Source organism: Lynx rufus, unplaced genomic scaffold, assembly GCF_022079265.1.
Source record: "Lynx rufus isolate CCGP_SWC_20201006 ecotype Redwood Valley unplaced genomic scaffold, mLynRuf1.p SCAF_17, whole genome shotgun sequence".
NCBI classification, from domain to species: domain Eukaryota; kingdom Metazoa; phylum Chordata; class Mammalia; order Carnivora; family Felidae; genus Lynx; species Lynx rufus.
Window position 1 is genome coordinate 33002504 of NW_025814831.1, and position 288358 is coordinate 33290861.

Below are 288358 nucleotides of genomic sequence, written 5' to 3' on the forward strand. Positions count from 1 at the left end.
CTATAAAATGAAGCTAGGGGCACCTGGGTGGCTCAGTCGGTAAAGTGCCTGACTTCGGCTCACGTCATGATCTCACGGTTTCTGAGTTTGAGCCCCGTGCCGGGCTGCCGGGTTCTGTGCTGACAGCTCAGAGCCTGGAGCCTGTTTCAGATTCTGTGTCTCCCTCTCTCTCTGCTCCTCCCCCACTTGTGCTCTGTCTCTCAAAAATAAATAAATGTAAAAAAAAAAAAATTAAAAAAAAATGAAGCTAACTGTGGAACGTTGCATCCCGAAACCCTTCACTGGAAACTCTGCGCTTGGCTGGAGGTCAAAGCTGCCCTGTGTTCTGGTGACCTGCATTGCTCAGAACCTTCAGGACCTTTTCTGGAAAGGATCCCAAGTAGCAACGTTTCTCATAGTCTATGATTTTATTAAATTTTTTTTAACATTTATTTATTTTTGAGACAGAGAGAGACAGAGCATGAACAGGGAGGGTCAGAGAGAGAGGGAGACACAGAATCCGAAGCAGGCTCCAGGCCCTGAGCTGTCAGCACAGAGCCCGACGCGGGGCTCGAACTCACGGACCGCGAGATCATGACCTGAGCCGAAGTTGGACGCTCCACCGACTGAGCCACCCAGGCTCCCCAATAGTCTATGATTTTAGAGAATAAGATTTCTCAGCCCTGTGTCTTGACATTAAATAATATCGCCATCAATTTTTATGGCTCATAGTCATAACAAGAGTTAAGTGAGATCATACATGCAAAGTGCCTGGTGCATAATAAGGGCCCAACAAATGTAGCTGCTGTTATCAGTATTAGGATCGGTGTTCGTATTAGCATTAGTGTTTGCATTAGCATTATTCTTCCACGTTTCCTGTGGGACCGTTCCTTTCCTTCTGCCACACAGGCTGCTGCCAATTTAAAGGGGGACAGTTTTTAACTGAAATCTTAGCCCACGCTGGATTGCTCCTTAAAGAAGCATCACCAAGGCTCCTGGGGCAGGACTTGCCGTGTTCTAACACTGTCCACAGCAGAGGTTGTCTTTTTATGAGTGATTGCTGCTTTCTTTTTTTTTCCATTCATTTATTTGAGAGAGAGAGAGAGAGAGAGAGAGACAGTGCAAGTGGGGGAGGGGCAGAGAGACAGAGGGAGAGAGAGAACCCCAAGCAGGCTCCAGCAAAGCTGGAGGCAGGGCTCCGTCCTCGCACTGCACCGTGAGATCACGACCGGAACCGGAATCCAGAGTTGGAAGCTTAATCGACTGAACCGCCCGGGTGCCCCGACTGCTTTCCTTTTCCGAGAATTCTGTCTTTGCCATCAAGGTGTCACTTCTGGACCGTGTTTTGTTTTTCATGTACAATTTGCCTAAAGGCTCCTTGGGGGAAGAGAACCTTATTTTATCAGGAGCCAAGCACACGTGTCAACCCTGCCGCACTAGATCAGAGTCACTTGCCCAGACCACTTATGTGTGCACGCACACGTGCACGTGCACACACACGCACACAGACTATCAAAGGCTCCCCAGGTTCTGTTGTCTCTTTTGTTTCCTCTACAACACCCCCACCTGGACCCCCCACCTCCACTCTCCTTCGCACCTGAGGAAACAAAGTTGTTTTCAGTGTCTTCGTCAGACGGGTTCTTCCAGCTCCATGACCTTCTTTCTCTGACGGGAGCACCTGGTTGCCCTTCTTGCTCTCAAGTGCAGTGATACTGGGGTTAATAACATAACATTTTATTTATTTTGAGTGTCTTAATTCGTTTTAAACAAACTGCTTATTTTTCCACACGCATCTCATCAGAAAAAAAAAAAAAAAACAACTCTACAAAGAAGAATCCAAATATCTCCACAAGCAGACCCCGCATATGTTACCAACGTGTTGGCATTCTTTCTGGCTTTCTCCCTACATGTGTGTTCTTTTGTCAAGTCAAAACTGGGGGCGGCCGGGTGGCTCAGTCGGCTGAGTGTCCGACTTCAGCTCAGGTCATGATCTCACGGTCCGTGAGTCCGAGCCCCGCGTCGGGCTCTGTGCCGACAGCTCGGAGCCTGGAGCCTGTTTCGGATTCTGTGTCTCCCTCTCTCTCTGACCCTCCCCATTCATGCTCTGTCTCTCTCTGTCTCAAAAAATAAATATACGTTAAAAAAAAAACCTAAAAAACTAGGATCGCTCTTTTTTTTTTTTAATATTTTTTAAAAAGTTTATTTATTTATTTTGGGAGAGAGAGCACGCACAAGTGGGGTAGGGGCAGAGAGAGAGAGAGGGAGAGAGAGGGAATCCCAAGCAGGATCCACACCGTCAGCACAGAGCCCGACTCAGGGCTCACCCGTGAACCTCAAGATTGTGACCTGAGCAGAAATCAAGAGTTGGAACTTAACTGACTAAGCCACCCAGGCACCCCAAAATTAGGATCACTCTGTTGGCAGGGTTATAACTTTTTTTTTCACTTAGCAAGAATATACCACAAACATCATACTCAAATAGATTTTGGGGTTCTTAAACATTTTTTTAATGTTTATTTTTGTGTGTGTGAGAGAGAGAGAGTGTGTGTAAGGGTGGGGAGGGGCAGAGAAAGAGGGAGACAGAATTCGAAGCAGGCTCCAGGCTCTGAGCTGTCAGCACAGAGCCGGGTTCACGGCCTGAACTCACGAACCGTGAGATCACGACCTGAGCCGAAGACGGATGCTTAACCGACTGAGCCGCCCAGGCGCCCCTCAAATAGGTTTTGGCACCGTGATTTTAAGCGACTGCTTATCATTTATGAATTGGATTTGCAGTGTTCGAAGACCTGGTAGTTTTTTCTTCCTCCTTGTGATGTTTTCTTCAAAGCCAGAAACACCACCCTGAGCAGGTGAACGGTAGGTTGCAAAAGGTTTCGAAGCATGGGACAGCTGTCTTCAGTTGAGACTGCACCCCAGGGCTGCGGAGATTGACGGATACTCAAGTTCATGTGAGGTGAGCGGCCAGCTTGGACAAGGAGACCGATAAGGAGATCTAGGGCAGGACTCACTCTAGAAAAGCTGCTGTAATGTGACAGACCCGGAGGCAGAGGGCATTGCGGAGGGGAAGCAGAGGGGGAGCCCGCTGCTCTGTGCAAACGCCTGGTCCCTTTCCTGGAGAACCGCGTGGCTGGCTTCCTCCTGCCTCTCGCTCAGGCTTCGGATGCCCTGGCCTCTCTGTCATCAGCACCGGGCCCTCTGGGAGCAGCTGCCTACAGTGCACCTGCTGGAGGCAGGCCCTTGGTGTCCCCAGGGTGTTCCATGCTCCGCGATGGGGATGAGGTGGAGAATGCTTTCGCAGGGAGCGTTTTTGGTTAATTTGTTAATTTATTGTAGGACAGGCCGGCAAAGGCGAAAATGCACCAACAAACAACAACAGCAAAGAAAACAAGGATTGATCATCTACACACAGAACTAAAATTTCTGGCCCTACGGGCTTTTTTGCATGTTTTTTGGTTTTGCTTCCTTCCATTTTATTTTGCTTGTGCAGTATTTAAAAACCAAAGTAATAAATTCCTAATATTTTATCTAAAACCAAAGTTATTGGGGTGCCTGGGTGGCTCAGTCAGTTGACTGTCTGACTCTTGATTTCGGCTCAGGTGGTGATCTTATGGTTTGTGAGATTGAGCCCTGAGTTGGGCTCTGTGTTGATAGTGTGGAGTCTGCTTGGGATTCTCTCTCTCTCTCTCTCTCTCTCTCTCTCTCTCTCCTTCTGCCACCTCCCCCTCAAAATAAGAAAATAAACTTTTTTAAAGTCTTTAAAAAAATAAAATAAAAGCGTCTGGAGATATGCCTTCCAACTGGTTGGCTGTGGGTACTGACGAAGTCACCACCCCCTCCAACCACTGATCATTCCTTCACCCCACTGCCCAGCCTCAGGGATTTGAGCTCAGGACCCTTGGTTATAGATCCACAGAATGTCAGGAGGCCATTTAGTCCAGAGGTTTCCAAACTGTGGGTCTCCACCTACTAGTGGCTCTTGAGATCACTTTATTTTTAATGAACTAGAATGGAAGAGTGAGCACGAGAGAAGATTCTAGGCTCTCAAAGGACACCGTAGGTACAGTGTAAGATGTATGACTACAGTGAAGGGCAGTCAAGAAGGCTCAAGAATGGCTGACCTGGCCTAGTCCTCTCATTGTACAGAGAAAGAAATTCAGGGCCAGAGAAGGTGAGTAACTGACCCAAAGTCACACAGCTGCTAGTCAGGGAGCTAGGAGGAGGAACTGTAGTTCCTGACCCCAGGCCACCAGCCTTGGGACCACTGGACCCAACTGTGGTCAAACCAGGCTCAAGACCATCCTCCTGACTTAACTCGGGGAAAAAACCTCCCAGGTTCCCACCGCACCCTCCCTTAAGACAGTATTTGTCAAAGTGGGGTACCACCTATTCCATAATCAGCCTGGATGCTCGTGAAAGATGCAGTTCTGGCCTCGGCCCCTTACTAACCTTAGGCGAACCGTCTGACCTCTCTAGACCCCAGTTGCCCACTTGTAGAAGGGAATCGTGAGAGCACCGTTTTGCAGGATTGCGCAGAAGTGCTCGCATACAATTTCCGACAAAATGGTGGTGACTGTTCCCTCTTAATTCCCAAGGATGACAAGCCAGTTACTGTTTTGAACCCTGGGGGGCAGAGATGAGCCAGCGGGTCCTCCTCCTTAGGGAGCTCACAGTCTAACCAGTGACATACTGAATCCTTCCTCTTCAAACCAAGGCTCCCGCTCCTAATGATTCAATGAATGTGCTGCTTGTGTTTTCCAGAACAAGAAACTATTTGTACCACAGAAAGGAACCTCTTCTGGTTGAGGGTGTTCCCTACGCGGTAGATAATAAAGCTGCCTCGGTTTCCTCATCTGTAAAACGGGCTTTCTCCATTCTCAGGGTGAGGAGAAGCGCGTATATGGGCCGTGCGCAGAGGGCAGGGAAGCTCTCCGTGAAGGTGGCACTGGTGGGGACCAGAAGTCCTGGGAGCAGAACCCCACGCCGGCTTTCCCTCAGGAGAAGCCCGGTGAACCTGGCTGGATCTGGCAGAGGGAGGACACCATGGCCAATGAAACAACCGGGTGGGAAACCCGAAGGCCCCGCCCAGCCCACCTGGCCAACACCAACAGGCAACCCCCTGCCCAGACCCGTCTCGGTCCAGAAGGGAGACGCTTCCCTGAGCCATCCCTCCTCTGAAACCTGCACCTTTGTCCTTCCTTTCCAGCTTCGACTTCCAAGCTGTAGGACACAGGGAGTTAGTTCTCCTGGTGTTTCCAGGCTCCAGGTGGCAGACAACCCAGCACCTTTGCTGGGACAGCTGCAGGGAGCGCGACGGGGGGGGGGGGGCCAGGAGGTGCCGCCCCCGCCACCCACCCCTGGCACCAGCGACAAAGCCGTCCTTGTTTCCACCCTCCCGCAGGTGGCTTCAGCTACAGGCTGCCATTCGGAGAAAGGTCTCTGACTCATGCTTTCAAACGGGAGATGCGCCCCTCGGCTTTGGCAGGCTTTCTTAATTTAATGCGTTTAAGTTTGAATAAATGTAAAGTGATTATTTCAACTAATGAATGCAAATCGCTAACTTAACCCTCACACAGTCCTGTCCTTCTTAGTCCCAGTTGGCAGAGGAGAAACCCAGGTGGCCCCAGCAGCAGACCCAGGACATCTGAACATCAGAGCAGATCAGTGTTTAACAGCATTCTTCTCGCTACAACAAGTATTTTCCTCAAGAATCGTGGAAGGAAACAAATAATAAGAATGGCCAGAAGAGAAACATAGACAGTGAAGTGTTTCTTGTATTAAACTTTATATATCAATTATATTGATACATAAAGTGTATTGATATATATATATATATTTGATTTCACTTTTTTACTCCTTATCAAATTATTATAGCAACAATGTATGATTTGTTTTTAATTTTTTTAATGTTTATTTATTTTTGAGAGAGAGAGAGGCAGACTGCAAGCAGAGGGAGGGGCAGAGAGAGAGGAAGACACAGAATCCGAAGCAGGCTCCAGGCTCTGAGCTGTCAGCACAGAGCTCAATACGGGGCTCGAACCCACAAACCGTGAGATCATGACCTGAGCTGAAGTCGGTCGCTTAACTGACTGAGCCACCCAGGCACGCCAAGAATGTATGATTTGTAACAGAGAAAAACCATACACAGATCCAGTCCCCTAAGAAAACCACATGTTTATTTCTCCATCATCCACTGCCAGCCTCCAACCATATGTGCACATATCTCTACATGGCTCTAATGACAGGAAATCTTCTATTTTTATGCCTTCTTTTTGTTGCCTGCCATATTATAAGCATTTTCAACATGGCAATAAAATCTTTATAATGATGGTTCAAAGCGGCTGCATGCAACAAATTAGAAGTGTACCAAATGAACAACAGTGTGAGGGTGGTGGGGGTGATACCATAAACATAACGACTCAGTATTTTTCTGTTTCAACAACTAAAGCAATGCATCACATTGCTCAGTAGTAGAGATATAAAATCCTTTTTGTGAAATTTAAAATAAAACGTAAAAAAACCATAAATATGACATTACAGAAGGAAACAATAGATGAAGTACTTTTTAATTTCTTCAACGTTTGGATACGTTTTTGCTTGTTTTGCTTTACGAAAAGGGAAAAAACATGAAGAAATATTTCCGATTGAATGAATAAATGAGCAAGCACATGAACCAATGAACCAGTCCATTTGTTGTATCCTCTGGATTATCTCTGCTAAAAAAAAAAAAAAAAAAAAAGAAAAAGAAAAAAAAAGAAAAGTCTCATATTCTGTTACATATTACATATTACATATTACATATTATTACATATTACATATTACATATTACATATTACATATTACATATTACATATTCTGTTACATATTCTGAACAGCAAAGGCAGCCTAAACCCAGCAGAAGAAGAGAAATAATAAAGATCAGAGCAGAAATAAACAATATAGAATCTAAAAAAACTGTAGAGCAGATCAACGAAACCAAGAGTTGGTTTTTTGAAAAAATAAACAAAATTGACAAACCTCTAGCCAGGCTTCTCAAAAAGAAAAGGGAGATGACCCAAATAGATAAAATCATGAATGAAAATGGAATTATTACAACCAATCCCTCAGAGATACAAACAATTATCAGGGAATACTATGAAAAATTATATGCCAACAAATTGGACAACCTGGAAGAAATGGACAAATTCCTGAACACCCACACTCTTCCAAAACTCAATCAGGAGGAAATAGAAAGCTTGAACAGACCCATAACCAGCGAAGAAATTGAATCGGTTATCAAAAATCTCCCAACAAATAAGAGTCCAGGACCAGATGGCTTCCCAGGGGAGTTCTACCAGACGTTTAAAGCAGAGATAATACCTATCCTTCTCAAGCTATTCCAAGAAATAGAAAGGGAAGGAAAACTTCCAGACTCATTCTATGAAGCCAGTATTACTTTGATTCCTAAACCAGACAGAGACCCAGTAAAAAAAGAGAACTACAGGCCAATATCCCTGATGAATATGGATGCCAAAATTCTCAATAAGATACTAGCAAATCGAATTCAACAGCATATAAAAAGAATTATTCACCATGATCAAGTGGGATTCATTCCTGGGATGCAGGGCTGGTTCAACATTCGCAAATCAATCAACGTGATACATCACATTAACAAAAAAAAAGAGAAGAACCATATGATCCTGTCAATCGATGCAGAAAAGGCCTTTGATAAAATCCAGCACCCTTTCTTAATAAAAACCCTTGAGAAAGTCGGGATAGAAGGAACATACTTAAAGATCATAAAAGCCATTTATGAAAAGCCCACAGCTAACATCATCCTCAACGGGGAAAAACTGAGAGCTTTTTCCCTGAGATCAGGAACACGACAGGGATGCCCACTCTCACCGTTGTTATTTAACATAGTGCTGGAAGTTCTAGCATCAGCAATCAGACAACAAAAGGAAATCAAAGGCATCAAAATTGGCAAAGATGAAGTCAAGCTTTCGCTTTTTGCAGATGACATGATATTATACATGGAAAATCCGATAGACTCCACCAAAAGTCTGCTAGAACTGATACATGAATTCAGCAAAGTTGCAGGATACAAAATCAATGTACAGAAATCAGTTGCATTCTTATACACTAACAATGAAGCAACAGAAAGACAAATAAAGAAACTGATCCCATTCACAATTGCACCAAAAAGCATAAAATACCTAGGAATAAATCTAACCAAAGATGTAAAGGATCTGTATGCTGAAAACTATAGAAAGCTTATGAAGGTAATTGAAGAAGATTTAAAGAAATGGAAAGACATTCCCTGCTCATGGATTGGAAAAATAAATATTGTCAAAATGTCAATACTACCCAAAGCTATCTACACATTCAATGCAATCCCAATCAAAATTGCACCAGCATTCTTCTCGAAACTAGAACAAGCAATCCTAAAATTCATATGGAACCACAAAAGGCCCCGAATAGCCAAAGGAATTTTGAAGAAGAAGACCAAAGCAGGAGGCATCACAATCCCAGACTTCAGCCTCTACTACAAAGCTGTCATCATCAAGACAGCATGGTATTGGCACAAAAACAGACACACAGACCAATGGAATAGAATAGAAACCCCAGAACTAGACCCACAAACATATGGCCAACTCATCTTTGACAAAGCAGGAAAGAACATCCAATGGAAAAAAGACAGCCTCTTTAACAAATGGTGCTGGGAGAACTGGACAGCAACATGCAGAAGGTTGAAACTAGACCACTTTCTCACACCATTTACTAAAATAAACTCAAAATGGATAAAGGACCTAAATGTGAGACAGGAAACCATCAGAACCTTAGAGGAGAAAGCAGGAAAAGACCTCTCTGACCTCAGCCGTAGCAATCTCTTACTCGACACATCCCCAAAGGCAAGGGAATTAAAAGCAAAAGTGAATTACTGGGACCTTATGAAGATAAAAAGCTTCTGCACAGCAAAGGAAACAACCAACAAAACTAAAAGACAACCAACGGAATGGGAAAAGATATTTGCAAATGACATATCGGACAAAGGGCTAGTATCTAAAATCTATAAAGAGCTCACCAAACTCCACACCCGAAAAACAAATAACCCAGTGAAGAAATGGGCAGAAAACATGAATAGACACTTCTCTAAAGAAGACATCCAGATGGCCAACAGGCACATGAAAAGATGTTCAGCGTCGCTCCTTATCAGGGAAATACAAATCAAAACCACACTCAGGTATCACCTCACGCCAGTCAGAGTGGCCAAAATGAACAAATCAGGAGACTATAGATGCTGGAGAGGATGTGGAGAAACGGGAACCCTCTTGCACTGTTGGTGGGAATGCAAATTGGTGCAGCCGCTCTGGAAAACAGTGTGGAGGTTCCTCAGAAAATTAAAAATAGACCTACCCTATGACCCAGCAATAGCACTGCTAGGAATCTACCCAAGGGATACAGGAGTACTGATGCATAGGGGCACTTGTACCCCAATGTTCATAGCAGCACTCTCAACAATAGCCAAATTATGGAAAGAGCCTAAATGTCCATCAACTGATGAATGGATAAAGAAATTGTGGTTTATATACACAATGGAATACTACGTGGCAATGAGAAAAAATGAAATATGGCCTTTTGTAGCAACGTGGATGGAACTGGAGAGTGTGATGCTAAGTGAAATAAGCCATACAGAGAAAGACAGATACCATATGGTTTCACTCTTATGTGGATCCTGAGAAACTCAACAGGAACCCATGGGGGAGGGGAAGGGAGAAAAAAAAAAAGACGTTAGAGTGGGAGAGAGCCAAAGCATAAGAGACTGTTAAAAACTGAGAACAAACTGAGGGTTGATGGGGGGTGGGAGGGAGGGGCGGGTGGGTGATGGGTATTGAGGAGGGCACTTTTTGGGATGAGCACTGGGTGTTGTATGGAAACCAATTTGTCAATAAACTTCATAAAAAAAAAAAAAAAAAAGAAAAAGAAAAAAAAAGAAAAGTCTCATATTCTGTTACTGTAAGTTCCTGGTGCAGGCACACACACACACACACACGCACACGCACACACACTGTCGGATATAGACCTCTCATTTTCACAGACCCCCCCCCCCCACCCCTTCCTTACATTTATCACCGGGATATTTTCTTGCCGGAGGAGGACGAGTAGAAGGGAGCACCGAAGTATATGCTTAGTGCGCCACCCAGTGGTCGAGTTTCATTGCACGCAGTCTCTAGAGCTGTGACAGGTCACAGATGTCAGAAAGCTGTTCAAATGCTCTGAAGCAGGTGTTGTCCCTCATTACCGAATCCATTTCTAAGCTTCTAACAAATGTATGAGACCGGATCCATTTCTAACCTCTACCAACGTTTTTATTGTAATCTGAAAGAGGACTATGTATCTGAGCAACAAACTATCCACATGGAACCAGTGAGAACAGAGCTTGGCATTAACATTAAATAAACACACCAAGAAATCAATATAACATGTGTCTGTGATAGTGCAGGGGGGCATCTTGGCTTAGGGCAAGCCGCAACTGACAAAACTTCAGGGAGAAATAGGTAGGCCGACAATTGTGGTTTGAAATATTATCACCCTTCTCCATGGTCAAGCAGCATAATTGATAAGACTGAGCTATTAGATGTCTATAACTCTCATACCTGGAACAAATAAATACACATTCTTTTTGAGAGATGCAACATTTAAAACAATATGGTAAGCTCATAAATCTACAGATTCCAAAGGATCCTTACCATTTGGACTATATTCTTTGATGACAAAGCAATAAAATTAGAAATGTATGACAAAAGAGACTTTAAAATCTAAAGAGAGGGGCGCCTGGGTGGCGCAGTCGGTTAAGCGTCCGACTTCAGCCAGGTCACGATCTCGCGGTCCGTGAGTTCGAGCCCCGCGTCAGGCTCTGGGCTGTTGGCTCAGAGCCTGGAGCCTGTTTCCGATTCTGTGTCTCCCTCTCTCTCTGCCCCTCCCCTGTTCATGCTCTGTCTCTCTCTGTCCCAAAAATAAATAAAAACGTTGAAAAAAAAATTAAAAAAAAAATCTAAAGAGAGGCAAAAGTCTAGGAAATATTTGGGGGGGGGTAGTGGAGATAATAACTTCAATTTTTTTAAGAAAAAGTTTGGTGATTGGGGCACCTGGGTGGCTCAGTCGGTCAAGCGTTCCACTTGGGCTCAGGTCATGATCTCAAGGTCCATGAGTTCGAGCCCCGTGTCGGGCTCTGTGCTGACAGCTCAGAGCCTGGAGTCTCTTTCAGATTCTGTGTCTCCCTCTCTCTCTGACCCTCCCCCACTCATGCTCTCTCTCTGTCTCAAAAATAAATAAACGTTAAAAAAATTTTTTTTAAAAGAAAAAGTTTGGTGACCTCTAAAAGAATGGAAATACAATCTCATGGTTTCCCAACTAGACAAGAAAAAAAAAATAGAGATTATAGAAAATTAGCAACATTTTCAATCTGAATGAAAGTAGAATGAAATAAAGAGGAAGAACGTTAAAAAGATAATACAAAATGAGACAGTGGAAATAAACCCAAATGCATTAATAATTGTCAGAAAGATAAACATAATAAACTCAGATATTGAAAGAATTTATCGCATCAAAGTCCTAAAAATCCAATAAAATTCTACTTATGAAAGAGACCTACAACAAAACAAAGAAATTGGAAATAACCAAAACAAAGACCAAAAACAAAGAAATTGGAAATAAAGGGATGAAAGGGTGGCTTAGTAGCATAACAAAGACAAATAAAGCATATGGTATTTAAAAAAACCTGAATAATAGATGAAGGGGAAGAGTACATAATAAAAGAATATGCCATTAAGAAAAGAGGACATCATAAACCTTGGCAGATCGAATAACATAGCTGAGTCCCTTAAATATGCACACGGATTCTTTAACCCTCCTCCATTCAAAAGATGGAGCCTCACTCCTCCGCCTTGAAAATGGGCTGAGCTTAGCAACTCACTTCTAATGACGAGTGCGTGGTGAAGTAACGGAATGTGGCCTCCGAAGCCGCATCAGAAACGACCTCGCAGCTTCTGCCCTGCACATAATCGCCCGCTCTGGGGAAAGCCCGCAGCCGTGCCATGTGGACACTCCAGCAGCCCAGGAAGGGTCTGGGCAGGGAGAGAGACCACACCAAGCTGCCAATCACGTGAGTGAGCTTGGAACCAGCCCTCCAGGTCTGGGCCACACCTGCAGAGGACAGCGGCCCCACAGAGAGGCCCCAAACCGGAACCACCAAGCTAAGCCATTTCTGAATCTCAGACTCAGAAGCTGTGAGATTATATTGTTGTTTTAAGCCATTCAGTTTGGGGGGGGGGGGTTACTTGCTATGCAGGAACACACAACTGATAAAATGGCCTCAAGTTGTGGAAAGCAAAAACAGCCATCGTGACAAGGAGAAATAGACAAATCCCTAAGCCTCGCGGCAGATTCTAACAGCCTCTATCATATATGGATAGATCGTGCAGAAAAAAAGTGTAAGCATGTTGGAAGATAGTAGTACTGTTAGCTCATAGTTACTGAGAACTTAGGTGCTGAGCACCAAAGTATTTTTGCTTGGATATAGAAACTTGCACCAAAAAATAGAGAGCATACATTATTTCAAATACCAAAGAGCACCACAAATATCGACCAGTTATAAGATCACAAAGAAAATCTCAATGTATTTCAAATAACCTGTTGGACTAATGACTGTCTCTACTAAATACAATGCAATTAAATTAAAAAACAACAGGGGGCCTGGTGGCTCTGTTGGTCAAGCGTCTGACTTCGGCTCAGGTCATGATATTGAGGTTAGTGAGTTTGAGCCCCGTGTCGGGCTCTGTGCTGACAGCTCGGAGCCTGGAGCCTGCTTCAGATTCTGTGTCTCCCTCTCTCTGCCCCTCCCCGCTCACACTGTCTCTTTCTCTCTCAAAAATAAATAAATATTAAAAAAATTTTTAATTAAAAAAAGTAAGAAATTTTAATTAAAAAAATAAAATGGAGCAAATATGTGCAAAACGCACATCGACAAAAGACCTGTATCTACAATAGAAAATAACTCTGAAAACTTAATTAGAAAACAAAGAAAACAACCACATTTTTTAAAGGGGCAAAAACTTTGAACACTTTATCAGAGAAGATAACTGGATGGCAAAGAAGCACATGAAAAGATACTCAATGTCACTAGTCAACAATGGAAACAACCCAAAGGTCCTTCAACTAGTGAATGAATAAACAAACTGGAACAGCCATCTGAAGGGATGCTATTTGGCAACAAAAAGGAAGGACTTATTGATACACATAACAATGTGGATAAAATCAAATGTATTATGTAAACAGAAACCAGTCTCAAAAAGTAAGTCATCTATGGTTCTATTTATATGACATTCTGAAAGTGCACTTTTTAGTTTTTGCTTTTTTTTTTTTTTGCAGAGCCCAACACAGAGCCCAACACTGAGCTTGAACTCACAAACCTGAGATCAAGAGTCCAATGCCCAACCAACTGAGCCCACCCAGGCACCCCTATATGACATTCTGTAAAAAGCAAAACTATAAAGACAGAAAACAGGTCAGTGGTTACTAGGAGCCGGGGCAGGAGAGGGGTTGGCTACAAAGAAAAACAGAGGAATTTTGGAGGAAGATGGAACATTTCTTGATTGTGGCAGTCCTTACATGATTTTCTTTTTTTGGCAGTTACACGATCGTATGAGTGTCAAAACTAAAAACTAAAAAGGAGTGCATTTTACTGTATATAAATGATATGTTAATAAATCTGAGTAAAATAAACAAAACTAAGGAAATAGATTAACTTCTGGTGATATTGCTCAAGATAAAAGACAAAGTCACACAAGTTTAAACAAATTTTAGGAATTGAGAAATATAATTACAGACCTGATTACAGATAATAAAATTTTAAAAATCAAAACACTTTACACCAACAAATTCGAAAATATATATTAAAATGGTAGCTCACTTTCCAACCCGGGCCTGGCAGGGTGGCTCCCGCAAAGAAGGATGGAGAGAAGAAGGGCCGTTCTGCCATCAACGAGGTAGTAACCAGAGACTACACCATCAACATTCACAAGCGCATCCGTGGAGTGGCTTTGAAGAAGCATGCCCCTCGGGCACTCAAAGAGATCCGGAAATTTGCTATGAAGGAGACGGGAACCCCAGATGTGCGCATCGACACCAGGCTCAACAAAGCTGTCTGGGCCAAAGGAACAAGGAATGTTCCATACCGTATCCACGTGCGGTTGACCAGAAAACATAACAAGGATGAGGATTCACCAAACAAGCTCTCTACGTTGGTTACCTATGTACCTGTCACCACTTTCAAAAATCTACAGACTGTTTTTTTTTTTAATTTTTTTTTTTTTACATTTATTTTTGAGAAACAGAGTGAGACAAAGCGTGAACGGGGGAGGGGCAGAGAGAGTAGGAGACACAGAATCTGAAGCAGGCCCCAGGCTCTGAGCAAGCGGTCAGCACAGAGCCTGATGCGGGGCTCGAACCCACGAACTGTGAGATCATGACCTGAGCCAAAGTCGGACACTCAACCGACTGAGCCACCCAGGCGCCCCAAAAATCTACAGACTGTTAATGTGGATGAGAACTAATTGCTGATTGTCAAATAAAGGTATAAAACTGCAAAAAAATTAAAAAAATAAATTAATTAAAAAAATAAAATGGTAACTTCATAGAAAAAAAAAACACCAAAATTAATAAAACAGAAAACCTAACTAAATCAACAATAATTCAGGAAATTAAACTGGTAATCAAAAGTATCTCCCATCAAAAAGACACCAGGCACATATGATTTTATATGTCAGCTTTATCCAACTGTTAAGAAACCAGTAAACTCCTGGGGCGCCTGGGTGGCTCAGTCGGTTAAGCGTCCGACTTCAGCTCAGGTCATGATCTCGCGGTCCGTGAGTTCAAGCCCTACGTCAGGCTCTGTGCTGACCGCTCAGAGCCTGGAGCCTGTTTCAGATTCTGTGTCTCCCTCTCTCTCTGACCCTCTCCCATTCATGCTCTGTCTCTCTCTGTCTCAAAAATAAATAAACGTTAAAAAAAAGTTTTAAAGAAACCAATAAACTCTATATCCTACAAAGTGTTTCAGAAAATTTTAAAAAGGTGAGCAAGATATTTTGTTTTATGGGGTTAGTATAGTTCTGATAGCAAATAAGTACAAGAAAAATTACAGATCATTTTCACTAAGGAATATAGATGCATAAAATTTTTTAAAAACTGCTGGAGTTTATTTTTCTGTATACATTTTTTTAAGTTATTTATTTATTTATTTAATTTAAGTAATCTTTACATCCAACCCAGGTTCAAACTCATGACCCCGAGAGCAAGAGTTGCATGTTCTCCCAACTAAGCCGGCCAGGCTTCCCCAAAACTGCTGTATTTTAAGGGGTGCCTGGGTGGCTCAGTCGGTCAAGCGTCCAACTTTGGCTCAGGTCAGGATCTCATGGCTCCTGAGTTCAAGCCCTACGTCTGTGCTGACAGCTCCGAGGCTTGGGTCTGCTCTGGATTCTGTGCTTCTCTCTGTCTCTGCCCCTCCCCTGCTCGTGCTCTGTCTCGGTCTCAAAAATAAATAAACGTTAAAAAAAGTTAAAACACACACACACACACACACACACACACACGCTCCCACATGCTCTTATCACAATGAAGTAGGGTTTAGCAAGGATATAAGGATAGTTTAACAGCAAATACTTCTATCAATATTCAGCACAATGCATTATATTACCAAATTAAAGAAAAATGTGTTACCATCTTCATAGATGCAGAAGAGGCGTTTGGTAAAATTAAACATTCATTCATTTTTAACAACACTCGGCACACTAGGGATTAGAGGCGTTGACTACGGTGATGCCCACAGCCAGACTGTGAGGGACACGCCTAAACTAACACAGATCCAGTTTCTTGGTACTTGCTGCCATGGGGTGGCTTGCACACCTCAGTAAAGTACTGCCAGGGGCTTGTGTGAAGTATTTTGGGTAAGTTTCAAAACAACATGGTTTTATTTTGGACTAAGTGCTGCCAGAAAGTGGGGGCAGATTTACATTTCAATTTTTTTAAGTTTATTTATTTTGAGAGAGAGAGAGAGAGAGAAAGCAGCGGATGGGCAGGCAGAGAGAATCCCAAGCAGGCTCTGTACTGTCAGCACAGAGCCCGCTGAGAGGTTCAGTCTCACGAACTGTGAGATCACGGCCTGAGCAGAAATCAGGAGTCAGACACAAGCAACTGAGCCCCACTATATTTCAATTTTTATCGAGGAGGCCCTCTGGACCCCGCCTGTCGTGACTCTCTGCCTGCTGCCCTCTCTACTGGTAATTATGACACCTAGAGCAGGCTTTAAAACCTCCAAGGTGGGGGCCACCTGACTGGCTCAGTTGGTCAAACATGTGACTCTTGACCTCAGGGTCGCGAGTTCGAGCCCACGTTAGGTGTAGAGATTATTTAAGTAAATAAATAAAATAAACTGAAAAAAAAAAAAAACCCTCCAAGGATAATATTTAAAGCCATGAGAATGGTCCTCTAAACTCTTCCCCATTGAGTCACTGTCTTCTGGGCTACGGTCCTTGGGCAGCACACCCCCACCCACACACCCTCGTTTGCAACCATACCAGACTCCCCCGCGCTCCCCGACATCACAGCCACTGTCACCCCTCGAGCCGTGGCTCACACTTTCAGCTCTGCCTAGAAGGCCCCTCACCCTTGCTTATCTCTTTCCTGCCCGGCAAACTTCTATTGCTTCTAGACCCAGCTCAAATGTCATGTGCTCTGCACCCCTTTACCCCTGTGTTGTCCCCCTCCTCCTCATCATTCCTGCAGTCTTTCTTTCCTGTCTCTTGCCCTTCTTTGTCCTACATCAATGAAATACTGACCCTCTGGGTGCTAAGGAGTCCAGGGTGAATCAGGAGGCCACAGATCAGTGACAAGACTTACAGAACCACATGGGAAAACCTCAAGGTTGGAACAGGTCGGCTAGTCAGCTCAGCCAGCCCAGCTTCCGGCACTGGTGGGCACTTTGCAGATGCTCAGGGAACAGCTGTTGGTTGAAAGGAGTCTGTTCTGTGTTGAAATGTGTCCCCCGCCCCCCGCCCCCACAAATGATCCTTTCTAATCCTAACTCCCCAGTACCTGTGAACATAACCTTATTTGGAAATAGGGTCTTTGGAGATGAAATCAAGTTAAGATGAGGTCACGCTGGACTGGGTAGATTTTAATCTGAATACTGGTGTCCTCCTAAGTAGAGGGAAATTTGGACACGGGCATACAGGGAAGGCCTTGAAGGTGGAGGCAGAGACTGGAGCCATCTACAAACCAGCCAGCGACAAAGAAGCAGGAAGAGGCAGGGAAAGTTTCCCCCTCTGGAGCCTTCAGAGGGGGAATGGCCCGCTGATACCTTGACTTTGAACTTGTAGCCTCCAGAACTGTGAGAGAATACATTTCTGTTGCTTTAAGCCACCCAGTTATGGTAACTTGTTTCCGCAGCCCTAGGAGACCAATACGGAGTCATAAACTCCTGAGTCACCTCCCCCCCCATCCCCCGCCCCCCACTGCCCTAGAAGGCCGCAGCTGCCCCAAACTCTGTTGCAGGCTGGATCTCCCCCCACCCCGAGCCTGGCCGAGGCCTCCGCTCTGTGACCACCAGAGGACTACTTCCCTATAGACACTAGATGGCGCCAGCGGACTGAGCCCTCCCGGCTCTCCGGGCCCCCGGGGGCTGGTAAAGGGACTCCGTGCAAATCCAAGATGGGGATCAGACATCCAACTTTAAGTTCTTTCCAGAGAAAGTGGCTTTTGTTCTGTCAGTGAGGAAATTGGATCCTCTCCCTTGCAAACTGTCCTGCCAACTCCATCTCGCCCTTCCTCCTTCTCAGCCTCAGAATTTGAGTGGCCCGTTGAGGGCCGCTTTCCCTCTGGTCCTCTGCCACCAGAGGCTGGGGCACCCAGGGCTGGGACGAAGTGCAGGCCATGCCCATGAGGCCCTGAGCACAGGATTCGCAATCGTGATTTGGGGCAAGCCGGCCTGGGTGTCCCAGGTGTGGAGACTACCACCTCCGCAGATGGCGTGGATGTGGGAGGGAAGACAGGGTGTGAATCCACTCTGGCTCTTGGGACTCTGTATTCACCTCCCAACTTGACATCTCCCACGGTTAACGTCCATTAGACCCAGCTCCTTCTCCAGCCTTCCCATCGCAGAGAACCCACTCCACAATCTGAGAGCCATTTCTGATACTTTCTTCTCTTTCTCCCCGTGTCCTACCCATTGCTGCGCACTGAAGAGCCAGCCTCCAAAGCACGTCTGAGATTTGTCCGTTTCTCCCCACTGCCCCTGCCACCCCCTGGTCCAGGCCACCACATTGCTCACCTGGACTAGCCCCTTGCTACTCGGTGTGGTCTCTGGATCAGCAGCATGGGCACCACCTGGAAACTTGTTAGAGACGCAGGGTCCCAGGACCCACCCCAGACCTCCTGGACCCGAATCTACATTTCGGTGAGCTCCTCTCGGGTGACCAGGGAATTCTTGAGGCACGGTGCTGACTCGTCTTTCCGCACCTGCTCTTACCCTCCTCCACCCATTTGAACACAGTAAGAAGAACCTTTTGGAGACATACCAGATGATTCCACTCCCCTGCTAAAAGGCTTCCGTGGCTTCAGCGCTCTTAGATGATGTTCAAGTCTTTATCATGGCCTATGAGACTTGCCTACTTCTGCAACATGCTTTCACCCCACTCTCCTTCTGGCTCCCAGCCCTTCCTCCTTCTGAGTTCCCGGCAGGCTGGACCTCTAACTGGAACCTTCCTCACCTAGTTAACCCCTGTGCGTTTTTGCATCTCAACCATCACTTCCTCAAGGAAGCTCTGGACCACACCAACGGGGTCCAGCTGACCAGACCAGTTCTCACAGGCAGAGACTGCGTGGATCTGTGCTCCTCTGTATTCCTAGTGCCTGGCACGTAGTAGGTGCTCAACACACTTGCTCATTACTGATGCGTCAGAGCAGGCCCATGAGTGTGTGAGTGCTTGTGTTTCCGGAGCTACTGTGACTCTCCATCCCAGGATTATGAGGACCAGGCCAGCATCAGATCTGGTAGAGCCATGGATGCTGTGCCCCCGAGATACCGGATCCCCTCTCTGCACATTGTCCTGCCAATCCCGACTTGCCCTCTGCAACCTCAGTGTTGCAGTTGCTGTGGGGAGAAGTAGGAGGGGGCGGAGCACTCACTGACTGCCTGGTTCTGCCCTCACTGGCAGGCTGTCCTCTGCTCCTCCCACTTCCTCTACAAGTTCCAGTGGGGGCCAAGACTTCTATTTTCACCCCAAAAGCAATCCCCTGGCTTTGTCCCCCATACCCAAACAAGGGCGAGGACCCTTCCCTGGGTCCTGGCCCCTCACTCCAAGACCTCCTGACCTTCTGCACTGGCCCCTGACTTGCTCTTTCCAATCAAAGCTTGCTTTCATTTCTCTGGTATTCCCCCTTCTTGCCGTAGAGATGTACAGTCTTTTTTGACCCTTTTGTCAGTTTCTCTTACTCTTCTTCACACGGTCAACCACAGAGCTCAGCTCTCTCGACCTGAACGATCTCCCCAAACACCTGAGCAATTCTTTCATCTCTTCCAACCTGCTCAAGCCCCCCTGTGCTCTAATCCCCCAGAGGGCTGCCCTTCCCCCTCTCCCACCAGGACGCCTGCAGGGGTCTCCTGGTTGGCTCTCCACTCCGACCCCTTGTCCACCACCTTCTTTTCTAATATATTATGTTCGGACCATATCATTCAGTCTTCAAATCCTTCAGTAGCTCCCACTTGCCTGGGGAATCCTGTCTGCCTCCCTAGTGTGACAAAGTCCTGCTGGGTGTGGGCATACCCCCTGAGCTGCTTCCCTCACTGGCTCCCTCCACCCTGGACTCCTGTCCGTTGCCTGGATAGGTCAGTGTTGTCGAGGGAGAGCCTTGGCCGGACACCCTATTGTGAGACTGGATGTAGGAGTTTGCTAGGGCTGCTGTAACAAAGTACCACAGACCAGGTGGCTTAAACAACAGAGAGATTATTTTGTCATCGTTCTGGAGGCCAGAAGTCCTAGATCGACGTGTCAGCAGGGACCCTTCATTTGAAGACCCTTCATTTGAAGACCATTTGAAGTCCAGGCCTGTCTCCTGCGCTTGTGGATGGCCATCTTTTTCCTGTGTCTTCACATCCTCTTCCCTCTCAATGGGTCTGTGTCCAAATTCCCTCTTCCTATAAGGACGCCAGTCAGTTTGGATTAGGGTCCACCCAAAGACCTCATTTTAACTTAATTACTTCTTTAAAAAAATTTTTTTTTAATGTTTTTATTTATTTTTGAGAGAGAGAGAGAGAGAGCATGAGCAGGGGAGGGGCAGAGAGAGGGGGAGACACAGAATCCGAAGCAGGCTCCAGGCTCTGAGCTGTCACACAGAGCCCGACATGGGGCTCGAACTCACAAACCGCTAGATCATGACCTGAGTCGAAGTCGGACGCTTAACCGACTGACCCTCCCAGGCGCCCCTAACTTAATTATCTCTTTAAAGACCTGATCTCCAAATAGGATTTCGACATATGCATTTTAGCGGGGAGGCAATCTAATTCATAACACCAAAGATCCCAGGAAATAATTATTTTCTCAGGGAAAGAAGATGGAAATAACGGGCAATGAGCATGGTTTATTGTCCTTAAACAAGGCACTGCAGGGAGCTGCGTGTTCCTTCCCAGAAGGCAGATTACTAATTTGGAACAAGAGAAAAACATCAGATAAATTTGCAAAACTTCTTGTGAATATTCCTTCTGATCCTAGGTAATACACATTTTGCTTTTTAAGAAATAATTTTTTGAACGGGTATTATAGTCACTTGCTTCAAAACCCAGAGTCACACAAGGGGTAAAAGATGATCCTTCCTCCCATGTCACTCTTCTTTCCCAGAGGCACTTCATGCTTCCTGTATCAGGAGTGGTCCTCTGTACATAGAAAAACGTGCACATTGACACATTTCTCATCATCTCTTTTTTGTACACAGATGATAGCATTCATGCACTTGTTCTGCACTTGGCTTTTCCCATATGACAGTGGATTCTGTAGATTGGTCCAGAGCTGGGACACCTGGGTGACTCAGTCAGTTAAGCATCTGACTCTTGGTTTCAGCTCAGGTCACGATCTCATGGTTCATAGGTTCCAGCCCCACACTGGGCTCTGCACTGACAGTGCAGAGCCTTCTTGGAATTCTCTCACTCTCTCCCTCTCTCTCTGCCCCTCTCCTGCTTGCACTCTCTGTCTCAAAAATAAGTACATAAACTTAAAAAAAAAAAAAAAGATTGGTTCAGGACTATTATATTTGCTTTTCCATATCCACTTTGTATTTGGATGTATCGTATGCTGCAACAAAATGTTCCAGGCCCATCTTGTGATCTTCCCTCCCCAGCTCTGAATCAGCCATTTCTCCAAGGACTCCTCGTTCCTTTTAGTGGCAAACGATATTTTAAAAGTCAAGATCTTGGGGAATCTGAGGGGCTCAGTTGGTTAAGCATCTGACTCTTGATTTCGGCTCAGGCCATGGTCTCATGGTTAGTGGGTTCGAGCCCCATATTGGGCTGTGAGCCGACAGCGTGCAGCCTGCTTAGGATTCTCTCTCCCCTCTCCCTGCTCCTCCCCTACTCTCAAAATAAATAAACTTAAAAAAATAAATAAATAAAAGCCACGATCTGAACTCTAGGTATGCTCTCTGTAGTCGAAGTGTCACTGCTCCCAAGCCCTCTGGGGACAGCTAGGGAATATCTGTGTGTATGTGTACATGTGAACATGCACTGTGTGTATTTATTTCTGCATCTATTTGAGTAGACGGTATATCATGGGTCCCCACCAATACCTCCAATCTGACACAGCTGGGTTGGTTATTTTGTTTCCCTTTCTGATTTTGTAACTCTGCTCCCACTTACCGGCTTCAGAAAGGACTTGTTCAGTAATAGGAGGGACGAGGAACTGCATTATAATGTGATGGTTGTTGCCAAATTGCCCTGCAAAAAGAATGTACCCATTTACACCCCCACCAGATATTTTTAAGCTTTTTCTTTTGCCGGTATCATAGGTGGAAAATACTATTTCTGATGTTTTAACATGTATTACTTTTATATGATAGCTTGCTCATTTTTGAATGTTTCTTTTTTTTTAAATTAATTTATTTGAGAGGTTGGGGAGGGGCAGGAGAGAGGCAGAGAGAGAATCCCAAACAGGCTCTGTGCTGTCAGTACAGAGCATGATGCCGGGCTTGATCCCATGAAGCGTGAGATCGTGACCTGAGCCAAAATCAAGAGTCAGATGCTTAACCCTCTGAGCCACCCAGGTGTCCCCACTTTTGAATGTTTCTAATGACAAATCAAGAAACTTGGCAAGAGTGTTGTAGTTGGATGTAACTACTGTCCTTCCACTTCTGCCCTAAAGAAAACAATAGAAGGGGTAAAAAACCAGAAAACCAAAAAACACCTCTCGGCTTTGGAATTGATGCCTGGTCGTTGCTGGCAGAAACTTGGTTGCAAGCAGTGGGTGTCCCTTCTGTCGCCATCCCAAAGAGCAAGTGCATTGGCCCTGCGTTGGAAACTTGAATTGGTCATTTCTGAAGACTCCCCTTGCTGGCAGGGGCCAGGAGCTGGTGGATTGTGACAGAAAATCTGCTATGCTCTGTTTTTGTTCAGGATAGACTCTGGAACAGAAAGTCTCTAGATACTTGTCTCTGGGTGTGCTGAAATTTCTTTCTTGTGATTAAAATAATTAAAGTTTAGTCAATCCAAAGAAGAAAGGCATTTCTTATTTTGGTAGATCTTTTTTTTTTTTTTAACGTTTATTTATTTTTGAGAGAGAGAGAGAGAGACAGACAGAGCATGAGCAGGGGAAGGACAGAGAGAGAGAGAGGGAGACACAGAATCTGAAGCAGGCTCCAGTCTCTGAGCTGTCAGCACAGCCTGATGTGGGGCTCGAACCCACGAACCATGAGCTCATGACCTGAGCTGAAGTCAGACGCTCAACCGACTGAGCCCCCCAGGCACCCCTTATTTTGGCAGATCTTTGGTATTAGGTTGAAATTGCCCATAGCTGACCTTTTTTATTAACCTGCAAAAACAACAGCTTTGGATGATTCTAATTTTATATGCTGATATTTTGATGTATGGCCTAACAAGTCCCCTTCCCACTTGCTTCCTTACCTGTGTTGTCGAAACATAATCCATCCTTCATGATGTAAAGTGAATGGCACCTTCCCTGGGAATCTTCGCTCATCCCGAGAAATGAACTCTTCCTCCCTCCTCACTACTCAGGCACTGTGCTGGTGCTCCATTAGACTTTTTAAATGAAGTTTTAGGTAGCTGTTTAGTCTCTTTCTCCCTATTAGTCTGCAAGCTATTTGAGGACAAAGGCTGAGTCTTGCTCATTTTTGTGCCCCTGGAATCTAGTACCAGGCTTTGTATTAAGTAGATCCTAAAAAAAAAAAAAAAAAAAGTTTAATTTTGTTTTTAACGTTTATTTAATTTTGAGAGAGAGAGAGAGAGAGAAAGCATGAGCGGGGGAGGGGCAGAGAGCGAGGGAGACCCAGAATCCCAAGCAGGCTCCAGGCTCTGAGCTGTCAGTACAGAGCCCCATGTGGGGCTCGAACCCATGAGCAGCGAGATCATGACCTGAGCCAAAGTTGGACGCTCAACCGAATGAGCCACCCAGGCGCCCGCCCCCCCCCCCCCCCGCCCAATTTTATTAAACAAATGAACAAATGATTGGAACATGAGTGAGGACAGTCTTCCATCCCGCAGACAGGTCACACTAAAAGTCCCTACAAGTGTTTGGAACCCGGATGCTCAAGGGCTTTGGGACCACCCCAGAAGCCACAGCAGCCCTCATGCTTGGTAGTTGTGTTGAGCCATAATCCTTCCATCACACACCCCGATCACCCCCAGATGTTCAGCCCTGGCCCCCCAGGATTAACCTGCGAACAAGCCTTTGCTGGAGGACGGGTTACTTGCTCCTCCAGGGAGGCTGTGGGTGGGGAAGTCCATATTTGCCAAGCCCTCTGCAGTGCCCTGCCAAATGGAGAATCATCTACTACCCCGGGCTCAGGAATAGGTCAAGCTGCCCCACATGGGCTGCACAGGACATTCCTTTGTTGTGAAATTTTCTGGGTCCCCTGGGGCATCATGGGAAATCTGAAATGCCAAATAGCTGTTCACCTCTTGGCATGGGATGGGACGGTCCCTAAGCCCTGCCATGTTCCTCTACCACTAGGGAGCTTAGGAGAGTGACCTATGTATGTATATCTATCATCTATGTGTCTATCTATCATCTATCAATCATCTATCTATCATGCATTATTTAGAGGGGAAATCACAGTTTTGACTTCATCTCAAACATGGACATCTTGGACGCCAAACCTGCACAATTTTCAAGGTCTTCTATGTCTTGTTATAAAGAGTAGGCAAACCATACTTTAACTTCAGGAATAATGACACAAGTGTAAATCAAAACAATGCCATTTTCTTTCAATTGGCATATTTTTTTTTCAACGTTTATTTATTTATTTATTTATTGGGACAGAGAGAGACAGAGCATGAACGGGGGAGGGGCAGAGAGAGAGGGAGACACAGAATCGGAAACAGGCTCCAGGCTCCGAGCCATCAGCCCAGAGCCCGACGCGGGGCTCGAACTCACGCACCGCGAGATCGTGACCTGGCTGAAGTCGGACGCTTAACCGACTGCGCCACCCAGGCGCCCCTCAATTGGCACATTTTTTAAAATGATAATCCCCCATGCTAGCAGGGCTGTGGGAAAACACACACTGCCAATGAGAGTATAATTTGGAATAACTTTCTCGGTGGGCAATTTGAGATATAGCAAAAGCCACTAAAATGTGGATTTCTTTTGATCTAGCATTCCATTTCCAGTAGTTTATCTCAAGGAAATAATTTAAAATACTATCAAACCCTTGGTTATTAGAATTTTTTAAAAAGTTTTGGTAATCCAAATGTCTAAATTACCAATAGGATGGAAAACTGCAACCATTAAAAATTATGTAGATGGATGTTTTATGAGATTAAAGTAGACTGTGAAGATTAAGAAATCAAAATACTATTTGAAAATGATCTTCTTAGGGGTGCCTGGGGGGCTCAGTCGGTTAAGGGTCTGCCTTCAGCTCAGGTCATGATCTCACGGTTCGTGGGTTCAAACCCTGCACTGAGCTCTGTGCTCACAGTACGGAACCTGGAGCCTGCTTCCCCTCTCTCTCTGCCCCTCCCCTAATTGTGCTCTCTCAGTCTCTTAAGGATAAACAAACTTAAAAAATAATTTTTTTAATGATCTTTTTAGGGGCGCCTGGGTGGCTCAGTCGGTTGAGCGTCCAACTTCGGGTCAGGTCACCATCTGGCAGTTTGTGAGTTGGAGCCCCGCGTCAGGCTCTGTGCTGACAGCGCAGAGCCTGCTTCGGATCCTCTGTGTCCGTCCCCTCCTCCACTCTCTCTGCCCCTCCTCTGCCCCCACGATCTCAAAAATAAATAAACATTAAACAGAACATAAAAGTGGTCTTTTTAAAAGAGGAAACTATATTTAGGCATAGAAAAAAGAACCACATTACCAGGAGGTGGTAGGTTTTCTCAATTTTCTGAAGTATGTGTTACTTTCGCATATTTTAAAATACTTCTACGCGATCGGAGAAAGACCTACCTGAGAGGTTACTACTTTTGTCGTTGTCCAGGGCTCTCCGCTTTCCAGACGGGGAGGTGGGGGGTTCAGCAGCAGGGCAGGAAATTCCTTTTCTCTCCTCCCACCACCTTTCCCCACCTGCGGCAACCACTTCAAAGCCAGCCCTCCCCCCAAACCCCCCCCTCAGGCTCTGCAGGTTTTGTGGCTTTTTGCCTTTGTCCTCCCTCATCTGTCTTTTAAGAGAAAGGTAACAACTCCAGGTTGACCCCACGTTGGAAAGTCTCCCTTCCCCAGCATTCCTTACCTGATGGGACACGTTTCTGCCAGTTTTCCAGTGACAAAGAAGGCTTATCTATCAAGGAAATAAGCAGTCTTTCCTCTTCATATATGTTTTTTTTTTCTCGTGGAGGAACAAATCCTGCCGCTTTGTGAACGTATTTATCATGGTCTGCGGAGCTGAAATGCCCCCTCTCCCTACACTGCTGGGCACCTGCCGTTCTTTGACCCTTAGGTCATCTGTTATCCTACTGAAGGGTGTGCCATTTCCCTGCCATGCCATGAAATTAGTTTTTCCTCTGCCTGAAGCTCACTGGTTGGAACAGAGACTGAAAGGCAGAAGGAGGGCAGTAAGGGCCTTGGGAGGCAGGCAGTGTCAGATGGGTTGGGAATGGGACAATGGGACAGGGAGGGGAACACTTCAGCAGAACTACCTGGGTTTGAATTCAATCCTGACCCCACCTTGGGCAAGTTAATCCACCTCTTTATGCCTCGGTTTCATTATATGTGGCCTGGAGCTCTGAGCGATAAGGGCACCTGCCTCGTAGAGCCGCTCTGTGGCCCTGGGGGTACACACACCGAGTGCGTAGAACTCTGCCAGGTACGCAGTGAGCAAGTATTAGCTGTTACCACCATTACTTTCAAAAGCTGGCAAAGCGCTCTTCCCTTCACCTCCTTACAACTAATGGCAGTGATGTTTGTGCGGACCCTACTGAGGACTGGGGTGGAGACTTGGCACAGATGCTCCTAAAACGTTTTCCCGACACTTTTAAGTATTAGAGAAACACATCCTGACCGTTACCCCAGGACAACGTTGAGAGCAGCCTGATCTAAAAAAAAAAAAAAAAAAAAGTGGCCTGATTTTCTATCCCACAGTGCCCTGCTCTTCCCTCTTCTCACGCCCTTACCACCTTTTGTGATTGTTCACTGTTGGCCTCTCCTACCAGGCAATGACGTCTCCACCTCTGTGTGCTCTGCCCTCTGGTCTTGAGATCTCCATCATTCCCCACCCCAGACCGTGTCTTCTGCTTCTCCACCTCAGGGAAGGGGATGGCTAGCTGCTCAAGGTGCCTTCCTCCCAAGACCGACTTCTTAAGTGGTCTCCAGGTAAAGTACATTTTATCCCCCTGAACAGTCTTAAGCGACGGGGAGAGCGTCCTCCCAGAAAAGTGGAGCTTACTACATCATTCTGTTACTTAACACTGTCCAAGTGCTTCCGGCTACCCTGAAGATGAAGTCAAACTTCTCCACTCCTTGCTTGGAGGGCCTCCAGGACCCAGCTCCCGCTGCCCTCTCCTGCCCTGTGCTGAGCCACTGTCCCCCCAGCCCTGTGCCCCTTTTTTTTCCTTCCTCCACTGAATGTGCCTTCTGCTGCCTTGGCGTCCACGCATGTGTGGTGTCCCGCCCTTTAGCCTGGCGGTACGGCCCTTCCCATCACAGCTTCTTTGCCCTTCCATCCAAAAGATGCTTCCTGTGCCCCACCCAGCGTGGCTTCCCTGATCAGCACTGCACGCTGTGGGGACGGCCCGCCCTCCCAGGGCAGTAATTGTGCCCGGGTCCCAAAGGCAGGGGCCTGCTCGCTGCTGAGTCCCAGTGCAGCACAGGGACTGGCACACTGAGAACGCCTAAGACCGGTAGTGTGTTTCCACTCCGGTTTGGGGCCTCTCCCCGATACCGTCCGCCTCTCCCTGTCCTGTCTTCTCTTGCTAGGCAGCCCCTCCCCAGAGCTGGTGCTTCACCACTTCAGGAACTCCTGCCACCTAGGCTTTTCCTGCTCGAGGGTTTCTATGAAAACTTCCTGGAAGGATCACATCGCTCACAACTGCCTTCATAAGAACCTTTTTAATTATTATTTAGAAATGCAGTTATATACATAGAACAATTAAAATTAAATTAAACTTTGTACAAATATTAAAATACTATCTTCACACCCACCGCAATGTACAGGATACCAAAAAATATATAAAATAAAATAAAGCAAACCCAAACTGATTGAGGGACATCCTGCACAGAGTCAATGATGCATGTGTCATTTGAAACCATCATCTAGGAGTACCATTCTACAAAGGATTCCACAGTGGTGTGAAAAGAAGCCAGGGCGGGGTGTGGTAGGCCGCCATGCAACCCGCGTCCATCTCTCCTCCGGCCTGGCAATCTGAGTGCTGTGCCCCTCCGTTCCCTCCAGCCAGCTCTGCTGCCAGACAGAGGGCTCAACCTCGGGGTTTCCATTCAAGATTCTTCTAGGTTTTCAACTGGAAATTAAGAGCGGCAGCTTCCCAGCAAAGCTGAGCCTGTTGCCGTTCCCTGTTCAGGGAATCAGCTACTCTACCACTCAGTCTGTGCTTCGGCCAAGCAAAGTCTAGTTCAGCCCCTCCCCGGGCCCCAGCAAAGACTGGCCCTACGTTGAGAGCCGGGAGTCCCAGAAGCCCTCGGCCTCACTGTCCTCACAAGCACACAGGGACTTAAGCCTGTGTAGCACTTCCCTTCCGGGCCCTTTATTCTCTTTCAGGAGGAAAGAAAGGCAAGGATGTAGAAGTGTTTGCAGCATATCCCATTCTCTATGTGAGGATATCCCTGTGAACGGAGGAGACACTGCCATGTGGCCAGAACTGGGAGGGAGGGGAAAGGCCGAATGCCTGTGGATCCCTATGCCAGCACTAAAGAAGCAGGAAAAGTCTACCTTTGTCTGTCTTGCCATCAGGCTTCTCCACAGAACTTTAAAGCTGGCGGGGGGGGGGGGGGGGAGGGAGAGGAGGGGGAGGATGAATGGAGAAGACAACATTAGCTTAAGTTCTGTTTGCAAATGGAGTGTTAGTAGAATGCACACTGAAGTGCCTTATAAAGCCAAAAGAACTCACAAAGTGGCTGGGACTCAGTCCATTTCACAGTTCACACCAGTGAGATGGGAACACGGCACACAACATTCAGAAATGGCAAAAGAGAGAGCCTATCTGCTAAACTAAGGCATTGAAAGGGACGGAAACCTTAAGTGATTTTCACCACATACTGGCCCTTGAAAGTCGCTGGCAAGTCAGCAGGATAGAAAACCACTGAGTCAGCTCATGTGTGCAAAAAGACACTTTTAGTCCTTTGGTGCTGGCTACCCTCCTGGACAAGCCCTCTGCTGGACTCCCCTAGAGGTGAGCCCGGGAAAGCCAGGGCCGTGGTTTTCCCACCTGCTCTGGGATCCTTTGGCAGCCTCCTGCCCAACAGCCTGCCACCTGCCACTGCCCTGGTCTCTCAGCCAGGCCCCACTTCAAGGCAGCTGTGGAGTCCCTAATCCCTTGAAAGGGACAAACCCCAGAAGCTCTAGAAACAGCAGCACCTGGCTGATGGCTAAGAAACTGCTTCAGAGAAGAGAACTGCGAGAGAAGAAGCCAGCAAGGATGTCAGCTGCAACGGGAGGCCTGGATCCTCCCCCGACAGGCCCCGGGAGGTGGGAGGTGGGAGGTGGGAGGTGGGAGCTGGGCCTCAGCAAAGCCAGGGACAGAGGGGACGGGAGAGAGGTGGCAAGGGTGTGTGTATGCTAGGTTCCCATTTATCCAGACTTTCTTTCCTACCAGGTAGTCAAGTCTGGGCTTGTGATCCGCAGGACAGTGTTAATGGTGAGCAAGGTGGAAGAAGGCTTAAGAAAGGCTTTTCATTTTTCATTTTTTCCCCCAAGGGCTAAGTTCGTCACCTACTCGGCTGAATAAACCTCAAATAGCATAATCTCTTAGGGAGGGAAAGATCCAGAGTAATGATATAAAAAAGGGTAAGATCTTCCATTTTTAAAAATATTCTAGACTAGAATTCAGGCTGCAGGCTCAACAGTGAGACTTTGGATTCCGCCCCCAACCCCCGCCCCCCATCGCCATTTGTCCCTGCTGTCTTTTCTGGAGGAAGACAGGGCACCCCTGTGGGTAAAGGAGGCAACTAGGGTCTGTAGGGACCCTACCCTCCAGATGGGCCCCGTGCCAGCAACCGCTGACAGGCACATCTCCGGAAATGGCCTCTTTGGAGGCAAGGGCAGGCCCCCTGGTCTGCAGCATGTCCCTCAGAGGCTTCTGTGTTCCAGCACCTTCACCAACCTGCTCTGTATGGAAACACGCCAGCCAGGGCTCTGCGCACAGCACGTGAGGGCTCCTGGGTGGGGAAGGGGGGAGGTGTGGGGTTGCCCGCAGGCCCAGAAGGCACTGCCCTTACCCTGAGCGAAGGAAGACTACAGTGGCGCCAGGAGGCCGGGAGCGGGCAGGTGGTAAAGTGCGTGTTGAGAGTGGCGCGGGAGGCTGAGAGGAGGCCATTCCTCTTAATCTTCGCGGCCAACCACGCCTGGAGCTACCCTGTTAGGTCAGGTACTGAAAATAGACTGGGTTCTTTACTGTTTTCACCATCCCAAACAGAGCGGCTGGGGAGCAGCAGAGGTACAGGTGGGCTCAGCTACAAGTCTCCCAGCCCCAGCGCTTCAAAAACAAAACAGAAACATTCTTTAATGCCACGTCTTTTGAGGATGACAGTAGCCTGGCTGAGCTCTGCCACCCCAGCCCTGGTCAGCATTCACACGTGGCAGAGCGAGAGCCCCCAGCAGGAGCATCTGGGAGCACCGAGCCCACCCGCTCCGACTCCAGGACCCGGAGCCAGGCTGCTTCGCAAGCATTCACCTGCTGCAGACCAGCAAGGGGGATGTACAGGAGTGTCGGCCCCTCCCCCAGGTGCCAGGGACTCGCTGGTGGGCTGGCGTGTGGAAGGGTGGCAGGGGGGCCAAGGGAGAGAGCAGGGACTCGCTGGTGGGCTGGCGTGTGGAAGGGTGGCAGGGGAAACACAAGCAGGGAAAGCAGCAGTGCAGCAAGCAGCAGCACGCTTCCTGGGCACAGTTACTAAGGCACGTGACTGTGGTGACGAGGACCCTCAGGACCGGGGCTGGAGCTGCCTGCAGCTGCCTGGGGACTCGGTCTGTGCCTCTCAGGCTCCCTTCCGTCACCACGAACCCAGAACGGGGCAACGTGCCCCAAATGCCACTGGCCACACAGACCTTCCGTGGCACCTCAGCAACTCTCCCATCCCAGCGATGATTCACCTCGGGCCCCTGTGGGCAGCAAGGAAGCTGGGGCTGCCAAGGACCAAACCCAGGAGGCAGCAGGCCACTTCCCCTCACACTCCAGTGAAACAGAAAAGACCAAGGCCAGGAAGGCCGGTGCTAGAAGTAGGAAGTGAGAATTTGCATATTAGGAAGACAATCACCCATCAGCCACCTTCCTTCCCTCCCTCAGGATCTTCTCAACGCTTCTCAGAAACTCAACAGGGCCAGGGGCCAGAACCTCTGAGCGGGACACCTGGGTGCTGGGATAGCTTTGGCGTGATTTTCCACATCCTCCAACCTCAGCCAAAGAAATGTGCCACGGGTGTCAACCCAGGGCAGGCCCGGGCACCCACATCCTTGCCCTAATTAGAGCCACTTTTGGATCTGCTCCTGCTAAGGGCAGTGGTGCCAGCCCTTAAAGGTGACAGGCCAGACCCAGACCCAGGCCTGGCCCTCTGTGTGCCGGAGGGCAGCAGTGCAGCCACCAAGGCTTGTAGGACAGCAACAAGCCTGCATGACAGGGAAACCGAATGGGCTGGGTGGGGGAAGGCACGAGTAAACACAGCGGCTCTCAGGCCCACACAGGCTGGTGGGGTCTGCCGCCAAAGAGCTGGCTGGAGGGGACCCGGAGGGCTCAGGGAAAGGAAGAGTTCAGTCCAGCACATTCAAATGTCTCCGACACAGATGGGAAGGCTGGAGTAGGCAAAATGCCAGCTCCTCCAGCTGTCCAGCGGGCAGATGGTGAGAATCATCTTGAGTTTCCAGCAAGGTGGGCCTGGAGGCCCTCAGAGATACAGAGATACACAGATACACAGGTGGCAGCTCAGGTATCCGGGTAGGGTGGCTGGAGTATGGCGTACTCAAACCCACAGGGAGAGGGAAGAGGGGCAGAGAGGACCGTTGCAGAGAGGAGAGGCCCGTGGCAGCACTCATGCTTCTTTCAACAGCGGGATATCTGCAGGAAGACAAGGAAGGAAAGCACAGTGGTTACCCTGCTGGGTCTCTCTGCAGCACGTCTGATCCCACTGCATGCTTCCCATGCAGGCCCTGGTCTGAAGAAACAAAATGCTTCACTCATACCTTCTAGAGGAGTCTACACCCTTCGCCCCTTCTTTAGGCCTTCCTTGCTCATCTCTCCCCCTACCTGTGTGATAAACTCTGAATGTTTAGTATTCAAACCCCCTCTGGTCCCACCACCTTGAATCTCCTGTCTGCCTTGATTCTGCTGGTCTAGTTGCTTCTCTTTCTACCTTTAATCTCACCCTATGAGGCTGCTGAGCCCTGCTTAGGTCCTACCTCCTCCTTAGAGCCAATCACCAGCTGTGTGATACCGAATAACTCACTTCCTTCCCTGGGTCTCGGGTCTCCTTTTATGTCCATCGGGTTACATGGATGCTTCATGGTCCTGATTTCCTACGGTGCTGTCAGCCTCAGACAGCACAGGCAGTCTGCAATGACCGATGTATCTTGTTTTCTGTGCCCCTCACACTGACACAGACCCTACAACTCCTGGTTCCATATTTCTTGAATATAGGCCCGATCTTCCCAAGACAATCCATGCAGGCAGACAGCATGTTTCAAATTACTTTCTATCACCTCAGAAATCTAACTGGCACCAGACACAAGATAGGTTCTCAAAAATGTTTGTTCAATAAATGGAACAAAGCAAGGTACTGAGGAGAAGAAGGGAGAGGAGCAAGCACCATCAGGGCTCCTTAGCAAAGATAAGGGCTGAGAAGTACACTTGGGACCTGTGTCAATACATACAGACACACAGGGGCGCCTGGGTGGTTCAGTCGGTTAAGCGTCCGACTTCAGCTCAGGTCATGATCTTGTGGTTCATTGTTTCAAGTCCCAAGTCGGGCTCTGTTGACAGCTCAGAGCCTGGAGCCTGCTTCAGATTCTGTGTCTCCCCCTCTCTCTGCCCCTTCCCTGCTCACGCTCTGTCTCTCACTATCTCAAAAATAAACATTAAAAAAAACTTTTTTTAAAATGTACAGACACATAACATGCATAGCTGGCTGTCCATTGGGTCACTGGCTTCCACCTTTAAACGCAGGTCAATTAGGTAATGGCCCCTTCCCAGCTCTATATCCCACCAAGAGGAAAGAAGGCATGCTGTTGATTCAGGAAACTCCTAAATATGATCTGCATTCAAGAATTTCCAACTTCTCTGCTTTCAGATACTCTCAAACTCAGACATTAATGGCACCCAGGACCTCCAGGGCACATACGTCTTCCTCACTGGTTTTCGGAGGGGCTTGGTAAGTGCAGAAACCTACTGTCAAAAGGGAAACCTCTAGGTTTAGCCTGCATCCTGAAAAGCACTGGGGTTTCATATAAAGATATTTTTTAAAGTGACAGAGTCAATCCCGATATCCAATTCTCCAGGCCCCAGAAGAGGCAGGTAGGTCAGGAGTTGGCAATTTCCTTCTATGGCTGGCTTGCCACCAAGAACCCAGAGTCACCTGAGAGGTAGCATGGCACTGTGGGGTTATAAACACGGGCTCTAATCCCAGCTCAGCTACTACCAATGGGCAAGTGACACCTTCTCTGGCCTTAGTATCCTGATCCGTAAAATAGGGATGGTAATAGTATCTACTTCTCAGGATCGCTGTGAGGTTTAACTGACACAGTGCAAGAAAACCAACTAGCACAGGACTTGCATAGTCCTGTTGAAAATGAAACTGCTGAATCCCGGGCAAGAAAGACTGGCTCCAGTTTTCTCTGTAACATGACCCCATACCTCTTTGTCACTCCTGTCCTTTCAGGAACATAAAAATTATCACAAGAGAACAGACCCTACTCCCGCCTCCAGCCAGCTGTCCTCTCTTTGATTTAGCACAGGCCTGTGACCACAAATAGTTTTGGAAACTCTAAACTACGAAGATTCACAGACAACAGTCAAAAGTCTCCTACACAGAGCCCAAAGCCCTGCCGGGAACTGAGGGTGAGGCCTTATTCTGCAGGCTAATCCCCCAGGTATTATCTTCCTTTGCCTCCAAATACCCAATTATGAGAGAGGCTCACAGTCCCTCCTCACTCCCAGCAAGGCCCCCGAGCAGCTCATAATTCACAATCAGTGCAGACCACCTACCATCTGTGTAGTCCTCCGATGTGAGGGATAAAAGGCTTTGTATGTCACTGTTCTCTGAATCTGGGGCTTCTTTGTATGCCACTCGGCTGTTCCCTGAGCCGGCCACCCAGGAAGAGGTGGTTGCCTGATGCACCATCACAGTCTCTGAGCCCTGAGAGCCCCAGGCTTCACATAGTCCAGACTGGCCCGGGGCCTCCTCCTCTCCGCCTGCAGAGGAACAGGCCCCCTGGTCCTGCAACTGCTGCTCCCTTGGTCCGTTCCTCCCACTGGGCCCAGACCCTTCTGAGAGCACGATCTGCACTCTGGGGTCAGCAGGAGGCACACAGTGACCGGAACTGCCGTATACAGCTTCCTCGTAGGACGGTAGTGCAACCTGGACTCCATCCACCATGATGGAAACCTGGTCGCCAGATACCCCCTGGTCGCGCCTGCATCCAGAAGAGAAAAAGACAAAGGAAGAATGAAAATACACAAAGAAATAGATACCAACAACGACACCAACAATGCCAACCAGTTATGAGCACTTACAACGTGCCAGGCACAGCACTAAGCGCTTTATCCCACTGAACCCGCAGGTGAGCCCTTTCAGGTACGGATTCACCAAGAATGCAGATGAGGCTTAGAGAAGTCAAGTACCCTGCCCAGTCACACAGCTGGTGCGGGAAGAAGCTGGGATGTGAATCCAGTTCCTGGGCTCTTACCCTCTGGGTACCCAGGCACCCAGCCCTCTCATATGGTGTAAAAACTAGGAACCTAGAGACGTAGAAATAAAGCCAGTATGCAGCACAGGGAGGACAGGAAAGTAAGAGAGTAATGCTTGCACATATCTGTGAGTATAGTGTCTGAACGCTTTAAGTGGGCACACTGTGTGGTGTGTGAATTAAATTTCCATGCAGCAGTGGTTAAAAAAAGGAGAGGGAAAAGAAGCATTGTGGTCTTGGGACGCCGGAGTCAAATGTGAAGAATTCTATTCCTGTGACTCAGCTACTGTACTTGCCCTTTATTTTATTCAATTTTTTTAAAGTGTATTTATTTTGAGAGAGACAGAGACAACGTGTGGGGGGGGGAGGGGCAGAGAGAGGGAGAGAGAGAATCTCAAGCCGGCTCCACACCACCAGAGTGGAGCCCGATGTGGGGCTCGAACCCACGAACCGTGAGATTATGACCTGAGCTGAAACCAAGTGCTGGACGCTTAACCGACTGAGTCACCCAGGTGCCCTGCTTGCCTTTTTACCTTTAACTTAAAAAAATTATATGTGAATTACAACATACACACACACACAAAATAGAAAAATATACAGCTTACTGTTTTATCCCAAAGGTACTGCCCCTACCGAGGTCAAGAAAGAACATGCTGCCAGCACCCACACACCCTTGCTTCCTGTCCCGATGACTCCCTACTTCCTCACACCGGAAGTAACCACTATCCTAACTTACATGACAATCAGGCTTTTGCTTTCTATTTCAATAGTTTTACTGCCTAAAATGAACCCCTCAACACCACAGTTGAGTTTTGCGTATTTTTGATCTTTATATAAATGGGATATACAGTGAATGTGTGTGTACATATGTGTATGTGTATCTGGCTTCTTTTACTGAACTTTGTGTGAGATTTATTTATGCAAACACCTTTTTTTTTTATCACTTTTTGATATAAACACACTTTTTTCCTGAACCATTCTGAAAGTAAGTTATTTATGGCTAAATAGAACATTATTCAGCAGCACACCCCTCCGAAGAACCTCTTCTGCATACCTGCAACATTATTACCTCCTTGAAATTTAACAGTGGTATAATACTGTCATTCAAATTTTCCTAAATACCCCAAAATATATCTGTTTCGGCTGCAGTCTCGTTTGTTTTCAGGGACCCAATTAGGGCTCATGCATTGCGGTTAGTCCTATTCTATCTCCTTTCCTCTAGAACAGTCCACGATAGCTTCTCCTTCATGACAAGGATACTTTTTGTTAGAATCAAGGCCAGTTGTCTCCCATGATGTCCCACAGTCCACAGTCCGGACTTAATTGTTTCCTTGGGATTAAGATTCCAGTCAATTTTTGCCTGGAACACTGTATCATTTGTGATGCTGTGTTCTCCTCAGGGTATTACACCAGAACACACAGAAGCTCCATGACTGGACCACATTACTATTGCTAGACTGTTATTAGCTCTTAATTTCCTCATCTGTACTTGCAGATAAAATCTATGCTACCAATTCAAATGGCATAGACACTGTGAGGATGACAGAAGTGGTACTCAGAAGTGCCTGGAGGTTTCTGGAAGGAAGGGAAACTGATGGCAAGGTGACATAGAAAGCACTGTGCATTCTGGTACGTGCTTAGCTTCTGTTATTCAAAATGCATTTTGTTGTTGTCGTTTAAAAAGTAATATAATACGTGGGGGCGCCTGGGTGGCTCAGTCGATTAAGTATCCAACTCTGGCTCAGGTCATGATCTCACAGTTTGTGAGCTCGAGCCCCATGTCGGGCTCTGTGCTGACAGCTCAAAGCCTGGAGCCTGCTTCAGATTCTGTGTCTCCCTCTCTCTCTACCCCTCCCTGCTCATGCTCTGTCTCTCTTTCTCTCAAAAATAAATAAACATTAAAAAAAAATTAAGGGGTGCCTTAATTTGGTGGCTCAGTTGGGTAAGCATCTGACTTTGGCTCTGGTCATGATCTCATGGTTTGTAAGTTCCAACTAACAGCTTGGAGTCTGGAGCCTGCTTCAGATTCTGTCTCTCTCTCTCTCTCTGCCCCTCCCCTGCTCACTCTCTGTCTCTCTCTCTCAAATAAATAAACATAAAAAAAAAAAACCTTTAATTAAAAAAAAGTAATATGTGTAACACAGTACAAAATTTGAACAGGGCCCATAAACAAACAAACAAACAAATAAATCTTTCTTCCACTCAAGTCAGGCAAAATCAGCCAATTACTTTTAACACACTTACCAGGTAACTACAAAGGGAAAATACTCCCTAATTTGGATGAAGCAACAAACAGATCAGCTTGACTTTACATGGAAATAGCCAATTCTTTCAAGTAGTTCCTCTTCATTCTACGAACTGTGTAACAACCTTGAAAAAACAAATAGCTACTACCTGCCCCCCCCCCCCCGCCCCTGAAAAAAACAAAATAGAAAGAAGAAAGAAAAATCACACAAGTACACAAAGATGAAACAGCCTGAGCCTGGTCTGTAAATTCCAGACCAGGAAGCGTTTGATTTAACACAACTTAGCTTGTTCCTCTGTGCCTGTGGATGACGACAGTGACTGATAAAGGGCTGTGAGTGCACATCAACTATTCTCAGGGGAATGAGGAGCTGCCGGGGCAGCCCAAAAAACTGCAGGGGGCCGTGACAGCCCCGGGGCAGAGTTTCCCCTAAGGGATACCCTCAGGGCCAGTCCCCCACCACTGCCACCCCCTCCCCCATCTACCCAGTCTGGGATGACTTGTGGGCAGCCCACTCAACTGGAAAAAGGAAAGTGACAAAGGTGGGCAAAAACCCCCACTTCCTCTGTTTCTAGCACAGTATGGCACAGTGGTTGCCATCCTGGCCGCGCATTAAAACCACTGGGAGCTTTTTAAAAAACACTAATGCCACAGGGTGCCTGGATGGTTCAGTCGGTTAAACGACCAACTTTGGCTCAGGTCGTGATCTCACGTTTCATGGGTTCAAGCCCCATATCTATGCTGACAGCAGAGAGCCCACTTTGGGGCCTCTGTCTCCCCCTCTCTCTGCCCCTCCCCCGCTCGTTTTCTCTCTCTCTCTCTCTCTCTCTCTCTCTCTCAAAAATAAACAAAAACAAAACAGGGGTGCCTGGGTGGGCATCCGACTTCGACTCGGGTCATGATCTCACGGTCTGTAAGTTTGAGCCCCGTGTCAGGCTCTGTGCTGACAGCTCGGAGCCTGGAGCCTGCTTCGGATTCTGTGTCTCCCTCTCTCTCTGCCCCTCCCCTGCTCACGCTCTGTCTCCCTCAAAAATAAATGAACATTAAAAAAAAAAAAATTAAAAAAAAAAAATAAAAAACAAAACAAAAAACACTAATGCTAGGCTCCCACTCCAAACCAAATTAATCAGAATGTCTGGGGATAGAGGCTTAGGTGTTGGTATTTGTGTTTAATTCCCTACAGATGCCTGTATGTGCAGTCAGGATTGGGAACTAGGGGGCCAGGGCAGTGGCTCGCAAACAGAGCCTGCCTCAGAATCACCTGGAGGGCTTATGAAACTACGTGGATGGGTCTCAGCCCTAGAGTTTCTCATTCAGTTGGTCTGGGGTGGGGCCTGAAAATTCTCATTCCTAACAAGTCCCCAGGTGATGCTGATGCTGCTGGAACCACACTTTGAGAGCCACTGGTATAGGGCAAATGACAAGGCTTGGGGGTTGGACAAGTCTGGGTCCAAATCTCCATGGTGGTCATCATCTAGAGGAGTCATGACCTTGACTTAATCTCTCTGAGCCTCAGCTTCCTTATCTGCAGTGATCCAATGAGGATTAAGCTAGTGATAAGCAAAATGATAAGCACAGTGCCAGACATATCCAGGAGTTAAACACATGGCAGGGCCCTCCCCTTCCCCTGGGCACACACATCAGAAGAGGCTGCCAGGCTCACAAAGCACCCCTCTGCAGTCAAAGGCCAGGCCTCATGGCGATGCCCGCTGCCCCCGACCACGGGCCTCACCTGCTGTGATGGAATGACTTCAGCTTCGGCTGCAGCAGCACAAACAGCACCACGAGGAGGAGAATGAGTGCCACGGAGCTGGCAGTGGAAGCAACTATGGACAGCGTGGGGACCCCAAGTGATGTGTGGGCATCTTTGTCTACAGAAATAAAATCATCATCAGAAGGGTGCTGTGCCCAGACCCATAACATGTGAGCCCCACAGCTGATCTCGTCAAAGGTCCCTTGCACGGTGCCATGGCCATGGCCATTTTGGAAGTCTAAGTGTGGAGCAGCTTTTACACATAAGGTAAGGGGTCATTTCCCCATCCTGTTCTCGAATCTAAAATTCTCTTCACTTCAGACCTTTGAGGACCACCTCACACCTAACCTCACATGCCCCTAGAGATCTGGCTTTTACTAACCACTTCTGATCCTGTCCTCAGTAGCAGGTTGGTAGGCATCAACCATGTGCATGGACACAGTCTTCCACCATCCTAGGTCCCACCCATGTTTCCCCACATGTGGCAGGAAAACTGGTAAGAACTGGGCTGTGATCCCCTGTTCTAAGACCCTGTAACTTCAGTTGCAAATCTCAGGCTGGTCCCCATCCATCTCTAGGGTGTCATGGTCTAGGAGCCCGAGTGTGAGGCACGAAGACAGCTGTAGGACACATACTTTCCTGCAGACAGTTGGATTTTCCTGTCATGGATGACAGGAGGAGGCAGGAGGGGTCTTCTGTCCAGCTGGACTGTAGCTCTATAACAAACAGTCCATTTCCATTCAAAGAAAAATAATATAAAAGAGACACTCCAGAAGGTGTTAGCAGAACATGGCCAAAGGTCACCAGCACTTGGCTGGGCAAACGAGAGATCCTAAGCATCAAAGAGACTTTACAAAGCAGAACAGATGCCTCGATAAAGCTACCAAGCCCCTTGGTGGCTCAGCTGAAATGCAGTGGGACACGCACCAGCAACCCCAAACGTCTTTTACAAAGACATGAAATCCCAAAGGAAGGGAGGCTGAGGGGCATCAAAGGAGCTACACCGCCCACAGCACAGGTGCTCTGGAGGAAGTGGGCGCCACTTCCCATCAGCTTAAAGGAAGCAGAACCCCAGCAGCCCCCCTTTCTCATCTGCCAGACTGACCCTCATTGAGACGGCAGCTAATCTCCATGGCTGGTTTCCATTCTCCATTCTTACACGTCAGGTACTTGTAATCACCCTTCAACATGTAGCCTTCAGCACACAGGTACTCAATGACGCTGCCCGCGTTCAGGGGGTCTCTGCAGGGCCGGGGGTGGCAGATATAGCCACCATTCTCTGGCTCCGGGGGTAGGGAACACACTGCAAAGACAGAGAGAGAGTGCGTGGGGATACAGCAGTGAGGTTTCCCAGTGGGATCCTGTCCGTGCTGCCGAGGAGGACAGGAAATGCAGGAGGATCTGAGAGCCATTCTCTCAGAAAGGCTGTTGGCCAAACTCTGGAAATTCAGGTTGCCAGTGACAAAAGGAAGCACGCTGGCCGCAGGGAAAGTCTGGCTGCTTGCAACATTTCCCCTCTTGCTCGGTATGTGCCTTGGGAGAACCACACCCATGAGGGAGTGACAGACTCTGACAGTCATGAACTCAGAGACCTAGCACATCATATGGTTTTGATAAAACCTACTGAAACACACAATGAATCAGAGTGAAAGGTGGTAAAACACTGTCAACCTGTGCAAGGGAAACGTTAGCCCTGTTTCTGATAACAATACCAGAAAAGACGCCATGGTGTGATAAAAATGTGCCTTCGTGGCCTGACAGGGGATTTCTGATGGATTTCCTGGCCCTCCCAAGCCCCCATGTACTGCCCTCCTCCTGACTGGAGAAGTCCCCGCCAGCACTGGTCTCCATCCCACAGTAAAGCCCACAGCTTTCGCTCAGGCGAGACTATTTAGCTTTAAAAGCATCTTCACCTTCTATCCCTTTATTCTGACAGCTCCAAGACCTAGTTATCATTACTCCCCTTTGTCAATGAGGACACTGACCCACAGAAGTTAAATGACTTTAGCCAAGCGTAAGGCACTGTAAAGGGCAGACCCGAGAGCAGGGTCGAGTCTTCTGACTCTAAAACCTGTGCTCTTTCCACCAGCAGACACTGCTTCTACCCCAGGAGCTGAGTGGGCCTTTAAGAAGTATGCATGTCCTGGTCACCTCCTTTCATACAGGTCAGTTAGGCAAACGGAGTCCAAGTGTGGTGAGAACCCTGGTGTAGATGAGTTGTAGCAGTAAGTCAGAGGAACAGGAAGGTCTAAACGGTCTGATGAGAAGGGTGACCTCTGATTCCATGGCCTGCACCTCCAATCCTAGACTGACGCTGCAGAGTTAAAAGTCAGGCAATGGACTGTGGGGTGTGCTTAGCCCTAACAGGAGATACACAACAGGGGCACTAAAGGAAATTCTGTTTGGAAGGCTAGGCTGGGGAAGAAGACATGCTGGCAGGATGGCCAGGTACCATGAACTTCAACTTTCCAAAAGCCTTACTAATATAAAAGATAGAAAATTCCAAAGGACATTTGATTTTGCTGACAAATATCCTGCCCCCATCCTGATTATCACAAGAACATCGGTATGAAAATAAGAACTGTTTTTTTTTTTTTTCCACTTCCTCTAACGGACCTGGAGCCTGACTGAACCCTCTCCCACTCACAAGACTGCCCACCGCTCCCTTGCACAGAGATGCCCTTACAGCCTCTTATCAAATACCACTTCCCTTCAACCTAAAGACTGCCAGTAAGCAGGCAGACTGCCAGCCAGGCTGGGGGGTAGGTCATGTCGAAAAAGAGATGATGGCTCCTGCCTTCAAGGTGTGTATTGCTGAGATGAGGAGAAAAGACTCATCTATAAAGATTTATCGGACAATAACGCCAGGGTGGGTGCCACAGGGATGCACAAGAAGAGGTCTGGGCAGCTTCTCTGAAACTAGCAGATGAGCCCAAGTAAGTGCCCCAGTGCCCTCTAGAGACACGCCTTCTCCAGATTCTTCCCACGCCACCCACCTCACCCCAAGTCTTAAACAGGAGGAAGACAGACCCACCACACTCCTGGTGCCTCTTGCAACTTTGGCCAACTAGTTCAAAAAGCTGTCCAGCTGGATTTCCAAAGGAACCTCTGTAAACTGCTTTACTCTTTACATTTTCCCTCTTTTGTTCAGGGCAACAAGGCTGCCACAGATCCCCTGGCTCTCCTAGCACTGTGTCTAATTGGGTCATTTCCTCAGCATAATTAATGCTGAGCACCCCAGGGCAGCTTCCGAAAGCAGGCAGGACCCACTCACAGGTCCAATGTGCTGGGAAAGATGGTCTCAGAGGAAAAGCTGCAGATTCTAAAGCCACTCCTGCTGCTGGTATTCCTGCCGGTAAAGCCCAAATCTAGAGAACCTTTGAGATCACCTAGCATAAGGAAAGTTTAGTGCAAAAAAAAAGTGGCAAGCAATGAGACCATCTTGCAGACGGTCTTGACTGCAACAGGAGGTGTTTGTAACATGTTCAAAGGACAAGGGAAGCTTCTGAGGGGTCTTGAGAAGGGCAGAATTATAAGAAGAACTGAATCTGATCAAAGATGGACAAAGCTGGAGGGAGCCTTAAAGTCTGTCAACAGTACAGCAACCCTAGTACGGTCAAATACATGCACATAGGTTCTTTTACATTATCTGTGAAGGCTAAAGGAACCCAGTCAAATGCATAGGGCTCAGCATTGCAAAGAGGCTGCCCCCGGTCCAGGGAAGTAAGGAGGCTATGGAGGTTAAAAAAAAAAAAAGGGGGGAGGGGGCAAGGTCATGTTAAGACACCAAGAACACAAGAAAAAAATATGGCCTTCTTGCCCAGGCAAACAGCAGAGTGGGAGAGTTGTGGCAAAGAGCAGGTGTTCGGGGCGCCAGGGTGGCTCAGTTGGTTAAGCGTCTGACTTCAGTTTGGGTCGTGATCTCGTGGTTTGTGGGTTCGAGCCCCGCATCAGGCTCTGTGCTGACAGCTCAGAACATGGAGCCTGCTTCAGATTCTGTGTCTCCCTCTCTCTCTGCCCCTCCCCTGCTCGTGCTCTCTCTCTCAAAAATAAATAAACATAAAAAACTTTTTAAAAAAATCTTATAAAAGAGGTGTTCAAAAGGACCCTCTCAGTGATGCCTGGGTTAACAAGAAATGGAAGAACATCAGGAAGAGCAAATAATCATCTAGAGGCTTCTGGAAGCCACCATCCTGGGCAAGAGGCTACCTTAATCTTAATCTCAGCCTCTCTCTCTGACAACCCAAGGTTCTCAGAGGGAGTTTTAAGCTCGGTTCTAAACTGCAAGAAGACAATGAACTCATCTGATTTGGTCAAGCCGCGTAATTGTAAAAAGAGAGGGAGAAAGCCAGAAGATAGAAATTTTACAGGAAAAAAATCAATTAGTTCTCCTTAGCTTCCTTCTCTGCTTTCCATTATCTCCTACAACCATTTAGGCCTCCAGTAAGCACAGGAAGCAGCAAAGTAGTTCTTCAGGGGCCTCAGAGAAAGACGATTCAGCCAGCTGGGGAGGATGCAGACGGAGAAGATGCAAAATAAGCTGGCTGATCCTTCCACCTCCAAGTCACTGCAGCCTACAACCCTCAGTAGAAAATAAGAACCCTTGATTAGCCCTTCTAAATGGGCTTTGCTTTTGTGTCCTGAGGACCAGCCTTTTAGAAGGAGGAGGCAATAAACAAAACCAACTTTGTAAGATTCCATAACAAGCAAATCAAAATGAGCTCCAGGAGAGGGCCCCGGATCAAACTGCTCAGTGTAACACACTTGAACAAGCACTTGAGCCCCTTCAAAATGAGGTATGAGGAGTAGGGAGTGTGAAGGTCAGTGTGAGGAAGGCAAATAGACATTTAAATACCTGGTGCATTTAGAAAAAGACTCAACAAAAGAGATTTCTGGCTGACGTCAGTTATCAAGAAAACACCATACTCTAAAACACTGACTGAGGGCTTAAGAAACTGGTCAGTGTTCATGCACAAGTTTGAAATAATGTAGTTTTAGACTAAAATCAGAGCAGTAGCATTTAGAACATAACATTAAGCACAGAGAAGTAGGTGCTTAATCAAAGCATCCAAAGAAAGGATGGCTGGAGAAAAGCTTTCCTGGGAATTAAGGGGAGAAGAAAAAGGCTTCCCCAAACCCAGCACACCCACACAGCAGTCGTAATAATCAGGGACACCACGGAGGCAGAATTGTAAATGTCTCTGGTTGTAACTCAGAGCCCCCATCTCTCCACAGGCTGCTCTAGGAGGCCATAAATGTAAATGTGACAAGACTGTGCCCTCAGAAAGCTTAGAGAGGACAGACTCACACACGGCCAACTCTAATGCAAAGCAAAGAAGGAAGTGTTAAAAGGTGAACTCTTCTATTAGCCTGGGCCGTCCTTGTCAGAGACCATCTAATTCAGGTAAGGAGCACTGCTGGCAACCAGAGGAAGGTAAGAACCAGTGGCAAAGAAGAGAAATAGGATCAGAAAAAATAAGGATGGGAGGAAGGAATGGATGGATATCACACATCCAGGGCAGCACTGTCCAACAGAAATATAATGCAGCCACATAAGTAATTTTATATATTTTTTTAATGTTTGTTTTTGAGAGAGACAGAGTGTGAGCAGGGGAGGGTCAGAGTTTGAGAGAGAGCATGAGCGGGGGAGGGGCAGAGAGAGAGGGAGACACAGAATCTGAAGCAGGTTCCAGGCTCTGAGCTGTCAGCACAGAGCCTGATGCAGGGCTCGAATCCACGAACTGCGAGATCGTGACCTAAGCTGAAGTCAGATACTTAACCGAGCCACCCAGGCACCCCAACATGGGTAATTTAAAATTTTCTAGTAGCCATGGTGAAAAAGTAAAAGGAACACATGAAATTAATCTTAATAATCTGCTTTATTTAACCTAATTTATATAAAATATAAATTTTTCTATTTTAAAGAGATATCTAATTTTTTTTTCCATAGTAAGTCAGCACATCTCAACTCAAACTAACCACACTTCAGGTTCTCAGTAGCCACATGGGGCTTGGATTCACTGTACTGGACAGCACAGATCCAGGAGAAGAGTCCTTGTCTGAGAGTCAGAGGGGGAGTCTGGCGATCTGAAAGCACTGGAAAGGTTCAAAGCACGCCACAGGGGCCTAGCCAGTCGTTCTACTTTTTTTTTAATGTTTGTTTATTTTTGAGAATGAGCAGGGGAGGGGCAGACAGAGAGGGAAACACAGAATCTCAAGCAGGCTCCAAGCTCTGAGCCTGTTAGCACGGAGCCCAACACGTGGCTCGAACTCATAAACTGTGAGATCATGACCTGGGCTGAAGTTGGAAGCTCAACCAACTGAGCCACCCAGGCGCCTCCCTGGAAGGTTGTTTTAAAAGGTACTGTTTATGTGATTGCTCTCAAAATCCCTTCTTGATATGTGAAGGTCCAATTTCTACTTGTAGCCCTCAACGGTTTATTATAAGCGGAGCCAGATAAAAAAGCAAGGTAAAAACAGACAAAAAGGGTATTCAAATGTGCAGTTTGGGGTTTTTGTTTTTTTGGACATAAAACAAGGAAAGTAATAATTACTGCAAATAGATTATTACATGTGCCAGGCACTCTTGTGAGTTCTCTCTTTACATGAAGCAGGGACTGTATTTTCTCCTAAGAACAATGAGGCTCAGCTGAGTTGAGTAATTTGCCCCAAAACACACATTTGTAAATAATGATGCTGGATTCAACAGGCACTCTACTCTAGTTCTTAGGCTGCAGGCTTGACCACTAAGCTGACCTGGGCCTGCAGGGGAGGGCAGGACACCAGGTTCCATTCTGTGGCTCATACCCTGATAAACTAGGCCTGGAGCTTCTGGAACACCTAGCTACTCTATATGTGAAAGGAAAAGTCATACTATAGTGTGAAAAGGCTCAAAGAGAAGGTGATTCTCCTCATGAAAACCTCCCAAGAATGTTGGGACTGGGCATTCCAGACAAATGCAAAGAGGCAGGGGTGCAGGGTAATAATCACATCTGACTATAGTGAAAAGTTTTTTTTTTCTGAAGCCTCCTTTAAAAATCTCAGTACTAACAGCTCATATTTATTAACCATCTACTATAAATGCCAAGTGCCATTCCAAGCACTTTACATGTGTAACTCATTTAAGCTTCACGAAGACCTTGTAAGAAACATATTATTACAGTATTATACAGATGGGCAAATTGAGTGAGTGTGAGAGAAGTTCAGAAACTTGCTCAAGGCCACCTAGCAGGAAAGGGGCAGAGTCACGTGTGAACTCGAAAGGCTGACTTCCCTCTCCATGGCACTGGGCAGAAACAGAGGGTGTGCGGGCACAGGTTCTCCTCCCACATCCACATCCTGAAAATTGAGGCCAGTGACAAAGGGTACTGCCTGTGGGCAGTGGCCTCTCCGAGCCTCAGTTCCGGTACATGATGGTACTGAACCAGATGACCTCTGAGGTCTCTTCTGACATTTGCAAATTTGTTTTGAGTTGGGTGAGTTGCTGGCCTCACCCACTTACTCAAGGTTCCTTCATCAAAGTCCTACATGTAGCCATGGAGGCTTTAAATTGAGCACAAGGCGTGAGAGGCTTGAGGAAAGCATCCTGTCTGCACAGAAGCTCCTGCATCCATCTGGGCAGATTCCTGCCTTGGGTGTGTAGTGGGAACAGGGAAACAGGCAGGAGGAGTTCACTTACTCAAGAGATACCCAAGGGCTGCTTCTGTCCATGGATTTCCCTGGCTTTCCGCCTTCCTGACCCCCCACTCAAATAGTCAGAAGTCTAAAACAGGCGGCAGCGAGAGGGGAGAGACAATTTCTCATGCCATTTGCAACCTTCCTCTCCTCTAAGACAAACCTTCCCAGCAGTCAGACAGGAAGCCATTGTCCAGCCAGGATCCCTTTTCTCATGAGAACTTCCCACGCACTGGGGGAGGGCCAGACTGCCACAGCTCAGGCCTTTCCCAGGGTGTGGCCCTGGGGCTGGGGTGTTGGAGGAAAGGGGGAACCCGCCCATGGCTTAGGCTGCCCCCACTGCTCCTCCCAGGCCCCCCCTTCCTCCCCTACCGTATCCCCCACCCCCACTGCACCCTCCCACCCCAACCCCACAGAGACCTAGGGGAAGCCCTGCTCCGGAAGACTAGTAACTCACAAATGGGTCTGGCTTCAGAGCCTGTCAGTCTTATCTTGGGTCGGGGTCCCTCACTCTCTCCCTCCGCCTCACAGGAAAGGGGAAATGCCAGCCAGCGGCTTCAGAGCCAATGAGGGGGGATGTTTTCTTCACTGCAGCCCACTGCAGGTTACTCCCGTAACCTGGAAGCAGCCAGCAAACCCACAGTCATTTCGAAAGAAGTGCTGTTTCTCTCCTCTAAACCCTGACCTGAAAGCACATGGCTCAGCTGGAATGCCACCCATCACTCAAGATTCAGTTCGAAGGTCACCCACTCTAGAAAACCATTCCAAAGGGCACTGCCAGGGAGAACAAAGCAGCACAGGGTAGCACTATCAACATGGGCCTAGAGCGAGAGCACGGAGTCACGCTGCCGACGGCTACCCACCGTGTAGGGCGTGGGCACATCTGCCCATTCCTTAGTTTCCTTGCTTGTAAAATAGGGATACTAAAGTACAGGTGTCTACCTCACAGGGTGGCTGAGCAGATTAATCACAATTACACAGGTGAAGCGCCTGGTACTGGGTCTGTCACACACTCAGTGTTCAATAAACAGTAGCTTTATTATTCCTCTTCTGTGTTCCCATAATATCTTCATTCTTCTCTATAAACTACCACCACATCGTTGTCTCTGCAACAATTACTTTCTCACAGGTCAGTCCTTCCCCAACCTCTCCACTATCCCCACCTACCCACTCACCCACCCAAGCTGTAGGGCAAGCATTTGTTGCGCTCATTTTTGTATCCCCAGATCTTGGCATAGAATCTGGCAGTTCGTAGATGCTTAGTAGAAAACTGCTTTGACTTGCAAAATTCTGCCCACATTTCAAGGCACTGTCATGTTTTTAATTGCAAAGGGCCATGTGGTTTCTGATTCGACATGAGGCAAGAACAGACAACAGCAAAGAGGAGCCCTCTGCATGGTGCCTCTCATGTTCTCTAAATCTGGTGTATGCCATGAAAATATACTCTCAGCCTGACAGGACCAGGGCCATGACAGGTCAGAGCATGGTCCTGGAGGTCAGCCAGATGAATCTACGTTTGACCCAGGGGCCCCATCTGCAACCCTGTCAAATGCCTAAACTGTTTCGAGCCTTAGTCCCTGAGAGGCATATGCACCTCCAAGTAGTGTTTTAGAGGCATGATAGAACTGCTCACCTACAAGATGCCTGCACGATGACTGGCACATGTGAGGTACACGCCTTCTCACATAGCTAACCAGACCCTTACCTCCGATTTTCAGAATGGGGTAGGGCAAAGCTTTAGCAAAGATAAGAAGGTTGTTTCAGGACCGTCTGGCCATTTGGAGAGAGCACAGGCAGAGAACAGAGCAGGACAAGCACTTTGGGGGGTCTTTGCTCTCCCCTTGCTGCAGCTCAGCAACACCAGCCCCTTTCCCCATGGGCTGCTCTTGACCGACAAATGGCCTCCATATGGCCTGTTACCCTTTTACCTCCTCCTGTTCTCGCAGCTCAAGGACACAGGGGAATAGGCTGCCAACTGTGGCTGCACACCGCGCCCCCCCTCCCCCAATTCCTGTCATGGCTGCTAAAAAAGAGGGCAGCCTGGAGGACCACTGGCCTTCATCCTACTCCCTCCAGGCCTGGGCCACTTGGTGTCTGAACTGCCTCACCCAGTGCGGTGACCTACAGAGCACAGCCCACAGGAGAGTGGGATGACAGCAGAGCTAGGAGCCAATCCACTCCATGTGCAGGAACAAATGTGACTATGCACTCCTTGAGAGTGGCAGTGAAAGAGTTAAGGGAAAGTGGATGATGTTTATTTTTCTTTTTTTTCAGCAACCACTACTTCCTGGTCTCACCTCCTTCATCCTATGACCTAACTAAACTGCACATATGTTTGCCCTCCCCCCCTCAGAATTCCCCACCTCCAAGAAGGATGCATGCTAGTCCTCTGCAGGAAGGCCCCAGTCTGCGGCCTAAGGCACTGTCCAACTCCAGAAGGGAAACCGATAAGCAGGCAGTAATTAGCAGTCTGGCTTGGACTCGGGCACAAAGATCCAAGTTGTGGTTTCATTTCAGACTCTACTGGTAACTCCTAATGCCAAGGCCAGTGCCAGGCACACACAGTAGGCCTCCAAGAAACGCAAATTTAAATTTAAAACAAATTTAATGATTTCTGTTGTTCAACAGGGTAGAAGAGAGGAAGAGAATTAACATGTATCACTAGGCACCACCGTGGGCACTTTAAAGCTGCCATCCTATTTAATTTTCTCACTCTACCAGGAAGGTGGTAAAATACTCGGTTTGCTCAGATGAAGAAACTGAAGCTTTGAAAATTGAGTAACGGGTCTGGGGTTACATGGCTACTAAGCATTAGGAGTCTGGATTCCAAACTCTGGTTTGTCCTTCCCCTCTTACAAAGCTCCTTGATTACCGAGGCCTGCTGAAAAACATTTACCCCAAGCCCTACAAAAGTATAACATGGGGGTGGGATACATCTGACAAAAGTTGCAGCGATTCCTGTCTGGAGAAGAGTGTGGACTGGTGAGTTTACTGGTGCCCAGAGGACTCAGCTCATATCTCAAGTGAGCCCACGTTTTCCCAGAGCAGCGGGGGGGGGGGGGGGGACAGACAGTTTCCTTCACTAATCTCTGAGTGCTAAGAGTAGTCAGAGGCATTTTCAGCTAAGACTGAAAATCTTCCTGGAGGAACATGTGAAAGGAAGGTTGTCACTAAATGCAGAATGGGGATGTGACCTAGAATTAGGCAGTGGGCTGACTTTCTGCCAGCTCCCAGAACACACAGGGTCACTGGGGTATCTTTGCCCAAGCCCCACATAATCAGCCTCTGCCATGTGCCACCCAACAGCTGTCAGGCAGCGTCCTTCTCCCAGGTGCTTGACGGGACGCTGCTACCCACAGAGGCACTATCCAACTGCAATACCGAAAGGAAATAGTTGGTGTCAACTTCTAGCTATGGATGGTGGCAGAGAGCAGCTGAGGTGATGGCCTAAACCCACCAAAACACCACAGTTCCTTGAAAAACACTCACCAGTAATTGAGGGGTAAAGATCTAAATGGTCTTTCTGAAGAAAGATGTGACTGGGTCTCCTTGTGACACACAAGGTGTAACTAACAGATTGTGAGTCTGAGGTGTGAAAATTAATTAAGAAAAGCCTCACTAAAGTACACTCAGGAGGCTAGAAGGGGCAGATGGAAGGGAGAGCCCTACCACTCCACGTCCGTTATAGGAGGAACGGTCAATCACAGACCCCTAACAGAACATCTCAGTGGAAAGAATCCTCAATGGCAGGCCCCAAAAGATGAACACTGCATCTCCTACAAGAAACTGATTACCCCTGTAACTCAGCCAATGAGAAATCATCATCACTCGGAACTTTTGCTTTTCTCCAATGTACTTTCATTCAAAACAACCACTCCCAGAGGTGCTTGGGTGGCTCAGTCAGTTAAGCAGGGACTTCAGCTCAGGTCCTGATCTCTCAGTTTGGTTTGTGAGTTCAAGCCCTGCATCAGGCTCTGTGCTCACAGAGCCTGGAGGCTGCTTTGGATCCTGTGTCTCCCTCTCTTTCTGCCCCTCCCCCACTCATGTTCTGTCTCTCTCTCTCTCTCTCATAAACAAAATAAACATTAAAAAAACTAAAAAAAAAAAAAAGCCCTCCCAACTTCCTCCTTCTTCTCCATAAAAATAAAAGTTCCTCTCCTTTGTTAGGCTTGTCTGCGGTTTTACCATAGTTTGCATGTCCCAAAATGCAATTCTGTTATTACTGAGTAAACCCATTTTTACTGGTAAAATAACTGACTTTTATTTTTAAGGTTAGCAAAGACATGCCATGAGGTGAGCCCTGTACATTCTGTGGGGGCTCAAGTCAGGCCTGACCCTACCATGACACAGGGATAGGAGATATAAAAGGAAAAAGAAAGGAGTTTGGTTTTTTTTAGGGGAATGAGGCTCTTACAACCTCTGAACCAACAGTTATAAGGAACATGGTGACAAGTGGGCATAGGTAGAAGGGAGTCCACAGTTACAAAGTCCACTGATCTGATATTCTTCCTCCTCTGTCTTGTGGGGGATGGGACTCTCTTGAAACAATCTTAGACCACTCTCTCACATGGCCACCACAGGAAAAGCAGTTGTCAAGCCTTCTCGATTTCCTTTGTACCTCCTAGAAAGGGAATTTATCACCCTGTGCTACCATCAGCTGATCAAGGATAATGAGGAGTCAAACTCGCCAAAGAGTTTTTTTGGTTCTTCCCCACTTTTCAACATTTGGGTCTTCTTTTTTTTTTTTTTTTTTTATTTATTTTTGGGACAGAGAGAGACAGAGCATGAACGGGGGAGGGACAGAGAGAGAGGGAGACACAGAATCGGAAACAGGCTCCAGGCTCTGAGCCATCAGCCCAGAGCCTGACGCGGGGCTCGAACTCACGGAGCGCGAGATCGTGACCTGGCTGAAGTCGGACGCTTAACCGACTGCGCCACCCAGGCGCCCCACATTTGGGTCTTTCTAAAGTTCTGGACCAGATGGAGCCACAGAGGTCAATCAAGAGGTTGTCTGTGACAGGGCACTTCCTTCCTCCTCCCAGGCAGAGGAGGTGAATCCCTCCCACTTGCTTTTCTCTGAGAAGGCCAAACTTAAACCTCTTTTAAGAAACTTTAAAAACAACAGGAATTCAGGGCCCTTAGGTGGCTCAGTCAGTTGAGCGTCCGACTTTGGCTCAGGTCATGATCTCGCGGTTTGTGGGTTTGAGCCCCGTGCCGGGCTCTATGCTGACAGCTCAGAGCCTGGAGCCTGCTTCAGATTCTGTGTCTCCTTCTCTCTCTCTCTGTCCTACTCCAGCTTGTGCTCTCTTTCTCAAAAAAAAAAAAAAAAAAAATGAATAAGCGTAAAAAAAAATTAAAAACAAGAATCCACTAAAACCCAACTGTGAGGTCTAAAGCAGGGCACATGGCCCTCAAGGTGATTTTCCACAAGACTGGGACTTGCCTCCCCTCTGATTTAGCCTGTATATTTGCCAGTCTGGCTTTAGCACAGTGCTGAGACTCCTTGATCGTTAAACAGACCAACCTCACAACGGATTAGGGCAGTCTGGGCCCAGACCAGGTCAGAGTCAGGGGTAGAGTCTCAACTGTGCTTTTATTAATGATGTTGAGGCCTGTGCTCCTGTCGCTTCCCCTGCTTCTCCTGGTCTTTGGACCTGTGACCCTGCCAAGCCACTTTCTGACTGACCAGCCCAAGATTCCTGGTCAGAAGATACTGCCTGTTGCAGCCTCACCCATTCTATGTGTAGATAACTATGTCCAGATGTCACACAGGTGAACAGAAAATACCCTTTAACTTTTTGTCTTCCAAAAAACAGGTTTAATAACTTTCACCCAGAAGAGAGTGAAAAACATTTGTGTTATTTTTAAAAAAATTCTTTAATGTTTATTTTTGAGAGAGAGAGAGAGAGAGAGAGAGGCAGACTGCAAGTGGGGGAGGGGAGACAGAGACGGGGAGAGACAGAATCGGAAGCAGACTCCAGGCTCTGAACTGTCAGCACAGAGCCCAATGTGGAGCACGAACCCACGAACTGTGAGATCATTCATGACCTGAGCCGAAGTTGGTTGCTTAACCGACTGAGCCACCCAGGCGCTCCTGTGTTGATTCTTAATCTCCCTGGGTTTCACTTTCCTGGTAGGAATTACTTCATTAATTTAACAAATAACTATTAAACACCTACTTGCCAATTGGTGCTAGAAATTTAAGAATAAATAGTACGTGGTTCTGTCCTGGAAGAGACTTCAGACTCTTTGGAGTTATAGAGGAGCCCCAACCAGGTTATAATAATAGTAATATTTACTGTCTATCTCCTAGAGTTCATTTAAGGATTATGTATATCCATTTACTCTTTCAAGTTTTTACTAAGTTCTAAAAGCACTGTGGCAGGCAATGGGAGAAGCTGAAAAAGACACAGTCCCTACTCTCCTCTCTGGGAGCTTACTGCCTAGTAAGTAACCATAAAGGACACACATTAGAAATCAACATGGCCTACAACAGGAAGTTCTGAAGAAGGACTAATCCAATGAAGAAGAGATCAGAAAAGATGGAAGAAATGGTATTAGAACTCTGACATTTTGGGGAAGCAGGACTGTGACCGTGGGATAAAGGAGAATGGGAAGAATATTCAAGGGGGAGATGAGGGCATCAGTAAAGGCAGAGAAGTGAGACGAGGTGGTGTGTGCATGGAAAGCAGCAAAGGATTTCGTGTTTAACAGGAGATAGATGGAAATTTAAAAAACCAGAGCTGAGGAATGAAAAATATTGGGTTCCTCTTTAATAAAATGAGATTTTAAGAACTCTTCCAGTTCTAAAATGCAGTCATGTTGCTAATAATAAAACAAAAGTCTGCTCTCTAGAACTAATCCAGCGGAAGAAGGCAGTCATATAAATGTGCCTGCCTATTCTGGAAACTATTTTTCAACAGAGCAGGGTATGCTGGTGTGGGACAGGGGAAGGACAGAAAGGAAAACCATGTGAGTTTTCCAGTGCAGATTCATCATGCTTCTTAAACTTGCCTAGGTGAGGGGGGCTGGGAAAGAACTGAAGGGATTGGAGCAGAAAAAAGGAACACAAAGATGTCCTGTGGTCAATTTCTTTCCCAGGGTTCACTCACATGGCAGCAGATGGCCTATCCCTGGAGGACTGGATCTCAGAAAGCAGCTGCTCCCAGGTCCTGGTTCTAACAGCTGGGGTTACGGGACCTCTTTGCACAAGCTGCATGCTAGAAATCAATGGGTTCCATTGTGCCTGCATGCATGAGCTCTCATGTTCAGGCTAATGCCCTACGCCTGCCTGGAACAGAGGACTGGGAAAACTAACACAACACATTTTGGAAGACAGCACTTGCAAATTAACTGAAAGATATATTATTATAAAGTTCAATTTTATTTAAATTACCTTGACTTTGCTAGGAAACTATTGAGATGTTAATTATTTGACAGATAAAGGACTTGCCCATAAAAGGGCCAGTGGGTCAATGAGGGGGCAGAGGGGTAGATCATAATCAGAGGAAAATCACAAACTGCCTCTGATCCCTCTCTTCTTCCTGCCCAATGCATGGAGGAATCTGGCTCCACCATACCAACCAAAAAGCAGGCAGGATGTTTCACGTATGAAAAAAGGGGATAAAAATCCATAAAACCATGTGTGTGTACACAGAGGAGTATAAGTGTACGATTACATAATTAGGCACATTAAAGTATTTATACTGCTGAGACTAAAAGCCCCTACTCAAAGGCATTCCACCAAAGTTGAAAGGGGAAGAAGAAAATAGAAAATAAAGCATCTAATTGCAATCTTCCACAAAGCCAGACATCCCCAGCTGGTGCCACAGCTGAATTCTCTTAATTAACATGTTGTAATGGCAAGTATGAAAGACACTGTATGCTTATCAACTCCATGCCGTGGCCAGCCAGCCACGGGAGAAGCCCGCAACACTGCTATAATTAAAAAGATTTTTCTCTTTCTATTATGGTACTCTGGGGTGGGATGCTGGTTATTTTTTCTTAAAAACTTAGTTGCTTCAAGCACACACATACAATTCTACACGCACAAAGACAGAGGCTGAGACTGGAGAATATGAAAAAGTCCCCAGCCTAGGAGCTAGCTGGTTTACTTTTGGTGGTGGTTTTCCTGTAACCTCCTGGAACTTGGGGCTTTACCAGTTAGAGAAGGCTAGCAGTGTTTCAGCAGCTCAGCCTTTTAAAATAGAAGCCTACCTGACAGCTTAAAATCATAATGTATCTAAGTGGAAAAGGGATGGTAGAAATGAGCATATAAACGAGGTACAACGCAGGGGGTAAAGGCATTCATAGATCAGAGAGTAGGTCAACACAGTTTGGATTCCGAAGGACAGACTCTCACAGTTCTGGAAGGGCCGTGTGCACTTACAAAGAGGGTTTTATTTTTGCACGACTCTTACTTATACCAGAAGCTGGTTACAGGTAGTCCCCCATTTCCCTGAAAAGGCCCTCCAAAATCAAATAACAGGTGTACACGTATTATAAGAAAGTCATGCTCTCAGAGCCAAACAACGTCATAAAATGCCTAGTTATACTCTGTCTTTTAGATACAACCTCAGACAATATAATTTGGCAATTTTATACATTATTCTTTAACTCTGGTTCTTCCTCTTCACAACTGAGCAGGGCTGTTGACTTACAATCAGCAAGTGTTCAACTGACACTAATGATTCGCCACTTCCAGCACGCTCACTGAATTTCAGAATCGTTTCCTCAATTTTATCAACTTTAGAAGAACCACCCTTCTTTGATCTACCATTAGCAATGTTTTTTTTTCCATTTCCAACTCATCCTTACAAAATAAAGTTCCAAAAATCCAAGGTGCTGCTCCACACACACGGCGGCACAGACGGAGCACTGGCAGGCAGCCGCGGCTCACGGCCGCTCGAGAGTTCTTCCCCAACTGCAGTACAAAAGTCCAAATTCATCACAGAGAGGCAACTGAGGCGTCCATTTACGACACACCAGGGTACAGGTTGTTCTGAAGACACATGTTTAAAAGCTGGCTCCTCAACAGAACTTCAGAACCACCTCACAAGGTATCAGATTTGGACTCCTTGCCTCCTCACTCCCCTGGCCCCAGATCATTTTGGTGAACTCCAAGAAAGTAAATTCTTAGGTAGGCCCAGATACAAATGAGGAATGTGTCTAGGATCAAGGATCTTTGGCGCCTGGCAACAAACACACACCTGCATTTTACAAAGAAGCCAGGACTGCAGCCAGGGCTCAGAGGCTTGCGCAGCACCAAGGGAAGTCAAGCTCGTCAGCACCTGCCACGAGCCTGTTACTCAGGATGACAGCTCATTCTGGGTTTCCCCAGCCTCTCTGCCTTGTTGATAGAAATGGCTTGTCGCACGTGCAATCAGGGATGCTCAGTCAGAATCCTGGCAGATGCCTCCCGCCAGACCCTGTAGTGGAATAAGTTAGTAGAACAATGGTTCCTTCCCCAACAGGGAGCAACCTGGCCTACGGGAAATGGAATCAGTGTGCTTCACAATCTCCATGCCGGTGGGTAACATCCTCTGGGGTTGGCCCATTTGTACTTGCAGCCCTTCTGCAAAATCAAATGAAACCATATACCCCAAAACTACACAGAAGTTGCAGGGCAACTGATTTTGAACTCTGGGCCTGCTGCCTTCTCCTCCTCTCCGTCCCCCTCAATCCTCTCATCTAGCCTCATCTCTCAGAGGGACAGAGAAAAACAAATATAAAGACAACTAGGCCCTTTGCAAATGTGGGGCTGGGCCACTCAAAGTCAAGCCCTGTTTTAGGGGAGCACCCTCTTACTCAACTCTAATGAAGAGATTACTCAGAATGGTTTTAGCAGTTTATCTTCCAGCAATCCTGAGCAGAGTATCTGGGGCGTCGCAGTTTTAGAGAACAGGAAGAAATCGCTGGTCTTTAAGGCAGTAATGTGAGGTGACAGCTGAAGACTCAAGGCTCCAGCTAAGTGTTCTCCCAGCACCTCTCCTGTACCAGGGGCCCAAACCCACTGGTGGAGAGAACCAAGGCTGGCAGTGGAGCCTCTCTAGCAACAAGCTGGGGTGATCCCCAAAGAGGAACCACTTGCTTCCCAGGGCTGCAAACACAATGTCTATGCTGGCCACGCTGTGGGTCTGTGCCAGGGAGCTTGGGGTGGGTTGGCTGGGAGTGTCGGGCCCAGCCCAGGCACAGCAGCTGGTATTGGAACTGTCATTCATTTTCTGACTTAAGAGAACTGGGCAGTACCTCCCTTGGCAACCATTTACTTGTCCCTCCTCCTGGAAATTAACAGATCTTATGATAAGCATACCACTGCTACAATCTCGCAACAAAAATTTATTTTCCCCCGCTTTCCATTTTTCTCTAAGAGCAACTACTAGATAGATTAAGGACCACTTTTTGGTCCTCTTTGATTTTAACTTAAAATTCAAAGTTACCCAAATTCCTTATTTAAAATTGTTAAGGGGGTGCATGGCACAGAGGACAGTAATAGTACTCAGCACTGGCCAGGGTTTTGAAAACAGCACTTTTCTACTGCTGATTAGGCATGAGGTGACTGGTGTCGACTGAACCTGAGCAATAATCCCGGGCCCACCAGGGGACATCACTTCTACACTGAGCTTTACTCAGGGTGGCACCCAACAGGTGGTCTTACTTACTCAGTCAGCAACAACCTGATGGCCTGAGTTGCTGTGCCCTGCTGGGGGAGGTGCAGAGGGCCACGGGCACAGGACCTGTGGGACTGTGTTCATGAAAGATAGAAGCTTTCTACCAGGCCATTCCTCCCTCCCAAAACCTAACAGCATGACTTTGTTCCAAGAACTATGGATGGGGTTGGGAATCCCTCCTACTGCCCACCTGGAGGCATACTCCAATTTACCCCATAGCAGGCTAATCTTCCAAAAAACTGCATTTTTCCAATGATGCTCTCTTCTTAGAATCTTCCAAAGTCAAAAGCCTGCCAATTTCTTTCTACAAGTATAAATGTTTCTGCTGGACATGCAAGGCTTTCTGCAATCTGACTTGTCCCATTTCTCCAATACCAAGTCCCATTAGGGCACCGGCAATGGCCTTACTCACCCACAGCTGTAGCCTCAGATCAGCCCTCTGGCTCTTCTCAACTTCTTCCCCTCTCTTCACTCTCCTCCACTTTTCCCTCCATCAGCTCAAACCAACCCGATGTGCAAGACCTGATCTTAGTGCTCTCTTCTACAGGAATTGCCTTCCTCTGGGCTAAAGCGCTCATGGCTATCCAATGTAGGACACAGTTAACACACTATTTTGTTCAGTTGCTACATGTGAGTCGGTACTGCCCCTCCAAGTTATCACGAACATCTCAAAAGGGCAGAGTATCTGCCTTCACCAGCCTGGACACATTTAAGGCACCGTACAAACGCCTGATGGAGCCTGTGGCTGGAACGGCTGAGACCTCTTACAACATGGACTGATTAAATGCTTTAAAAGACCCCAGCTCTTGCTTCCCTGGGAGTCTCTCCTGCCCGCATCCCACTCCTGGACCGAGTCCTGGTAAACTCTGAGACTTCTGCCTGCAACCAGCCAGTATTCTGGCTTGCATCAAAGCTTCGAACAAAGGATTTCACAACACCCCCCTCCCCCTTCAGGCTCCAAAGCTCTTCAAGGGCACCCTGTTTAAACAAGAGGTGCGGTATATTTTTGGGAAACGATGAAGCAACTTCCCATAAGAGAAAAGAAAAAATTCCCCAAGTGCAAAAAGCCTTCTTGGAAAACAAACAGAACAGCATTCCTGCCAGGACAGAGAGAAAGGATCTGACATCCAGGCTCTTCATGCTTGGCAAGGGAGCCTGTCTTGCAGCGAACAGGAGAGACAAAAACTGCAGGGAGAAAAAGAAGGCAATTCCTCATGGCCAAATGTAGAACTCAGCACAGTGTTTAGAGCTGGAGGCCCAACCTAATGCTTCATTTGATCCTGCCCAAGGTGCCACTGGGAGCTCCTCTACCTTCTCTTTCTCTTAGATGCCTGAAACACCAAATGTGACCTTAAAAGTTGGGTGTGAATGCAATCATATTTACATACGCCACAAACACCTTCCTTTTAAACACAATTGCACAATGACATCTTTGGTGGACAGCAAAATCTTCTTGCAAGAACTACACTTTTGCTGGGGGAGGTGACTTTGTATTTCATACATTTGGATTGATTATAAGGATTGTTTTCTTACATATTCCAGAGTGCCTGGGTTTCAAGACAAGGGGGCACAGGCAAACTAGGGTAGAAGGAAAACATTTCTATCATTTTGCTTCATCTGCAAGGCTTATCTGCAATACTCCTTGTATTTCACTTTCAGAACTACTAGTACTCAAACACGACAGCAACATCAGCAGTACTCTTCAAGTAAGAAGAAAAGCATCCATTACCCAAAGGGAATCTCTAAGGTCCACGTCCATATGAAGACCTAATGTTTCCACAGCTAGCAACGCAGGACTTATGAGTGTCCAGACCTCACTTCTGTGGCATAAGCTCCTTCTCCTGAACTCGAGAATTCCTATCCACCTAAATTGTGAATGTCTGCATAAATTAGAAGGCAGTGTACAATGGAGCAAACAAAGCCTAGCTTTGTCCTTATCAGCAACATAACCCAGAGAATAACTCTTCCCCTTTTGTTATCTTACTTTCCTCACCTACCTAGTGACTGCTCTCAAGAACTAATGAAAGGGCACAAACAAGCTGCCAAAGAAAGTCCGCTTCTTTTCAGATGCAGTGATGATACAAAGAAGGTTCCTGAGACTTTATAATCTCTGCCTTGAGTTCCCCCTGCAGGGCCTTCCCCATCTCAGGTCCCCACCCCAGCCCTCTTCTAGCAGACCACTCAGGCTTGCAGTCTTTCAAAGCAGAAGGAGCCCCTTTTCTTGGTACCCTTGTGGACTCCTGCCATAAAACTCTTTCAGAAAATAAAAGTTAATCTTCCTAATTTGCATCTCTAACAGATTTCTAGGGTTCATGAAATTTTATTTTTTAGGCTGTCGAAGGGGAGGTGGGAGGCTGGGTGTGGCTACATGGGAAAAATAGTATCATCCAGCACCATCCCTGAGGAGGCCCCTTCTGCCAGCAGCGTTAACACATACATGCAACCCATGTACCACTTTTTAAATATGCCAGTCAATTTAAAATAAATGTCAATTTATATTTTTCAAGATAAGCAATAGCTGAATTGGTGGGAGGGAAAGTGAGGGACTAGGTGTTTCCATCCGTTTGTTCACTGCGTCCTCTTTATGCAGGCAAGATGTGCTGGAAAACAATTTATTAGGGTGCGTGCATCGGCTCCTTAACCACAAAAAGAAATCCCCTTCTCCTATAGCTATTAAACAACTGGGCTGCAAAACGACAGGGGCCAATCCTGCAAACAGAATTTATGGGGAAGGAACTTCTAGGGAAGGGATGAAGCATAGCAGCTGTGCCTTAACAAAGCCACAAGTGAAACAAAGACTTAACAGAAATTAACTTCCAGTCTTCATTTTAATTGGAAAGGCTGAGTCAGTGCGGAGACTACGATGAAAGCAAAAGCATCCTCTCAGAATTCATACTTGTTGAGTTTTCTGTGGTCTGAGAGTCAAACAGGCTTTCCTCCAACACACAAATGGGGAGTCACATTTGAGCTGGAGGGAGCAGCACAGGGCACCTGGGGCATATTCTACAGTGTATTATGGGAATGATAAAACACAGGACGGAGCACCGGACAGGGAGTGGCTAGAGAGAAAGCTGAAAGCACAGATGAGGGTGATGTTACTAAGGAGTATGAACCTTACTGTACATCTTTCCAGTGAGCCCTGAGTTTGTTTTCTTTTGTTTTAAGGACAGAAGGCTCATTCTAAGTCTGAAATTTCGGGTTACTCTGGCGGCAGGGCAGAAGACAGACTTGAGGAGAGGGAGGTGAAGAAGACACTGGAGACAGAGAAACCAGTAAGAGTCTGCAGAGAGATGGTGAGGCCTTGGATGTTAGCAGTGTTCTCTCTTGTAAGGGGCCATCATTTATACCTCAGACTACAGTTAACGTGCCAGCTGCCTGCCCGTGCACCCAGCACAGATACAACCCGGAAGAAAAGCTTGGTGCTTCATGCTAACCCAAACCCAAAGTGTCCAGTGGAAACCAGGAGGGTTGGAAAAAAGGTGTGCTTCCAGAATCTCTGTCACTGGTAAGTTCTGGTCCTCTGGGAGGCAAGCTGCAATGAAAAAATGAACACAAGGATCCAAACAAGAGTGTATACCATCTCAGTGAAGGACTGCTATATTCTGCAAAATGCTAGGAGACTCTCTTGAATAACAGGGGTCTGCAGAAGGTGACTAAACCCTTGCCTATCATTCTCCCATCCCCTCCTTCTCCCTCCTCCCACACACACAAAAAAATCTCAAAAAAAAAAAAAAATTCCATTGTAAGGATTGATGTGGAAATGTTCTATCCAAGCTGTATAAAATGTTTCTTAAGAGGGTGTGAAATTTAAAAACTATTCCTAGTGGCTGAAGGGCCTGGGAAATGGCAGATGCCACCCACAAAAATACATTCCAAAACCTCTAGAAGAAAATATAAGAGCCCATCCTTAAGAAATTTGGAAAGAATTTCTTAAGTTAAAAAAAAAAAAACAACTCACATTCCAAAAGGGAAAAAATATTAATAAAGCTGACATTGTAAAGCAGCAGTGGTTCTCAAATTCTTTGTTTCCAGGTCCCTTTATACTATTACAAGTTATTGAGGACCCCCAAAGATTTGTCTGTGTTACATCTATCAATATATATCATAGTTGAACATAAAACTAAAAAAATTTATTGTGTATTCATAAATTCATTTAAAAAATAACAAAAGCATCTCAGCAGTCATGTCAACACGTCATGTAGCCTCTAGAAAGTCTACACACCTGTGAAAAAAATGCAAAAACAGCAAATAGCATCTTAGGATTAATATGAAAATAGTTTCAATCTTGTCAGCCTCCTGAAAGGATCTTAAGGACCCCTCAGAACCACTGATACAGAGAAAGTTCAAATAATCTATGGGGCACTTGGCCGGCTCAGTCTGTAGAGCATGCAACTCTTGATCATGGACTCCTGAGTTCAAGCTCCACACTAGGTGTAGAGATTACTTAAAAGTCTTAAAAAAAAAAATCTACAAATTGGGAAAAGATAATCAAGGAAATATAAAATAAAAGCCACATGGGGATTTCATTTTATGTCCATCAACTGGCAAAAACTAGTATCTAACAATACCAGCTGTTGCAAAGCACATGGAGAACTAAGAATTTTCCTACACATCACTAGTGTTGTAAACCCATACAACTACTTTGGAGAGTCATGTGGCAATATGCAGAAAGTTGAAGCTGTGGACCTCTAATAATCCAGTAGCTCTGCTGATGGATGTATATGCCTTGTATATGCATATACATATATAATGTATATGCCTTGTATATGCATATACATATACAATGTATATGCCTTGTATACATGCTTAGGACACATGTACAAGAATGCTCTTTGCAGTACTGTTCCTAATGGTGAAAAACTGAAGTCACCTATATATCCATCAATGAGAGGATGGTTACACATATTTTGGTATATTAACACAACGCAATGGCATACTCCAGGTAAAACCAACGTATCGACATAGCTAAATCTCAAAAACAGTGTGAGTGAAAAGGTGGGCTATGGAAAATTACAAACATTTTAAAACAACGCTCTTTTTAAATGTTTTATTATTTTTGAGAGAGAGACAGAAAGCAGGGGATGGGGGGTGGAGGGTAGAGAGAGGTGGGGACAGAGGATCTGAAGCGGGCGGGCTCCGCACTGACAACACAGAGCTGGATGCAGGCTCTAACTCATGAGCCGTGAGATCATGACCTCAGTCAAAGTCGGATGTTCAACTGAGCCACCCAGGTGCCCCTAAAACAATGTTCCATATTGCTTAGCAATCCAAGTGTAAGTATGTAAAACCTGTGTATGTAACATAAATACACGTGTATGTAGAAACATACAAACATGGTTGGAAGGACACACATCAATTTAGAACACTGGTTACCTCTAGAGAAAAAGATCTAAAGCAAATACGGCAAAATAATAAATCTGGGCAGCAAGTACCCACATATGATATTAGTCTCTACTTTTTTAATGTTTGAAAATTTTCACTGAAAAACTGAAAATGGGATAATAGATTTAAAATGGCTAGTACCTGGAACATACTGCATGTTTCAGTGTTAATACTTTTTGCTATAGGGTACATATTTTTACAAATACCCCAAAACTAAGGTATATATATCATTTTGTAACAGGGTATTTGGTAACCTGGTAACTTTTGTAATCTTCCTAACTACCCTATGCCCCATTTGGTCCCCAAATACAGACAGCAATCCTAAGATTCACCAAGATTGCTAAGTCCTACAAAGACCTGGGGTTTTCTTTTCCTGAGCTCTCAACATACAGGGCCCTGAATCCCAGACCTGTTTCCACCCACTAACTGACTCCTGACCACCGCTCCCAACCCCAATACACTCATCTGAAAGTTAAGCTACCAAACAGCATCTGTAAAAATGTTTACTCAATAGAGGAACATGCAGGAACTCTGAGCATGGTCTTCGTTTTCAAGTTACTCAGCCTCAGCAACCCCACCACCTGCCTTCAAGTCAAGGGAGCAGTCAGACTACCCCAGCTGCTGCCAGAGTCAACTTAACATCATTTAATATCCACTCCCTCCCATTCTTTCTCAGTTTATCCTAAACATTTATTTAGTCCACAGGAGTGGGATACCTCCATGATGCCAAAACCCAGGTCCCTTCTGGGCAACATGGATGGCACGAGCATGCCCTGAGGTACAGTGTTTCTCAAAGTGTGGGCCACCCTCACCACCTGCTACAGAACTATGGGGGCAGCTGGTTAAACAGTTTCTACCTCTGGAAGGGAAATAAAAGAAACAAATGTACCCTTGGTTTCTTTTCTTCTGGGAGAATTGAAGGGCTGCAAGACTGTTTGTCTTGCGGAAAAACCAATTATTCTGACCAAATTATTCTTTGTGGGCATGGGGTGTGCAAATCAGATTTTAAAAGCACAGTACAGTTGGAAAAGCGGGACCAAAATCTCACCATTTTCTCCACATCCCAGAATCTCAGGCAGACAAATACCAACCCAACTTCCTTTCCCAACTCTCCCCACCAGGCCCAGTGGAAGTCTTGGCTCTTCTAGGAATCTTCCTGGATGATATCAGCATTATTTTCTTTCCAATAGTACTCAATACCTGAGCCACTCAAGGGGGATGAAGATGTATTCGGTCTTACCTTTTCCCCCAATTAGATGTGAGGCCCTCAGTTCCTGGCAGAGGGCCCAGGGTATATATAACAGCTGAAGTGGCTGAAGTAATGCTAAAGACAATGGCATAGGGAAGTCATGTTAAAAACATACACTCACATAATCAGTACAAAAAGTATCTGCTTTACAAATGGGAGGACCTGGGTTCAGATCCCAGCTTTATCCTTTACTGGCTGTGGTAAATTTACTGTGAGAACATCAACAGGACATGGTATACAATAAAGTGCTTTTCGTGTTGTCAACTGCCAACAGTGGTAAGCTGTTTTAGCCACTGCTCCCTGCTATTTCTCTAATCTTAAGAGGTGATTTGTATTATTTATTCTTCTTTACAGCTAATCCACAAAAAGAGAGACTGCAACCGTTAAAAAAAAAGAGAGAGAGAGAGAGAGAGAGAGATAAAGCCTCAGAGACTACAGTTCCCAAGGTGTATGGGCAGCCAGCGACCTGCTACAACCTCACCTCCTTAGGCCTCTGCACTCCCACCAGGGCAGGAAGGAGGTGCCAGGGAAACACTCAGTAACTAGAACTGTGTCTGGCACACCACAGGTGGTCTACAAACGCTGAGTGATAAAAAGTTTGCATAGACTGCCTGTGACAAGAGACCTTGGGGACTCCTTCCCATCTGTACACCAAGAACTAAGTAAAATTTTATAGGAGCAGGTGAGCAAGACTGAGGCTCTCGAGTGGGTGAGAACTTAAGTGCAGAAACAGTCTCAGCTTCTGCAAGTACTGTTGAAGCCTGTCATTAAAATCATCTTCAAACCACTCTTCTAGCAAATGAAAAAGCAGAGTGCAGCAGCCAGCTGTCTCAGATTAAAGCAGGGTAGTGGGGGGAAATGAGAAACAGGGGCAGGATTTCCAATTACTACTAACAGGAGGGTTTTCAGAAGGGAGGAAATTAATGGAATCATCAAAAGGCTGGTGATTTCACTTAAAATGAATGAAAGCAATCTCGATCTTTCCTTGTTTCAGTGAAAACCTTGGGCTGTTCAGTGCTTGAGCTTCCTGAAAGCCACCCGGGCAGGATCAGAGGGGCTAAGTGACAATTAGCCAAGGCTGAGAAATCTTCTGTTCGCCCCTTCAGACAGAGGCTGGAGAGACAGGGCCAGACAATGGTTTTGAGGCAGACGAGCTAATTCTTTCCAAGCCAGGAGTCCTTTAGTTTGCCAATACAAACAGCAGGAAATAAAGGCGGAAAACAGGGTCAAATTCGATCTGAAGAACAACAAATTCCCCTTGGGATGGTGAAAACATTCTGTAACTTATAGCTACCCTAGAAAAGTGGGCAAAGAGAAAAGGGAAAAGGCAAAGGCTGGGGCACTCTGGAAGTGCCCCTCATATAGATGGCTTCTGTAGGGCCTTCCGTGATCTCAGGCACACCCCAGTCCCTACCACACTCAACACACAAATATGGAAGGCTCACTCTGCCAGAGTGCAGGGGAGGTAAAATGAGCACAGAGGAAGGAAAGGGGGAAGGGCAAAGGAAGACAATTTTGCCAGGCTGGAAGGAGGGGAGAAATGGAAGGAAAGAAATGAGGTACAGGGATACAACCCTCTATTCTGTCCACCCAGCAAATATTTACCCAGGCTGACCGCGAGCACCGTGCCGGGCAGTGGAGGATATGGAATAGCAATCCTGATCACCCTGGAAATGGGAACTGAACAGAAAGCCTGTGAGACCTTGCAGTCGAGTGTGGCAATGTGGAATATAAGAATCAGGACTGGACAAGGATGCTAAGTCATTCCTCTCTGGACACAGGTCTTATGGAAGCAACACAGTAATGGCAGAGGCCCAGAGACTCTCTAGAAAGAAGTTACTCCAATTCTCAAACTCTTCTCTAGTTTCACTTTTGGCAAGCCAGTCTCTGGATAGGCATCTGATCAATATTGCTTATCAGCATAAGTTCTCACGCACATAAAACATAAAAAAAAAAAAAAAAAAAAAAAACAAGTAACAAGCAGAAGTTCCTGACTGCGAGGGCAGAAGCTGTCAGAAGAGATATTAGAGAATCCCAGAGCTCAAAGGGCCCTGGAAAGCTAGTCCAACCCTCACGTCACTCCTGAGCAAAACATGGGCCTTTAGTTACTGTTCTTTAGAAGCACTGCTGGGCTGATGCCTGGCACCCCCAGCTTAGGGCCCTGCTCTTCATACCACAGAACTCAAGCTGTGGAGACTTCCTAAAAATGCACACTTTGAGAGATGCCTGCTGCCCAGGAGGGCAGAATAAGAAGTGGAGGGAGGATGCCCAAGGTGACCTAGCCAGAGGCTCACTACATCTGGCCCCCACTCTCTGCGGGACAGTCGTAAGGACCAGGGCCAGCTCAGAGAAGGTAAGTGACAGCCCTGTAAGCTTCCTCACTTAACTTTTTCCAGGTTCTAAATTATGTTGGTCTGCCTGCAACATTCTATTTCTGAACCACCACCTCGCCTCACAGTGGGTTCAAGACCTCTCTATCCCTCTGTTCCCACCTTACCAAATTTGCTCTGAAAAGGGTCAGATGGGCTTGTTCACCCCAAGTGTAAACTGGTTCCCAAAGTGTGGTCTCCAAATCACCAGCAGCAGCATTAAGAATTCAGCAGAAATACAAATTCTTGGGCCTGCTGAATCAGAAACTCTGGAGGCAAGCCCAGCAATCTGAGCTCTCCAGGAGATTCTAATGCACGCTCAAATCTGAGACCTAATGGTGCATATAACCCGTAAGGTTCAGCCTGCTGGTTCTCTCACAAGTATGTGACTTTTAACTGACATACCTGAATGACCTCTAGAATCTCAAGCCTAGGAGACCGTGCAGTTGCCACTAGAAGAAGGAGCTTCCCAACTTAGCACATTCTTCTCTTGCTTCCAGGGTTCAAGACCGTGTGCAAGAAAGTATACAAACTGTCTTTAAGCCTTCACCAGAGGCGGGAAAGCATGGGCATGGGAAGAAAGGTGACCCTGCGGGACCATATTTAGCAATGTGAACAAAATGGGACCTGTCTTCACTAGCTCCTGACTAGTGAGCCTTTCAGAAGGGAGAAAGGTGAGCCAGTGGGCCTAGGCTATTCCCTGACTGCAGCACTGACCCGAGGCTGATCTGCCCAGATGCCATGCCACCAAATGTAGGCTGTAGGCATTTGTTCTGCAGTAAAACTGGCCTGGGCCACACACTCAGGGAGGTTTCTGAACCCACCTCCCTGGGGTTTCCCCCTGAGACCTGCAAAATACAACAAGCACGTGCTACGGGTGCCCTGACGCCTCCCAGGACACGATGGAGTAGTGAGTGGGTTTGCACTGGTGTGTGCCAGGAAGCTGGAACCGCTGTGCAGAGCCTGGCACTTCAAGGACTGCAAGCACAACCTGAACAGAACAAAATTAAGAACGCTGCCAGCTCCCTCTCTGTGTCCCTTGTCCCAAACCTACACTGACTAGCCTGCTGCTTCTCTAGCATATACCAAGGCCTAATTCTCAACGGGGACTCCGTGGCTTCTCAGAGAAAAATGGATGTCAGATTTCCACGTCTCTCAAAATCCTGACTGTGGCAACCTTGTCTGACCTGACTAGCTGTCTGTGAAAAGAAACATTAGATGTTTTTAATGATCTCTCCCTTTCTCCTTTCACCTTCTTTTATTCCCAGAAATGAGGCATTATCACATTCAGAGGCCCAAGCTTTAGATTCAGACTCCATAGATTTGGGCTTCAAACTTTGGGGCTCTGTTGGAAACTTCAGTTTGATCCTGTATACAAAGGGGGCTATTAAATACCAGCCTCCCATCCAGGGATAAATGACGGATTAACCAGTTAGTGTCAACCAAGTGCTTTGAGCAATTCAGAGAAGAGATGCTGACTAAAAAAAGGAACATTATAATAATCCCTTCCATTAGAACAGACTTTTATTGTTTACCCAGCACTTGTACACATATTACCTCATCTAATCCTATTATTCACATCTTCATTTTTCCTGCAAGGCCAGGGTCTGCCATTACCGCTAACAGAATTTCTGAACGCCAAGGCTGGGACCTCAAAGCGTCTGAACGCCTAACCAGAAGGTACAGAGAACAACGGCGTGGAGAAGGAGCTCCTCTACTGAGAGCCATGCTGAAGAAACCTGAGACACTTCTCTGCTGGAAGTCACAATAGTTCTCTGCACCCCCAAACACATCAAATCACAGACAGCCTCACCCCGACGTCTCCAATTACCCCAGCTCTGATCCAAGCTGAAGAGGCCTGGAAAACATCCGCACGCCACAGATGCCAGCTGCTTGCTCCTCCCCTCCTCTCCCTTCCAAATCAATTAGGAGCCTCCCACAGTCCTCCCAGACTGGAGCTAGACCCCCAGGGGACCCTGTGCTGTGAGGCAGACTGGCTGAAATAAGGGGTCCTTGTCAGACACGCCTCCCACCCGCTGGCTGGGCTGAGGCAGAGCACGAGGGGCCTGTCCTGAGTGACCCCACCCCTCCAGCAGGCTGGAACAGGCCTTACTTAGCTGGTCACTTCCGGTTCCTATGGGCAAATAGGAACGTAAAGGCCATTCTTCTCATCCCCAATCTTCTCCACAATCTGTACCCAAACCAATACCCTCCTCCAGCCCTATTTCCCTGTTTAGACTCATTCAACCCTGAATCCATTAACTGGTGTTTGTTTTCTCTTTAACCCTTTGATCATGAAGACACTCCAGCACAGAGTTGTTGCCCTTCCTCCTACTCCCTCTCCTCCCGTCCTCAACTGGAACAACTCAGCAGGAAAGGCACCTGCTCCACCAGCAGCATCTCACTTCCCAGATGCTTCCCCCAAACTGCACTGCTGGTGAAGTTCAGCCCAATCTGAAAGCTAGACTAAGACTAAGACTAAGGCCCCTCAGACTAAGGCTAGACTTTATTTTCCTTCTGAAACCTCAGCTTCCAAACTTCCTTCACCAAGGCAGAGACCACTCCTTCATCCACCAGGGCAAGAGGCATGCCAGTCTGGAGGACAGAGTATACTGGACTTCCGAAGTTTCAACAGAAGTGTCACAGCAAGCTGCAAAGCAAAGGTCAGGGAAGCGAGCAGACGCGACACTTGACTCTCTCCCTGTCTTCCCTACACATGTCCCCAACATGCTGGCTGTCCCTGCCACTGGCGAGGTGCCACAGAACAGCAATGATGATGCAACACCACAGCCCTGTACAGTGTGCTCTCATCCCAGTGTCACACAGAGGGAAATTGAGGGACGTTCACTTTGAGAAACTTGCTCAAAGTTATACTACATGTTAGTGGCAGAGCTAGGCTTCAAACCAGGCTTTCTGGCCCCAAAGACTACAATCCTAATTCTACTCTGCCATCTTGTCTTCCTTACCTGCTAGCTTCTACTTGCCTTCAGCTCTCTGTGTAGACTTCTCTCTCTCTCTCTCAGAATAGGCTACCACGGCCCCCCTAATCCGAGCCAGAAACCCCTCTCATGTGCATCCCGTGTGGTACAGTGACTTCCCTGGCCAGGACACGCACCATGCAGAACTGCAGCTGGCATAGTCCTGGCGCTCAGCGGGAGCATCAACAAGTGCCTGTGAGCACAGCAGAGTGCCAAACCATCAGCTCCGGGCTCCTCCCGGTCTACAGCACTGCTCCTGGCTGCAGGTGCCCTCCTCACAGGCTTACCCTGAGAACCCAATTGCACGTGAGAACGTCCACCACGATCCAGTCCAGTACCTGGCCCCAGAAAGCCCTCCATGGCATTCTAGAATTCCCTGCCAACCTTATGTCAACCCATGCCTGCTAAATGAGGTAGTGTGCTTAGGAAAATACCAAAGCCAGCATGTGCCCCGGCAGCCCTGAGTCGGGAGGCCTTGCAGCAAGTGTATGGGGTATGTGCAACATGATCTGCAGAACAAAGGATTTGGGCTTCCCAAAGCTGCAATTCCCAGAAGTCTTAAGAAACTGTCCAATTCCTTCAAATCAAAGATAGTCAAGGTTCTAGGAATTGGAATCCTGTCCATCACCAGAAAACCTCTCTGACATCCTCAAGAGAAAGGACTAGGAGTGCCTGCTAGTTCAAGAAACATACACAAAGCCTACTCTCCTTCCCCCAGACCCTATTAACCCTACTGGTAAGGGGATGAGTGGTGTCTCATAGAGGAGATGACTGAATTGGATTTTGAAGGATGATGAGAGGTTTGGGAGGGAGGGGAAGAGGCAGGATTCCAGCCACAGGAATGCAGCCACTGGAAGAAGAGTGAGAATAGGCCTGAAGGTGCTATTGTGCAGGTAAAGGGGGAAAAGGAGTCCCCTTAGCCTTGACTTGAGGTACAGAGTAGACGGAGTTATGGGTGGGAAAGGGGAGCCAAACCCATTCAAGCTGTTCCTCCCGGTCCCTCCCCAGTGTCAGGGAATGTTTCAGAGTCAGCACGCATTCCTCCTCCTGACCTTTCCTCCCCAGGAGACAGCCAACCTTTCCTCCCTCCCATCACCTAAGGGGACCCACACCCACAGTGGGTTCAAAGTTCCTCACCCAAGTTGAAAGTCCACACACTGCAATGAACTCTTCTAGGCAGCCTTCCCAGTCCCACCCTTTCTCCTCAGAAGAGCCTCACCACCTGCATCCCCTAAGGCACAGAGGCACTTTCACACCGTTCTTAACTCCCCAGAAAGCTAGGGATGGAATCTTATGGGGAACCATAAATCAGTGCAGAGGCCCACAGGGTACTGCAGCTCACAGGGCCGTGCACTTGACTGTTTTCTCCTCATGTGCAGGACAAGCCATGATTCTGCACAGCCCTGCTGGGGCTCACCCCATAGAGTACCTTTCCCAGGTTGGGTCCACCTGGGATGATCACTGGCCTGGTTACAGCAAAGAAGCAAATGTATAAAGGACTTTGTCCTTACCTTCAAGGAGCTTATGTGCAAACACTTACATACCAAGATCTGAGTTGGAGAGTCATGATAGGAGAAGACCTCAAAGATCAGAGGCCGAAGGGGTCTACTGTCCAGGAGTCATGAAGCTGAGAGCCACACAGCCTACTACTGAAGTCACCAGCTAACTTCATAGGCCATTAAGCAGCAATTCTGAGCATCCACGCATGGTCATCAGGAGGTTTAGTGGGGCTACACCAGCTCTAGACACCACAGGATCCTTTGCAAAGGCCTTCCCAAAGTATTAAGATCAACTGGGAAGCAGAAATAACCAAGGCTTCTCTCCCATCTGCTGCCACACCTCACTGTTCCCTGACCGGTGCTCAGTAAACATTATTGGGCTGCTCCTCAGGCCCACTCATTCCTCATCTGGTGGGTGACAATCCCAACAACATTCTCTTGTACCTCCCACCATTGCCAGAGTCAACAAGGCCCAACTGTCAGAACTCGAGCCAGTGACAACAGACACACAGGTCCTGTCCTCTCCCAAGGAGACATGTGTCTCCTACATGTGAAGAACTGATTGTCAGGCCCTTTCATATTTCATAAAGTGTTGCTTGTTACTCAGAATAACAAAGGCTACAGCACAGTTATTTTATAACCCTGTTTATACTTGGCCATAACTTCCTGAAACACATTTCCCCTCTTGGGTTGAAATGCCTAAAATACTTTTGTGAATTAAAAAAAAAAAAAAAAAAAAGGCTTTGGAAAGAAGAAATCTTGAAGAGAACCTGTTTATCTGCCCCGCACTACTTCCCAGAATTCTGAACGATTAAACAATTGTACTTTAGGAGACCTGCTACCGGCAGAGTTAACAAGTCAAAGAAGCTAAACATGGGGAAAATCCCCATCTCTGGGGAAGCAAATGAATCTAGGTAGAAAAGGGCTCTTAAAAGAAGAAATGCTGTCAAAATAGCTAAGAAAAGTAGGAGGGGGCAAAAGGATTACCATATGGGAGAGGAGACAAGAGAGTTCTTACTTAATTCTCATGTTGTATTCTCCCAGATGTGTTTAAGAATCTTTTAAAATACAATCCTCCCATCACATCATGGTGCTGATAAAAGGAAAAATGTCTTTAATTTGCAAAATGACTCCCAAGGTTCCTAACAAACAGCAGCTTTGAGGAACTCTGGCTCTGAAATGCCAACAAGAGACCCTCTCCGAAGCAAATGGCTTACTGTGAGATTACCTAGCTGATCCCCCACCCCTACCCCAGCAACAACATTGCTAAGGGGTACTGCTGCCCTTTTCTCCTTGTCTTCATATGCGAGATGCCAACATGGAAGTATTTGAGAATTACGGACTTATGAATTATGAATAACTCAGGCAGTATGCAGCCAACTCTACTCAGTATGTACTGAATTGAATCAAACAGAATCTAAGACTACAGAAGAAACAAGGCATACCTTCCAACCTTGAGTCTGTCTGAATTAACTAGCTGTGTGGCAGCAGAAGTGCAGACTGTAGCAACTGCTGCTAGAATCTGATCTTTCAACTTGGAAATTACGTCTCTGTATGCCAGGCCATGTCCTAAGTGCTTTATATATATACATTCTTATTTAATTCTTGCAACAGTCTTATGAAGTAGTCACTATTATCATGACCATTTTAGGGAAACACTGGCAGCGAGGTCAGAAAAATTATCCAGGGTAACACAGAGAGCTATGACTAGGGGCCGTATTCAAAATATTCAAACCCAGGCAGCTGGACTCCAAGGTCCATGCTTTTGATCAGACTACACTGCCTCTCTAAAAACAAGGAGTCAATAAAAAAAGAATGAAATGCTGCCCTCTGCAACAACATGGATGGATCTACAGGATATAATGCTAAGTGAAATAAGTTTTCTGAGAAAGACAAATACCATATCATCTCACTCGTAAGTGGAATTTAAGAAACAAAACAAGCAAACAAAGAAAAAAAAGAGAACAACAACAAAACCCCAAAAAACCTCAAAACACAAAAACAAAAACCAGACTCTTAACTACACAGAACAAACATACGGTTAACAGAGGGGAGGCGAGTGGGGGGGGGGCAGATGAAATATGTGAAGGGGGGGCGCCTGGGTGGCTGAGTCCATCAGCTGATCATGACTTCACCTCAGGTCATGATCTTGCAGTTCACAAATTCAAGCCCTGCATCGGGCTCTGTGTTGACAGCTCAGAGCCTGGAGCATGCTTCAGATTCTGTGTCTCCCTCTCTCTCTGCCCCTACCCTGCTCACGCTCTGTCTCTCTCTCTCTCTCTCTCAAAAATAAAAGCATTTAAAAAAATTAAAAAGAGGTGAAGGGAATTACAAGTGCACTTACGGTGATGATCACAACAAATGTACAGAATTGTCAATCACTGTATTGTACACCTGAAACTAATATAACCCTGCATGTTCATTACACTGGAATTAAAAGCAACAAACAAGCAAGGGGCAGACCTGAAGGATAACAGATAGATGTTACCCTGAGCTGCATTAGTGACCTCAGTGCCACCACGAGAACTGCAGGTGGTATTTACTATTTTAAGGTGTTTATGAGTTGAATCCTATGCCACCTGACAAGAGACAGCTATGTGAACAAATGCTAGGGGACAATCCTTTTTTAATAGTTATAATCTAGGGCTCCTGGTTGGCTCAGTTGGAAGACCATGCATGCGACTCTCAATCTTGGGGTTGTGAGTTTGAGTCCTACATTGGGAATAGAGATTACTTAAATAAACTTTTTAAATAAATAGTTATAATCTCACCCTTATCTTCTGGTACATTCAGATTTCATGCTTTACATTGGCTTCAGGTGAGGTGCACGAACAGGGCTAGGAGAGATCAGCAGCCAGCACCCCTCTCTTTCACCCAGCAGCATGAAAGGTTGTCTCTAAATGCTACTGTCCCTCGGGGCCTCAACACTAAACACAAGGCCTGCCAAGGTCACTCCTGATCTGGCCACACTCCAGGGAACCAGTCATACTAGCACCAGCCACCTGGCATGGGAGTGAGGGCTGCTCATGCCCTCTGCAGGCTCACACTCCTGAGTGATGCAGAGGAAAGGAATCTCCCAGCGGGTAAGAGGTGATGAAAGGATTCATCTGCAAACCTACTAGAATAATTAAGAACTCTGGAAGCTGACCCTAGGTTGTTGTGTGTGTGTGTGTGTGTGTGTGTTTTTAAGTGCCCTGTGGCCCCTTTTGCAGGAGTTGGGCAGGTAAGGATAAAATCCTAGCTCACAAATTAGGCCAGGGTAGTAGGGCACCTTTGCTTCAAAGGTGGAATCTGTGCTTACTGAGAGCTTTAGCCCGACTGAGACCCACTTAGGTGTTCAGTTTGGTGGACTCCTGGTTTCTGTTCTTCAAAAGTTACAGTGCAAAGCTGATACCATGTGTTTGCAATGTTCTAAACATGGCACAACAATTAGCCTGAGGAGGGTAATTTCTCAATGTCTTTTTGAGACGCCAGGGTTCAGCAAGCCCTATAATGACCCATCCAGCCTCCTCCCACAATCCCCAAGTCTTTTTATAGTCACAGGTAATTACACCACGGAGAGATTACATCACTTCATCAGCAGTGTTTACAACCGACAGGAAGATGCTCTGCGGATGTTTTGGGAACTACATCCTCATTTAGCAAACAATTTGCTGTGGTCCCTATTGTTCCTTTCCAAGAATAGAACCGCCCTGGTAAACCGTGTGCCTAAACTGGGAACCAAACAATCAAGGGTCCCAGTACATGAGAACAGAAACCCCCACAGAGGCAAACACAGTAACCCAGAGATGACTCCTGCATCCTTTATCCAGGGGAGGAAACACAGATGGAGTCTTTCTTCCTCTGTCAAAAGAATCATCTGAAGGTTGCCCCGAGTGCCCCAACAGGGTGACACAAGAAATGGGTCTCAGAGAAGCCGGCTGCCACTCAGCACACGCAGTGTGGTTCTCAGCAGACCACGGGCAGCAAAGTTAGACAGACTCGGCACAAATCCCAGCCAGCTTCCCCACAGACAACTGCCTGTCTCTGAGCAGGTTATGTAACCTCTCTCTGCCTTAGTTTCTCATCTGTAAAATGGTTACATGACCACGCAGCTCACAGGCTTTCCTAAGGGCTTTAAATGGGATGACACACAGAGAGCCTGACACACAAATGATGCTCTGTACATGTGAACTTCCTGCCTATTCTCACCTCTCAGTTCAGTGTACATTATCTCTGACTCCAGGTCCCTTCAGAGATGCAAGATGAGCCAGGGCCACTTGTCAACATCTCTCCAGCACATCAACATGAAGAGCCAAAGTCGTATCATACCCCTGAGAGCCTTGTTCTCAACGTTTTCCCTCTTCAGTGAACACTAACTGCCACGCTTTCTCACTCTGCTGCACAGAAATACAGATGAGATTTTAAAATGGCTTTAGGTGCTTGTGTGATGTTTAACATGGCCTAAAGTGTCATGGAAACACTCTTGGGCGGGGGGGGGGGGGGTGGAAATCAGAAACAAGTAAAATACTGAGTTTTTTCAGCAAATGCTCAGGAAAGGGAGAGAATGAAAATCAAAAGCTTTTTACATGAGTCAGCAAGCCAGCTGGGTTGAGACCATCAGACTATGGAAACATGAGCTTTCTGGAAGGCAAAGGGGTTTCCAGAAGTAACCAAAACTTCCTCAACTGGTCAAGTTTGACACCTCCTCCCAATTCCTTATCCCCAACACAATGACTTTGCATCTTCATTTTTTTTTTTTTAAAGACAGCAAAGGATGTCATCTGCATAAAGTCTCCTGCCCAGCATGACTCAACAGTGGGTCACATACCAACCCTGTTGTTGTTATTATTTGGGAATTACACCACACATTTTATATGCCAGGTGCCCTCCAATCATTTTTATTGTCTACACAACACCAACCTAACATCCTTAAGGATTCGATTTCTGTTTTAAAGGAGACACAAAGAGGTCAACTGATTTGCCTAAGGTCCTAAAGCAAGTTTCTTAAGATCCTGGGTAAAGGGAAGGAGTTGTGCGAGATCTGGGAAAGGCTGCTGCACAGCTGAGACCCTGATTCCTCTCTGGTTCAAGAAGAGAGGCAAGCTGTGTACTATGCATATAATTTTATTTTCACTTCTGGTCTTTTGCCTGCATGGTGTGACCACGTGTAAAGAGGTAAGATACTCTTCCTTCTGCTACTCCTCGAAAGGAAACTTCCAATGATTTTCCCCATATCTGCTTAAGGAATGACCAAGGGGGAAGCTGGACCCACTGCCTCCCCAACACCTTCTCCATTATAACTCCAAATCCCAAACTGTAGATAAGAGAAACCAAGATGGAAAACTGAACTTGATCATGGCACAACTCTGCCCCAGAACTCTCAAGTGCCTGTTCCTACATGATTCTTTTCTTCAAGACCTGAGCAATTATGACCAAGACGAAGGGTGACTGTGGAATTTGTAACCAGAGACTCTACAGATGAACTGCCCCCCAGAAGACATCCACTTACGTATGTCCGGTGGGAGTCTCACAGTTATGAGTGTGTATGTACACACAAAGACTAGAGTTCACTGGGTAACAAAGGCTGTGTATTTTATAAGCACCTCATTTTACAATGCCTCTGGAGTAAGTGTTCAAGTGCAGCCACAGGAGCAGGTAAGGTAGGCACAAAGAGGAAGAGGGGACTTGTTTTGAACTGGCATGCCTTTCCTCAACTTCAGGGTATCTGAGAGTTTTGGTTTCTTGGCAAGCTGCTTATGGCAGGCACAGCCATGCAGGTGTGCTATGGGTTTCAGGCCAAGGAGTGCGTGCCTTCTTCACCGAGAAGCCACTCCAGAGAGGGAAAAAACCAGCAGCAACTTGGTGCACTGGATCTAAGTAATGGTAAAACCCCTTCCACTGCCTGCATCCTGCTCTGTGCCAGTACACATGTTTTATGGGAAGGAGAAAAGACTTGGGGGGTTGGGGGTTGCAGGGAAGGGAGGATTCTTTGCAGATGGGGGAGGGAAAAAAAAAGCTACAGAGCCAACTTTTCCATCCTGCTCTGAGCCCACACTACAGACATACATTTTTCCACATTGGAGAATAATAATCCCTTTATCCAGCCAGTCTGAAACCATCAGTTCCTGATAATTGAATTCAGACCTTGGGTGGAAAGTTGGGAAGGTGTGGGTAGTTGGAAAATGGGGTGGGAAATGGGAGGAGGCAGGGGTGGAGCCCATAAAAAGGAGGGTGGCAGGAGGCGGAATGGCTTAATGAAGCTAAGGAAGTTAGAGGCCTCAGACACCAAAGGCAGACATTCTGCCCTAAAATTGCCAGGTCACACGACCAGACAGCTCCCCTAGTGGAGCCTTGGAAGAAGGTGGTCTTGGTAGCATACTAGGTACTAGGTCAGGTTCTGGAGCCTGGGCCCTAGGGCCCTGGGCAAGTGCATGACCTCTAAAATCCTAGCTCTGACAGTTATTCCATTCATGCACATACTTATTGAGCACTATTTGTTTGCGTCTAGGGGTAGGGTGGCAAATCTCTTCTAGAAAGGGTCCAATATCTTAAAGTCTAGGCTTTGGGGTGAAACAGTCTATGTCACAACCATCCAACACTGCCACTGCAGCACAAACACAGCCATATTTATATTCATAAATATAAAGAATAAACATTGCTATGTTCCAATAAAACTATAGGCACTGAAATGTGAGCTCACAATTTTTATGTATCATGAAATATTATTCTTTTGATTTTTTTCCCCAATCATTTAAAAATATAAAAACCATTCTTGGCTCACAGGCCATACAAAAGCAGCAGGAAGGATTCAGTCCATGGACTGTCACTTGCCAACATCTGCTCTGGAGATACAGTGGTGAATAAGGCAGGATCTCTATATTCTATGGCTCTGTGACTACAGCTTCTAGAGGCCTCCTCTGGTTTTGGCTTATATGCCCTGCAAATGTAAGCCCTGCTTCATCTGGTTGCACAACTGGTGTAGTCTGGCCTTCTTTTCCTTTGAAATCTCATGTATAGTCATGATGCCTACGTTGTGGGGTCTCAATCATTAGTAGTGGCCTCCTTAGTTGTGCCAGGGGCTCCTCACAGCCAAAGAGGTGTTATGCTTTGTGGGAAAGGTTTAAGTGTCAGAACAGAGTAAAGAAGAGGCAGCAGAAGAGGAAATCTGTACATGCGTGGTGGAAAAGACTATAATGCAACAACAAATAGGTAACTGTTTTTCTCAACAATTCAGAAGAAAAAGCTTAGATGAGACTGCACCATTATCTTCATGTATTGCATAAGCGGGTGGTAGCGGTTGATAGAAAAAGAATGAGAGGGGGCGCCTGGGTGGCTCAGTCAATTAAGCACCTGACTCTTGATTTCTGTTCAGGTCATGATCTCATGGCGCATGGGCTCTGCACGGACAGCACAGAATCTGCTTGGGATTCTCTCTACCTGCCCCTGCCCTGCTCACGTTCTCTCTTTCAAAATAAATAAATAAACTTAGAAAAAATAATCAAGTGTTCAAAAGAAAGAATGAGAAAGAGCACTGCATGGGGACTCTACGTGCCACACTATACCACACTGCTCTCATCCTTCAAGTCCCCTTCCAGAATCTACCTGAGATCCCTCTCCAGGGAATGCTGTCCAAAGAAAACTGCCGTATAAATGTATCTAATGAAGACTGGTAGGGGCCCCACTACTGTTGAGTTCATTCATAATTAGTTGAGACCCCTACTGGTACTTGCAGATATAGAGGCAGGTTCTCTAGCGTCACCCAGAGGCCTATGGTACACATCAAAATATGTGCTTTCTAAAAAGGACACCAGGTCCAGAGGACCACACGAAGAGAACCTAAGAAGGGTCTTCAGAGCACAGCAGAAGCCAACAAGGATCAAGCTCATGGCTACATTTCTAGCCACTGCTACAGCTCTTGCAGCCCATCAGCTTCAACCAGAAAAGTCCGTAGAATTATGAAAGTATAAACTGAGAGAAGTGGGTAGGACCTTAAAGGTATCCGGGTCAACCCCCCTCATTTGATAAATGGAGAAACTAAGCCACAGAATGCCTAAGTGGCTTGTCCAGGATCACGAAGTTTATAGTGTCAGTGACCAGGTCCTGCTTTCATTAAGTTACAACACCTCAACTTTGTACTTATTCTGAGAAAAAAACATAAAAAGAAACACACAATAAGCTAACAATCATTAAGTGCTTGCTGTGTTATCTCAGACAATCTTCACCCCCCTCCCCCACCCAGGGTAGGTACTACTTTTATCCGATTCTGTAGCTGAGAGGTAAGGAGATCTGCTCAGGTCGCAGAGCCAGCAATGGGACTGGACTCAGAACACAGGCAGTCTGATTCCAAAACCTGCACCCTGCTGAATATCGTGTTCTGAATCCCTCCATCCTGCCTGGTGACTCCAGCTGCGGGGGGGGGGGGGGGGGGGGGGGTGCGGGGGGGGGGAGGAGGAGGAGGAAGAAGGGGCGACAATGTCAGCCCAGCAGGTTCCTACACACCTGTCTCCCAGGTGACTCAAGAGGCCCCTTAATGCCACACCCCCAGGCCTGCCCCCCCCCCCCCAGGCCATACCACAGGACAAAAGCCCACCTCCACCCTCTTTTCTCCCTGCAACTTCCCGCTAGATGGACAGTGCCCTATCCCAGCCTTTGGGAGAAACAATGGTACTGAGTCTTTTCCCTCCCACACAGAGGCAGTCGGGGACCCACCTGAGGCAAGTCCGTCTCCAAGGAGGGTGCTAAGGATCACCAGTGGAAGGAACACTCCATGTCCCGCGGAGGCCACGGCCAACGCTGAGGTGCTCTTTGGTGTTATCCTGCCATGGCACATCTTTTATCCGTCCAAGTTATTTTAAAAAGAAAAAATTTAAAAGCCAGAAGAATTCTAAAGTCAGCCACGGGTAGATTTACCTATAAAAAAAAAACAAACAGAAAACAAGGACATAAGTGAAAACTTTGGCCCTAAGTTAGCTGCAAGTAGGCACTGTAGCAAGGAAGCCATAATCACATACAAAATGCTAGTAACTGAATTCCTGCTGCCAGAAGGGACAGGCACATAAGTGGCTTTTCAACTCCTATGTGGGGAAATGCCGAGGCCTGCAGCAAGCTGCCATCAGTGTCAGCATCTAGGAGCCAGATCCTCACTCTAGGACGAGGAGACCAACACAAGCTCACCTGGAAATCTGTCAGGCATGGCAGAACTTTCAGCAACTGCCCAGGCTCTGCCCCCACCGCCTCCAACAGAGAAGAGGAGAGAGAGGCAGCTGTTGACACAGATGCTACACCCCTGAGTCAGGCTTTGCCTTTGCCATTTGGACTCAGAGCGAGTTCAACCGACCGAAAGGAAAAAAAAAATAGAGAACACGTGTCTTAAAGGGAGAAATACACCGCCTAGAGAAGGAATGCAGCTGCGGGAGCCAAGGGCCCACGGCTAGGCTTGCTCAGCTGCCAGAGGCCGGATGAGCCCCTGAGGATCTGACGCTGACTCCACAGCCATGAATCTCAAAAATGGACCAATTACTCCAGGCTCACCTGACACACCTGTGACCCCAAGAGGCCACACTTGCTGGGTGTTCCTGACAAGGACTGGGAGAGGATGGGCTGTGACTGTTAATTAGCACCCCCACCCACTCTAGTTCAGACGATGACTTCAGAAGAGTAGGAACCAGGGTCTTTAAAAAATATATGTATCAGGGGTTAAGACTTTAAGGGATTACTTTCTACAAGCCTTCAGAGAAGCAGCTGAGTTGATGATGATACATTATGATATGGGCCCTATTACATTTTAGTTCAGTCATTTGATTTTATTTACCCTAGTTTATAACAAGTATTCCAAATAATAAGATTATACTCCCTTTTTAAATTCCATACACACCTCCTTCTCCATTAATAAGGCTTTATGTAAATAGATAAGGGAGCCTGCCATCTACAACCCTAATAAAGGATGCCTCTGAGACTCTGCCAGGGATATTAAACAGACCTGCCTTTAATCCATGTCTGAAGCCTTGACTCAGGCCTACATCCCCTTCTAAAGAGAGTTACTGCAAACAGCAACAGGAGCTACCTCAGCATGAAGGAAAAGCAGCTAGCAGGGCCTTCAATGAGCATGAGCTAGCCACTGGGTCCTTACTCACTACCCCTAAATAGCTGTGACTATAGCAGTCTTCTGTCCACAGCTTTTACCCAGACTCCAACTTGAGCCTTTAAAGCTGTAGAAAAGGGATGGTTCTTGAAGAGGTCTAGGGGTGGAGTCTGTAAGTGACCCAAAACAGTACACAAAACCGTGTGTGTGTAAATGTGTGGAATGTATATATTTATGTGGCTAAGGACAGCAGAGTTAGAATGCCAGACTTCCAATCTGTGTCCTCTATTATGACCATGTGGCCAAATCACTCTCTTAGCCTCAGTTTCCTCATCTGTAAAATGGGAGCAGTAACCATACGTCTTCATTGGTTTGATGTAAGGATTAGGATCAGACAAAGCACTTGGCAGTTCCTGGCACTTTGCCAGTACTCAGTAAATACTGCCTGCTGTTGCTGTTGTAATTAGTAATAAGGCTGAGCTGCAGAGACCTTAGAGGTCATCAGGCTTTACCTCCTCATTCAGCAGATGCCAAAACCCAAGGTCAGAAGAGGTTCAACAATATGTCCAGTTAGCAATGGGTGCTGTCATTTTTGATTCATCCACAGCAGGTATTTGTACCAGGCAGTCATCACCCCCTGAAGGCAACATTGAGAATAACACCTGGTTGGGCCACATTACAGCACGTGCACAACAAATATTTCTATAGTGAATGGATGGATGGGGCTGGATCAGAGTGGTGCTTAGGTGTTCTGTGCACAAGTGAAGGTAACAAAGAGAGACTCCCCAGAGGAGGTGATGCTGACTGCTAGTGCATATGTTTAGTGAAAAAGAAGGTACCAAATACAAGTGGAACAGAACAATGGGAGCACAGCACACTTGGCAGAGGCTAGAGTTAAGGGCTAGGCCAAGGAGGTTAAACTTTACCCTGAAAACCATGTACAGCTTAGAGGATCATAAACAGAGGAGTTATAAGACCAAATTCATTTAGGATGAGCACTGTGGCAAGGATTTTAGAGGAGGGGAAGTGGGGGGCATCAAGTGGTAAAGGATCTTAAATTTAGCATCATTAATGTGGAGCTCTTTCGAGGGCAATTTGACAATATCTGTCACATATTCTCTAACCTATCAGTTCTACTTCTAGAATCCGTCCTCAAAAATCGCATGAGCAATGATATAGATGCAAGATAGTCACTGAATTCTTTGTACTGGCAAAAGACTGAAGTGAGGCAAGTTAAACAAGTGGTCATACACACACCTAACAAAATACCATGTACTGGTCTAAAAAGAGTTAGGCAGGAGGTGCCTGAGTGGCTCAGTCGCTTAAGCATCCAACTCTTGATCTCGGCTCAGGTCTTGATCTCAGCATCCTGGGTTCAAGCCCCGTGATGGGCTCCACGCTTGGTGTGGAGCCTACTAAAAAAATTAAAAAGAACTAGGCAGGTCGAGTCTGTCCTCATATATGAAATGACTTCCACAATCAGTACATGAAGAAAGCCACTTGCGAGGCTGCATGTATTTTTATTTTTTTAAATTTTTTTTTTCAACGTTTATTTATTTTTGGGACAGAGAGAGACAGAGCATGAACGGGGGAGGGGCAGAGAGAGAGGGAGACACAGAATCAGAAACAGGCTCCAGGCTCCGAGCCATCAGCCCAGAGCCTGACGCGGGGCTCGAACTCACGGACCGCGAGATCGTGACCTGGCTGAAGTCGGACGCTTAACCGACTGCGCCACCCAGGCGCCCCGGCTGCATGTATTTTTAAAGGGGATACACACACACACACTCTTGCATGCCATGAAAATCTCTGCCTGGAATGATGCACAAGAAATCGGTAGCTAATAATTGCCTTCAGGGTGGAGAAGTGAGCAATTAATAGGGAAATAACTCGTTTTTCGTCATATGTATTCCTTTTTAATGTCCTTGAGTATACTGTACCTTGTGCATGCATTACCTATTCAAACAGATAAAATGTAAAATAAAATTAATGTAGCCACGTGTTCCAGTAGACCACCTGTCTCCTCCCTCAACATACGGACTGATGTTCAAATAAACCTGATTGCTCCTCCTGCCAGGAATATAGTCACTCTTAGGGCTCAGCACAAGAGTCGCCTGGAGGAATTCTTTTCTGACACTTCACACCACACCCACCTCCAGTAGGACTAACCCCCTCTTATTCCCAAAGTGTCTTGAGCACCCTGCTAGGACTGTACCTCTAACAGGTTAATGCGTCTACATGTTTATCTGTCTCACCTCACCAGACTCAAAGCTCCTTGAAGGCAGTGAACAAATGCCTGCCAAACTCACGAATACTGTGGGGAGGAGCCAATATAGAATTAGGAAAAAGATACATAAATAGGAGCTCCTGTTTTGTCTTATTTGAGAGAAACAATGGACTCCTCCCCCTGACTTAAGCAGCTCCCTGGGCCAAAGGACCAATTCCACCACGAAGCCTAACACCTGATCAAGTGCATGACAGATGGGGTAGTGACGATGGGGGCTTTGCAAAGAAGAGAAAAGATGAATAGAGAATAGAGGGTAGTCAGTGGGAGTGTTTACTTGCAAGGCTAGGCCAAGAGTTAGTGCTTCAGAAACAATACAGAGAAAAGCAAAGCCCTGTGACCCCAGGGTATTGCTCAGAATGGGAGAACCTGGCTACTGTGGAGAAAAGGTCACACTATACATATCTAATCATTTTAAGAAGGCATCTGCTTTAAACACAGAATTAAAAAATAAAATAAAACCTGGACTTGAACTGTGGCTTTAGAGCAAGTGAAAAGAAAAACATTTCAGAAAAAATTAACTAGATATTATCCCTAGAGAAATACATGGAGGAGTAGGAGGAGGGGAAGGGGAAAGAGGAGGAAGAAGAGGAGGAAGAAGAGGAAGGAGGAGGAGGAAGAGGAAGTAGATCCTGGTTGTCTGGGCTGGGGGAGGAAGGAATGCGGAGTTAGTGTTTAACAAGTACAAAGTTCCGTTTTTGCCAGATGCCAAGAGTTCTGGAGACGGACGGCGGTGATGGTTGCACAACAGTGGGAATGCGCTTAATGTCACTGACCTGCATACTTACAACTGGTTTAAGATGATTGATTTCATTTTATGTGTATTTTACCACAAAAAATATTGGAAAAAAGTTATGATTAAAAAGGAGCCTGGAACTAAGCCTCGTCTTTAAAGATGGCACTTATCCACCCTCACAAGGCATGTCACATTTAAACTTAGAGGTAAGAAGAGAGAAAAAAGAAAAGAGAAAGCCTGAGGCTGCATGTCAGTCCCATCTCTGCCACTAAACAGCTGGCTGGTCATGAAGGCTCCCTGGCTTCCATTTGCACATCTAAGAAAGGCTCTACGGTCTCTCTCAGCCACAGAATTCTCCAAACATCCAAGCTTCTCTGTGTATCACACAACCCTTCCTCCAGCAGCCAGTTTCCCCTCTAAAATATGGGGTGTAGAGGAGTCATGGAAAGTCTGCATTCATCCTTTTCTGATAATCTTTCCTGGGACCACGGCTGCACCCCAACAGTGTGTGGTAGAAAGAGACCCCATGAGCTAGAATGTCAGCCCCTCAAGGTCAGTGTCTGGTCTTTCCCCCTCAGTGAACTCAGAACATTAAAAGCAGGGTGACTGTGCTCTGCTGAACGTCATGAACACTCATTTCCTGTTCAAAATGATCCTCTATGACGATCCATGGCTCTGATTTGGGGAAGCCACTTACCTCATTTTTGCCTCTGTTACCTCATTTCTGCCTTGTTTCCTCATCTATAAAACGGGGTTGTTGCTTGCTTTAAATATCTCCCTACTCTCTAATGAGGCTCAAAAAGGACAAAATACAAAGGACAGCTCTATAAACTGAAAAGACTCAGGTCCTTCTATCTACAGTTCTGGCCTAGAAGCCAACACAGCAGAGGTCTGAGAAACTGCTCATAAAAAATGACGATGAAAACAGGACAGGCTTCTGGAGTAAAGGACAACCTGTAACATGAACCCAAAGTTCACGTGGTTTGCGTATCGTTGCCATAGATGCTTCCAGGTTAACCAAAGAGCCTGAAAAGATTAAAGGTGTCCTGAGAGTCACCTTCAAAAATGGCTCACAGACTAGGGAAGCAGCAGCACCAGGTGGGGCCAGCCATGAAACCACCACAGCACCCTGTCCCCAAGACAGCTGAGGGCGCAGACCTCCTCAGCCCATGTGCCTGGTTGTCTTGGGGCCTACCCCTGGAGAATGTCACAGTCCTCCTGGAGTGGCAGGGTCATGTCACACTCTACTGATCTCTCCTTTGTGAGACAAGAGTCCTGACTCTGTCAAGCTTGGCTCCCAGGTGCTAAGCAGGTTTCTCTACAGTTCTAGGAGATCAGCCTCAGTCTCCATGTAATTGTCAGGACTGATTATTTCCTAAACTATGACCCATCTCTCCATTAGTTAAGAGAGGAAACTAGATGGGTAAAACCAACAAAATCCTTTTCTTGCCTCAGATCTAGTCGGGAAAGAAGATGGTGGTAGTAGACAGTCTGGAACCAGAAAGTCTGGTTTTTTTCCATGAATCGACTTCACCAACCCCAGTGCTGCTACGTGACGGTGGAAGACAAAGAATAGTTCATGAAATGTGACCAGAATTTAACCAGTTAATTACCTTTCAGAGTGTAAAGATAGGAAGTCCTAACTCTGCAAAGTCCGAAGTCTCCCAGAGGGTTTGATAAGAGAAGTGGCTAACATGCCAGGGAGGCCTCTCTTCCTGCTCCCTTTCTTCTCTTCCATGTCTCCCCCACTTCCCTCCCACTCACCCTGAAATAGCTAGGCCACGGCAGCAAAAGACATCTAAACGTTTATCAGATCCTAATGCTTCCCACTCTTGCTTCCAAAATGAAAAAATGAAGTTACTTCTAGATGTCTTTAGTTTACTTTTCCCCCCCTGTGACTCCTTCCAATCTTGCTAACCCCTGTATCTTCCCCTTCCTTTTGTGCCACTAACATGTGAGGGCCTCAACAGGCACAAACTCTTCTACTGGACTCGAAGATCTGTGACAGCCAGAACGGTACCTTATCCATTTCCTTTTCATCTCCAGCTCCAAAGCCCAAAAGACACAGTCAAACTCATTAAAATTCACCTCCTAGAAATACCAAAATAACCCTCAGCTTTCCTCATAAGCCACCTATACCAGAATAGGGTAGGTGTTAGCAGTTTTTCTGAATCACCTTGATATTCTTTGTATCCTTGTCTGGCTTCTCCAGAAGCTACATCCTCTTGTTGTCACACTTTCCCCCTACCGTATTCATCAGGCTGCAGACAGCAGGACATCAGCAGACACACTGCCCCCACCCCCATCCTAAGCCTTCTCTTTAACAGTCTCCAACCTAACAGCAGGAAGGACTGCAGCAGGCACCTGAATGCATAAGAGAGCTCTAGGTCCCAGCTCCACCAACCAGTCATTCTTCCTGGTCTTCAGGGGGTGGGCCTGGATGATCCCCGAATGCCCTTTCAGTTCTAAGGAATCTGGAATGTCTTCTAGGGAATAGGAGGGGCCCAGGAATATTTCCTCCAAAAACATAAGTAAACAAAAGTACTAACTGGAAGGAACAAATGTTAAATCCTTCCTCTATGTTCTGCATGAGGAGTCCTCTCCCCCTTCATCTTCCAAGACCCATCCTAGCATCTGTCTCCCTCTGCACTGCGGCAAACTCAGGAAACTCCACTTTCCCATTTAGAGCTTAATCAATCCATCAGCACATTTGTATAGGCCATTTGTACACAGTGTTCCTAAAGTGCTTTCCAAAAATAACAAATGTCTGACAACAACAACAAAAAAACCCAGCCTCCACGTGTACACGTGCACGCACACACATGCGCACATACACACACAAGCGTGCGCGCGCATGAGACACAGCCTGCGTCACACACAGGGACCACTGCAGAGCTGTAGGGGCCCAGAGAAAAGAGAGAAGGACTGAAGAGAACAAAATAACACACACAGACTCAAGACAGGACAGAAAAAAAAGGAGAGTGAAGGCAGAGTGGCTGTGAGCAGGGACTTGGCTCAGTCAGTAAATTTCCGACCCTGAAGGCAGGAAACCGCTTCTTCTCTAGTCCCAGCTTCACCAATAACTGATGGGCTGAACTAGGACAAATCACACCACCTCCCTATGCCTCTGTCTCCTCATAAGTAAAATGAAACAGTTCAACTAAATATTTCTCAGGCAGACTGGGATGGTGGAAAGATTCTAGCAGACTGGGCCAGAATCTCTGCTCTGCTTGGATATTATTTGTGGGGTGATCTAGGGCAAATCATTCAGTTCCCATCTATAAACTGGATACACAATACCCACTTCATTGGGTTGTTGTGAGATGGAAATGAGATAAATGTGAAGGATGCAGGATGGTGTATGGAACAGTGGGCACTCAAATCAGTGCTGGCTAAGGCCCCTTCCTGCTCTGACCAGCTCTGATTGAGCAGCCACTGGATTCCTAAAGGGCACTGTTTCAGCTGGGCTGGAAACATATGCCCTGAGACTATGCTCAAAACACAAATTAGTTTAGATGAAAGAACTGCCAACAGGTGAACCTCCAAGGTTCTCCTCCATGAAGTTCTACAAATCTATCTTTGGGGGTGCCTGGGTGGCTCAGTCGGTTGGGCATCTGACTTCGGCTCAGGTCATGATCTTGCAGTTCACTGGCTCGAGCCCCACGTCGGGCTCTGTGCTGACAGCTCAGAGCTTGGAGCCTGCCTCAGATTCTGTGTCTCCCTCTCTCTCTGCTCCTCCCCCACTCACACTCTGTCTCACTCTTTCTCTCAAAAATAAACATTAAAATAAAATTTTTAATAAAAAAATAAAAAATGTATCTTTTAAGGAACTTAGCACTCCTTCCTGCAAAATTAAATAATTATGTATGTGATTATACTAAAGCAATATTTGTGTCCAGGGGGACACAGGAGTTTTCTAGTCTGAGCATGTAGTAGGGAAGGATGAGGCACCGAGCTTACATGTTTATTACACATATACACACACTCATTTCCTCATTAAATAGGTGCCATTACCCCTCTTCTACAGATAAATGAAATCCAAGGGGCCAAAAGTCTATCCTTCTCTGCTTTCCTACTGCAAAGGGCTCCCTGTTTTTTTGTTGTCCAAATACAAGATAAAGTTTAGTTGCATCAATTGAGCCCATAAACATGGAAGGCCCTTCTGAACCCAAAGCATCACTGCCTGAGCGATGAACAGGACAACCAATCATATCCCTCCCCAAGGCCTGCTCAGTTACTTAACTGCTGTATGTTGCATACACTGCAGATAATAAATTCCTGCAGAGACCACCAACTCTGCCTCTTTCTGTGCCTCAAAGCACTCAACATTTACTTGTTCACTGAAGGAGGAAAAAAGATAAACCCAAAAGACATAATTTGTGTAGGAAATAAAAGATGGCAAAGTCTCAACAGACATAAAACAGGAGGGGAAAGGGGCATAAATCCTGAAGTTTGGGCCAGGTAGCAAAACAAATGCTTGGCAGAAGGGGCTGTAATTGGTTCATAGACCCCAGAGATATATCTATGTGTCATCATACCCCTCTGTTTGGTTCCTATCAGAGCTAAGTGGAGCAGGCTTCAATACCCACTGGACAAATAAAGTCTGGGAAGCTGATCTGCTAAATCTGACTTCTTACGGCTCGGTGTTTGCAGTGACTATACTGCAATTCAGCAAATATTTACTGGCTGTCTTCAGTGCAAGGCTTGAGTGATCACAGAAATGAAGTGCAGCACAGACATGAATTCCCCACTCTCAAGGAATTCACAGTCTACGTGAGAGGAATTATAAGCTTATCTATATAACACCATGGAAGTGTTGTAAGAGCCCAATAAAATGGCTATTTAAAAAAACAAAAGTGCTATGAGGGGGCGCCTGGGTGGCTCAGTCAGTTAAGCATCTGACTTCAGCTCAGGTCATGATCTCACAGTTCATGGGTTCAAGCCCTGCATCGGGCCCTGTGCTGACAGCTTAGACCCGAGAGTCTGCTTCGGATTCTGTGTCTTCCTCTCCATCTGCCCCTCCTCAGCTTGTTCGTTCGTTCTCTCTCTCAAAAATAAACATTAAAAAAATGAACAAAATAAATAAAAATCAAAAGTGCTATGAGAATGCAGAGGAGGTAGGAACAGTGACTTCTGAGTGGGAACAGGGGGAGGGGGAAAAGAAAGGTTGAACTGGACTGTGAAGCTCATGCACATACCTAGTGAGCTCTCAGGACAGATTGCATGCGCAGTGCTAATTATAAAGAAAGACAAAGAAATGGAAGAGCAATTCACCAAAAGGATGGCAGAGAGAGGAAGACCAAAAGAAAAAAAAAAGTGGTAATTTTGTCTTCCAGGCCCCACTGACTGCTGTCTGGTAATGAGAAATAAATACCTATGTATATACCTTCAATCAAGATATTTAGGCTCTAGGATTGCAGTTTCCAAAGTACTCATAGCTGTGCAGGAAACACCTCCTCCAGGTCAAAAATAGCAAACCCAAGAGAAATGCCTGATGCAGTTATATTTACTTTTTACCATCTCTGTGGATCACTTCCCAAAGGCCTCCAAATGGGATGGTATAAACAGGTCTGTGTCACTTCCTGGTTCTCAGGCCTTCTGCTACATTCCCAGTCAGTCTGGGAAGGCTGCCTATTTAAAAATAAACTTTAAAAAACTCACCAAAACCCTAACTCTAAACCATCCTTTCCTCTACTTCGTTCAATTTCACTAAAACTAAAAGGGACTGAATAAGAAACGAGACACAAATGACCACAAAGAATGAATTCTCAGCTCAAAACAAAAATATATGCTGAGTTCAGAGTCAGGAGATTTGCATTCTACTCATGTTCTGCCTGTAACTGGAAAATTTGACCTTCAGTAAGCAAGATGCTTCATCTTTCTGTACAATAGCTGCTTCAGCATACTTAACTCCAATGCAGCTATTCATTTGCTCTGGACCTCAGTTTCCTTATCTATAAAATAGCACTAATAACAGCTACCTCATGGATAAGTATTATATGGGGAAATGCATGTAAAGCACTTAACATAATACCTGGAACTTAGTGAACTGTCAAACATGTTAGGTATTCTAATTATTACCAGCTATCATTATTACTATTGCTACTTTTTGAAAACATGTCAGGGTTGGGCTAGATGACTACTACCTGAAGAGCTTCTCTGGCTCCAAAATCCTATGATTTCTTTTTTTTTTTTTTTTTTTTTTTTGAGAGAGAGAGAGAGAGAGAGAAAGAGAGGGTGCCCAAGTGGGGCAGGGGGAGAGAGAGAAAGATCTTATTAAGCAGGCTCCACGCTAACACAGGACCTGATCCCATGACTATGGGTTCCTGACCTGAGCCGAAATCAAGAGGCAGACACTCAACCGACTAAGCCCCATATGATTAAGTCATTGTCTCCATTTCTTTTTTCTTTTTTTTTTTTTAAGAAAGTTTACTTATTTATTTTGAGAAAGACAGAGAGTGCAAGTCGGGGAGAAGTGGAGAAAGGGGGACAGAGAATCTGAAGTGGGCTCTGTGCTGACAGCAGAGAGCCAGATGCAGGGATCAAACTCATGAACTGTGAGATCATGACCTGAGCCAAAGTCAGACACTTCACTGACGGAGCCACTCAGGTGCCCCACCTTTTCTTTTCTTTTCTTTTTTTTTAAGGGGCTAGATGAAAAAGAAAATAAACTTGGTAAAGCATTATAGTTACAAACATATCCTCAGCATTTATGTTACAAACACTAGGATACTATTAGGAAATCCATCAGTGAGTGCAAGGAGGCATACTACCATCCCCAATGGAAAAGTCTTACCTATTCCTGCATTAAACCCATAGCATGTGGCAAGTTCACCCACAACACACTGCCTCTACTCCCATGAACACCAAGGACAATGCCCTCATGAGCCAGTACAGTCTGACTTCACCCACCTCATCTTTAACTGATAGCAGCTCCTTAGAGCAGCCCTAAAAGATAGCACAGTGGCCAATCCACCCATTTCTAATAATGACTAACCCTTCCACAAAGTGTTCCTGTTTTAAATTAAAAACTGCCTTCTCCTTAATAGAATTTGAATGTGGCCAAAAGTCAGATGCCCTTCCCAAAAGTTAGAGTGTAATCAGAGGTATTCAGCTTCATGAAGGCCAAAGTGCTAGCTAAATTATAATTAAATTCAGATGAAATTAATAAACTTTTTCTCTTATTTATTCATTCAATGTTCATGATGTGCCAAATGCTGTAGAAGATGCCAAAAATAGGATGGGGTGAGTGAAAACAACAATAAAGGATGACGCCAAGGTTTTTGGCCTAAGTGATGGGGTGACTGGTGAAAGCCACCAAAGGAGAAAAAGAACAAAGGTGGAGGAGCAGATCTGGGGGACGAATGTAATGAACTGAGTTCAGGTAATTCTTGGATATGCTGAATTAGACACTTCAAGGATATCCACGTAGAAAGGTCTAGCAGGCAAATTGGAAATAAGCATGGTGCTCGCTTTGGCAGCACATATATTAAAACTGGGGGGCGGCTAGGTGGCTCAGTTGGTTAGGTGTCTGACTTCAGCTCAGGTCATGATCTCAGTTCACGGGTTGAAGCCCCGCGTCGGGCTCTGTGCTGACAGCTCAGAGCCTGGAGCCTGCTTGGGATTCTGTGTCTCCCTCTCTTGGTGTCCCTTCCCTGCTCGCTCGTGCTCTCTCTCAAAAACAAACATTTTTAAAAAATAATAAAAAAAAAATTGGAATGATACAGAGAAGATTAGAATGGCAGGAAATGAGCATGAAACTCTGCAGAGCGCTTTGAGCTTGGAGTTAGCAGCCTATAAGTGATGGCTGAATACATGCACAATAGATGGACTCACCTAAGAGAGCTGAGTGGGAAGAGAAGAGAGTCAAGGACAGAATCCTGGGAAGAACACTAACTTTTTAAAGGAACATGTCAAGGAAGGACAGCCCATGAAAGACACTCCAAAAGTACGAGAAAACCAGGGCCTATGCATCAAAATGTCAAGGGAGGGACAGAGAGATTCAAGGAGGATGTAGGGGGAGTTGGGAGTGAAGGTCCACTAAGATGAAGACTGGTCTTGTCACAAGATGCTTGGTGACTTCATCAAGAGTAGTTTCATTAGAGTGGTGAGGGCAGATCATGCTGATCTTAACATGAATTCAAAGTGACAAAGTGGACACAATAAGGGCAAAAATATTTGAGCGAAGAGCTGGAAAAGAAGGGAGAAGAAAGACTGGAGGATGGCTAGAAGGAATTTATATCTTTTAAGCTGTACCTTCTCAGTTAGCCCAAGGATTTTAGTTAAAATTCCTGAACTGCCCAGACAGCTTGGAGAACCCCCACAGAGAGTGTCTCTGAACTAACACTCCCGCATGCCATGATTGGCCAAAGCTAGGGAGACACTGGGGATGAATATTAAAGAGCTGCCTGCTTCCTTAATGTTCAACTGCAACAAAAGAGCCTCTCCACTTCTACCCCAAAACTGCTACATCTGTAAGGTTCGTGAGAGAAACAGTCTACCTAGTAGCTGAGTCAGAAGCAACCTTTCCTAGTGTCTCTCAGGCCTTAAGATTCTGCATAAATATGGTCCCACTTTCTGCCATTTTCCTCTTTTCTACTCACATGCCACCTGAGTATTTTCCCCTGAGGTTCTGGTGCAGGCTCAGGATTCTAGGAACATGTTCTTCACTTCCATCTACTAAAGCTTAACAGCCCCACTCAGGTACACACTTAAGCTGTACAAGACTCCAAATGTTCTCCATCTTGCGTAAATTCCAAGAAGCCTCTGAATCTATAACCAAACCATGACTCTTCCTGTCCTCTCCCTCACAAATCACCCAAACTTCCTGTAAGGTGTCAAGGTTGGACTGTGAGGTTCCAAGCAAAAACAAGAAGCAGGAACCTGCCTACTGTTCCTTCCCCTTTGATTAGTCCCACACCCCTGCCCCCACCTATACCCTCCACCAAGGCCTATAAGCTCCAGTTCTAGCTCCAGTCATACTTCTGGTTCTCTACATGCGGAGCTCTAAATCACAGCCTGAGAAGAAAGGAATCTAATTCACAACAGATATTTCCTTAAATCTCCAAACACAGACTCCAAAAGTAATCTCAAATTAGTCAAAATTCAGGCAGAGGTACCAAACAAAGAACTTCATAAAGTCCAGGTTACATCCTGGAAGATGTTAAGAGGGATTATGATAAACACAGCAGACAGAAAGAAATATCATAAATTAATGAGGGAGGGAATCTGGTATTTCCCTCCAGACAGGCATCTGGACTCATTCCTAACAAATATCTTTCTTAAAGAACTTACTGACTTCATTCAACACCTATATTGGGTACCTACATATTCTAGACTCCATGAAAGGCACAAAGATGGGGAAAAGCATATGCCCTAAAAGAGATAACAGTCTACTGGGGGAGGTAAGACACATACAGAGGTAGAAAGTGAGAACACATAGGTGATATACAGCCCAAATGTCAAAAACAAAACACAGAAGTAAGCTGGAGCCCAGAAGAGGGAAATGAAACTGTTAGTTACAGGATCAATCAATGTGGATTTTAGAGTTACACAAAAGTGAGTTCAAATCCTGATTCTGCCTCTTGCTTCTTACAGGTCCTAGGGGTACCACTTTACTGTTGTGAGTCTCTATTTTGTCATATATAAAATGGGGAAAACAACACAGAATGCTTCACAGAATTTCAAAGAGTCCATGATTCACACATATAGGATCTGGCACAGAGTAAGCCTAAGTAAGATGGAAGAGCCACTGAACACAGAGAGTTAAAACTCCTCCCTTTCCCACACAAGGCTCTCTGGAGATGGCTATCTGGCTAACTCACGCATACACAGCTAGGCACCTACTGTTTGTTCATGGATTGTGCCTATTAGTTCAACTAGCTGCCCAGGTTAAATGGGAGCATGGTCAGGAGGCACAGGAAAGAGGCTCAAAGTGTGTATAGATGTGCATGTTTGTGCCAGGATAACACCTAGAAGTGCACCCCCAGCTTTCTGCTAGAAAGTGCAGCACAGGTAAAATTACAGATTGTGCCATGTATAGCCTAATACTGAACAATGCTATTCTCTGGATGCATGTGTTCAATAAATGTTTGGCAAACTAACATGATCTGAATCTGAGTAAAATTTGTCTTGATGGATCCATTTTTCAACAAGCAAACACAGGAGGGAAAAAAATATCCAAGGTTGGAAATTAGTCTGAAGGACTTCTACCTCTAGTCATGATGGAATAACAGAGACTAGATTTACTCTCTTTCCTTAAACAACTAGAAAGCCAGATATAATATATGAAATAATGGCTTTCAGACATTTAACAATAGGCAGCACAGGGCAGTGATCCTTGAAACGCAGTGAACCCTACTAGTGCCCTAGCTAACTCTCTCAGGAGTTTCCAGAACATAAAGCAGAAAGAAGAAACATGAAAGAGTTCAACAATCTCAGAGTTAGAGACAGAGTTGGGAGTGTAAGGAGACCAAGGTGGCTAGAATTTGCAGGGCAAAGTAACTAAAAATAAGGAGCCATAAAGAGAAAAAGCCCCAGAGATCTGAAGAGAGAACCCCTTGAAACTTTGGCTGAGTACTCATCTGTGCATGTGTATGAGGAAATTAGCAATGCTGGGGAAAGAATGAACGGAAAGAAGTAGGTGGCATAACCCCCAGAGTTCACACAGAGCCAGAAATATTCATGTTCCTACCGGCCAAAGTGGAAAAATGTCCTAACAAACAGGGCATCAGATGGAATCTTCAGAAGGGTTTGGCCTTAGTAATGGGGCCATCCTGGCCCCAGACTAAAGGCTGTTCTGGACCCAATCTAACAAAGCTAAAAAGCAGGCCTTGAAATGAAAGGATCGAACAATTTCCAAGTAACTGAACTGTTCCTGAGAACAAAGCCCAAAAGCATTTAAAGGAATATAAATAGTTCCAGCACCCACAATAATAAAACTCACTATGTCTAGCTTCAAATAAAAAAATTAACAGGAATGCAAAGAGGCAGAAAAATATGACCATAACTAGAAGAATAATGAAACAAAAGAAACAGGCATAAAATTGACCTAATGACAGTGGACAAGGATGTTAAAATCTCTATTATAAATATTCTCCATGTGTTCAAGAGAGAAGAGGAAGGCATGAGCATGATGAAAGAAATGGAAGACATAAAAAAGACCCAAACTGAACTTCTAGAAGGAAAATATACAAATATCTGAAAGAAAAAGATATAGGATGGGATTAACAGATTAGATACTGTAGAAGAAAAATTAATGAACTCAAAAACACAGCAATAGAAACTATCCAAAATAATATATACAGAACACAGCAGTGGGACACTATCAAGCAGCCTAACATAGATGTATATGTATCTGTATGTATACAGATTATATAATCACATAACTCTGTGTGTGTGTGTGTGTGTGTGTGTGTGTGTGTGTGTGTGTATTTATTGGGGATGGGGTAGGTAGACACAAAAAAATTTTCAAGAAATGCCAGAAATTTTTCCAAATTTAATGAAAACTATAAACCCACAGATCCAAGACCTCATCAAACACCAAGAAGAAGGACAAAAAGAAAACACAAGGCACAACATAATCAAAATGCTGAAACAAGTGATAAAGAGAAAGTGTTGGGGCCCCTGGGTGGCTCAGTCAGTTAGGCAACTGACTCTTGATTTTGGCTCAGGTCATTATCTCACAGTTTGTGGGTTCGAGCCCCACATCGGGCTCTGCACTGACAGAGCAGAGCCTGCTTGGGATTCTCCCCAACCCCTGCCTTTCTCCTGCTTGATGGCTGACTGACTGATAGAGATACAGACAGACAGATAAGAAAGTGTTAAAAGCAGCCATGGCAGGTAGGGGAATGAGAGACATACTGCGTTCAGAAGAACAAAGAATTTGGGGTGCCTGGGTGGCTCAATCAGTTAAGCATCCGACTTTGGCTCAGGTCACGATCTCAGGGTCCATCAGTTCAAGCCCCGTGTCGGGCTCTGTGCTGACAGCTCAGAGCCTGGAGCCTGCTTCAGATTCTGCGTCTCCCTCTCTCTCTGCCCCTCCCCTGTTCATGCTCTGTCTCTCTCTGCCTCAAAAATAAATAAACATTAAAAAAAAAATTAAAAAAAGAACAAAGAATTACAGCAGGTTTATTATTAGAAACAATGCAACCCAGGAGGCAATGGAGCATCCAAAAAAGTAATGGGAAAAAAGCAGTCTCGCACTGGTCAAGTTATATTGACTTCATTGAACTATGAGGTACCCATCACCAATGCTTTTTGTGCCCTGGAGTAACATTTTTCAGGGAGGCCTGTGCTAAGCACAAGATGGGGAGGGGAGGTACTCAGTGGCCTTAAAAACATAAGTACAGTATCCTATGAAAAACGAAAAGAGGTAAAGACTCTTTCTTAGGTTCACAAAGGGGCATTTAACCATGTTTTTTACCTATGTATTCAGAACATGACAGTTCTTATGTAGCCTTATGTCAATATTGCTTAACACAATGGTAAAGATGCAAGAAAGGTCTACCAGAGCATTCATCCCAAGCAAAAGAAAATCAAACTAGAAAGAAAAAGTAAATCTCACTAAGGAATGGGTTACCTTAACAGCATCAGGCCTGAGCAGGCCTCCCTCCCTTCAAGTATACCTATGTGCTGGTTAATGTGTCTGATCAGATGAACTGCTTTTTCAGAATGGAAGAATGCTGCTTGAGCAGAAGTAGGTAAGGATAACTAAAGATATGAATGAGAATTACTAAATTCTTAGCTATGTAATCCTTCCCAGAGCAGCAAAATCCCCTCATTAAGTACCCTGGGCTGGCACCACATTCTTCAGAGTCCAGCCTGCAGCTCTACATCTTGGAGGGACCACTACGATGGCAGTTTATGTGACCCATGCATTGGCTGGTCTGGTCTCCCCACTAAACCGTAAACTAAACTGTAAGTGCACAGGAAGGGTAGGTCCCCTTTTATGCTTTCTTTGTAACACAGAGACCAACATATACTAAAAAAACCCCACTGTAGGTGCCCAAGGGGACCCTCCTCCCCAAAATACTTAGTGCCTGAACTAGAGGTTCTAAACTGGGGGCAATCTTACCCCCCTCCGAGGGTATGTGACAATGTCTAGAGGCATTTTTGACTGTTATAACTTGGGGGTGAGGGGATGCTACTGGCATCTAGTGGGTAGAGGCCAGGGATGCCACTTCAACATCCTATGATGTTTAACAAAGAATTAAAGAAAACAAAGAATTACTTGGCCCGAAATGTCAACAGTGCTGCAGCTGAGAAGCCTGGCCTAAGTGAGTGAATGCTGAGCTGCAGCAGATGCCAGCAGACCTGCCTTAGTTGTGCATGTAGTGTAAAATTCCCTCACACCACTACAAAGCCTCTTGTCTTAACACCTGTCCCCAGAACAACATTTTGATCCTCCCACAGTCCCTAACTTGGGCTTACAGTGCCTCAGAAAGAAGAGCTTAGGAGTTCAGACATCTGGCTTTTAACTCCAGCTCTGCCACCAGCTAATTCTGAACATGTCACAAAACTTTTCCTGGGCCCATTTCCTCCTCAGTAAAATAGAGGGACTGGAAAAGATAATTTAAGAGTTCTTTCAGTCCTAAAATTCTATTTGAAATGCTAGGTTCAGCCTTACCTATTTATAATGAGCCAAAGAGAAAGGGGAAAGATCCAGTCTTATTGTGAGTATGCACACCCACCCTCGAAGGACAGAGGTTCTTATACTGTGGAAACCAAACTGGGCCAAGGGAAGCTCCACAGAAGCCAAGAACTCAGGCATGAGGGAGGGAGGGATGTGGAAAAGGGCTCTGTCAACACTGGCTGGAAGGCCAGCTCAGGCCCTCAGGTTTAAAATTGAAAGTCCTTGCTAGCCTCCCTCCTGCCTTCCCCACATCAATCTTTTTAATCAGTGTTAAGAGGAGGAGGAGGAGGAGGCTTACTATTCAAATTATGGGCTTTGAACAGCAGCACTGGTGGAATCTCAGCCTCTATCCCTGATCTCCTGAATCATAATCTGCATTGTAATAAAGTTCCGCAGGCGATTCCTACACTTGTTAAAGTTTGAGAAGTCCTAGTTTAGGGTATATTGCCCTTCTGTTCTCTGCTCTGTCACCTCTTCACTTGGTAAAGACGACTTTAAAACTCTGTCCACATTCCCTCCTAATGCCTCCTCCTGGCACAGCTTGTGCACATGTGTGCATACACACACACACACACACACACACAGACACACACACACACACACAACCAGTTCTGAACGTCCAAACCCAGAGTCGTCAAGAGTGATGAGGACAGGTTACTTTCTCTTTGCCTCTTGCTTATGTCTACACAAGGCCAGAAAGAGGCAAGGCTTACAGCACAAGCAAAATTAGAGCTTTTGCAAGTGACTCAGCCCACCCCTGCTGTTCAAAGATTCCCTGGGAGGAGGGATGGAAAACAGGGTGGTGAATCCAAAGGTACAAACTCCAGGGGCACCTGGGAGGCTCAGTTAAGTTTCCAACTCTTGATTTCAGCTCAGGTCATGATCTCACGTGGAGCCTGCTTGGGATTTTCTGTCTCCCTCTCTTCTCTCTGCCCCTCCCCTGCTCGCTCGCTCGCTCTCTCTCTCTCTCTCAAAAGTAATTTAAAAAACATTTGGAAAAAAGCAAAAACAAAGGTAAGAGTCTCCTCATTTACATCTGAACACAGGCCAACAGGAGTCCAAGGTTTCATTTCTAAAGTTTGTTTTTTGTTTTCTTTTTTTAAAATTTTTTAACATTTATTTATTTTTTTTTTTTGAGAGAGAGAGAGAGAGAGGGAGAGAGAGAGCGAGCGAGCATGTGTCAGGGAGGGGCAGTGAGAGAGAGGGAGTCACAGAATCCGAAGTAGGCTCCAGGCTCTGACCTGTCAGCACAGAGCCCAACACAGGGCTCGAACACACGAACGGTGAGATCATGACCTGAGCCCAAGTCGGATGCTTAACTGACTGAGCCATCCAGGCCCCCCTTTTTTGCTTTTTTCTTTTTGCTGTTGCTGTCTCATATTACATAAAGATTCTTGGGGGCTCGGGCTAAAGGGCAAGGCACACACACAGAATAAACAGAAACACAGCAAGGGTTCTCCGAGCAGAGTGGTGGGGGCAGCAGCTGGAACAAAAGCAAGACCTCGATGAAGAGTAGTATAACAGAGCACTTGAACAGAAGACAGAGTGTAGAGAGAAGGGGGGCTGGACTCGGCCATGTAGTCAGTGCAGCGAAGGAGATTAGGTTGCTGCGTACCCCTCACCCCACCCCCTGTCACCGGCAGCAGATGGCCCAGCCCCAGGCAGCTGGCAGAGAGAGCAATCTGCACGTGCATTCCCCTCCTTCAAGGCTGCAGATGGGGAAGAGCAGGACAAAGTCCAGAACCATCCCAGGTCAAAGCAACACCTAGAAAGAGCACCCCCAGGGTGGGGTGGCAACATCACTTAATGCTTTGCTACAGTGAGATGAAACTTCAACTCTCAGCATTATCCAAGGTTCTCCTGTATCTACATACAACATCAGAAAGAGGGCTTGGTGAGGTGGGGAAAAGCCCACCTGAGTGCACTGGGTGTGTTGGCCTAGGAGAGGTCATTTTATCATTCAACATTTGTTGGGTATATACCACATTCCAGGCACTGCACCGGCCAACTGAGGCATAGTGGCGAGAGCAGACAGTCTCTGCCCTCAGGAAGCACAAGGAAAAAGACATTAAGACATTGGGGTTAAGTGCTGAGCACAGAGAGATATGGCAGCACAGAGGAGGGGCACCCCACCAGTATCGGGGCAAGCAGCGGTCTAACACCGACTGTAGGAAGGCGCATTCCAGGGAGAGGAGCAACTTGTGCAAAAGCCTGGAGGCAAAAAGAGAATGGGGGCAGGGGGGAGCGGGGGCACCTGTGTGGTTCAATCAGTTAAGTGTCCCTTTCTTGCTTTCAGCTCAGATCATGATCTCACGGTTCATGGGATTGAGCCCCGCCAATGGGCTCTGTGCTGGCAGTGTGGAGCCTGCTGGGATTCTCTCTCCCCCTCCCTCTCTCTCTCAAAATAAATAAATAAACATGGGGGGAGAAAGAGAGAGAACTGAGAAGTGCAAGTTTTTCTGTCCCAGCCTTTTTTGGCCTCTTGTCACCCTCACCAGGAGCAGACTCATGGGTCCTGGGGATCCTAACACATTATTGTCTGAAGGAACTTGGGGTCCTCTTGTAAGTCCAATCTACCCATTTTAGGAGGGGAACTGAGGCCTAGAAAGGGGCCACGACTTGCCCGGGGAGATGGCTTGCTGGTGGCTGAACCAGAACTCAGTTCCCCTACCTCTTCACTAAACAGAGTTCTCTCAAATATCCCCCAGTCAGAATCCAACCACTGGGCTCCCACAGACCCAGTGCCATCCCAGCAATGTTCCCCACTGTGTGTGCTCTGTCCATTCAGAGCACTCGGGGCTCGGCTCACATCCTGGCCTCTGCCCAATGAGGAAGTTCAGCAGCATCTGCCTCCAGGAACTCCAATGTGGCAGGAGCACCTCAAGAGAAAACAAGAGTGGCTGCCTGCCTCTGCCGGAAAACAGGCAGAGAAGGCACACATAGTAACAATCAAGGTAAGTTGTAGTTTTTGGTGGGTTTTTTTTAGGGGGGTGGTTGTTAGCAAAAATGGGCCCCCCTTTGGAAATGAAGAAGAGTTGTTTGGAAAATTGGAGGAGACTATTGGCCAACACAGAAACAGGAGGTGAGTCTGAGTGACTGCCAAACCAGGCAAGCTTAACAAAGACTCTCCTACCCAGGGCTCCTGGATGGGTCAGTTGATTAAGCATCCAACTCTTGATTTCTGCTCAAGTCATGATCTCACAGTTTGTGGGTTCAAGCCCCCAAAACTGGGCTCTGAAGTGGCAGTGCAGAGCCTGCTTGGGATTCTTTCTCTCCCTCTCTCTCTGCCCCTTCCCTGCTTGTGCATGTGCTCTTTCTCTCTCAAAGTAAATAAATAAACTTAAAAAAAAAAAAAAAAAAGGACTCTCCTACCCTTTCCCAGAGGAAGCCCATCCCTCTGGCTGGTCACACTAAATGAGCTGTGAGTAGTAGTCATTTCAGGGAAGCTGAAGGCCTCCCCGTTGGCCTAGCTGTGGTGGATAGGTCATCAGCCAGGGGGCCAAGCCACTGGAACTTCAGGGCACAGCTGCCCTCAGTGTCACCTCAGTATCTGCCTTCAATAACACTTGTTCTATGAAGGTCCCCCAGCCTCCAGCCTGCCACCCACCTACGATGGATCAGTGTGTGCAGAGTGGAAGTACTTATTAGCTTTTCGAGTGTAACCCTCCATAGAATTTGAATAGAAGGCACAGTTATTCAACTGCAAAGTAGAATTCCTCCTCTTCTAACAAAACAAAGATTCATGCCAAGGACCAGCTAGCTGGTGAAAAGTGTGGAAAGAGGCTAAGCGGCACTAGAGTTATGCCCATTTACTAACCTCATCTAGACCCTGGCAAACCTCACCTCCAAGGCCTTGAAACATCAGTACAATGAAAACATCCTAATGATCAGATCTCTTTCCTGTCCCAAATGTCCTTGGATGCTGCCTCTCAACCCACACCCAAGTACGATCCTGGCCTTGAGTGGCAGTGCCAGCCCAGGACCCCAGACACAGATATTCAGGGCAAGGATGTGGGCTGCCAGAAAAACTGACTTTCTCAGGAGCTGAAAAGAAATGTTTGGTCTAGTACAACAAAGGGACCGTAATGGGCACCTCATGTCCTAAACTCTTTCATATCTGCTACAAGGAACCTCTGGGTGGAGGGGGGCGGGGGAGCGTGTGTGTTTTGGGGTGTCTGTAGCCAGACTTCCTTTTTGTCCACTCAAACAGCAACTCTTAAGAACTTGCCTTCCTGAAAGACAAATGCAGTTCATTTCCAAACATCACTGAGAGAACTTCTTGTTTTCTCTCTCTGCTTTTTAAAACAGATGAATACTCCCCTAGGGAAAAAGCAGCTGTAAATACAGGAGAGGGTAGAAAAAGAATCCTGCTATGAGTTCCAGAGGAACCATTATACTATTGTAAAAAGCATTCTCAAAAGAAACAATACACCCAATCCAAACAGAAAACATACAACTTCATTCGAAGTACTTCTCTAAAATATAAACTTTGGGCAGATGATTTCTCTATACTCCAAGGCTGTTTCCTCCTCTACTCAACACCAAGACCTTCGCATATAAAGTTAGTGATTTTCTTCCCAGGAGACTTGGAAAGAACCAGTTCACAACACAATCAGTGTACCTGCTACTGAATGCCTACCACCACCACCACCACCACACCACCACCACCACCATCAAAGGGCTAAATTTCATTACCAAACTGCTACAGAAATTTAAGCAAATTTAAGCCATTATGTTTTTACGTAGACTGAGACCACGTATTTACTAGCTGAGAACAGAATGGGAAGAAGGAATAAATCGGAGACAGGCAGCCCGGCTTCTGTACTTTTTACCTTCCAAAAAGAATAGCAGTTTTCAAAGGCTCAGAATTCTGGGAAATTGCCCACTGGCTTATTATACCCCTCCATCACAACAGTAATGAGGCTGCCACCTCGAAGCCCATTTGCCAAAAATAAAAGATCTAAAGAGGTGTTTCAGAGAAAGTTTGTGAGAAGAAAATTCAAGCTGGTTTTATTTTCATATAAGCTACAATTAAATGGCTTTGCCTTTGCAACCGCACTTCCTACCTAGAATTCCAGTAAGTTTAGATGTACCCTGTAGACTTAAACTGGATTACAGGGAATTCAGCTAGCTAAAACTGGTCCCAGTCCACAGATGTTATTTACTAACCTATTTCACAGTCCTGGGTGGGTCTGAGAAATAAACTGGGGATTGAGGAGGGGGTCAGCACTATGCTTACAATTCTGCCCAAATTGGAAAAGGAAGACACTGCTTTCAATTTCACACAAGATTCGAATATTAGCAGAAAAAATGCAACATAACCCGTAAGCCCCATCAGTGACAAAATATTTATATTTGCAGAATGCATTCATATCCCCAAATTTCCCAGAGAAATCAATACAAATCCCATTAACCACAAATAAATCAAACGCTGAGTCCAACAGGTTTGTTCATTGTTGCCCCTAATTATCTGTTTCCTTAAGCCATAAGCTTCCCTATGGCCCGGCATCTTTTACCCTCCTTTTGGGAAGATTCACCACACAGGCATCTGGCCTCAGAATTCCCCAAGAACCCTGGTGGCCTTCTAGTATGAACACATTTTCCAAGTGAACCAGGATTTCAAGAGAATCTCAGAATGAGACAAACTCTTGGGGGACAAGCCTGACCCTTCTGCCTTTGCCATTTTCTCTCAGGTCTTAGAATCCTAGAACTACTCCTCGATGGTCTTTGGGCCTCCAGTCCCTGCTCTGCTCCAGGCCATCCAGAATTCTGCTAGGAACCACACTCTCAAAACATTGTGAGATCACCTCTCACTTCTAATGGGTCACCTCTGTCTACCCGATGTAGCATCATTTCCTGACAGTCCTCTATATTTTGCTTGTAACATGCACAGAAGGCACAGGCCCCAGCCCACTTGGAACCTTCAAGGGAGTTGGGAAGGCTACAAACCCAGACAGCAAACAATTAAGGTACACAATAAGGCAGGAGTATCTATTGCATTACTCTATGTGGGTGCAACAGAATACTAAATCGTGAGGTATGAATATTTAGAAAATAAGAAAGAACAAGCAGCCACTTCTGGTAAATTAAGGACAAAATAATGAAAGCAAACAAAAATCAGAAACGATATGAACCAAGACCATCAAAGAGGACCTTTAAAAGGAAGGAAGGGAGATCTGACCTGAAAACTTAGAAAGCTGAATAAATATAGAGAAAGAAAAAGGAAACTGCTGGGGCTGGAAGGCTGAAGTAACCATGATACACTGGGGGGGTGGAGGAGGTGGGGAAAGGAGGGGGAGAGAGGCCAAGAATCAGGGAAAAACAGAAAAAAAAATTCCATCTGAGGTCCTCCAGGACATGGGACAATTCTTATGGTTTCTCTAGTATCTATCACCTCGCAGACTCTGGTTATTCCACAGTATTAAGCATTCAGTTGAATACTTACAGTGAAACCAGTCTGTACAGCCATGAAAAACAGAAACTTCTGCTTTGGATGAGTAGGTAGTGGGAGCCAATGAACGTTCTTGAGCAAGAAACATGACCTAAGCCAATTAAACGTTTACTAAAGGCCTACTATGTGAAAGGCACCAGAATACTTAGTGCCAAAGGGCACTGCCACCATGGAAAAGGATGGTAATACTACCTCCCACACACATCAGGCTTCTTTCTCTTACCTAATCACACTTGAGATGAGAACAACGTTCATGGGAGATGAACCTGGCAAGAGAGACTAAAGCAGCCTAAGAGGCTAGACAGGGTGATGTCTGGCCAGTGTGGTGGTGACAGAAACCTACTGAAGAAAGAACTGGCAGGGCCTGTCTACTGACCAGAAAGGAGGGGCTCGGAGAGGGGAGTCATGATGACAAAGAAGTCAGAGAGCAGGAAGACTTGGGTTTCAATTCCCAGATGGTGACATTATTTCAGGCCATGCTTTCGCTCCCCTGACTGCCAAATGCTGAGGTCAATCAGCTCAGCCATTCTTCCTGTTTCTGGGAATGGGGGTTACACATTCCATCCTTCCCATCTGCCCACGGTCGTTTAAGCTGGTTGTGATTTCCTGTAATTCCCATTTGCAAGGAGTGAAGGGGATCGATAAGGAGAAGAGTTGACAATTCTTTTGACCATCACAACAGTGATAAATATATCTCAATAGTCCTGCACTAAAATTTTACTGGCAGCTTTTATTCTGGGCAGAGGAAAAAAAGGGGGAGGAAGCATTACATTTAAAAAGCCTTGAGACAGTGTTCTCCTCACCCCATGAGTTCTTCTCTGTGGCAGAACCCCCTAGGTGCATTTAGTGAAAAGGAGGGATGAGACAGAGAAGCATCAACCCTGAGAGCCAGTACCATGAGAAAAGAGAGAAGAGGCCCAAGAACCCTCACCACCTGGCTATGTGGAAAATGAGCACAAAATCAGGAGAGCAGGATCAACATAAGCCAGGCCAAAAATGCTTGAACATGCAGCATCACTGGAAAGAAGTAGCTGGCCTTCAACATAACCTCTCTGAAGAGGAGAGGGCACTTGGGGACAAGGGTGTTGCCAAGTGCTTGTCCCAAAGTGGGACTGCCCACTGTAAGACTGAGCCACAGGAGGGCCACCCTGGCTGCCAGAAATGTGGTCCTTCTCTCCAAGACCCTGCCAACCACTCTGCCATCCCTGACCATCCTAGACAGAAGGAAGGAGCACAGTAAGAGGTGAACAGTGGTGACGGCTGGAAGGGAAATCACAGGTGCTTTTCTCCTTCCGTGACTGCTAGTAACCTGTACATCCTGAACTTTCTTCAAGAAACAAGTATATTGGGGCGCCTGGGTGGTGCAGTCAGTTAAGCGTCCGACTTCAGCCAGGTCACGATCTCGCGGTCCGTGAGTTCGAGCCCCGCGTCAGGCTCTGGGCTGATGGCTCAGAGCCTGGAGCCTGTTTCCAATTCTGTGTCTCCCTCTCTCTCTGCCCCTCCCCTGTTCATGCTCTGTCTCTCTCTGTCCCAAAAATAAATAAACGTTGAAAAAAAAAAAAATTAAAAAAAAAAAAAAAAAGAAACAAGTATGACTTGAGATTTTTCAAATTTTGAGATGTGTACTTTATAAAGGAAAAGTACAACTTAGCCCTCTTTCCTAACTATTAAACAAGAAAAAAGAGTACAGACTGAAGAACATTTATCAGCCAAAGGAACTTGGTGGATTCTCTGACATTTTCTAAACAAGCACTTCCCTCCCACCAGTGATAGATTCTGACTGCTTGAGCATAGTCATGCTTCACACAGCGACCTCAAACAACTAAAATAAAACTGAGTGTGACCTGAGAATATCTGTTATGACAAAGCATTTCCCCAGTGCTCTGTTTAGGGTTCCTATAGGTGGCAAAAGGCCTTTTTATAAGCCTACAACCTGGCTGTGTCAATGGAGAGAGGGATGTTTGTCATATGTCATACTCCCAGGGACACAGACCTTCAGGACAGTAATAATAGCATCATTAACTGGCACTTGACTGCTTAATCATTGTGCATGGATCCAAGCATTTTCTAATATTTTCTAATATAATCCTCATAACAACCTTAAAAGGTAGGTATTATCTCCATTTTTAGACAAGGCACAGAGAAGTTAAATAACTTGCCCAAGGTCATAGAGTTAGCAATTCGTGACACCAAGATTACAAACTAAGCAGTCTCACCTCACAGCACACAATCTTGATAAAGGTTCAAATTTATTCCATGTTAGATGTGTGTGTGTGTGTGTGTGTGTGTGTGTGTGTGTGTGTGTGTTTGAGAGCGAGGACGAGAGCAGTGGAGGCGGGGGATGGGGGAGTGGTGAAGAATCCAATCACCCTGAGAATCATGACCTGAGCCAAAATCAAGAGTCAGATGCTTAACTGATTGAGCCAGCCACACACCCCTAGTGTAACTCATTTTAAATATTAAAATTATCCTGGATATATTGTGGAATAGGAGGCAAAATTCTCATTCATTGTAAGAAGAAAACAGGAAGCCTTGAAGACTGTCCATACTGCTACTTGCAGCTGCATACCCTCTGGAGATGGGCTTGGACTTGGCTTGCAGCTCTGCTTCAGAACCCGAGCAGAGGGAAGTGTTTTCTGTGTGAACGCCAGGACCACACCCACAAGGGAATTGACCCCAAGGTATAAGGTATAAGGTATAAGCATACTTTGAGAAACATTCCTTTGGGGCATTCTAGAAACTTCTGAACCTGCTGGAAATTTGGGAACTAGGTCATTAGATGTTGATGGCTAATTCCCCTGAACTGCTAACGAGACAGGCACAGCATGTTAAAAGAGCTATTCAAAGAGTGGAGTGGACTGAAACAGGAATTTAGAGACATTAACTCCCAAAGCTCTCTTTACAGACATACATCCAACGGAGAGGTTGCCCTCCCCACGATGTGTATATGTTTGCTCCCCATCTTCCACATCTGAGATAACCTGGCTAGAGGGTGCCTCAAAAAATGAGCTGGATTTCTCTGGAAAATAACTGCTAAAGATGGATACACTGCATATTAGTGGTCAGACTCTGATACCCTGAATAGAAACTTCAACAGAGAAAGGCTGAGGGGAAGAATTCTTTTTTTTTTTTTTTAAAGTGTGTTCTTTAGAAGTCCCAACGCAAAGCAGCAAACACGATGCCTGAGTCTTTGCCCTCATTTGTAAATTGAATAAAGATGTATTCACTTTAAGGTTTGCCTCTCTGTGTTTTATTTAGTCTGTCAGTAAGTGCCCATGAGCATATGTAAACTCACTCACCAATTTTGTCCTTCCTCCTTGGCTTAAATTATCTTGAATATTGCATTACTATACAAGAAACATGGCTCCAAGTTCAGAAACAGTTTCGGTAATTTAATTAAGTTGTGTAGAAATCCTAATGCTTTCTTGGGCACCAGGCTGACCTTTCCCTGCTCCTTTCTAGTCTCTGAGGGTAAGTCCTGGCTGCTGCCTCCCTTGGGGTGGGACTCCTCTCTTCCCAGATTTCCACAGGGTCTTAACAGAGGCCACACAGTGCAGTTTATAGTTCAGATTAACTGGCTCTGCCACTTACCAGCCATGCCATCCTAGAAACGTTGTTGTTGTTGTATTTATCCAATTTGGCATTAATTCTTACAACTGTTAAATGGGTATAAGCAACTTACTTCAGAGCTGCTGTGAAGATTAGATAAGCTAATACAAATAAAGCACCTAGAACAGTGCCTGACATGTAGAAAGCACTTGATACGTGTTATCTTTTATTATGAGTCTACCTTATAATATTAAGAAGGTTTTACACAAATCTGGAGCTTTATACTTTTCAAGGCAGTCTCAATTCATTATTACTACAATCAGTCCTCACAATAATGACTTAAGTTAGACAAGACCGAAAATGTATGGGCATTTCCCGCAATAAGGAAGAGGAACTAGCCTGAACACAGGAGCTCGTTACTCACTATCCCCCTTATGACTGGAGACCTATCTCAGTCACCTTTGTATTCCACCCCATACATACTAGCAGGTATCAATAAATCAGTGTTGAATTGGACTGAATGTAGGGTTTGGCCGTGGTATGTATAAACAGAGCAACCCTAGCCTTGGGGCAAGGAGCTGGGCAACAAATCAGAATCATTATTCTAGGGAATTCCTAGCTACCCTGAAGAGAGAGACAAGAGGGCCACCTTTCCCAGTCCTGACTCCAACTCATCTTCGAGAGGAATAGAAGCATCTGCAGAAGAGGGAGCAGCCAGAGGTCACTTAGAGGTAAATGACAGAAGTGTCCCTGCTCAGCCTCTGAGGAAGGAGGGAGCCAGGATAATATAAGGGGCATATCACCACGCCCCTCCTGCTGGGTCAAATGGGGATCCATAAATGCGGCATCTCAAAGGCAGATAATGCTGCCTTCCGTAACTGAAATGGGAGTTCTCTTTCACTAGAGTACAGGCCAGTCTATAAATACCAGGGATTAAAAGACTTCCTGTGCGGCCAAGTGCCACCTGCCTAAATACAGACACTATCTGGTCTTCCATACCCCAAACAGACCCCAGAGCTTCCCTGAGGGAAAAGCCACCATCATCCAACAGTATACCCCCCTCCAAGTGATACCCCAACTTTTATTTGTTCCACTTCGGGTTATTTTTGCTCACCAGCCTCTCCCTCCCAGACCGTCACCCAGGGCCATCCTCTCTCGCTAAGTCCCTGCGCTGCAGCTCCCACCTGGCCCCAACTGACCTCCTCTCTCCAGGTTTTTGTTCTGTCTCCCTCACCACCTTGTCCTCCCCTCCAGCTTCCTAACCCACATCTACTTTATCTGCCCTGAATAACACAGGCTCTGGAATCACCCCGCCTTTGGTTCTTGCTCCAACAGAGTAAGTTACAGTACTTAACTTTTTAGAGCTTGGTTTTTTGATCTAGAAAGTGAAGACAAACCCACAAAAATACAGAACCTAGCACGGTGCCTGGCACAGAGCACGCGCTCTCCACATTTTTCTGCCTTGTCCCACTCTCCACCTTTTTCTTCTTTCTTTTCTGAAAAAAAAAAAAAAAAAAAAAGAAAAGAAAAACTTCTCTGGCTTCCGTGACTGACTGTCACTGTTCCTAGGTATCATGTGTGCTACATCCAAATGTCTTAACCCAAAGAAGTCACTCAAATTATGAATACTTTAGCCACCAATGTTATCTATGTAACAGGTACATTCTGGGCACAAGGTCCCATCAGCAACCTTCAAATTACACTAGAGAGGACTGGTTACCTTATTATCCGTCCCTCACCACCATCATCACAAATGGCCCATTTGGTGAAGAAAGTAACCAGAGGGGATAGGAAGACATAAAGCTGAGGGTCACTTCTGACCAGAAGCAAGGGATGAGTAAAGGCCTCTGTAAGGTAAAGGCAGCACTTCCACATGCGACTAAAACCCCAAAAGAAAGGTTCCCATAATTCCACATTTACATATAAAAATGTTTAATTAATTCTGACAGCAAGAACAGCTGCCAGTTTTACTAGAAACACCATCTGGTTCATTTCTGATAAGGCCCAGGCACGACTTCACATAGTCCAGAGACTGCCTACAATATGGTTCCCAAAAGGTGGCATCTTCGATGACAGCTCCAAGGCAGTGTGCCATTCCTCTCTCCCCAGTGCTCGGAAGCTGCTCCTGCAGGTTCGTGATCAGGCCTGAGATAAACCCGGAGCTTGGCTCTCTTATGTCTTGGAGAATGTCCTCCAAAGTTTCCAGGCACCACCCTGGCTAAGTCCACATACAGCCCTAGGACAAGTCACCAGATCTCTCTGTGCCTCACTGCCTGTAACTCTGAAGGGACATTAGTCCCCCACACCCCCACGCATCAACCAGAATTCATTTAAGCAGGTCTATCTCCAAAAACCAGATAAATATGACAGAAACATGATAAACAGCTGAACAACTTGTATTTTAGAGGAGCTTTCACAAAGCGGGTGGGCGCGTGGCTTCTCCACTGTAGAGTCTCATTTTGCGATTAGCGAAGAGTCAGAGGGTCCTTTCCACGAGGCCTTTAAGCTCCTCCAAGGATCTTCCTTTTGCCAAGCCAACAGGAAGCACTTTGATGTACTTCACTGAAGGCCTTTAGGCAGCCACAAATAAGGAAAAGAAACCAGTCTGGGAATCAGAGCAGACTTGTCTAGAGGTGCAGAGACCGGACTGGTGATAAGTACTGAAAAGTGACTGCCCTTCAGATCCTGCTGTGGAATTATATGATGTGAACGCAATACCTACACAGCAAGTATATATTCCAAAGAAATACAGACTACAAGAGTTAGCCACCACTAAATGCAAATTTGGAAAAAGATGTATTTGAAACACACAAAAACAACATAAAAACTATAAAGTGCAAGAGTCTGTATAAATATGTATACTCCTTCCAGTCCACTAGGCAAATTTAGATTGATAAAACTTTTGACATTGCATTGCTTGTATTTTTCACCAAATGGTAAGTATTTCATGACCTCTATGAAGAAGGGAGCGAGGCAAATGTTGTAAAGTCCGATGAAGAGAAAACCAAAGAAGGGTGAGAAGTGTACTGTACAAACCCAAGGTGAGAAACTGGTGGCATCAGCTCTGACCCCCTAAGTCTGGGGATGAGGATCTCCCACTTTCTGGAAACAATTCTGGGCAGAAATCACTCAGGGTTTTGTTTTCTTTGTTTCGGGGGGAGGGGGGTTTCCTCAAAGTGTGAACACACAGAACAGGAGCCCACAGCAACAAAGCTCAAAAGCTATTTCCCACCAGGTCTAGTAACTTTAGCCCAATCAGTACCACAAACAGGCAAGGCAGATCTTTATGGAGCAGGTGGGAAGTCACAGGCAGTATCAAAGTGGTATGGAGAGAGGCCTTCCCCTAGAGAGGCTGAGCCCATCCTTGTGCAGGCCTTCCGGGATGAAGGAAGGAGGTGAGCAGACTCAGGGCTGTGAGGCCGTCAGTGTGGACTCCGGCAGGAGGGCAGTTAACAGAGAAGGCCACTGCTGCTGCTAACTCAACATATGGCCTTAAGACAAGTCACCAAATGACTCTGCCTCACTTTCTGTAACTTTGAAGTGGGCATAACTCCCACCTCACTTCCAGCGTAGCTGTGAGGATAAAGCTGATAACAGTTAATATTTACTGAGCACTAACTATACGCCTTTACTAGCACGAGGCTAACCTCTTGATAGGTCTCCTCCACCCCCTATATGTGGTAGGTACTACTATAAACCCCCGTTTTCAGTTGAAGAAGCTGAGGCTTAACAAAGAGACTTACCCAAAGCCACACAAGGCAGAAGGAAAATTTAACAGTATAAAAGCAAGGGTCAACCACGAATTATTATCACTTCTTCCCCAAATAAACTGCCATTTGAGTATTTTTTAGTTATCAGGCACTGTACCTGGTATTTTAAATACCCCAATTTATTTGATTTTCTTAATAATCCCATGAGGGGATACTTTTAATTAAGTTCTATGTGCCAATAGTGAAAAATTCAAGTGATACAAAAAGAAACTTTAACAAGTTACAGTTTTCCTGTTATCCCAAGATTCACCACCCCAAAATTCCCACAGCAAGTAATTAATATTTTGGTAGCTACCCTTCTGGAGATAGTGTTAATAATATCATCTCCATTTTATAGATAATGAAAATGAGCACCAGAGAGGTTAAACTTGCTCAAGGTCATACAGCTGGAAAATGGCTGAGCTGACCGTGAAAGCAGGGTCATTCTGAGTCCAAGGCCTGCTATCCTCCACTTGTCTCCCACTCAGTACCCATTTCTTCAAACAATCGTCCATTTTCATTCACCACAGGAAAGGGGGAAACCATGCCTGGCCCACAGCCAGTCTTACTCCTCCACTTTCCTAAACTAAATGGAAAAAACAGGGCTGTCCAAGCACACCCTGCCTCAGGAACATCAGCACTGCTTTATGTCTGTCCGAATCTAAGCTGTCACGGGTGAAGCGGGACCTTCACTTCCAACCTCCTCACCACCCACACAGACTCATCTTTGCCTCTGGAAACAAGGGCAGGACAATGGGGAAAAGGGGTTCAAGCCTCACCTATAGGAGACTGTCGATTCCCTTGTCTGCAGAAAAAGCAAAGATGTTCCTTCAGGAGCCCTCATGAGTTCTCAGGCACAGACAGTCCTCCTCTGGAAACAGTGTTTACAGAGCTGCTCAAAATCCCCATCACAGAGTCCTTAGAATCCAAAGAACTCAGCATTCATTCTCTGGCTTACCCCCAAACGCAACTTCTAACACCAAACTGCATGGATTTCTATATACCAGGGTTTTAACTCTATGGCCTCTCCCCTTCTCCAGAAAATAAAAATAAAGGTCCCTCGGCCAATATGGGAATGCTTTTCCTTAGTTAGGAGATGAAAGTTGCCTTTCAAATTTTATACACTTCCGCATTTTTGTCCCATCGGTACAGAAAAACATACTGACATACTGACCTTGAGGTGTACCTATGCCGAGATTGAGTAGGGGAAAGGGAGAGGGGTTGTTATAACATTTTCCATGAGAAAGTTAAAATTTATGAAGTCTGCAATTCCAGGAGGTTTCCTTCTCCCTGCATGAGGTACCAACGTTTGAGTCCGTTGAGCCCCTAGGTGACTTGGTGTCACTAATTACAAGTATAGCGGATGTTAAATGTCTACTGGTTACTGAAGGCCTTGGCTTTCCCATTTGTAAAATGGGACTAAAATCTTCCTCATAGTATTATATGACACTTTATATGAAAGCATTTTGTAAAATGAAGAAATTTTTATTGTTATTAATACGGATGCCCAGCCTGCAGAGTGAACACAGAGGAGACTTAAACCAGCACTTCCATCCTCAAGGGGCTTAAAATCTGCGTGGAAAAGACAAATCAAAATACTGAAGCAACAATACAAAACATTTGTTGGGCTACGTGCTGCAAAGAATCCCTATGAGGAGGGGGCACCTGGGTGGCTCAGTTGGTTAAGTATCTGACTTCGGCTCTGGCCGTGATCGTACTGATCACTGTTTACTGCTCTCATGTGGGTTCAAGCCCCGGGCTCTGTGCTGACAGCTCAGAGCCTGGAGCCGGCTTTGGATTCTGTGTCTCTCTCTCTCTCTCTCTCTCTCTCTCTCTGCCCCTCCCCAGCTCGTGCTCTGTCTCTTCTCTCAAAATTATTAAACATTAAAAACACTAAACATTGTTAAGCATTTAAAAAAAAAAAAGAATCCCTGTGGGGAGATCATTAAATGGGAAAGAGCATTCAATAAACACTTGTTCACGTAATAAAGTCAGACGCACTGCTTGAAAAATACCTGCCTTGTTGCTATTCAAAGAAAGTTCTAGGAACACCAAAGGCTCTGAAATCTGTTACTCTGTTGTTGCTCACATATATCCAAGAAAAGCAGTTAGCATTTGTAGAGAGCAACCCTTCTTTCAAAGACATGATTTTTCTTTTTATAGTCTCTTACACTTTTTAACAAATGTTTATTTATTGAGAGACAGAGAGAGAATGAGAGATTGGGGGAGGAGCAGAGACAGAGGAGACAGAGGATCTGAAGCAGGCTCTGCACTAAGCAGAGAGCCAGATGTGGGTCTCCAACTCACAAACCACAGATCATGACCTGAGCCGAAGTCAGATGCTTGACTGAGCCACCCAGGTGCCCCAAAGATGTGATTTTTCCAAAGCATGCACAGACCTTCAAAGGAGATGACCCATACAACTACATGTTATAATTCCAGAAGTAACAGAACCACCCCCAAAAGAGCTGGGTTCTGGAGAACAAACAGAAACAAGGTGTCCCACTACTAACTACTTCCTTGACTATAACAGGATTCACAGTGGATGCTAAAAATACATTAAGTAAATAAGGCCAAACTGTAGATAAACACTTGTAGGTTGGATTTAGGGCATGACTAATGCCTCCTGAGGCTTTTAAAAGATGGACAGAGTTCTAGAAATAAAGACCTGTGCCTAAAAATTAGCAGGGTAATTCTGGTCTTGGATCCAAGTTCTTTTTTTTCTTTAAAGCTTTAAATGTTTATTTATTTATTTTGAGGCAGGGAGGGGCAGAGGCAGAAAGCAGGCTCCCTTGTCAGCGCAGAGCCCAACTTGGGGCTTGATTTCAAGAACCGTGAGATCATGACCTGAGCTGAAATCAAGACGCTCAACCAACTGAGCCCCCCGGGTGCCCCTTGGGTCCAAATTCTTAAAGGATCCTGTAATTCGGTTCTCACTGGTCTTGCTAAAACATTTGGGAAAACCTCCAGTACCATCTCTTTCCTTCACCTCCTCCCACCTCCATGGTTTCTGAGCAGTCTTCTTTTCCTACCACCAGAGTAAAGTTGGTGAATGTTAACCGCTTTTTATCGTCTTGTTTATATCTGTTTTTCACTCAAATGAGGTCCCCCTCCAAATGTCTCTTTTTAGAATTTCATCAGTAATACCATTCTTTGACTCCTTGTCATCAGGGCTCTTGGCCTCAAAGTCACCTTGCCCTCTCACCCTTTTTTGACTTTAATCCTTTCTACCTGGTCAATCACTTATCAACCAAGTAATCCAGGAGCTGAGTACAAAGAAGTGGACAAGACCATCAATGACCTCCGGAGACTCCCAGTCTAAGCCTGAAACCTGGGCCAACAGAGATGGCTACCGATAGAGGTAAAAAATATATACAGGATGTGTGCTTATTGGGAGCTTTATTTGTGCCAGTATTGTGTTAGGTCCTTTAATGCCCCAGCAGGTTATAAAGCCACAGACAGATCAAGAAAAGAGGTATCACAAGTCAATATTTACATCTAAAATTGAGGCTTGTGGGAGATGGGAGAAAAAGATTCCCTAAAGAATTCACACTATTGATCTATTTCCCTTCCTCCAATTTCTCACTGTGGAATCCAGACCCGCTTTTCTCCCTTCATTTAAAAAAAGGGGGGGGGGGGTACCTGGACGGTTCAGTCAGTTGAGCACCCAACTTCGGCTAAGGTCATGATCTCCCAGTTTTTGAGTATGAGCCCTGCATCGGGCTCGCTGCTCTCAGTGCAGAGCCCACTTTGGATCCTCTGTCCCCCTTCTCTCTCTGCACCTCCCCCACTCATGCTCTCCCTCAAAAATAAATAAACATTGGGGCACCTGGGTGGCGCAGTCGGTTAAGCGTCCGACTTCAGCCAGGTCACGATCTCGCGGTCCGTGAGTTCGAGCCCCGCGTCGGGCTCTGGGCTGATGGCTCAGAGCCTGGAGCCTGTTTCCGATTCTGTGTCTCCCTCTCTCTCTGCCCCTCCCCCGTTCATGCTCTGTCTCTCTCTGTCCCAAAAAATAAATAAAAACGTTGAAAAAAAAAAATAATAAATAAATAAATAAATAAACATTTAAAAAAAAGTACTTAAAAAGAAGATATTTCAGGGTCAGAAAACATCTGCACAATAAAAAATGATTAGTTAAATAAAACCTGTAAACAGGAATCCTCACAGCAGACCAAACTCCTAGACCTAACTTACTCTGCAGGGAAAGGCAATTTGCTTTCTTGCCTGGAATGCCAGGAGGATTCTCCAAGGATATTTTTCAAGCCTACCTCTCTTCCAGGATGACTGCTGGATGGGAGCACAGAGGTCACTGAAAAAGAGTGACTCTTTCAGAGTATCAAATTGAAAGTCTACTTTACACAATAGATTCCTCCAATGCTATACTTCAAGTTAAATAACCAAGGGGTATTCTCCAGGACGGTTAAGGCCATGAAGGCAAGAACTGTGTCCATTTTGTTCTTTGTTTACAACTGTATACCTAACACTAACCACAGGCATTCACTAAATACTTGTCAAGCAAATAACCAGACTTACTTCCTTTTGGTTTCTGCACCAACCACCTACCTAACTCCCACCAGCCTGACATCACAGCCCAACCAGATTATCAGTTGACAAATTATTATGACTTGAAGGTGCATGTAAAGGGGAAAAAAAGATGGACCAATGAACTCTTATGAAACCCAGAGCCTGTTTTTCTTGCCATCCCACTGTGTAATAAGCAAAATCCCCACAGGACTGAAACGAGGAGGTAGATCGCCTTCCCACAGCACAGTTTCTACCTAGCAGGTGGATGAGAATCAAGGACTGATAAAGGTGTGGACCAGCTAACATACCATTTGTCAATTCTCTAAAAATGTCTTGAGCGGGCCAACTGAAAAAGCTGTACCCACTGAGCATAAAACTGCTCACCGGCTTTCCAGGGTGGAGACAGCTAGCATACATGACCTCAGCCCAAGAAGCCTGGTTCCTTCCAGACTGATTAGGGATACAGTTAGAGATGTGTGTTCACACTGCAATCAGAATCACAGTCATGAAGGGTTCTGGATTGCTAATGGGGTGGGGGCAGGGAGCATCAGCCCTCCCAGACAGCATGTTCCCAACTACCACATCTAGGATGCCACCAGCACCTGCCACTGTCCCACCTGGTCAAGGGGGACCCAAAGGGGAAAATGACTCAGAGAACACATCCCATTGGTCTAAAGCAGGTGGTGTTTTATTAATTACAAGGAAGCACAGTACAGAGATAAATAGTTAAGCAGGGCCAACCTAAGCACGACAATGCCCAGTTTCTTCCTCGCAACTGAACTTAACGACTCATTCCTCTTTGTAATTTCACTATTAGATTCAAAACCACAAGCACAAAAAGGAGATGAATTTGTTCCAAACAGTATGAGCCATGCACTGTTCTGGGCTCCAATGCCCTTTCCTGAGACAAGCCCAGAGGAGAGAGAAGTTGATCGTACAGGGGAAGAAACAGCACTAGACTCGGGATCAGGACGCCTGGGTTCTCCCCTGGCCCCGTCACCACTCAGGGAGGTCGGCGCTGAGCACCGCATTTCCCATTCTTCCTTTCCATAAAGTGAGGAGGTAGGAGGAGACTATCCCCAAAGTCCCATTCTTCCAACTCTAGCATCTAATGAACCTAGAGTCTCTCTCATCACATACTTGGTTTGCTGTTCAAGAAGTTTTGGTAATATCTGGATACTATAGTCAAGAATTTTAATCTTCAGATAAGAATTTTGTAGTACCTTACTCCCCCAGGACTTGGGAACAGAATTTGCATTACCAGGTAGAAAACACTCAAAAAATTCTAAAACTGTGGCAGGGAAGTTACGGCTGCATACATTTACATTTACACTTACACACATATACACACAGGAACTTTCTGGAAGGATTGATCCTTGGGCTTGGCTCCAGGTACAGGAAACTAATACAGGTCCAAGAGAAGATAATTCAAGTTCCTACTTTTTGTCTGGCTTATTGGACAAAAGGCACGTGCCCTGTGCCCCACATTTCTCTGGGGTGGAAGCATCTTGATCTTCTGATAAGAAAAAAAAATTAGGTGGCCTGTATACACATACTTTCAAGAGCTTTTGGTATGAACCAGGAGTCAGGAAAGCAAGAACAGCTATTGATCACGAATGCCAGTAGTTCCAATTAGGACAAGGGCGAAAGGAGGCACTGCATTATTTCAGTCATATGGCTGGTATGGTGTGAAACCACCCAGGGGTAGGTCCTGTAGAGGAAATGACACTCCCAGCAGTACCATCTGTTCCTCTTTGTGTCTGGCATGAGCTATATTTTTAACCTCAGGTGCAACTGAGGTCCACCAGCAAGAGCCCTGTAAGAGCTGCTCTAAAGAGCAGTCTTTCTCAGACCTATATTTAAACCACACTCGCAGCCCCTCTCCCTCCCCTTTACCTTGATGGTTGGCTCTCCATTCCAGCCTACCAGAAGCCTCTAAGCAGGTGCACACAGCCCCGGCATGGAATGTTTCATAAGAAAAGGAAAAGCTTCTGAGAACTATAAATTACATTTGATAAGGAATGCTCTGTGGGGTTCATGGTAAAGTTCACTCCATAAAACACAATGACGCAATTTAGAACGGAGACTTCAGGCTGAAAATCCTTCTTTTTTTTTTTTTTATTTTTTTTTAAGCAGCAGTACATGTGCACTGAATTTAGGCACTACTGCATCTGTGAACTCCCACTACTGTTTAAAGTTCTGCACGGAAGATTTGGAAACAGTGTTATGTTTTTTTTAAACTTATTTATTTGACAGAGACAGAGAGAGTGAGCAGGGGAGGGGCAGAGAAAGAGGGAGAGAGAGAATCCCAAGCAGGCTCCACACTGCCAGCGCAGAGCCCAATGTGGGGCTCAAACCCACGAACCATGAGATCACGACCTGAGCCAAAACCAAGAGCCGAAGCTTAGCGGACTGAGCCACCCAGGCACCCCTAGAAACAATGCTATATTCTTACACATAATTCTTCCTTTCATTTTCTTACTAGCATCTTTTCTGAATTCAGGGCAATATCCTCAACAACACAGGACCAAAAGGTTCTGCTATAACACTGTTCTTCCCCAAACAAACTGTATAACCAAGTAAAATGTTAACTCTAAAGTAGAAATATGGATGCAGCTTTTAAAATATCTCCCTAAGAGGGGCGCCTGGCTGGCTCAGTTGGTAGAGAATACAATTCTTGATCTCAGGGTTGTAAGTTTGAGTCCCACATTGGGTACAGAGATTTTAAAAATCAATCAATCAAATCTTTTAAATTTTTTTTTTTTCAACGTTTATTTATTTTTGGGACAGAGAGAGACAGAGCATGAACGGGCGAGGGGCAGAGAGAGAGGGAGACACAGAATCGGAAACAGGCTCCAGGCTCTGAGCCATCAGCCCAGAGCCCGACGCGGGGCTCGAACTCACCGACCGCGAGATCGTGACCTGGCTGAAGTCGGACGCTTAACCGACTGCGCCACCCAGGCGCCCCAATCAAATCTTTTAAAAAATAAAATAAAATACCTCCCTAAGAAATAAAAACATATGCCTACGCAAAACTTTATACTAATCGGTGTTCACAGCAACATTTATAATAACCAGAAAAACAATTCAGATGTCCATTACATTGTTGATGAATGGACAAACAAAATGTGATATACCTATACAACAGATCATTTATCAATAAAGTACTGATATATGCTAAAATATGGATAAAACTCAACAACATTATGCTAAACGAAAGAAGCCAATTACACATTCTGTTTATGTGAAATGTCCAAACAGGTGAACTGTAGAGAGAAAGAGATCAGTGCTGGCCGTGGGCTACAGGGATTGTGAGGAACTGGGCGTGACCACTAATGGGAGTTTCTTTTTGGGGTGATAAAAGTGTTCTAAAATTAGAATATGGTGACAGTTGTACAACTCTGTAAATATGCTAAAGTCTACTGGATTGTAAACTTTAAATGAGTGAATATTATGATATATAAATTATGTCTCCGTAAAGCTGTTTTTAAAAATTATGACAAATGAAATGACCCCTCTGAAAAAAAATCGCCTTGAGCAAATCTTAGGAATAATCTAGACAGGGGCATCTGGGTGACTCAGGTGGTTAAGCATCTGACTCTGGATTTCGGCTCAGGTCAGGATCTCCTGGTTCTTGGGATCAAGCCTGAGTCAGCTCTAAGCTGACAGCACGGAGCCTGCTTGGGATCTTCTCCTTCTCTCTCTGCGCCTGGTCCCACCCAACACCCCCCCATACGTGTGTGTGCACACATGAGCACGCTCTCTCTCAAAACAAATTATAAAAAAAGAAAGAAAGAAAAAAATAGTCTAGACATATGAGAGGCTATTTATTTTTTTCATGTTTCTTTATTTTTTCAAGTTTATTTTTTTTTAAGTTTATTTATTTTTGAGAGAGAGCTCACATGTGCACGCAGGGGAAGGGCCAAGAGAGAGGGGGACCAAGGATCTGCAGCAGACTCCACGCTGACAGCAGTGAGCCCAATGGGTGGCTCGAACTCGCGAATCGCTAAGATCATGACCTGAGCTGAAGTTGGATGCTTAACCAACTGAGCCACCTAGGTGCCCCTATTTATTTATTTTGAGAGAGAGGGAATGAGAGAATCCCAAGCAGACTGGACTCAAGCTCGATCTCATGAACCTGAGATCATGACCTGAGCTGAAATCAAGAGTAAGCCCCTTAACCAGTTGAGCCACCCCGGTGCCCCCAATGAGAGGCTATTTAAATCACAGCTGATCTGGGGGGCGCCTGGGTGGCGCAGTCGGTTAAGCGTCCGACTTCAGCCAGGTCACGATCTCGCGGTCCGTGAGTTCGAGCCCCGCGTCAGGCTCGGGGCTGATGGCTCGGAGCCTGGAGCCTGTTTCCGATTCTGTGTCTCCCTCTCTCTCTCTGCACCTCCCCCGTTCATGCTCTGTCTCTCTCTGTCCCAAAAATAAATAAAAACATTGAAAAAAAAATTTTTAAAAAATAAATAAATAAATAAATCACAGCTGATCTATTTGATGGAATATTATAAAGCCACTAAAAATAAAAATAATTATAAAGCCTATATGTCATTACAGAAAAATATTTATGGTGTAATGCTAACTGGAAAAAACAGAATACAAAAGTAAATGCACACCAGGATTCCCAACTGAAAGAAAAAGCAGAATAGATGGAAATAATGTTTGTGGTAGGATGGTAGAATCACGGTGATTTTTTCTCCCCCTCTATTTTCCAAGCTTTCGGTAATCTTATCCCAGTGTATTAACAATTAAAAAAAAAGTAGCCCCAGTCTTCTCCCTGACAGTTTGCCTAGGCTACCACTTAAAATGAATAAGCAAAATCACCTTGTTCTCTTTTTCAAGTTCCCTTTTTAAACTTCCACCCACTTAGTTTATTGAGATCTACTGAGAACAGCCCAAAGAAGGAAGAATGGGATAAACAGTCCTATCCCCTTCCCAGAAGCCGCTTTCATTTTACTGGCTTTGTCAAAAGCCCAAGCCTAGTCTAGCCAAAAACCTAGCAAAGACAGTCTACACACAGGCCAACTCCATGCTCTGATCTTAAACTTCTGTGGGTGAAGGCAAGTCAACGCTGGCAGGAGGGTGGATTTGGAAAGATTAAACTTTCCCCCTCCTTCAGAAAGGATGGTAAGAAAGGGAAGGTTGGGAAAGAGCCCCTATTTATATCTCCTCTCTGAGGTTTTACATCCAATCTCCAACTACAGGAGAAAAGAATCCTGAGTCACTGAATTTTTCACCACAAAAGATCCTCCTCTTCTGAGTAACAAAGAATTGTCAGTCACCAACTCTGCTGTCTGCAAACCCCTGAGAACCTATTTCTGTCTTCAGGAACCCAGGCTAACTTTCCTCAAACCAAGCAATGGAGCTCTACCAAAAAACAAAAAACAAAAAACCAGTCTAGCACTTGTACATGTGCGCGTGGGAGGGGGAGTATAAGACGGGAGAGTACATTTAAGGGCACACACAGCTATCAGGTAATTTTCAGGATCTACTAACACTGGCGACAGTAACAGGGAACTACATATGTTTCTGCTTGAGAAAAATGCTTCAATAATATCCTGTTTCTGGAGTATTGCATGAATTCTTGGCATGCAGCCTTCAGATGTTTCAAGGGTGCTATTTTCCTTTTCTGAGATGTAAGGGCCCAGGAAAGAGAATACATCACAGACAACAGCAGAGCCTGCCTGTGAAACCCGTCCAGTTCTCACTACAGTTGCTACATTTTTCTACTGTTGCCATACCAGTACCTTCACAGAGACTCAAGTGTCCCCAAGCCCCGACAGAAGCACAGGTGGCCTTTCACAGCCAAAGTGACCCAGCTCAGCACCACTGGAGGTCTACCAGCAGAGTGGAGACTTCCACACTCAGGTAAGAATCAGAGGATGAGAGAGCAAATGGAGACACCCTGCTGGTTTCTAGGCCAAAGGACTAAAAGGGAAAGAAAAAGGACACCATCAGAGACACACATGAGCACACAAAAAAAGGAAACGTCCACAGGCCTGACAGGTTTTACTGCTAAAATCTAAGCCTTATAAGAGGTACCTCTTTCCCCCGCACCTCTACTTTTTCAAATAAAGGTTTTACACAAAGACACGAACTTATAAGCATCCAAGGGAACAATGGCTGTTGCCTTGAATCTGAGCCAGAGTGGGAGTGAACAGATCTTGATGCTCAAGGACAGTCACCCCAACGCTGTCCTGAAATTGCTTCACTGGTCTCAGATTCACAGCTGTTAGCAGCTTCAAATAAATGCCATCACAAAACCCTCAGCCCCAACCTCAATTTGCATCCTTTACTTCTACCTGTATGAAAACAACCCTCCCACACTACAGGCATTTTTTTCTCACTGATCTAGTTTCCAACTTTCCTGCAACGTGGCACCAAAACTTAAGAATGTTAATTTTTTAGGGGTGCCTGGGTGGCTCAGTCAGTTAAGCGTCTGACTCTTGTTTTCGGCTCAGGTCATGAGCTTGGATTCGTGAGATCGAGCCCCACGTCAGGCTTCGTGCCAACAGCGTGGAGCCTGCTCCGGATTCTCTCTCTCTGCCCCTCCGCTCCCCACGCACTCTCTCCCTCAAAATAAATAAACTTTAAAAATATATATTATTTTTTTAAAAACCATTCCACTCAATGAAATCTCACTGTAGTGGAATATGTGGGTGGCCCCAAGACTGCAGCCTTCTTGAGGAGAAACCAGGAAAAAGAGTCTCTATTATCATATACGTATTTGTCCTAATGCTTACCCTTAACCCAACTGTCCTAATCCTCAACACTCAAGTCTGCTTTCAAATATGTGTTCTTTCTCCTCTATTTGTTCTTCCTCCTACTACTTAAAGGAATGCCTCTAAACAACAAGACTTTCCTACTGTCCAGGAAGACAGAAGGAGGAAAGTGAATCCCACTGATCAGCTTCAACTAGGAGACCACATGTCACGTCAGGAGCTCAGGAAAATGCTTCCTGCGTGGCAATTACACAACCAGTACCGGGGGGTCTGCTGACATTCAGGCTTCCCAGTGGGCTTTACAGTCCCGGGCTGCCTCTCAGGGGAACTAGAGGGGAAAAAACGGCATATGTGCTCTCTGGTCTTCCTTCTCAGCCCACAAGCAGTTCTGCTAAAGACTTCACAGTTTCACTGGTTTTAGTACAGAAATGAGTTAGATTAAGTGACTCGGATTTTTTTTAAAGATATCATTCTCTGAGCCCAGAGACAGGCACCAGCACAGGTGACCCTTCAACAACACTGGTTTGAACTGTGTGGGTCCACTTCCACACAGATTTTTTGCGGTACAGTATTGTAAATGTTATTTTCTCTTTCTTGTGATTTTCTTTGTAACTTTTTCCTCCAGCTTACTTTATTGTACTAATGCAGTATATAATACATGTAACATACAAAACAAGTGTTAATCAACAGCTTATGTTATCAGTAAGGCTTCCTGTCAACAGTAGGCTATGAGCAAAGTTTGAGGGGAGTCAAAGTTATACATAGATTTTCGACTGCATAGGGATCAGTGCCCCTAATCCCGTGTTCTTTAAGAGTCAACTGTAGCAAGCATAGTTATCTGGTTGTCAAAACAGCTAAGGATATGGGAAAAGAGCACGGGAAAAATTTAAAACATAAGGCAAGTTTTTATCAGGAGGACGGAAAAGTACGGAGGGAGTGAAATAATGCTTAGTAGCAATAAACCTGAAATAAGCTCTTACTTTTAAAAAGCCAGATGCCTTATTACCTTCAGAGAGTGCCTATGTGTGTATGGAATGGGAGGGTAGCTGTAGAAATTGCTGCCCTGGCAACAGCAAAGGAGGAAATCCCCTGCCAGGAGATGCACCATTACATAAGAGCACAAGTTCAGCCACCACACAACGGACACCTGCCAGGAAACCAAACAAAGTGCTGAGGACTCTTCATCCGCCAGCCTGCATCTATAACACCTCATTCTACCTTTCTTCTTCTTCTTTCTGTTGCCTAAATTCTGGGCTTTAAGAAGGCAGGCCTCAGCAAATAAGTTGAACACTGCCATGTGACACTGGGTTTGGGGGTGGGGGGAGGGGGTCAGTCCTACTCTGAGCACCCAGGGACCTGATACCCCCCGATCTAGCTATAGGTGAGGATTTGTTTCATATGCCATGTCTACTACAGTATCCAAAAAGCCACTCTGTGGACAGGAAGTCCTATCTATCAGGCTTCATACCAGTAGTCTCCTCTAATTTAACTTACCGGACAGAAGTTCCTGAAGCAGCAAATGGTTGCCAATGAAAGTTAACAACATAAATCAAAATACACTGACTTAAAGACCACAAACTCCATGAGGGCATGGATGGATTCTTACTCACTGCGGTATCTCCAAAACCTAGCACAGTGCCGGGCATACTTTCTGTATCACATAAATACTTGTGAATACTGAATGAAGGAATAAATAAGCAAATGATTATTGCGCACATACCATAAATGTGTACCTGGGAGAGTTATGGGTGCTCATGATATGAGAAAGAGCCTGAAGAAGTAGTGCTTTGAAAAAGTTCTAGAAATACTCCATTTTGAATTTTACCAAATGGCAAGCAAATTAGAAGCTAACAGTAGAATCTAGCAGTTAAAGTGTGGGCTCTACCATGGGCTACTTTTATGACTCTGGGCAAGTTATTTGTTTGGCTTTGGTTTCAACTGAAAAAAAAAGGAGGGGGGAACAGTAACAATACCTAGGGGCGCCTAAGTGGCTCAGTCTGTTAAGCGTCTGACTTGGGCTCAGGTCATGATCTCACAGCTCTCGAGTTCAAGGGCTACGTCGGGCTCTGTGCTGACAGCTCAGGGCCTGGAGCCTGTCTCAGATTCTGTGTCTCCCTCTCTGTCTGCCCCTCCCCTACTTGTGCTCTGCCTCTCTCTCAAAAATAAACATTTATATATATATATATATATATATATATATATATATATAACAATATCTACCACAAAAGTCTGTTATTAAATGAGATCAAGAAAGTAGTTCTTGATACAAAGCTTGGTACACAGTCCTCAAGAACTCTTCCTATCGTTGCTGTTATTGTTTTATTAAACACCTCTTTTACGGAGGGGGAGGTAAACCTACTTCCGCTTCTCCACCCAACCAACTGAAAATTTTCATTTCAGGCTGAATCTGCATCTAGCTAAAAATGCAAAGCCCAGAAAATTCAAAACTCAATGCCACGAACATGTCTCTACTAGCCTCCACTAGATGGTGACAATTTGGGTGTGGAATTCCCCAAAGAGAAAAGGTGTGTGCATCCTTCAGACATATGTTTTAAACCAGAGGGATGAAAAGAGCAAGAAATGAATTCACCACTGCTAAGGATGGAAAGACACTTCGTACTCCTACCGCTGCAGATCGCGAAAGGGAGTAAATGCCTCCTCCAGTTAAGTGAACTGGGTAGTTTCACTGCACCTCTGCACAGAGCTGACACAAGCCCAGTTAGCAAGAGCAACAAAGCCCTGCGAGCCGCCTGCCACGGAGAGTACGTTCTGTGGGAACAGCAGTATCAGGCCTCTGGGCCAAGACATGAACTTCCCCCTAGCCAGCCAAAGACTTGATTGTGACTCCTCTTTCCTCCTGAGTCTCGTGGTCCCACCTCACCCCCACCCCATGCTAACCTCGTTACAGGTAACTTTCCAATTCAACAGCCCCACAGCCGGACGACGCGGGAGAGTCAGACCTCCACCAATATCTGGAGTCCCCAAAAGCCAGGAGTAAGAAAGCAAGTCTACATATATAAACAGGAAGTGGTTTCGGTGAGTCTCAGCCCGGATAATAAGTAAAGTTTTTGAGATTAAAAACCAGACGAGGCGCGGAGGCTCCAGAAAGCTCCGATGCTCCCACACACGGGCTCCAAGATTTCCTCAGGAAATCCACCGTCGCCAAGCCAACCCTGCCCGGCGCAGGACCGGCGGCTTTGGTCGGCCCGAGGGGGAAATAACAGCAATAAGAAAGAGGGCCTCCGCCTACCTTCTCTCCCGCGACCCGCAAAGTGTGGTCTCCGCCCTGACTCCCGGGCAGGGAGCACGACCCCCACGGCGGGCGAGGCCAGGCGGCGCGCCCCGGTCCCGGCCACCAGCTCGCAGCCGAAGACCAGCAGTCCGGTCCTCCTCCCGGCCTCGGCGCAGCCCACGCCGCCGCCGGGTCAGCCTCCCCGGTGGCCCTCCCGGCCCCTCGCGCGGCCGTCCGGGTGACAGCGGGGCCAGCGCACACAGCAGCAGACGCCGGGCGGCCGGCCGGGGCTCCCCGACGTCCCTCCAGAGCAGTGCGCACCAGCCCGGCGCCCCTGACAGCCCGCGGGGCGCGCCAGTGACACAATGCCTGGCCCCGCCGCCCCCGGGCCGCAGTGACAACTCACCCGGGAACGGCACCGCGACCTCCGCGAGGGGGGCGCTCGAAGCTTCCGCAGCGCCGGGATCCGCTCTGCCGCCTGCGCGCGCCCGTAACCCTCTCGGGTCTAGGCGAGGCCCTGCGTGCCTGGTCTGGCTGGCGCTGGCCCGCGCTGCGGGAGAAGGCGGTGGGAGGCTGGGGGCGACGCTGTCGCCGGCTTAGGAGAATGGAACGCGGTGGCGACGGCAGTGGCGGCGGCGGTAGCTCCCGCGTCACTGGCCCAGCTGTACCGCGCGGGCGGGGGAGGACCGCGGAGTGCGGGGGGAGGGGAAGGGGCGGGCAAGGGGCGGGGTCAGGCGCGCACGCAACAAGCGCCGGCGTCGCGCCGCCGAGACCGCCCCGCTGGGAGGCCCTGCAGATCGACCGCTGCCAGCACGCACGCGCCGCCGGCGGGGCCGCACGCCCCGCGGGAGGCGAGCCTGGAGCCGTGACGGGGGGAGGCGGGCGCGGGGGACTGCTTAAAGGGACAGTCACGCCAACTGCGCTGGAGTGGCCGAGGCCGTGGTACCGACCTAGCCTGCGCCGCGTTTGCAGTGCGCTCTCCAGTTCTTTTACTATCATTATTTTGTGGATATTTTGGATGTTATTAGGATTATTGGATTACTATTATTTGCAAATAATTTGCTCTCAGGTTCACAGGGCACTTTCCACGCACGTTGGTTGCCTTGTTAGGTCTTGAATCGCTTGCCAGACCTAGGGCTGATGCAGATCATTATCTCCCTATTCAGAAGTGCTTCCCAGACTGTGTAGCGTAGATGAACAAGCTCCAAGTTGTCCCGGGGTTGGGGGCGGGGGAGCCGGGGGGGGGGGGGGCGGGGGATTGAAAAATGCAGATTCGGGATAGTCTCCAGCCATTCTGATTAAGTAAAGCTAGGATCGGATTCTGGGATCTATTTTAAGAAGCATTCCGAAGTGATTTCTCAGCATACTGAAAGCACTCAATGGATCTCAAGGTTGAGAAAACAGTAGTTAAAAGCAAGAATTGGCAGAGTCAGGGCTAGGACCCTGTCATACTCCTAACTTTGTTTCCCATCCTGAGCCTTGCCCCTTTGGGGTGTTTTCCAGTATATACTATGCCAACAGTTTGTGCACTGTATCACTACATCATTTGTTGGTGATCTCACTGCAACCCTGGGAGATAAGTCCTCTTTGGGTGTTTACAGGGCTTGTGGCCCGTTCATGGCCAAGATGGTGACTTACTGTCTGTGCCCCAGGGCCTCAGGCAGTGCCTGTTCAGAGATGCTCCCTGGCTCAATAAATGTTGCAGCTCTCCTACCTGAGAATTCAGGCTCCAGCTGCAGATTGGGTCAGGCAAGCCCTTTCTCCCAGATGCCCTTTGGACAGGATACTCCCCCCGCAGGACCTCTCAGCAAACCTAGTTCTAGTAGGTGCTCTGAGAAGATGCTGTGAATTACCAGGGCAAGTCCTTGAGGTAGCTCAAACCAGACAAGCAGAGTGTTCCTCACCACCCCATGCACAGGCACCCATCCCCAAGGGAACCCTCCCCTTCTAGGCCCCGCAGAACCTGTGACTGTAGCTACCTTTTCCATTATGTCTGTCCTTGCTCTGCCTTCTTTCTCTCTTGCCTTCCTGCTGGGCATCCCTCCCTTCCTCCTCATTTTCCCTCTCTACTGGGGTTGCACTACCCAGACCACCAGGGGGTTGAAAAGCAAGTATTAGCTTGGCCTGGATCTGCAACAGAGCTCAGCAACCCTGTGTGGGCTGCAAGTACACACCAGGCACACCCAAGGCCCAGGAAGGGGACAAGGGAAAGGGTGGAGGAAGAATTAGAGAAGACAAATGGAGAGGAAAAAAAAGGTGGGCAGATTACCTACAAAGGCAGCTTGGTGTAATGGAATATGGATTAGGCCAGCCATCAGATCCCTTGGCTTTTGGCCACTAACCAGCTCAGTGACTTCATGCAAGACTCACCACCTCTCACACTGTAAAATGGCTTCTAGACCCTCTGCAGATCGGTAACTCACTTCTTAAAAATCGTCCCCTGGGTGCCCCCAGTGTCCACAGAATGAAATCAAACTCCCAAGCAAGGACTGTGTCCAGGGCTCTCCACAATCTGTCCCAAGTCTTCTCCATCCTTCCATACACCCTACATACCCCCTCTGTACCTCAAACATGCTACCTACTTCACATCTCAGAACTTGTGCTCACACTATTCCCTGGGCCTGGAATGTCCTTCCCACTTACCCTTGCCACCTTTGCTCTCCTTTTTCCATTCTATGGCATCTTGGACAAGCCTCAGTTTAGCACATATTTCTTTCTGCTTTCTATTACAGGATGCGGGGTGAATCTCTTTTCTTCCTTTGTAAATGCTGCCTCCCCAGCCTCTCCTCTCCCACATTTCCCCTCCTGCTTGAGGCTCCACAGGCCTCCTACAGAACTGAGCAAAAGCCTCTTTACATTCTGCTGTGGGTCTTACTCATCTTACCTGCAACATTGGGGTGGTATTTCACAGCCTAGGTTAAACATTATTATGCCATTGAAAAGATAATTCTTAAAATGAGGGTTAAGAATAATTTAGATTTACAGGCTCTGTGCTGAGCATAAAGCGTGCTTAAGACTCTCTCTCTCTCTCTCTGTCTCTGTCTCCCCCTCTGCCCCCCTGCCCCACTTGTGCACTCTCTCTCTCCAAAATTTAAAAAAAAAATTTTTTTAAATAATACAGGCTTAGAAAAAAAAGAATAATTTAGACTTAGAGATTCTAATGTGGAAGAACCCTTTTTTTAAGTCAAAAATTGTCTTAGGGGCACCTGGGTGGCTCAGTCCGTTAAGTGTCAAACTCTTGATTTCGGCTCAGGTCATGACTGACCTTACCTTAATGAGAACCAGCCCTGTGTATCGGGTTCATTGCTGAGCATGGAGCCTGCTTGGGATTCTCTCTCTCTCTCTCTCTCTCTCTCTCTCTCTCTCTCTGCCCCACCCCCGCTTGCTCTTTTTCTCTCTCTCAAAATAAATAAGCCCCCAAAAATATTGTTTTCAAATTTTGTGTTTTCTTAATTCAACAGCTTTATTGAGACACAGTTCACATACCATACAATTACAGTTTAAATGTATAATTATGTATTTAAAGTATATAATTCAATGGTTTTTAGTGCATTTACAGAGTTGTGCAACCATTACCACAATCAACATTTTCATGATCCCAAAAAGAAACTCTATACCCATTAGCAGTCACTCCCCACCTCTACCCTGCAACCAATAAGCTACGTTCTTTACCCATAGATTTACCTCTTCCAGACATTTTATATAAATGGTATTATATAATATGTGGTCTTCAGAATTAATTTTTTGTATCTTACACCTACCATAATGACTTCTAGGACCAGAGCTAATTTTTTATTTTCATTTATTTATCTAGACCCTGTCTTGTTCTAAAAGGACTTAAAATGGCTCTTTGAGCTGGTCGTGTTCCTGGGTCCTTCCAGATTTCCAGTACAAATCCTAGTACTCTAAGCCTAGGTACTGGAAGATGGCTCGGAGTTGGACCCGGGTTGGTGGTGAGTGGTCAATTGTCCCAGTTTGGCTGGGGCCCAGAGGGCCCATGGGACTTGGGACCTCTGGGCTAAAATTAGGAGAGTCCTCCTGTCAAATCGAGAGGAGTTGGTCACTCCTGTGGTATGAGTCAGAGGGCATGGTTTTCTTCCTTTTCCAGGAATGTGACTAGGAGCTTGTGCTTTTACCACTTAAAGGGCAAGAAGTAAAGGAGAGGAAAAAGTTGGGAATTAGTACTTGGGATCTGTGTTGCTATCGTCATCTGTTTAACAGCAGGAATGACAGCTACTGTTAATTGAGCACTTACTGTGTGCTAGGTACTTAGTAGGGAAGACTTTATTCATGTAGCCATTAATTTTGACAACAACCCTCCAAATTAACATTTCACACAGGAGGAAACAGCCTCAGAAGACATTTTTGTAACATCAAATACTACATAGGGGCGCCGGGGTGGCTCAGTCCGTTGGGCGTCCGACTTCAGCTCAGGCCATGATCTCACAGTCCGTGGGTTCAAGCTCCACGTTGGGCTCTGGGCTGACAGCTGGGAGCCTGCTTCAGATTCTGTGTGTCCCTCTCTGTCTGCCCCTCCCCTGCTCATGCTCTGTCTCTCTGTCTCAAAAATAAATAAAAACATTTAAAAACATTTAAAAAAAACTACATAGCATGTATGTTGCAAAACAAGAATTCATTTGTGTTTGTTCCTAAAGTTATACTTTTCCAAATACATCATATATGGCCCCTTCTACCCTCAATAAAAATAGCAAATAATGACACAAATCGTCCTTACATATCTCTTGATCTTCTTGAAAATGCTTTCTTGCATACCAGCTCATTTTATCTACACAACATCCCCATAAAATGAGACATTATTAATGCCATACTTTCGCCTATAAGGAAGTTGAGACACAGAGCAGATTACTGGTTTGTCTGACCTCACACAGGAGTTAGCATGGGGTTTCTTTTTTTTTTTTTTTTAAGTTTATTTAATTTTGAGAGAGAGAGACAGAGAGAGGGGCAGAGAGAGAAGGAGACAGAGGATCCAAAGAGGGATCCATAAGGACAGCAAAGAGCCCCATTCGAGGCTCAAACTCGCAAACTGTGAGTTTGAAATCGGACGCTTAACTAAGCCACCCAGGTGCCCTGAGGTTTTCTTGTTTTGATGCAAGATTCCTTGGGCAGATTTCAAAGCCCCGTGACAGTAAATAAGAAAACCCACTTGACCCCAGAGCATGAGGATGTCTTCACAGAAAGTCAGAGTCCAAGATGGGTGGGCCAGGCAGTGCTGAGCCAGCAGAGTTGAGGGGCGGCTCCCAGCCTGAGGAGGAAGATCATCGGCTCAGGTGGTTGGTCTGAATACGCAGGCCTCTGCCAGTACCTTTCCTCTGTTATGTTAGCAGCCTGTGACCCCTGACAAGTCAGGAAGCTTTGAGAGCCAGGCTCAGTGACCCAGGTCCTGTTGGCCTCTAGTCAGGGGGGTTTTGCAGAGGTCAGAGGTCAGAGCAGAGCTGCTCAGAACAGCAACTACGATTCCCTGCCTGCCCCAACCCTGAGCCCAGCCCTGGAAAATGTACACCTGAGGCATCATGCACCTGATGCGGCCCAGTCCATGAGCGTGTGTGAGAGGGTGACCCAGCCCCTCCTGCTTTTCTGAAGCACTGACAAGTCTTTGACATTTTTATCTCTGATGCAAACCGGGTAAACTGGGGGAAAGTGTTAGCCCCGTTTTACATTCAAGGAAAAGCCCAGGTAGCAAAGAGAGTGTTTACCTGCTATGTCTTCAGAGGAGAACTGCCCCAATCCTCCCTCCACAGGTTCCAGTCGCCCTGTTTCCTTGTTTCTACTTTCTGCCCTTTGCCCAAGGGCTGGCAGTGACTCTGGGAGTCAACCTGCTGGGAAGAAGGAAGGCACTAGGGGCAGCCCAAGGTCTGATGCTCTTGCAGACACAGACCCCACCCACATTGCTCCGGGTCACTTGACCCTGCATTCCCTTGATGGCTTTCTTCCTCAAAGCTGCCCTGGGCGTTCAGTTTCAGGTGACTTAATGGTGGATTGGCTCCGCTTAGCTCTGAGCTGCAGGTGGATGGAGGAATGGAGGGGCCCCCTCATTCAGACTGTCTGAAGAGGCAGAGACAGGGCTACAGAAGTTCTGGTAGCCACTGCTAATTTACGTCCCAATGTCTGTCTGGCACTACGCTCACGGCTTTACATACGTGACGTCATTTAATCTTTGCGGTAACCTGGTGAAGTCGGTATTAATACTATTATCTCCATTTTACAGGTGAGGAAACTGAGGTACAGAGAGATTAAAGATAAAACCAAGGCCACAGTTACTAAGTATCGGTTACTAAGTTACTACCTACCTCTTAGAGAATCCAACCGCAATTTGCACTGCAAAAGACAAATGTGATTTTTAAAGGGAAATCACTGTCGGTTACCTGCAGTGCTGAAGCCTGCTTGTACTGTGTTTCAAGAACCAACTGTAAAATTGCCAGGATTTTTGTGACTCAGCTGTTAAATATGGGTTTTAATAAAAATTAAATTATATATGGAAAATTAAATAAATTGTATTTCTTAAGTTTATTTATTTACTTTGAGGGAGAGAAAGCGTGAGTGGAGTAGGGGTGGAGAGAGGGAGACAGAATCCCAAGCAGGCTCCGCAATGTCAGCACAGAGCCCGATACAGGGTTCAAACCCATAAACCGTGAGATCATGACCTGAGCCGAAACCAAGAGTCAGATGCTCAAATGACTGAGCCACCCCGGCACCCCGGTAAATTGTATTTTTAAGTAATAAGTACTCAAATCTTATCACTTCCCAACTATTTTACTATATTGTATCCTTATCAAATAATGTTTTCGAGTTTATTTACATCTATTATACATGATGGGAATGCTGTATATTATAGTACTTAACATCTCTTCCCAGCTCCACGTTCAATAACATTTCACTGATAGCTTGAAATCAGACATGGTGGAATTTTTTACATCACAGAAACTAGCAAATGCTACAAATTAGACCCCACTCACAGAACAAATTGTTAAACATTTATCAACACCTGTGTCTGTAGAAGTCACCATGTGGGAATAGAGAATCCAGCATTGGTGGCCCAGTGCTAGATAAACTCACCAACAAAGCCAGTAGGGTGAGGGTAGGGAGCCTGTGGGTACTTCTAGGAGACAGCCAGACCCCAGAGATTCTCCATTTAACAGGGAAGGTGGGTGAAAAATATTTAATACCCTAAAAGGGAGTCAGTTCCATCTGCCATCTGCCCCCTGTGAGGTGCACTATGAAGGTTTTTGTTTGTTTGTTTGTTTGTTTGTTTGTTTTAATTTCCCCAGGTAGAGCTGGATCTCCAGTTACCAAGGGAGAAGAAGGGGCAGGAGGAACCTGAGAGGAAGCCTGCCTGGAAGAAGGGGTGGACCAGTCCCCAGTCCCTTGTGAATGCCTGACCTCTAGTGGTGGGAATGAGAATGCAAGCTTCTGCTTTGTAACCTTATGAGGAGGTTCTCCAATCTCTCCCTCCGCAAAGCACAGCCCTGGTGCTCCCCAGCACGGGGCACAGGACAGAGGAACAATCCCTGTGGAACAAACAAATTGACCTTGGACAGAAGCACCTGCTTCAAACCAAAGGGTTTCAATTACTCCCTCAGAACCTGTGCCTCCTTTAGATAGCAAGTATTTTATATCACCCCCTTACTACCATGAAATGAAAATCACACATAATTTGCCTACATACGTAATTATAAAAATTAAATGCATACATATCCCCCCAAAAGACATCAACACAAATGTTCACAGCACCATTATTCACAACAGCAAAAAGCTGGAAACAACCCCAAAGTCCACCTATAGTAGAATGGATAAATACATCATGGTATATCCATACAGTGGAATACTACTCAGCCACAGGAAAGAACAAACCTGCAGTTTATACAACACTGACTAATCTCACAAATATTATTTTTATTGAAAGAAACTAGACACAAAAAAAGTATACACCATATGATTCCATTTATATAAAGTTCAAAGATGGGCAAAATTAATGTGCAGGGTATTAGAAGTCAATATGGTGGTTACCTTTAGGGAAAATTACGATAGGAAGGCAGGAGGATGAGACTCTCCGGATGCCGAGAATGTTCTGTTTCTTGATCTGAGTGCCGATTACACAGGTGTGTTCATTTTGCCAAAGTTCATAGAATGTATATTTATGATTGGTTAACTTTTTTTTTTTTTGGTGCGAAAAGATGAGTTTATTAAAGCATGGAGACAGGACCCATGGGCAGGAAGGGCTGCCTAGTTCACTTTTTTAAAGTATGTAGTTATTCGATAAAAAGTTTACCAAGCAAAATCAGTTAATGAATTCAGTGCATGCACCTAGAGTCTCCATGACTTTGGCAACTATAAACGCAGATGGATGTAGGTGCACAGTTTTAGAGACTCAAATACCCTGTGTAATGTATGTGCCCGCTGCGTGATTTTTCTGAAATGGTGAGCTCCTAGTAAAATGCTGAAAAATAAAACCCACTCTTTTTTGCAATTTACATGATAGTTGTATTTTTGATCATTATAAACAGGATTTTTTTTTCCCCTGCATAGACATCCAGCAGGGCATACAAGAGTCTTGTGGAGCTTGTGGATGGTTCCCTGTCCATTGCGGATGGACTAGTAGCGTCCCCACCTCTGTCTGTGGAATGGGGATGATGGCATGCACCTTGTAAGGCTGCTATGAAAATTCAGTGAGTTCACGTCAATAAAGTGCTTGGAACAGAGTCTGGCAAACAGTGAGCACAAAATAAGTTCTTGATACTATTTTTATCACCCTGACTGCCACCCACTGAATGCCAATGGGTCTGTCAACCATTGTAGCAACCAAAAACACCCCCACACGTGTCCAAACAACCCCAAGGGGGTGACGCTGCCCACTGTAAACCATAGTTTAAAGCCTACTGCACCGGGGCACCTGGGTGGCTCAGTGGGTTAAGCGTCCAACTTTGGCTCAGGTCATGATCTCACGGTTCAGGAGTTCAAGCCCCACGTGGGGCTGTGTGCTAACAGCTCAGAGCCTGGAGCCTGCTTTGGATTCTGTGTCTCCCCTTCTCTCTGCTGCTCCCCCGCTCGCACTCTGTACCACTCTCTCTCTCAAAAATAAATAAAAATTAAAAAAATAAAAATAAATAAGAAACCTACTGCACCACAGCATCTAACAAGGGGCAGGGTCATTCACTCACTCACTCCTTCATTTACTCACGCCTTCACCGAGCACGTGCCGAGGACTGCTGTGTTCCAGGCTCAACCTCCAGTCGCTGCCAGGCTGTGTGGGGAGACAAAGATGTCCACAAATAATGACAACACGCTGGGACAAGAGTCTACATAGCCCAGCAGCCGCAAATTGTCCACCTTTGGCCCTCGCCTTCTGCAGAGGGGTTTGGTCTGCCTTGTGGTTTGCTTTCATTTTTTTATTTCGTTGCCAGTATTTGAAGATCAGAAGATTTCAGATAAAACACCCAGACTTTCCCTCCCTTGAAGACCCTGGAGCTTGGGGCCACTGTCACAGATCCATCTGCTGGTAGACGCTGGGGAAAACTTAAAAGCTTCCACAAGGGGCAGATGAGTGAGCCTTGACGGCTCAGTGGGAGGCAGTCAAAGTGGGAAAGGGCATGGGGAGGACACAGCATGTTCAAAGGCCGGGCTCTGAAAACAGCATGTCTGAGGACGCGTCCCTAGTACACAGAGGCACACTGCAGCAGAGGGAGGCCTGGGACCATCCGGGAGCCAGGCCAGGGCTTTGAGCTTCTCAGGTCTGACACCAACCTGCCTTCTCTGCATATTGCTTGACAGAGGTACAAGTTCAACATAAAAATGAACGCCAAGGTTGAGGTGCTGTCAGACATTGTCCACAGTGTCCTTGCACCATGCCTGGGGGGTTGGGGGACCTTGGGAGATGTGCGAGCAGTGGCGGGAACAGTGTGGTCTTTGGGGTCCCTGCAGGGCTGGCCTAACGTGGTATGACTGGAGGGCAGAGAAGGGCTTCTTCTCACTTGTCTGAAATATTCCATTCACATGGCCTAACTCAGTGCTTCTCAATGTTATGTGCACACAGATCATTAACGTGGGGATCTCATTAAAATGAAGATTCTGAATTAGCCGGTCTGGGATGGAGCCGGAGAGTCTGCATTTCAAACAACCCACCAGGGATGCTGCTCTGTGAGTCCAAAATCACACTTGGAGATCCTAGTTTACGGTTTCTCAACTGTGGCACTACTGATATTTTGGACCAGACAATTCCTTGTTGTGGGGGGAATGCCCTATACATTGCAGCATGGTGAACAGCATCCCTGACCTCTACCCACTAGATGACAATAGCAGCCCCTCATCTTGACAACAAAAAATGCCTCCAGTTAGTGCCACATGTCCCCTGGGGCAGTGACAAAATTGGCCTCAGTTAAGATCCACTGCTCTAGAGTCTACGTGGACTCTTAAAATGTAAGAGTTTATATGTTTATGGGTTTTACCTTTAAGGCACAGAGGCAGAGCAGACAACATAATTTGGGGGACACAGCGCAAAGTAAAACATGCAAGCTCTTGATCAAAGAGCAGGGAAATAGTGCCCCTAAAGGTACTCTCTCTGCCCCTTCCCCACTCACATTCTCTCCCTCAAAAATAAACATTTTTTTTTTTACATCTAGTTTCTCTCTCTAGGCTTGTGAATATACGCTTTGCGAATTTTGCGGTTTTCCAAACTGTAGATTCTAAACTCCTTGAAGAATCCTAACAATTCCCTGATAAGCTCTATTGCAATGCCTGTGTATATGCTTTTATTTTGTAATGATTTACTGACAAAGTTCACAGCCTGGATGCCAGCAAAAACCTGAAAGTTAATGTTTGAACAAGATGCTGCAGGGAGGGACTCCAGGGATGCAAATGAGCCACCCACAAGGGGTCCCTGCCCTCCTATAGAGCCCCTCCTCTCTCCCACAGTTGCTGCTGTTGCCACTGTCACTGGCAGCAGTCTGGGCCCGGGTCTGGCCTGGCCCCCTCCGGGCCGGTGGTGCTCCAGACTGTCCCAGGAATGCGTGCGTGTGCAGACACACGAGGCCCATTGCTCCGTGTTTCGGCCGCCCGCACTTATAAAACATTTACCTACTTCAAAGATAAAATTACTAAGAATTTCAAGATCGAGACAGAAAAAAAGCATTGTCTTTCTTAAATGTTTATTTTTGGGGTGCCTGGGTGGCTCAGTAGGTTGAGCATCTGACTTCAGCTCATGATCTTGAGTTCGTGGGTTCAAGCCCCCCCGGCAGACTCTGTGCTGACAGCTCGGAGCCTAGATCCTGCTTCAGGTTCTGTGTCTCCCTCTCTCTTTGCCCCTCCTCTGCTGGCACTCTGTCTTTCTCTCTCTCAAAAACAAATAAAACATTAAAATTAAAAAAAAAAACAAAACGGCCAACGTTTATAAACCGTTTATTTTTGAGAAAAGAGAGAAAGCACAGGGGAGGGGCAGAGAGAGAGGGAGACGGAGGATCCAAAGCGGGCTGTCTGCTGTCAAACTCAGGAACCATGAGATCATGACCTGAGCCCAAACCAAGAGTCAGATGCTTAACCAACGGAGCCACCTGGGTGCTCCCAGAAGAAAAGCATTAAATCGAGGCAGGGTCCTTCTGCACACGGGACCCTGTTCCGCTACACAGATGACACTCCGAGGAAGCCTGCCCTGCACTGGGTAGTGACAGGCAGTGCATGAGGTGGGGCTTGGTGACAGCATTTATCATGAGAACCCGTGGGCTTCTCACAGGCAGCAGGGGGCAAGTGGAAAGGGGAGCCGGGCTAAGAGACTGAGGGCAAAGGCAGGGTGGCACTGATTTTAGAATCAACTAGGCATCACCAGCACGGCTCCGAGGGACAGGCTGCTCTGCACCGTGGAGGGGACTGGAGTGCCTGGAGAGAGCAAACCCCCCGCCCTGGGGCCGGCTGGTTCCCACAGTTTCTTAGGGAGCGCACCTCCAACTTCAAGGCCCCCTCCTATCACTGCTGGCTGCACTTCCCCTACTTTCTCTCTTGGCTGCTCTCACACCAATTCCTTTTCCTGACCTCACTCCAACTTCTCCCCTCCTCTCCGTCCTCTGCCCTGCCCCCTCCCTTTGCAAATTTGTCCGGGGGCAGGCCCAGATCTTCCTCGGTGGTAAGAAACACTTCCAGTGCAAGATTAATTTCAGGGCAGCTAGAAAGACGAAACCTTCTCCCCAAGGCTGAGAACAAATGGAAAAAACATGACAAGGGGAAAACGGGCCTCAAAATGCAGATACCTTTTGAAGGCTTCGGTGAAATCCAAGCCTCCGGCCTCTCAACGGGCTTGCAAGAAATACAGCTGCAGCTTCTGAAGTAACCGCCCAAGAACAAGCCCGGGTCTTGGGCTGAGATGAGCTGTGACAACAGAGAATTCGCTCGGCCGATGGAGCATCCTGGTCCCAGACACCCATTGCCAGGGATGACCCTGGGGCTGTGGTTTCCAATAAATCACATGTGCGCACAAGGTCTCGGCAAAAGAGCACGTTCACACTCACAACAACCTTGTGAGGCAGGAATCATTAGCCAGCTTTAGTGATAGGAAACAGGGACTCAGAGGTGAATAGCTCAGAGCCACCCAGCCGGTAAGCGTCAGAGCCGGGATTCAAACCCCGGGCCACTTGACTCCAAATCCAGTGTTCTTTTCTTCCACAACGTGTCTTTGCCCCAACACCGCCCTGCAGCAAATGGACACAATCAGCAAAGGGTACCTTTCACCACGTCTTTTCAAGCCTCCTGATTTGCTCCCTTCTTTGCCCTGATTCAGCTACCCGGTGCTTCATGCTGGCAGTGTGGCATTTCAGGCACAGGAACCTACCCATGAAGAGACCTGTCCTCCAGTTGGCATACCTCTCTGGTGCCTCAAATCACCAAATTCCAAAAGGGGGTAACATCAGCTCTGTCGCAGCAGCTGGACTTTGTGTGCAAAAACGTGGCTTACGGACTTAATGCCTACGTTATTTCTACCGTTTTGCAAAGCCTGACTCCTTTGCAAATTTCAGGCATTGAGTTGTTCCCATTTTTAAAACAGGGAGGTTGAGCGTAGAGCTGAGGGAGGGAGGAATATCCATCGAGCACCCTGTGGGCGAGGCGTCGGGGAAGTGTTCCCGGGAACACTTGTTCTGTGCCCTTTCTTTCCGCCTGAAATGACTCACTGCGATTTCAGTCTCTTGGGCAATGAGCAGGCTCCCCAGGGACCCCTGACAGCTGACCCTCGCCCGGCCTCTCCATCAGGGCAGTGTGTACATGTCTTTGTTCGACAGCTCTGTGAGCTATCCAAATCCCAGTTCAAGCCTGCTGCCTGCCCAGCTCTCTGAATGCTGGCAAGCCACAGGCAACATCTGCTCCAGAGGCTTAATCCAGCATTTGGAAGGGCTCCCTTCCGAAATCTCTGGCCTGGCACCATGCCCAGCCCCAGTCAGCAAAGAGCTGCAGCATTTATGTGGCTTTTCCAGCAATGGCTTTGTACGGTCTAGGGAGCGGCTTTGATGTCCATGGAGTGGGGAAGGGCTGAGGGTGGAGGGAGGAGGCGCAAAGCTGAGAAGACACGAAGGCCCGCACCCACTTGCTCAGGATCCAGACTTTCCACCCAGCACGTAAAGACTCAGCACAAACCCCGAGGAGCCCACAGAGGTGGCTTACATGATTCGAATTCAACTTTGATACCAACCGTCAGGCAGAAATAGTTGTCGGTCCTCGCAGTATATTGTGGAATTTGGATTTCAGAGCAGTGTCTATGAATGCACCTTTTCATCTAGTTGCAGGGCATTTAAATATTTGGTGATCATATTCACAAAGACACTCTTTCTGCAGCACTGCTGTCTGGGTTCCCCAGCTTCTCAGATTATTCTAACGTGTTGTTCTATAATATGCCTTGGAAGAGGACAAGGCTCTTGCAACAAGTGATGACACAGAAGCTCAAAAACAATTAGTATTTTGATGGAGGTCACAGTAATTTTGCAGAGAAAAACACATAACAAATGATCTAATGAATTCCAGAACCCAACAAACAACTGAACCCAGGGCCCGAAGATCTCCATGGCCTCTCTGGCCCCTGAGCCTCTGGCCCCTGAGCTGCAGATCCTCCAGATACCCCCTCCCCCATCCCAGCTCCCTGCCCTTTCCCAGTGGGCCCCTCTGTGGTCTTTCTAGAAGCACTGAGCATTCACTTTGTGAAACCATCCTAGGATCTCTCAAGTTTCTCTCCCCGCCCACCCCAAACACACTGCCCTCTTGCCCTGCCTCAGGCTCAGCCCTCTGACTCTAGCTCTCCTCCAGATGTCCAGTCCACCCCAGGGCCCCTCAGAGCAAGGTTCTCAGCAACCCCCCACCCCCTCCCATCCGAACCCTCGTAGGACTGGCTGTCTCAGGACATGTTGGGTTCAGGGACAGGAGTAAATGAAAGCCCATCACCACTGACTGATCATTTTCTACTCACCTTCCGGGAGGCCAAAGGCCTTCCTGGGCTCTTACACCCACACCCTAGAGGCCTTTTCCCTTTCTCCCTGAAACTGACATCACTGGTTGGAGAACTGAACACCATTAAATCTCCTGAATACTTCTCTCTGACGTCAGGGACTCAGGCTCTAAAGGAAGCTGAGGGATTGCCAGCTCACTCCTTCCTGTTGTGAGTGTCCTTAACATCATCAGAACATCTCCATGAGCATCACATCTCTTTTTGTAAACTTTTATCGACTTTTACAACACTTACTGGTTTTCAGGCATTTTACCGGGGCTTTGTTTCAGTTAGTATTACCTTTTTTTTTTTTTTTAAGTTTATGTCTTTATTTTGAGAAAGAGAGAGAGAGAGGGCACCCATGAGCATGAGTGGGGGAGGGGCACAGGAGAGGGAGAGAGAGAATCCCAAGCAGGCTCTGCACTGTCAGCGCTCATTCCACGAACTGTGAGATCATGACCTGAACTGAAATCAAAAGTCGGCTGCTTACCAACTGAGCCACTCAAGTGTCCCAGTTAGTATTACCTTTAACAGAGATCTAACTACTGTGGCTTAAACACACTCAAGATAGCTGCTGTAGCTCCAGCCATCACATCTGCATTCCAGTAGTAAGAAGAGGAGCAGGGAGAAAAGGGGGTGCTTTCTTGGAAGCCCCACCCAACCACTTACATGTTACTGGCCACTCTTATTTGCAAGGAAGGCTGGGAAGTGGAATATTTTAGCTGGGCATGCTTCTAATCTCAATAAAGTCACTCAGAGTTCTATATTAAGCGAGATGGTAAGAATGGATATTGGATAAGCAGTTAGTAATCTCTGTCCTTCGGCTTTCTAATACCTTATCTTTCTTGTCACTCTTGGGCTAGAGGTGTTTTGGAAGTCTGAATTCCTTGGATTTTATAAGAGTGATATGGAGCCTATTACTGCAAATTATATAACATCCCTCCTGGTGTCTGGTTACAGCACTAGGCAGCCCACACATTCACTTTTATGCAGTGAGATGTTGACACAGTCACATGAAACACGATAAATAAAACTATATATGACCTCACATTAGTTCAGGTCAGATTGTGTCGCCTAACCAGTTTTTATGACAAACTAAGGGGAGAAAAAACTCAGTTTTTAGAACTTCTGGGATTTCAGTTATGAATAAGAAATAGTAATCCCGTATCCTTATTTTATTGAGGAAGAAAGCAAGGCTCTTCTTCCTTGGAGAAGTTAAGTAGCTCACTCAAGGTCACACAGCTCCTAGTGGTGGAGCTAAAACTAGAATATGGGTTTTGTTTTGTTTACTTTATTTTTTGAGAGAGACAGAGACAGAGTGTAAGCAGGGGAGGGGCAGAGAGAGAGGGAGACACAGAATCTGAAGCGGGCTCCAGGCTCTGAGCTGTCATCACGGAGCCTGACATGGGGCTCGAACCCATGAGCTGTGAGATCATCACCTGAACCAAAGTCGGACGCTTAACCAACTGAGCCATCCAGGTGCCCCTACTTTATTTTAGAGGGAGAGAGAGGCTCCACGCTCAGTGCAGAACCTGACACCGGGCTCCCTCCCACAACCCTGGCATCATGACCTAGGCCGAAATCAAGAGTGGGAGACTCAACCAACTGAGCCACCCAGGTGCCCTAACTCCAAAGCAAATACATGGGGAAAAGAGGCGTGTGGGAACACGGCTTCCTACGCTGATGCCCAGAGCCATGTTGAGAGAACACAAGAGTGCCTGCTTCAGGGTCTGTCTCAGGGAAATTCTATTTGTTTTTAAAACAGTTTTTTTAAGTTTATTTATTTTTAGAGAGCGAGTGCAAACAGGGGAGGGACAAAGAGAAAGGGAGAGAAAGAGCATCCCAAGCAGGCCCGGGAACAGGGCTTGAACTCACGAACCATGAGATCATGAAATCAAGAGTTGGAGGCCCAACCGACTGAGCCACCCAGGTGCCCCGGGAAGTTCTATCTAAAGCAAAGTTTTATAAATACATTTTAAATGCACTACGGATAAGCTTAACTGTAAAGAAACCATAAGTTACATTCTCCAAGCAGTCCAGATAACTAGAGTATTAGCTTCTCGTATAGTCCAAAGAGCCTACTCCTTACCATTATTTACAGAAAATGATACATCTTTATATTTTTGTAATGTTTATTTTATTTTTGACAGAGAGAGACAGAGCATGAGCGGGGGAGGGGCAGAGAGAGGGAGACACAGAATCGGAAGCAGGCTCCAGGCTCCGAGCTGTCAGCAAAGAGCCAGATGGCGGGGCTCTAACTCACAGACCACGAGATCGTGACCTGAGCCTAAGTCGGCCGCTTAACCGACTGAGCCACCCAGGCGCCCCAATGCATCTTTATATTACATGCACATGGCACAAAATTCAAAATGTACCAAAGTGAGAAGTAAAATTTGTCTCCCACCAATTCTTCCCAGAGACAACTGCAGTGACTTTTTGTGTATCGTTCCAGAGCTAGCTCCTCATTTAGAAATTACCAAATGTTTTCTGTGGTTGCCTCTGGAAAACAGGATTAAAAATGATTCCAGTGCGTCTGGGTGGCTCAGCCGGTTAGGCCTCCGACTCTTGATTTTAGCTCAGGTCATGATCTCACTGCTTTGTGAGTTTGAGCCCTGCGTGGGGCTCTGCGCTGACAGCGGGGAGCCTGCTTGGGGTTCTCTCTCTCTCCCTTTCTCTCTGCCCCTCTGCCCCACGAAAGAAAGAAAGAAAGAAAGAAAGAAAGAAAGAAAGAAAGAAAGAAAAAGAAAGGAAGGAAGGAAGAAAGAAAGAAATAGGGAAAAGCTTAAAAAAAAGCCATCTGTTTAAAAAAATAAAAGATTCCTTTTCCTTCTGTGTTATATTTGGGGGGGGGGTGGTGTTGTACCAATTATTTAACACTCAGTTTCATCTTTGGTAAAATATATAATATTTTACATAGTGTCATGACATATATATTGGGATATAATATTGTCGTTGTAGCATGTGTAGATAATGTGCTTATGCCAAAGTCCAGCCCTGAGCAGACACCCAATCTCTTCCCCTCTGGATCATAGGTCAGGCTGAAACATAGCCGGGCCCAGGCTCTAAGCGCACCAGTATGAACTGGCTGCTGACTGGATGTTTTCCCCCGGGGACCCACCCTTGTGCAATGAGGAAGTATAGGTGACATGTCAGGACAGGCAGGCCTCAAAAACCTTTCCAGAGTTCTCATCCCCTCCCCCTGCCCTCTTCTTCCTTCTCCTCTAGGCAAAGGACTCCGCTTCAGGACTAGAGGCCCAGGAGGTTTCCAGGCAAATCCAGGGTCTTGCTTTTGTAGCATTAAGGCAGCAAAAAAACAGTGTCACTGCTCTCCTGTAATCAACAGAGACAGGACTAGCTACATAATTTGCAGGACCCAGTGCAAAATGAAAATATGGGGCCCCTTGCTTAAAAATTAAGAATTCCAAGATGAGGGACGCCTGGCTGGTTCAGTCGGTAGAGCATGCAACTCTTGATCTCAGGGTTGTAAGTTTGAGCCCCACACTGAGTGTAGAGGTTACTTAAAAATAAAATCTTAAAAAAAAAAAAAAAAGAATTCCAAGATGAAAGCAGAGGAGCATTAAACTAAGGGCAGGGTTCTACTGAATTCGGGGCCCTGGGAGACTGTGCAGGTCTCTGCCCATGCAGCTGGCCCTGGATAGGGGGCCAAGATATGCCCTGTCCCCACAGGAAGGCCCTCTGTGGGTCACCTCCTCCCTGCCACTTAGGTAAGGCATTCAGGGTTGCCTCCTCTCCTTACCATACCTGAGGGCACTGGCCAGAAGAATCAGGCCTTGGAAGAGACTCAGGGCTCAGATGGAGGCCACGTCCACCTACCCAGCCAGCCAGCCACATGAGCACAGGCTTAGCCCTTCCAGCAACCTCTGGGCGGCCTCAGTGGACTCCAACTGCTGTGTGCCCAGCACCATGTATAAAGGCGTTCAAACTGAGCGTCTTTAGGTGGAGTGTGTGGGTTCTCACACAGCCACGGTCCCTCTACTCAGAATTGCCAGAACCAGCTGCACAGGATACAACTATCTGGCTGACGTCCGAGCAGTTCAAAAGCTAGGGTCTTCTATCTCATGAGTCAGCCCAGCTCATTTTCGATCAGGTCTTCTCTGAGAGGCACGGGGAGGGGATTCTTCAGCAACTAGCTGCCCTCCCCAGAGACAACCATGTTAATTAGTCTTTGAACATCTTTACAGAGATCTCATGGCTTGAGCTAATCTGGACTTTTTTTTAAGTGAGCTCTACACCCAATGTGGGATTTGAACTCAGGACCACAGGATCAAGAGTCACATGTTCTACCAACTGAGCCAGCCAGGCACCCCCATGCCAATCTGGATTTTAACCCTGGTTCCACTAATTAGCTAGGTGTTAACCAGAGCATACTTCTAAGCAATTCATTGATACACATCAAGTAACCTTAAAATGCCTGGATTTGGGGCGCCTGGGCCTCTCAGTCCGTTAAGCGTCCGCCTCTTTTTTTTTTTTTTTTAACGTTTCTTTATTTTCGAGAGGCAGAGAGAGACAGAGCATGAGTGGGGGAGGGGCAGAGAGAGAGGGAGACCCAGAAGCAGGCTCCAGGCTCTGAATGGTCAGCCCAGAGCCCGAGGCAGGGCTCAAACCCACGAACAGCGAGATCGTGACCTGAGCCGAAGTCAGACACTCAACCGACTGAGCCACCCAGGTGCCCCAAGCGTCCGCCTCTTGATTTCAGCTCAGGTCATGATCTTGTGGTTCGTGAGTTCAAGCCCTGCATCAGACTGTCCACTGACAGCGTGGAGCCTGCTTAGGATTCTCTCTCTCCTCTCCCTGTTCTTCCCTGACTTGTGCCCTCTCTCTCTCTCAAAATAAATAAATAAACTTAAAAGAAAGTGCAAGTCAGTGCCCAGAGTATGCTCAAGTCTCCAGGTGGAGGCTACAGGGAGAGGGTCAATGCCCTACTCCACCCTGGACCCTACTTTTATCAGAGTAACTCTGGACTACGTTAACCGTGTCAGATCACAGAAGCTGAAGCGCCCGTCAGCCAGGCTGGTGCAGGCCAATCCACCATGTCCTGTGTTTAGGCAGTTGCCCTGAGCCCAAGTACAGGACATTTATCCCAATCAAGATCTTGAAAATCAGTCTAGGGGCACCTGGGTGGCTCCGTCGGTTGAGCTCTGACTCTTGATTTCAGCTCAGGTCAGTATCTCACGGGTTCGTGGGGGTCGAGCCCTGAGTCAGGATTCTATCTCTCTCTCTCTCTCTGCCCCTCCCCCTCTCAAAATAAACAAATAAACATGTAAAAAGAAAGTCAGTCTAGAGTCACAGTTCCCTTAGAAACCATTAAAGTCCAGTACTCTGTTTCTCAAAGGTGCCAAAGCCATTCCCCTGCCTTCCCTCAGAACATTCCCACCGCCGCTCCTTTTGACCCAGATGTCGCTTCTTCAGGGACATCTTCCCTGACCGTTCAGTCTACACGGCTCTGTTACCCCACTTTATTTCGCATGGTACTTCTGTGAAATTATCTTTTTAATTTTCCTTCCTTATTCCCATTCTCCTCACTAGGATTTACCTCCACGAGAGCAGGATTTGGTCCGCCTTACCTCAAACACTGCCTGGCACGTGGAAGGAGCTCAGGAAATTTCTACTGAATGGGTGAATGAATGAACGAATGAATGACTAGAGTCTCTCAGTACTGGAGAAGGGCTTTCGATGGCTTTCCAAGCCCGTCCCACCACACGCCAGCTGTGTGACCTTGGGCATTTTAATTCCTCTAAATCTGTTCATGTTGTCTACTGTCAACTGGCTAATCCCCACATCTTAGGGTCACCAGGAGCATTCACTAAAAAGCAAAAAGTATGTGGCAAAGTGAAAAGTGCCTGGCATATGAATCTTAGCAACAACCATTTGTATTGTCTTTCTGCCCAGATTAGTGTCATCTTTGATGGCATTGTCTATATCCAAGCTGTGCATAAAACCCCTAAACAGCACAGCATTTGGGACAGCATATGGCTATAGTCTGACTAGGAACAGGCTTCTCCACTCCCTCCACAAAGGGCATCCGGGATCTCACCTTTGTTTGCCAGTGTTGCCCTCATCTGCCAGCTCAGTCAAGAAAAGGAAATGAAAACAGACTGGCTCCATTCTTGGTGAACTTTCATTTCCTTTTGAGGTTCACAGACTATCTGTGGGCTGACCTCACCCTGGGCTGCGTCAAGTTCACTTTCTGCCCTGGGGGCTGGGTTCTGTTGCCAGGCAACAGAACACCTGCGTGCCCTCCCAGATCCCCTGAGCTGCCCCTGGCCCTGGCTTTGAGCTGTGCCCAGTCAGGAAGCGTGGGCTCTGGATATTGCCAGGTTGCTCTGATGGGGAGAGGCTAAGGGGAGGAGTGACACAGAGAAAGAAGAAAGGTCGCTCCGTGAGGCAGAAGCTTGTACTCAGGAGAGAGCCTACAGCCACTTGGATTCCCCAAAACACTGGCCAGAAAGTGCCCGAGAGTCTCAGTATTTGCAATTTGTTCTTTAAAGATAGTTCCTCTGTAAGCATCCTTGAGCAGAAGGCAAGTGCTCCTTGAAGAAAACACATTTCTCAGCTACCATCTTACAGTGACTTCCTCGGTGAGAAGGAGACTCTAGCCCAGGAGGCTCGGGAGGGGGGCCCAGGTAGAGCTCTGGGTTGCATGTACACGCAGGGCACTGCATGAGGGGAAAGAGGACGACCCAAGGTGGGAGGAGGGAGGGGTTCTCTTCTCCCCACATGCTTGGCCTGGCTAACTCCCGTTTTTTTTAAGTTTATTTATTTATTGAGAGAGAGAGAGAGAGAAATAGAGAGTGAGAGAGAATGAGTGGCAGAGGGGTGGAGAGAGAGGGGGACAGAGGATCCGAAGTGGGCTCCTCTCTGACAGCAGGATGCGGGGCTCGAACTCAGAAACCTTGAGATCAAGACCTGAGCTGAAGTCCAACGCTTAACCCACTGAGCCACCCAGGCGCCCCTCCCGTTTGTTAATATTTTGGCTTCACTGTCACTTCCCCAAGGGGGCCCTCCTATTCCCCAGACTAGGTTAGATCCCCTTGTCACTCCCTATCATAGCCCACACTGCTTATTCCTTGCCCTTTTTCCTTGTTGCAAGGTGCACCTGTCTCTACCTCCACCCCACCCACAGACAGCTCAGGTTCTGTGAGGGCACAGCCAAGTCCGTCTGTTCACCACAGCCCTAGCACCTAGCCCCGGGTCTGCACACAGAAGGCACTCAAGACCATGGAGCGTCTGCTGAATGAATAAAGGAGGAAGAAAAGACAAGTCGAACGGGGAGGGTGCAGTGCAGAGACCCTGCGGCCCCTTCTCGTTTTGCCTTGGCCAGTCTGGCTTCCCTTGTCAGATACAGTGGGCGTGGACACATAGGGGGCTGACATTTCACTTCCTATGCCAGGCAGGGGAAGCCGGTGTTTCCCGAAGATACATGTTGTCATTGTTCCAGCTGCATGATGAATAACAGCCATTCTCCCCCAAGGATGAAGTCATTTCCTTGGAACCAGCATAAAACCCACAGGAAAGGAAAGTAGCATTTACTGCATACCTACTATGTGCCAAGCAAGTGGGTATCTTATCTGATTCTCATAAGAGTGCTGCAAAGCAGGCATAATTCCTTCCTTCCTTCCTTCCTCCTTCCTTTTTCTTTCTTTTCTTTTCTTTTCTTTTCTTTTTTTTTTTTTTTTTTACAAATAATGTAACGGAGGCTCAGAAACATTAACCACTTTGTCATGTTCACAAAAAAAGACAGAGTTGAAATGTGGTCACATGTGTATGCGGCAGCCCACAGCTGCCTCTCTGCTTGCCTCAAAGACCAAAGGCAGGATGGGAAGAGACTCCCAAAAAAGATAAAAAAGGGGAACAGTGGAGTAGGGAAACAGGACCACGTGTACGTGCTTCCACTTATTCCTCAAATCTTTATTAAGTATTTATGTCAGGCACAGGGGCTGGGGACACATGCCATAAAATACGGTTCCTCTCCCCCCAGAGGCCACTGTCTAATGCACAAACCATGTAAGAAATTCAGAAATTACAGTTCGGCAAGACTGATGCTATTAGGTCACTTAATTCCATTTTGTTTAAATGTTTATTTATTTTTGAGAGAGAGAGAGAGAGAGAGAGCATGAGCAGGGGAGGGGCAGAGAGAGAGAGAGACAGAATCCGAAGCAGGTTCCAGGCTCCGAGCTGCCAGCACAGAGCCCGACACGGGGCCAGAACCCACGAACGGTGAGACCATGACCTGAGATGAAGTCAGACGCTTAGCCGACTGAGCCACCCAGGCTCCCCTATTTTTTGGTATTTGAAGTTCTCTATAACAAAATGTCTAAAAATATGCATTGGGGCGCCATCCAAATGCAACGCTCAGGCTGTGGTAAAAGCACAACCCAGAATGGAGATCTAATCAGGGAAGGCTCCACTGAGGAGGTGACATTTGAGTTCTGTGAGGCAAGAGGGAGTTGGTGACACAGAGTAGCATGGATCAAGTACTGCAAAGAGTACATGCAGAGACACAGAAGCATCAAACAGCAGGGCCTCCTTAGGGAATGGTGGGTACAAGTCAAGTCCAAGGCCAAAACTGAAGAAGATATTGTCTTCAAGTTGCCTTGTGAAATTGTCTCTCAGGTGCGCTCAGCACCTCTCTGGGTTTTAGGGATTACCTTTGGTGTTTTCAGGCCCGGTTTCTCACTTTAGAAGATAGATTGGCGCCAGAGCCAAGAGATAAGCGGCGGCGTGGCGCCACCTGGAGGTCAAAAGGTGAAGTGAGCCTCGAGGTCCCCTCTGGAAATTTGCCTTGGGCAACACAAAACAATCCCGCCTGCTACTCAGCTCTCTCAGAGCACCAGGCAAATCCTCTGATCCCCAGAAACAAAAGGCAAAGTAAGTAGAGGGCAAGGTTTCCAAACGGAGCAGAGGAACTGAAGGCCAAGTTAGAGACACATTCTACACGTGCAAGGGAAATCAACCAAAAGAAAGCTTGGATTTGCTCATTTCATCCAAACTACTACTAACTATTGATGGCCTGTTTGTTGAGGCTTACTCTGCACCAGGTATGTGGGCATATTGTGTTATGTGCTGAACATATTCATCTCCTTTAAGTCTCAGCAAAAACCTTATTAAAAAAAAATTTTTTTTTACCTTTAAGTAAGCCCCACACCCAATGTGGGGCTTGAACGAGGACATGGAGAAAAGGGAACTGTCATATGCTATTGGCAGGAATGCAAACTGGTGTGGCCACTGTGGAAAACAGCATGGAGGGTCCTCAAAATCGAACTACCCTACAATCCAATAATCGCACTACTGCGTATTTATCCAAAGAATACAAAAATACTAATTCAAAAGGATACACACGGGGTGGGGTGCCTGGGTGGCTCAGTTGGTTAAGCCTCTGACAATTGGTCTCAGCTCAGATTACGATCTCATGGTTTCGGGAGCTGGAGCCTGGCATCAGGCTCTGTGCTGACGGTGTGGAGCCTGCTTGGTATTCTCTCTCTCCCTCTGCCCCTCCCTTGCTGGTGCTGTCTCTGTCTCTCTCAAAAATAAATAAATAAAAACTTAAAAAAATTTTTTTTCAAAAAGATACATTATCAGATGTTCAGAGCAGCATTATTTATAGTAGCCAAATTATGGAAACAGCCCAAGTGTCCAGTGACTGACGAAGGGATAAAGACGTGGTATATACACACAATGGAATATTACTCAGCCATAAAAAAGAAGGAAATGTTGCCATTTCCAATGACTCGGATGGAGCTAGAGAGTATTATGCTAAGTGAAATAAGTCAGGCAGAGAAAGACAAATACTATATGACTGCACTCATAGGTGGAATTTAAGAAACAAAATAAATGCGCAAAGGGAAAGAAAAAAAGAAAGAGGGAGGCAAACCAAGAAACAGACTCTTAACTATAGAGAACTAATGGTTACCAGAGGGGAGGTGGGTGGGGGATGGGGGAAATAGGGGATGGGGATTAAAGAGCGTACTTACCATGATGATAAATAAATAAATAAATAAATAAATAAATAAATAACAGGTCTAAAGTGTAACTCATCATCTTTGCCAAAATTTCTTCCTCTTACTCGATTTTCCAACTCAGCAAATGCCACAACCCTTCCCCCACATCCAGTTGTCCAAGCCAGAAACCTAAGAATTTTGAGTCACACCTAATCGTGCAACAGTAAATATCTTTTAACATTTTTCTATTCCCTCTGTCCTCTGTCCTCACCGTGGCTGCCCTGGTTCAGGCCGTGGCAGTCTTGTGCCTGACTCAATGAACTCCCAACAGTCCTCCTTCCCAGCACTGCTGGGACTGATCTATAACCATCTCCCCTTTTCTCTTAATAATAGGGCCCCACGAGAGTGATCTCAGGGCTTAGCAAACAATAGGCACTCGATCAAAATCTGAATGACTGCAGATAGCCAGGAACCATTACTTCCATTTTATCAGTATTATGGGCTGCATTGTGTCCCCTCAAAACTCAACGTTGCTGTCCTAAACCCCCGTGTACCTCAAATGCGACTGGGGATGGGGGCCTATAAAGAGGTTAAGTGGGGTCATCCTGGCGGGCTCGTGTCCTTATAAGAAGAGATTAGGCCAAAGAAAGATGTCCCAAAGAGAGAGATGTCAGAATGAAGCAACCCTTCTCACAACTTGATCTTGCACTTCCAGACTGTGAGACAACAAATTTCCATTGTTGAAGCCACCCAGTGTGTGAGATTGTTACAGCAGCCTTAGCAAACTAACACAATCCAGAAAGGAAATCAGACTCAGAGAGGTTGAAGAACTTACCTAACACTGTATGGTAATTAGTGATGCGCTAGTTAGCAATGCATTAATGACATTCTGCCTTGTGGTTACTCTTCCACGTTGTTTGCCAACTCTTGTAACTGATTGAACCCTATTATCATTGAACTTCTTGAATATTTGGGTATTGTTACTTCAACTGGCACTCAAGGGGGAGGGTCAGTCTCAACCTTCTCAGTACCCCCCAGGCTTCCTGGCCAAGCTTGGGGTGCTTTTTAATAGCAAGTTTTCATTGCTTTTGTTGTTGTTCTTGTGTGATTGATGGACACATCTGGATGGGTAAAATAGAGCCTGATGGCAGATTCCTGATTCCCAAGACGAACAGGCAAACAGGGGCCACAATCTCCAGTAATGGAATATGATTCATCTTTGAATCTCCAAGTATAAACATCAGGATGACTGGTTTAAGACATTAGGAGAGTAACGGTGCACAACATTTGAAGTTAGGACTGTCCATTACATAAAAAAGGAATTAGTAAGAGTGTGTGTGCGTGTGTGTCGCAGATAGTGGGGGAAGTGGCCTGTGGGGAACAGAAGCTGTAACTTCAGAGTAGCCACTTTCAAAATGGAAGGGCCCCGGGGCTCCTGGGCTGCTCAGTCAGTTAAGGGTCTGACTTCGGCTCAGGTCATGACCTCTAGGTTTGTGAGTTCAAGCCCCGTCAAGGCTCTGTGCTGTCAGTTCAGAGCCTGGAGCCTGCTTTGGATTCTGTGTCTCCCTCTCTCTCTCTGCCCCTCCCCAACTCACGCTCTGACTCTCTCTCTCTCAAAAATAAATCTTAAAAAAAAAAAAAAAAAAAGGAAGGCCCCTAAAGTGCTGATCACGCAGGCGGCTTCATGCCAGAGACAGACAACCCAGTGAGAGAGGCAGAGGGGCTGGAAACAAGGCCAGCTCCTGAAGAACAGCCCGCTCTTTTGAGCAGATCCATTTTGTTCACAGACAAAACAGCCATGGGGCAGCACCTCCCTCCCCCCCCCCCCACCAGTGCATGGTCATACTCAGGAACAAGGACACTTCTCCAATGTCATGGCAGGGGAGGGCGGTGGATGGAATGAGGTGTGGCCCTTCTTAAAGTGAGAGAAAACCCCATCAGATGAACTGTAAGACTCCTAGATTCCCTTGCTGAGGCACCTCCGTGGTCTAGGGCAGGTTGGTCTCTCCTGTCCCTATGAGCATCACCTGCTTATCATACCGAACTCCCAAAGAGTCATCAAAGTGGCTTAACAGCTCAAAAATACTTTGACAAAGGCCACTTGCCTTGTATATATGGTGAGCAAAGTAACACCAATTAGACGCGTTCACTCACTCTTGTTGACCCATTCAGCAGGAGGACCTACTATGGCCCAGGCCCTAAGCAGTTGTGAGCGAAAACAGACAGGAACGTGTCCTCCTGCAGCTTTACAAGTCCCCACTGCCTACACACCAAGTTGTAACCAAGGTGGTAGTCTTTGAGTGATTCTTTTCCTACAGTTTTTTTCCTTCCTGTATTTTCTCTTTTCCTACTGTCACAAACACATATTACTCCAACAAAATACGAAATAAACAATTTCTTCTCAGTTATTTATTTTGAGAGAGAGAGAGAGAGCAAGCCAGGGAGGGGCAGAGAGAGAAAGAGAGTGAATCCCAAGCAGGCTCTGTGCTGTCGGCACAGAGCCTGATGCAGGGCTCAAACTCATGAACTGTGAGATTATGACTTACGCTGAAACGAGTTGAATGCTTAACCGACTGAGCTGCCCAAGTGCCCCTAAACATTTTATTTTTAACTAATATTACCTTTTACCTGCTAGTTTGTGTCCTGAATTTCTTCTGAAGGCCTTAGTCCCAAGAACTGGGAATGGGTTACATTTTGCACTGTGCATTACACTAATCTAGTCAGGAGGCAGAAACCACACAGTAATCTACAGAGGAAGCTCATATAAGGAGGCATTAAGCTATAAAAGGAGAATAAATATAGATATACAGAGAACTCTCAAGGGTTCCCTAAGGCTGAGGGAGAGTACTCAGAAGGGACAAGTTGGAAGGGGACTCCCCCCCCCCCCCCCCGCTGGAGGTTGGGATTCAGAGCTCATTGGGAAAGGTGTGATTGCAGCCCCCTGGATGTCAGAGAAGTTTGTCTGGGGCAGGGCTGCTCCACAGGCAAACAGGAAATCATCTTTAGAGGTGGACTAGACTGGAGAAAGGGAGTCAGAGAACCACTATGGGGCATGCGGTTTAGCATCTGTGGTGTCTGCCTCAGGAAGGCCCAGGAAGGTGCTCACCAGACCTGGGCCGGGGCTGTGAGTCACTGACGGCTCTGGGGGCACAGTTGGAGCAAAGCATCACAGGATGTTCCCCCACACCCACACCGCTCATCAGGCAGCAGGAACAAGAAAAAGCAGAAATCACAGCACAAAGGAACCAGGAAGAGAAGCCCCTTTCTCCTGCAACGTCCCTCTGGCTCCCTCTACTGGCTAACCTTAGCATTGTGCTTACTGTCAAGTAGAAAATGCACACAGTCCACTCTCCCAGAGCAGGAAGAGTGAATTTGGAGGTGCAAGTCAATAAACTGATAGCTGAGCAAAAGCTATTATCAGTCATTAGAACAGGGACTGGCAAACTTGTTCTCTGAAGAGCCCGACAGCAAACATTTTAAACTTTGTGAGTCATACATACAGTCTCTTTCAAAACTACTCAATTCTGATACTGTTGCCAAAAGGTAGTACAGACAACATGCAAACGAATAAACATAGCTGTGTTTCAATAAAACTTTATTTACAAAAACAGTCAGTGAGTAGATTTGGCCCACAGATCATAGTTTACCAACTCTTGATTTAGAGCTTTAGATGGAATAATCTCCATTCTATGAATAGGATTATATTGAGAAGAGGGAATAAACACAAGTGCACGGAGCTGAGGTAGGTGGTGAGGACTGAGAAAAATGAATTTAAATGGAGATAATAATGTCTACATTGTAGGAGGGTTTTTTGGTCCAAATTAAGTGAGTGTTATGGACTGAATGGTTGTGTCTCCCCCAAATTCAAATGTTGAAATCCTAACCCCCAGTGTGATGGTGTTTGGAGGTGGAGGTAACTAGGTCATGGGGTTGGAGCCTTCCTGATGGGCTTTGTGTCCTTATAAGAAAAGACAGGACAGAACTTGCTCTCTCTCTGCTCTCCGCCAGGTGAGGCTACAAGAGGCTGGCTATCTGCAAACCAGGAAGTGGGGCCCTCACCAAACACCACACCTTGATCTTGGACGTCCCAGCCCCCAGAACTGTGAGAATGTTTGTTGTTTATGTTCAGGGTAATTTGTTATAGCTCCCAGGCTGCCAGTGAGCTGTTCTATTAAGGGATCTAACAAGGTACTTAGTAAATTATCATCTCTAAAGGCCTGTGCAACGCAAAATAACAGTCCATATTGTGGCTCCTCTTTTGAGGAAGCTGAGGCTCAGAGGAGCTAAGAAGCTTGCCTGAAATCATACAGCCTGGTTAGCGGGCGTTTGAACTAGTCTGTATGACTCTTTAAGAGTCACCTTCCTCATCACCATGTCCGCAACCTCACTCACGAGGGGCAGATGCATGTTCCCAAACTGGGCTGCTTTCTTTACTGGCTGCCATAATAAAGCTGGATTTAATACCTTTGATGTTTGGCAGGCTAGGACTCCCAACCTGAAGGAAGCCAGTACTTAACCTGTTTGAAACCCAGCTCCTGAAATGTCCAAGGCACCTAAAGATGAGAGGTGAGAGATCCAGGATAATTCAGTAGTACCCCCACTGTTTGCCAAGTCACTTCTGCTCAAGTGGCTGGCTAGAGATCAGTGTCCTATTTCAGGGACCCCTCTGCATACCCTCTCCTTCCCTGACCTTTCCCGTAGGTGAATCATTTCTTAATTAAAGGTGGGACATTTGTTGGGCTTCCTCTTTAAAACTTACAGATACTACAGATGTTTCCTGATTGATTCTGACCATACCTGTAAGATGAGATTTATCCAAATGAATAGTAACTATTTACTAGCCCACTATAGTCCACTAGGCCACTAACTATAACTAGTCCACTCATCTGAATCCATAGATCCTTTACTTTACTTCTAGATGCATTACAAGGCATGGGATCCACTTCAGAATCAGACAGAGCCAGGTCCGAATCCCAGCCCCAACTCTTCCTAGCTAATCTGATCAATTGCTCCTTTTCTCTGTTGAGAGCAATTCTCCATGGCATTTCTGCATATCTTGTACAGGCTTTTATTCTGGACTATTTTCCAAGGATGTGTGTACAGCCAACATCCCTGGAAGACAGAGAGAGAAGGAGTCTCCCTCCAGGTCAGAGAGAAGACTTGATCTCGGTCCCAGATAACAAAGATATTGCCTCCCTCTGGGGCAAAGGTTGAGCAGGTCTGCTAGTCCCGCCCCTGAAAAGATGAAGAGTTACTAAATTTAGTAGGGTCATTCACCTGTGACACAAACCCATTGTATGTAAAATAGCTATCTGGGCCCATCTCCCCATGGCTCGGAGGGAGTTGGGCACAGGGAGGCAACAAAAACACCGACCTCCTGCTGTCTGCTGTGCCAGAAGTAACAAAGTCCTTTGTTTCTGACCAAGGACATGCTTGTCCAGCATCTATGAAACTGGCAGGTTAATGTGTCCGCCATGTCAGTGGGATGAGGTCTCAAGCCCTTTACAGCTCCAAACACTCTCATCCAAATGTCAAAGAGTCAGTGATACTTTCTCACCTCCCCCGAACCTCAACCTCCTGCAGTTTGGCATTGACCCCCAGGACGATACTGAAGCTGTTTTTGTTGATGTCACCAAAAACCCCGTCACTGCCAATTTCAGTGGGTATTTGATGCCAGGGGAAATCCTTCTAGACCTCTGTGGCCTCGACACTAGGGTACCCCCTCCTGTAGTGCTCTGTTGTTAGCCTCACAAGACCTTGACTTTCGTGCTAGTGCTGACTGGTCCCCTTCATGGACTCCGTTCCTTTAGCAGCCTCATCATGCCCTGCCTGCCTCCCTTGTCACTCCTCCTGCCCTTGCTGGGTGATCTCACTCCCACTGCTGGTTTTAGGAACACCGTATATGGTGATGATGTCCTAAACTCTAGCTCCAGTCAAGACGTCTGACACAACTTCCCAGCCACCTGCTGGGCAGCTCCACCTTACATGCAAATGGTCCAAGAAGAAACTCCTCTCTCCCAGGCTCTCCTCATCACCTACTCCTCCCTCCTGGCTCCGTACTCTCACTGGGTGCACCCAGCTACCTCACTGCTCCAGGAAGTCATCCCTGACCCTTCACTGCTTCTCACACCCCCAGGGCCAAGCTATCTTTGAACATTCTTTGTCTATTTCAGGAATCTGTACACCCCCCAGCTCAACCAGACCTACTTGTCCTGCTGCTGTTCTCCCTCAAGTCCCAACCTTTCCTGCCTTGGGCGATGGTACAGCTAACAGGGCTTCCGGCCTCCCGTTGACCTCCCCTAGAGCCCTTACTCCATTGCCCATTGCTGCTAGAGTTACGTTCTGAAAATATAAATCAACCCACATCATTTTTCTGCTTTCAATCCTTCACTTGCTCCTCATTACCATCTGACAACATCAAGATTATTAACAACATAGTTTACCATGCTCTCTAATGTTATGTCGCACGCACCCAGCAAGCTCCCTCCAGGCCTCCCTTCTGCTTCCTGTGGCCAAAACCACTCCAAATGGAAAAAAGGTGGGGAGGAGGTGTCTCAAAATAACACCCATTAAACAGCGCTAACTGGTTCTAATGTGTATTATCTGGAACCAGGAAGTCCCCCAAATTTGCATTAAACACTGGTCACACATCTTCTGCTTGCCTCGAAACAATCTGAGTGCGCTTAGTTTTTCTTAAAAAGTAACATTAATAATTTGGATTAGGAACCATATTTCTACTCAATTAGTTACTATCAAGTTTGTATGTTCTCAGGGTTCCCTTGAGAAGCAAGCCAAGCTATTCCTTCATTCTACCCAGTGAAGGTGCTTAAAGATTAGTTTCTCAGTGGATATATGCTCCAAGTAAGTGTGTGTGTATTCACCTTCATATATATATACACACATATATATATGTATATATATGTATATATGTACACACACATGTATATATGTGTATATGTATACGTATACATATATGTGTGTACATATATATGTATATATACATGTATATATATGTGTGTATATATGTATATATATTTGCAATGATGAATATATATTTGGGATATGAATATATATTTGGGAATATATTTATTTGGGGGACTATGTATTTGGGGGAATATATATTCCCCCATATGTGTATATATATATATATATATATATATATATATACATCCATCTCTACCAAATATACATATATATTTATATTTCATATAGAAAATATATTTCATATATTTTTACATATGTATATATTTATATTTCATATATAAAAACATATTTCATATGTATATATAATTTCTCTTCCCCCTCTAAGCAAACAAACCAACATTGAATGTCCACTAGGAGGCGCTGAGGGCGTCGCCAGACCTGCGGTACCTTCCCGGTTGGAGAGGCAGCGAGGGATGCAGCAGCGATGGAACCCGGCTTCCTTTTTTAAAAGAATCAGCGTGAGGGAAGGGAGCAGCGCTGCGTTATTTTAGGGAGGCCTTGTCGCACTCCCCCTCCCGCGTGTAGGTAGCGTCTGGGATGTGTGCGGGCCCCATGGAGAGACGCTGGCGGTGGCTGCGGTGGCAGCTGGGGCTCCTACCGCGGCTGCAGCCGTTAGTAACCCGACCCCGCCGGCGCCGGGATTGAAGACGCGCAGGGGAGAGCGGCAAGCTGCGAACAAAAGCCCTCCGCGCGGGGCCGGAGCCCGGAACGTGTGGTGAGTGAACCGGCCGGGAGACCCGGGAGCAGCGGGCACTGGCGTGGCTGGGCAGACAGAGTCCCCGGAGCCCACCTCACTGAGATACCGTAGGGGGACCCGGAGGATATCCAGGGGCAGGTGTCCGAGCCTAGACTGGGGTGGATTGGTGCCTTTAGCACATTCAGACTTGGAGGGTATCGGGTGCATTTGAAAGGACCCAGGCGCCTTCCCCATCCCCAGCAAACACCCGCGGGGTGTGGGGGGTGGGGGCGGGCACAGCTCCTAGCAAGCCCTGCCCAAAAGGCAGAGCCAGGATCGAACACCCCTCCCGGGGAGGCCTTTTGTAATTGAGGCATTTCGCTTTGCCCTTCCATCAGCTCCGGACCCGGGTCTCCTTTGGCAGGGGGAAATCGTATGGTATATCTCATGTAAATTTATCATACAAATCACAGGGCTTCTGGGCCTAATCCCAAATAAACTTCTTCCCTAGGCAAATGGGGTCCTCGCAGCAATGAGCTCTGAGGATGAACAGGCCTCTTCTTTTTTTTTTTTTTTTTTTGTTCCTGCAAAGCTGCGTCCCCGGTCCCCGCCTAAACTGCAAACAAATACACTAATCCTCCCGGGAATCCTCCACTGCCTCCCTGGCCGGCCACTGCCTGCACCGCGATCTTTTCATTTTAACTTGCAGCAGGAAGGAGATGCATCCAGCGGGCCAGATGTCCTGGGGAGCCGGGCCCCAGGACCCTGCCCTGCACACCGGGGCTGACGGAGGTTGAGGCTTTTCTCCTTGCACCAGTACCCGCCCCCTCCCACCCCCCGCCTGGGTTTTCAGGACAGCGGTATTATGATTTACGTTCCCCGGGGCCTCTGAGCCTAATCCCAAAGCGGATTAAGTCGGGAGGGGGTGTATATGAATGGGGCAGACGGAACCGCTCTCATGTATTCCTCAGTGTCCCTACCTTGTCATCCGCAGAGACTCCACAAAAGGACAGGGCTCAGCCATGGTGGACCCTGTGCCGGAAGAGGAGAAGGAGGGAGCCGAGCCTGAGGGTTCGGGAGGGGGACGGCGCCGCCGCGTCCGTGCCCCCTGACGCCCAGGGCGCCCAGCAGCCCGCCGCCTCCTCGGCCTCGGCCTCGGCGGCGGCGCCCCGCAAGGCTGAAGTCCCGAGCGTAGCGGAAGAAGGCGGGCGGCGGGAGCAGTCTCCACTGCTGCATCTCGACCTCTTCAACTTCGACTGTCCCGAGGCCGAGGGCAGCCGCTACGTGCTGACCAGCCCTCGCTCGCTGGAGGCCTGCGCTCGCTGCGCCGTCAAGCCAGTGGAGCTGCTGCCAAGGGCCCTGGCCGACCTGGTGCGCGAGGCCCCGGGCCGCTCCATGAGAGTGGCCACCGGCCTGTACGAGGCCTACGAAGCGGAGCGACGTGCCAAGCTGCAGCAGTGCCGGGCCGAGCGCGAGCGCATCGTGCGCGAGGAGAAACGGCGCCTCTTCACGCCACTGGGCCAGGCGGCCGCCGCCGCCTCGGGCGCCAGCGCGGGCGGCAGCAGCAGCAGCTGCAGCAGCGCCAGCCTCCCGGCCTCGCCCGCGCCTCGTGCCGCCCGCAAGGCCTCCTCCAGCCCGTCCCCTGCTCGGACGCAACCTCCGCCCGCGGGTTCGCGGGCAGGTAGGAAGAGCCACTCGCTAGACTCGCTGTCCCGCCGGCGCGAGGGCGCCCTCAGCTCCGAGTCCGGCGCGTCGTCGTCGTCCTACAGCGGGGAGAGCCTGCGGGAGCTGCGCTGGCCTCCGCGGGCCTCGGCCAGGAACAGCTGCCCAGCGGGCTCCGCGTCCTCCGCCCCCAACCCTCTGGGCCGCCCATCTGCCCTGGCCCTGGTGCCGCTCACCGGCCGCAGCTTCAGCCTGGGCGACCTGAGCCACTCGCCGCAGACGGCTCAGCACGTGGAGCGCATAGTGCGCCAAGTGCGCGCCGAGCGGGGCCTGCGGGGAGTGCCGGAGCGCGACCGCAAGATCGCGGCGCTGATGCTGGCGCGCCACCAGGAGGAGCGCCTGCTGCTGGAGCAGCGCGCCGCGGCCCACGGCCAATGGGAGCAACAGCGCGTGCGCGCCGAGCAGCGGCGGGAACGCGAGGAGCGGGAGAAGCAGCGCGCGCTGGAGCAGGGCCGCCGGGCCTGGGCGGCGCAGGTGGAGGAGCGGCGCGGCCGCCGGGGGCGCGAGGAGCTCGAGGCGGCGCGACGACGGCAGCGGCAGTGCGAGCGCAGCGAGGAGCGGCGGCGGGAGCTGGCGGAGCGCCAGGGCCTGCTGCGGCGGGAGCGGGCGGAGCGCGCGGCCCGGGAGGATAGGCTGCGCAAGCTGCAGCAGGAACAGAACCTGAAGCAGCGGGAGGAGGGCCTGCAGGAAGGGCGCGAGCGGGCCGAACAGGCCCGCCGGGAGCGCGCCCAGCGCGCGGCCCGCACCAAGCAGCGGCAGGAGGGCCAGCTGCAGCGGGAGAAGCGGGAGCTGAGCCGGGCCGAGCGGGCGCGCCACGAGGCGCTGCTGCAAGGCCGGGCCCGGCAGGAGCGCGCGGAGCGAGAGGGGCCTGCGGAGCTCCCTGGAGGCCAGCTTGGGCCGCGCGCAGGAGAACTACGAGCAGCTGGTGGAGCAGCGCGCCCGCGAGCTGCGGGAGCGGGCCCGGCGGGAGGAGCTGCAGGGCCGGCGGGCTAAGGAGGCGGCCGAGCGCAAAGAGCGCGAGCACCAGGCGCACCTGGAGGCGCTGGCCCGGGCCGGAGAGCGGCGGTTGCAACACGCGGCGCAGGCAGCCGAGGAAGCGGTGCAGCAGAAGGCGCGGCGTGTGGGCCAGAGTCGGTTGGAAAAGGAGCGGGCCCAGCGCGCCAATAAGGAGAAGGTGGAGAGGGACGAAGACTGCCGCCGGCGGGAGCTACTGCAGGCCATCGGGCGCAAGCTAGAGCGCAGCGAGCAGCTGTCTCGCGAGCGGAGGAGCGCGCTGGAGAGCGCCCGCTCCACAGCCCGGGCCTCCTTCCACGTGCGGGAGAAGGTGCGCGAGGAAACCAACACGCGCTCCTTTGACCGCATGGTGCGGGAAGCCCAGCTGCACGCCAACCTGGACCGCAAATGACCGCCACCCCTGGCTGGCCAGCCTGCCACGCTCAGCCCTGGGCGGTCTCCCTTGGCCTTTATGACCAGACCGTGGAAGTCCCCCGTCGGGGCTCAGCACAGTGGCCTCGCCAGGCTTCCGATCAGAGAGGCATTGAGAGGACAGATAGGAGACCTGACAACCCCACCGCCTTTTTAAAAACGGACTTTGTTTGGAAATGACAGAGCACAATCTTTGACCACATCCACCCTTGGTGGCTCCCGCAGCTACCCTTGCCAAGCTTCCCCATGTGTCTCTGGGATTGGAATAGAAAAAGAGTTGGGGAGAAAGAGGCTGGGTCGGGCCTGCAGGGAGCGCCCCCCTGGGAGTGACCGCCCCTTCTGCAGCAGTGAGCCCAGGCACCTGTCGCACATTGGTGTCTGAGGTGACAGCGGAGGAGGCATCCCCTCGGCTCGCCTCCATCTTTTAAAATCTGGCAAGTTGCACAAAGCGTGGAGGCCACGCAGAAAAGCACAGCTCTTCCAGCGAGTTAGGCCACACCAAGTGACCCCAAAAGCGATGGGTTCTTTGTATGCTTGACTTTTAATCTGCCACTTGAGCAAATTCTGATCTTAGTTCTGGTAGTTTTTTGGTTGATTCCCCTTGGCTTTCTAGTTAGACAATCATCTGCAAATTTATGATTCATTTGTGTCTTCTTTTCTCTCTCTCTCTCTCTCTCTCTTCTTATTCTTCCAAGGGACACAAGAAATGTGTTGTTGGTTGGCTTGGTGACGCTGTTTTGGCTTTAGTGGAAACCCCCAGCCCCGGGGCAGATGAGTTCCCTAGGCAGCAGTGTTCCACCAAATGATGCTTTCTTGCAGGGTAGTTTCAGGGGAGGCAGCGGTCTGACGCCCACCTCCCAACGTGGATGTGAGCCCATTCCTCGAAAGGCAGCAGCCATGCCTTAAGAAGCAGAGCTACCTTATGTGCCTGCCCAGGCCAATCCTGCCTCAATCTCCAGCCCTGGATGCAGCCCCGAGGGTGGGCGCAGCGAGTCTGGAGCTAGGATTTCCTCTGCGGAGGAATCCTCACAGCTGCTCAGAGGGTGAGCTCCTGGGGTGGCTGGGATCCTGCCGCTTTGCTGTTGAGAGTTGTGTTTGCTATTGGTGGTATGTTTCCCCCTCGTCCTCCCCCACAGAAGAAAAAGAGAATGTCCCCCTCACCCCCCCCCCCTTAAGTTCCTGGTTCTCTCTCACTTGTGACTTAAAGTGTTTAATCAGTCTCTCCGTGCCTCACCTTTCCCATTGGCCAGATGGGGCCATCAGTACTCTTTTCCAGGTACCTCAAGGTCTTCCAGACCCAAAGCACCGCCTCAGTATTATTTGTTGGTCTTCTTTGTGCCTTTCTTGACCTGGAGTAGGGAGGCAGGAGGGCTGCTGTTGGCCTAGCTGGTTTCTGGGAATATGGATTCCTGGTGTTGGAGGGGGCCGGGGGCGTCAGGACAGATGATCATTTAGCTGCTGGGGGAAAATACTTGCAAGTCTAACAAATTCCCATTCAGTTGTCTTCAGGCTACTTTAACCCTTAGACTGCTTCCTTTCCGTGAAGCCGAAATCAGCCGCCGGCCATATCTACCCATTGACTCTTGCCTTCATCACAGAAAACATTACTTTTTTCATTAAATCGGGACCAGGAAATAAGTTACCAAAAAACCAAAAACAAACAAAAGCAAGAAACAGGGTAGAGAATTACTATATTGGACATATTTCATGTATATTCTGCTGGGCAGAATTGTCCCTAAAATGTCTGATATTACACACACACATATACACACACTCCATCTGTACCCCACCCCACCCCCAACTGCATGCCAGCAGATACAAAAGCATTGTGTAGAAGGGAGCAGTACTTGTGTGTTACACTTCAGGTGTAACACCGGGAAGAGAGCTGTGCCAAGGTTTATTTCTGGTAGGGGTGGATTTTTCCCTCAAATTTTCTTGTCAGTAACCAGGTTATCAGTAGCTAGCTATAACAATTGGCATTGTCTGTGAGTCAGGGGCATTTAACTAAAGGGTTAACTGGATACTTACTGGTTCTTACCTTGTGGCCCCTGATTTCCTAGAGAGCCTTTGCAACCTTAATAGAAAGTTCCACCTAAAACTCCTTTCTTCTCAAGTACGTACGTTCACTCGAGAAGGACACAGTCTGGTTTTGTGGATGAGACACTGAAAGGTACACAGGCGATCTTACCTCGCCCTTTGTTCCGTTTATTTTCCGACTTACTGAGTGACTTTGGGTAGATCATCTCTCTGTGCCTTGGTTTCCCCACCTGTGGAGAGGGGGTCGTGTCTTTGGCCCTCCTCAGCACTGTGAAGATGAATCAGAGTCAAAGCGGTCTCTCAGTTCTATGACTTTAGAAGTGCAGGTGCAATTGCCATAAACAGAAAGGATCCTCTGACTGTACCGTGCCCAGAGAGTACAATGTACTGTTGCGATCTGGGGCAGAAAGGAATGGTCTCAAAAGCCCCATTACAGCTAACTGGAATTTAAATAAAAACTTTAAGAAAATAAAGAGTCCTTCAAGAAAAAAAAAAAAAGCACATTGCAGCTCATAGTGTCACATGTGATGCAAAGGCCCAGGTCTGAATGTCACCAAATTAGAGGTTTGCACTTAGAGAAAAAACACTGTGTAAAGGAGAAAAAAACCCTTTGGATTAAAAAAAAAAAAATCCATAAAGCTAAATAAAATTAAATCAAAAACAGAAGCCAAACCTAGTAATGGTAAAGAATGGTTCTTCCAAATTTCAGACCACTCTGTCTGTAGAATATAGATCCATCTCTGTATTCTAGAATAAGTGGTCCTGTTGCCCTTTGAGGAGGAGTGTTTCCAGAATCCTTTGTTGGGCCCTTTATTTATATTCTTCTCTTTGAAGTGACACCAGAGAGAAGTGTCTTTTTTTCTGAAATACAGCAAGGGAAAATTGGAGGAGTGTGGGGCAGTGGGGCTGGTGGGTGAAGAAAGGCTTACTTCTCTTGATGTAAACATCCTAACAAGTGCCCGGAATTCACCTCAGAGTGCCATGCTGGACGTTTTCCTACCATCTGGAAGATTGCAGCCCTGAAGTGGCCTCAGACCTTCACATTTGCCCTCTCGGAGCGTCCTCCGGCTCTGAAAAGAGAGAACGTGAAGTGGAGTAAGGAGGGATGAGAAGGGTTGGAAGAAACTTTGGTTTGGTCCATTACCAAGGAAGCAAGCAAGACGAAACTGTTTTGGATGGAATCATCAGTGAAGCTAGCCCAGTGTCCTGCTCAGGCAGTGACCAATGCCTTCACATCTGGACAGGAAGATGGAAGTTTCCCTTCAGAAGCTCACAGACTGAACCTTCAAGGGAGCAGTAACCAGGATTCGCCAAAGGTGAAGAGTGTATGGAGTAGGGCTGGCATATGAGAATGCGGTTTATGTTCAGGCCACTCTATGAAGTCCACCAGTTATCGTTCCCTCTCCTTTAAAAAGTCCATTGAAACAAAGGGGTGCCTGACTTTGTATCAGGGGCTGTATATTGTTTACTGTCAAATCCCCTATAGCTTATGGTTTAGCACTTCACGTATAGTAAGCACATAAAGACTAGATGGAGAGAGGGATAGACAGTGGGTGGATGGTAGATCAATCAACACTTCACAGTTCTAAGGAAATCTATGAAGAATAGATCGGGTGGGCAGGCCTCCATACTTTTGATGAATTTGTATCAAACATCTGCTGTGTGCCAGGCACTTCTTTTGATACTGGGAAGACAAAGTCTGGTCATTGACCTTGGGGACCATTTTTGCTTCATTGTCCTGAGCAGACATCTATATTTACCCATTGGGCTTACCTTCCTTCCCATCCTGATATCCATCCACAGGCAGGTCTTGCCTTGAAGCACTAACTTCAAGCCTTCCAGTTTCCTAGGGAGACACCATCTGCCAACCAATCATCATTCAGTCAGTGTTGTTCTCTTTCCCTTGATTAATCAGGAGCCTTGATTAATCAGGTCAAATGCATAAGGTCATGTACTTAATCAGCTTTAAATTCCAGTAAAAAGAGAGACTATACCTTCAAGGGTGTTGTTTGTCGTGATGTTAACAGAGGCAGAATAAATAGTGACCGTTGAAAAAATGGTCATTATCATCAACCTAGAGAATGAGCCTCAGGCTATGCAGAGTCCCAGATCACTAAAACAGGGTACCAGCTTCATCGTTCAACTGCGCGAAGACAAGAAACTCAACCTTTCAGAAGCGCTTCCAGTTTCAATGTTCCAACAAGATTTCTGATCAATACTAAATTGATGAGAAAGCTTAGTGAAGCGAATATCCTATTTCTTAAGGCTTCCGGGTGATTGAGGTTCCCCACAGGTTGCTACGTGGACCTGAACGGCAGCTCCGCTCTGCACGTCCCAGGGAAACATTTGGCAGGTGAGCATAAAGAAACCTGGCATTTCTTGACAGAACCTGGAACGCGGCTTTCAGGGACCCAGCGGATAACTCTCAGTTCTAGAAATGTTGCTGAGGTCTTATATGTGGTGCATTTGGCTTCTGGTGTCTGGTGTGGCACCTGCAGGATTACGATCCATCACGTGCTTTAATTACATGACTCTGTAGAAGAGCACCTGGCCTGCTCACCTATGTACTCTGTTCCATGGAGCTCTGGTGCTCTATGTATACGCACCTCCTCCCAGCCCCGTACATCCCTTCACATGCCCCTTCATACTGGGCCCTGGTGCTTTGGTTTCCCCTAAGTTAGGGCTGGGACAGAGGGTGGAGTGGAGTTAGTATCACATGTTAGGGTATAGAAGGGAAGGGTGGTTTCCTTTTGAGGAACAGTAGTGATCCTTGTTACTTCCTGACTCATCAACTACTGTCACGTCCCACATGAGCACAAACAATAGTGTGAAGTGATTTGTAAATTACCTGCCATTTTGAAGTGTTCATGCCTTTCTTCCTCTCCACTAGCACAGTATTGATGGCATGTTTTTGTGTCAGACATTTGCACACTTCACAGGACTGTCAGAAAGACAGTAGGTCCATATCTGCTCCTGGGTTTGAGTGTGTGTATGCACACACACACACACACACACACACTCCTACAGATGTGGCTACCATACCTTCAAGGCAAAGAGTTTGGCAAAGAAGCAAGTATCTTGACTTTTTCCAGCTGTTACCTACTACTCCATGGGCCCCTCTTGTCATCTATAAAAGGAGGACAATAGATCCCACATGGTAGGCAGTTGTTAAATGAGTTGATGCTTGGAAAGCAGCACAGTCCCTGGGAAATAGCACTCAATTCGTGGATATTGTTATTCTGAACTTGGGAGGGTAGAGAAGGAAGGAATGAGGTAGACTGCACACCAGCCAGGTCGTTCTGGTGGACGCCAGGCTTTGATGGTAGCCCTTTGCAGTTGTCTGTATCCCTTGCTGTTCGGCAATCCCCCAAACGATCCAAAGGAAGGGGCTCTGGGATAATTGTTCCCCCGTAATGTGCTGTAGCCTGGGGTCGGGGTGGGAGGGATTACCTTGTTTACCAAACGTTTGGCAATAAAATTGACATCTGATGGTAATTCTCAAAATTTTATTTTAAGGCTTCCTAAATGATGGCTAAGATGACAGAATGTTTTAAAATGGGGGAAAAGGATGTTCCTGTCGTGGTGCCAAATTCTACAGTCGTATCTTTAGCAGAACCACATGGAAGAGGTTGTGGGAGGCACACTGGTACTGGCAGAAATTCTGGGATACGCCACTGTCTCTGCTATGGTCACATGAGAATGAGAGACAGGGTCTGGGACAAGCCCAGCCTGGGGAAGTGCTGATGGGCTCATTGTAGGAACAGATGTGGGAGCAGAAGGAAAGAGCTGGGTGCGTTAGCATTGCATCATCCTCAACAAATGACTTTTCCTAAGAAGGCCCAGAAAACGCTATCCTTCCCTGCCCCACTGGCCCTGCAGACAGCCACCTGGAGGACAGCTGCAGGACTGGGCTTGTACAAGTTGAGTCCCTGTCCTGGACGTATATCAGGGCACTGACTGAGTGGCCCTTGCTGGCTCTCACTTGTGCATCAGGAACTGGGGTGCCCTCCTGCTTTGTCACCTTTCTTCTGCCCTTGGACACCCTAGAGGGAGACCCCTGTGGGCCTTAGAGTCCTCCCGAGCCCTCAGAAAAATAGTAGAGCAGGCACAGCGTGCCTCCCAGGAACATCTGCTTGTTTGACAAGTACTTGCAGGGTGAGCAAAATGCATAGCCGACGTGAACAATTTGCAAATGCCGGGATTACAGGTAGTGATAACTAAAGCATACCGAGCACTTACACTGTGCAACTGTTTTAAGCACCTAGTCCTCGCCAGGTCTCTATGAGGTAGGTACTATTATTTTCCCCATTTTACAGATGAGAAAACTGAGGTACCGAGTTTCAGTGACTTGCCCAAGGTCACACAGCTAGTATTGGGCATAATCAGACCTGGACTGAGTCTGACTTTATAGCAAATGCTCCTAACCAGTATGTTCTGTCACTTCTTGGGAATCAGTGGGAAAGATTTTTTTAAAAATATTTTTATTTCATTTATTTTTTTAATAAAGTTTATTTATTTTGAGAGAGAGAGAACCAGTGGGGGAGGGACAGAGAGATAGGGAGACAGAGGATCCAAAGCAGGTTCTGTGCTGACAGCAGACAGCCCGATATGGAGCTCGAACTCACGAACCAAGAGATCATGACCTGAGCCGAAGTTGGACACTTAAACCGACTGAGCCACCCAGGTGCCCGGGAAAGATTTTTTTTTTTAATTTTTAAAATTTATTTATTTTCCCAACAGAGCTTGACATGGTACTCAAACTCACAAATCGTGAGATCATGACCTGAGCCAAAATCAAGAGTCGGATGCTTAACTGACTGAGCCACCCAGGTGCCCCGGAAAAGATATATTTAAAAAAACTTTTTAAATGCTTATTTATTTTTGAGAGAGAGAGCATGAGCAGGGGAGGAGCAATGAGAGAGGGAGACACAGCATCTGAAACAGGTTCCAGGCTCTGAGCTGTCAGCACAGAGTCCGACGCGGGGCTTGAACTCACAAACACCTGAACTGAAATGAAGAGTCAGATGCTTAACTGAGCCACCCAGATGCCCCCGGAAAAGATATTTTTTAAAGGGGACCCTCCTGGGGGAGGAGGCTGCTTGGGATTCTCTCTCTTCCTCTCTCTCTCCCTAGCCCTTCTCCCTGCCTCTCAAAAATAAAATAAATACACATTAAAAAAGGCGGTGCCCTCCTGGAGCCTTCCAATGCCAGCCATTTGAATCACCACCCACTTTGCCCAGATGTAAGGCCTGCAGGGAGAAAACTCAGACGTCATCCGGACTTGGTGGGTCGTGCTGGGACTGAGGGTGAGCCTGAGGCTCACTGCCTGGAGAAAAGACGAGGTTCTTATACAGATCCTAAAGCTACCACAGCTGGGTTGGTGCCTGTTCTAGAACAGAAGTTCTCCAAGGGCGGTCACAGGCCAGCGGGATCAGCATCAGCTATGCTAGGGGTGGGACCTGGCAATCTGTGATTTAACGAGCCCTGCAGGTGATTCCAATGTGCCCCTAAGCATGAGGGCGCTGCTCAAGACCTGTGCTTTCAGGAATCACTAACCACATAAGCCTGTTTCAATTTAAATTAGTCAAATTTAAAGGAAACTAAACATTCAAGCTCTTCCGTCACACCAGCCAACTTTCAAATGTTCAGTGGCCACCCAGTTGGACAGCATAAATCTAGAACATGGCCATCATCACAGAAAGTTCTATTGGGTTGCGATACTCTAGAACCTTGCTACTTCCTGTGGTCCACAGACATCAGCATTGGCATCACCTAGGAGTTGCTTAGAAATGCAGAACTCAGGCTCCATCCCAGAACTTCTGATTCAGAGTCTGCTTTTTTTTGCCAGAAACCCAGGTAATTTGTGCTGCTCTTTAAAGTTAGAAAACCACTGCTCAGGAAGGCAAGCCTAAATGAAGTTCATTTTATGTGTGTGATTAACTCCCATTGGTAAATTCTCCCTACCACCTTATCTTCTTGTTTCTTGGCAACTCTTTCCTTCCTGACAAATGTGTATCATTTGGGGCTAGGCTGCCTCTTCCTAGGCCACCAGATCGTATTTCAGAACTCAAAGGGAAATTAGACACCTCCCATCCCTCTCTCCATTTGAATGATATGAATAAGTGCCCTCCCCTGGCCAGACATTATCCTGGGGGTTCCCACACTCCACTCATTCTGATCCGATTGGGAGGTTGCAGGTGTCAAGGACTTGGCTTCCCAACTAACCCTAAGTATGTGGTTTTATGAAAGCAGGGGGAAAAAAAAAAGCTACCCGCTAGAGCAGTTTAACAAAAATCTCTCCTTTGCTCTTCCCATCTCTGGTCTGCCAGGTGCAAGTTTTATCTTCCAGGTATTGCCTATGCTTAGAATTCCCAGTTATAACTGGCTACTCCTTCATGCACAGACAAGTGCTTGTTTTCACTATCTTGTGAAGCCAGGAGATTGAGTCAGAAAGTCTGGTGGTTCACCTGCTTCTTTCCTGCAAAGGGGAATCCAGTAGGGTGGGCTTAACCTCACCTGATACACCCATATCATCCGCCAGGCCAGCCCTTCCTGCGTCTTGAGATTCACAACAGAAGTATATTAGGAGTAAAGCAGTTTAATTATTTGGTACGGCCGCAGCCAAAAGCTCTGGCCTTCGTTTCCATAGCCTGCCTCTGTTGCCATAGGTGAGTCGAGAATTCTGTGTGGGCCCCCGTTCCCGGCAGCCCCTAGAAGAAATGGAAACAAATGACAGGGAGGGAGAGAAGTGAGCTGCTTTGGAAAGAGAAAAGGCTGATTTACGAAGGATTATTAAGTAAAAGCATCGCTACGTTCAAGAAAGGAGAAAAGGCAGTGAGAGCCTAGATATAAAAGACAAGAATAAAAAGAAGGGAGCAGAGGCCAGAGAACCCTAAAATGAAGCTGTAGGCAGAACAATTCAGGCAGGATATATATCTTGTGAGTCTGGGCATGGCTAAATAAGTCAATGTTTCAGTGAAGGGAATAGAGGCCCCTCACTGGGACCATCTTAAAACAGCCGAAATGAGACCCAGGAGGAGAAAGGAGAGAGCAGGTGCTTTAGAAACTGATCGTTTACAATTGGGGTCCCAACTCAAAATGTGTTCATAGTCCACAGACGTCAGGTCTACATAGATGAGGGTAGGCAAGCTGACTCTACGGGATTTTCCACAAGTTGCCAAAACTTCAAAAAAAGAATGTACAAGGAATGAAAACATTGTGTAGTTTCTTCTGCCAGTGAGTACACCAGTTAACAAATCTTGGGAATCTGTTAGAAAGTACTTTTGAGATGTGTCTTCTCCGTGTGGGCACCACAACTGATCTAGTTCCTACCTCAAGTAGCAGAAGAAAAAGTATACCAAGCTCAAGAGCAAGACTTGAAGAGAAAGTGTACTTGGGAACTTTGTGCACATGTCGGGTAGCAGGTACATCGTTTGGCAGGTGAAGTCCTGAGATGTACCCGAAGTGCTAGGGTTTAGAATGATTTAGAAAGTAACCGATTATATTTGTTGGGCAAGAGAAAGCTGCTACTGACTTTCCTTACTGTTCTTTTTGTCTAATCCTGATGACAGGTGCCAGATTGCCCTGCAGCTTTCAGTTTGGCTCAACGATACAAAATTGTTGATAATTCAACTGTTTTTTGACCTATAAAGCCACAAACAGCAAGGTGACTGGTGCTCTAAATGGGCTGTCCGAAGCCCCTCAGGAACTGGGCGTGGGGCGGGAGGAAGATGCCCAGATGGTTGGGGTGTCCGGGTCTCATGCAAGAATAGATGTCCCTTAAGGAGCTGTCCCAGACGGTCAAGGGCAGCCTGCTGGTGTGCACAGGCAAAGGGCACTGTGCCTGCAGGAAGCATACATTTATATCGGCGTATCTAAATGGGAGCTCAGGTGGCCCCCCTCACCACAGACTGGGTAGCACAGGCAGTTCATTTCCTTAGAATCTGCAAAGTTTTCTGCAGTCGGTGGCCTTCTGTCTGATGCGCGCTCCCAGGAGTCCTGTCGAAGCAAGCTGATCAGCATGCCGCGGCCTGTCCAGAATACCAAACAGCAATGCGGGCTCCCGTCTCTCCGCCACAGCCCGCTATGCTGGCACCGGCTCTGCCCTCCAAGAGCCCTTTCCCTCCCTCCACCGTGGCTTTTCTACAAACCCACTTGTTTCCAGGTGGCAGAAATGCACCCCGCAATCCAACAATATGTTTCTAAAACCTTCTCCATGACAACGCAGGGCCATAAGCAGGCTGCCGGCTCAGAGTTAGCCAGAGAAGGGCCGTGGGGGGAGATCGCTGTGGGGGAGACGGCACAGAGACAGCACAGGGCAGCCGGGGATGCCCAAAGTCAGCCTGAGCAGTCTGGGGCTTAATGTCCCAAGCTCTGGGAAAGGGGTCTGGGGAAGCCGTGAGCAAATGTCTCCAGATGCCTAGCAGTGATCATTCACAAACCTTGACTTTAGTCCAGGACAGCGTGGACTTCCTCTCTTCCTGTTACAGGTGAACAAGAGGAGAGAAATCGTGAGAATCCAGCAGAGAAGGACCTGGTTTTTTAAATGGGCTGCCACTGCTTTGTGATGGGACAAATTCTTTTTTTTTTTTTGATATAATTTATTGTTAAATTGGTTTCCATATGACACTCAGTGCTCATCCCAACAAGTGCCCTCCTCCCTGCCCATCACCCACTTTCCCCTCTCCCCGACACCCCCATCTACCCTTAGTTTGTTCTCAGTCCTCAAGAGTCTCTTATGGCTTGCCTCCCTCCCTCCATCCTTCTCTGTAACTTTTTTTTTTTTTTTGGACAAATTCTTTATAAATCTCCAATGTTCTCCAAATGATGTGTCTCACAGAGGTCGCCTCCCCAGCCGGCCCATTTCATCCCCATTTCCAGCTGATGGCATGGTGGCCAGAGCCTAAGGACCAGGATCTCAGCTTCCTCTCTCGAATATTTAATGACAACATTGACCTGAGGGCAGGATGCTGGTCATTGCAGGGATGATGCCACCTTGAGGCCCAGCATCCACAGAGCAGCTTTCTAGAAGACATCTTACTGTTGGCAGTTGGGGGGATCGGGGCATCAGGAAAAATTATAAACAAATGAGAAAGCCAAACGAGCAAGGCAGGGGTGTATCTGTGAGTTGGAACTGGGGGTGAAGACAGAAACGAAACCAGATGGCATCAGTTCTCCTTTGCAACTCTGCCCGTCAATTTTGGCCTCTCTATGGCTAAACCAGGGGCAGGACCTCCAGACCTCTTGGCAGCCTTTGGCGAGGAGCCAGGTGCTTCCCCTGCCGGTGTGTACTGTGCCCCGCCCCGGCCTCCCCCACCTGTTTAAGCAGAGCCTTTACAAAGGTTTAGCTTCAAAACACGGGGTACCAAAGGCTTCCAACTGCGACTTGAGATCAGAAGGACATACTCGTGTCAGAGGTATTGAAATCGGACCATTTGCCATCAATGAGGGCATTAGTCAAACCCAAACTCGGGGAACCCCGAGCCCTCTCTCCCCATTCTCCTGGGATTTTCAGATAGGATCAGGGCTCCCCCCCTTCTCAATTCCCCTCTACTCTTGTGAAGGCCCACCTGCTCTGCTGCTAACACCAGTTCTTGCTGCAGGGCAGGGGAGTGACCCTTTCCTTTGTGTGGCTTCCGGTGGTCACTTACTCTCCACACAAAGAGGGAGTTGACAAGGGAGTGCCCAAGGCTTGTCAGCTCTGGCTCCCGGGTAGTTCATGGCTGCAGCTGCTCAATGTCAAAATGCATTACTTGCACCTCCTAAATTACCGGATGAGCTAGTAACTTGTGAAAAGTGAAAATGCATGGCCTCTCATTTACAAATTATTAACAATTTAGGGGCACCCGGGTGGCTCAGTCGGTTGAGTGTCAGACTTCAGTTCAGGTCATGATCTCACAGTTTGCAGGTTCAAGCCCCACGTTGGGCTCTGTGCTGACAGCTCAGAGCCTGGAGCCTGTTTCAGATTTTGTGTTTCCTCTCTCTGTGCCCCTCTCCTGCTTGGGCTCTGTCTCTCAGAAGCAAAAAGTAAACATTAAAAAAAATTAAAAATTATTAACAATTTCAAGACGGCCAAAGCAGAACATGGAACCATACGTGGGCCTTTCTAAGCTCAGGGCCCTGTGTGACCCCATGAGTTGTTCCCCCATGAAGCCAGCTCTGCTGAATTCTTATACCTTATAGAAGACACTGTAGCCAAACACTGGGAGATAAAGTTTCTGAAGTTTTTAAAAAATTTTTATTTACTTATTTTGAGAAAGAGAAAGAGCGTGAGTGGGGGAGGGACAGAGAGAGGAAGAGAGAGAATCCTAAGCAGGCTCCATGCTGTCAGTGCAGAGCCTGATGTAGGCTCGAACTCAAGAACCATGAGATCATGACCTGAGCCAAAATCAAGAGTCAGACACTTAACTGACTGAGCCACCCAGGTGCCTCAAAATTTCTGAAGTTTTTAACATAGAGGATGATTAGGACTTTCAGAGCTGCAAAACCAGACTTGTATTAGACCAAAGAAAGAAATTCAGACATCCTATTTTGTTGTCTTTCTTTAATTCCCATTCAGATCCTTCCCAAAACAGGAGTAGAAGAAGTGGGAGTGTTTTTCTAGGACCATCAGATATGGGTGATAAGACTCAGCCTGATAAGGTGATAAGACGCCTGAACACCTTTCAGTAAGGTGAACATGAACTTTGGAAAGGTGACCTTACGCCAGGTACTGTGAAACCTTGAGGGTGTGCCCAGGGGATTAATGATGCCAGAGGACTCCCCTGATTGATGGCTTATTTGAAGGTGGCCTCCCCTCCCACCCACCTCACTCCAAGCTCCGCTAGGGAGGAAATGAAAGCATAGCCCCTCAGGGAGCTCAGCCCTTTATAGCCCTCCGCAAATGTGTGGGATTCTGGCTCAAACACTAGGGACAGTAAACCACTATAATCTCCTTGTCACAGTAGGGGACATGCCTGAGACAAATGTGGGGTCTGTTGCCCCACTCTGAGCTTCTCTCTTTCTTCTCAAAAGTACCATTCTTACTCCTCTTTGGCTCAAGGATACATTCCTCTGCTCTGGGAAGGAAGGAAGGAAGGAAGGAAGGAAGGAAGGAGGAAGGAAGGAAGGGGAGGGGGACAGATATTCAGACATCCTATTTTGTCTGAATGAGACAAAAAGAGGGAGAAAGAAAGAAAGAAAGAAAGAAAGAGGAAGGGAGGGAGGGAGGGAGGAAGGAAGAGAGGGATAGAGGGAGGGAGGAAGGAAGGAAGGAAGGAAGGAAGGAAGGAAGGAAGAGAGGGGGGAGGGGGAGAGAGGGGGGGAAAGAAAGAGAGAGGAAGGAAGAGAGAGAGAGGAAGGAAGAGAGAGAGAGGAAGGGAGGGAGAGAGAGGAAGGGAGGGGGGAGGAAGAAGGAGAAAGGAAAGAAGGAAGAGAGAGAAAGGAAGGGATGGAGGAAGAAAGAAAGAGAGAGGGGATAGAGGGAGGGAGGGAGAAAGGAAGGAAGGAAGGAGGGAAGGAATGAAAGAAAAAGAAAGAAAGAAAGAAAGAAAGAAAGAAAGAAAGAAAGAGGAGGGGGAGAGAGAGGGAGAAAGAAAGAGAGAGGAAGGAAAGGAGAGAGAGAAAGAAAGAAAGAAAGAAAGAAAGAAAGAAAGAAAGAAAGAAAAAGAGAGAGAAAAAGAGAAAAGAAGGGAGGGAGGGAGGGAGGAAGGAAGGAAGGAAGGAAGGAAGAAAGAAAGAAAAAGAGAGAGAAAAGAAGGGAGGGAGGAAGGAAGGAAGGAAGAAAGAAAGGAAGAAAGAAAGAAAGAAAGAAAGGGGGGAGGGGGAGAGAGAGGGGGGAAGAAAGAGGAAGGAAGAGAGAGGAAGAAAGAAAAAGAAAGAAAGAAAGAAAGAGAGAGAGAAAGAGAAAGAAAGAGAAAGGAAGGGAGGGAGGAAGGAAGAAAGAGAGAGAGAGATGGGTAGAGGGAGGGAGGAAAGAAGGAAGGAAGAAAAGAAAGCACTAATAAAAGCAGCAGCTTCTAAGTGCTGCCAAGGCCAATTCTCTTGGGAAGTGTCTTCAAGGAAAGGCTGGCTGGAGGCCACAACCCCAGCTTTCAGAGCAGCTGCCGAAGCCTTGGTCTGTTGGACAGTGCATGCTTCCGTCTACGCAGTGACCAGAGAAATCCACCAGGGCTGCCCCGCCCCCACCAGACTTGTAAACAGACCACCATAACTGTATGGAAATTGAAAATAAATTATAAAAGAATTTGCACACTTTTCCAATTAAATTCGATGTGTAGATTGCTACAACCCCCTACCCCTTTTGCCCAGGTTGTCAAAGTAAAGGTAATCTAGGAAGGGTAACTCCTGCTATACCTCGCAGACCTACCCAAAACACCACCACATCTCATGTTTGGGTGAAGGTCACCTGACGACAGGGGCCACGGACTGGGATCTAGCACTGGGCTGCACTTTGGGAAGTACTTCTTCCTGGGGCCTGGCTTGGCTCACTGGACAAGGAAGAAAGTGCTACTTGTGTTTGAAGATGGAGAGAATGGGGATTGTTCTTCAGTTTTGGTTGGGATGAAGCATGAAGACGAGCTTAAAATTCCCATAGGTGAGAACCAGGGCAGAATGAAAGTGTATGACACCACCGTTGATCTAGTCAACATTTACCAAGCGCCTACTGTATTTTAGATCCTGCAAAAAAGGAGCAGGTAAGATTGTGGTCCCTGCTTCAAAGCGCTCCTAGGCTGGACCGGGTGGGGGGGGTGTGTTGCAGGCAAGTCAACAAGTTTTTGTAGGATTCTTGGATGTGGGCTCCAGTGAGAGCATGGGTGAAAGCTCACAGGAAGTGCTGGTCCAGGGAGAATCACAGAGAGTGTCCTAGGGAAGTGACATCTAAGCCAAGGTCTTAGAGAGGAGCACAAGGCTGAGAAGAGGCTTATTTTCTTTCTCTTATATCATAATGCCTAGGCAGCCAGGTGGTCCAAGCTGGGTAGATGGTCCCGTGGCACAGGTTTTCCAGGGCCTAGCTGCCTTCTATCTTACCTTGCCATCTTCTAGGATGTTTTCATCACTTGCATGATCAAAGTTAACTCACCAGCACTACCTCCACATCCCAGGGAATAAGAAGACACAGAAGGCTGGGAATGCAAGCTGGTGCAGCCATGCTGGAAAACAGTGTGGAGGTTCCTCAAAAAACTAAAAATAGAACTACCCGACGACCCAGCAAATGCACTACTAGGCATTTATCCACGGGATACAGGGGTGCTGTTTCGAAGGGACACATGCACCCCCATGTTTATAGCAGCACTATCGGCAATAGCCAAAGTACAGAAAGAGCCCAAATGTCCATCGATGGATGACTGGATAAAGAAGATATGGTATATCTATACCATGGAGTACTACTCAGCAATCAAAAAGAATGAAACCTTGCCATCTGCAACCACGTGGATGGAACTGGAGGGGATTATGCTAAGTGAAATTAGTCAGAGAAAGACAAAAATCCTACGACTTCACTCATATGAGGACGTTAAGAGACAAAACAGATGAACCTAAGGGAAGGGAAGCAAAAATAATATAAAAACAAGGAGGGGGACAAAACAGGAGACTCGTAAGTATGGAGAACAAACTGAGGGTTGCTGGAGGGGTTGTGGGAGGGGGGATGGGCTAAAGGAATGTACTCCTGAAATCATCGTTGCACTATATGCTAACTAATTTGGATGTAAATTTTAAAAAATTAAAAATTAAAAAAATGAAGGTTATTCACTTCCAAATTAAAAAAAAAAAAAAAAGAAGACACAGAAGGCAATCAAATCCCTCTCGTAGACGTTGCGCACATCACTTTGGCTTCCACCTTACTAGAACCTAGCACTAGCACTTAGTCATATGACCACTCCTAACTGTAAGGGAGCCTGGAGAACATAGTGTCTAAGTTGCCATCTGTCAAGCTAAAACTAAGAGGAAAAAGAAGAGAATGGACACTAGCGGATAATTAGAAGCTTCTGTCACAGCATAGAGAGAATGGTCTATGCATATACCACAGTCAAGGGCAAGAGGCAAAAGAGGGCACAATGGACTTGGGGAGGGATGTGCCATGCACTACAGTAAGTACCTTATCAACATTATCTCATTTAAACTTCACAGTCTTATTGAAAAGAGTGTTGCCATTTTTATTTTACGGAAGAGGAAAGCGAAGGTCGGAGTGGGTAGGGGATTTTCCTAGAGTCATGCAGCTGTAAGGGTGAAGCCAAGATGTTAATCTAAGTCCACCTAGCTCCAGACCTTCTGGTTTCTCCCTGAGGCTATATTTCCTCTCTGTAAAGCTACCTAGTAGGTAGCAGAGGCTATGGAAGACTCCAGGAGTCACTGGCAGAATGTTGCCAACGGTGGGGCACTGTAGGGAGTGAATGAAGACCAGGGGGCAGGGAGGGGATTGACAACAGTTGGCAGGTGAATCCAAGAAGCAACATCTGATGAAGCCAACCATTTTTGAGTCTAAGGGAATCAGTGTTCAGATTGTGCTTTGAGATCAAATTATCCTGAGTAATTGAACCCTAGAATCAAGAAGCTCAGATACGAGGATGATCTCAATCCCAACATTGGATGATAATCCACAGACATCTAGTCCAATTCCCCCAAAGCAGGATCCCTCCTACGGCATGCTTAATGGCTGTGCATCATTACCAACTCAAATATTTTGAGTTTGGTAGGGAGCTCACAACCTCCAGTCAGCGCATCTGTCAGGAAAACCTGGTCCCCTTCTGAACGGTCCAGCCAATAGGAAGATGGATTCCACACAGGTGCAGAGGTTGGGTGAGGCCCATCTAGCTGTTGGTATGTTTAATCCATCAATCCACAGAAGAATTCAGGGAGAACAGGGTTCCATCCACCCAAGGTCAAGGTTGTGTGAATTCCTACACAGAGCATTTCTGTTCACTGTCCTTGTCCTAGGGCCTCATGAGATAGAGACTGTGAACTGATGTCTGGTAGTGTTTCTAACCCCCAGGAAAGTTAGGCATGTTCATTAATCCTTTCACCCGTAGCCTCACAACCTCAACCTTGAATAAAAATCACTCTGAAATTTGCAATAGATTTAGTCTATGAATAATTCAGCATGGCTCTCAACTCGGGAAGTATTCGGTTTCTGATGCTTTTTAACCTACAGGAGACAGTAGATAGCACGCCTTGGGGAAGCATCTGCTTAAATTTGAGTGAGTAGATGGGAGGAAGGAGGGAAGGAAGGAAGGAAGGAAGGATAAAAGGAAGGTGGACAGGGAGGGAAGGAGAGGAGGGGGAAAGAAAGTTAGATATAGAACAGATTTCCTCCTTTGAGTAATCTTAGACCAAGGACTTTAGCTCATGCCAGGTATCAGGCTCTGGGGGAAAAGCTGTAGTCAGGTTGCGGGAGCTCTTGGGTGACAGGCACCCTGCCTCCCAGGGCAGCTGCAGGAGTATAATGCCTGAGTATGGGGCTTACCCATCATGGAGTGGTGACCCCAAGCAGGAACCCAGAACCAATGTGCAAAACTCCTCCTGGAATGCCCAAGGCTACAGGACCATCCCCTCTTTTGGCTTGGCATTGTCCCAAGACTAGAAGGGATGGAAGGAAAGAGATGGGGACTTGGGTCCAAAGGCTGAGCTCCAGTCCCAGTTCTACCTTTCATGGCAGTAGGACCTTGGGTGATTCACTGGTGTGTGATATGAAAGGATAATGGGATCTGGCTAGAGATCTCATATCCTCCAACCCCAAACCGTCAGAAGACAGACAAAATGCAAACTATTACTGAAGTGTACCTGCTCTGGTGGACCAGGCTGCCCCGTGAAAGGGGGCCCTTAATGTAGGCTGAGGGCTCACTTAAGGAGCCGTTTTTCTTTTCTCCTAAATCCCAGAATGACTTAGCATTCCCATAGTAAAGAAAGGTGAGTTCCACAAAAAGCATACCAAGGAAAAGTGAGCTAGAATTTCTGTCCAAGATTCATGCAAAGGAGGTTCCTTCTCCATCCTTCATGCTTACCCAAGGAGGAAGGTCTCTGGGCATGAAGAGGAGTCCAAGGAGGCACCCTTCCCTGTCATGTAGGCCTAGAGCATTACCTCCTTCCCTGGATACCCAACCAGGCCTACCATCACCCTATTCCTTAGGGAAGGGAGAGGAGAGTAGACAGGGCTAGGCAGAGTGGGGTTTCAAGTTTCTCTTGAAATCAGCATTCTCTGACCACTGTTTCTTCATCTTTATTTATTTTTTTAATTTTTTTTTTAATTTTTTTTTTCAACGTTTATTTATTTTTGGGACAGAGAGAGACAGAGCATGAACGGGGGAGGGGCAGAGAGAGAGGGAGACACAGAGTCGGAAACAGGCTCCAGGCTCTGAGCCATCAGCCCAGAGCCCGACGCGGGGCTCGAACTCACGGACCGCGAGATCGTGACCTGGCTGAAGTCGGACGCTTAACCGACTGCGCCACCCAGGCGCCCCCTGTTTCTTCATCTTTAAAATGAAAATTGTAGGGTGCCTGGGTGGCTCAGTTGGTTAAGCCTCTGACTTTGGCTCAGGTCATGATCTCACGGTTGGTGAATTTGAGTCCCGCTTCGGGTGAGCCCTGCTTCTCTCTCTTTCTCTCTCTCTCTCGCCCTCTCTCTCTGCCCCTCGCTCACTTGCACCCTTTCTCTCTCAAAAATAATAAATGAAATAAAATGAAATGAAATGAAATGAAAATTGTAAAGGCACCAGCCCTATTTCCTCATGGGGTGACGGGAGGGTAAGCTGAGCCAATGGAGGTAGACATCAATGGCAAGGCGTCTCATTAATAGGGATTATCTTCGTTGAGGCAGCCAGTCTCCACTTCGGCAAGCCCTTGCTGGACTGGAGATGGACAGTGAGCTGATCCAGGGAGCAGCGGGCTCCCTGGAGGGGCACACTGTGTTTGAAATCAGTCCCTGTCTGCAAGCTGCCTAAATGCCTGTTGGGAACGAAACACCCTCTTGGGACCCCTTGAGGAGCAACACTCCATGATAGACAATCTGGTACAGGTTCCGGTAGGTGGTTGCAGGGAGGTGGTTGTATGTGTGTTTCAGAAGAGTCCCACAGCCTCCTCCTCCTCCTCCTGGCCTCCTCCTCCATCTCCGCCCCGGAAACTCAAACTTGACCCCACCTGTACCTTTGCCAACCACTCCGCTGGGGCTGAAATGACCCAAAAAGCTGCGCTTTGTCTTTCTGTGGCTCTTGGCAAGAGAGGGCTCATTTATAGGCGAATATTCAAAACATTCCAGCCTCAGTGTTTTCCTTAAGAGCCTCCCGGCAGCCCGTTGCCATGACAACCGTTGCTGACCCGCCTTCAGGAAGCCAAGGGAGCCGGGAGCTGAGGAAGGATGTAGTCCTCCTGCCCCTGCTGCTCCTCGACATTGCTCACCCCATGATGCCACAGTCCTGGCAGGTAGCACTTCACACACACACACACACACACACACACACACACACACACACACAAGCAAAGACAAGCAGAGAGAGGACCAACATCCCGGTGGCAGGGTCTCCAGTTCTAAGCCCCGAGACCCGGTCCCTGTGGCTAATAACTCTGACTCAGAGTCTTTTCCAGCCTCACGAGAGCCGATACGTTCTGTCATGGCAACAAGAAGTGTCCTGATGGGCCCTCCCTCTTTGCCACTGAATTCTTCTCAGCTGCCTTCCGTCCTCTTTTCCAGCCCCATCTGAAGAAACACCTTTCCCTCTCTATCTGGATCTGCAGAGCTCTAAAATGGAGAGAATGTACCTTGCTCCCAAATTCTGTTTATCTAGGAAACGTTAGAGAAGCAAGAGGAGACAGTGGGGGTTCAAGGCATACCAGGAAGTCAGGAATACCTCACAGAACTCCGACAGACATGGTTCACATGGAAGAGAGGTAGCGAGACAGAAAGGAGCCGGCCCACAAGGCTGGCCAGAGAGGGGAGACAAAGTGGGGTGCTGTGCCAAACTGGGCATCTGGGCTCCTCCCGGCACTCACAGCCACCCCCGGGGGCTGCTGCCAACAAAAAATGCATTCAGTTTCCCCTCAGGTGAGAGGCAGGCATGGACCTAGAATCCCTCCCTTTCCTAAGGATTTCCCCCCAATATTAGGCCTCGGTTCCTTAGCCCTGACTTACAGGCTTTACCCTGAATACCAAATAGAACAAGCTGTGTGTGTGTGTGTGTGTGTGTGTGTGTGTGTGCGCGTGTGTGCACGTGTTTGGAAGGAGAGGGAGAGGCTTTCAAACAAGTGGCTTAGAAATGTCCCATCAGACGCAGTCAGCGTGAGCAAGACCACTGTCACTCACTCAGGGAGCATTCACGCAGCGCAGACCCTGTGCTCTGTTCATCAACACGATGTAGTGTTTGTACGAAGCTTTAGAGTTCACAGAGCTCTTCCTTACTTCTGCTCTCTGGATCCTCCCCACAACCTGTGAGGTCGCAAGGACAAGCATGACGGCTACGTTTACATTTGAGGCGTGTGCATTTACAAGGGAGAGATCCAATGCCCAGAAATGTTAAGTAATCTGCCCAAGTCACACAGCCTGTAATTTGGTAAAACCCAAACTCCTGCACAGGACATCAACTGCCCCCGCACCATTGCTCCGTTCTGTACCCTGGAGGCTGGACCTGTGCATTCCTGGTCACTAGCATAGTCTACTGAGCCAACAAGCCCGTCCCCATCCCCCACCCCACCCCTGCCCCAGCAGGCAGAGAGGCAGAATCAGCAGTGCTGAGTGATCGGGCTTTACAGGCACTCCTGAAAAATCTCTTCTTCCCAAAAAGATCTCAAGTCGAAAGTCACGGTTTAGGATAAGCACCACAACTCCTTTAACCTTATTAGCACCCATGGGTCACTTGGTCTACCAAACACTGATTCCCAGCGGGCTAATATTCTGAGTCATGAAGCATCTTCCTATCGGGTGATGGGCCTTATGTTCAGGTCAGCATCCCCAGAGACATGACGGCAGGACAGGCAGGTTGGTGTTTTTGTTTTCTTTGGGGAGGCTGTGGGCTGCTGGGACTCTCCCCCATTTCTACAGGGTTGCTCATCGTGTATAGCAGGACTACTGGTTGCTCCTTAGTGTTCATATTCACCTCTCACCCTGGGCGCTCAGCCAGACGACATGTTCCTCCCCTGCAGGGGATGAGGCCATGTGACTGAGTTTCCACCAATTAAATGAGAACAGAGGTGCTCTGGGCTACTTCCAGGCACAATGGAAATTCGTATGGATTGCTGGAGACTGTAACCCCAGGGCAACCTTGGAAGCCTCCAGCTGGTAGCGAAAGGTGACTGTCATAGAGATCCCTGAATGACATCTAAAGGACTCTCCACAACGAAGCTGAACCACCAGGCTCTGGACTCTTATTCCCTGTCATCTCCCTGGCACAGGACAAAGCTGGGCACATAGTACATATTATCCAATTTACGACATCATGGAGTATAAGGCATGCCATTATTTTATACACCACTAAGAAATCAAAAGGGCTGCCAATCAAACGATGACGCTATGCTTTCACTCAGACTTTTTTTTTTTTAATGTTTTCAACGTTTATTTATTTTTGGGACAGAGAGAGACAGAGCATGAACGGGGGACGGGCAGAGAGAGAGGGAGACACAGAATTGGAAACAGGCTCCAGGCTCTGAGCCATCAGCCCAGAGCCTGACGCGGGGCTCGAACTCACGGACCGCGAGATCGTGACCTGGCTGAAGTCGGACGCTTAACCGACTGCGCCACCCAGGCGCCCCTCACTCAGACTTTTTATCTTACATTTATTGAAACAGTCCTTTTAGATTGGATGAGTCATAGATTTTCATCGTAAATCACTCTTGTGCATAAAAAATGAGAAATAGCAGTGAAAAAATGGGCTGAGGTATTTCTAGAGTTTCTTCTCATTCCAAATCTGACACCTCCTCGTTGACTGAAAATCACAATGACCATCTTTTCTCACATGCTGCTATCCTCTGAGGCTTCAAGAGTCTTGATGATGCAGCATTTCTCAAAAGAATCCATAAAAGAACTAAGTGTCATGTGGACTGGGCCCTGCGGCCAGCTTTAAAAATTCTGTGGATCCCGCTGTATCACAAGTGCCCCCAAACATGTCAGATTCACCACTTCCCCGACAACCATGTGACTCTTACTTACTAAAAACACACTCTGCGGGGCGCCTGGGTGGCTCAGTCGGTTGAGCATCTGACTTCATTCAGCTCAGGTCGTGATCTCGTGGTTCCTGAGTTTGAGCCCCGCATCGGGCTCTGTGCTCACTGCAGCTCAGAGCCCGGAGCCCGCTTCGGATTCTGTGTCTCCCTCTCTCTCTGCCCCTCCCCAGCTCACGGTCTGTCTCTCTCTGTCTCTCAAAAATGAATAAACGCTAACAAAAAAAAAAGTTTTTAAAAAAAAAGCATGCTCTGGGGCACCTGGGTGGCTCAGTCAGTTAAGCTGCCAAATGTTGATTTATGCTCTGGTCACGATCTCACGGTTTGTGAGATCTCTCTCTCTCTCAAAATAGATAAAATAAACATTTTTCTTTTAAAAGAGCATGCTCCATGAGTATTTTGGGATTTTTTTTTCACCAAACTATTGGCATACAGTATACACATTTTGATGATGGGATGTCTGATGTCTGCAAAGGCAATGACAACCTCACTGAGATTGTCTTGTGGTCAGCAGCAATCACGAGATGCTATCAATTTAAAATATATCCCAGGGCGCCTGGGTGGCAAAGTCAGTTAAGTGTCTGACTTTGGCTCAGGCCATGATCTCATGGTTGGTGGGTTCGAGCCCTGTATCAGGCTCTGTGCTCACAGCTCAGAGCCTGGAGCCTGGAGTCTGTGTCTCTCTCTCTCTCTCTCTTTGCCCCTCCCCAGCTCACACTCTGTCTCTGTCTCTCAAAAATGAATAAACGTCAAAAAAATTTAAAAAATAAAATAAAATATATCCCAATTTCAGGGGCACCTGAGTGGCTCAGTCAGTTGAGCATCTGACTCTTGATTTTGGCTCAGGTCATGATCCTGGGGTCGTGGGATCAAGCCCCACCTCAGGTTCCATGCTAAGCGTGGAGCCTGCTTAAGATTCTCTCCCTCTCTCCTTGTGTCCCCCTCCCCTACTCGTGATCTTTCTCTCTCAAATTAAAAAAAAAAAGTCTTAAATAATAATGTAACATAAGATAAATTAGAACACATAATAAGAAGTCCTGAAATAGGACAGATCTAGTATTGGTTAACTCAGTGACGACTCAGTAAGGACCAAGTCTCCCTGCCATCTTTCTAGAGGCACAGATGCCATCATGGTCACAAATTGGCTGCCTTATTTCTCAATTTCATATCTAGACATCAAATGTCCAGTGGACAAAAAAGGATTACATCTTCTCTATGATTCTAAAGGTGGAAAAGCCTGTATCAAAGTCCTCCAGCAAGTTTCTCATCTCATCAGCCACCCTGGGTCACATGTCCACGCCTAACGCAATCCCCCGCAGAGAAGTGTGATCCCCAGAATTACAGAAGGGTTTTGAGAGCATCTAATTCCACGCCTCATTGTACAAAGCTTGCCCCTCTATTAGGATGAATCACTGTTTCTATAGCATCATCCTGGCCTCTAAAATCCCAGCCCAGGGGCTTCCCATTGGCTGCCTCTGCATCCCAGGGAGGATGCTTCTGTTCCAAAGGACACTGTACTGGGGAGCATGGGGGAGGGCAAAGGAGAATGAAGGGCAAGAGACTGCCGGCCTAGAAGCGGTTGGAGGCGGCAAGCAAAGGCCTGGTTACTTTTCAAAGTTCTTAGGATGAGAAGCTCCAACCCTCAGGCCCTGCTATCTTTGACTAGCCAGCCATTCAGAATGGAAAAATTCTCGGGAAACTGTCCATTACCAAGCAGCTGAGTCAATCCCTTAAGAACCTATAAAAGAAAATATCTGAGTGCAGACTCTGGGGTCTAGAACAGAGAGGAGCTCAATATATTTGCTGAAGAAAAGAAGGAAGAGGGGCACCTGGGTGGCTCAGTCAGTTAAACATTCCACTCTTGGTTTTGGTTCAGGTCATGATCTCATGATTCATGGGTTCAAGCCCCACATCGGGGTCCTCACTGACAGTGGAGAGCCTGCTTGGGTCTCTCTCTCTCCCTCTATCTTCCCCTGCCCTGCTCACTCTCTCTCTCAAAATAAATAAATAGACTAAAAAAATAAAAATAAAAAAAAAAGAAGAGAGAAAGAAATGGAAGGAAGGAGGGAGGGGGAAAAGAAGGAAGAAAGAAAGAAACCCACTAAAAATAAGTTACATGTGATTATTTACATATTTACCTTTAATATTTTACATCTCCATATATGCTAGAAAGAACACTGGCCATGAACTCAAGTGTCTAAACTTCCACTTAGAAGCTGTGTGACCTTGGGCAAAACTCCCTTAACCTCTGTGGGTTGCAAGGAGAGGGATGTTGTGAGGACAAAAAGGAGAAATTGGTGTGAAAGCACGTGATGTATTACAGGTTTAATAAATGACGGCTCAAGCGGAGACTTTTGTTTCCTATCTTAAAGGGGAAACAACCAGGAGATTCATCACCAGTAATGCCCTCCCCCTTCTCAGGGAGGCTTAGCTCACTTTCCCACCAGATTTTGCAGGCCCAGCACAGAGCATGCTGCCACCTGCTGGGAAGACAGAGGAAGTGAATTCCAAAGCGTCTTTTCCTACCAGGCCATTCTGAGGAACAACCTGGAAAAAAAAAAGGGAAGCACAGGGACTCAACCTCCCCTCAGCTGCGAGTCTCTTATCCTCTACGACAGTCAGAGCCTTCATCGTTGGCCAACAGTTTCTCAGAAAAGTAAGATTTCAATCCATTTTTTTCTTTTTAAAAGTTGAGTGATAGGACATAATGCAGCCTTAAAAAGGAATGACATCTGCTATATGTTACACTGTGAATGAATCTGGAGGACAGTTATGCTAAGTGAGATACGATGGTCACAAACGATAAATACTGTATGATTCCACTTTTATGAGGTATCTAAAGTAGTCAAATTCATAGAGACAAAGTAGAATGGTGGTCGCAGGGGCTGGGGGGAGGAGGAAACAGGGAGTTGTCTAAGGCACAGAGTTTCAGCTTTGCAAGATGAAAAGTTCTGCAGATTGGTTGCACAGCTATGCGAATACACTTAACACTTATGAACTCTACACTTAAAGATGGTCAAAATGGGGGGGTGGGGCGCCTGGGTGGCTCAGTTGGTTGAGTGACCGACTCTTGATTTCAGCTCAGGTCATGATCTCCTGGTTCGTGAGTTCAAGCCCCGCATCAGGCTCCTTGCCATCAGTACAGAGCCTGCTGACAGTGCAGAGCCTGCCTGGGATTCTCTCTCTCTCCCTCTCTCTCTGCCCCTTCAGCATGCTCTCTTTCTCTGTCTCTCTCTCAAAATAAATAAACTTTTTTTTTAATGTGAAAATAGTAACTTTTATGTTATGTATATTTTACCACAATGAAAAAAATAACAGTAAGTAACAGAGATAATAAGCGCACAGGTAAGTGCTTGACTTCACGCAACGGAACCACAACAAATATTTGTTGGATGAAGATGGAAAGAAGTGATGCTGACAGATGGTCTCAGACACCAGGATAAGCATGAGAATAGACATCTTTCCTTTCCCAGGGTGGCCTTCCCAGCGACTAATTAGTCACAATTGCCTTTTCTTTGGGATGATAAATTAGCTGTCTTTCCTGTTCTCATCTCAACACTAAAAGCTTCTGACAATGGCACCGCATCAAGCGCAACATGAGCCAGAACATCCTTCCTTCCTGCGAACTGTGTTTTTGTGATCAGTGCTGGTGGCGGCCGCAGCCATATTTCTGTTGATTCTGAGGCTGCAAGTTCCCAGTTCGTGGAGCTTGAGAACTGCAAGGGCTCTGAGCAGCCTCGTGAGATTTCTCTCCTACCTAATAAAAATATATACATATTAAAAACGTTTTAAATAGTGACTTATTCAAAGCTACAGAGCTGAGACCTGACCTTTCACCGTTGGAGACCCCCACCCCCACCCCCCGCAGCAAGCAGCCTGCGGGACAAGTCCCTAGAGGAAAGTTTCTCCTGTGGTCAGTGACATTCCAAGGCCCATCAGCCACAGTTCTTGCCAGGATAACAGGACAGGTTGAGTCTGTTCACAGCAGGACCCTCAGCCTAGAGGCAAGGATTAGATCCTCCTTTCGGGGAAGCAAGACAGAGCGCAGAGAATGAGCCCCCAAATGCGCTATCAGCTGGCTCTGTGTGACTCTGCATTCTCCTGGAACCTGAGGTGGAGCCTCCTGCCTTTTAATTTTTTAATGTTTATTTAACATAAAATAAGTTTTTGATGTTTATTTAACATTAAGACAGAGTGCGAGCAGGGGAGGGGCAGAGAGAGAGAAGGAGACCCAGAATCCGAAGCAGGCTCTGAGCTGTCAGCACAGAGCCCAACGCCCTCCTCATGTACCCTGCGATCATGACCCTAGCCGAAGTCAGATACTTAACTGATTGAGCCACCCAGGTGCCTCGGGCCTCTTGCCTTTGAGCAACCTGTCTCGACTCACCTTCTCTGCCTGATCAGAGTCCCATCCAGAAGCAAAGCCAGAACACCCCCTGCTCCTTGCTCTCCAGGGGTGAGGGAAATAAAAGAAGTCAGTAGCTTCCCCCCCCAAGAGTCAAAGCCATAAGGTTTCTGAATTTGGGGAGCCCTTTGCAGCAGCCTGGGGGACTGAGCAGCCCCATCCTGGCTCACCACAGAAGCAGAAGATCCCCCAGGGCTGCTGGCCTTCATCTGAGGGCTCCAGAGCAGCCCCTTTGTCTGGTGGGTTTAATGACTATCTTCCAGTTAGACCAAATCTGACACAGGCTGGCTCCCTGAGACTTGAGCAAGTCAGTTCCACCATCATCATTTACTGTGTGCTCCAAATTTTACTCAGATGGTACCTGGATCACCCACAAGCTGCCCAGGTCATGGTGAGGTGGGTGGAATAGGATGGGGGGGGGGGGGAGGCAACAGTTACATCTCTCCAGAGACAAATATAGGCAGTAGATCCTTCTCAGGAACTGGGAGCTGGGAGCTGGGAGCTGGGAGCTGGAAGCTGAGAGCTGGGAGCTGGGAGCTGGGAGCTGAGAGCTGGGAGCTGGGAGCTGGGAGCTGGGCAGTGGGTCAGGACCTGAGTATTTCACAGATCTCTTACCCCGCCCATTAACATACTGTTGGGGAACAGCATTACAACCAGGATGACCACAGAACTAGAACACAAACTGGGACATCAGGGACAACACAAAGGGGAGTCATTAATAATTATGCTGGGAAACAATACAAACGAGGACACTCCTGGGCCTGATGACAGATCAACCATCCCCAGTGAGGAAATATACCAAATAGGAGGAGAATCTTGTCATTACCATTTCTTGCTCTCTCTTACATGATTACAAAACAAAAACATTAACCTCTCCTCTTTAGAGGAGGCATGCTGTCAATTTCCAGTGGGGATACTGATACCAGCAAGTCATAAAACTAGGTGTGCTTTGTCTTCCTGAGGTCATTCCCATCCATGTGGTCTACTCCCTTTGGTCAGTGCTCAAATCAGAACCAAATCCAGCTGATAGTCCTTGTTACATGGGAACAGCCAGGACCTCGGGGTGGGAAGACAGATTTTTCAGTTAATTATTAAGAAGCCACTTCTAGGAGGTGCAGCAGTGGGGAGTATTTCCTTCTATGTAGGGGAAACGTGCTTGCTTATTAAGACTACACGCAGGGAATTGCACAATTCCACGTTTGGCCTGCAGGGGGCAACATCTCTCTAGCAATGACCAGACTACAAGCCCTACTGCAGGAAACACATTTAATTGGCCAAGGAGTAAGAGTTTTATTAAAAAAAAAATTTTTTTTTAATCATTACATTTCCAATAAGTAATTCCCACTGTGATATATTTTCATATAGAGATGTTTCTCTTTTTCTATTTACAGTGTTAGGTACAAATAAATACTTATGGACTGATCAGTTTGTTGACAATAACCCAGACTTGCCAGAGGCATGGAAAGTACAGGGTGAAATGGTAGGAAAGAAACTAGGGATTGGTAAATGTGCATGGAACAGCACTTGCCTTCCTGGTTAATAGCCTGCCTGGGAGCAAAAATGCATTTGAAAATTTCCAAAAGGTCTTTCTCCAAGAGCAAACCATTATTAAACTAATTCCTTTACAAACAAAAAATAAAATGGTAATCTGGATTTTATACATCTTCCTCATTTCAAAGTCCACCCTATATACATGTCAGATAAATGAGTTCCAAGTTTATGCAGGTTCCTACATGTTTAAAGTTTGTTTTGTTTTTTTTTTTAAACTCATCTTTTTCAGATGCATTGTTTCTAAGTCTCTGTCCCTGTCTCCACCCAGATTCCACAGACTGGCTGAAGCAATCACCGTCCACCCAGGACTTGAGTTGGGTCTCCCTTAGCTTCACCAGGCAGCCTTGAGCACCGAGCAGGGCACCCCGGGCCGGCCTGGGCTAGATGGCCAGTAGACACGCATGTAATTTGAGGGGGAGGCCAGCACCTCTGCTGGGGTTTGCCCTGCAGCCATCTGTGCACCGCTCCAGACTGGGCACCTCGCTCTGTTTGCCAAACAGCAGAGAATCAATGCCTTTAATACCACCAGCATCTATGAGCACCCTGATCCCAGGCAGACCTCCTTTTCTGGAGGGACGAATGGATTTAGGCAGCTTTGGAGGATGTGGCTAGGAGGAGAAAAGCAGAGCAGACTATGGGTGAGGGACACACCCCACAGACAACCTACAGTGTGTTTCAGCTTCACCCTAGATGACACAGGGCCAACCACTGGCTACTGGCATTATTGCAGGGCCAGGCCCCCATCTTCCAGGGTCACATTGCTTCACTGGATGAAGCCTCTGCAGGGAGAGGAGGCAGCAAGGTGGCTAAAGTGGGGGCGGCTCAGAGGGAGACATGTGTGATCCCACAGACCAAGGGCCACCACAGCCTGAGGCAGCTGTCTTCCCACCCAACCAGGAGCGGACAATGCAGGAGCCAGGGCCATCCTGTCCCATGCCCTGAGCTTACTCCTTGTCCTCCGAGAGAGCCCTCAAAATGGCTGCTGGCTGCAGATCTCAGCCAGGGCCCAGGGCCCTAGGCACACATGCAGGAGGGATATGGGAGTGAGTGGGTAGCCCGTCAGCCAGGGCCCAACCTCAGGAGAGGAGACACCGTGGCAAGTGTGGTATGCCACAAACCCAAACGTCACTGTGTTAGGTCCCTCTCTTCCCTGCCCCACGATGTGGTAAATGCCCTCAGCCTTGGCTGAGGGATGTCTATGGGTCTCAGAAGCAAAGAAAGGGTTAGGAACCTCAGGGGGAAGCAGGTATCAAGGTGGGAAGGGGAGTCCTTTATACACAAAGACAGGGAGGCAGCATCACAGGGAGTTGGAGTGGGCACAAGTGACAGCTATGGGCCCTGCCCACCCCAGTCCCCAACCAAAATGTCTCCACGTGCAGCCAGGCCAGGCCCCGCCTCGCCTCACCAGATAAGCACCAGGTGACAAGCAGGCAGCACCCAACTTGGGCCTGATTGGGCCTGATGTAAACCCAAGAGTAGGTTTCCGGGTGGGGGTGAGGGAGGTGCCATCCCTGTCCTATGAAGGTGAGGCCGGCCCCCAGGTGGGGGCGCAGAGGGGAGCAGAGAGGTGCCAGGTAGAGTCCGACCTCCCCCTGCCACCTCCTCCTGCCCCTATCCACTGAGAAAAGACCTGGGAGGCAGGGGTGGAGCGCCCATCACTTTCCACCCCGGGGAACCACCGAGGGCGCTCCTGGCTGGTTTGCCATGATGTGATAGATGGATTCTCGGAAGCGCTGGTCCCGGCTGAGCCTCTTGGCCACCTCCTTTAGTTCCTCCATGTTGTTGGCATCCAGCTGGGAGGTCATGAAAGACTGGGACGGCTTCACTGGGGAGACGGTGGCCGTGAGGCTGGGCCCAGGCCCCAACCCCAGCCCGCCTCCCTCGCGCCCCAGGCCCCCGTCCGGCGGGCTGCTGCAGCCAGTTCCAGGCCGCACTGCCGGCCTCTGAGCTGGACCAGCCCTTCCCAGTGCCCACCTTCCTGCCTTGTCACCCTCGGCCTCTGACCACCCCCACCCCGGGAGGGCACGCGGACGGCCACACTCACTGTCATTCCAGGACGTGCTGGACCGGCGCCGGTGGAAGCGGCAGCTCTTGATGCGGCGAGTGGCCGCCTTGTGGATGTAGACGGAGTTCTTCATGATGACCGGCATCTTGGCCTCCAGCTCCGCGTTCCGGATGCACTCCTCGAAGAACCCTGTGCGCGCAGTCGGGCTGCGTCCTTCCCGCCCGCCGCGCGGCCCCGCCCCGCCCCCGCCCCCGCCCCCGTGGGAAATACGCCCACCCGGCACAGCCCCTGCCAAAGGGGCGGGACCTCGAGCCACGCCCCCACCGGAGGCTACAGCCCAGAGGGAGCCGCGCCGGGGACGCGCCGGCGGCGGGAGTCTGGGCAAGTAACTCCAACCCTATCTATGGGTCACCTAATGCACACCAGACCCCGTTCCGGGCTCCCCGGGGCCTGCACTCCCGCAGGGGACGAGCCCTAGGGCTGGGGGCTGGCACCCGGGGCCGGGGCTTACTTTTCAGATGGCTCACGTCAGCCCGCATCCTCTCCTCCTTCTCCTTGTTCCGCACCTTGGAGTTAAGCCCTTGTTCCAGACTCCGCAAGGCCCCCTCTGCCTCCCGCAGACGCCTCTCCAGGTCCATGCGGACCTTCACCTCAGCCTGAGGGGGGAGAGAAGAGAGAGAGAAGTGGGGTCCTGGGGGTCAGCTGCCGTCTCCCTGGAAGCCTTCCCTGATCACCCCTGGCTCAAGCGGGCTTTCTGGCCTGTGGACTCGGATGGAAGTTAAGCACATCCTGCCCCGTGTCTTGCGCCCTTGACCAGGTGGCCTGGACTCAGTCCTTGCACCTGGCAGGTGTGTACCAATGATGCCCCCCACCCAAGCAGCAGGATCACTGCTTCCCCAAATGGTGGCTCCATCGCCTGCCCCTGGCGGGTCAGGCTGGCACAGATCATTCAGGTAGCTGCCCGGTAAGGGATGTGAGGGAAGGTCCACCCGCACGGGCTGCTCCCAGCAGGCCCAGGCCAACCTTGAGCTCCCGCTCTGCCTGCTGCTTCTCTGCCGTCAGCTCCTGCAGCGAGTTCTGCAGCGCCTGGGACTGGCTCGAATAGAACTCGCGCTCCTCCTCCAGGGCCCGAGAGCGCTCTTCGTTCTCCTTCATCCTGCCCGGGGCAGAAGTGGTGCTCAGTGCTCACTCGCCAACGGGCCTTTCCAGTGGGAGGGCAGTCCCTCCTAGACACCCGGCTGGAGAAACCCCGAGACCCAGAACTTTCTGGGGATGTGAGGGGTGGTGTGGTTAAGCGAGGAGAGCCGCCTCCTGAAGACTGGAGTCTTGGGTCCAGGTCTTGCTAGTTCTGTGACCTCAAGAAAGTCCTACAAATCCTCGGAGGCTCAGTTTCCTCATTTGTGCAAAGGGGCTTGGAGGACCTGCCCTGCCTGCCACAAAGCATTGTTAGACCGACCTAATAATGTCTGTCTGTATGGTTCATACCAGTCCAAGAGACCATGATCAGGTCGGCTCTAGGTAGTGAAAGTTTTCTTCCCATTTGCCTGGTGGGGAAACTGAGTCCTAGGCAAAAGGAAGTAAGTGACCTATCTGGTCAAAGCCAGCTAGAACCCAAGAGTCTGGATGTGCAGTTCAAGGGATGTTATCAAAACGGGACTCAGGGGTTGAAGGCCCCCTTACCGCTTCTCAGCCAGGAGCTTCTCCTCCAAAAGCTGCTGCATCTTTTCTTCTATCTGCCTCAGGTTGCTATGGAGACCCCCATTGGGAGGGGGCTGCTCACTCTGATTGGCCAGTGTCTGCAGCTGGTTCTCATTCTCCTCCAGCATAGCCAGGGTTTTCTTCTTCTCTATGGAGAGTTCCTGGCATGGATGGGGGGAGGGAAGAAGGGAAATAACCTAGTTTAGGTTTTCCAACATGGCTGCCCTCACCTGCCTTTCAGTTTCAGGGAGGGATGTCCTCATCACTCAATCTTCTATAAGAGACACCGTTGGGGGTTGGGGGGGGGCACCTGGGTGGCTTAGTCAGTTGAGCATCCAGCTTCAGCTCAGGTCATGATTTCGAGGTCTGTGAGTTTGAGCCCTGCGTCGGGCTCTGTGCTGACAGCTCAGAGCCTGGAGCCTGCTTTGGATTCTGTGTCTCCCTCTCTCTGCCCCTCCCCCACTCATGCTCTGTCTTTCTCTGTCTCAGAAATAAACATTAAAAAAAAAAAAAAGAGAGACACCCGTGGAATGCAAGCAGGTGCAACAACTCTGGAAAACAGTATGGAGGGTCCTCAAAAAACTAAAAATAGAACTACCCTATGACCCAGCAATTGCACTATTAGGCATTTATCCAAGGGATACAGGGGTGCTGTTTCGAAGGGACACATGCACCCCCATGTTTATAGCAGCACCATCAACAATAGCCAAAGTATGGAAAGAGCCCAAATGTCCATGGATGGATGAATGGATAAAGAAGATGTGGTATCTCTATACAATGGAGTATTATCGGCAATCAAAAAGAATGAAATCTTGCCATTTGCAACTACGTGGATGGAACTGCAGGGTATTATGCTAAGTGGAATTTGTCAGAGAAAGATAAAAATCATACAACTTCACTCATATGAAGAATTTAAGAGACAAAACAGATGAACATAAGGGAAGGGAAACAAAAATAATATAAAAACAGGGAGGGGGACAACACAGAAGAGACTCATAAACATGGAGAACAAACTGAGGGTTACGGGAGGGATTGTGAGAGGGAGGATGGGCTAAATGGGTAAGGGACACTAAGGAATCTACTCCTGAAATCATTGTTGCACCATATGCTAACTAATTTGGATGTAAATTTAAAAAAAATAAAAAATAAAACAAGTTAAAATAAAAAAAAATAAAAATAAAATATCCACCAAAAAAAAAAAAAGACACCCCAAATATCTTCCTTCTTCCATGGAGGTAAAAGGCCAAAACCAAGATCTCCTTCCTCACAAAGAGGCAAGGTTACTCCTCCACAGAGGGACTCAGGGAGGAGCTCAATGCAGCTTCCAGTGGAAGTGGCACCTACTAAAACCGGTGTCCAAGGGCACCATGACCTCTGGGGTCTTTATTCCCCGAGGGCTGAGTGAGGGCATGTGTTGGGCTCATATGAAAAACGCTCAAAAGGAGCTAGCCCTAGAACAGATTTAGATGTCCTCGTCATTTATCAGGCTGGGGTCTTGCACTACCCAGAAATTCTAGAGTTGAAACTCTCCATGAGAACCATCTCTCATGATGTGAACTGAAAAGAGAAACAAATAAAGGCACCACAGACTAAGCCTCTAGTCAGTGGAGAGAGAATAGAAACCCTTGCAGCCCTCAAGGCAATTCATGAATTCAGAGTAAACATTAGCGCTGTGCCAGGCTGCCGCTAGGTGCTGGGCTGGGAGACACCTTTAGACGGTCTAGCGAAGTTCACCGTTTAGAAGGCACAACCTAGTGTCCCATAACAAGACGTGCAAAGTGCTGCCGGAGCCTGGAGCTCACAGCAAAACCTTGCCTAGAAGAGTCAGGGAAGCTTGGCTACAGTTCTGTTGGAGTTGAGTCTTAGTAGGATGGATGAGTTCTCCAAGCAGAAAAGAGGTGAAAGAACATTCTGTGTAGAAGGAATAGCATGGCGGGGCGCCTGGGTGGCTCAGTCGGTTAAGTGTCCAACTTCGGCTCAGGTCATGAACTTGCGGTTTGTGGGTTCGAGCCCTGCATCGGGCTCTGTGCTGACAGCTCAGAGCCTGCTTCGGATTCTGTGTCTCCCTCTCTCTCTGCCCCTCCCCTGCTCATGCTCTGTCTCTCAAAAATAAATAAATGTTAAAAAAAATTAAAAAAAAAGAAGGAATAGCATGGGCAAAAATGTTGAGTCTGAAAGGGGTTGGCCTCATCGGGACAGATGAGCTCAGTGGTTTGGAGTAGGGGTCAGGGTGTCTTTGTGCAAGGTGCAGAGGGGCAACTCAGGAGGAGCCGGGGAAGAGGGGCTGGGAACAGTCTGTACTTTGTCCTTGACACATGCCACTGCCTCTCTCCCCCTCACAGTTTCTGTGGTATCAGAGGCAGGTGACATACAGTTAATTTCCCTTCATGCTCAATTTCACCCAGTAGCAGCTAAGTGAATGAGCCACAAGAAGGAAGAGGTGGGTGGTCCCGCCGCCCACCCTAATCAACCCTCCATGTGGTATAAAGATATAAACTCTGAAGGAGATGGATTTCCCAAGGGCAGAGTCACAGCAAGGCAAACTTGAATTTGCTTCCATGGGTCCTGCTTTAGGCCTCCCGTGCTCTCTGGTCCACAGAGAAGAGACCTTTTAGATCATCACTCCCTCGGGCCCCATTCCCCTTGTGGAGAACCCTCTGGGGGAAAAACAGTATCACGTGGCTCAACCAAGCAGCCTGCCTCCAGGCCCACCAGCCCACCAGTGGCCCCTCACCTCCAGCGTCTGCTGCAAGGACTCTGTAAGGTGCCTCAGCTCCTTCTTCTCTTGCTCCACACCCTTGAGGCATCTTGCGGTCAGTTCTAGCTCCCTGCAGGGACAGAAGGCTGGGTATGGCAGGGCCCACCCCTCCCAATCCCCTCTGCACACAGAAATGCTTCTGCTTTACCTCCCGACATGGCTCAGAGGGGGCCTTGGAAGGCCAGCCCCTCTCTGCATGGCGGGGTCCTGACAGCAGCTGTAGGCACCTGGGGCTGAAAGGAGGAGATCCCGGCCAAGTGGGGTTGACGTCACTTGCTCCAGGGACACATGCATCTGTCAGGTGGGATAAACCCAGGACCACCCCACAGGCAGAGGGAAGCAGTGGAGAAACAAAGGGAGGGGGACTGGCCCCACCTCCTTTCTTCCCTGGACAGACCCTGCCAGTATCCCTACTCACTCTCACATGGGTCATGGCTGAGGCCCTTCTCTGGGGTGACAACCCCTTTGCTGCTTTCTTAACCAGCCTGGGCCACCTCAGGCCTTTACCCCTGGTTTCCCTTCCTCCTGCTTGAAATGCCTTTCCCTTTTCTCCTGCCCAATTTCCTAATCCTACCCATCCTTCAAGGCCCCGCTCAATTGAACCCCTCTTCATGCCCATAAGGATCACATGTATACCTTAATTCCTAGGACACAGGGAGTCTGCACTGTGGTCCCTAGTACCTGATTATATATTATCGTGTGGATGTTTCCTGGGTGTTAGTCTGATTTTCCCAACAAGAGTGTAAGATCCTGCATGGTAAGATAAGGGGACTTATCCTCTATTCTAGTATCTGGCACAATTCTGGAGATAAGCAGGTGCTCGGCTATTTACTTGGTAAGATCCTCGGTATTTCTCCCTCCCCAAAGTGCTTGTCTAATTGACTTCCTTTTATAAGGCTGCTGCAAGAAAAACCTTTGTGGGCTAACACTGATTATCAGTAGTGATGAGGAGGAGGATGCCGACGACGAGGACAACCACCCGCCATCAACAGCACCCAGAGCACTGGTCTCCAAATTCCTGGATCGGCTGAATCAGAATGACCTGAAGAGCTTTTGTAAAATATAGATCTCTGGGCCCTACTTTCCAGAGATTCTAATCCTGGTGTATGATTATAATGTGCAACTGGTTTGCAAAGCATACACAGAACTAAAGATCCCGAGGGACATCATTAGCCAGAACGTGACGGGACTGTGCAGGCGACGCTGGGGGGTCTTGGCTAACAGCACCTCCAGGCCGGCTTGTTCCCCTCTGCCTCTGGGTAAGGAAGGCTTGACAGAGGCAAGAGGGGCTTGTTGCTTGGGGGGGACGCCTGTCGGCACCTGCCGGTGCCTCACCTCCAGTTCGTGTGGGGTCTACAGCTCCTTCCTTCTGGGCTGCCCCGAGGCCTGGAGCACTGGGAAGATAGACCCAAACCAAGTCATCAAGTAACGAGACTCTCCCGGGCGAGACCTCTCCAGGCCCGATGGGAAATGCGGGTCCTAATGCCCTGCCCCAGGCGCACCTTCCTCCCGCCCCCACCACCTTTTGATCTGCTCCTGCTCCATTTTCAGCTCCTGCACCACCTCCTCGAACTGCTGCTTCTCGGCCTCCAGCACCTGGTTCAGGCGCTCAAGCTCCTGAAGAGAACCAGAGGGGAAGAGAAGAGTCATGGGCAGCAAAGGGCCCCTGAGGTCAGGAAGCGTCCCTCTAGTCCAGGGGCCCCTATGTGATGCGGTACAGTCTGGGCCATATGCTGGCACAGACTTGGAGTTAAGTCCTAAGGAGCCCTGGTCCCACTAGTCGACACACAGTCTCAACAAATCCCCAGTCTGCGATGGGCGTGGCCTTCTCAAACACACTGAGCATGCTCAACACCGTGGCCTGTGCCTGGAGGTGATGGTAATTCTAGGTGTCTACTCTGCTGGGCAACTCCAGTCACGAACCCCCTCAGGTAGGCTGGCTGGCTCTCAAGCCCTGGAGGAAAACGTGGTGGGTGTGTATTTCCATTAAAGATTCCTATGGGGCGCCTGGGTGGCTCAGTCAGTTAAGCAAGCATCTGACTTCGGCCCGGGTCATGATCTCACAGTCCGTGAGTTCGAGCCCCGCATCAGGCTCTGTGCTGACAGCTCGGAGCCTGGAGCCTGTTTCAGATTCTGTGTCTTCCTCTCTCTCTCTGACCCTCCCCCGTTCATGCTCTGTCTCTCTCTGTCTCAAAAATAAACGTTAAAAAAAAATTAAAAAACAAAAAGATCCCTAGAGTGACATCTGTCAAAGGTGGCAAAGAAAAGCCAGTCCCGACCCAAATCAGAAAACTTTATTCTCAAGGCTCTAGGAAGCAGCCAGCCTAGGTGCCTGCAGCTTCCCTTATACTCAGCCCTGAGGGAACAGGAGAGCCAGAAAGCCCAGGGCGGGGCCCCAGGGCCAGACTAGTCTTGTCAGGAGGGCTGGTAAGCACAGGTATGTGCCCTCCGAGGGTCCCGTTTTCCTGGGCTGCAATGGCAGCTGGGGTTGCAGGGCACCCTTCAGGCGAAGCTTAGCTGGCAGCATTTTTGTGACACCTGCTTTGCTCCTCCACATTACACACTGTGGGAGGGTATTATTCCCAGCACCTCAGGTGCCAGCAGGCCCTTGCTATGCCTCCAAGAACCAGATAACGAAACTGACGCTCCTAAAAACAACATGACAAAACAATCAATTGGCTTTTCCTCTCCTTCCTCCCCATGTGGGGCCCAGGTATGTGTGATGAAATGCTTTTCCCACCTAAGTCAATAACTGCATGTGTCTGGGCAACACATATGCTGTGTGGCAATAAGAGAACAGACATCCATGAATCAGAGCCGTCTATGGTCAAAGGGGCCTGAAAGCACTTCAGTCTTCATCAGACACTTGAATCCTGGGATCAGTTTTCTGCCAAGAGATGGCCTGGGCTCTGCCTGAATGGCTGTCATGACGGGGAATTCACCCCCTCTTAAGACAGCCCATTTCATTCCAGAACAACCTGATCAAAACTCTTCCTTCCGGGTCCGACCTCAGATGAGCCCTCTCTGAAAGCTACAAAGACCAAAACATGGATGAAGGACCGCAGATTTTGCCAAAAGTTTTGTGGGGCTCAGATGAGAGGGCTGAATCTCATTTATGGAGCAAAACTTCCCTTCAAAACCCCTGTAGCCACCTCCGTCCTTTGCACAGACTCTCCCTTCGGCAGCTGCCTTCCTGCCTGGAACTTGCTGTCCTTGGTCATAGTGTCCCCTTAAGCTCTTCTCCTCAGCCACGAAGACTGAATACCCCTAGCCAGCAAAGTAAGAGCCAGTGAACAGCTCTTAGCAAAACAGACGACTGGCAAAGCCAAGGACACAGCCAACTTCTGGACACCCTGAGTGTTGCAGGTCCACCTAGGGGAGGGGGCGGCCCGTTTCATCCACCTGTTCCATCTGGGCCCAAATCTGCCTCCTTATAACTTCCGTCAGTGGGCTGACCTTCTGCCCTTGGAGCCACAGAACAAGACTCATCCTTTTTCCCTTCACGTGTTTGGGACAGTTTTCTGTCCCCAAGTCTCCTCTCCTCCAAGCCAAATAATCCCTGTTCATCATGCTTCACTGCATTATTTCTAAGTTCCCAATAAAAGCAATTATGCTTTTGAAAAGAATGCAAGCTCCTGAATGATTGGGAAGACTAAATACAGTGGAGGTTCTTCCCAATTAATTTACAGGCTCATGTGATCCCAATAAAGACCCCAATGGGATTTTTAAAAAATAGTTTCATTCATTCACGCATGCCACACATAGTTATTGAGTGTTTAATAGGCACCAAGGACCTGCCAGGCTCTGCATTGAGGATGTGAGAATGAGCAAACCCAGACACGTCTCAGTTCTCATGGAGCTTACAGCTCAGTGCAAGAATCAAAAACTAATAAAATAATCACACACGAGAGTATCATTACAAACCAAGGTATGTGAAGTGCAGGATGGGAACACGGTTCTTTGTAAAGCTGTCTTGGACAAGAAGTAGGGAATGATTGGTGGTTGGGGAGGTGGTGGGGAGCAGATTTTTGAGCCAACATGTGAAGGTGCATAAATAGCAGGAAGAGGAAACAGCATTCCAGGAACAAGGATCAGTATGTGCAAAGGCCCTTCAGAAACCTGCAGAACCTGAAAGAACCAAGACATTCCCACACCGCTGGGCCCACAGTGAGGGTGAACAGCAGGAGGGAAGCTTGACCACACAGCGCCTTGGGCTATGCTGAGGATTTTGTGGTTTTCCTGAGTCAGAACAAACAATGAAGGTTTTGAGCAGAAAGTAGGGGAAGAAGATGGGCAACGCAATCCGATTTCCATTTTAAACGATGACTCCAGCTGCAGCGAGGAGAAAAAGGATGAAAAGGGGCCAGGAGGGATACAGGGAATCTGGCAGGAGGTGGGGGGAAGCCACTGCATTAGTTCAGCAAGACCTAATAGTAGTGTGAACTTGAGCAAGGTGGTGAGATGGAGAGAAGTGGCCAGACAGCTTCTAGAGATTTGGGGGTAGCTAGCAGAACTTGGGGGTGGAGTGGGAAAGGGTGAGATGGGGAGGACAGGATGAGGCACAACTCTCAGGTTTCCAATCTGCACAAACAATGGGAGGAGGTGAATTCCCTGAGATAGGGAGCGTTAGACCATCAGCTCTGCTGGGGAAGATCATAAGTGGCCTTGGACGTGTTAAGTTTGCAGTACCTTTGAGACATTGGCTGGAGATGTGAAGCCAATGGTTGGATAGAAGGGGCTGGAGCTCAGCAGAGAGAAGGGACTGTACCTGTCAAGGGGGAGACATTTGCACATACATAGTAAATGAAACTGGGGGTGTGGTCTAGATGGCCTCTGGATCCAATGCAGGAAGAAGAAGGGGTATGGGGGGGTACTCTCTGGGATGGGCAATACCACCTTGTAGGGTTCATGGGAGGGTAACCTGGGCTAATCCACGCAAACTGTCTGCTGCATAGTAAGTGCTTAATAAACGATGGATAGTATTATAAATTGAAGCTGTGTAGTATCTATTCAAGAATAGACAGCAATTCAAAGGAATGGAAAAGAGAATTCTGAAACAGATTTGGTATATGATGATAATGACAATGATAGCACTCGCTGTGAGTTTCCTGTTCTAAGTACTTTACATGTATTAATTCATGTGATCCTTACAACAGCTCTGAAAGTGGATAATATTTTTGTCCTCATTTTATAGATGAGAAAAGCAGAGGTACATAAGGGTCAAGGAACTTGCTCAAAGTTACACGTCTTCATCCCTCTTCCCCACGCTGTAGCTAGTCGGTGATGGAGGGACTCAAACACGGGCAGTGGGGTAGAGCGAGATGGAAATGTCCATGCACTGTGGCTGAGAGTGAAAACTGGTACAAAATTTCTGGAAAGAAATTTGTCAATATGCATCAGGAGTCTTAAAAGTTCTTGCCCAGACTCCGTGATTTTGCCCATAGGAAGGAACCTCTCCTAAACAATTAGATAGTAGGCCACAATTCATGTGTGCAGAGGTGCTCACTGTGGCATAATTTATAATAGTGAAGACAGCCTAGGGGCACCTGCTGGCTCAGTCAGTAAAGTATCTGACTTCAGCTGAGGTCATGATATCACGGTTTGTGGGTTTGAGCCCCACATCGGGCTCTATGCTGACAATGCAGAGTCTGCTTGGGATTCTCTCTCTCTCCCTCTCTCTCTGTACCTCCCCCACTTGTGCTTTCTCTCTCTCAAAAGAAAGAAATAAACTTATACAACTAAAATAATAATAATAAGATGAAAATAAAACAGCCTAGATGTCCAAAAACAGAAGGTGAGTTAAATGAAACATCACGTAGGATGAATCAGTACATGGTCATCAAAACTGACGTTTTCAAAGAATGTTGAATGACATGAAAAATTGCTGAAGGTACAAATGTTAATGAAGGTATAATGAAAAAACAGGCCATAAAATGGAATATCTGCTGTGATCCTATTTTGTTTAAAATATAGGGGCACCTGGGTGGCTCAGTCGGTTAAGCGGCCGACTTCGGCTCAGGTCATGATCTTGCGGTTTGTGAGTTCAAGCCCCGCATCGGGCTCTGTGCTGACAGCTCAGAGCCTGGAGCCTGCTTCGGATTCTGTCTGTCTGTCTGTCTGTCTCTCTCTCTCCCTCTGCCCCTCCCCTGCTTGTGCTCTGTCTCTCTCTCTCAAAAATAAACACAAAAATAAAAAATATATATATAAGAATATATAGAGAGAAATATATATATATTTCTCTAAAGACTGAAGAAAAACACCAAAATGTTGGCAGCAGTTGTGTCAATTGTGGGATTAAGAATAAAGTTTGTTTTCCAGGTGTTCTGCAAAGAGCATGATTTCTACCATTAACAATAATAAAAAAGCTACACATGGATGAGGACAAAGAAAGAGAACCTTCTTTCCAGTCGCTCACTTCTTTTCTACCTTTCGATTTCCCTGTGTGACTCTTAGCTAACACTGATGTCCAGGTGGAGCCTTAGAAGACTGATGATAGCCGGACCTGAAAACCTGAAGCGGCCAGAACCTTCTGTTCCTGCGGCCAAGACGGGACGAGAACTTGCGGCAACCTTGTCATAGGTTGAGGTCAGCCAGGACCCGCTGCAGCTAAAGCCTCTTCCACCACCTAGTGCTTGTTCTTCTGACTCCTGGGCCTGACTTAAGTTGCAGGAGTACGGGGTTGGGAAGAAGTCACTAGAAGGCAGATTCCTGCTCAATGAAAGGAAGAGTCTTCGAGCCACAGAGCAACAAGGCGAAGAATCCCGCCAGAGGTCGTGAGTTGCCCATCACAGAAGCAAGAAAACATCCATCAGGGAGGTGAGCAAAGAGCCTCCCCTTGAAGTGACAGGTTCTTCCCAACACCAAGGGTCTATGTTCTGACCGGGAGCAGCCTGGGGGGCAAGATGCCTGCCTAATGGGCCCTGGGCATTTCAATTTCCTAGGTGCCTACCCACATACAAGGCTGAGCTCTCTGAGTTCAGCGAGAGAAGGAAAGGTAGTCGGGCTGCCCTCCTCCAGGGATGAGAGATGAGGTCACAAGGAGCCAGGGACACTTGAGGAAGGGCTCAAGGAAGGGCATGGCCTTCTGGCCCCGGGGCAGATGAGCCCAGGCTGGCTCACCCCGTGCTCTCTGCTCAAGCCTCCAGAGTCCCAGGTCCTCCCTTCCACATGGAGGAGGTCGGGGCCGCATCACCGCACAGCGCACATCTGCATGGGCCCTGCCCGTCCACAAAGCACTCTGCTGCCTTTGATTTCATTGAGCCTCACAGCGACCCAGGAACTAGGCAGCCACAGCCATCAACTCTTATCAGAGCATCACAGATAGAGCAACTGAGGCTCAGAGAGGTTAACTTACCCAAGGCCACACAGTCAGTGATGGAGCTGAGACTCCAATATGAGTCTCCGGGGTCCAGACCCTGAGTCTTTCTTTAGGCCAGACTGCCTCTTAAAGATCAGAGAATCTTCATGTTATCACTGGGCTGTTGTACCCGAGGCCTTTCTAAGCGGCCCAACGCGCACCCAGACAACCTCTGAGCCTCGCAGTGGAGATGGGAAAGATGCAGGGGACAAGAAGACCCATCATATGGATGAGCAAGTCAGGGAAGCAGTGATTTCTGTTCCTGATCTGCAGCGCGCAGCTGACGCGGGAATACGGACCTGGGCACGGCCCTCTCCCTTTCCGCCCGCTCACAGCAGCCTTCACGGGGGATCAGCTGGGCCCGAGCGAGTCTCGCTCAGATCTTGTAGCACCAGACCAGGGAGCTCACAGCTGACAGGCCTCGCTCCTTCAACGTGCTACGGCTTTAAGTGAGGCCTGCGTGCGGTGGGTCTCCACTGGCCTCATTTCCCAGCTAAAGACCTAGATAGAGTGTCTAAATTTTCCTCCAGCTGACTGCTGCCCCAGATTTAGCCTCTCTGATGGATAAGTCTGTCTCTCTCCCTGCCGGTGGCAGTGTCTGTCACTCCATCCCACCCCCTGGCTTCCTCAATTACCTGTCTTCAGGTTGCTGACAAGCCACCAGAAGGCTCCCTTGTCAAAATGGCAGAACCGTGTGAAGAAAATGCCAAGACTCTAATGCAGGACCCAGATGAGAGCGTGGAGGCACGGACGCCCAGACGGCACGGCTGGGAGAAGGCTCAGTGCTGTCACCACGCCAAGCCTCAAATCCATGGAATCCTAACGCAAAGCCTCCGTGGCTTTGGGGGTGTGTTTCTTGTTTGTTTGGGTTTGGTTTTTCCTGTTGTCGTCAAATGACGAAATGAGTCTGAAGTCCAGCTGGGAGAATACACGGGCAAGAAGATCTGGTAAAAGTCTGAAGAAGGAAAATGAGGCCGGATCGTCCTACTAGATTCAAATCAAGATGTAATGTGAAATGACAAGAATCAAAAATGTTCGCTCCGTGAATCACTCCACAAACATTTATCAAGCACTCATCCTGGGCCAGGTGCAGTCCTGGGCCCTGGGGATATTTGGGGTGCTGCAGGGACAGGATGCTTCTTGACAGTAGGGCCTGTCTCAGAGCCCAGTGAAGGGTGGTTGGGAAAGGTGGTTCGCAAGAGAAAAGTCACAGAGGGAGGCACTGAGCCCAGGCAGATGGGTCCAGCCCTACGGGCACAAGATAAAACCGACTGGGTGAAGAGAAGTGGGCTGAATCAGGCTCTCCTATGGGAAAGGCACTTTGCAGCTTCAGGCCTCAGGTAGTTGACACGCAGAATGGGCCCATAACGAGTAATAACATGATTATGACGCTAACAAACACAGATACTCACTGAGCACATACTATGTGCCAAGCGCTTTATATATAACATCTCACTTAATCTTCACATCTTAATAAGACGGGTTCCATTGTCTCCACTTTTCATGTAAGAATATTGATGTTCAGGGGTGCTTGGGTGGCTCAGTCGATTAAGCAGCCGACTCTTGGTTTTGGCTCAGGTCACGATCTCACAGTTCATGAGTTCGAGCCCTGCGTCGGGTTCTGTGCCGACAGCGTGGAGCCTGCTTGGGATTCTCTTTCTCCCTCTTTCTCTGCCCTGCCCCTGCTCTTGTTCTGTCTCTCTCAAAATAAATAAATAAATAAACTTAAAAGAAAAAGAAAGACTATTGATGTCCAGAGAGGTTAGGTAACTTGTCCAAGGTCACACAGCTAGAAGTGTTGAAGGTCAAATACAAACATAGGCGGCCTGGCTCCAAGTCTGCCGTGCCATCCCCTACCTTACTGTGCCCTTTCAGGGGTGCTGATGACACTTCAGAAACAGGCAAGGCCCAATGCCGCTCGGAGATTCCAGATGAAGTGGACTTCAGCGGCTCCCCAGTGCAGGCTGCCTCCGGCTAATGCTTGGCTTTTTTGGAACTTATGTTGTGTCATTTAGAGGAAGAAGGAACCCCTGAGTTCATCCAACCCAATCACCCTCGTGGTGCAGAAGTCCCTCTACGGAGGCCATCCCAGCCTCCTGTGAACATCACCGGTGATCGGCAGCTCACTACCTACCGATACAGCTTATACAATTTTGGGATGGCTTTCTCGAGAACGTGGTCACCTACCCTTTTTACTTTTGTCTCTGGCGACTGGCAAGAACAAATGCTCTCTGACAAGAAGCCACAGCAAGTCCCAAGCACGGTCACCTCACGGTGCCCCTGCTCTGCCCGTCTGACTTCCTGGAGAGTTCTCTGGGTGCCTTGCTCCCCTACATGCGTCCCTAATGCCAGGAACACAAGCCAGTACACCTTGGCTGTTAAGGGGCCCCCAGAGCAGGGGCCGCGGGGGAGGGGCAGCAATTCGGAGCGGCCTCGGCCTCCGTGTGCCTACCTCTCTCTGCTCCCTCTGAAGGCAGAGCTCTTCGGTCTCCTCCATCAGTTTGTCTGCAAAGCAAGTGCGCACGCTCTCACGGAAAGCTCAGTCCGGCTCCGGCCTGGAGGCGGCCAGGGCCTTCCAGTAACCTCCTTCACTTCCAGGATCTCCCAGGGAAACGGTTTGTCATGTCCAGGCCAGCCAGCCGGCAGAGCCAGCTCCTGGGGATAGAAGCTGACATGCTGGCCGCAGCCACTACCTTCCTCTCTGGTCCCCGTCCCCGCACAGGGGCGGCTTCATCTTCAGAAGCTCGGGGGGGTGTCTGCACCCCTAGAAGTGCTGTTAATTGTGCTGCTCCCCTGCACTAGTGTCTGGCAGGTGGGGGGGGGCGCAGGTTCTGGGGCTATAGGGGGGTTCTGAAGCAGGCAGAGGGGACCCAGCGCCGAGGCCCTGGGTGTCTAAGGAGGTATCAGGGGAGAAGATCCCAGGCAAAGGATCAAAGCCCCAGTCTCACCTTCTTCTTTCCCAAACAGAGCATACTTGTCAGCCAGTCAGGGGCACAGGATCAGGTTGAAAGTGGGCCAAAGGGGTGGAAGTTTGGGGCAAATCCAGGACCCGGGAACCCAGGGCAGAATAACATCAACTCCATTCATGGGGCCCTTACTGTGTGCCTGAAACAAATGCTTACCGGCACGTTCTCATTTCCCCTGATCCCCAGGTCCCACCTCCCAAACCTAGGGACTATTCTCGTGACCCTTTTCAGGATGAGGAAATTAAGGCTTACAGAGGCTACCCTGTCTGGAGACACGCAGCTGATAGACAAGTGACAAAGCTGGCCCAGAGGTCCTCCTGCCACGCTGGCCAAGAGGACACAGGTTACACCATACAAGCCTCTACCTATGGCTCCTGGTAGCCTGCTACGCCCTGCCCCAGCTCCCCTCCTCCGTCCTCCACCGAGCCCCGGCTATAACCCCGGCCCTGAAGTGCTACCTAGGGAGCCTCAGCTTCCAGTCCATCCCTCCAGCCAACCTAAATACTCCTGCTTCTCCTTGGCCAACTGCAGCCCCTGGGCCTCCAGGCTTTTGATCATGGCTTCTCCCAGCTGGGCATTCTTCCAAGTCCTGGGGAGGGAGGGCAGATGGGACAGAGGAGAGAAGAAACACAAAATCGTTACAACAGAAGGGGAGAGGAGAGGGAGACCGTGCATGGCGTGTACTCTCGCCCATCCTGTCTCCTCCAGAATCGCAGCCCCGTTCACTCTGGCTCCCGTGGCTCTGGCCATGCCACCAGCATCGATCAGTTACGGTCCCCGGAGGCCAGCCCAGGCCGTAAAGTGGGCCACCGAGGACTGGGCCAGCAGCTTCGGAGCAGGGAAGAGATTGCCTCCCAGGCTGCTTTCTCTACCACCACAGGCCACTACCTGGCACCAGGCCTGGTATGGGGCATGCGCAGTGTTATTTGTTGAGCTAAAAGCATGACCCAGCAGGTGCCGGGACAGGGGTTCACATGTAAATGGACCGTGTTGGGCTGGAGGTTTCTATGATCTGGACTCTGATTTACAAAGCACCCGCTCCAATCTATGCTAGGATTCACTGTGGACCTGGGGAGGTGAGATGGGTATCAGGAGGCAGCCAAACCCTCCTAGCGGTGCTGGATTTGCTCCCAAGAGTCGGAGACAAGTGGTCTACGTCTGCCACCTGTGACTCCAGACAAGCAAAGGTCACTGGGCTCCAAGCCCACCTGGCAGACCTCTCAACCTGGCCTGTTCTTTCTTGCCCATTCTAACCAACTCCCACAGCCCTGTTTCCAAGACGGCCCGGACAGTTTTCTCCCTCACCCTGCCCTTTTCTGGGGTCCTCAGTTCCCACTAAGTGATCAGGGTGGGCCCAGCCCATAACCATTCACTTCCTGGACGTGCCCCCGCCTATGAGTACTTACACCTTCCCGGACTCCTGTAGCATCTCCAGCCACTGGGTCTGCTCAAACTCGGACTCAGCAGCCAGCAAGATGTTCCCCTGCCAAGAAGAGGAACCACGGGCGTACCTGAGAGGAGCCCACTCTTGGGATGCCAGAGGCTGCCTGCAGCCTGCTCCTCCATCTCCTCCTCCATCCACCGTCCCACATCTCTATGACCCTGACACCCTCCCAGGCCAGGCCACCGGAGCGGTTGCTCCCAGGGAGCCTGGAGGTTCCCAGGGAAGCCGGTCTGCCCGGCTCAGTCCAGGCTGAGAGGAGAGCTTTACTCACATGGAAGTCCTGGTGGGAGATTTTCATGGCATAGGGCATGCTGGGCTCTTCCTTGGCCTCCACCAGGCAGCCTCCCAGGGGGATGACTCCCTGAGAAAGAACGAGAACAGGCAGCCCCCCGCCCCCCCCCCCCACATCACTTAAGGCCTCTGGGAGCCCTCAGCCAAAGCCAGGTCCTGCCAAGGGCCCCAGGCTGGGAGCCAGACCAGAACTGACTCCTAGAAGGAAGAGGAAGGACTGGGGCAGGCTCGGGGCCCAGCAAGAGTCGTAGGCGGCAGGAGTCCTGTGCCCCAAGAAGGATTCATTCTCCAGACTCTCTGCTAGACCACAGCAAGAAAAGAGACTGACTGTCTTCCACCCTTGCAGGACACCCTCCCTCATTGTCCCCATGGGGTCCTACCCACTGTGGCCCTGGGGAGAGGCTGCCTCACCTTAGGGTGTATATTGAAGTATTTATTGGTTTCGAAGTTCTTTTTCTCGCTCTCAGAGTAGTAAAGAAGAAAGCTCTCTTTGATGATGAAAAACCTACAGGGGGTGGTGGGGAAGAAGGGGCAATAAGGAGGAAAAGGGTGAGGTGTCTTGGGACAGCAAGGCCTCGGGGGGCCCAGCACTCACGTGGAGAGCCCGTGGGCTCACCAGCTCAGGCTCAGCCTCACCAGCTCGTGTTCCACATCTGCGCAGAGGCCCTTGCCGGCCAGCCACCCGCCGCCATCGGCAGCCTGACCCTCACACCGGTGGGCAGCTGGACTGGGAAGCCCACACTGCCTCCGTCCCGCTGCACTGCCACCCTTGGCACAGGAGGGCATCTGAAGTCCTTCCCCTCGGGTACCTTCATCCCCCGAGCCATCACCTCCAGTCCCTTAGGGTCCACCCCAGGAGAAGGGGGAGAAGGAAGAGAAGAAAGCTTTCCCACCATATCTGCCCTTCAGCCTCTCTGCCCTAGGAGAACAGAGCCTAGAAGCCGCCCCCACCCCCACCTCACTAAGAGATTGTGCATAATTCCAGGATGGGTCTTCTGACAAGGAATCGTGAAACTGACAATTGAACCCAACGTGCGGACCAGGCTGGCGAGGGCAGGCCTGCAGCCTCCATGTGACGCCAGCGCTCCCTTTTGTCCGCGTGCTTCATGGCCTCCTTCTGGGACTCACGTCTAACTTAGGACTTCTGGGACCTGGTGCTTTCTGACTGTTGTGGAGGCAACCGCCTGATGCCAACGGGCGGAGCACTTGGACCCAGCCTGGAGGATCTCCTAGGACCGATGATCGGAGCTGACCGGAATGAAACACCAAGTACAATTCCAGGAAAAGATCCAGCCGGGTCTCAAAACCCTGAGGCTCAGGGACAACCATGGCGACTGGCCCCTTGCTCCCAGGCCCCCAGGAACACTGCTGTTATCGCGGCAGGATCAGGGGAAGGGGTGGGCGCCAGAGCCACTCAGAAGGGCTGACAGGAGCCGGCAGGGTGACTCTCTCCCCTGCCCCGCATTCAGTAACATCGCGTCGGTAGCTTGATATCAGTCACAGTGGGAGCAGTTACACCAGGAAAATCATCAAATGATACAAACAGGGCTCCCCACCACCCCCGAGAGAGCCAGTTGTCAGCCATTTACCGGCACACTACTGGTTGGAGGCCCCCTCTTGTCAGGGGCCAGAAAAATTGCCGGAGGTAACAGAAAGCCAGTTTATCTCCGGAAGTCCATCAGCCCCGGGATCTTTCCTGAGGCCACAGCTGCTGGGGGAGGGTCCCCGGGACAGCTGCCACCTCACCCCCCCAGGAAAGAGAAGCTCAGCTTTGTCCTTTGGCGCAAGCCTCAAGCCAACCCTTGTTCTTTATTTGCACCGACCCTCTCGGCCCAGCCGGATACCGGAGGGAGCTGCGGACTTCTGCTCATGCCAGCTCTTCCCCCAGGTCTCTCTGCCCCCCAGGGAGAAAGGACACATAAATACCACCCTCTGCAGAGCTGCGGGGACAGTCTGGGCCGGCCAGCACCTGACCCCTGCCCATCCTCTCAGCTTTCCCACCACTTCTGCCCTTCAGCTTCTCTGTCCCGAGCCAATACCAAACTCACCATCCCCACCTCACTACTTTTTGCATTGCAGTTGTCCCTGGAAAGCCCTCCCTGTCGCTTTTTATCTGGCTGAGCCCTTCCTTGGTGACCAGTCCAGCCTACAGTGCTGTCTGAGCTCTTCCTGAACTTGCTGACCGGTCGGTGCACTTGGCACCCAGCACCAATATACCCAGGTGTTCTTCTTGTCCTGAGGAGATGCTGGGTTCCTGGGGGACAGGGCAACGCCCCCTGTGACCCATGGGCCAAGGGAGATGCCCCCTGCCTGTTTCAAAGAACTTCACACAGTAGTTAAGAGCATAGGCTTCGGCATCAGACAGACCTGCCATTTCTTGGCTGAGGGGCATTAGGCAGGTAAGCTCACCTCTCCGAGCCTCAGTTTATTTACCTATGGAATGGGGATGAGAACACCTATCTCGTCTGTTATTTTGAGGACGAAATGAGGTTCTGCTCATCATTCTGCCAATTCCCAGAGGGCCCGGGACAGGGCTGAGTGATGCCTTCCCATGCTCTGAATATGCATCACCCTAGGGAAGCGTGGGACAGACCAGCACAGGGTTGCCTCCTGGGGCCCTCCTCCCCTCCTTTCAATGGCTTCTGAAATACTGTGATGGACTGAACTGTGTTCCTTGAAACACATATGTTGAAACCCTAACCCACAATGTGACTGTATCTGGAGATGAGATCTCCAGGAAATAATTAAGGTTAAGTGAGGCCCAAAGAGTGGGGCCATAGTGCAATAGGACTGCGGCCTTGTAAGAAGAGGAGGCTTGCATTCGCTCTGCCACATGCGGATGTAGGGGGAGGGCAGCCGTCTGCAAGCCAGGAAGAGAGTCCTTACCAGAATCTGACTGCTGGCACCTTGATCTCCAGCCTCCAGAACAGTGAGAACACACATTTCTGTAGTTTAACAGAACAGTTGAACAGTTTAAGAGACTGTTTATCCCCATCTATGGTATTTTGTTATGGGAACCCAATAAAGACAAATACCTTCTTGCCTTCCTGATGCTTCTGGAGACCCCTCCCCACTGAGGGTAAAGCATTGTGCCAGGGACTTGGTTGGGGAAGGGAAGGATGTGATCGGTAGGTGATCACATGACTCACAGGCAGGGAGAGAACAGGGGCTCTGGAGTCAAACAATCCCCATCCTTCAAGCCATGGTCTCAGGCAAGCTCCCAGTCTTGCTGAGCCTCCCTTTCAAAGCTTCTCTATAAAATAAGGAATGCATGTATATGTCTCTTGGGGGCTGCTGTGAAGATTTATCGCTGAGTTCCTGCTCTGTAGCAGGCACTGTCCTTGGTGCTAGGGATACAATTGTGGGCAAGAGAGACACAAATCCCTGTCCCCATAGAGCTTATACTTGGGTATGTGTAGTGGGGAAGCAGCCAGTAAATAAATAAGAGAGAGAGGCCATTTACCAGATGCTAATAAATGCTATAGAGGAAAATAAAGCAGGGTTAAGTAAGTAATGGGGTGAGGGGTGGCGGGGTGGGGGGTAGGTTTCAGGTTTCAATATTAAACAGGGTGGTCAGGGAAAGCCTGATTAGGAAGGTGACATTTGAGGAGAAGAAAGATGTTCCAGGCAGAAGAGCCTCAGGTGCAAAGGTCCTGGGGTGGGAAGTGTGTCGGGCCCTGGAAGGAACTGCGAGGCTATGGTGTGGCTGCAGCAGGAGCCAGGCAGAAGGCGGCAGGATCAGATCACTGGGAACACCAAGGGCCCACACACCATGCATGCCAGCCTAGCCTCGTTCCAGCTGTTTTCAGCTTGGTTTGGGTGGGGGTCAGGGTCAAGGGAGAGGAGCTGGCATGAACCTGGAGGCGGAGGGTGACTCCCCGGCTGGCAGGGATGAGTATCGCCCAACAAAGGGCACATTTGGCAGGCAGCCTTCCAGGTCCCAAAGAGCCACCTTTCCTCATAAACCTGTCTCAGTGACAGCTCACTGCTCCAGCGGATGGTTCTCAGCTTCCTCTCAGCAGGTGGGGGCCCAGGACCCCAGTGCCCCTGCACAGAAGGGCACCTCGTCTTCCTGTCCCTTTCGTCAAAGTCCCCTTGCTCCCAGACAATCTCATTCTGACTGCAAGCCAGAAGCCATCTCCTTCTGTGCCCTACAAGTTGGCCGGCTGTGCAAGGGCTGCAGGTAATCCCCACTTATTCAGCTGTTCTCCTATGTTGGCTCCCCCGCTAAGTGTTCTACATGTACCGGAGTATTTGATCTATGTAACAATCCTGGAAGGCAGGACTCTTGTTCCCATTTTACAGATGAGGAAACTGAGGTGAAGTAATGTGTACAAGGTCACCCAACTAGGGCAGAGGTGGGGCTGGGATTGGAACCCACAGACCACAGTCCCTGCTCCTATTCTGCATGTGGAGCCGCTTCCCCGTTCGTTCGTGCCGGCACCCGGGCAGCAAACCGGTGGGCCAGGGGCAGTAGGTACCACGGCGGGGCTAGCCAAGAGTCAGAGCTCTGCCACATAGCAGCTGTGTGATCGGGGCAAGTCACCTGATCGCGACGCCTCAGGTCCAGGTATGACTGAGGATAATAATAGTAGCTATATCTCTTAGGGTTGTTGGGATCATTAAATCAGTTAGGTCTCACAAAGACTTAGAATATTGTGTGACACGTGGTAAGTATTCAATGAACATTTACTTTTATTACTGCTATTATTTATTATTACGTTCGGTGTCTGCAGCCACCTCCCCTGGCCTCCTTTCCCATTTGCACTCACAAGGCTCCTACCGGCTGGCCTGCTCCTGTCCTGCAGGCACCAGGCACTTTCCTGCATCTGCCGCTCCCTCCTGTCTGAAGCCTTCCGTCCAGGGCCACCTTCAGTCCTGGGTGCAGCTTTGTCTCCAGCCCTAGGCCCCTCCTCGGCAGCCCAGAGAGTGTGAGCGTGGGCAGGGGTCTGCAGGGCCGGCTGCCTTCTCTCTCAGGCCCTAAAGAATAGTATTTTCATGTCCAGCTTAAGGGGCGTTTGCAAGGTGCCAAGACGCTCACTTTGCTAAGTGTTTCATTGTCATTTTTTTTTAAGTTAACTTATTTAAGAGAGAGCGTGAGTGGGGGAAGGGCAGAGAGAGAGGAGAGAGCGAGAATCCCAAGCGGGCTCCCTCCCCACCATCAACGTGGAGCCCGAAGCGGGGCTTGAACTCGTGGACCGAACCTGAGCTGAAAGTCCAACCAACCGAGCCACCCAGGCGCTCCTGCGTTATCTTTTTAAATCTCTCACAGCCACTCTAAGAGATGGGGGTATTTGTGTTTCTGTAGCCTGAGGAAACGGAGGCACAGGGAGATTAAGCAGCTAGTAAGAGGCAGACTTGGAACTCAGTTCCGTCCACAGACGCAGCTCGTGTTCTCAACTGCGGTGCTCTGGATGCCTGGCCCTGCTCTCCACTCCATATGGCCCCTCCCGGTCACTCATCACCTGAAATTGTCGGTCTTCCTGGAGCCCTTCCCCGTGGAGAGACTGCAAGCCGCTGGTCAGCTCAGTGGGGCGAACATTCACGAATCACCTGGTAAGGCCAGGCGGGGCCCTGGGGCTGGATAAGTCCCTGCCCTCGAGTTGCTTAAAGTCAAATGCAGGCGAGAGAGGATAGAAATCAATAATTAAAAACGAACAGCTAATCGAGCTCCTCCTTTGTGCCAGGCACCGTTGTGTGTGTTAACTCATTCACTCCTCGCATCAGCTAGGTGAGGTAACTGTAGCCTAGAGACGTTAAGTAATATGTGCCCCAGATCACACAGCTGGTAAGTGGGGGAGCTGGGATAATTACAAAGTACCAGGATGCACTGCACCACTGTAAAGCACTGAGTACCCTGTGACCCCACCATCAGCGGGGGAGGGGGGGGGTCCTGTAAAGCACCAGGATCCCTGGGACACTGTAAGCACCAGAGGAAACTACAGCATTGGAAAGCACTGGAATACCCTGAGACATTGTAAAGCACCAGGATACCCTGGGACACCATAAAGCACCGGGATACACAGTGACTTGCAAGTTTGTATGGGGTACAGGAAGGGGGCAGACCAGGGAGGAATGAAATGGTTTAGGTGTCCAGCCAAGGGCATTCTCGGAGAGAAAGTGACAGCTTGAGCAGGGTTTTGAAGAATGAATAGGAGTGTGTTAGGAATCTGGGAGGAAGCCAAAGGGGGAGGGGGGCATTCCAGGCAGAAGGAACAGCATATGTAAAGAACAGTGTGTTCAAGGTTATCAAAATGTGTCTGGGATTACCGGCAGGTAAGTGCAAACAGGGTGGGCAGTGGTGTGGGGGGAGGGGCAGTAAGGGGACCAGAGCAGGGTGGGGCTGCTTCTTGCTGATGAGGGGGGCTGCCAGCTTAGGTGGACAGGGTGGAGACAGGTGCCACCCAACACAGGCAAGGGGACCCTGGAGGGATTTCCTAAGTTTTGCCTCCACCTTTTACTCCCCTCCTCGGTGCTCTGAAAGCGACAAAGGCTCAGCCAGAGCTGGATGGTCAACACTGGCCTCGCGATCAATCCAGCTGAAAGTGAGAGAACATGCCGCTTAGGCCCACGGGTCCTTCCTGAGTTGGGCAGGTCCTGTTTAAGACAGAAAGGGATCTACTTTGCTGAACTTATTCTTTGGAGATGCAGAAGCCAAGCACGGGAGTGGGGACTGGAAAGGGTCTTGGAGCACAGAGAGAAATTTGGAGTTAGGGGAAATCCTGGCGGGCTGTAGGGAGGAGGGCTCATGGGAGAGCGCAGAGGAGAGAGGACCCAGAGAAGATGTGGGAGTCTGGGTCCTACAGTGTCTAGAGACAGTGGTGAAAAATCCCATCTCCGCTGATGGCAAGATGGGGTGCCTGGAAGGCTTGAGAAGACAGGGCGCCAGCACTCAATGAGACAGCGTTCACACTTCGGTGATTTAAATGCCTCTTCCGCCTTTCTCACTGCCAAACCTTCTCTTCAGCATAGTCTACCAGACTCACAGATACCTTGTGTGAGAGGCGGGTGTGGCCATGTGGCCACGGGGTAGGGTGGGGGAGAGAGAGGGATGAGCTGAGTTCGTGCAACAAGGACTGCCTACAGTGGACGGCACATTCCTTCCAAAAACAAGGAAACAAGAGTTTAGAGCCTCGTGAGGAACACAGAAGCCCGGGTGCTGGTTTGGAGTTCCTCGGGATAAAGTTAACTCACTCTCCAGATGGCAGCGAGAGTCCAGTAAACGTGAGAGCCACCCGTGGGTTACGTTTCTCAGGAAGATGGCTATCTAGCGTGGCTGCCCCTTCTTCCCCAGATACAACCTTCCAGAAGAGGACCAGCACCCAGTCTCCCTTATCCTTCAGCCTTTTGGGCATTGAGAACGACTGTGGGTTTGGAGCCAGGTGAATCCTGGAGTCGGGAAAGGACAGCTTATCAGAAGTCCTTTTCAGAATTGATAGAAGGAGGGTAGAAATGACACAGCCCTCCCCCCCCCCCCGTGTGTGTCCCTTTTTGCTCATTCCGGGTGGCCTGGTATGCTCAGGGAGTGCTCATCCTGGCCTTGGCCACTTGTGTGGCATTAGGTCTGAGGCGGTAGGACAACAGGAATCCTACCTGTGAAGGGCACGAGTGATGACAAGCTAGGGTTTATGCAGAGCATCAAGCCCAAGAGACTTTTTAAAAATGTTAGTGCAATTCTTCAGACAATACAGTAAAGACAGGGTTAATCTATAAAACAGATCTAGTGCAGAGGCACTGGGTGAAATGGGCGGAGCCTTGGAGCCCCTCCCTGTGCTCCCCACCCCCTTGTGCTAAAGTCAAGGCATCTCTAGAGTCATCCATGGAACACAGTTGAGAAACCTCAGTGTGATCCACCCCCATTTTGTAGAAGATACACTGCCGGCCAGTGAGGGGAGATGCTCTCATGCCTCAGCCTGGCCCACGAAGCTGGTCACTGGCAGAGCTGGGACTGGAGCTCAGAGCTCCTGCCGCCAAGCCTCGGTTTACTTTCCGGCACAGCCCCATCCGCTCTCAAAGGAAATTGCTTTGTTATTTCCAAGTTCTTGACATAAGCTAGCTGAAGTGTCCTGCTTGAGGCCTGACCCCTATGCAGGTGGGACTCATTTTCAAACAGGACATCAACAGCCACTAGGGACTGGTCCTGGGGTTGGGGATGGGGGACGTATGACTTGTTTGTATGAACTCGCTTAACTTCGGGAGGCTTAGTCCCAGCGAATCATTAATCCAGTGAAGCCTGAATTAATATAGTTTCACTGTACAGCTGTGAGATTGTGCCCATCTCCTTAGCCTAAGGACTCAGTGGAACCTCAATGTCACCCCCTCAAAAGGGGCAAGCGTCGTGACAGAAGGATCTGGGGAGATCCCGCAGCTGCCAGCTTGCCCCCTCCCACCATGCTGTCGCACTGGAAGAAGTGTGGAGACCACAAACTGATTATAAAAGGAGGAGTCTGCGGGCACCTGCCAGCTGTGATAAAACAAGCAGAAATGCTACAGCTGTGTTCGTGGGACACCTCCCACGGCTGTGCAGAATTCCACGTGCGCCAGAAAGCGAGCGCAAATCCCAGCGTCACTAGAGGCTGAGGCTGGTGCATGGAGGTGACACGCAAGGCTCTTCCCCTCAGCCCTTGGGACAGCTCGGTATGGCCACGTCACCTCTACGAAATGGTATCTCGGAACCACGGATGAAACTCCCAGATCCCAATTCCCGGTGGGAAGAAAGTCTCCCCGGATCGTTTTGGCATGATGACCACCATCTGCACAGATGATCTTTCTACACCCGGGCTGGTTATAACCTGAGATGTGGGAAATGTAGCACTTAGTGGACACTAAGTGAGTCTTAGCTCCCTGAGACACAGACCCACCAATGTTCCAGGAGCGTGAGCATTTGGTCTGGTAGGACAGCGTGCACGTGAGCTGCTGCCGGGCCGGGTTCGGGGCCCGTTGGCCACCTTACATGGGGGGAAGCAGGAACAGGGAGGAGCGCAGAAGCTGCAGGAATTGGCTGGGCCTTCCTCATCAGGGTCTCCGGCCCTGGCATTTGTTCAGGGGGCACTGGGGGGAGGGACAGAGGCCAGGGAGAGATTGCACCCTGGGAAGGTTGGCCTGCCTGAGGGACCGGCCCTACTGCAAGCTGATGCTGGCTGAGGCTGAGATGCCCTCCTCACCTTTCCTCCTTGTCTCTGAGCGGCCAGGCCTCTGCATCAACCCTGCTCACAAACTAGGGAGGACAGAGTCATCAATCAATCTTACCCTCTAGACACCTCTCCCAGCTTCTTATCTCTTCTAACTAATGTTTTGATTCCTTTCCCCTTTTGTTCCCCACGGTGTGTTGGGGGGGGGGTGAGGGAGGGGGGAAAGCTGATCCTTTAGCTCAAGGGCATCTTCCCATCCCAGGAAGGGCAAGGCTGCTCAGGCAGTAGGGTTTGGAGGCACAGGTCCCGAGATGGGCCCTGAGCCTGAGCGGAAGAGGTTTTACAGAACCCAGCTGGCCACGGCCGGTTCCATCTTGCCCATCCGTTATTTATGCGGCTCGGGAGACTTTCCAGGCCCCCTCCCCTTAGCTGCCCAGCTAGAGCATCGATCGCCCTAATGGCAAGGCTCTGCAGTGGCAGGGCTGGGCTGCCCCCTCCCCAAGCCTTCCTGTGGCCGCTAATTAGCTGAAGTCCAGAGACTCCATTCCACAAATGGGGAAGCAGGGCCCAGGGGGCCCTGCTGGAAAGCGGGAGGGGACTAAGCTTAGCATCATGCCTCCCCCACCCCAAATGACTGTTAGTTTTTTCCTGAGCCCCAGGGGAGGGGGAGCCTGTCCAGTGGCAGCTCCAGAATTCCAGAAGGGGGAAAGGTGACAGTCTCCTCAGAAGGGGGCTGGAGGACTTGACCTGAAGCTGGCTTTGCAGAGCATGTGCACTGTTCTGACTTAGACTGGATGGTTTTTGAGTGGCTTTGGGGGCTGCTGTTGGAGAGTATGGAGTGGAGGTGGGGGGCGGGGGGCTAAAACCTCCCAAGCCTCCTTTGGCTCCACTACCCTGCTTTGAGCTGGGAGCCGTTGCCCCTGACTCCTCCCAGCCCTGGAATCAACTGTGGGTACAGGGCCTAGGTCCCCACCACTGTGGGTGAGGAGGGCAAGGAGACATATCCTGGAGTTCACAGGCCCCTAGCATGTACTAGGGATGCGATCGGGTGCAATTGGCTGGCAAGAAGAATCCTGGAGGACAAGACCCAGACTCAATGTAGCCACCAGACCCAATGGAGAAGGAGCAGTGGCTGCCTGGAGGCTGGAGAGGGGAGCTTCGTGCTAATGGTACTTGAATTTACAAGCAGCCTTCCCACCCACCCACCCTACTAGGCTGTGCGGGTAGAGACAAGGCTGCTCCTGGCACTCAGGAAGTGCGTCTTAGACAGCACAGCCCTGGAAGCCCCTCATAAGATGCCCTCCGAGCTCCCCCAGGCCTCCTTTTAGGGGAGGAGACATAAGTTTAACTTGGGAGGAATGCAAGTAACCTATATCCCATTAAATCCCAGAAAGAAACCTGGCAGAACCAACAAAGGTATGTGAAACTAGCTATGGAAAACGTGGAACATCCCCCACCCCACACACCTCCTTTCGTTCTATGTATGGTCTTGTAGAAATATTAAATTATTAATCCAAATAGAACATCAGAACCAACCACATCTCTGTGATCTGTGATCTGTAGTTCTGGAAACATCTAAGGCTCTGCTTCAGGACAGACTCGTAGTGGGATGGGAAAGAGAATCTAGACACACTCCTAGTTTCCTGGAGGGGTCATGCCTTCAGGGAGAGGCTGGATCAGGATCTGAGTTCTACAAACCATTCTAATAGCAAGTCTCAGAACTCAGATTGATTGGCTTGAGGGTGGAGACAGTCCAGAAGGTAGCCCATTGCTCCTGCAACCAGCATTGGGAGCCTCCTGTAAGTTTAGGGCTGTGAGCCATTCCCTCAGTACCTTCCTCCAATAAGGAGCCCCTTCCTCCAGTACCTTGTAGGCCCATTTATAAGTGGAAAGTGACTACTGACTGACATCTGGTGAATCCCCTCTGAGTTGGGGACTGGGAAGCTGGTCTGAAAGACAGGGCTGGGGCTGCTCTGACCCTCTCCACCACCCCTTCCAACAGATCAATCCCCTCCCCTCCCCCCCTCAGTCTCTGTGCCTCTCTACCCCAGCTCAGTCCCTCCTTTCAGGCCCCTGTGTCTGAAGCACTGGGCACTCTTTTTCCTGGGCCCAGATTTTTAAAAATTAGCTCAAGGGACAGTCGGAGGGGTTACCAAAATTACGCCACCACCAGTACGTACAGACCCTTCCTGGCCCTTCCTCTCTCCCCTGGCCTGAGCCTTTCCGCAGGGCCATAGGTGGAGCTAGCAGTGTGCACAGGTGAAGTAGGGGAGAGGGGTAGGACACAGGAACCCCACCTCTAAGCCCGATGCTAGATGCCTAGCGCGGGGCGGGGGGGAGGTTGTGGAGATGATGGAATTGTCAGTGGGGATCCCAAGAGGATATCTTTGGCTGGAGATAGGGCTTCTCCCTCCCCAGGAGAATCTAGCCCACCTTGACACAGATGGTCTCCTACCATGGCCATGATCTCTTCCGCCCACACCCTACGTCCCCACTGGGGCTTATATCCATTCCGCGGAGAATTCCCCACCGCCCCCAGGCCAGCAGGCCCACGCCAGCTCGACCAGTAACCGAGAGAATGACCCCAGCCCCGACCGAGTTCAGTATCTTCCAGGGAGAGCCAGGATTGAGTGAAATAGGGCGAGGCCAAGGTCACAAAGGAAGTCAGAAGCAGGATGGTAATATAGAGGCCGGTACCGGGTCCTTAGGCCCTGGGCCCCCCTCCCCAGGCGGTCCTCACCGGGCGCGGAAGGCGCACTCACCGCCGGGACCACTTGGCCGACGGCCTCCCGAAGGGCCGCTTCCACAGCACTCCGTAGAGCTGCACTTTGGTGCTGATGTCCAGCGCGTCCGAGTCAGTCTGCTCCAGAGACGGCGAGGGCGACACCGAGTTGGACTTGGACGTGAACATCCTGCCTCGGCAGGACTGCCCCGTGCCCGGCCCACCCTCTCCCCCGGGCCGGTACAGACGCTGGGGCTCCGGGCGAGGGCGGGCGCGCGGCAGAAGGCTGCGGGGAGGCGGCGTCGGCCGGTGGCTCCGGGCTCCGGGCGCCGTCGGGGCGCGTCCCGGCCGGCAGGGACGCGGAGCTGCGGGGGCCGGGACCCGCCGCCTGAAAGCGCGCGGGGTGGGGAGCGCGGCGCGGAGGGGGCGCGGGGAGCGCAGCCTGCCGCTCGGCCTCGAGATTGGGGCGGGCCCGGCGGGAACCCGGCGGGGAGGGCCGCTCAGCCTCCAGCAGGCAGCATCTCCCCCGGCTCCCCGCGACAGCCCCAATTCTGGTGGCCCCGATTGGCTGGGAGGGGCAGGTGAGCTAGCTGGAGGCCGGCCGCGAGCGCCAATCAGGGCGGGCGCCGGCTGGAGGGCCGGGCTCCGCGCGTCCGGAAGGTCCCGGCGGGTCGTTCGGCCCGGGATGCGGCCGCAGCCTTTCCCCACCCCCACCCCTCGCGCCAGGCTCTCCACCCCCCCCCATCTCCACCCCCGTTGTCGCTGGCGTGCAGACAGGCCCTACACAGAAACTGGGAACTCGTGTGCTTTGTGATGGGCTTGGAGTCTCTCCTGGAGACACCTCGGTGTCTGGGTAGAGGAGAGCAAAGAGCAAGGGTTTGGTGTCAGACAAGCGGGCTCCGAATCCCAACTCAGTCCTGCGGCCCCGAGAAGCTGCAGAGAGCCTTGCTTCCTGCACCTGTAAAGCAGGGATGCCAGTGCCTCCTCGGGCAGGGCGCTGGCCAGGAAAGACTTCAGTAAGTGCCCGAAGCGCCCGCCCGGAGAGCAGGCTCCCTGCCTTCCCCGCCCCATCAGGTGGGTTCCGCTCGGCACCGCCGCCGCCGCCTTGCCGGGATCAGATTCCTTTTCCCAGAACTTGGTCGTCTGCGTCGGCATTTGGAATTCAGTGCCAGTCCCGAGCGTCAGTGCAGTTTGTGTCCGTGATTAATCTGCGCGCCGGGCGGGTGTTCCCGGGCGCGGGCGCTCCAATCACATCCGCTCCTCTCTGTCTCCGCTCTGGGCCACCAGCTCGCCTTCACGCAGAGGCAGACGGCTGCCCAGCCCCTGGGGACCGCGGGCGGAAAGGCAGCGCTCGGAAGGCGGGGGGAGTGAGTTTGCGCAGTCGGCCCACTGGACAGCCCTGGGGTCACCCTTCCCCAAGGCCGACAAGCCACCTCCGCGCCCTGGAGAAGACCACTCTCCCCCCTTCAGGGGGCTCTGATTCCTCCTTTGTTAGAGAAAGAAGTCGGTTTGGAACGGAAGTTTGCGAATGGGTGGCCTCAGAGCCACGCTGGTTTATGGATATACTTTATTAATTTGCCCAAGTAAAAAATGATCTTTCGTCTTTATCTGAGGAAGTTTCCTTGTTAACTGTGTACGCAGAGTAACCAGCGCCCAAAGTAAGATGCAGAACATTTTCCTCACTCCAGAAGGATCCCTCCTGCACCTTGCCCAGGCAACTGCCATCTCTCGCCCCCTCCCAGGCAACTACTTTCTCTTGCCAACATTTCTACACCTTAAAAAAAAAATTTTTTTTTTTAATTTTACCGCCTAAAATGCTTTTCTCCACAGACCCACCGCTCCCTATTTTCCTTTGCTCAGCTCGCTGTGCTCATTCATTACCTGCCTGGCTCCTCCCTGTAGCCATTTGACTTTGTGATCCTCAGTAGATGCTCCCCAAGGCCTTCCCAGGGCTAGCAGTCCATGAGTCCACTTAAGAAGGGCCCTCGCGGGGCGCCTGGGTGGCGCAGTCGGTTAAGCGTCCGACTTCAGCCAGGTCACGATCTTGCGGTCCGTGAGTTCGAGCCCCGCGTCGGGCTCTGGGCTGATGGCTCGGAGCCTGGAGCCTGTTTCCGATTCTGTGTCTCCCTCTCTCTGCCCCTCCCCCGTTCATGCTCTGTCTCTCTCTGTCCCAAAAATAAATAAACGTTGAAAAAAAAAAAAAAAGAAGGGGCCTCGCAAAGAGCACCCACACCCTCCCCCTAATGAACTCTGGAGTTCCCAAGCCAAGGCAGCACCAGTGCTGGCTGTCGGAAGGGGCCTATCCGGATTCCCTTGGGCCCCTCATGGCTCACATGCCCCTGCAGAACATCTCAGGTCCAGCCTTAATACAGGGCTCAGGGCCTGGGTCCACCAGGTGGGGTGGGACAGGACCAAGCAGATGACGGGAGCCCGTGGAGAGTGCAGAGTGGATATCTGGCACGCTTTGGGGCTCTTTGGGACACTTGTGCTATTGCACGAAAAATTTCTGACTTTGGGAGTCCTGCTTTTTCCCAGACGGAATCAAGAAAACTTGTGTTAGGAGCCCGTGGGGTGGAATTCATGGGTCAGGGGTACTAGGACAGGACTTCGAGAATGCAGGTGACAAGCAGGAAGAAAAAAGCTTGCGTAGGCATCGGTTTCTCAAGGGAAGGTGGTACCAAGGGCATGTGACTTTGGGGGCGAGCTGCGGCTGGGAGACTGCGTTTGCCCTGCAGCTAGCAGTATCCACACTGGCTGCAGTGGCCGTGGCGGGAAGGGGGCACGCAGACAGCAGCGGCAAGGGCTCTGCAGCCCCAGCTAGCTCTCTCATCAGCGTGCTTCCTCAGCATGGTTTTGGGCGGCATTCCTGGTGGCTTTACCTCCGGACAGGCCTAGTTCTCTAGCCCTGCCAATATCCTTTTAATATATTAATTCCTTTTCTGCTTAATCAGGTCAGGACCAGCTTTGGCTGCTCATGAAGGACCAGTGATGAGCTCATGAGCCATAGGAGGGAGAAAGGCAGGGTACCTGGAATCATCCTTAAAGGAAACCCTTCCCCAGGAGAAGGGCAGCGTGAGCCCAGATGGTGTCCGGGAAAGATTTGGTGTTTTTACTGGAAGAAAGAGAGCACAAGTGTCTTCAGTGGTGAAGAGAAGGCAGTCTTTACCCATGCCCTCTACACACAGGACACCTGAACAGACCTTAGCTAATGGTGGTTGAGGTAGGGGCTTGAATTCGTGAACCATGATATTATGACCTGAGCTGAAATTGGACGCTTAACTCACTGAGCCACCCAGGCGCCCAACATGATTTTTATTATTATTTTTAATGTTTATTTATTTTTGAGACACACACACACACACACACACACACACACACACACACACACACACAGAATCCGAAGCAGGATCCAGACTCCGAGCTGTCAGCACAGAGCCCAGCGACGCAGGGCTCGAACTCACGAACTGCGAGATCATGACCTGAGCCGAAGTCGGACGCTTAAACAACTGAGCCACCCAGGCGCCCCAACATGTTTTTTTAAGGAGTACAACATGGTTTAATACATGTATATATTGGAAAATGCTTACCATTGGGGGGGGGTATCAGCTGTGGCTGTGAGATTATGTTCCCCATGCAGTGTTATTAACTATAGTCATTATGCTGTACGTCAGATCTCCAAAACTTACTAATTTTATAAGTTAAAGTTTGTACCATTTGACCACTACCTCCCCATTTCCCCCACCCCCAGTCCCTGATAATCATCATTCTACTCTTTGGTTCTATGAATTTGACTTTTTTTTTTTAAGTTTATTTATTTTGAGAGAGGGAGAGTGGGGGAGGGGCACAGAGAGAGGGAGAATCACAAGCAGGTCCGCACTGTCAGCGTAGAGCCCGAGGCAGGGCTTGAACCCACAAAACTGGGAGGTGGTGACCTGAGCTGAAACCAAGAGTCGGACACCCAACCGACTGAGCCACCCCATGAATTTGACTTTTTAAGACTCTACACGTAAGTGAGACGGTAGAGTATTTGTCTTCCTGTGTCTGGTTTATTTCACTTATCATAGGGTCCTCCAAGTTCACCCATGTTGTTGCAAATGGCAGGATTTCCTTCTTTTTACGGTTGAATAATATTGTGTCTACATGCACTGCATTGTCTTCATCCATTCATCCTCCTTCCACGGTCACTTGTGTTGTTTCCTTATCTTGGCTGTTGTGAATAATGCCATGTCTTCAAGATACTTCTTTCCTTTGGATGTATATCCAGAAGTGCGGATTGGATTATACTTTTTTGCTATCAAGTTTCATGTGTTCTTTGGATTTTAATCCCTCATCAGACCAACGATTTACAGATAGTCCTTTCCCATTCCACACGCTGCCTTTTCGTTTTGTGGATGGTTCGCTTGCCAGGGTTTTTGGTTCGAGGTAGTCCCACGTGTTTATTTTTGCTTTCGTCGCCTTTGGTTTTGGTGTCTTTCGGTGAATCTTCATTTCGTAACGACACAGTGGTGGTTTGGTCCTCGCGAGACAATACCACTCCTGGCTTAGGTATCTTCCCTGAGGGATGATACCATATATTTTGCCCCTTAAAAACCACCAGAGGGTGTGTTTATATTGTACGTAAGCACCTCAGCTGGCACCTGGACTAACAGCCCTACCTCAGTACCGTTATGTCCATTTCAGTCCCTTGCCCATTTTCTGATCAGGTTATATTGAGTTATGTGAGCTCCTTATATATTTTGGATATTAACTTACCAGATATATGGTTTGCAAACATTTTCTCCCTTTCCTTAGGTTGCCTTTTCATTTTATTTCCTTTGCTGTATGAAAGAACATACATTATCATAATGCGTTGCTTTTATCCAGAGTCTGCGGGCTCATAGGATAGTCACCATTGTTCCACGAGACAGGTGTACCCATCACACATGGCTAGCCCATGGTAAGGAAATGTGTGAATATTGACTGGGATCCAGCTCTCTGATCTTACACTTCAGCCAGAGCGAGCCAGACACAGTCTTCCTTGACCCACTCTAGTCAGGAATGGGCAGGCATTCTCACATGGGAAACGGCGACAGGGGCCTCCCTGGAATCACATCCTGATTGGGCCCCCAAAGCTCCCAGCAACCCGGACAAGAGCGAATCTTCCCATGGCGCCACCCCCTCAGTTCCCAGCCCTCTTTGTCCCCGACCCCACTCTCAGGCAGGCAGGCCAGGCAGGTGCCAGGGGAAGGACCCAGGAATGTTCCTATTTTAGGTTCCCTGAGCTGCCCTGACACCGGTGTCAGCCTGATGGCTGGACCCAGCACAAGTATCCCTAAGGGGCCAAGAGGGAGAAGAGGCAGAAAGATCTGGGCTCCAGGCCAGGCCCTGCTGTAGCATCAAGTCTCTCTCGTGGAATCTCTTTCCTTCCTCCAACCCTAATTCCATCCCTCGGGCTCCTGTCCTGGATTCCACAGGTTATGGCACTAATTCAGCCTAAACGACACCACCATCCCTCGGGTCATCTTGGCCTGACTCCTGTGGACCTTTGCCCCTCCTCCCGTTCTAGCGCTGTCTGCCTGCCTTGTTTGGAGTTGTCCTCTGTGTGTGTGTGTGCGTGTGTGTGTGTGTGCGTGTGTGTCCCTTCCGGACTGTGAGCTCCTTGAGGACAGAGTCCAGGGCATGTAGAAGGTGCTCAACAAATGCTTACTGAACCGATTTGTCTTCCCTCGGCCCCTATGGGGCCGTAATTTCTTGTTTGTTTGCAAACCAAATGGAGCCCCAACCCCTCAGGGCCTCAGTTTTCCCTCGTGAGAACAAAACAGAATCTGTGGTGTGGTTGACAACGTCTGAGAAAGCAATCTTTAGATGGCAGGCTTGTTGCCTGCTTTTAGTGTGAAGACGGGTTTAAATCCAGGCCCTGCCATCCGTTGTGTGAACTGAGGGCAATCACGGGGCATCTCTGGGCCTCGGTGTTCTCTCAGCCCCACTGGATGTCTATCCCTTCATCCCAACCTGCTGTCCGGGCTCCCGCTTCTCTTCCCCCCACACTCGGCCCCGGTGCCCTCACGCCCATTCTGATATTCTGAGAAGCCACCAAATTTTCACAGCTCCTTTTCACTTGCCGTTCCCTCAGTCCAGAATGCTTTTCTTCTCCTCTTCCCCCAACTCCTGCTTTAAGATTCAGCTCAGATGACTCATCTTTAGGGATGCCGCACGAATCGTGTTCCACTGGGACTGCATTTTCTAAGGCCAGGCATGAGTCCTAGTCTCCTTTACCTGCCCGGGGCTTGGCTACCCCTCCCCTCGCCCCCAGGGGAACCCAGGAAGGGGGAGGTGGGGTACAGGGCACCACACGCATGTTTGAAGCCAGTAGGCCAAAGGTCTAAGGGGGTGGGGAGCCAAAGGAGAGTCTGTGCGGGCGCAGACCAACCGCCCTGTGTCCAGGCACCCCGCACTTGAGATGCCTGAGCTGGGAGTTTCTTACATTGACCACATAGTTCTGTTCTCATCAGCGGTTGTTAGGCTTTGGCCCTCTCTCTGCCTAACAACTGCTCACACCCAGGGTTGCCAACGTAGAAGTGTTTCTGGGGGTGGCCCAACGGCCTTGCTGCCCTGCCAGCCTGCCAGCTGCTTCACAGCACTAACAAGGTCCCCTGGCATCCAAAGGCATCATCGCACGCTGCTCAGGAACATTGAAGGGATTCAGTGCTCCCCCTCGTGGGTGCTGTGTGGATTAAAATGTATACATTAAGTTGGCTTCCAAGAGGAAGTTCATTTCACTGGGGGAGAGGGGATGTGTTCAGTCTGGCCAATAGGCCTAAGGCCATTTATTGTTAGGATCTCACACACTCTCCCAGAACGTGTGAGCAAGAGCCAGGGTGCTGGCTTTTCATCTGGAAGAGAATTAGCAGTTCATTGGGTCAGATGCTTGGGCCCCAGCATTAGCTCCATTTTACTTGATGAAAGCCCTTGGGCAAGTGACTTAGAAACCCCTGAGGCTTCGTATATCAAAAAGGGGCCCTGCCAACTCTCAGCATCGTGCTACCCTCGGAATGTTTTCTCCGGGTCCAAGAGCTTATGTTCTTTTCTGGTTTCTCCAAATACCAAGCGAGAGAACAAAAGCGAGGGTCTACTCACATGCCTGCCCCTCCTGCTCCTACCTGCCCCCTCGGGACAGGGGAACACCTGATTCACACAGGGCCTGGAGAGCTGGAAGAGGTGGAGGGTGACGACAGAGGTTTCGTGTTCCGTGATATGTCCCCTTGAGTCAACCGGGGAACAGAGGGGACAGGGCTTTGGGGGAGGGAGAACCACAGGGTAGAAGGAAGACTGAGCACTCACCTGGTCCTCTGTATGTAACTGTAACTAACACAGATGTGTGGAAATGGGGGGGGGGAGATCTTTGAGCCCCAGCCAGAAAGTGGGGGAGACAAGCAGGGATGAGGGAGGAAAAGTCACCAAGCCCCACCTTGAGGTGCCGGAGGAACCTCTGGACCACCGCGCCCGTGAACCCTCCGCCTGGTGATAGGAAGTCAGAGGCCAGCCGGGACTGCACCTGGGAAGGCTGGAGGAGAGGCTGCAATCACTAAGACCCCGGCCGGGCCCTGTTATCTGTGGGATTTTAAATCTGGAAGCACAGATGTCAACTAGGGGACCAACAGGTCCCGCGCACCACCTGCGGCTGCCTCCCGTTTGTCAGCCAGCAGCACCGTCTGTGAAGAGTCCACGTTCTGTCGAGTGCCACCAGGCCTTTGCCACGAAGGTCCTCCTGCCCTGAGAACCGTTCCCAATGCTTCACGGCTCATTCTGCTCTACCTGTGAGTTCAGCGCAGGCTTCTTCTCCCCCTGGCTGTTGTCCCAAAGCCTCGCTCTGGGTTCCTCGCCCCCCATTCTCTCAGCCTCCCAGTACCCACCTCATTCTTGGCAACTGTGTTTCCTTGTCTGAATCCCTCTCTGAATCACACGCTCTTTAAGGACCGGGAGCCATCCCTCCTCCCTTTTGAGCACTCGGCACTCGTGAGGGCCCCGTCTGTAGGAAGGGTTCACTTGATGCTGCTGAATGAAGAGGTAAGGCTCAGCTTACATCCCGTTCCACCTTCTGGAGAATATAGGATCTATGCCCTCCTACACATGACAGCCCTTGAAGTCTGACGGTGGCTATCAAGTTCTGCCCCCGAGAACGTTCCAGATGAAGGCAAACATCCAGTTCCTTTGACACCTCCTCACATGCCCTGGCTTTCCATCCTGTCTCCACTGGGCTCCCTCCTCTCATGGCTCTTGTATTTGTCAGGATCCCTCTATAAATAAGGCAGTCAGAATGGGACACACGTTGTCCCTCATGTTCTGACCCAAATTTACAAACTGGGGAAGCAATAGCTAACATCGCAACAGAAATCAGTAGCTGAGCCAGAAGTGGGATCCAGATGTTCCGGTCCCCCATCCGTCACACGGTACCTTACTAACATTAGCTGGTCGTGGATTAGGAACCCAAACCCAGTTAACTTCCCACCTGTACACTCAGCCCCATGCACTGACTCCTCACCTCTTTGCTGACTCTCAAACCCTCACCTCGGTGTGAGCAAGGGCAGAGCTGCAAGTAAGGCCAGCAGCTGGTCCTGCCACCGATTAGGGAGACAGCTGGTGCCAGGGAAGTGGGGGGCGGGGGGACCACAGATTAGAAAGAAAGTGCCTCCTTGGCACACCGATTCATTTAACAACACGTATCTATTGAGAACCTAGCTTCCTGGAGCTTGTATTTTGGCAGGGAAGGACACAGTAAGGATATATATTATAAAGCAGATTAAAAGATGACCAGTGCTACAGGAAAGGAAATAATAGAATAGGGTAAAAAGTACTGGGACACGGTGGGCAGATTAGTTTTAAGCAGGGTGGTCACAAGAGGCCTAACTGAAGGAGGCTTTAGACCCAGACTGGAAGGACGCGAGGGAGCTAGGGGAAAGGGCATTTTAGACATAGGGACTGGACACAAGGTTGCTTATTTCTGACATTATAAAAACTACACCGTAGGATGCTGCCCTAGCTTGTGAAGAACTAGAAATGAATTTACAAATTGCACTTCCATTAAAATCTCTATTTCCAGGGCCAGTTGGTCTCAGCCTCTGTATTCTCATAGAGCAGCTCTGCCCTTTGAAATGAACCCACTGCGATTGAGATCTGTTGCCTGCTTCTCTTTTCTGGGAGCAGGCAGCTACCTTCCTAAGTAATATTTACTAACAACCACGGCAAAGCAAAAATAAAAGTCAATGAATTAGTATGTCTGGGGGCACCTGGTGTATTGAGTCCTTCATCTCCCCTCCCCCTTTCCTTAAGGATATCATATAGTGGGCACATCTTTCTCTGGCCTTCAAAGATTTTCATTACCTTTTCTGATGTTCAGATGTGGGTCAAGTCTAGCCATCAAACAGAGAAGCAAACTGCCAAGAGAGGAAGTAATGAGCCACTCACATAAGGTATGCACTAATAAAAATTTAATATCAGAAAACAAATCAGAAAACAGCAAAAAAAAAAAATTTTTTTTTTTTAACCATTCACAATTAACGTGGAAAGAGACAAAATTATAAGGCAGCCATCCATGGAATGATTTCATGTTTACAAAGGATCCAGAAAAGGGGACATTTAAAATCACTCTTCAGGCTACTGAACCAGGGGAAATGCAGTTTTATCCCATGAGACTTCCAACTTGCTAGAAGATGCTATCAGAAAAAAGACCAAAGCCAAGTTCCTTGTGTTTAGGCTGAGCATATCTAGAGAATTCCCAATGGTTGTCTCCTTTCCTACAAGTCACAAATTTCCCTCAAGTCTCCTGAGGCGATCGATCTAGATGTCTCAGCTACAAAGGGGGCTACATCGTTGGCTTTAAGTTCATGGCATCTCCCAACAGTGCTCTCGGGATCATTCTGTTTTGACCAGAAATCTTCGACGGTTCCCCTGTAGATCACCTTGCACTGCAGTGGTTTTAGAAGAATCTGGTCATTATTCTCAATCTCCCAAGGGGCCCAGGAGCCATGTAGGCAAGAACATTCTCTGGGGGCTTGTGCTGTTGGCAGACAGCTCCCGTGTTTAGTACCTGGCTACCATGTGTCTGAGGGGCATAATATACTCCGATGTGGGGGTGTCCTCCTAGCTCTAATCCTCCAACAAGAGAAACACCAGGAAGTGACCCTTAGAAGTAGGCTGGTAAGAAACACACTTACATGGTCTCCTCTTTACAAAGAACTGACCCCTCCAAATGACCACCTCTCTCCGTTTTCTAATAATTCATTATACAGGAACACGGCTGACTCGGCTGTTTTGAATAAGGAAATAAAAAGGTAATGGGGGGAAGAGAGAACACAGAGCCTCTGCAGGTGGTACCGTTTCCAACTCGCTACATTCTGGTGCAGGAAAGCCACCAGACCTGGAACTTCGCCGCTTCGGGGAAATGGGGACTGATACGCAATTCACTGGGAAACAAGTGAGGGGAATGGATCAGTAGTGTTTTTCAATTTAATTTGCCATTTAAGAGTGCATCTGGAATCTGAATAAATTGATCCCTACCAAGGAAATGGAGTCAAATTGCAATTAAGATTAGCTTTGGTTATGAGGAAGGAAGGACCATGCTTTTCATCAACTGCATCTCTCTGGTAGCCAATAATTCCATCTGTAATCATGGCAGCAGCTTAAGTATTGCCAACGTTTTCCAATGTGTGAGAGCGTTAAGGCATCTACATCTAAAGCGGGAGGCAGTTTTAAACAAGAGGAAAACAGAACTGAAATGTGCCAGTAAGCGACCACTGCTGTGGTCTCTTCTGGGACACTGCCCACCACGAGCAAGTTCTTCCCCCGGTGAAGAAGGCCTCTGCCATGCTGCTTGGTCCCCTGCTGCCTGAAGATGCATCTGAGCCCTGTAAGATTAGTATGGCTATTTCTGCATGCTGACCAGGAGACACAGGAGTAGTTCCCGAGGCAGCAGCTTTAAAATCTGGGGAGGCCCATAGCTTCTGAGAGCTGATAGGCCTTGAAAGGTTTGCTTGTTAATGTGAGGTCCAGAGGGGAAGGCAAATTTGGAAGTCTGATGGTTCAATCCTTGCCAGAGTTCAAGGCCCCACCTACCCAGCAAGCTATTCTAGCCACACTTTTAGTGATGGCAGGGCACTGCTGCAAGAGGCTTTGGCCAGCAGAACAAATTTCTCATCATTTCTCACACAACAGTATGGCAGAGAGTGCTGCCATCCAAACCAGGCCAGACACTAAAAGGTACTATTTATTTAACAAAGTAAATGTCCAGGGAGAATCAAGGCAACCATGACATCTTGAAGGACCACATGAAGCCCCAAGACTCTTCATAAGTCAGAGCTGCTATCAGGAAAAGTCACTCAGACTTTCCACGCTGTACCTTCTGCTGGTTTTAAGCGCGTATGCAATGGCTGCAGCCACTATACGAAACCGCCTCCTATTTATGCTACTTTGGTCTACAGCCAGCAGGGGGCTCTCGAGGTCTATTTCCATAGCTGCTGACCCAGTGACAAATCTAGGACGGAAATAAAGAAATTACAGGCATGCTGGCATATACGTCATATAAAACATTTTACGGACTCCTAAACCCACTGCCCTGAAGAAAACGGTCTTGGTTCCCTCTTTCTATAGTGTGTTTTTGAAATGGTACAGAAAATCAAAATAAATTAATAACACAGTATTATACACTGAGTCGATAACACAAAGTTTTACAGGGACTTTGGCAAACACGGAAAAATCATCCTAGTTTGTTAAACGCTTTTACTATCTCAATTGTTTAAATTACCAGAATATTAGTGACTGCATCATCTCACGTATGAGGAAGTGACATTTTAAGGGCTTAGCAGAGTTGCATTTGACACAAAAGTGACTTCATTGAAGGGAATAAAGTAAAGAGACAATTGTCATCTTCATCATCACCGTTCAAGAAGTGGTTGTCCTGATGAGAGTTCAATTCACACAAATCCTAACGTCGCTGTCAGCAGTGAGCAGCACATTAGAGGGAGGGGGTGCTGGAGAGGAAAGTCAGGAGGAAAGCACGGAAAAGATGAAGAGACAAGAGACAAGAAACATGATTTCAATAAGCTTTAAATCAAGAGGCAAACACTTCCCACTTGTGATACATCGTGACCGTCTTCATTGCTGCAGGTGCTTATGTGACGCTGACCTAGCACTTCCCACGGGACACCGAGTATTCTGCCGGAGGGACTGCCGGTCTGCTAAGATAAATACTTAAAAAGAAAAAAAAAAAAGGGACAACATAGGTTTTGGTAATCTCAGTTTTAAAAAGATTACTACAAAGATGTCAGTCACTATCCAAGTTCACTTAAAATTAATACCCCTCAATTTCAAAAGGTACTTTGGGATCTGACTGCTCTTGAAGGAATGGCCGGGGGGAGGCCTGAACCTACCAGAACTTGGCTCCTCTGTATGAATGCATTGTAGGCAGGTGTGCTGCAAAAGAGAACTTAAAAAGAAATACTAGTCACCTCCTCCGATGCTAGTCCATCTCTGTGGCTCCATTTGATGGGAGGGCGGGCCCTCTTTAAAGAGGCAGATGTGAAAGGAGGTGTTAAGTCTCTCCAGACACCCCCTGTTCAATGGACAGCTCTCGAGTAAGAAGTCAGCTTTTAATGTGTCTTGCCGTCATTTTCCTGACTCTTGCCCCAGGTAGATGACAATTCTCTTTAGCATCTAAGACAGTGGACATTATGACCTTGATCAAGGCATGTGGCAGAGATGCTAAAGCACCAGTCTTACACGGTGAGAACCATATTAAAAATCAATGGATAAAGTAAGCGGCGGAGCCTCTAAACTAACAAAGAGATTTAGCTTAATTACAGAACACTGTACTTTCATAATTACTATTTCATCGTGAGTATGAAGTTCTCCACTTTTCCTTAAAATGAAATTCCATCTTCCCTGAGAATAGGGGTTAAGAGAAACATCAAAACTCAAAATGCCAAGGGCCCTTTAAAAAACAACACAACGGAATGTCCACATCCAGTCGCGGTGTGTCGTTTCTTGTCTAAAAGCTTTCCATGACTCCAGGTTTTAATCTCACCTCCCTCCGGACTCTAGGAACACAGGTGGAGATGGGCAAGGTGAGACAAGACACTGAGGAAGTGAGCAGCTGTCACGCGCTGGCTGTTCTCACCGGATGCTGGACAGCCACGGACTGAGGCTGGAACCTGACGTTTAATGCTGGTGTCCTACTGACAGGATGAGTGGGATGAGGCAACCCAGAACCAGGGCTGCCACCTCCAGGCGGCTGAGGCCCCTCCCGCCAGTGGGGTCGGGTTTGTGACTGTGCCCCATTCCGCCCACCTCCGGGAGGACATGTACTGTGGCAACATAAAGAAATGTCCCGGCAGAGAAAAGCATGGCCACTCCAGTGGCATTGACCTCTGAAAGGGCTTCTTTACTGCTCTGTGAATTGAGAGAGACAGAGAGAGAGACAGAGAGAGAGAGAGAGAGAGAGAGGAGAAGAAGGAGAACAATTAAAATTCAGGGTCAGGAAGAAGTTCCAATTAAAAAAACACTCAGTATTCACAACTGGTGCACTATGGGACACTGGGGACATCTTGAGATCAGAGCAATCTTGTGATTGATGAGAAGCTTCCAAATAAGGGTTTAAGACTATTGATACTGTACACAATTGCTTCTTCAAGCAAACATCAAGTCTGGATGAACAGGTCTGGCATGTATTATTCTTACAATGGAATCAACGGCATTATTAATGCAGATATTAAATTTTGTACATTCACTCATTTATTCTACTAATAGTTAACAAACATCCCCTATACACCAGGCTCCAGGCCAGCTGTTGAGATACAGTGGTAATCAACTTCCAGCACCTGCCCTCAGAGGCTAGAAACATCTTATAAGCTAATCTTGACACAATTAATTTCAACTTTTTCTATTAAAAAAGTGGACCCATGGACTACAACAATTAAAAATTTAAGAAAGGAGCACGCCATAATGTAACATGTAACCCCATGCCTCCAGAATTACACCTTTCTGTCGAAAGTTCTAAAGACTTTGATCGATGATCAATGAAGTGATATATAGGGTAATACTTAAAAGGAACTATATACTGACTGAAAGAAGAAAAGGCTCTTCAAACGATCAGAGAGGGTTTTTAAGACACCTCATTTGTTAGCAATCCAAATCAACAAACTTGATTAACATGAACTTAACCATGTTTTGACCACCTCGTTTCTCATATGTTCCTTTTAATATAGTTTTGTTGGGGGGTGCCTGGGTGGCTCAGTCAGTTGAGCGTCCGGCTTTGGCTCAGGTCATGATCTTGCAGTCGGTGAGTTCGACCCCATGTCAGGCTCTGTGCTCCAGAGCTGCTGTGGAGCCTGCTTCGGATTCTGTGTCTCCCTCTCTGTCTGCCCCTCCCCCACTCCTGCTCTCACTCTCTGTCAACAATAAATAAACATTAAAAAAGAATTTAATATAAGTTTTGCGGTATCAGCTATGAACTGAGTGACACTCAGAAGAATCAGTGACCTTCAGAGAGAGTATGGGAAAGCAGTTCCATGAACGAACCCTTAGCACTCAGTCTGGTGCTAAGATTTTCCTCCTGTCACCTGCCAGCTGACACTGAAATACAACAGGTCAATGAGACCCGCAGCCCCAGTGGACAGAACTGGAAGACAGGGAAAGGTTCAACTTGAACAGCAGGGGAAGGATACCCAGGCTCAGAACTGAGAAGTGACAGACACGTTACTTCAAGTCTGACGTTATGTTCAGCGCAATGATAAAGAACTGGATATTTAGTATGCGGTGATATGAGAATACAGACATCTCTGCTCATCCCCTATTCTCCTCAAAGCTGCCATTTGCTTGTCCCTCACTCTTCACGTGCCTGCTTAAACATTAAATATGTACCATGGCTTATTATACATCTGTCAAATAAAATTAGTGGGTCTGGTTAGGCTTAAGTTATGTTATTTGAAAGATCACGTATATGTGCAAATGTTTTCGGAATTGAAGGGGAAGACATTTTCAAATTAAATGAACAGGAAGATGTAAATTTATGAAGGGAATGCCTTGGAATTGAGATGTTTACCTTGTACTGGTTTTTACTCATAATTTCATTTTTCTTTATCATTTTATTTTTGAGACAGAGAGCGAGCAGGGGAGGGGCAGAGAGAGGGGGAGAGAGAGAGAATCCCAAGCAGGCTCCGCATGGTTAGCGAGGAGCCTGATCTGGGGCTTGAACTCACTAACCATGAGATAGTGACCTGAGCCGAAGTTGGATGCTTAACCAACTGAGCCATCCAGGAGCTCCAATTTCATTTTTAGTTTGAGAGAGTAACTTAACTGAGAAACTCAACATAAAAGACCATAGATTCTGGTAGATCACAAAAAAATTGGATACTTGTCTAGATAAACTAGGAATGAATAAGACGTACCTTACTTAGTCCTAAGTATGTCACCATGGCCATAACTGGTGCTGCAAGCGCAAACACCAGTAAATGTTTTCTGATTCGATTCCGTTCTAGGCCAGCGTGCATTAAGAAGGAAACCAGCCCAAAAGCAGCTGGTGCCTGGAAAAAAAAAAATTAGTCTTAAATACTCTTAAAGTATGGATTGCTTCTATATTATGAAGTATATGTCATTGGACTGAATTCTCACTGAAAAAAAGAGGCATGGTACCAAGACTGAGCTCTGCCTTTTAGGAACTAATGTTCTAAGCTAAGAAAATATCCTGTGTGTGTGTGTGTGTGTGTGTTTTAGACAGTAGGAAGAGAGAAATAGTCAAGAAAAGATTATAAAAAAACAAGAATATTTACCAACAAAAATTATTATAAAATACAGAAATCTGTAGAGAATTTAGTAATTTGTGTATAGGACCATAAAAAAATCCCTTCCATCTAGTCAACTGTCTCAAACGAAGGGCAATTATGAAAATAGCTAAAAATATTTCCCCATTCCAGGAAAATGTTAATGACCAAAGAGAAATTTTAATTGTGAATATATTCGATATCAAATCTTTCACTAGGATTCCCCTTACCTTATGTAGCATTATTGCCACAAACACAATCAATTGGACGCTAGTCTGGGAAGTAGAGGCTGCTGCTCCTAAGGCAACACCATCAGCTAAATTTGGAAAAAACGAAACATAAAACATTATAAATACAACAACAACAGCATCTATACTAGTGTCCTAGTCTTATATGAGTTTTAGAGTCAGGTAGACCTGCATTTGATTCTGGGAAGGTTCTTTAACCTTTCTCAACCTTAGTCTTCTCATCTCTAAAATGGGTTCAGTGAAGTATGTGTTCTTTGGGTTTTCATGAGGGTTAAATGAGATAACATTTGTAAGCTGCTTAGCACCTGGCCCCAAATATTCAATGTATCAGCTGTTATTAGAAAAGTATGATGCCAGAAAGTATATAAAGTATGTAAGTATATAAAGTCTATATAAAGTATTATAAGGTATAATCCACTGATTAATCAAACTGTAATAGCAGAAATAGCAAAGATTATAAAGAAAGCAACTCTGCATCTTGTAGATGAAAAAACACAACATAAGAACACTACAACTTTACAGAGATGATTTATACGTCAAAAGTAAATACTGGCTGGCTGGCTGGCTAAAGTTTTGTCAGATAGGCATGTTCTGTTAGAAAGGTCCAAGTAGGGGCGTCTGGGTGGCGCAGTCGGTTAAGCGTCCGACTTCAGCCAGGTCACGATCTCGCGGTCCGTGAGTTCGAGCCCCGCGTCAGGCTCTGGGCTGATGGCTCAGAGCCTGGAGCCTGTTTCCGATTCTGTGTCTCCCTCTCTCTCTGCCCCTCCCCCGTTCATGCTCTGTCTCTCTCTGTCCCAAAAATAAATAAACGTTGAAAAAAAAAAATTAAAAAAAAAAAAAAGAAAGGTCCAAGTAATAGCATGCCACATTTCACATGCCTTTGTCCTTCCCAGAATCCCACTACTAGGACTGGTCTTTGGTGATCATTCTAAGGCATGCCCAATTAGCAATGCTGAGCCTTCTGCATTCTACGGCCCACCTCTGCCTCAACTGGCACTTTAGGTATACACTGAGCAACAGGGCTATTCAGTATAAAAGTGTCAAAACTCTTTTCCAGATGAGGTTCTAGGGCAGAGGTCAGCAAATTTTTTTCTTAAAGGGCCAACGAGGAAATATTTCAGGTTTTGCAATTTGCTCTCTTGCAGCACTCTGCCATTACTGTTCGAAGAGCCACAGGTAAGATGTAAACAAGTGGGCATGGTTGTGTTCCCAAAAAGACTATTTACAGGCACTAAACTTTAAATTTCATGTAATTTTCAGGTGCCACAAAACATTTTCAACCATTAAACAATATAAAAACCATTCTTAGCTCGCAAAACCCTGACACTGAGTACGCCAGGGTTTATACTTGGGTTGGAGAACTTCATCACGAAACCCTCTCCCTGAAGGCCAGCCCAAGAGCTTTCATGGGGGTGGTCCCTGGGATGTAAACACTAAACTCCCCATGGTGCACCAGAAGAGAAAGGGCTCTCTTTCCAGTCCCGCCCTACCTGCAGCATGGACGACCAGACCCAGCGTGGTGGTGATTTTGGAATTGCTGGGCCTTGCTGTTTCTGGATCTGAAGTAAAAATAAGCGAGTCAGTCATTAAGCAATGTGAAACAGAAACTGTTAGAACGCTGTCCTGGAGGTGGAAGAATTCTTTCAAAGCTCTTAAAGTAGATTCTGTTTTCCTCCTGACTGTCTTTCCTCACGACTGGCTTCAAACACTTAGAAGTTTCTCCTGTCCTGAAAGAAGTGGGCAGGAGGGAACCCTTCATCTGCCCCAGCCTTCCCTGAACAGACAATACGTAAGCCCGAACTGCCTCAGCTGCCTTGCACCCCTGAGCGCTCCGGCTCTCCCTGGAAAGTGCTCTGTGGTCTCTCCTCACTTCTCTCCAGACCAACTGAATTGTCACTGCCTACCTGCTCCTCTCCCCGGCCTCCTGAAACTTTAGCTTTATTCCAAGACCAAAATGTCTATCGTGCTTGCCCTTCTCCACTTAATCGCCATCATCCTAACCTAAACTTTCATCAACTTGAACCTGACTTAGCAACAGGCTCCCAGCTGGTCTCCCCTAGCTCTCATTTCTCCCTCATCTGATTTGTCTTACACATCCTTGTCGGAATGCTCATCTCTGAATCACCACCCTTCTGACATGCCAGTTAACTAGCTAAGAATCTGCTGCTTATCAAACTCAGTCCAAACTGCTCCATTCATAGGTTCTTAAGCTCTTTATCAACTGGTGTCATCTTATTTCTCACTATTCAGTCCAGTTAAACCAGCTTCTTTAACACCTTCTAACAAAACATTCTCATTCTCTCTTCCTCAAATCTCTCGTCTTTAATTCTTGGCATGTGCATAACTTCTCAGCTCCTCAGTCCAAAACAAAGCCATTGTTCAAAGTCAATTCTAGGACTACTTCCCTTAAGAAAGAATTAAAGATCAATTCCAGCTCAAAAGGTTCCCCTCGCCAAGAGCTCTAAGTGCACATACTACTTCAGTTTCTTCTATACCACCACCGGAGATATGCAAAACTGTTTTCACTCAGATAGGTCTGATGTCCCCAGACTGACTGTAAACTGCACAGAAGTGAATTTTCCACTTCTCTCCATTCCCTTTTCACATGTCTTACAGAATGTCGCACAGCAATGGACACCCAATAGCTGCTTAATAAATCCTTATTAGAGAGGGGAGAAAAACATTTCTCTGTATGAATGTTACTGCTATAATAGGAAATATACCAGCAAGTCAATAATGTCCAAACAATGTAAAGTTAAAGATGAGGACATCAAAATGCCAGATGAAATGACAGATGGACATTGGCCAAATAAATTCCAAGGGATTTAATCTTCTGGGGGAACCCAGCACATAGGAAGAATGGTTTACAGTGGGAAAAAACACATACAAGTAAAGTAACATGTTATCTTTTTACTAAAAATAAAATTATCTTCTAATTAAAATACTACAAGGAAGGGAAGCTAAAGCCCCAGTTGGTCTGAGACAACAAATATTTCAGTATCGCCCCAAAATGTGAAGACTATCATATTATACTGTGTGATAAGTTTGCTTTGACTTTTCTAGTTATAAATAGCATCTTAAATAAAAATTAGAGGCTTTACAATTAAAACACAGTTTTTATAAATCTATAGGAAAAGACTGCTTTAGCATAAATGTAATAAATGAATTTTTACTGAGATTTAACAATAGATAAAACCCTGCAGATAACTGGTAAAACCAGATTACTAGATACATGAAAGCCAGCAAAAACAGTGACTTCAAAGATAAAACAGGAAGAAGAATAAAGGAACACATGCTATTTTTAATTCTTTGTATAGTATCATAGGGCACTAGTGGGTCTTTAAGTGCATTTAAAATCAAAACTGACAAGAATCGCAAAAATGTCATCGAGGCCACTGTGGGCAACTATGTAACGTAGATGGAATCAGATCCCATCCAACCAGAGGGTGTTTCTCATTTGCTATTTGGTAAAAAAGCACACAAATAAAAGCATTTACTTCTAAATCAGCTTCCCAATACATGTAAGACCATTAAAAAAAAAGTGCATGGAAAAATACTGAAAAGAAACAGTAAATGCAAGATTAACAAACGAAACAAAAAATAGCCTTGGACTAAAAAGGCTAAATTCAATTCCATGAATTTTGAAAAAAAAACCTTTTATTTGGAAATAATTTCAAATCTTCAGAAAGTTCTGACAATGTTAAAAAAAAACACTCACACACTCCTTTCTCAGAACGACCTACTGTCTAACACTTTGCCCCATTTGCTTCATTATTTGTGTTCATGTTCTTTTTCTATCCATACTACACACACACACACACACACACACACACACACACACACACACACACACACGTTTTCTGTACCATTTCAAAGTAAGTTGCATACATCATAACTCTTTATCCCTAGATATTTCAAAGCATATTTCCTTAAGAGGAAGGACATTTTCTCATATAATCACAGCACAGTTATCAACTTCAGTAAATCTAATATTGATACTTTTTTCTAATCTCTCTTGCATATTCTAATTTGTTAACTGTCCAGGAAGGTCTTTCAGAGCATTTTTCCCTCCCAGGAAGGATCCAGTCTGGGATCATATATGCACTTACTTGTTTCTCTGTAGTTCCCTTTAATCTGAACCATTTTCTCTGCCTTTGACTTTTGCGACATTGGTATCTTTGAAGAATACACGTCCCTTCCCTCAGCCTTTCTTGTTTTTTAACAGACTGATCCTTCCTTTTTGGGTTTGTCTGATGTGTCCTTAGATTATGCATTCTGAATACAGGCTGAATATGCACGCTGAATACTCTACAGATGCTGCCTCTCAGGATGTCACATCTAGACGCACAGAATGTACATCTGCTGCTTACTAGTGGAGTGAATTTTGGATTATATCCTGGACACTGTGAACGTTATCTTGTGGACACTCTGAATTCTATTATATTCCTCCAAAGAGCGTTGCTTTTGTGTTGTGCTTTAAGTAACTTGGTTTAGCTCAAACTGCAAAGTCTGTCTTCTGGGAAGCTGCTCAAATCCTGGTTTAGTTCTCTCATCTTTAGCTGAGTCTGCCCACAAAAGAATGGTTCAGGGCCTTGCCAGACTTGGGTAGAATTTATACATAAAATGTGGGGTTGTACCTTCCAGTGGCTATAGTTACCCTGAACTCTGTCCTCTGGTTCCTTAGGCCTGAGAGACTGAGTTTTCTATCAGTTTTAGCTACCTCACTGGGCACTGACTGCTTAAAAGCAGTAAAAATAGGAACTCACCCTGTTCCACGGGTTGACTCCCCTCCAGAATTTTCCTGTTTTGGGTCACTCTCCAGTGTCTTTAGGTATTTTTAGGCAGTACAAATAGGAACTCACCCAGTTCCACGGGTTGACTCCCCTCCAGAATTTTCCTGCTTTGGGTCACTCTCCAGTGTCTTTAGGTATTTTTAAAAAATATATGCCCAGAGTTTATAATTATCTGTAAGGAGGCTGGTCTGATGGGAACTTATTTGCCCACATTGAAAACAGATGCCAGTGACATTAGTTTTAATCATCTGGTCAAGGTATTATTGGATTTCTTTGTTTAGTTACTTCTTTTTCCTTTGCAACTAATAAGCAAATCAAAATTCATCTCCTAGATGCAATATTCATTGGTGATTCTGGCCTGAGCCAGTTTTTACTATGAGGATTGCAAAAATGATTTTCTAATGCCAGCACCCTTTCCACATTTACAAGTTGGCCTTTAGCAACCTACTGTAAACAAGCATCTTCCCTTCTCCTTCTCTCTCTCTCATGTGGATGTGCTCACTGATCCTCATTTTTTCAATGGTTTATACTTCGTTACTATTCTTAATTATATTGGAGCTCAAATTGTCCTATATCTGGCCAGTGGGAGCCCCTTCAAGCTGGCTCTATATTCCGTGACAAATTTCCATTTTCTTCCTTCCTATTTTTTTTAATTTTTATTTTTTTATGAGCACTAGATGTTCCAAGCTCATTTTGTACTTACCCTGCCCCTGTCCTGGAATCAGCCATTTCTCTGAAGAGCCCTGGTATGCTCATTGCTAGTGAGGTGTCTTTACTTCTAGGCCCTCTCTGCAGACAGAGCTAAGACATACATACATGTATACATAAACACACACGTATATATGTACACATATACACACATATACACATATACATTTTAGAAATCATGAGTCCAATAGCTCCAATTCCAGTCCATCCCTACAGAGGTTCTTTCTGGCCTTCCCCCATTTCAGATTTGTATGTCCCCTCTTCCACAGTGAGAACTCTGGTTCCACCAACATCAACACACTTACTCATTTGCTCAATCCTATAATACACCTAAAATAGTTTCAGAATTGTTTTCACCTATGCCATTACAAAAAGCAAAGCCTAATAAAGAGTTCAGTAATTGTTTAATGCTTCTTCCCCCAACTCCATCCAAAACTAAAAATATACAGTCAAACATTACATTCATAAGTCACTTAAATTCGTTTTTTTTAAACCCCTTCAGTGTGATTGTTATTCATTCGAATTACAGTTCATCTGCTTCAGTTAGCTTCCCCTATCCTTGTTGATTTCATTTTATTTTTTGAATATAGGAAATATCAACATGTTTCCAAAAGTCAAAGCTATATTAAACAGGCCTGCCCAGGGAAGTGTCATGCCCTCCTGAAACTCTGCTACCCTATCCTATCCTGCACCCACTTCTTACACGTAACTAACCGTTGTCTAACTGGTCTTGTTTTATTCCCCCTTCTTTCTTACACAAAATGTAGTATATGATGGAAACTAATTTACATTTCAGCTTTTTTCCCCCACTTAACAATATCTCCTAGAAATCTCTCCCTATCAAGTCACAGAGATCTGATTCCTCACTCTCTTTCACAGTTACCTAGAACTCCATTATATGCACACATCACACTTCATTCAACCAATTTCCGTGACTGGACATTTAAGTGGTATTACAGTGGTAAATAATGTTGTACTAAATAATCTTGTGCATGTGTATTTTCATAGTGGAGCTATATTATCAGGAGCAATTCCTACAAATAGGACTTTGGGGTTGAAGGGTTAATACAAGTGCAGTTTTGTTACATATTGCCAAGCTCTCCTCTGCAGGGGCTGTACAATTTTGCATTCCCACAGCAATAGATGAGAGTGTGTTTCACCAGAGCTCTGATAACAGAGTGTATTGTCAAGCTGTTGAAGTTTTGCCTGACAGGTAAGAAATGACATCTCGGCAGAGTTTTGATTTGCATTCTTAAGTGAAATTGAACATCTTTTCATATGTTTAAGGACCATTTTAATAACTTTTTATGAACTATCTGTTCATGTCTTTTGCCTGCTTTTCCACTGATTTTTTTTTGTAGGCCAAGGATTCTTAACCTGGGGCCCACACAGAAGAACACAGGTAGAATGTAGGGGATGCCTGTGACCTTAACGTGGAAAAAACCCCGCATTTTAATTTTTACTAACCTCTAACTGAAATCTATCATTTCCTTTAATTGTGAACATAGACAATATGCTACAAGATCAGCACTACCTATACTCTATTGCCAATAGTAATCAGATAATTTCATATTATTTTACAGTTGTAAATATCTTCATATTCTTGCTTTCACTCATCACTATTTTAAATTTAAGGGCTTATAATGCCTCCACATTGCATGATTACAGTCTTCTTGTCTGTAGATGCTCATGTGGCAAAGCTGGGCCACTCTCCGGTAACTCTTCACCTACAGTCATTCAGGCAACTAAACAGCAAAAGCCATGGGATCTCTCACTGGGGACCAAGATATCTATGCTGCTCTCCAACAGTTCCTATCTGCAAAGTTCTCTGTCAGTGTATTTGAAAAGAGATATTTATAAATCCCTATATCACCAAACCCCAAGAGTTTGATGCAACTCTTCCAAATTTATTTTTGTCATGGATCAGAATTTTTTTTTATTTAATACAAACCATATCAAAGATGCTGACCTAGCCAAAGATGAATTCATTGATCTTAAGACAAAAAAGTTACTTGGCTGGCTTGTTGGTGGAGCATGTGATTCTTGATCTTGGGGACGTGAGTTCGAGCTCCATGCTGGGGGTAGAGTTTACTTTAAAAAATAAATTAAAAAATTATTTTAAAAATTTCTTTAAAAAGTTACTGTATCTGGAGTTAAATTTAAAGTCTTAGAGAACTGTAGTTGAGAGAAGTTTAGCTTTCTTTGGAAAGCAAGCTATGAATGTGTTTAAGTATATCTGTAAGAAAATATCTTTGTGAATCAGGGTTCTCTATACTAGTAACCATTAAAACAGAAAACCAAATCAACTGAATGTTCAACATGACACTCTGTTGCCTTGTTAAAGCCCATCTCACAACTTAAGATTTTTAGCGAGCTAAGCAACAAAAGCTGTCATGCTGATGTCCTAAAAAATAAAATTTAACTCCACCTTGCATATGATTGAAATATATTATATCTTGTTAATTAATGCATCAATAAAGAAGATACACATTACTGTATCATACATTTGTTTTTAACGTTTTAGAACTATATTTCAATATAACTGGGCTTTCTCTGCAATTCTATGCATTATGCTTTACCCATTTAAACACATTTAAAAAGTCCACAGGCTTCAGAATGTCTAAGGGCTCCACGGCACAAAAAAAGTTAAGAATTTCTGTGCTAGACTCTCAATGAGACAGTTTTAAGATTAATAACCCACTGAGCACTCCCTTGTGCCATGTCACAACTCACTAGCTCCCCCAACTGAATAAAATGCTCACCAGAACCCAAGAAAGACGAGTTTTCAGCACTAAATAAGCCCATTGATACATACTGAATTGTTTAATCATCTGTGACTTTCTAAACTGCAAATTTATTGCACTGCCCATAAAGCGCTGGGGCTACTTACCATCAGTAGAATGCACATGGGAGCTGCCAATCTGGTCTACGAGCAACATGAAAACGAAGCCCAGAACGAGTGAAACGCCAATGTAGGCATGCAGCTGTGTATGGTCATGGCTGTGCTCATGTTCATGGACAACTGGTATTTCTGCTTTGTCTGATGCAATAACATTCTGTGTCTCACTCGCTTGGTGGTGCTTACCTAGAGTAGAATGAACCATAAAGAGAAAAGGTTGTCCCCCTTGAAACATTTTCACATAGAAGCTTCCATTCCTCTGCATTTCAAGCCCTACTTACTTTACTGCAAAGACATCTACTTCCTGTATCATAATCCAGCCAATCATAAACTCCTTTTGGCATGTAGACCTTTTAACTGCCCATTATTCTCAAAACCTAGGAAGTGGAAGCAAATCACCAAGCAAGAAAGCAGTCATATTCCCAAGTGATATCGTCCTCTTTCCTGGCTGAGAAATTCCTGCCAATATCATCAGAAACTACAGTGAGTTTTACTCTGATGAAAACAGGTGAATGAAGAGCAGTAATAACGAAAATAATTTTAACCAAGTGGATCTGGTTTCACACCTAGGTTGATCTAGAAATTGCAAATGAAGAGTAAACTGAGTATAAAAATTGTATAAGTTTTATGAAAATATATTTATAAGACATAAATATAACATTTTATAAAATATAATATCATATATTCATAAAAAATATCAGGAGGCAATCACTAACTAGAAACCAAAAGGGCAGAGCAGTTTACGAGGCACATCCTTCAGTCTAAATTCAGTTCTAGAAATACAACTGCTGAGATACTCCATATTACAGGAAGTGGCACTTGGACAGGTAATACTTCCTAGTTTATATTCACATATGACACTCAAAGCATAAATACTTCAAGGCCAGAATCCTGATCTTTGCTGTGTTTCATGTTAACACATTAGACATTCTTCATTCATACTTGGATTAAGCATTTTTACCTTTGATCAAAGAAATTACTCGTAATTTTTAGATCCTTGTAATATTTTAGATTCTGCCTTCTTTTTTTTTTTTAAGTTTATCTATTTGAAAGACCGCGAGTGTGTGAGTGCGCACATGAGTGGCGGAGGGGCAGAGACACAGGGAGAGAGACAGAATCCCAAGCAGGCTCGGCACTGTAAATGCAGAGCCTGATGTGGGGCTTGAACTCACAAACCATGAGATCATGATATGAGTCAAAGTTGGATGCTTAACCGACTGAGCCACCCATGCGTCCCTGCCTTAATTCTTTATTTAAAAAAAAAAAAAATTTTTTTTTTTAGTGTTTTTATTTATTTTTGAGACAGAGAGAGACACAACATGAACACGGGAGGGGCAGAGAGACAGGGAGACACAGAATCTGAAGCAGGCTCCAGGCTCTGAGCTGTCGGCACAGAGCCCGACGCGGGGCTCGAACTCACAGACTGTGAGATCACGACCCAAGCTGAAGTTGGACGCCCAACTGACTGAGCCACCCATGCATATCCCTGCCTTAATTCTTTAAAAGATATTTTTGAGGGGCACAAAGCACATGCTATCTTAAGATTAAAAACAAAAACAAAAAAACCCACCTATATATCCATCTAATTCCTGAAGGATTTTTTTTTTTTTGGTTTTCATAGCTGTTTTCTTTTTTTAACCTTTTAAAAAATGTGATAAAATATACGTAATGTAAAATTTACTTACCATTTTAACCGTTTTTTAACGTTTATTTTGAGAGCGTGAGTGTGGGGGAGGGGCAGAGAGACACAGAGGGAGAGAGAGAATCTCAAGCAGGCTCCTTGCTGTCTGCACAGAGCCCAAGGCAGGGCTCGACCCCTTGAACCGTGAGATCATGACTTGAGCCAAAATCCAGGGTAGGACACTTAACCGCTTGAGCCACCCAGGAGCCCCTTAACCATTTTTAAGCCATTTGCAGCTTTAAGTACATTCACACTGCTCTGCAACCATCACGATCATCTATCTCCAGAAATTTTCATCATCCCACAGTAATTTTTTAAGCTGGAGATTTTTTTCTAACACTGATTTTGTCCACTTGTTTTAAATTAAACGTCTAGATCTCTCTAAAAAAAAAAATTAAAAAAAACTCTCTAAAAAGCAACAACAACAACTTTACTGAGATATAATTTACATAGAATAAGACACATGGGTTTTTGCAAGTGCAAAAACTCTTAGTAACTACCACCAGGACAAGATACCAAATATTTAAAAATCCCAGGAAAGTTCTCTTATGCTACTCTGAAGTCAATATATCACTCCTGGTCCCAAGCAAGCACTGATATGCTTTTTGTCCCCAGAGGTTTTTGGTTTTTTTTTTCCCACCTATTCTAGGATTTCGTATAAATGCAACCATACAAGATGTACTCTTTTGGGTAAGGATTCTTTTGCTTAGCATGATGTTTTGAGATTTATCTATGCTTTGCATGTATCACATGCGATTTGTTTACCCATTTACCTATTGACGGACATTTGGGTTATTTCCAATTTCGGTCTACTATAAATGAAGCTGCTATAAGCATTCAGGTACCAGTCTTTCTGTGGATACACGTTTTCTTTTCCCTTGGGTACATACATAGGCTTGGAATTGATGGGTTGTGTGTAGGTTTGACTATGAAAAACTGTTTTCCAGTTTCCAGTGGCTGTACCATCTTCCATGCCCAACAGCAGTGTAGGAGCGTTAGGTGCTCTATGCCACTGTCAACATTTGCTATTGTGAGGCTTTAAAACTTCAACCATTTTTACGTACATGATCATGTCATCTTCACAAAGTTTTGCTTCTTTCCAATCTTTATGCCTTTTCTTTCTTTCCCTGGCCTTACTGTGGGCTAGGATCTGGCTAGAAGCCCCAAATACGATGTTAAATAATGGCTGGGAGGACACGGCCTTGCTTTGTTCTAAACTTTAGGTGTCTTAGCCGTAGGATTTTTTTTTTTTTAATTTTTTTAACGTTTATTTATTTTTGAGACAGAGAGAGACAGAGCATGAACGGGGGAGGGTCAGAGAGAGAGGGAGATACAGAATCTGAAACAGGCTCCAGGCTCTGAGCTGTCAGCACAGAGCCCGACGCGGGGCTCGAACTCACGGACCGTGAGATCATGACCTGAGCCGAAGTTGGCCGCTTAACCGACCGAGCCACCCAGGCGCCCATAGCCGTAGGATTTTCAAATAAGCCCTTTCTCACTAAGGAAATCCTTTCCTAGTCTGCTGTGATTTTTTTTTTTTCACGAAGGAGAGTTTAATTTTGACGGGGCGCCTGGGTGGCTCAGTCGGTTAGGCGTCCGACTTCAGCTCAGGTCATGATCTCGCGGTCTGTGAGTTCGAGCCCCGCGTCAGGCTCTGTGCTGACCGCTCAGAGCCTGGAGCCTGTTTCGGATTCTGTGTCTCCCTCTCTCTCTGACCCTCCGCCATTCATGCTCTGTCTCTCTCTGTCTCAAAAATAAATAAACGTTAATTTTGTCAAAGGCTTTTCTGTACCTGTTAAGGATGATCAAATGGTTTTTCTACTTTATTTTGTTAATATAATAATTGAAACCGGTTTCTGGATATTACTCTAAACCCTGCTTTGCATTCTTGGGATAAACTCCACCTGGTTAAGATGTGTTATCCTTTTTCTATACTGCTGGATTCATTTTACTACTATTTGGTAAAAGACTATTGCGTGTACATGCATGAGGGATACATTCATGAGTGATTGTTGTCCTGTAACATCTCTGAATCACACTGGTCGTGTCATCTTCAAAAATGAGATGGAATGTTCTTCCAGGACACGGAAAAGTTCTACTTTGGCCAATACATTTCCATTTTATTGATTTAAACAAGGTCTTTGACTATCAATTGTTATTCTGATGTTAATGTTAAGTGGTATTTTTAAATGACTAAGTTGAGGTTTATGATGGTTTTTAAACTTTTAAGACCATGACCCATAGTAAAAAATAAATTTTTTTATTTAAAAAAAAATTTTTTTTAACGTTTATTTATTTTTGAGACAGAGAGAGACACAGCATGAACGGGGGAGGGGGAGAGAGAGAGGGAGACACAGAATCGGAAGCAGGCTCCAGGCTCTGAGCCATCAGCCCAGAGCCCGATGCGGGGCTCGAACTCGCGGACCGCGAGATCGTGACCTGAGCCGAAGTCGGATGCTTAACCGACTGAGCCACCCAGGCGCCCCAAAAATAAATTTTATTTATATGAAAAACGAACTACAAAGTTTCACAAAACAGTGAAGCTTCAACTGGTTAACAACGCACTCTTCCATTTCTTTGTCTTTCCCTCTTTCTTTGTCCCTCCACCAGGTTTTTATTTTATTTTTAAATTTATTTCTTTTGAGAGAGAGAGAATGAGCAGGGGAGGGGCAGAAAGAGATGTGGGCAGAGGATCCAAAGTGGGCTCTGTGCTGACAGCAGTGAGCCTGATGCGGGTCTCAAACTCACGAACCGAACCGTGAGATCATGACCCAAGCAGAAGTCAGATGTTTAACCCACTGAGTTACCCAGGTGCCCCCAGGCTCTTTTTAAATCCTGGTTACAAGTCCAACTCGCTGAATGTATTTGAAGACTCACTTAGTTGCTACTTTTAGTTTGAAAGCACTACTGGAGGTGGAGAGACTCAGGGGAGAAATGGATGATTTTGGAATAAGGAGCATTTTCTAGAAATCAGAAGCCTGGGCCTGCAGTGGTCAACTAAAGAGAGCTGAACGTCAAACAGGCCTAGGAGAAAAAGGTGGGCAGGCTGTGTAAGAACCACTCAGTTCCTTACACAAACAAACTTGTTAGCAGTAAGGGTTTTAAGCCAAAGAAGTGACTGAAAATTCAGAGAGGAAAAATAATTAAGTTTGAGAAGCAGTCTAAGACTCTTGAATTAGTAATGGTGGACAATTAAAATGTAGCCTCATGGTACCATGACTGTATTAAGTTTGTGAAAATCACTGAGCCATACACTGCCCATACGTGTATAACATACTTTTTTGTAAGCGATATTTCAATAAAAACAAAAAAATTCAAAATGCAGTACTGAGGCGAATACTGAGATGGCTGCCCTCAACATTTTTCAAGTAGGTCTTCTTTGCAAGCTGAGAGACTAGTTTTGCATGGCCTCGAGAATATGAACTAAATCATCTTAAAAAAAAAAGCTACGTAGCGACAATTTACAATACTATTTAGAAAGATGCTATTGGCGAGGATCTAAATGATTACACTTTCATAAGGTGCCCACTTAACACCTAACTGGGCTCTCCTCTCTGCCTCTGCCTGTACTCTGCACACATTAGTGAATCCAGGGGCTCTCCATTCTGCCTCTCTTGGATAATCCCTTGTCTTTGGAGACTCAGCTCATCATCTCCTCCTCCTTGAGATTTTATGTCCTCTTCTCTTCATTCATACATAGCACACTAGGCATCTCTCTACCACAGGTCCTACCTCACTATATCAGAATTCAGACATCAGCAAACTATAGTACAGGGCTGGTGTCTATTTTTGTAAATACAAATCGCATTGGAACATAGCCAGGCTCATCTGTTCACAGATTATCTATGGCTGTTTTCATGCTATGACACCAGGGTTAAGTAACTGCAACAGAAATCATGTGGCCCACAAAGCCTGAAATATTTATTAGTTGGCCCTTTACAGAAAAAGTAAGCTAACCCTTGCTGTCATTGGTTGTTATTCATTTTCTATTGGCTGTGAATTCTTGAAGGCTGGGGCTAGATCTTAGATCTCTGAACTGCTAAAAATCAATAGAAGGCCAAAAATCTAGCAAATACTCAACAAACAAGTGCTGAAGGAAAAAAATGGCCTTCAATTCTATATTTTTTTAATGTGGCATTTCATTTCAAAAGTTATGGCAATTAGGGGAACCTGGGTGACTCAGTCGGTTGAGCATCCGGCTTCAGCTCAGGTCATGATCTCACAGTCTGTGAGTTCAAGCCCCGTGTCAGAGCTTAAACACACAGCTGTGCTCTGAGCTGTGAGCACAGAGCCGGGAGCCTGCTTCGGATTCTGTGTCTCCCTCTCCCTGACCCTCCCCCACTCATGCTCTGTCTCTCTCTGTCTCAGAAATAAACATTAAAAAAAAAAATTTAAAAAAAAACAAAAGTTATGGCAATTAATAATTTCTTAGATAAAAAGATTGAAAAAAATTTTTTAAGATTTATTCATTTTTTTTGAGAGACAAAGAAAGAGCACAAGCAGGGGAGGGGCAGAGAGGGAAACACAGAATCCGAAGCAGGCTCCAGGCTGAGCTGTCAACACAGAGCCCGACCCGGGGTTCGAATTCATGGACCACAAGATCATGACCTGAGCCAAAGTCAGCCACTTAACCGACTAAACCACCCAGGCGCTCCTAGATAAAAATATTTTTTAATGGAAATAAAATATAATCTTCTAGTCTGAAGATAATTATGCACATGTGTCTTTATAAATTCAGCTGTAATAGGTAAGAGATAAACACACTAAATTAGGTTACAGGTTATGCCAAGAGTTTGGGTATAGTCATACTATTATTTGTGAACAGCTGCATAATAATTTTTAAAGGTAATTACTTTCGGGGTGTCCATAGCCCTGAAACGTCAGCCTAATTACAACGTTCAAAGGATAGCCAACATCATTTTATTTTATGAGGTATAACTATATCAGAATTTTAAAACTTAGGTGAGTATAAGACCCTTCATTATCTTATTCCAACAATGTTTTAAAAAAAATGAAATATAATTAACATACAATGTTATATTAACTTAGTGCTCACCATGGTAAGACAGTTACCATCTGTCAATGTTATTACAATATTATTGACTAAATTCCCTATGCCATACTTTTCATCCCTGTGACTTATTTTATGACTGGAAACTTGTACCTCTAAATCCCCTTTACCTATTTCACCCATCACCCCAGTCACTTTCCGGCTGGCAACTACTAGTTTGTTCTTTGCATTTAAGAGTCTGTTTGGGTTCTTTCGGGGGTTGGGCGGGGGTGGGGGCAGCACCTGGGTGGCTTAGTTGGTTGAGCATTTGACTCAGGTTCAGCTTTGGTCACGATCCCAGGGTCATGGGATTGAGTCCCACCATCAGGCTCTGTGCTGAGTGTGGAGTGTGCTTAAGATTCTCTCTCCCTCTTTCCCTCTTCTCTGCTTGCACTCTCTTTAAAAATAAAAAAGTTTTTTTTTGGTTTGTTTTTTAGATTCTACATATAAGTGAAATCATATTGTATTGTCTTTCTGTCTGATATAGTTCACTTAGTAGAATACCCTCCAGATCCATCCACCTTGTTGTAAATGGCAAAAATCTTATTCTTTTGTATGGCTGAGTAATATTCCATCACACACACACACACACACACACACACACACACACAATCTTCTTTATCCATTCATCTATCAATAGACACTTGGGTTGTTTCCATATCTTGGCTATTGTAAATAATGCTGCAATAACCATAAGGGTGCATGTATCTTTTTGATTTAGTTTTCTTTAGGTCAATAACCAGTAGTGGAATTACTAGATCATATAGTATTCCTATTTTTAATTTTTCAAGTAACCTCCATACTGTTTTCCACAGTGGCTGCACCAATTTACATTCCTACCAACAGTATACGAGGGCTCCTTTTTCTCCACATCCTCACCAACATTGTCTTTTGATTGATTATCTTTTTGATTCTAGCCATTTTGACAAGTGTAAGATGCCAACAATGCTTTCTTAAAATAATTTTGGAACTTTTCTTTTGTTACTGCTTAAGAGTCAAGTTTATGAATCCTAATAAAACTGTCTTTATAGTTATCACCTGTTTTTGATATAAAATAGTATTGAATAAATTGATCAGCTATCTTATTGTGCAGATTGGCATTGAATACATTTTGTATTTCCCCAAACCAAAACAACTTTCAAGGAAAATCTTGCTGCCGCTGATGATACTCATCTAAACGTGCCACACACTCTGGAAGTAAATTAGAGAAAGATTTCCAACATTTTTTAAGAAATCACTTTTATAAGCACCTAATTTCATGGTTATAATTTTGAAGGGGTTAATACTTATTTTGATGTAAAAATTTAGCAAATAAGTAAAATATCAGCAACATATAGTAAATATTGCTTGAAATAAATGTGCTATTGATTGAGCTTCTCATAAAAGATCTGAATGCTTATCATTCACATGGAATTTAGCTTTATATAAAAACATGAAATACTTATTGGAATATATACAATGGTAGGCATTATTGGTCTTATTTGCAAACATTAACCAAAAAACAAACATAAACCCTTTTCAAAGTGAATGATAATCACCTTATTGGTACATACACAAATTAGCAATGGAATCCAGATACTGAATATTAATACACTCATTCTTCCTTCTACTCTGGACATGAAACTGAACCTAACAAAAACTGGGATTTCAAAATAGTTTAATTTTAACTTAATTAAAATACATTAAGTTGTATATATGTGTTATTCATGAATGAGCTTTCAGGTTAGTATGTCTGATTACTCAGGACACCGGCTGGTAATTGATTAGCCTGAGACTTGTTCCACATCATACTCCTTGCTGCAAAGTACGCAAACCAATGGTGTTATCCCTGCATATTGCACATCAGACACATATTTCTCACGCCACTAACAAAGTGTTCTGAAAATCATTATGAGCTTCTTTCTCTAGATATTTATATAGGAATCTTTCCAGTAAGTTCCATTTGTATGATGTGTAGCCTGTAGCCGTCCTTTGTCACAGACATTCATTGCATTAAAGGTAACAGAATCAATTCACCCTTTAAGGAGATTCGTTGAAGCTCTTCCTTCAGATTAATATGTACTTCTATAAAAGAAACAAATTTTCAGGTAATCTGGCTTTTTTTTTTTTTGAAGTGATCTCCAGTTTTCATTCTGGCCTTTGTTGTTTTTAATTTCCTAACATTTACTCATGCCTTGCAATATTTATAGATCTCTATTATATAGTTTTTTATTTCTGGCAAAGACAAATAGTTATTACACCTGATGTGTTTTCAGTAATAAGGGCAGAATAGCTTCTGCTTATTGGTGACATGTTCTGTTTCTCATGTAAAAGAGAAAACTTGATCACAATCAAATGTATAAAGCTGACGCTTTAAAGCGATGTTAGTTAACGTATCTTTGGTCAAAATATTACTGTGCTTTTAAAAGGAAAAAAAATCTCTTTTTGTAAGAACTCTTCAGCAGATAAACGCTGCAATGGTGATTTTAAATTCCTCGCGAGGTACCCCATGTAGCACAGCATCATTAAGAGGGTAGGCCTAATTTTTTTCCCGTGCTGATAGTGCTCTTGCAAACACGGTGAACATTCCCAAAACACGCTGGACTTGCTGCAAGAGGTGCGGCAGGCACTAACCCCACAAAGTGACACAGTACAAGAAAGGCAAAGGTTCTCTTTATGCCCAGGGCAAGTGGCATTATGACAGGAAGCAGAGTGGCTATGGTGGGCAGACTAAGCCGATTTTCTGGAAAAAGGGTAAAAGTACAAAGAAGCTTGTGCAGAGGCTTGGATGTGCTGAGTCCAACTGCAGATCTAACAAAATGCTGGCTGTTAAGAGGGGCAAGCATTCCGAACTGGGAGGCGATTCAAAGAGAAAGGGCCACGTGGTCCAGTTCTAAGCTTCATATTTTGTTATATTATGAAGAGAATCAAATCATGAGGTTACATTCACTTCATTTGGTTGCAATTAGCCTTTTAAGAGGAAAGTAAACTAGTGCCATCAGTTAAATTCTCCCTGTGGGGAAATTTATGCTAAAAAAAAAAAAAAAAAAAAAAAGTGTAGGGTTCAGAGTAAAGACTGTCTGTGTTCAAATCCTGATCCTGACACTTACTGGCTGAGTACCCTGGACAAGTCGTTCAATTCCCTTGTGGCTTAATGTCCTCGTTTGCAAAACAGTATCTGTCTCAGAGGGTTGTTGTGATAATTAGACAACATATCTGAAGAGCTTCACATAACACCTGGCATATGCTAAGTGCTCAGTAAATATCCAGGAACATAGGTATATATCAAATGGAATTTGGGAGATTCATTTTTAAACATCTTATGTTACATAGTTGACCTGAATATTGGTCAGAAACAATAGTGAGTAATAAAACAATGTGGGGGGCAGGGAGGGAGAAAAAGTAGAGATCAGACACTTTAGCAGACAAACTAAGAAGTAGAAGAGACAGATATCAGTCCACAATCATCCATGTTTCAGAATCCTGAGGATAAAGTTTAAGAGTTTTAAAGAGACAGAACAAGAGTTAATTAAATATAACAGATTTACCTTCCTTTTATTTAAACGTAGAGCAAAATGACAAAACCATAAGATGACTGTATTTCTCTAAAAAATCTGATATGTGGCATTCACTGACAAATTAGTAAAATAATCTATTTTGAGCCATTTCTGGTAACAGTTCCGATGACTATCCTAACAGTTATGAATAATATATCAGGTTTATATTTAGGTTTTTGACCCCATAGCCTGTCTTCCTCAATGTACCAATTCTCATGTTCCAAAAAATTACGGTGGCTTCAAATCTAGCCCCACAGTAAGCAAGCACTGAAGTCCTCCATAAACCATCTTCTTAAAACTTGTTTCTGTAGAAAGACAGTCTTCTCATATGAATGCTGATCTAATTCCAGTGATTTTAGAGCTATAATTATAGAAAAATATGTGAGAGATTCCTTTTTACATTAATTAGTATTTAATAATGCTTATTAAAGTACCCTGGCACTTGGTTAACACAGTACACTGAGCTCTGAAAAAATATCTGTTAATTATCATAATTATAAGGTCCACAGAAGAACTAAACTATAGGCTGTGGTAAACATGTACACAAACTCCTTTCTTGAAGTTGGGAGAAAAGTTGATTTGATCTACAAAAAGAAAAAGAGGAAAAGGGTGGGGGAAGAAAATGATAAAGTTGCAGAAAATAAAGCAATGTGAGCAAGCTCACCAGAGTGCAGAGAGATGTGGGAAATTTGGAGATTAAAAGTTTGAAGTTAGTATGATGGTTAAGCTACTTCAAGAACTGTTCACAGAATCGGGTATTAATATTTTACTTTTTAAAAAGAATGATGGGGGTGGCACCTGGGTGGCTCAGTCGGTTAAGCGTCTGACTTCGGCTCAGGTCATGATCTCACACTTCGTGAGTTCGAGTCCCGCATTGGGCTCTGTGCTGACACCTCGGAGCCTGGGGCCTGCTTGGGGATTCTGTGCCTCCTTCTCTCTCTGCCCCTCCCCCACTCATGCTCTGTCTCTGTCTCATAAATACACTAAAATAAAAATTTAAAAAAAATGACAGGGACTTCTGGAGCTGGCTAAGATGGAGTAAACCTATTATAGCCTCAGTTACACAATGATTACTACAAAAACGGAACAAAACACACAAAGAACAACTACCTAAGGACTAACAAATGTAAACAATAGCAAGAGGAGAGAGGGCAGCAAAAACTTCAAAAGAAACTTTGTCTTTCTGGCCAGAGGACCAGGGAAAGGGGCTGCTGAGAGGTGTTGGTACGGAGGGAAACCACCCCTCGTTTTTCTTTCCCAGCCCTACCTTGAAGGTGGTCCCAGTTGCAGAACGGCATGGCAGCAACCCAGGTAGTTACAAGCCCCAGAAAAACCACATCTTTCTGGCAGGAGTGGTCTGAAGAGCATGGGGGGTGGGGAGGATTTGGCTATTCTGTTCTCTCTTTTCTCCTGCCACTTTGGCCTGAAGGTGTCCCAAGTTACACAGAAGTGTGCAGTGACAGCAGAGGCAGCTAAAACTCCTAGAAAAACTCCATCTTTCTGGCCAGAGAATGAAGTAAATGGGCCCCTGGAAGCCAGGGAGTGTGAGAGGAATCCGGGAGAGGAAAGAGCTAAGAAGGGTTCCCTTCACAGTGTGTATAAAGGCACAAGTCCCAGACTCACCCCTGAGCTCTGCAGGGATGGGACATACCCAAAGCAGCATTACAAAGGCTTTGAAAACTGAACTAAAATTAAAACCATCACCCAAAAAGGCACCACTGGTTTCACAGTCTGAAACCAACCAGGCTAAGTGACTGCTAAAACAAAAGAATTACATATTCTCTAGAGGATTTTGAAAGGACTCAAAGTCCCAAAATATATTATTAAAAATGTCTAGAATACAACCCAAACTTGTTTGACATACAAAGAAACAGAAAAATTTCACCAATTATGAAGGGAAAAAACAATCAACCCACCCCAAGACAACTCAGATACTGGAATACTTAAGACTTTAAAGCAGGTATTATAACTACGCTTTCATCGGTAAAGGTAAAAAAACACTTCAAATGAATGAATGTCATTTGAAGAAATAGAAACTATAAAAAGAAACCAAGTAGAAATCTTAAAACTGACAAATATAATATTTGAAACAGTACGTTCACTGGATGGCTCAGCAGAAGAGTGGTGATCACAAAGGAAAGAATCAGTACCCTTGATTACAATGGCAGAATTCAATAGTATCAATAGAGACCACATGACTCACAAAGTCTGAAATATTTACTGTCTGACCCATTACAGAAAAAGTTTGCTGACCCCTGGTCTAAATACACCAACTAGAAGACAGAGAAATTGTCAAATCAGATTTTAAAAAATATAATTCAACTATATGCTGTTTACAATAAATCCAATTTAAAAATAGTGAATGATATACGTTAAAAGTAAAAGGATGAAAAAAGATATACCGTGTAAACACTACTCAAAAGGAACGTGGCTGGAGTGGCTATGTTAATATCAAATAACGCAGACTTGAGAACAAGAAACATTTATCAGGAATAAATAGGGACATAATAATGAAAAAAGGTCAGCTCACCAATAAGACCTAGTAATCCTAAATGTGTAGTAGGTACCTGACCAAAAAGCTTTAATATGTATAAGGCAAAACAGAAATCAACAAAATATAAAGCAGAAAAAAAATGAAATCAAACATGGTTCTTTGGGGCAAAAAAATTTAATGAAGACATTAGAAAAAAAGGTTACTATGAACAACTATGAGTAATTTTTAAAATTTTTTTTAATGTTTATTTATTTTTGACAGAGAGAGAGAGAGAGAGACAGAGCATGAGTGGGGGAGGGGCAGAGAGAGGGAGACACAGAATCCGAAGCAGGCTCCAGGCTCCAAGCTGTCAGCACAGAGCCCGATGAGGGGCTCGAACCCACGGACCGTGAGATCATGACCTGAGCCGAAGTCGGACGCTCAACCGACTGAGCCACCCAGGCGCCCCTGACTAATTCTTTAACTTAGAAAAAAATGGGTAATTTGAATGGTCTTATGTCTATTAAATAAACTGAATTCATAGCTAAAAACCTTCCAAAGTAGAAAACTCTAGGCCTAGATGGTATCACTGGTAAATTCTAGCAAACATTTAAGAAAGAAATATTTTTTGCTTTTTTACAGACTTCCAAAATGCAGAAGAGGCAACACTTTCCAACCCTAAGAGACCAGCGTTACTCTGACAACAAAACCATACAAAGACATTTTAAGAAAGAAAAACCACAGGCCAATAGTCCTCCTGAACAAAGATACAGATACCTTCAACAAGATATCAGCAGATTGAATCCAGTGATGATAATCTACTAACAATCAAGGGGGGTGGTATACACAGTCTAGTTCAACATTTGAATATCACTGTAATTCACCACATTAAGAGACTAGATAAACACTTGCAACAAACTAGGAATAAAAGGAGAAACTTTTTTTTTTTTTAACATTTATTCATTTTTGAGAGACAGCACAAGTGGGAGAGGGGCAGAGAGAGAGGGAGACACAGAATCTGAAGCAGGCTCCAGGCTCTGAGCTGTTGAACAGAGCCCGACATGGGGCTCGAACTCATGAACTGTGAGATCATGACCTGACCCAAAGTGGGGCGCTCAACCGAGCCACCCAGGTGCCCCAAAAGGAGAAACTTTCTTAACTTGAAAAGGAAGTCTTTAAAAAAACCTATAGCTAACACTATACTTTTTTAAAAAATTTTTTTTAGTATTTTTTTATTTATTTTTGAGACAGAGAGAGACAGAGCATAAGCAGGGGAGGGGCAGAGAGAGGGGGAGGCACAGAATCTGAAGTGGGCTCCAGGATCTGAGCTGTCAGCACAGAGCCTGACGCAGGGCTCAAACTCACGGAGTGTGAGATCATGGCCTGAGCTGAAGTCGGATGCTCAACTGACTGAGCCACCCAGGCGCCCCAAGCTATCACTATACTTAATGGTGAAAGACTGAATGAGAATAAGGCAAGGCTGACTACTTTAATTCCTAGTAAACCTCATACTAGATAGTCTAGCCAGTGCAATAAGAAAAGGAAAAAAAATTTTAAAAGACTATTGGAAAGATAAACATTAAAGTGTTTCTGGAAAGGAAAACAATAAACTGTCTCTACTCATAGACGATGCGATTGTTTAGCAAATCCCAAAGAATCTACAAAAAAACTCCTATAACAAGTTAGGTTTAGCAAATTTCTATATACTAGAATACTGGAAATCAAAATATTTTTACGGGACCATTTACAATCATACTAAAAACATGAATTACTGAGGTATAAATCTAACAAAATACCTGCAGATCTGTATGCTAAAAACCACAATACTGGGGGTACCTGGCTGGCTCGTTTGTGGAGCATGCAACTCTTGATCTCAGGGCTTTGAGTTCGAGCTCCATGCTGGGTGTAGAGATTACTTAAAAAACAAACAACCCCCCCCCCCAAAAAAAACCCCAAAACAAAAACAAAAAAAAACATACAAAACAGGGGCACCTGCGTGGCTCTGTTGGCTAAGTGTCCGACTTCAGCTCGGGTTGTGATCTCAGTTCGAGCCCCGCATCGGGCTCTGTGCTGACAACCTGGAGCCTGCTTCGAGTTCTGTGTCTCCCTCTCTCTCTGAACCTCCCCCACTCACACTCTGCTTCTCTCTCTCTCTCTCTCTCTCTCAAAAATAAACATTAAAAAAAAATAAAAAAAATAAAACAAAAACGGGCACCTGGGTGGCTCAGTTGGTTAAGCGGCCGACTTCAGCTCAGGTTATGAGCCCCGCATCAGGCTCTGTGCTGACAGCTTGGAGCCTGGAGTCTGTTTTGGATTCTGTGTCTCCCTCTCTCTCTGCCCCTACCCTGCTCACACTTTCTCTCTCTCTCTCTCTCTCTCTCTCTCTCTCTCTCTCTCTCTCAAAAATGAATAAAATGTTAAAAAAAATAAAAAAAAACAAAAACAAAAAACTGTAACACTGATGAAAGAAATCAAAGGCCTAAAAAAATATGGAGATCTATACTGTATTCATGAATTGGAAAATACAGTATTTTTAAGATGTCAATTCTCCCCAAATTAAGCTTAGATTCAACTCAATCAGAGTCTCACCATATTTTGTAGATACTGACAAGCTGATTCTAAAATTATTTAGAAAGGCAAAGGAACTAGTTTAACCAAAACAATTCTGAAAAATAAGAACAAAGTTAGAAGGACTCCATATCTGATGTCAAGATTTGCTATAAAGTTATAGTCATCAAGACAATGCTGTATTGGCAAAGGAAAGACATGTAGATCAATTGAACAGAATAGAGAGTACAAAAATAGACCAACACAAGTGCACTCAATTGATTTTTGACAAAGCTGCAAAGACAATTCAACAGAGAAGGAATAGTCTTTTCAACAAATGGTGTTGGAACTACTGGACATCCATCCATATCCAAAAAAATAAACCTTCACACCATATTCAAAATTAACCCAAAATGGATCATGGATCTAAGTGTAAAACCTAAAATTATAAAACTTCTAGAAGAAAACCAAAGAAAATCTTTGTGAACTTGGGTTTAGCAAAGGGATTTTAGATATGACTCCAAAGCATAATTCACGAAAGAAGGAATTGATAAATTGGACTTCATCAAAATTAGAAACTACTCTGTGAATGATACTGTTAACAGAATGAAAAAATAAGCCAATGAGTAGGAGAAAATATTTGCAAATCACCTATCTGATAAAAGACTTGTATCCAGGGAATGCCTGGTAGCTCAGTCAGTAGAACATGTGACTCTTTCATCTTGGGGTCGTGAGTTTGAGCCCCACATTGGGCCTAGGGCTTACTTAAAAAAGCAAAAAAAAAACAAAAAAATAACAACTTGTGTCTAGAATATATAAAGAACTCTCAAAAATCAATAATAAGAAAATTAATTAATTTGAGACAGAGACAGAGACAGAGACAGAGAGAGAGAGAGAAAGAGACAGTAGGAGCAGGTAGAGGGGCAGAGGGAGAGAGAAAAGAATCTTAAGCAGGCTCCAAGCTCAGTGCAGGGCCCAAAGCATGGCTCGATCCCATGACCCTGGGATCATGACCTGAGCCAAAATCAAGAGTCTTAAGACACTCAACTGACTCAGCTACCCAGGCACCCCAGAAAACACAATTTAAAAAATAGGCAAAAATTTGAATCATAAAGAACACATAATAAAGATAAACAAGCATATGAAAAAGTGTTTAACATCATTAGCCATCGGGGCATCCAATTCACAAACTGCTAAGGGTGTGTTCAATGTCAAAGATGTCAGAAGAGAAGTTTTAAGAATTCTTCTCAGGGTAGAATTGTATGGCAAATATGAACTATGTTCAGGAAAAAAACCCCCACTAGGCTTCTCCTTTCAACTCTCCACGTCAACAACATCTCTCAAAGAAGGCCCTCTTCTCTCTCTCTCACCCTCAAGAATATCTTCATAAAGTGCATGTACTCCTTCAGGCACGATGACCGCCAGCGCAGTTCCACAGAGAAGACCAGCACCCAGAACAGTCACCAGCTTTAGTCGCTCCTGGAAAGAAAACATAAGAAACTGTTGAAAAGAGGGGTGCCTGGGTGGCTCAGTCAGTTAAGCGTCTGACTTTGGGTCAGGTCGTGATCTCGTGGCTCATGGGTTCGAGCCCCCATCGGGCTCTGTGCTGACAGCTCAGAGCCTGGAGCCTGCTTCGGATTCTGTGTCTCCCTCTCTCTCTGCTCTTCTCCCACTTAGGCTCTGTCTCTCTCTGTCTCTCAAAAATTAAATAAAAAAAAACAAAATAAAAACCCCCACTATGATTCTATTCATGGATATAGAAACTCATGATGTACTGCCATGAGGAAAAAGCTGATGGCAGACAATATGCAACGATAATCTCATATTTGTAATGCAAGTATACATAAGTAGAGTTAAGTATAAATTAAACATTAACAAATTTTTGACTTTATACTTTACAAACATAATATGTAACATACAATTTGTGAAACGTATTCATAATTGAGCTGCAACGAACACGAAGTACGATGAAAAAAATGTGCTTAATTAATTCGGTACTAAAATGTTCTATGGATTTTCTTTCAAAACTGTTTCACTGAGATATGACTCAAATACCAAAAGCTGTAGATATTTAATGTATACAACTTGATGTGTATGGAGATACGCATATACCTGTGAAACCATCATCACAATCAATGCCATAAATGATCTACAGTTTTAATCCAAACTAATCTCGATTTTTTTCTTTCCACCCAATTTTCTTTGAGAGATTGCCTCCCAACATACAAGATATATAAGATTACATTTCAAAGTGTCTTGAAGCAGGTGTGCCCTATATGGCTTCCTGGAGTCTTAGCAGTATGAAAAATGATTTAAAAAACTAAAAGGGGGTAGTTATGTATGTTGTTTATGAAAATGTTTTAATAATTAGTGGTGTGTCATGTACATGCTTCACTTTTCTGTCTTAGTTTCCCTTATGAGGTGAAGAAAAATAACCGTCTGCGTTATCTCTGTTCTCCTACTAAACCTGTGACTCTGAGGCTAGGGGGACAAACATATGTACGTACAGACGTATACATACTTTGTCTGTGGGAAAATGGGTTCTTAGTTGAAAGGCTGGTTGAAGCATTAAGGCTCCTTCCTTGTTTGGGAGGAAGGAAGGAATCTAGATCTCGTTGTGTCTCCAGTGAAAACAGGGAAACTACAGTTGCAATGTCAGCACCAGCTAATACCTGCTATGTAGCAAGAGGGGAAACCCCCTGCTTCCCAGCACACAGGCCAGGTGGGTCCTTCCTACATTCAGGATGGCCGTTATTAGCTACTTATAGATACAGCATTCTGAATGCATCCAGTAGTAGGGGGCACTGGCTTGGGAGGCAGAAAATGGCCCCATGTCCAAACTGGTTCATAATTCAGTACCTCAGCTTTTCTTCTGTAAAATAAGAACAGTTGTACATGTCTTATATAGGAGGCAACAGGAGAAAGTGACTGAAGCATTTTGGAAAAATGACACCAAACAACTGGTGTTACTATTTTAATATTTAATACTGAGCTATTCTAAGAGTTTTTGTCCTTTACAAGTTACTAAGCTCATCAAAGCACTGTTAATCACAGCATTCATTTGAGACAAACTGTCAGAGCACAGAGAACACAAGACAGAAAAACAGCTCTATTCTGTGTAGAAGGGGACATGGTATGTGAGTCAGTCTTCTCATTTTCTCCAACGAATTCTTAAAAGTCACCTTTGTTTTTAAAAAAACGTTCATGAATGTAAAGTTTTACTTCTAAGGAAGGACAAAAATAATGGTAAACTGAACTGCACTGAGCACACCATTTCATTTTAGGGACTTGCTTTCAGAACTCAACGATCAAACTAGCGAATACATTGCTTGGGGAAGAAAACTGTCCTGTCAGCATCTTGACGTTGACCATGGAAATGGAAATGAAAGACGCCCCTGTAGTGCAAATTAAGGGAAGATGAGAAGAAATGAAACTGATGTACTTAAAAAGAGCTGATCGCCCTCAAGAATTACTTGGGTGGCAGCTCACATCATACATAAAAATTAATTCCTGATGGATTATACCTTAATATAAAATCTAGAACTCAAAAACTTTTAGAAGGAAGAATATCTGTGCAGTTTTGGTGTTGGCAAAATTTTCTTATCAAGGACACAAAAAAATTCCACATCAGAACTTAAGACATTTGCTGACCCACTAAGAAAACGAACAGACAAGCTATATACAGGAAGAAAATAGCTACAATACATACACCTGTAACACGCTGTGGGAACACTGTCCACATCACCTCCTTCAGGTTGGAGACACCTGTTCCCCTAGCCACGGGGAGTGTTGCAGTCTGATGAGACAGCTGAGTCCCTGTGAGGACCTGACCTTGGGCCAAAGGGTACTGACGAACCTCTCCCAGGGCAGTCCATATCCCATGACGAGTCCACTGGGTTGTATGGAGGGAGGTACAAAGCCAGGTCTCCTTGTCTCCATTCAGGAAATCTCTGAAGGGCCATCCAGCTTCAGAGCCTGCTGCAAGGTGAGCTGAGGCCTCTAATATAACCAAATAACAGTTCAACTTCTCCATCTGCTTAATCCTGCTCGTTCTTCCCCAGGTGTTATTCCCCACAGTGTCCCCCAATAAACTTCCTGTGTGCAAATCTCCTCCTTAGAGTCTGTTTTCTGGGGAACCCAACTTAAGATACTGATAAAGAACTTCCACAACTCAGTAACAGGCAAAAGCAAACAAAAAACCCACACAACAAAAAATGGGTAAAACACTGAACAGCCACTTCACCAAAGATACACGGATGTCCAATAAGCCCATGAAAGAGTGCTCAACATCTTTAGTCACCAGGAAAACGCAAATCTAAATTACAAGATACCTCTTTACAGCCACTAAAATTGCTCAAATTAAAGGCTGACAAACCTAAGTAATGGCAAAGACACGGAGCAACTGGAAGACTCACGCGTTGCTGGTGGGTCCATAAAATGGTACAACCACTTTGGAAAACCGTTAGTCTCATATCAAGTTAAACCAACAATTTCACTTTGGGTATTTTCCAGGAGACATAACAATGTTCACAAAAAAACCTGTGCAAGAATGTTCGTAGACGCTTTCTCAATACTAGGCACAATCTGGATCAGATGTCCATCGATAAGGGAATGTATAAACTAACTGTGATATATTCATACGATGGAACTCAGTAACAAAAAGGAATAAACTACCGCTACATACAGCAACCTGAATGAATTTCAAAAACATGTCCTGATGTTTGAATGAAAGAAGCCTTACACAAGAGTTACTTACTGAGTCTATTTATATGTAATTCAAAAGCAGGCCAAACTAAGCCTTGGCAAAAGAAATCACAACAGTGGTTGCCACTAGCAGATGGGGTTAGTGGGAAAACACAGTGGCAGGAGGGATTAACTAGAAAATGGCACCAGGTTATTTCTTTTTTAGGATGATGGAAAGGTTCTAAATCTTGACTGGAATGTTAGGTACATTTGTTTACCTTTGCCAAAATTCATCGAACTATTAAGATTGGTACCTTTTACTCTACAAAATTACAGATCTATACAAATTACCTAGGTAGTAATTTACTCAGCCAGGATCCTTGAAAGGATTCATTTTAGAACCATTCAATTTTAACAAAGCTTCTTCATGGCAACTCTCTGAAACCAAACTCAGAGTCTATGTGGGATACTAAAAGGCATTTCCAAATTTTTTTCTTTTTCTTTTTTTTAAAATTTACTTATTTATTTTGAGACAGAGACAGCACAAGCAGGGGAGGGGGAGAGAGAGATAGAGAGAGAGAGAGGGAGGGAGGGAGGGGGAGAGGGAGAGAATGAATCCCAAGCAGGCTCCTCACTGCCAGTGCAGAGCCAGACATGGGGCTGGGACTCACAAAACTGTGAGATCATGACCTAGGCCAAAACCAAGAGTTGGACACTCAACTGACTGAACCACCCAGGCACCTCCCCAAAATTTTTTCTTAAACAATTCATCTGTCATTCAAACATTCCTTAAAAATCATTCATCACAATTTTATGTCAATGACTGCATGGAAAACCCAGTGGTATTCACAATTCTGGACCAATCCACAAATTTACTAGGCATTTACCAAGTGCTTTAAAATATTCTACATTGGCTCATATGAAGTACTACATTGAGACAAGTTATAAAAAGCAGGAGCAGAGGTGAGTTCTTGAGACTCGCATACCACAAAATTAAGACGCAGGTGAAATTTAAGATAACTGAGTGATACATGCCATCCAGAAGAACTTAGATATCTATGGGCATGAAGAAAAAGATCTTCAAATCAATAAAGTAAACAAAGAATTTTCCTAAAATGTTGCCTTTTAAATTTTAACCTCTTTAAAATAATCTAATGGGGGCCACCTGGGTGGCTCAGTTGGTTAAGCCTCTGACTCTTGATTTTAGCTCTGGTCATGATCTCACATTTTCGTGAGTTTGAGCCCATGTCTGGCTGTTTGCTGGCAGTTCAGAGCCTGCCTAAGATTCTCTCTCTTCCCTACTCTCTCTGCCCCTCCCCAACCTGTGCTTTCTCTCTCAAAATAAACAAACTTTAAAAAAATAAAATAATCTTGGGACTGCAAGCTGGTGCAGCCATTCTGGAAAACAGTATGGAGGTTCCTCAAAAAACTAAAAATAGAGGGGCGCCTGGGTGGCTCAGTCGGTTAAGCGTCTGACTTCAGCTCAGGTCACGATCTCATGTTCTGTGAGTTCGAGCCCCGCGTCAGGCTCTCGGCTGATGGCTCAGAGCCTGGAACCTGCTTCCGGTTCTGTGTCTCCCTCTCTCTCTGCCCCTCCCCCGTTCATGCTCTGTCTCTCTCTGTCTCAAAATAAATAAACGTTAAAAAAAAAAATTTAAAAAAAAAAACTAAAAATAGAACTACCCTACGACCCAGCAATTGCACCACTAGGCATTTATCCATGGGATACAGGTGTGCTGTTTCATAGGGACACATGCACCCCCATGTTTATAGCAGCACCATCAACAATAGCCAAAGTATGGAAAGAGCCCAAATGTCCAATGATGGATGAATGGATAAAGATGTGGTATGTGTACACACACGCGCGCGCACGCGCACACACACACACACACACAGTGGAGTATTACTCAACAATCAAAAAGAATGAAATCTTGCCATTTGCAACTACATAGATGGAACTGGAGGGTATTATGCTAAGTGAAATTTGTCAGAGAAAGATAAAAATCATATGACTTCACTCATGAGGACTTTAAGAGACAAAACAGATGAACATAAGGGAAGGGAAACAAAAATAATATAAAAACATGGAGGGGGACAACACAGAAGAGACTCATAAATATGGAGAACAAACTGAGGGTTACTGGAGGGGTTGTGGGAGGGGGGATGAGCTAAATGGGTAAGGGGCACTAAGGAATCTACTCCTGAAAACACTGTTGCACTATATGCTAACCCTGATTTGGATGTAAATTTTAAAAAATAAAAAATAAAAGTAAAAAATAAATAAAATAATCTAATATTTTTAGATATTCTTCTCTCCAAGGCAAAATTACCCATAATTCCATTCACTTATTTCTATGGACAACATTTCTTTTTTTTTTAAATGTTTATTTATTTTGAGAGAGAGAAGAAATGGGAAAGGGGGGGGAGGGAGGGAGGGAAAGAGAGAGAGAGATACAGAGAGAGAGAATCCCAAGCAGGCTCCACGCTCTGTGAGATCATGATCTGAGCCAATATCAAGAGTCACTTAACCAATTGAGCCATCCAGGCGCCCCTATATGGACCATATTTCTAAATATATTGCAATAGATTTTGTAAGAATGTCCCAAAGGCCCTAGTAAGCTTGAAAACACTTGCATTTCCACCTGCAGCAAAATGTCATTACAAGAAATCATGGTAAGTCTTTAAAGCACATAGTCATGAAATTACATCTCTTTTTTAATCACGTATGAACAATTAAACGCTCTCAGCTGAAAGAATATGAAAAGGAACTTGGTCCAAATCTTTAGAAAGACACAACAAAAATTGTTTATTTTTATTTTATTAATCTTTAGGTGCATACTTTAAAAAGAGGGATACTAGCTACCAAAGTTATTGACATAGAATCCAAGTTTAAGAACTCAAAGAAAATGTACAAAATGATCCTCTCTTGATACACAGATGAAGAACCAAAGGCCAAAGGTGAGAAATAATTTGCTCAAGATCACACGGCTAGGGCTAGTTAGTGGCAGGGGCATGATTAGATTTGACAATGCACACTGTTGCCCTGTACATTCGAAGGCAACGTCCACCACATGGCACAACACATACAGTCTGGGAGTGCCTGTGTGGCTCAGTCTGTTGAACATCAGACTCTTGATTTGGGCTCAGGTCACGATCTCACGGTTCATGAGATTGAGCCCCAAGTTGAGCTCTGCACTGACAGCACGGAGGCTCCCTGGGATTCTTTTTCTCCCTCTCTCTCTCTCTCTGCCCCTCCCATGTGTGTGCGTGTGTGTGTGTGTGTGTGTGTGTGTGTGTGTGTGTGTGTTCTCTCTCTCCTTCAAAATAAATATGTAAAAAAAAAAAACAAAAAACCCATACAACCCATTATCTGAAAAAAGATAACATGCAATTGTACAACCTCTTTAAACAGTATGAGCCGGAAGAATCCCTCAGCAACATCAAGAGGAAAACCAAAATTATAGTTATATTTGTTCTCTATTGACAGTTTCTAAAGGTCCAGGGCAAAGTAAGAGGAGGACAATGTAGCAAGCTTTTCCTAAGGTTTTATTTCTTCAATGTAGAGGACGATTCTTTCTTCTGAGATTATGCCCTACCTACTTTTTGGTCTTAAAATGTCCTTTCTTTTAAAAAATCATCTGGTGACAACAGTTTTTGTTTTTTAGTGTCTCCACTTGGCAAAATTAAAAACAAGCAATCTTGTGTCAATCTTCCCTAAATTCAAAAGTATTACCAGCCTGGGGCTCAATTAGTTAAGTGTCCAACTCTCGATTTTGGCTCAGGTCATGATCTCACAGTTTCATGAGATCAAGCCCTGCATCAGGCTCTGTGCCAAAATGGCGGAGCCTGATTGGGATTCTCCCTTTCTCTCTTTCCCTCAAAATAAATAAAAACTTAAAAAAATATATATTACTGGACCGTGAAACCCAAAAGCCTGGAAAACCCTGACTTGCAGTGTAAACATGAGGTCTGTATTATAATACATAAGCAAATTTAGAAACAAAGAATTTGAGAAATTGTAAGAAGAGATCAAGGTAAACATGAGTAAATCAACTAGTTTTATAGTACTTTCTTGGAGGAAAGACCAAGCAAGCTAAAACAACTGCATTATGTTTTAGTTCCTTTTGAAATTAAGTAAAGCACATTTATTTACCAAATGAAGTTAAACATCCACTGAGTACTATGTTTGTCCTTCCCTCCCAAAATTCTAAGTTCTATGAGAGAAGGGATTTTTGTTTTTAATTTACTGCTCAACGTTCAGCAGTTTATAGGACAGAATCTGGCATATACCAGATTCTCCCTAAAAATTTATTGGAAGAATGAATTAAATGCCCGGCACCATGCAAAGCACTAGGGACTGGTACCCCCCATGTCACTGGCTCTAATATCAACAGATACACAAATGCAGTGAAGCTTCATCAGGCCTGGGAAATAGGCCTAACATATTCCTTACAAGTGTAACCATGTCAAGAATTTTCAGTGGTTAGCTGCTTTAGAATTTAAGCTTTGGCTCAAAGGGTATTCAAGTACATATAATAAAGAACCATAACAGGATTCCATTAAAGTGAATGTGAGGTAATGTTGTCATTTGTCTCATTAATACAACTACCTGAAATGACACTTATTTTTTTTTCCCAAGGAGCTCAAAACCTTGTTTAGTCACCATTTCAATCTTCAACCAGGCAGTACAGAGATTATTTACCCTCCATAACTTTTATGAGCTTGATAAATGTCTGCTAACCTTCTCAGGGTGACTAATACTATAGAGGTAACACTTCTGATGAAAAAAAGAACCAGTAGTCAATCACTGCCACCGGTTAGTTTCCAGTTTTATTTTTTACTAATTTCTTAACTACCTAAACTATTTTAGATGCAATCTGATTTATTTCAAGCACTAGAGACGTGGCTCCATGTTATCTGTATAGCTGTTATTTTTTCACAGAGCTTCACAACTTGAGATTCAATCTCAAAATTGTATATATGTCAAAGTTAAAATGCTGACAGATTCTCTCTTTTGCCTTTGGTAAATCAGTTAGGATGTACTTAAATGAAGAACTACAAATTCCAAGTGTGGTTCAAGATGAAAAGAGAGTGCCCAAAGTAATAATTTCTGTCAGAGAAATGACGTATTTGCTCAAGAGAGGCAGGAACCATGCAATGCCATTGGCTTTATGTTATTTCATTTTACAGTTTCACAGCTGCAGCCTGACTGAGCCAAAGGACTGACCAGATGTATTAATTAAAACAGCTGGTATTCAATGCCATTAACTATCAGTGTAAAGCTTTGAAGTCAGTTTAATTTTCTCGGCAGACACCAACATAGTTAAATGGTTTTTCTTCACTGCTCATACAAACAGTCAAATTATTTGGTTTGATGAAATATAAGCCACTAATTTAAAGCTTTTAGCATTTAAAAGTTTATTTCAATGTCCCTTGTACCATGCTCATTTTAGTACTGACAGCATCAGCTATAGTCTCCGAAAAAATTCAAGATGCGTCGCTTATTATAAGACTACTCCCTTCAAAGCTCTAGGCACTGCAGCAATGAAATATCCCAAGTGCAGAGTACTACTGTTCAAGCAACAAAGGCCATCTTTATATTTTTACACACAAACCTACTTCAAAAACCTACTTCAAGGAGGGACTTCCTTTAACTTGACGATATTCACTTTAACTGCTATATTACCTGCTTTTAATTGTCAGTAACAGATGACGAAGAAAACTTAAATATGAACTTTGTCCTTCAAGTCCTTACAGCCGAGACTAGATGCCCAAAGGTTTCCTGCTTCTAAGTTGCCGCAGCGTGACCCTGAGCAAGTTCAGTGTCCTCTTCTGTTAGAAGGGCACGTGGTACTGCCAGTATCACCACGTAGGTGCATGACATCAGCTCACTCAGCACAGAGGACCATGGGCACTTATCTCCAACATCATTAGCAGCACGCATAAAGGGCCCCTAAGCCCCTCCTTCGCAAGAATAAGAACTCAAAACCCGGATACTTGGATAAAAATTCAAGCAAACGAGGCTCCAAATTTGCCATTTTCCCAGTGGCATACAGGCTTCTGCTTTCCTAATTCATTTGACATAGAGGTAAGAACAAGCAATACTTTATTAATGCCACTTCCTCCAACCTTGGAAGACAGGACTAATTTGTTTTTCTTTTTGAGCAGGAGTCTTTTCAAACATAAAATAACTAAACATAAACGGAAATCCCATAAGACTGTTCAGTGTGACTACAAAAACAAACACAAACCAAAACCTGTTGGGAAAGAACCTGGGAAAACATCAGAACCTGGCAATATATGTATTATTAATACATAAGAAGTTCAGTTGGCCTGAGAAAATGTAAATAAAGACACATTTTTCTCTATTAAATTAGCAAAGTTTTAAAACTTAACAATAAAAGTATTCAATGTTTGTGAGAATACAGTGTCATTTGCATGTGTTGGAAAAAAATGCATTAAAAAACCTGGTAATACAGATTGAGAACCTTAAGAACATTTATGCCCTTTGATCCTGTCATTCTACTTCTGAGGAAATAATCTGAACTATGTTCATAGCATTAGACACAAAAATGTTTATTCAACACTATTACCATGGCAAAATTTTGAGAACAAATTAAATATATAAGAATTTCTACGCAGGGGCGCCTGGGTGGCTTAGTCGGTTAAGCGTCCAACTTCGGCTTGGCTCATGATTTCATGGTTCGTGGATTTGAGCTCCGCATCGGGCTCTGTGCTGACAGCTCAGAGCCTGAAGCCTGTTTCAAATTCTGTGTCTCCCTCTCTCTCTGCCCCTCCACCACCTGTGCTCTGTCTCTCTCTGCCTCTCAAAAATGAATAAACGTTGAAAAAAATTAAAAAAAAATTCTATGCATAAAATAACTAAACGTAATGAAAACGTTAAAAAATGCCTAGAACACAATTTTAGTAATAGAGTGCTTATGTTATACTACCAGCTAAAAGAAGGGAGAATGCAAAATTATACATAAACCACATAATTAGCCACGTTAAAAATGTAGACAAGTAGAAAAAAAAGAATGGAAAGAAATAAAAAATGTTACTAGTGATTCTCATTGGACAACGTGATAATAGATGATTTTATTTTCCTTTTACAGATTATCATATTTTCTAAATTTTCACAGAGAGCTTATATTATATAGCCATTCTTTTCAAGGAAAGAATTTTTGTTCATTTATTTAGAGGCTATATAAATAGCCCCTTTGAACTTTGTAAAATCAGTATGAGCTTAGTTTCCTCATCTATAAAGAGGACAAAAATTCTTCCCTTTCAAGGTTACTATTAAAATCAACACAGAACTTAACACATAAACTTACACTGTAGCTATTATTACTATTATTGCACTGTGGTCAGATTAGAAAGCACAATGCCCTTAATGTAAACAGGGAGATGTTTTCTCCTTTATTAAATGGTTCCAAAGGACTGCACTTTGATGTTTTGCAGTTCCAAGTGTTTTCCAGTCTCCCCCTCTGGCTATTGTGTTACAATGTGTCTCCTCTCCTTGCTTCCCCCACACCTCCTAGTTTGCTATTTCTAGTTTTCCAAGAGCTTAGAAATCAGTCCAGCCCAGAAATTCTAGACTGGCAACTCACAAACATGGGCTGTTTGGCCCACACAGTGATATAACAATATTTGATTCGGTAGCCAAGATGTAAAATTCAGAAAATTTCATGAAAAATCCTGACTTCCAGCTTCTCAAGAGGAGGAAGATTTGGTGACACCAAGGCAGAGGTCGTCAAATGGCCCAAGTTCTTCAGATGACCACAGTTTCCACTACTCCCTAATGACTTCCAGGCACTGACACTGAAGGTCAGCTACCTCACATCATGGCACTTGAACTGCCTTATCTTCCTCCAGGCCTGATTCACTGTTCAGTCTTAGTAGTTACTCGATTTTTATGACCCATTCCCCAGTTGTATTAGTCAGGGTCCAATCAAGAAAGAAAAATCATAATTTGAACAGAGAAAGCTTAAAACAGGGGATGGAATAATGAGAAATGAGCTAATAAACGAGACCTCTAAAGAATGTAAGAATAGCAGATAAAAGGAGGAGTGTCTACTGTAAGACTGAGGTAAGGGTGGTCAAAGAGGTCCCATGCGGACTGAAATCCAAACCCTGCTGGAAGGGGCATGGCTGGGGCTCAGTGAAGAGAGGTTAAAGATTCTGGGACCAATTTTGGTGTGTGTGTGTGTGTGTGTGTGTGTGTGTGTGTGTGTGTGTTGGGGGGTGAGGGGTTCCCCACATCAAGCAATGCTGGGGCACAGCTGGGTGTCCCACAATCCAACTTAGTTCTAACATTATCTTCTGGAGACATCAGCGCCCACAGGTTAAGGGTTCAGTCCTACAAGACTGCCCCTCACCTTCATGAAAGAGGACTTCAATTACCTCCATTCTAACTTTCTAACTGATCAAGTTCTTCTTTCCAGGTTATCTCTTAACTCAGACAAAAGACCCACCCTGAGGGCCAAACATCCCCTGAAGGGAACTGAAACCACCCCCTTTGAAACTACCCCCTGGAGAGTGATAAAGGGCTGCCTAGAGCCAGCAAGACCCTGTATAACTGACCCCAAGGCAATGACTGACCTGATTATCCTGCATCTACCCATCGGGCCTTGCCCAACATTTTCCTATAGAAACCTGAAAGTATTTTTGGCCCTTTGGAGACAGTTTTGAGATGCCAGTGCACTGTCTTCCCAGCGCTGGCCTCGCTGAAATAAATTCCTTTCTTGTTTTACCACCTCTCATCTCTCTGCCTTTGGGTTTTGTCAGTGGCCAGTGGCCAAACGGGGTGCTCTTGCACCCCTGCGCCCTGGCTACATTCAGACACTGGTGCAAGTCCAGGTTTGTCAGCTGTGTCTGACTGGCTATAAACTGGAGGTCCCAATGATCCCCTCTCCTTGGATTTGGTTAACCTGAGACAGCAGCTCACAGAACTCAAAGAAACATTTTACTTACTAGATTAACCAGTTACTTGTAAAAAGACAGAACTCAGACATAGCCAGATGGAAGAGATACATAGGGCAAGGTATGGGGAAAGGGCGATGAGCTTCCATGCCCTCCGCAGGCGTAAAACTCTTCCAGCACCTCCATGTGTCAATCGACCTAGAAGCTCTCTGAACCCTGTCTTTTTGGGGTTTTATGGAGGCTTCATTACCTAGGCAAGATTGAGCAAATCATTGGCCGCTGGCAGTTGATCTCACCTCCAGCCCCTCTCTCTTCCCAGCTGGGAATGAAGGTTCCAACCTTCCAATCCCTCAGTTGGTTGGTTCCCCTGGCACCCAGCCTCCAACCCTACGTTAACTATGGGCATTCTAAAAATCATCTCATTCACAGCCAGAAGATACCTTTATGGCTCTCATCACTTGGGAAATTCCAAGGATTTTAGGAGCTCTGTGCCAGAAACAGGAAGACCAAATACATACTGATTATAAGTCACAATATTACAGGCAGAGAAGTTTCTGTGGTGCCACACTGGTGGAACTTGCTGGAAATCTGCACTCTTGGCTGTTGGGGAAAGCTGTTTATGGGAAAGTGTCTTACTGGAGAGGCTCTCCTGCAAAACTGCCAAGGGGAAGCGCTGCCAGTGAGAACTGCTGGGTGCTGGGTGTTGGAGAAGTATGTGCTCAGCGGGAGGCTGGGGCTTGAAAACCTGCCTGCAGGAGCTGGGCCCTGGAGAAGCCTTCCAGAGGCCTGAGAAGTCAAACGTACGCGCTGCGAGGAGCCTGTGGGGGAAGCTGGGCAGCCTGGCCTATAAGAATTGTTGCCAGAATAGTTGCCTAGGAGCCTGCGGGCAAGCATGGACCAAGAAGGAAAAGCCATTCCTCTTAAATTTCTCTCCAGTATCCCCTATTGACAAAGTGCGATGTTGGGGCGCCTGGGTGGCGCAGTCGGTTAAGCGTCCGACTTCAGCCAGGTCACGATCTCGCGGTCCGGGAGTTCGAGCCCCGCGTCAGGCTCTGGGCTGATGGCTCGGAGCCTGGAGCCTGTTTCCGATTCTGTGTCTCCCTCTCTCTCTGCCCCTCCCCCGTTCATGCTCTGTCTCTCTCTGTCCCAAAAATAAATAAACGTTGAAAAAAAAAAATTAAAAAAAAAAATTATAAAAAAAAAAAAAAAAAAGAAAACAAAGTGCGATGTTGTGCCAGCTGGCAAAGGAAAGATATTTAAAGGGCCCAGATCCATTTCTGCAGAGTGGTCAACGGAGAGTGAATTTGGAGCTGAGAGGCAGTAAATTGATAACTGGCATACTAACCCACTAGAATTACAAAAAATGATACACAGAAGTGACAGCCAGGGACAGTCAGTCTGCCTATTTAGCTAATCAGAGACTTTTCTGATCTTTTAGACTAATGAGGTTTCCGGATGGACAATTTCTATACAACAGAGGTGCTACCAATATTCTCCTTCATCTCTATTATAATAGCCAATATTTTTTAAGTACTATGTTAAGCATGTTCTACTATAATTGCTTTACATATACTAATTCATTTAGTCCTCACAACAATCCTATGAGATAGATACTCATCTTACAAAAGAGTCATAAAATGTCCAAGTAATTTGCCCAGGCTCACAACAGCCAGCAAATGGCAGAGCCACTATCTGAATCTAGTAATTTAGCTCCAGAATCTGTACTCTTAAACATTATGCTCAACTGCTTCACCACAAAACCTATTTCATTGTTTCTTTCTTTCTTTTTTTTATTTTTTTTGCTTTTAGCATCCATCTTGATTCCCCAATTTGCCTTTGTCAAATGCATGAAGAATTAATGAAAGGAATATGTAAGGTGTAGAAACTAGGGTATATTTTTTGGTTACTACAAAACTGACCCCCAGTGACATACAGGGCTTGCAACAGATACTTAGATGTAATTATCCAGTAGTTAACCCCAAGGCCTCATCACTTAAAAATCCATATAACTGGGGCAGAAGAATTTCCAGACCAACTGCTACCTAGTTCTATTTTATTTCAATAAAATTAGACATTCAATATTAGTATTTGAGGCAGACTGAGACTTCCACAATTCCATCAGGTTTTAAGAAATACCTGTACTACACTTAGCATTACTACTTATTACCTGGGATTTCAAACTGAACTACAGAGGATCTTAAACCTTGTTACCATTCAACAAAGTTGCACATCTAAATTCTTCAATTACAGGAAAGGCTAAGACTATCACATACAGAGGCATTCTGAATTCATTTTAGGTCTTCTTCCCTCAAAAACAATGCGAATTCTTTTTTTTTTTTTTAACGTTTAATTCTTTTTGAGACAGAGAGAGACAGAGCATGAACGGGGGAGGGGCAGAGAGAGAGGGAGACACAGAATCGGAAGCAGGCTCCAGGCTCTGAGCCATCAGCCCAGAGCCTGACGCGGGGTTCGAACTCACGGAACGCGAGATTGTGACCTGAGCTGAAGTCGGACGCTTAACCGACTGAGCCACCCAGACACCTCTGATGCAAATTCTTGAATATCACAATTTACAATTGACTTGATTACGAAGTATGAAATTAATTTTAGACAGTTCAAAATGGGAACTGCTTCAGATTCTAAGTTGGCAGGTGTCAATTTAAAGGGCATTTAGGATATATTCCGCTCTTTCTTAAAGGTTTCAATGCTATTTGAAGGTGGTTTACCTCTGTAGTTTCAATTCTGCTACACTGACAAAGCACAAGGCAGGAGATGTACTGTGGAAGGTAGAATGTCCGTGATGTTAAAGATATTCCTAATTTGGGGATATCTCCTAATGGAGATAAAGTTAGTGGTGTTAAGATGTTCCTAATTTGAGGAGCTAAGGTGCCAATCTAGACCCATGGTCCTTCATTCCTTCTTTACAGTGCTCATCAGAAAAGGAAATATTTAACAGTCAAGTGCTTTGGACTGGCAATCAAACTGACTTAGTTTCAAATCCCACCTCTACCAGTGTCTACCACACTCTCCAAGCCTTGAGTATGCACATTTGTAAAGTGAGGTATACCAGTACCTATCTGTCTCCTCTTGGAGATTAAATAAGATACCGCATATCGGTGCCTGGCACTTCACAGAAGGAGCTCAATAAGCATTAACTATTATTAATATTATTAAACAGATAAGTTTCAATAGCACTTATCCACATAATATCCTAGGGAAAAGAAAGCTTTTCAGGAAAATATTGGACCAGATTTTATCTAGTTTTTATTTGATCCAAACATTTTTATCAAGCAAAGACACTTATGAAACAATAATCTTCTAAGACATAAAGTTACTGATTGTTTTCCAGGTATGGGTAGAGAGAAAGCAAAGTGTAAACTGTTTGAATTTAGAAATGAAATTCCAAACAGGCATCACTTTTATCGCATTACCTGAAGAGAATAAAACGTTAATATACCAGACAATGCAAAAGCCCTTAAAAATACCACTTTGTCACATCTATTTCAAAAAGAACCAATTGTCAGAAAAGCATGCTGAACAAATTTATTCCTTAGACACAAATGTCTGTTTTGTTGGTGACTCAAAGTCCCAAAGATACTTATCATGAATGAGTTATGATAATTAGATGTAAAACTTTTAAACACATGAAAAATAAAACAAAGCTTAAAATGAGAACTAATGAAGAAAAAAAAGGCAAATACTAAGAAAAATACTATAAGGCAGGCAGACTAGAGAAGGCTTGGTCTCTCCAAATGGAGCATTCATGGTGAATAGGAATGCCAATCCCCAAACAAGACCTTTCAGATTCCAAACAAAAATGCTGAGAAGTTTCTGTAACTGGACAATGGGATGGAGGAATTCTATTAGGAGTCTGTTTCAAAATAAAGTCTTAAAAATTATAACTTAAGGGGCTCCTGGGTGGCTCAGTTGGTTAAGCATCCGACTCTTGGTTTCAGCTCAGGTCATGATCTCACAGTTCAGGAGTTCGAATCCTGTGCTGTGCCCTGCGCTGACAGTGTGGAGCCTGCCTGGGATTCTCTCTCTCCCTCTCTCCTTGCCCCTCCCCTCCTCTCTCTTTCTCTCTCAAAATAAATCAACTTTAGAAAAAAATTATAATTTAGAACAAAGTTCTAAAAATGAAAACCTTAAAGAAGTTTTCATAATCAGTAAGGAGTATAGTCCTCAACATTTTCTAAAGTTCTTATTATGGCCTAGAATACAGCCTCGCCCTTATATTAATTCATTACATCCTCACAACAATCCTATAAGGTCATTTAAAAGGAAAGATCTGGTTGTTAAAAGAGCTTGTTCAAAAAGCAACACTGTTTTTGAACTACGCTACCTGTCCCAGACAGTTCCTGGGGCTTGAGTGCATTACTGGTCATCTTGAATCCCTTACTGAAGTGCGAGCAGCACTACTTTCATCTGCATACCTATGGGTTTATATGATTTTAACACAGGAAGAAGATGGCATTATAACCCAAACCGGTCTGCAACGAGAAGTGTGAAACTGAGACAAAGCCTTCAGAACACTGTATATGATAGAAACATTACAATTATATAAGAAATTGTATGCCTCTTCAATATGATTACACTGCATTTGGGCTTGTAGTTCATATGCCTTTTTTTCCATTTCATTTTTTTAGTGTTTAATTTTTATAAATATATTGGTCTGCAATAGAATGGAAATTAAACAAGACCAAAAATTAGTCATCTACCAGACAGCTGGAGGAGCACTGCCCTAGAGCTCTGGTGCGAACAGCTTGCTCTCTGTTACCAGCTCTGTGGCAAAGAGGAGACGTGCTCAGGTAAGTAACAATCCTCAGATAACCCATCTAACATCTCACTTCGGTCTGTTCTCACTTCGGCTGTTAACTTCATTCATCAGTCAGAGCACTTGCTAAGCTGGGTTAATTCCAGCTAGCGTTAAGTTGTAGGCTCTTCACCTACTTACGTAGCGTTTTCCTTTAGAGCCAAAGAAAACTGCTCGTTACCAACTGAATCTAACATCGTAAGATAGTACTAACCTAGTGGTTCCAACTCCTTTACCAGACGGGATTTCACTTGTGTAAGGCATGCTCTGGCCTTCTTTACAACTTTAGTTTTTCTCCTTCCCATATGCTGAAGAACAGAGCATCTTCAGCATCAGTTGCTCATAAGTATTTTCAAGAATCAGAGATTTTGGGGCGCCTGGCTGGCTCAGTCAGTTGAGCATCCAACTTCCGCTCAGGTCATGAGAACATGACTTGTGGGTTCGAGCCCCACATCGGGCTCTGTGCTGACAGCTCAGAGTCTGGAGCCTGCTTCAGATTCTGTGTCTCCCTCTCTCTGCCCCTCCCCCGCTCGTGCTCTGTCTCTCTTTCTCTCTCTCAAAAATAAGTAAACATGAAAAAAAAAAAAGGAATCAGAGATTTTCCTTTCCTTCATTTTAGAAATCACTTAGGCATAAAGGAAGCAAGAAAGAAGTTACAAAAGCATCAAGAAAATTGGTCTGGGGGCAAGGAATGCCGAAGACAGTGATGAGATCACTGTCACATAAAGCCGGATGGTCAGATACAGCAGGTAGGCACCACTGCTGCAGCAATTTTCAGGTTACTTAATTTTAACTCATTTCTAAACACTAATTTTGCCATAATTAATGGGTTTTTGAACTTTTATTCCTGTCTGAGAAATTCTAAGGGGAAAATACTGTATTGAATAAAAGCAGCAGCTAGATTAAGAACATGAATAAAAAGCATATGTTTCCATATAGATGAAAGTGAACTGTAAAATAAATTAGATTGGTCTTTTCATTTATAATAATGCTAGTCTCTAAAAAAAAGCCAGATTTCCTTAAAAAGTAAAGTTGTTCAGGGGCTCCTGGGTGGCTTAATTTGTTAAGTGTCTGACTCTTGATTTCGGCTCAGGTCATGATCTCACAGTTCGTGGGTTTGAGCCCCCACGTCCGACTCTGCGCTGGCATCACGGAACCAGGTTGGGATTCTCTCTCTCTCTACCTCTCTCTCTGCCCCTTCCCTGCTCATGCTGTCTGTCTCTCTCAAAATAAATAAATTAACTTAAAAAAAAATTTTAAAGGAAAGTTGTTTAGCCAGTATAGAAGCTTAGGAACTATTTGCTAAAGGTAGAAACTGCTTCCCAGCCTCCATGAATGAAGTTTAGTTTTTACACATTTATCATCTCACTAGTTTCATGATACATCCATACATAATAGTATAATCTGTCTAGAAAAAATGCTTAATTTCTAGAAGATAAAAAACATCAGTTGAATTCTAACATGTCTAAGTTATATATAATTTTCATTTTTATTCTACGAGCTCAAAATGGACTGTGCCTGCTGTAATAATAAAAGAATATCATGAATGTGATTTATAGCATTTTAAGGCCTACAGCTGGAAAAGACCACTTGACCATCAATTCAGATAGCCATAAATGACATGTCATACTAATTATCTTTATTAATGGCTTGGTTAATTACACCACTCATGTACACATTTCCTTTCAGTGAAAAAGAAGATAGCAGATCGCATATTGCAAAAACCACTCAAGATGGTTCAAGAAGATACTGAAACTGGAAAAGTTCTCAGCACTTTATACAAATAAAGTTTCATTAATCTCTTATTTGAAGACATTATAATTTTTGATAAATGCTACCTCGGTTAAGTTTTTAAATATATACGCCAACTTAAATCTCACAAATATTAGCTCTGATAAGGCGAGTTCAATTCTAATGCAGTTAATAGAAAATATGGTTCAAGGCAGAATAAAGCAGGCTTACAAAGTACTGGACAGCAGGTGGCCCAAATGAGTGAAGCAGGCTTCACAGCCAAAGACCTTAACAATCTACCACTGCTCAGCTCTAGCCAACTACTGCCTTGAGGGAATACAGACAAAAAAAAAAAAAAAAAAAGCAATAACAACCTTAAATACTGTGCTAACCTAACAAATTAAGTCTGTGGGTTAGGTTTGGTCTATCAGTTTGCTCTCTCACGAAGCTCTTTCAGGACCGGCGGTGAAACTGGGCCTATTTTACTGCTGAACCCCCAAATACTCATGAAATCCTGTTCCTTCCAAATGTAATTAATGGGTTTTCTCCCCTAGATGTCTGAGCACTGTGCATGCTGTGAGCTCTTTATGAGGAACTTATCCGCACTTTTAACTGAACAATGCTTCCACCTTTCTTCCCCACTCATTAATGTTTGTGCAAATGAGGACAAATGTACAAATTAAGCAAAATGTCAAAACATATTAACAAAAATTTCATTTCTAAGTAAAGATCTAAAACAACTTCAAATATGCATTCCAATGCTCTCTTTCTTTTTTTTTTTTTTTAAATTTTTTTTTCAACTTTTTTTTTTTTTTTTTTTTTTTTTTTGGGACAGAGAGAGACAGAGCATGAACGGGGGAGGGGCAGAGAGAGAGGGAGACACAGAATCGGAAACAGGCTCCAGGCTCCGAGCCATCAGCCCAGAGCCTGACGCGGGGCTCGAACTCCCGGACCGCGAGATCGTGACCTGGCTGAAGTCGGACGCTTAACCGACTGCGCCACCCAGGCGCCCCACCAATGCTCTCTTTCTTGAAAAGGAAATGTGAGTTAAGAACAATCTAGTTTTCTTATCTTCATTCGTTAGCATGGATTCATTTTTGTATTAACAAAAAACTAATTCAAAAAACCAGAAAATTTTGGATTCTAATCCAAAAAAATTACCTCTCCCCCCAAAAAACTATGCTTCATTTCCTCAAAAAGATAAAGTATATTGATTTCAATGTATACAGACAAATAATATTCCCCATTTATGTTCCTTGATAGCAATCTGGAAACTTGATTCCTTGGAACCTCTGGGAATCCAAAGAATGTTACGGTACCTCTTTCCAGGAAAATGTGCAGAGAGTCCTAAATTTTTGTATGCAATTTCACAAGGTTCAGAGTACCCCAGGATCTTCAGTGGATCCACCCACCCCAAGTTAAGGGCTCTAGTGCCTAAAATGAGGTTTGTTCCTATTATGAAATGTTATGCATCTTTTTTTTTTTTAATGTTTATTTTTGAGAGAGAGAGAGAGAGAGATAATGAGAAGGGGCAGAGAGGGAGACAGAATCTGAAGCAGGCTCCAGGCTCTGAGCTGTCAGCACAGAGCCCAACGCGGGGCTCCAACCCACCAACAGTGAGACGATGACCTGAATCCAAGTCGGACGCTTAAGCGACTGAGCCACCCAGGCGCCCCATGAAATGTTACGCATCTTTTAAAAAGATAGTCTTTCCTACGAAGATCTTTAGCTCTGAGCTTAATTGAGGAAACCGCTTCCCTTTACAACTGTCAGTACTTCCTAGCACCCATCCTGACAACTGACAGAAAATTGAGAATTTCTTACCTCGGAGAAATTAACAGCCAAGGGCACGATTCCAGCCACGTAACATCCCACCAACATAGCCAGAGACAGCAGACTAATGGAGATGAAATCATCCATTCTGTCCTCCTTTATTTACCCACCGCCACCAGACTACAAATTTTCAGAGGCTTCAAAGGGTGCTTAGGTTCTTAAACGCGTGTGGTGATTCCAAGACAAGTGGACTTTCCAGGTTTTTCGTCCTCCTCACCAACAGATGTGTTCACGAAACCCTTCTCTGGAACGCACCTGAAAACAGTCCCTTTTTGCTGATATTAGCACCAGAGAGAACTTTCAGCAATCTCAGGTCCCAATCCCTGTTTTCAGACGCCAGTCACTGGATTCCCTAGGGTTAACAGTTAAAGGTATGCAAAGGGCGATTTCTTCAATCGTCGGAATGGTGGCACAATGGACCCACTCCCTCCACAACGTCCCAGGTGGCAGCAGGAAAAGGAGGAAAACCCAAGCAAACTTGTTCGTCCTCCCGGCTCCCCTACCTCCTTGGGGCGGTTCTCGCCAGCCTGGGACCAGCCCACCAGTCCCGGCAAACTCTCCTCCGAGTCTAGAATGGGGAAAGAGTCCTGCAGGTCTCTACCGATGGGCTTAGGGGTTCAGCAGCGAAGGTGATACAAAGCTGTCTCTGCCCTATACCCGATACTGCCCATGTTACTCCACTCCGCTGGGCCTTGACCCAGAGCCACCGATACTACAGCTGCCATGGCCGCCAAGTGGCACCTCTTCATTACATCCACTTCCGGATTGCTTCACCGCCCCCTCCTTTAGAAGAGTACTTCCGGGTTACAACCGACCTATGGCCCAGGAGGCTTATGCTACCGCCATTTTTGAATAGGGCCATTGAAAGATATCTGGAGTCACAGTCTATATCGGTGATCACTCTAGGCGCCTGTCCAATAACAAGAGTACGGAAGACAGCGTCTTGAAAAGAAATGATTATTTTTCAAGTTCTGCAGCAATTCCCTGCGCACCCCATCGCCCTTATCCAAGATGGCTGTGACAGAGTCAGTATCCACTCTAGCTGCCGGAAATGTGTGCGCCTCTATGGCCCAAAATGCTCTTTCGCGGTGCGTTTCTGACGACTTCCGGCGGCTCCTCTCGCGGGGATTGGCTGTTGGCGGCTTTGCGGCTAAGCTCGTGTGCGGCGGCAGTGTCGGCAGCGGCTGCAGCGAGAGAGTTTGGCGCGATGGTGAGAAAGGCCCCCGCGGTTCCCCGATCCCCCGGCCTCTGGGGCGATCCCAGCCCTGTACATCTCCTCCCCGTCTCATCCAGAGCGAGCGTGCAGCTCCACGGCCCTCCTGGTCGTGGTTCGACCTTTCCCCTTCCCGCCGCGGAGAGGCAGGGCCTGGCACTAGGCCCCGGAGCCCGGGTCCGCCCTGCGTTTGCGCGCCCGCCTGTAGGCTCCGGCGAGGCGTGCGGTGCGGAGGATGCACTTTCTCCCAATTGCTGCTTGATAGAGGCAGGCGTGGACATGCTGCTCTGTCCCACCGGACTCTCTGGCCGAGTGCAGGAACAATGGCCGAGGGATGTATGACAAACCTGTTCCCAAAGCTGACAGATGCAGCGTTCTGCGCCCAGCGTGTGGGCCGGGAGGGGTCGTCTTTGCTTTGTAGTGTGCTTCTCGGCTATTTCCTTTTGTTTTTCTGTGCTCTGTCTTTAAGTACACATAGAACGTTTTTTCTCTTTTCCAAGATAACAAATGCCCGATTTGGCGTTTCTCCCAGCCCTCAATCCTGTTCTTACTCGTAATTTACTCATAATCTCTTGGGACTGAAGGCTGAAAAAGATAGGCTCAGCTGGGAGTCGAATCAGGGTGGTAGTGGAGTAAGTGGGTATTTTGATTGTGTTTTATATTTTATTCCACCAAAAAGATGCTCCTAGGGTTTATGAGGAATCATGGTTACTTCCACACTTCAGCTTTCGTTTTCTGATTGCTGCAGTTACTGTTAACAAGTTATGCAGCCGTTGTTAACAGCTTTTTAAGGTTGTACTTTTTTAAATTGAGATGTTTTAGTGTTTGATTCCACATAGTTTCCCAGAGAGGACTAGGAATTAGAAGACTGGGTTTCCAGTTCTTGTTTTGTCATACTAGCAATGTGACCTTAGATCTTTTACTCTTGAGTTTTCATTCTCTGCTTTTTAAGTCACTACTTGGTATTGTGTTCAAATACTTAGATTAAAATCTGAGAAAGTAACAGCAGTTAATATCAACAACCCATTCTCTGTTGGGCAAATATCAGTGATAATTCCTTATCAGTCCAAGTAGCATTAAAAATTAGAATTTGTATATGAATCAAACAATTATTGGTTCAACAATCTTAAATACTTTTGCTTTATCAAGGATACAAGTTTCAGCTTTGGATTTTTTGGGGGGTTCGTTTGGGAGGAGCATTTGAAGCTAATGAGCAAGTCGTACATAATATTTCTGTAGCAGGAGAATGATTCTTAAGAGTTCATGTGTGTGAGACTTTAAAAAAGTTAGTAAGGCCGGGGGCGCCTGGGTGACTCAGTCGGTTAAGCATCCAATTTTGGCTCAGGTCATGATCTCACAGTTCATTAGTTCGAGACCCCACATTGGGCTCTCTGCTGTCAGCATAGATTGTGTTTTGGACCCTCTGTCCCCCCTTTCTCTCTGCCCTTCCCCTGCACACATTCTCTCTTTAAAATGAATAAACATTTAAAAAGTTAATAAGGCCAGATTATTCATTAAAGTGATTCACCTATGCTTGGTAATTAGAATAAGGATTTTATTAAGGTAATTCTGCATAACTTTTACTGATTTAGGTTTTATAATCTTATTTTTCTATTGTGGGAAGTTTGAATATATATATGTATATATATTTGTTTTTATGTGCTTATATTTTGCATATATATTTATCTTTGTTTTTTAATAACACAAAAAGGCTTTGAAAATAGCTCCAGTAAAAAGAATGTGACTAAAACTGATTTGGGAAGTTTTATGATCTTGAACTGTTGACAGGAAGGCACTACCACTTAAAAATAATACCCATTTTGCCTGTTTTATTAAGAGGGCATGAGCAGGGGAGAGGGGCAGAGGGAGAGAGAGAGAGAATCTTAAGCAGGCCCCACGCTCAACGCAGAGCCCACAACCCTGGGATCATGACCTGAGCTAAAATCAGAGGAGTTGGACACTCAACCAACTAAGCCACTCAGGGGCCCCAAATAATACCTGTTTTGACTACAGCTTTGTAAATGAAGTTTTTTGTTCTTAGTAGTTTTTAATCCTTGTCTTTGGGTAGTAAGTATTGAAAATAGTGAGATTTATCAGAGGTTCATTTTAAGATGTAAGAAGTAACATACTGAGTAGCCGTTTCCATATTTTTATTCTCTTAAGTAAATTAGTCATTTAATTTGCATTAGGGTAAGAACAAAATTAATGTAGTAGCCATTAGTATGGCTAATGTACCGAGCAGGTGCTACTGCAGGAATGCTAATGTGGTTTCTATAAAATTATTTTCTTCTCAACATGTGGCCCATTGAAACTACTTTTTTTGAGTAGGTGGCTTACAAAAACTTCTATGTAACAAATAATCTAATAAACTGCTTTCTCTGGTTTATAATCCCTATTTAACAAAGGCCTTGACTGTTATGGTCATTATGGTCATTATGGTGAGAATTACCCTTCATTTCTGTCACCAAGTTCTATTTTTATCTCAAATCCTCAAACTTTTCATAAGAATGAGTTCTTGATGGAGAGGGAGGATTATGAGCAATTCCTTTGCCTTTTTTTTTTTCAGTTATTTATTTTAAGAGAGAGAACCAGCAAGGGAGGGGCAGAGAGAGAGAGGGGTACAGAGGATCCAAAGCAGGCTTTGTGCTATCAGCACAGAGCCGGATGTGGGGCTTAAACTCACGAATCGTGAGATCATGACCTGAGTTGAAGTCGGATGCATAACCGACTGAGCTACCCAGGCACCCCCCTTTGCTTTTTTTATTTTTAATGATGTTTTTCTTTTCCTTTTTTTCAAATGTTTGTTTATTTATTTTGAGAGAGTTCACGTGTATGCAAGTGCAAGGGGAGGGGCAGAGAGAATCCCCAGCAGGCTCTGCACTGTCAGCCCTAAGCTCCACCTGACTTGGGACTTGATCTCACCAACTATGAGATCTTGACCTAAGCCAAAATCAGAAGTCCAGTGTTAACCGACTGAGCCACCCAGGCACCCCCCTTTGCTGTGTATGTAGTGTTCAGAGTACTGGTTTTTGGGTTTTTGGGTTTGTTTTGTTTTGTTTTCTTTTGGGGTTTTTTTTTGGGGGGGGGTGCCTATCCGGAAACTCTAGGCCTTGTCTATTTCCGTGTTGATTGTTAAAAATTATCATTTCAAAACATTTTGGGGGGGCCTGTCATAAAGGATTTTTGCAACCCAAAAATAATAGTACAGCAGAGGAGAAGGTTGTCATAGTTTTGCCCAGGAGGAGACAGGGGGTTCCAGTACTACTGGTATTTAGTGGGAATAGACCAGGAATGCTGCTGAACATACTGTGGTACACAGGACTACTTCCACAAGAAGGACCCTTCCACCCCAAGTTGTAATAGCACAGAAACTGAAATAGACCCACTAACGAAAACATGTCCCCTCAGTGAGCATGCGGTGGAAGGTGTTAAGTCTATTTGCTATTCTTCAGGCATATTCACATTTGTCACAGTGTGATCATCTATTTTGTGTGATCCTAGTGGTTAAAAACATAGGATTTTGAGATAGCATAGGCTTTTAAGGTGAGTCACCTACTGGGTGAATAGTTCAATGGTTTCTCTAGGGTAACGTTAACTACATATATTAATTTTGTACTGCCAGTTTATCTTCTGCCTTCACGTTGGAGTCTAAGCCACGGATAAGATGTAACTCCACTGTTGTGCTGAGATTGGAAAAAGAACATAGATCGATACAGTGCTTGCAATCACTAATAGTGTTTCACTTTTTCTCTCCTTTTATCAGCCCACATCTGACTTTTTATTAAGGAACTTAATAGGGCTAAAGATAGAAAGTGACCAGTGGAGATAGAAAACCTAAGTGGGTTTATGATCTAGTTGGGAAGAAAGATAGGAAAGAAAAAACAGTACAGGGTAGCTTATGCTGAATGCTTACAGGCAGTAAGTACAACAGGAGTTCAAGAAAGCAGCCATTAAGGACTGAGAGACTGAAGAGACCTTACAGAGAAGCCGTCCATCTTCTTTTTTTTTTTTTTTTCTTTTTAATGTTTATTTCTGAGACAGACATAGCATGAGTGGGGGAGGGGCAGAGAGAGAGGGAGAATCAGAAGCAGGCTCCAGACTCTGGGCTGTCAGCACAGAGCCCGACGCGGGGCTTGAAACTCACAAGCCGTGAGATCATGACCTGAGCCGAAGTCGGTCGCTCCACCGACTGAGCCACCCAGGCGCCCCAAAGCTGTCCATCTTCTGATGCTGCACTTGTATAAAGGCAGAAATGTAGGAAGAGCACCCTAATTAATAGTGGGTTTCTTTAACAATTTTATTAATAGTGTTTTAATAACCATTTGTGTCATGACTGAGGGTTTTATATCATACTATGAATTTCTCAAATATGAGTTAGAAACTTACGTTGATATCACTTTTTCCCCTGTAGTCTCACACCATTTTGCTGGTACAGCCTACCAAGAGGCCAGAAGGCAGAACTTACGCTGACTATGAATCTGTGAATGAGTGCATGGAAGGTGAGTTGAAACACTAGTCAAGAGTTCGCTTGTTTTTTCCTGACATTCACTGTAGACCGTGTCTCATTTAGGAACTGGGCTTATTTTTCCTCCACATTTCTTGAGTTACTAATTTGAATGGGGAAGGAAGATATTAAGGACCATATCTGATGAAAGTTGAAACACTGATTATACGTATTGTCTTTCTGCTGCAAATATTATTTTACCTTTTTTTTATCCAGCTCATCATTACAATGAATGACTTTCTGAAGCCTCCCATTTTTATGTTGATGTTCTTTGTTATGTTAGGTAAATATCTTACAGGTATTTTTTAAATATTCTGGTTAAACTCCAGCACTATAGCGGCAGGCTCTAGGGATGCCTTCAGAACCTATCAGTTTGCTCATTGAACAGATAAACATTAAAAGCTGTTGAGGTTTGGTTACAGTCCATCAGTGTGTTAGAAAATAAAAGTTAGGGGCGCCTGGGTGGCGCAGTCGGTTGAGCGTCCGACTTCAGCCAGGTCGCGATCTCGCGGTCCGGGAGTTCGAGCCCCGCGTCGGGCTCTGGGCTGATGGCTCAGAGCCTGGAGCCTGTTTCCGATTCTGTGCCTCCCTCTCTCTCTGCCCCTCCCCCGTTCATGCTCTGTCTCTCTCTGTCCCAAAAATAAATAAACGTTGAAAAACAAAAAAAAAAAAAAAAAAGAAAATAAAAGTTATCTCAGAGAATAAAGGCAAATGGAACCAAATAAGTCTATTTTATTGTGCATTTGATAAATTGGCACCACCCTGAAGGGAATAGTGAGTGTGTCTTACTCCATAAACCGTTAGTTGAGAGCCCAGAGATCGGATCATCACAAATTGGATTCATCCTTACATTTAATCATTACATCAAGTAAGCCAGGTGTGGACATTCCGAGCCCTTTTGCAAATTGTCCATTCTTCACTTCTTTCTATAAAAATTTTATAGTCACTGTTTTTGCTGCTGGGCATGTCCCCGAATTTGTTGATTATCCAGAGCTAACTGGATTAGACTTAAAATCTGTCCATTTAAAGCCAACAGTGGGTAGATCTGGGGGGAAAGCTACTGGTAATAATTAGAGACAGCTTCTAGATAGTTGGCACCAGGCCTTCCTGATTGCAGATTGTCTTAATTTTAAAAGAAGAGCAGGCTCTTGTTCTTCCCCCTCTTTAGGACCCTTCCTCTTCTGACCATGGTAGACTTTGTGCACATGCTGCCTTAACACATTATTGCTTTACCTTATATTATCATGTTTGGTCTTTGATTCTGCAGTACTCTGCCAATCTTTGCTGATTTTAGTGAAGCCTATTTTTTTAATTTAATACATTTTATTTATTTTTTTTATTTAATTTTTTTAATGTATTTTTTAATGTTTATTTTTGAGAGAGACAGAGACAGAGTGCAAGCAGGGGAAGGGCAGAGAGAGAGGGAGACACAGAATCTGAAGCAGGCTCCAGGTTCCGAGCTGTCAGCACAGAGCCCAACACGGGGCTAGAACTCATGAACCAGAAGATTATAACCTGAGTTGAAGTCAGACACTTAACCAACTGAGCCACTCAGTCGCCCCAATACACTTTATTTTTAGGAGCACTTTAAGGTTTACAGAAAAATTCAGTGGAGAATACAGAGTTCCTATGTACTCCTATAGGAGTTCCATGTACTCCTGTGTTCCTAT

At 46.5% G+C, this 288358-nt stretch overlaps 6 protein-coding genes and 1 pseudogene across 8 annotated transcripts in view; 4 read left to right on the forward strand and 3 right to left on the reverse strand.

The window, feature by feature from the left end:
• The first annotated feature begins 4539 nt into the window (after positions 1-4539).
• Positions 4540-17961, forward strand: LOC124512260 (60S ribosomal protein L31-like). The gene is made up of 5 exons (XM_047079747.1): positions 4540-4545; positions 4858-5039; positions 13949-14303; positions 17391-17401; positions 17907-17961. Exons 1-5 carry the CDS (start codon positions 4540-4542, stop codon positions 17959-17961), a joined length of 609 nt encoding a protein of 202 aa, XP_046935703.1.
• A 9125-nt stretch (positions 17962-27086) lies between these two features.
• On the reverse strand, positions 27087-126033 carry SUSD6 (sushi domain containing 6). Of its 3 annotated transcripts, none has more exons than XM_047079432.1 (7): positions 125954-126033; positions 79296-79496; positions 63750-63833; positions 39889-40086; positions 38763-38901; positions 34085-34512; positions 27087-31942 (listed from the first exon to the last, which is right to left on the reverse strand). In XM_047079432.1, exons 2-7 carry the CDS (start codon positions 79414-79416, stop codon positions 31917-31919), a joined length of 996 nt encoding a protein of 331 aa, XP_046935388.1. In that variant the 5' UTR covers positions 79417-79496; positions 125954-126033; the 3' UTR covers positions 27087-31916. The 3 variants fall into 3 exon arrangements, with proteins under 3 accessions (XP_046935388.1, XP_046935389.1, XP_046935391.1); XM_047079433.1 differs by lacking the exon at positions 125954-126033 and adding an exon at positions 125566-125636; XM_047079435.1 differs by lacking the exon at positions 63750-63833.
• Positions 126034-158655: 32622 nt separating this feature from the next.
• Positions 158656-160760, forward strand: CCDC177 (coiled-coil domain containing 177). Its single transcript, XM_047079768.1, is given in 3 exon segments — positions 158656-158712; positions 158714-160219; positions 160221-160760. Coding segments are annotated over 3 exon segments (2103 nt in total).
• A 29786-nt stretch (positions 160761-190546) lies between these two features.
• On the reverse strand, positions 190547-219452 carry PLEKHD1 (pleckstrin homology and coiled-coil domain containing D1). Its single transcript, XM_047079664.1, has 13 exons — positions 219304-219452; positions 207822-207915; positions 207391-207480; positions 207082-207158; positions 206173-206264; positions 205162-205214; positions 196875-196969; positions 195329-195422; positions 192577-192755; positions 191920-192052; positions 191408-191552; positions 190936-191085; positions 190547-190716 (listed from the first exon to the last, which is right to left on the reverse strand). Exons 1-13 carry the CDS (start codon positions 219450-219452, stop codon positions 190547-190549), a joined length of 1521 nt encoding a protein of 506 aa, XP_046935620.1.
• Positions 219453-228718: 9266 nt separating this feature from the next.
• Positions 228719-281723, reverse strand: SLC39A9 (solute carrier family 39 member 9). Its single transcript, XM_047079437.1, has 7 exons — positions 280963-281723; positions 260360-260468; positions 243694-243888; positions 236793-236861; positions 235285-235370; positions 234683-234817; positions 228719-232685 (listed from the first exon to the last, which is right to left on the reverse strand). Exons 1-7 carry the CDS (start codon positions 281056-281058, stop codon positions 232455-232457), a joined length of 921 nt encoding a protein of 306 aa, XP_046935393.1. The 5' UTR covers positions 281059-281723; the 3' UTR covers positions 228719-232454.
• LOC124512364 (60S ribosomal protein L36a-like) lies at positions 246060-253309 on the forward strand (annotated as a pseudogene).
• A 370-nt stretch (positions 281724-282093) lies between the features above and the next one.
• ERH (ERH mRNA splicing and mitosis factor) overlaps positions 282094-288358 on the forward strand; it is a 17152-nt gene continuing 10887 nt past the window's right edge. The window contains exons 1-2 of the mRNA XM_047079439.1: positions 282094-282181; positions 286596-286683. Coding sequence (XP_046935395.1) covers positions 282179-282181; positions 286596-286683 — 91 coding nt within the window. The 5' untranslated portion in view covers positions 282094-282178. The remainder of the gene's footprint in view (positions 282182-286595; positions 286684-288358) is intronic.

Bases quoted from the DNA above. Each gene is read 5' to 3' on its own strand.
- SLC39A9 (XM_047079437.1), bottom strand. From the start codon at position 281,058: ATGGATGATTTCATCTCCATTAGTCTGCTGTCTCTGGCTATGTTGGTG. The intron at 260,469-280,962 runs GTAAGAAATTCT...TTTTCTTTCCAG, and splicing joins TGGCTGTTAATTTCTCCGAG to GAGCGACTAAAGCTGGTGAC. The intron at 234,818-235,284 runs GTAAGGGGAATC...TTTTTTTTCCAG, and splicing joins TGGCAATAATGCTACATAAG to GCACCAGCTGCTTTTGGGCT.
- LOC124512260 (XM_047079747.1), top strand. The intron at 5,040-13,948 runs GTGGGAAACCCG...CGGGCCTGGCAG, and splicing joins ATGGCCAATGAAACAACCGG to GGTGGCTCCCGCAAAGAAGG.
- SUSD6 (XM_047079432.1), bottom strand. From the start codon at position 79,416: ATGTGCCATGGCAGGATAACACCAAAGAGCACCTCAGCGTTGGCCGTG. The intron at 63,834-79,295 runs GTGGGTCCCCGA...CATTGTCTTTAG, and splicing joins TGGAGACGGACTTGCCTCAG to CATTACTTCAGCCACTTCAG. The intron at 40,087-63,749 runs GTAAGACCGAAT...CTGTCTTTGCAG, and splicing joins ACATCTAATTGGGGGAAAAG to TGTGTTCCCTACCCCCGGAG.
- PLEKHD1 (XM_047079664.1), bottom strand. From the start codon at position 219,452: ATGTTCACGTCCAAGTCCAACTCGGTGTCGCCCTCGCCGTCTCTGGAG. The intron at 205,215-206,172 runs GTTGGCTGGAGG...CTTGCTTTGCAG, and splicing joins GGAGAAGCAGGAGTATTTAG to ACAAACTGATGGAGGAGACC. The intron at 195,423-196,874 runs GTGGTGGGGGCG...CTGTCCCTGCAG, and splicing joins GAGCAGGAGCAGATCAAAAG to GGAGCTAGAACTGACCGCAA.